Source organism: Bos javanicus, chromosome 5 (assembly GCF_032452875.1).
Source record: "Bos javanicus breed banteng chromosome 5, ARS-OSU_banteng_1.0, whole genome shotgun sequence".
Taxonomy (NCBI): domain Eukaryota; kingdom Metazoa; phylum Chordata; class Mammalia; order Artiodactyla; family Bovidae; genus Bos; species Bos javanicus.
The window spans coordinates 111002167-111280512 of NC_083872.1; the positions used below are offsets into that span (position 1 = coordinate 111002167).

The 278346-nt window shown below is 51.2% G+C and overlaps 6 protein-coding genes, 3 long non-coding RNA genes and 6 other non-coding genes across 26 annotated transcripts; 5 read left to right on the plus strand and 10 right to left on the minus strand.

Moving 5' to 3' along the window:
* Window positions 1-7290: 7290 nt before the first annotated feature.
* LOC133248397 (DNA dC->dU-editing enzyme APOBEC-3-like) lies at window positions 7291-22432 on the plus strand. Its single transcript, XM_061418562.1, has 8 exons — window positions 7291-7440; window positions 8971-9136; window positions 12581-12860; window positions 13045-13159; window positions 19532-19688; window positions 20603-20870; window positions 21119-21234; window positions 21971-22432. Exons 1-8 carry the CDS (start codon window positions 7397-7399, stop codon window positions 21980-21982), a joined length of 1158 nt encoding a protein of 385 aa, XP_061274546.1. The 5' UTR covers window positions 7291-7396; the 3' UTR covers window positions 21983-22432.
* Window positions 22433-34188: 11756 nt separating this feature from the next.
* CBX7 (chromobox 7) lies at window positions 34189-56973 on the minus strand. 4 transcript variants are annotated; one of them, XM_061418564.1, is made up of 6 exons: window positions 56685-56973; window positions 54486-54529; window positions 47798-47863; window positions 43728-43794; window positions 40683-41034; window positions 34189-40291 (listed from the first exon to the last, which is right to left on the minus strand). In XM_061418564.1, the coding sequence occupies exons 1-6, from the start codon at window positions 56751-56753 to the stop codon at window positions 40134-40136; spliced, it is 756 nt and encodes a 251-aa protein (XP_061274548.1). In that variant the 5' UTR covers window positions 56754-56973; the 3' UTR covers window positions 34189-40133. The 4 variants fall into 4 exon arrangements, with proteins under 4 accessions (XP_061274548.1, XP_061274550.1, XP_061274551.1 ...); XM_061418566.1 differs by having other exon boundaries at window positions 40683-40857; window positions 56685-56971; XM_061418567.1 differs by having other exon boundaries at window positions 40683-40755; window positions 56685-56968.
* Window positions 56974-76913: 19940 nt separating this feature from the next.
* LOC133248401 (uncharacterized) lies at window positions 76914-81307 on the plus strand. The gene is made up of 3 exons (XR_009736698.1): window positions 76914-80480; window positions 80606-80676; window positions 80955-81307. It is a non-coding gene; the product is annotated as an uncharacterized LOC133248401 (long non-coding RNA).
* Window positions 81308-101145: 19838 nt separating this feature from the next.
* On the minus strand, window positions 101146-101589 carry LOC133248958 (uncharacterized). Its single transcript, XR_009736787.1, has 2 exons — window positions 101450-101589; window positions 101146-101329 (listed from the first exon to the last, which is right to left on the minus strand). It is a non-coding gene; the product is annotated as an uncharacterized LOC133248958 (long non-coding RNA).
* A 97-nt stretch (window positions 101590-101686) lies between these two features.
* LOC133248409 (uncharacterized) lies at window positions 101687-110616 on the plus strand. Its single transcript, XR_009736700.1, has 2 exons — window positions 101687-101726; window positions 108676-110616. It is a non-coding gene; the product is annotated as an uncharacterized LOC133248409 (long non-coding RNA).
* A 2883-nt stretch (window positions 110617-113499) lies between these two features.
* PDGFB (platelet derived growth factor subunit B) lies at window positions 113500-143645 on the minus strand. Of its 5 annotated transcripts, none has more exons than XM_061418577.1 (9): window positions 143586-143645; window positions 139152-139230; window positions 133451-136657; window positions 125089-125185; window positions 122698-122787; window positions 121354-121562; window positions 119933-120074; window positions 115444-115597; window positions 113500-115091 (listed from the first exon to the last, which is right to left on the minus strand). In XM_061418577.1, exons 3-8 carry the CDS (start codon window positions 133511-133513, stop codon window positions 115470-115472), a joined length of 729 nt encoding a protein of 242 aa, XP_061274561.1. In that variant the 5' UTR covers window positions 133514-136657; window positions 139152-139230; window positions 143586-143645; the 3' UTR covers window positions 113500-115091; window positions 115444-115469. The 5 variants fall into 5 exon arrangements, with proteins under 5 accessions (XP_061274561.1, XP_061274560.1, XP_061274563.1 ...); XM_061418576.1 differs by lacking the exon at window positions 143586-143645 and adding an exon at window positions 139391-139544; XM_061418579.1 differs by lacking the exons at window positions 139152-139230; window positions 143586-143645 and having other exon boundaries at window positions 113500-114942; window positions 133451-137584.
* Window positions 131080-190113, plus strand: LOC133248405 (uncharacterized). Of its 3 annotated transcripts, none has more exons than XM_061418574.1 (3): window positions 131080-131944; window positions 149078-149150; window positions 149777-150304. In XM_061418574.1, the coding sequence occupies exons 1-3, from the start codon at window positions 131202-131204 to the stop codon at window positions 149837-149839; spliced, it is 879 nt and encodes a 292-aa protein (XP_061274558.1). In that variant the 5' UTR covers window positions 131080-131201; the 3' UTR covers window positions 149840-150304. The 3 variants fall into 3 exon arrangements, with proteins under 3 accessions (XP_061274558.1, XP_061274557.1, XP_061274559.1); XM_061418573.1 differs by having other exon boundaries at window positions 149926-150304; XM_061418575.1 differs by lacking the exons at window positions 149078-149150; window positions 149777-150304 and adding an exon at window positions 189282-190113.
* A 938-nt stretch (window positions 190114-191051) lies between these two features.
* Window positions 191052-191186, minus strand: LOC133249000 (small nucleolar RNA SNORA2/SNORA34 family). The gene has a single exon (XR_009736818.1). It is a non-coding gene; the product is annotated as a small nucleolar RNA SNORA2/SNORA34 family (small nucleolar RNA).
* Window positions 191187-193774: 2588 nt separating this feature from the next.
* Window positions 193775-200182, minus strand: RPL3 (ribosomal protein L3). Its single transcript, XM_061418570.1, has 10 exons — window positions 200015-200182; window positions 198854-199046; window positions 197947-198115; window positions 197250-197385; window positions 196161-196347; window positions 195510-195670; window positions 194907-195008; window positions 194441-194536; window positions 194076-194195; window positions 193775-193870 (listed from the first exon to the last, which is right to left on the minus strand). Exons 1-10 carry the CDS (start codon window positions 200165-200167, stop codon window positions 193826-193828), a joined length of 1362 nt encoding a protein of 453 aa, XP_061274554.1. The 5' UTR covers window positions 200168-200182; the 3' UTR covers window positions 193775-193825.
* LOC133249010 (small nucleolar RNA U83B) lies at window positions 194649-194742 on the minus strand. Its single transcript, XR_009736828.1, has one exon. It is a non-coding gene; the product is annotated as a small nucleolar RNA U83B (small nucleolar RNA).
* LOC133249009 (small nucleolar RNA U83B) lies at window positions 196008-196101 on the minus strand. Its single transcript, XR_009736827.1, has one exon. It is a non-coding gene; the product is annotated as a small nucleolar RNA U83B (small nucleolar RNA).
* LOC133249013 (small nucleolar RNA U82P) lies at window positions 197386-197441 on the minus strand. Its single transcript, XR_009736829.1, has one exon. It is a non-coding gene; the product is annotated as a small nucleolar RNA U82P (small nucleolar RNA).
* On the minus strand, window positions 199488-199551 carry LOC133248990 (small nucleolar RNA SNORD43). Its single transcript, XR_009736808.1, has one exon. It is a non-coding gene; the product is annotated as a small nucleolar RNA SNORD43 (small nucleolar RNA).
* An 18221-nt stretch (window positions 200183-218403) lies between the features above and the next one.
* Window positions 218404-218476, minus strand: TRNAW-CCA (transfer RNA tryptophan (anticodon CCA)). The gene has a single exon. It is a non-coding gene; the product is annotated as a tRNA-Trp (tRNA).
* Window positions 218477-226152: 7676 nt separating this feature from the next.
* Window positions 226153-257900, plus strand: SYNGR1 (synaptogyrin 1). Of its 3 annotated transcripts, none has more exons than XM_061418583.1 (4): window positions 226153-226314; window positions 248319-248556; window positions 249955-250100; window positions 254172-257900. In XM_061418583.1, exons 1-4 carry the CDS (start codon window positions 226216-226218, stop codon window positions 254325-254327), a joined length of 639 nt encoding a protein of 212 aa, XP_061274567.1. In that variant the 5' UTR covers window positions 226153-226215; the 3' UTR covers window positions 254328-257900. The 3 variants fall into 3 exon arrangements, with proteins under 3 accessions (XP_061274567.1, XP_061274566.1, XP_061274568.1); XM_061418582.1 differs by having other exon boundaries at window positions 226154-226314; window positions 254106-257900; XM_061418584.1 differs by lacking the exon at window positions 254172-257900 and adding an exon at window positions 251334-251636 and having other exon boundaries at window positions 226156-226314.
* The last annotated feature ends 20446 nt before the right edge of the window (window positions 257901-278346 follow it).

The following is a 278346-nucleotide window of genomic DNA, read 5'->3' on the forward strand; positions in this document are numbered from 1 at the left end:
AATGTGAAAAAGAAAAGCTATAACCATATTTATTTATAAACATAGATATGAAAAGTCATAATTAAATTGTTAGCAAATATTCACGCCAAGGAAGACTTAAAGAATATAGGACTTATGGACCTCCCTGGTGGCTCAGTGGTTAAGAATCTGCCTGACAATGGAGGGGACACAGGTTCGATCCCTGATCCGGGAAGATCCCACATGCCTCAGAGCAACTAAGCCCACATGCCACAGCTCTTGATTGAGCCTGTGCTCTCGAGTCTGGGAGTTGCGATTACTCAGCCCACATGCTGCAGCTGCTGAAGCCTGCGCGCCTTAGAGCCTGTGCTCTGCAACCAGAGACACCACCCCAATGAGAAGCCCTTGCAATGCAGCTAGAGAGTAGCCCCTACCCCCTACTACTAGAAAAAAGCCCGTGCATCAACGAAGAACCAGCACAGCCCAAAATAAAGAATACAGGATGTGTAATATTTATTTCCCTATCTTAGAAGAATTTTCTTGGGACTTCTCTGGCAGTCCAGTGGTTAAGACTCTGAGCTTCCACTGCGTGGGGCACAGGCTTGAGCCCTGGTCAGGGAATTAAGATCCTGCATGCCTTGCAGCATGGCCAAGAAATGAAATTTTTTAAAAAATTAGATATCTGTCTCATATCATATACACGCATGGAAAAACTGATACATTTGAAAACATTAAAAATTAAAACATCTACCTATGGAAAGACTTCATGAACTAACAGTCTAGTCACAGATTGGAAAAGAGTATCTGCAATGTGTATAACTGACAAAGGGTTACTATGCAGAATATTTAAAAATTCTTATAACGCAATAAGGAAAGACAAACTTCCTACTAGAAAACAGACAAAGGATGCAGCCAACAATTCTAGAAAGGGGCAGAAAATTATGAAAAGATGCTTGGTCTCCCTAGAAATCTGGAAAATATAAAATAAAACCTCAATGAGATAGCTTTTCATATTTCATCAAGTTGGGGAAATGAGAGGTCTCATAACACCAGTATTGGTGAGAATATGGGGAATTGAAAGGTTATTGCTGACCCATGAAAAGACACCGGATTCTTGGCCTCCAGAAGAAAAGAATTCAATCCGCGGCCAGAGACAAGGCTTGATCACTCAGAGCTTTTGTGCAATAGAGTTTTATTAAAGTATAAAAGGAATAGAGAAAGCTTCTGACACAGACATCAGAAGGGGGCAGAAAGAGTACCCCCTTGCTAGTGTTAGCAATGGAGTTCAATTCAGTTCAGTTCAGTCGCTCAGTCATGTCCAACTCTTTGTGATCCCATGAATTGCAGCACGCGAGGCCTCCCTGTCCATCATCAACTCCCGGAGTTCACCGAAACTCACGTCCATCGAGTCGGTGATGCCATCCAGCCATCTTATCCTCTGTCGTCCCCTTTTCCTCCTGCCCCCAATCCCTCCCAGCATCAGGGTCTTTTCCAATGAGTCAACTCTTCATATGAGGTGGCCAAAGTATTGGAGTTTCAGCTTTAGCATCAGCCCTTCCGATGAACACCCAGGACTGATCTCCTTTAGGATGGACTGGTTGGATCTCCTTGCCGTCCAAGGGATTCACAAGAGTCTTCTCCAGTACCACAGTTCAAAAGCATCAATTCTTCAGTGCTCAACTTTCTTCACAGTCCAACTATCACATCCATACTTGACTACTGGAAAAACCATAGCCTTGACTAGATGGACCTTTGTTGGCAAAGTAATATCTCTGCTTTTTAATATGCTATCTAGGTTGGTCATAGAGTTATATACCTTTTAATTAGTTATTACAATGAATCAAAAGAATGTCTCAAGTTTGTGAAAATTTTACCAGACCTACTCCCACAATTTACATTTTGGATAACAAGATTAGAATTTAACAATAGAAAGATCCTCCAGACCCACTCCCATAATATACATTCTAAAATATCAGGATTAGTCAGGTTTTCAGGAAGGAGAAGCTCCTCCAGCCGGATACATTGCTGTTGTATAATCCCTAGTACAAAGTTTAAACTGAGTTGTGTAATTGACTAAGACTTATTTAACTTCTATGCAGAGTATATCATGCGAAACGCTGGGCTGGAAGAAGCACAAGCTGGAATCAAGATTGCGGGGAGAAATATCAATAACCTCAGATATGCAGATGACACCACCCTTAAGGCAGAAAGTGAAGAGGAACTAAAAAACCTCTTGATAAAAGTGAAAGAGGAGAGTGAAAAGGTTGGCTTAAAGCTCAACATTCAGAAAACGAAGATCGGTTACCCCCAGAGAGGTGGTAGTTCATCTCTTTTCTGCATTTCAATCAGTATTTGGCCCCTCTTGAAAAATTGTGACGAACTGAAGATGAGACAAACTATAACCCATTTTTTATATATATAAACACATGACCATAGAACAACTATACTGATTGAAATGCAGAAAAGAGATGAACTACCACCTCTCTGGGGGTAACCGGTCAACCTAAGAAAAGCCTGAACATATTATTCTTTATCACCATGTTTACACGAGGGTAGAAAACCACTACTCTTTGGGGGCCACAAATATTTCCTCTCTTTTCAATTCAGCAACTGAGCAGACTTTTCCACCACCATAGACTACAGTGTTGGAAGACAGAGTGAATTCCTCTGAAACATGAGATGTTTGGTCTAAGAAGATAACTAACGACCTGACTCTTAACTGAACTACGACCAAGAAATGAAGACAAGTTTTAAACTCTTCCAATCTTCCTGTTTCAAAAACAGAGCATCAGTGGTGGTGTCATTCCCTCCTACTTAAAAAAAAAAAAGAAAACGAAGATCATGGCATCTGGTCCCATCACTTCATAGGAAATAGATGGGGAAACAGTGGAAACAGTGTCAGACTTTATTTTTGGGCTCCAAAATCACTGCAGATGGTGACTGCAGCCATGAAATTAAAAGACACTTATTCCTTGGAAGGAAAGTTATGACCAACCTAGATAGCATATTGAAAAGCAGAGACATTACTTTGCCAACAAAGGTTCGTCTAGTCAAGGCTATGGTTTTTCCAGTGGTCAAGTATGGATGTGAGAGTTGGACTGTGAAGAAAGCTGAGCACTGAAGAATTGATGCTTTTGAACTGTGGTGTTGGAGAAGACTCTTGAGAGTCCCTTGGACGGCAAGGAGATCCAACCAGTCCATTCTAAAGGAGATCAGCCCTGGGTGTTCTTTGGAAGGAACAATGCTGAAGCTGAAACTCCAGTATTTTGGCCTCCTCATTTGAAGAGTTGACTCATTGGAAAAGACTCTGATGCTGGGAGGGATTGGGGGCAGGAGGAAAAGGGGACGACAGAGGATGAGATGGCTGGATAGCATCACTGACTTGATGGACGTGAGTTTGAGTGAATTCTGGGAGTTGGTGATGGACAGGGAGGCCTGGCTTGCTGTGATTCATGGGGTCGCAAAGAGTCGGACACAACTGAGCAACTGAACTGAACTGAACTGAACTGAACGAATGTAAAGGGGAAAAAAAGTTTGTCCTTTTCTCCTCCTCGAGAATTCCAGACCCCTAATCTCCAGTACTCTTGCCTGGAAAATCCCATGGATGGAGGAGCCTGGTGGGCTGCAGTCCATGGGGTTGCTGAGGGTTGGACACGACTGAGTGACTTCACTTTCACTTTTCACTTTCATACATTGGAGAAGGAAATGGCAACCCACTCCAGTGTTCTTGCCTGGAGAATCCCAGGGACAGGGGAGCCTGTGGGCTGCCGTCTATGGGGTCGCACAGAGTCGGACACGACTGAAGCAACTTAGCAGCAGCAGCAGCAATCTCCACTTTAAAGTGTCTGCTTGGAATGCGGGAGACCCGAATTCGATCCCTGGATCGGGAAGATCCCCTGGAGAAGGAAATGGCAACCCACTCCAATATTCTTGCCTGGAGAATCCCATGGAAGGAGGAGCCTGGTAGGCTACAGTCCATGGGGTCACAAAGATTTGGACACGACTGAGTGACTTCATTTTCACTTTCACTTTCAATCTCCACTTTGAGAGCCCCAGACCCCTTTCTCCTTGGGGACCCTGGACTTCTTATCAATCTGCCTAGGAATTGACTCTGTCAGAATGGTAACATTTTTTGTTTCTCCTGGAAGGGTCTGCTGGTACTAGAGCTTTAGAAAACAGCTTGGGAACTTCCCTGGTGGTCCAGTGGTTAAGACTGAGCTTCCAAGGCAGGGGGCCCAGGTTCGATCCCTGGGGATCTAGTTCCATGGGGAACTAGATCCCACATGCTGCAACTAAGACCTAGCCCAGCCAAGTAAATAGGTAAACCTTTTTTTTTTTAAGCAATTTGGCAGTGAGTGCCAAGTAAGGCATTTTATTCCCACAAGGAGATGTCGATCCTTTAAGGGCAGCAAAAGCTCAGCTAAAAGGAGCCATGTTCCAGGCCTCCGGGTGAGGTATTGTAGCAATGAACACGACCTCTGGGAAGGCAGGTGCACTGCAGTTTCAGCTCTGGGTGTAAAGCGGCAATTAGTGTATTGAGAGCAATATTACACCATCATTGTCCAGGCGGCAACCAAAGCAATCTTGTGGGTCACGGGCTGGTCTGGGCTAAAAGTCTGTGTCACTTGTGAACAGTGAACATCTGTGTGCAAATTTGTATGTTCAAGCCCTGTTTTGGAGTCCAAACTCATCCTGCTCTCCACGGTACATGCTGACAAATTGAGAGAAGAGGTGTCAGGGCAAGGAATAGCGACTGTATTAGGAAAGCCAGCAGACCAAGAACATGGTGGACTCGTGTCCCAAAGATCCACCTTATCTGAGTTAGAATTCAGGCTTCTTTAATCCTAAAAGGAGAGGGGGTGTTGCTGGTTGTTGTGAGAATCCTTTGTTCTTGCAGCTATCCAGGTAAATCTGGTCACCATGTTCCAGTAAACCTCCAACAAGACAACTGTTACTTTCTGTTCTGCAACTTTTAATCTCTATGTGAATGGGAAAGTGCCTTTAAAGGTCAGAGGCTGGCTGGAGACTGGTCTATCACATATATTCCTGGCTCTAGGCAGCGTTCTTATATGTGTGTGTGTGTGTGTGTGTGTGTGTTTAAAGTAATCTTTATCGATTGATTTTCCCTTTTTTTAGTTTTGAGTGTGCTGCAAGGCATGTGAAGATCTCAGATTCCCCATCAAGGATTGAAGCCTACCATGGTGGCGAAAGTACCAAATCCTAACCTCCAGACCACCAGGGAACTCCTTGATTTTCCCCTTTTTAAAAGTGTCAATAAACTGTTATTTACAACAAATCATGTGGTTAGTCTGGGGCTAGCGTCTACCACCCCTGCGTTAGAGTGGGACCCGTAACCTGAATCCATGGGAAGTTCCAAGCAACATTGGTTTATAAGGCTACAGAGCCAGCGTGACTGAACACAGGCCACAGAGCACAAGGGTTCGAGCTTAAGGAACAGATTCAACCTGGAGTCAGGTTTGTTCTTCTCTGTACAGCCTGAACCCCAAGCAGGCTGGAACTTGGAGGTGGGAATGATTTCGGATGCAGTCAGGAGCAAACGGCAGCAACCGGCAACTGGAAGCAAGAACTGCGTTTCCCAGACCAGGAGTCCTAAGCCCTGGACCACAGGAGTCAGCAGGTAAGGCTGAGGTTCCTAGTCTTGCCTGCCTAATCAAGAATGAATTCAGGCAAGGAGGCAGAAGGTAAAGAGTAAAGTAAAAAGTTTATTGAAAAGGAAAAGTACATTCAGAAAGGCACAGGAGAGAGCTCCGAGAGAGATATTAGCAACTTTGGGGAGTTTAAATCCTTTATAATAAATCCTTCATAAAAGGGCAGTTTTCTGAGTCTATGTCTTCCCTCAAGCCAATCACCTTACTTTGTCCTCCCTGGTTAATTTGTCTCAGGACCCTCCCCTGGGGTGCGCACGCCCACCCTAGCCCAGTTGGATCTTGAAGTGAAGGCTTCTGGGAGGAGCAAGACTCATCATGGCCTGGAATTATCCTCTGACTTTTGATTCCAAGGCTTCCCCAGTGGCCCTGGGTTGGGAAGATCTCCTGGTGAAGGAAATGGCAACCCACTCCAGTATTCTCGCCTAGAGAATTCCATGGACAGAGGAGCCTGGCGGGCTACAGTCCATGGGGTCGCTAAGAGTCAGGCTGTTGTAGCCACACATTCCGGGAAGCAAACTCACTCAGAAGGACAATGCAGATAGTGGAGTGCAGTTTATTACACCGGCGGGCCCAAGGCAGAGTCTCCTCTTAGCCAAGGACCCCAACCAGCATCTGTGAAAATCTTTTATACCCTGTGTGTATGTGTCTGAACCCACCACTCCAAATTCCTTGAGACTTACATAAACCAAGGAAAATACAATCCCAGTAACCCCATCATTCACGTGCTATGTGCTCATGTGCTCAAACAGTCAAACAGTTAGCCAATAATCAATAAACCCGAGGTTATACTCCGATAGATACAGAAAAACTTATGGCCTGTCTCGAGGAAGGGGTGATTAGTGTATGTTTTCTCTTAGGCGATGAGTAACCTAGATACGATCTTCAAGGTTCCCCTGTCTGGAGGGGTCTTATCCTTCTGTTGTTTTCATAGGCACTAAACACAGAGTTCAGAGTCCATTGGAAAGGTAGGCGAGCATGATCAGCATGAACAGGCCTAAGATGGAGTCCAGGCCCTATGAATTCCTTCTTCAAGGCAACTAATAATTTTCTACTTTATTTCTTGACTCCAAGGAGAGTTTCTGCGCGTTTGTAGGGTCTCCTCTGTCAGACAGGGTTTTTTCCTTTCATTGTCTTTGCCGTGATTATTCCCTAGAGATAAGAGACAAAGACTGGCTACTAACCCTGTAAATTCCTTAACTGGAGCCCACCTATCTCTTATCTCAAGAAATGCAAGCAGAAGGGTGGCTTATTGTAGATTTCCAACCTGGAGCCCACCTGTCTCCTACCTCATAAGGGCCACACTCCCTCATGGCGTCCATTCATTCAACAGGCAGGTGTAGAGCTAGGCGCAGATTTGGGCTGGGTGAGTGGATAGGGTGGAGAGGGATCCAGTCTGCCCTCCCCCAGTGGGATCGGCTGCGGTCTGCTCTCTTTAGCCAGGGTCTGGCCCATCCCCCTCTTGGGCATCTTTACTTTCTCTTTCCCTTTGCAGTAACGTCAGGTCCTACCCCATGGAGGGGCCTGGCCCCATCAGAGGCTGAGCTCAGCCAAGAGGGAGGGCCCAGGGGAAGGTGGGTCTGAGCCTGAGGAAGCAAAGCACCCCGGGGGCCCTCCCACCCGGGGCCCTCCTCCCACCCCCGTGCCAAACCAGGAAGGAGGGCAGGCTTCCGCAGAGCCGGCCTGGGAGGTCACTCATAGATAAGGGGTTTTTCTACCCGAGAGTCCTGAGAGAGCAAGTGGAGCCCCTGCACTCAAGACAAAGGCCAGGGATGCAACCAGCCTACCGACGCTACAGCCAGATGCCCTGGACCAGGTACTGCTGCCCGCCCGCTCTGTCTACTGGGCCCCCTCTCCCGAGGTCTCTAGGGCTGTGTCTCATCCCTCAGCCTCCTTCTCCCTGAAGTCTCTGCAGCTCCAGCCCCGTTCTTTTTCCCCCTCTGGCACCTTTTCTGAAAGGACCCTCTCCCACTTGGAGTCTTTGCCCTGTTCTGGGGAGGGGGCGCCCACTCTTGCTTCTGAACTGGCCCCTCCCACACCTCCACGTCTCTCTGAGGGTCCTCTGGCCCAGCTCTCAGTCTGAAATGCTGTGGGCCAGTTCTTTTCCCACCTGTGCTGGGCTGCACCCTCTATGAACACTTAGAATTTGGCCAAAGGATGGCTGAAGCAGCTGGTGGACTGTTTACAGCACTCCGATCCATTTTCTCTACTGTTTAGACCACTGTAAGCACAGTGTGAGAATACTTCTCTAAGGCAAGTAGAGACATCCCCTCTTCCGAGGGTACCTCAGCTCTGAGCAGAAAAATAAATGGTTTTATTTACAACCATTGGTTTAAGTAAAACCATTAAATGGTTTACAACCTGGCCACACCTTAGGTGACCACGCTTAACATTTATAACTGTACCACGGGTCTAGAATCGAGGAAAGATCAGGGGAAGTGCTCCTGTTTTAAAAGTGAGTAGGAAAGAAAGCCACATCCAAGGCTTCACACGGCTGCAAGGTCACAGATGGCACAGCTGGAGATGGCCTCGTCTGGTTGGGGCCCGGCTCCATCACTTACTGCTGTGTGACTTGGGTGGGCTACTTGCCCCCGCTGTGTCCCTGCTCCCTCCTCTATAAAATGGGCTTGGTTCCCCTGGGATTTGGGGGAGGAGTCAATGAGTTCAGATACAGAAAACACTTGAAACAGTAGCCTGAACCGGTGAATTTAGGTGTTAATCTCGTTGAAAAACTGAAACAACTATTGATATCATGTATAAAATAGATAACTAATGAGAACGGACTGTATAGCTCAGGGAACGCCACTCGGTGCTCTGTGATGACCTAAATGGGAAGGAAATCCAAAAAAGAAGGGATGCGTGTTTGTGTATAGCTGATTTACTTTGCCCGACCGTAGAAACTAACACGACATTATAAAATAACTTTACTCCAATAAAAATTAACACAAGCAAACAAATGCACAAGTGAAAAGTCAGGAATGAATGGAACTGAAATGTCAAAGGATATTATTTTGTAGTGGAGAGGTTTTTATTATTTTTTATGTTTTACTAATGTTAGGCAGAAAAACTGGAGTGGGGATTAGGGTGCTACAGGAAAGAGCAGAGCCTGGGCCCTAGGGGGAGACGTCACCCACCCTGCTGACCCAGCACCGTCTTCTCTTCCCCAGTCTTCCTGTCTGCCAAAGGCAGCAGGAAATTCCCAAGGCCCAGGAGGGTTGCTGGGAAGCAGAGCACCGAGAGCAGCCAGGGCGTTGTGCTCAGGATACACACACAGCTGGGAGAAATGCCCGGGTCGGGGTGGAGGGGGGCGTTCTCTGCATTTTCTCTTTTCTCTCTTTCGCTCCAGAGACTCCAGCGAACACATGGCACGGTTAGATCCTGAAACCTTCTACTTCCAGTTTCGCAACCTACTCTATGCCAACAGGAGGAACTGCTGCTATATCTGCTACAAGGTGGAAAGAAGGAAATACCACTCACGTGCCTCCTTCGACTGGGGGGTCTTTCATAACCAGGTACAGGCCCCAGGAAACTCTCATCGCATTTATTTGGTGCCTTAGAATTGCAGTGCGGGCAGCTCAGATTTCACGTGCTGCCGGCATTGTGTCCTGCCAGGGGAGGAAAAGCCCGGGAGCAGGGAGTGGATGGCAAACTGCCCTTTTAGGATCCTTGCACAAGTTGTTTTCCCAAAGTTATGACTGGGGGATATAATTACAACTGCCATTCACTGGTTTTCCGACTGTGTTATGTCAGATACTAGGAAAATTCCTTTTGCAGTGCGTCCAGTTTTTATAAAAAATGCAGTTATAGGGACTTCCCTGGCAGTCCAGTGGTGAAGACTCGGTGCTCCCAGTGGGGGCATGGAAAACTAAGATCCCGCAAGCAGTTTGGTGGGGCCTAGATAAATAAAAGAATGCAGATATAGCAGTGATGGGGCTTCCTGGATGGCTCAAGCAGTAAAGAATTTGCCTGCAGTGCAGAAGATGCGGGACAAACGGGTTCTTTCCCGGGGTCGGGAAGATCACCTGGAGAAGGAAATGGCAGCCCACTCCAGTATTCTTGCCTGGAAAAGTGCATGGACAGAGGAGCCTGGTAGGCTACAGTCCTCGGGATTGCAAAGAGCTGGACACGACTGAGCGCACACGCACAGCAGTGATAGTGTCCAATGTCTTTGCAGGGTAATCGTTCAAATCTAGTTCCTGTTTCAAAAACGGGATGAAATTTTAGCCCCCAGATGCTGTCCCTCCATCACAGGTATTACAAAGGTTCATAAGCAAGTTGATATAGTGGAAAAAATTGTAATCAGTCCTATGCCATTTGGGGGCTGTCAGGGAATTCCGTGTCTTCCCATACATTTTCCTAAGTCCTTGGCCTGTGAAGTTTCTACTTGACGCTCCTGGAACCTCATACAAGATGGCAGTTGACATCCCACCAGGCTTTGTTTAGAGTCTGCTGGTGGTGGGTCTCTGAGTTGTCATCAAGCTTGGCCTTTAGCTTCGGAGGAAAGCATGTGGGCTTCCCTGGTGGCTTGGTGGTAAAGAATCCACCTGCCAGTGGAGGAGATGCAAGAGATATGGGTTCCATCCCTGAGTCAGGAAGATCCCCTGGAGAAGGGAATGGCAACCCACTCCAGTGTTCTTGCCTGGGAAATCCCATGGACAGAGGAGCCTGGTGGGCTACAGTCCATGGAGTCACAAAAGAGTCGGAGACGACTCAGTGACTTAACAACAAGGATGTGTTTAGGAAGTCTGGTCTATTGTGTTCCAGTGCCGATCAGACCCTAGTAGCTGCTCTGCTAGTTGGGTCCTCACCTGCCACACCCATTCCACTTCTGTGCCTAGGGCTTGGGATCTCACAGGGGAGACCCACAACCTTCATTCTGCCTGTCCCCCAGCTGGTGAGCACGTGGCCAGGTCTCCTGGATGACCACTGCAGCATCAGCAGTGCCTAATAAGTCCACTGCCCTGCGGCTCCTGGGGCAGCATCTCACCACTCCTGCAAAATGTCCCCCACCTGCCTGCAGCCTTTTCAGAACCTACCTGGGGAAGGCAGCTCTCATGGGCTGGGTTGGGTAGGAGTGTGCGCTGTAGCAATATTACCCCATCAAAATATAATCCGAGTCATACGTGTCATCTGACTTTTTCTACTACCCAGTATTCAAAAGATTAAGAGAAACCGATGAAATTAATATTGATAAGGTATTGGGCAATGCAGTCATCCCTCTGTATGGAGCGGGAGGTTGGTTCCAAGAACCCTGCTAACACCAAAATCTGTGGATACTGAATTCCATATGTAAGATGGCATAGCATTTGCATATAACCTACCCACATTCTCCCATATACTTTAGATCATCTCTAGCTTACTTGTGATATCTGATACAATGTAAATGCTACATAAACATTTGTAAATGCAGTGTCTATGTAAGTGAAAGAGGAGAGTGAAAAAGCTGGCTTAAAACTCAACTTTCAAAAAACTAAGATCATGGCATCCAGTCCCATCAGTTGATGGCAAATAGATGGGGAAAAAGTGGAAACAGTGACAGGTTTTATTTTCCTGGGCTCCCAAACCAATGTGGATGGCGACTGCAGCCAGGAAATTAAAAGATGCTTGCTGCTTGGAAGAAAGCATATGACAAGCCTAGATAGTGTATTAAAAAGCAGACATCTCTTTGCTAACAAAGGTCCATATAGTCAAAGCTATGGTTTTTTTCAGTAGTCATGTACGGATGTGAGAGCTGGATTATAAAAAAGGCTGAGCACCAAAGAACTGATGATTTCGAATTGTGCTGGAGAAGACTCTTGCGAGTCCCTTGGACTGCAAGGAGATCCAACCAGTTATTCCTAAAGGAAATCAAGCCTGAATATTCATTGGAAGGACTGAGGCTGATGCTGAAGCTCCAATACTTTGGCTACCTGATGCAAAGAGCCAACTCACTGGAAAAGACCCTGATGCTGAGAAAGATTGAGGGCAGGAGGAGAAGGGGACAATAGAGGATGAGATGGTTGGATGGCATCATCAACACAATAGACATGAGTCTGAGCAAACTCCAGGAGATGGTGAAGGACAGGGAAGCCTGGAGTACTGTAGTCCATGGGGTCATAAAGAGTCAGACACAACTTAGCGAATGAACAAGATGTTATGTAAATTGTTGCCAGCCGGGCAAATTCAAGTTTTGTCTTTTGAAACTTTCTGGAATTTCCTTTTCTGAATAATTTCAATAGGTGGTTGGTTGAATCCACAGATGAGCAGCCCTCAGATAAGAGAATTGTCTGTGTATCTAAGCTATATACTTATATGAATTTTATAATGCATAACTAATATAAAACTTCATGAGATAGTTTGCATTCTTTTTTGTTCATACTAAGTCACTGAAACGAACTGTGTTTTTTATTTTTAACATTTATTTATTTGGCTGCTCCAGGCAGCATACAGGATCTGTTTTAGTTGCTGCCTGTGGGGTCTAGTTCCCTGACCAGGGATCGAACCCCGGTCCCCTGCATTCAGAGCGTGGAGTCTTAGCCACTGGACCACCAGGGAAATCCCTTAACTGTGTATTTTCACACCTGCCACACAACTCCCTTCACTCGAGCCACACGTCAGATGCTCTGTAGAGGTGTGTGGCTGGTGGGTTCCCTGAGGTGCTGGGCAGCTCTGTGAGCCTCCTAGCAGACAGCACCCAGGGAACCAACCTGGACCCCAGAGGGCATGGCACGAAGCCGGACTCAGGATACTTGTAGAATGAATGCTTGAGAGGATGGATATTGGAATGAATGGATGAGTGGGTGACTGTGGGAAGGGACAAAAGGAAGAAAAGAAGGGAGGGGACAGATGGAAAGAAGGGATAACTAGTAAGCCACCTGCCTCTGGGACACCAGCCCCTGACTCCTCCTCCTGCTGCCACCCGCACGGCCTGCTCTGCCGCCAAGAACAACCGTGCTTTCCTCCTCCGTCTCTCCCAGGTCTATGGTGGGACTCTCTGCCACACCGAACTCCGCTTCCTGTCTTGGTTCCACGCCGAGAAGCTGCGCCCTAACGAGCGTTACCACATCACCTGGTTCATGTCATGGAGCCCCTGCATGAAGTGTGCGAAGGAGGTGGCTGACTTCCTGGGGAGGCACCAGAATGTGACGCTGAGCATCTTCACCGCCCGTCTCTACAAATTCCAGGAGGAGGGGTCCAGGCAGGGGCTGCTCAGGCTGAGCGACCAGGGAGCCCATGTGGACATTATGTCCTACCAAGGTGAGAGCAGAGGGGGCTGGGGGGCTGGGCGAGGGGAGGTATGGGGGGGCACCTAGAATACCTCCCGAGAAAGAGGGGAGTGGGAGGGGAGCCTGGGGAGCGGGGAGGAGGGCCCAGGGCACAGGGAGAGGGTCAGCAGAGGACAGGCCCAGTTCTGACAGCTCTGCTTTCCTCTTTATCTCAGAATTCAAATACTGTTGGAAAAAGTTTGTATACAGTCAGAGAAGGCCCTTCAGGCCTTGGAAGAAACTATACAGAAATTATCAGCGGCTGGTTGAAGAGCTTGAGGACATTCTCGGGTGAGGGCTTCTTTAGCCTCCCCTTTACCCCGACCCACGGCCTCCCCCTCACCTCCGCCCACTGTTACCTCCCTTCTCAGCCTCCTCTTCCCCCCGCCCCGGTCCTGCCGGGCCCCTGCCCTTGAACCTTTCCTCAGTCCTCTCTCCTTTCTTCCCCCAGCGTCTCCCTCTCCCCCAGCAAGGGGGCCCCCGCCTCCTCCCATCTCACGCGCTGACCCAACCTTGTTACTGAACTGAACATAAGTGGGTATGAACATGCATACGTGTGAAAATGAGATTTGAAAAACAACCTTGAAGACTGACTTGACTAATCAGAGAACGAGGATTCCTGATGGGAGTGACTGTATTCGTTCGCTAGGGCGTCAGCAACAAAACTCCGCAGACTTGTTAAGTCACTCTGGTGACTTAACAAGACGCATTAATTTTTCTCACTGTCATGGAGGCTAGAAGTCCAAGACCAAGGTGATGGCAGGCTGGGTTTTCCTGCGGCCTCTCTCCTTGGCCACAGGTGGCTGCCTTCTTGCTGTGTCCTCAGATGGCCTTTCTTCTGTGCGTGACCTCTGGGGAGCCCCTGGTGTCCCTCTGTGTGTCCCAATCTCCTCTGCTTATAAGGACATTGGGGCTTCCCAGCTGGCGCTAGTGGTAAAGAACCTGCCTGCCAATGCAGGAGACGTTGGAGATGCAGGTTCAATCCCTGGGTCAGGAAGATCCCCTGGAGAAGGGCATGGCAACCCATTCCAGTATTCTTGCCTAAAGAATCCTCTGGCCAGAGGAGCCCGGCAGGCTACAGACCACTGGGTTGTAAAGAGTCGGACACGACTGAAGCAACTTAGCACACACAAGGACATCAGTCAGATTGGAGTAAGAGTCACCCTAAGACAGTGGTCCCCAACCTTTTTGGCACCAGGAACCAGTTTCATGGAAGACAATGTTTTTCCACGGACCGGAGGGTTGAGAAGAGGATGCTTTGGGGATGATTCTCACAAAGAGCATGCAACCTAGGTCCCTTGATTGCACAGTCCACAGTAGGGTTTACACTCCTGTATGTGCGAGCTAAGTGGCTTCAGTCATTTCCAATTCTTTGCCACCCCATGGACTGTAGCCCGCCGAGCTCCTCTGTCCATAGCATTCTCCAGGCAAGAATACTGGAGTGGATTGCCAAGCCCTCCTGCAGGAGATCTTCCTGACCCAGGGATTGAACCCGAGTCTCTTCTGGCTCCTGCATTGGCAGGCGGGTTCTTTACCACTAATGCCATCTGGGAAGCCCTATTTGTGCTTCCATGAGAATCTAATGCTGCCCCTGACCTGATGGGAGGCAGAGCTCAGGCAGTAACGTGAGCGATGGGAAGCGGTTGTAAATACAGATAAAGCTTTGCTCACTTGCCCACCGCTCACTTCCTGCTGTGCAGACCCTTTCTAACAGACCACAGACAGGTGCCAGTCCATGGCCCGGAGGCTGGGGACCCCAGCCCTAAGAGCTTGCTCTTAATTCAATCACTGCCTTCAAGGTCCTATCTCAGTTACGGAGTGGGGACTTCAGAATATGGATTTGGAGCTCACAGTTCAGCCCCTACAATGACCAAGGGCATCTCTGAGCTGAGCGGGCGCAGTGACAGCAGGATCCTGGTCCTGTGTGTCTCTCTCCAGGTTATGCCCCACCCCTTGACCCTGACTCGTCTGCTTCCATTCTAGACCTTGGTGCCCCCACAACCCCACCCTCACCCCACCATCACTCTGACATCATCACAGTCCGAGCTCACTCTGCTCATTCCTGGTCCCATTCCCACATTGCTGCCAGCGATGAAGCGCTGAGGATGGTGATGGAGAGTGAGTGGGGGCGGGGGGTAGTTAATGGTTAAGTTTACATTTAAATAGGCCTTTAGGGGAAAAGGTAGGATTGGGCACTTGAGGATTGAGATGATCAGAAATTTTCCCAAAAGCAGAACAGAAAGTGGAAGGGCCTCCAGGAGTCAGGTCAGAGACCACAGCTCGGCTGCTCAAGGTAGATCAGAACGTGAGTGTCTGGCCCTGTGATTGCAGAGCCAGCAGCCACATAAACGGACAGAGGAGGAGGAACTCGGTGGAGATTCCAGAAAGGGTGGCGGGAACGATGGCAAGGGGTAAAGAGAGTAAGCTCCTGATGAGCTGGGTTTCTGGGCCACCAGAGGCACAGGAAGGACCGGCAAGTAGGAAGCTGTTGGTTTGGAATCTGTCATAAAGTCCTCGTGGAGAAGGTCGGGGGTCCCACTCCTCTTGGCATCTGGCATGAATTGTCAGTGGCAGCAGATGCTTGTCCGTTTGCTCTCCCCTCTTGTTTGCACTGCTGCCTGGGGGTCCTGAGCAGAGTCCCGGGGGGTCCCTGGCTGCTTCAGCTCATCTGCCTCGATGCCCTCCCTCTTGGTGTTTCCTTCAAGGAGGGAGGCACAGATGGACACAGCTGTGGATGACACACGTCCTGATTGTCTCCAGCATTGAAAGGGTCCCAGTGGCCAGCTCAAAATGCCCCGCTCCTGGCACGCCTGCATCTCGGCCCATCCCCGGCAGCTCACGGGGATTTCTAGGGCCGGGGCTGGAGGATTGCTGTCATTAGGGAAAGGCCAGCAAAGGGTTTCAGACTTCTTGTCCACCCTTCCTGCTTCTCAGGCCAGGGGTGACTTAGCTCTGAGTCTGACCAACACTTCAGTGTGCAGATCTGATCAGTCTTCCCAGAAGGACCCAGATCATTCTAGACTTTTCCATTGGCTGTGACCCTGGACATTAGGACAAAGGGAGGTAAAGGGGACAGCATTCTTATAGATCCTCTAACTTCCTGCCCAAGGTCTTGTTACCCCCGAGGCCACACCAGGGCCTGTGGGGCAGAAGGGGGTGTGTGCAGGGTCCGAGAGCAGTGAGATGACAAGCTGGGAAAAGTTAACTTAGGAGTTGCATCTGTGTGCAATCTGGACCGGACGTGGCCGCGACTGCTCTAAGACCTCCTCCCTAGGTTTCCCCTTTCCCCAGAGCTACTTTTTCATCTGGAGGTCTTGACATGACAAGGTAAGCAGGCAGCTTACCCTTTCTTTTGTACCCACCCTCCACCCACTCTTTTTAATGGAACAATGGGGAAGCGGGAGGAGGGAGCCAGGCCAGGCTGCCTGGACAGCTTTCCAGTTCTTTCATTTATTTGCTGTGTGACCTCGAGAGACTGTCTTAGCCTCTCTGTGCTAGGACCTCATCTAAAATGTCAGGATAACGATCCTCCCTGCTTGAGGCTGTCGGGGCGCTGGGGTGGCTGATGGTGCACAGATCTGCCCAACACAGGGCTGGAGATGAAGATCTGTAGTGCTGACCCCCAGCCCTCCTTTTCCATCCTGCCCAGAGTCTTGCCAGGGTACTAAATGACAACAAAGTACCAAGCCGGGGTGGGTGGAGAGAGCATCAGCTTGCCCCTCCCCCAGTGGGAGCAGTCTCTGTCCTGCTCTCTACAGCCAGGGTCTGGCCCATCCCTCTTGCTGGCATCTTTACTTTCTCTTTCCCCTTTGCAGTAATGTCGGTCCTGCCCATCCATCAGAGGCTGAGCTCTGCCAAGAGGGAGGGCCCCAGAGAAGGCGGGTCTGAACCGGAGGAATCAAAGCACCCCGGGGCCCTCCCACGCCTGGCGCCAAAACAGGAAGTGGGTGGAGCCTCAGCTGAGATGGCTGGGAGGTTGCTTTCAGATCAGGGACTGTCCTAAAAGCAGGGGTCCTGGGAGTGTCTATGACCGAGGGCTGGGCTGGGTCAGGCCATCCTGGGCAAGGAGCTTGCGTTTGGACTCCCGGAACCAGGTAAGTCAAGAGCCCGGGAGGAGGAAGAGGATGGAGAAAAAGAAAACCAGCCTAGGACCTCCCGCCTCAGCTTCCCCAGGCCAGAAGGGCATCTGCCACTCAGAAAGCTGTCGGGGAACATTCTCAGATAAGGGACTCTCCCAAGGCCAAGGGCAGCCTGCTGAGAGGGAGGTGGAGCCAGAGCGCCCAGTGCCAGGGCAAGCCGAGACTGCCAAGGGGGCTGGAGCCAGGCTGTGGGGACCAGGTATCGATGCCAGTTCTCCTCTCAGCCTCAGGCTCTGCCACCATCCACTCCCAGCCCTGGGTTCTCTCTCTGGCTCCTTCCCTGCAGGGCTCCACTTCTGTTCCTCCTCTTGCCTCAGGCCTCCCAGCCTCACCTCTGCCACAGCCTGTCTGTCTGTGTCCCTGGCCATCTCTGTGTCTGGCCCTGGCCATATCCCATAGACATGGCCCCCAGGTCTTCCTGAAGCTTTTTGTGCACCCTCAATCCTAGACTTTAGGTTCAAGGATGATTGAAACAATGTCTGGAGTCAGCTACAAAAGCATTTTTGTAAAACTTTATTTTAAAGGCACAATTTTGCAAAAGAATACTCTCATTTCTGCTCTGTGGAGGGAAAACTCTCCAAGATAAGAAGATAACTCATTTCCCATGAAGACACTACCAAGTGTGAAAAATTCAATTGATCTTTAAATACTTCTTAAAGGTTGTTTCTGTCACACCTACAGTTTTAGCTAGTCAAGGTCAAGGTGCAACATATGTGCTATGAAGATAAGTCCTCTCGTCTGAAATGTGAAGGGTCTAAGCCTTGAGTTGTCTGGGTGTCCCCAGGACTGGGGAGTTTCCCAGAACACGGGGACTTCAGGGCTAAAATCAGGAAGACTCTGGGCAGATGGGGCAGTGGTTGTCTTAGATGTGCTGCAAATGGGATTTCCCTTCTGATCTGGCCTCCAGTTCCCCTCACCGGGAGTATGAACTTCAGGGGAGGTCAGTGGTGGGTAATGAAGGGTCCCAGTCCAGAGGTGGTCTCTTTAGCAGTTGTTCTCCAAATCCACCTAAAGTTTTACTGATTAACACGAGGCATATTAGGTTTCCATTGATGAGATAGGTTTCCACTGGTGAAATCTGTGGCTTTGCTAATTAGAATAACAGATACCAGAAATGGTTTTTCATTGGTGGAACTGGTGATATTTCAGTGAGTCAGCTGGAAATATGGCAGAGCTTTTCCACCCTTGTAGGCAGAGTGTTGCAACCCGGGGTCTGGGCTATGAGGGTATCCTTGGTTTGGTTCCTGTGCCAGTTCCGATGCTCTGAGGTCACCTGTGTCTGACGCGATGATAGGCCAAGTGACATTACCGTGGGTGGAGAGTCCAAAAGGACGGTGGTCTGAGGCCATCAAGCCTCCCAAGCTTGTTCAGGCTGGCATCTGCTTGGCCTTGGGTGTCCACGTGTGGTGGGGCTCTGGCCAGAGCGTACCCTCATGCACCTCCCTGGGTCTGGCAGGAAGGCTCCTGGTTGTATCCACCTGCTTCAATTTGTGCAGAGCCAGCAGCATTTATTGAAAAAAAATGGGATTTCTTGAAATCCCATGAACAGAGGAGCCTGGCAGGCTACAGTCTACGGGGTCACAAAGAGTCAGATACGACTTAGTGACCAAACAACTACGAAGCCCTGGGGGTGTCTGGTCTACAACTCATCTCCTCTGGCCTCAGGCACCCTGATCAGATTCTGATCAAGATACGGATGCTTGAGGAGTGTGGGGTTAATGGATGAGTGAGTGAGTGAAGGAATACCTAATGAAGGAAAGAAGGAGGTTCTTTCCTTGTGCTGTGGGCAAGCTCACATACTAGAACCTCATGGTTCTGCATTTCCACGTGGGCTGGGCCACTTTGCAATGTATTACATGAAGGAAAGCAAGGTACAAAACGAAATACTTTACAGAGTACAAGCATAATGGGCGGGGGAGAAAAAGCTAAGTGAGTGCTTCCACCAAAGGTGTCTGTTGCAACACACCCTTGGTGACAGCAGTTTTTCCTGGTCATGTACCTCTGTGCTCTTTGTACAGACTAAAGTGTGATACACACACCTCAGCCAGGAGCACAAAGAGTTAACGGACAAACACCAGCTTCCATCCCCCCATCCCCCAAAGAGAAAGGGTTCTGACATTAGACATGGGATTGAGGTGCTTGTGGGACCTACACAGAGGGGTCTGGAGCTCAGGACAAAGATGTGAGAGCCGAGGAAGGACATGCCGTGTTCAGTTCTCGGGGTGCCCCCGCCCTACCCTAGCCCAGGCATCCTGCCTGCAGTGTCCTCTAGCGTGGGCTGGAGTGGGGGGGGGTCTCTTTCAGGCCAGAGGTGGGAGGTGGTCTCTGAGGTGGGAGAACTCACCCTCTTCCGTCTCCCTCCCCGGTCCCCCTGGTCAGCCAAGAAGGAAGAGACCCTCCCATACCTCCCCTTAAGGGCCCAGGCGAGCCCAAGGAATTGGGTTCAGAATGTAACCCAGCCTAGGGTGGCAACAGAGAAAGAACGCTCTCTGCATCTTGGATTTTCTCCTTCCTTGTTGCACAGAAACACGATGAATCTGCTAAGAGAAGTTCTGTTCAAGCAGCAGTTTGGCAACCAGCCCCGGGTCCCAGCACCTTACTACCGGAGGAAGACCTACCTGTGCTACCAGCTGAAGCAGCGTAATGACTTGACGCTTGACAGAGGCTGCTTCCGCAACAAGGTGCCAGACGGGTCCTCTGGGTACAGGGCCGGAAGGGGCTAACCTCATCCATGCAGGGGAAATCGCGAGACTCAGCAGAGTCTGAGTTAACCCAGCTTCCCAGGAACTCTCCACCTTCTTCCCCATCCCAGGCCACCACAGAAGGCCTTCCTTCCAGCACAAAGTCTTCCTGCTCCTCTTTGAGAAGTTCATGTTTTCTCATCCTCCAGGTCTCAGCTCAGTCATCACTCCGGGAAGCCAAGCGCTCTTCCAAGGACTGAGCACCTAACCTCACCTGCAAGATCTCCATCACATTTCTGCCTTTCTGCTCATCTTTCTACCTGTCTGTTCTTCCTCTCTTCCTCCCTGACCTGCTCCTTGGTACTACCCTCAGGTTCAAACATCTCCAGACAACCTCCTGATTGTGTCCAAACACCAGCTCACACTCTACCTGGTGGCTCAGTGGTAAAGAATCCACCTGCCAATACAGGAGATGCGGGTTTGATCCCTGGGTTGGGGAGATCCCCTGGAGAAGAGAATGGCAACCCACTCCAGTATCCTTGCCTGGGAAATCCCATGGACAGAGGTGACTGGTAGGCTATAGTCCATGGGGTCACAAAGAGTTAGACACGACTTAGTGACTAAATAACTACGAAGCCCTGGGGGTGTCTGGTCTACAACCCGTCTCCTCTGGCCACAAGGACCCTGATCAGATTCCGGTCAAGATACAGATGTGTGGAATTAATGGATGAGTGAGTGAGTGAAGGAATACACAATGAACAAAAGGAGGTTCTTTCTTTGTGGTATAGGCAAGCTCACATCCTAGAAAGTTCACAGGATAGAGCCCCTCATCCCCAACTTCACCCTCCATGTGTGACCTCTGGCCTCTGCCTTCTAACCAGCCCTTCCTGCTCTCTGTCTTATACCCTCTCCAGAAGCAGCGGCATGCAGAAATTCGCTTTATTGACAAGATCAACTCACTGGATCTGAACCCGAGCCAGAGCTACAAAATCATCTGCTATATCACATGGAGCCCTTGCCCGAACTGTGCCAATGAGCTGGTCAATTTCATCACCAGGAATAACCACCTGAAACTGGAGATCTTTGCCTCCCGCCTGTACTTCCACTGGATCAAGTCATTTAAGATGGGGCTGCAGGATCTGCAGAACGCTGGGATCTCAGTGGCTGTCATGACCCACACAGGTAGGAAGAGAGACAGAGCTGTCAGTGCCCTGGAGGTTCTGCAAGTTCCAGGAGCGAAAGCCACTGCGTGGGAGTGGGAGAAGAGGGGAGGCTGGGCAGGAAGGACGCAGGCCCAGTTGGGACTCAAGGGGTGATACCACCTGGAGGGGAAATTCCAGGGACAGGAATAGAAAGAAGGGGGAAGGAAGGAGGAAACCTGCTCCTCTGCCCTCAGGGCCTGACTCTGCTTCTCTCTCTCATATCTCAAGAGTTTGAAGACTGCTGGGAACAGTTTGTGGACAACCAGTCAAGGCCCTTCCAGCCCTGGGACAAGCTGGAGCAATACAGTGCGAGCATAAGACGAAGGCTCCAGAGGATCCTAACGGTGAGAAGCCAGCCCCAAAGCAGGTCCCCGGCCTCTCCCCGACTCCCTCGCCAGCTTCAGCCTCCCCACTTCTATCATCTGTCCTCTGCTTGCTGTCTCCCACCCCCCACTCCCTTCTCTTTTCTCATGACACCTCCTTTTGGCTCCCTCTCCCAGGCGTTTGCAGTTCCTTCCATGTCTCTCTTGATAGATCCTTTTTGTTTGTTTGCTTCAGGTCTTCTTTGTGGCTTCCCTGATGGCTCAGATAGTAAAGAATCTGCCTGCAATGCAGGAGATCTGGATGTGATCCCTGGGTCAGGAAGATCCCCTGGAGAAGGGAATGGCTAGCCACTCCCATGTTTTTGCCTGGAGAAGTCCATGGACAGAGGAGCCTGGCGGGCTACTGTAGACTATAGTCCACGGGGCCACAAAGAGTCGGACACGACCGAGTGACTGACACTTCTTTGTGGCACACAGCCTCTTAGATGCCCTGCAGCATGTGGGATATTAGTTCCTCTACCAGGGTTCGAACTTGAGTCCCCTACATTGGAATGCAGACTCTTTATCACTGGACCACCAGGGAAGCCCCTTAATAAATTCTCCTTAGCTCTCTGTTTCCCTCCAGGCCTCCAGGGCGCACTTGACTCAGTTCTTTTCCTTTGCATTTCTAGTCCCTGCGTTTTCAGCATCACCTCTCCTCCCCTACCTCCCTCACAGTTTCCTGCCAATCAAAGCTTTCTCATTCCTCTCTCAACAGGCCCCAATTTAGAAAAGATCTTCAGAGGCTTGAGCATCAGACTCTCATCCCTTTGTCATTACGGAGTGACTCAAGATGACAGTTCCTGGGGCATCCCAATGCTTCATGAACTGCTGACTCTCAGGATCGAGGAACAAGCTCCACAGGCAAGCCGGACCCTTGCCCAAGTCCAGAGATCTTTCTTCTGTTTTCTAAGTGGGAAAATTTTTTTTAATTGAAAAAAATAATAATAAAGACAATTTGAAAGTCTGTAAAACTTTACTTTCTAAAAGGGTTACGTAAGGATTAGTCTTTCCTTCATTAAACGATGAGTACAAAGAACTTTAGTGCTACAGCTCTAAGGAAAAATTTGCTTTAGAATTCCTAGTAGAGTCTGGAATAGTGGGATCATTTTGTGATTCAACTATGCTCTATTCCTTCTCTGTATCTAACATTTGCCTAAATAAATAAGATAAGGACTTCCCTGGTGGTCCAGTGGCTAAGACTCCTTGCTCCGAATGCAAGGGGCCAGGGTTTGAGCCCTGGTCAGGGGACAATGAGATCCCACATGCCACAACTAAAGATCCTGCAAGCCGAAACCAAAAGACCCCATATGTTACAACTATGACCTGGCACAGCCAAGTAAAACAATAAACCAAATATTGTTAATAAGCAAAGTAAAACTTTATTGCATGAAGTTGACCACAGCCTTGACTGGGGAAAGAACAGACTTGAAACTGTTTTCCGGTGTTCTTGGTTGAAGCAACAGGCATTCCTGGAATGCTGAAATTCCTGAAACAGAAAAAACATTTAATAGAAAGATGTTGGATGGTTCACGGAATCTCTAGGAAGGACGAGGAACTAGATTTGAAGGCTTCACTGCCAGGAAGCCTCCAAACTATGCTGCTAGCTGGTCTAGTGGCCAGGACTGCTGGTGATGGCATGCTTCACCCACAGCAGCTGGATACTAACAAAGAATCCCTGCTTCGACTCCCCCCCCTGCCAACAGTCCCATCAGGATGGAGGAAAGGGACAGGAAACAGTTAAAATAAATAATGAACACAGCATAAGATGAGAAGAGTAAAATCTAATGTATTACACTGAATGTGAACAGAGGGGCTTCCGTGGTGGCTCAGGTGGTCAAGAATTTGCCCGTAATGCAGGAGACCTGGGTTCGATTCCTGAGTTGGGAAGATCCCCTGAAGAAGGGAATGGCAACCTGCTTCCAGTATTCTTGCCTAGAAAATTCCATGGATAGAGGAGACTGGTGGGCTACAGTCAATGGGGTCCCAAAGAATTGGACACAATTGAGCGACTAACACAACACAAAATGTGAACAGAATAAATATTTCCACACCGCTTACAAAAAAAAAATACTTTTTAAGTGATAGAGCTTGGAAATAAAGGGATGAACAAAGAGACAAAGGGATGAACAAAAAGATATCAGGCAAATTAAATTTTATACAATTAAAAATTTTAAAAAATAACAGCTAAAAAAGAAAGCTGAGTGCCAAAGAACTGATGCTTTTGAACTGTGGTATTGGAGAAGACTCTTGAGAATCCCTTGGACTGCAAGGAAATCCAATCAGTCAATCCTAAAGGAAATCAGTCCTGAATATTCATTGGAAGGACTAATGCTGAAACTCTAATACTTTGGCCATCTGATGCAAAGAACTGACTCACTGGAAAAGACCCTGATGCTGGGAAAGATTGAAGGCAGGAGGAGAAGGGGATGACAGAGGATGAGGTGGCTGGATGGCATCACTGATGCAATGGACATGAGTTTGAGTAAGTTCCAGGAGTTGGTGATGGACAGGGAAGCCTGGCATGCTGCAGTCCCAGTGGAGAAATATCTCCAGAAAGAATGAAGAGACGGAGCCAAAGCAAAAACAACATGGAGATGGCAAGAGTGAACATTGACATTTTAGGAATCAGTGAATTAAAATGGACTGGAATGGGTGAATTTAACTCAGATGACCATTATATCTACTACTGTGGGCAAGAATCCCTTAGAAGAAATGGAGTAGCCATATAGTCAACAAAAGAGTCTGAAATGCAGTACTTGGATGCAATCTCAAAAACGACAGAATGATCTCTGTTCATTTCCAAGGCAAATCATTCAATATCACAGTAATCCAAGTCTATGCCCAGACCAGTAATGCTGAAGAAGCTGAAGTTGAAAGGTTCTATGAAGACCTATAAGACCTTCTAGAATTAACACCCAAAAAAGATGTCCTTTTCCTTATAGGGGACTGGAATGCAAAAGTAGGAAATCAAGAAACACCTGAAGTAACAGGCAAATTTGGCCTTGGAGTACAGAATGAAGCAGGGCAAAGGCTAATAGAGTTTTGCCAAGAGAATGCACTGGTCACAGCAATCACCCTCTTCCAACAACACAAGAGAAGACTCTACACATGGACATCACCAGATGGTCAACACCAAAATCAGATTGATTATATTCTTTGCAGCCAAAGATGGAGAAGCTCTATACAGTCAGCAAAAACAAGACCGGGAGCTGACTGTGGCTCAGATCGTGAACTCCTTATTGCCAAATTTGGACTTAAATTGAAGGGAAAACCACTAGACCATTCAGGTGTGACCTAAATCAAATCCCTAATGATTATACAGTGGAAGTGAGAAATAGATTTAAGGGACTAGATCTGATAGAGTCCCTGATGAACTATGGATGGAGGTTCACGACATTGTACAGGAGACAGGGATCAAGACCATCCCCAAGAAAAAGAAATGCAAAAAAGCAAAATGGCTGTCCGAGGAGGCCTTACAAATAGCTGTGAAAAGAAGAGAAGCAAAAAGTAAAGGAGAAAAGGAAAGATATACCCATTTGAATGCAGAGTTCCAAAGAATGGCAAGGAGAGATATGAAAGCCTTCCTCAGTGATCAATGCAAAGAAATAGAGGAAAACAATAGAATGGGAAAGACTAGAGATCTCTTCAAAAAAATTAGAGATACCAAGGGAACATTTCATACAAAGATGGGCACAATAAAGGACAGAAATTGTAGGGACCTAACAGAAGCAGAAGATATTAAGAAGAGCTGGCAAGAATACACAGAAGAACTGTACAGAAAAGATCTTTATGACCCAGATAATCATGATGGTGGAAACACTCACCTAGAGCCTGACATCCTGGAATGTAAAGTCAAGTAGACCTAAGCTAGTGGAGGTGATGGAATTCCAGTTGAGCTGTTTTTAATCCTAAAAGATAGTGCTGTGAAAGTGCTGCACTCAAGATGCCAGCAAATTTGGAAAACTCAGCAGAGGCCACAGGACTGGAAAAGGTCAGTTTTCATTCCAGTCCCTAAGAAAGGCAATGCCAAAGAATGCTCAAAGTACTGCATAATTGCACTCATGTCAGTTCAGTTCAGTTGCTCATTTGTCTCTGACTCTTTGCGACCCCATGAACCACAGCACGCCAGGCCTCCCTGTCCACCACTGACTCCTGGAGTTTACGCAAACTCATGTCCATTGAGTCAGTGATGCCATCCAGCCATCTCATTCTCTGTCACCTCCTTCTCCTCCTGCCCCCAATCCCTCCCAGCATCAGAGTCTTTTCCAATGAGTCAGTTCTTTGCATCAGGTGGCCAAAGTATTGGAGTTTCAGATTCAACATCAGTCCTTCTAATGAACACCCAGGACTGATCTCCTTTAGGATGGACTGGTTGGATCTCCTTGCAGTCCAAGGGACTCTCAAGAGTCTTCTCCAACACCACAGCTCAAAAGCATCAATTCTTCGGGCTTTCTTTATAGTCCAGCTCTCACATCCATACATGACTACTGGAAAAACCATAGCCTTGACTAGACAGACCTTTGTTGACAAAGTAATGTCTCTGCTTTTTAATATGCTGTCTAGGTTGGTCATAACTTTCCTTCCAAGGAGTAAGCGTCTTTTAATTTCATGGCTGCAGTCACCATCTGCAGTGATTTTGGAGCCCAGAAAAATAAAGTCTGACACTGTTTCCACTGTTTCCCCATCTATCTGCCATGAAGTGATGGGACCAGATGCCACGATCTTAGTTTTCTGAATGTTGAGCTTTACGCCAACTTTTTCACTCTCCTCTTTCACTTTCATCAAGAGGCTTTTGAGTTCCTCTTCACTTTCTGCCATAAGAGTGGTGTCATCTGCATATCTGAGGTTATTGGTATTTCTCCCGGCAATCTTGATTCCAGCTTGTGCTTCCTCCAGCCCAGCATTTCTCATGATGTACTCTGCATATAAGTTAAATAAGCAGGGTGACAATATGCAGCCTTGACGTACTCCTTTTCCTATTTGGAACCAGTCTGTTGTTCCATGTCCAGTTCTAACTGTTGCTTCCTGACCTGCGTATAGGTTTCTCAAGAGACAGGTCAGGTGGTCTGGTATTCCCGTCTCTTTCAGAATTTTCCAGTGCAGGGGCCCAGGTCTTGGTCCCTGGTCAGGGAACCGGTTTCCACAGGCTGCAACTAAAGATCCCACGTGCTGCAGCTAAGACTCAATGCAGCCAAAGAAATATTTTTTTAAAAAAAGAAACAGAAATTAAGGAAGCAATCCCATTTACCATCACATCAAAAAGAATAAAATACTTAGGAATGAATCTACCTAAGGATGCAAAAGACAGATACTTGGAAAACTGTAAGACACTGATTGAAGCTGAAACTCCAATACTTTGGCCACCTGATTTGGAGAGCTGACTCATTGGAAAAGACCCTGATGCTGGGAAAGATTGAGGGCAGGAGGAGGAGGGGATGACAGAGGATGAGATGGTTGGATGGCATCACCGACTCAATGGACATGAGTTTGGGTAAACTCTGGGAGTTGGTGATGGACAGGGAGGCCTGGCGTGCTGCTATCCATGGGGTCACAAAGAGTCAGACACAACGGAGCAACTGAACTGAACTGAAGACACTGGTGAAAGAAACTGAAGATGACACAGATGGAAAGATATACAGTGTTCTTAGTAATATTGTTAAAATGAGCACGCTACTCAAGGCAATCTACAGATTCAAAGCAATCACTATCAAAAACCATACGCATTTTTTTTATAGAAATGCAATGAATAGTTTTAAAATTTGTGTGGAAATACAACAGACTCTGAATAGCCCAAACAAGAGTCTGCCTTCCAATGCAGGGTTCAATCCTTGGTCAGGGAACTAAGATCCTACATGCCTTGGGGCAACTAAGCCAGCACAGCAACTCAAGAAGTCAGTGAGTCTGCATTCACTGCAGCCTGCGCTCCACAACTACAGAAGGCCTTGCACTGCAACAAGAGATGCCTGAGTGCCACCACAAAAACCCAGTACAGTCAAAATTCAGAGAAAAAAGACAGAGAGAAACAAAAGCTTTTAATAATAAATGTGAAATATGTATGCACCAAGTTGAGCAGTATCCGCCCAAATTAATACTCTTCCCAGGACCTCAGAATATTGTCCTTATTTGGAAATAGAGTCATTGCAGAGATAATTATGTATGGTCAGATCACACCAAAGCAGGGTGGACCCTTCATCTAACACGACTGGTAGTCCTTTAGGAAGAGGAAAGACACAGATTCGCATGGAGAATTTCATGTGGGGACAGAAGTGGAGGCTGGAGTAATGATCTACAAGCCCAGGAATGCCAAGGGGTATCAGCACAGCACGAGAAAAAGGTCCCACCTGGAGAAGCCATGGGAAGGAGTCTTCCCTAGCGTCTTCATCGGATTCTTTACCCCTGCGCCGCCTGGGAAGCCCAGTCACTAGCTCATCAGACCACTATTTGTAGACACTTACATCGGACTGGTTTCCAAGGCTGCCACAAAAAAGTACCGCCAATGGGGTGACTTTGAGCAACAGAAATGTATCCTTTTACACTTCTGGAGAGCAGAAGTCTGGAATCAAGGTGTGGGCACAAATTAGTGATAACTAATTTAGAAATATTTGTGTGTGTCTGGTATGGGGATGCTATTCACAACTGTGATAAAATTTATGGAATGCCTAGCGTGAGTCTGAAGATGAGATATGTGGTGGTTTAGCTGCTAAGTCGGCTCTGACTCTTGTGACTCCATGCACTGTAATCTGCCAGGCTCCTCTTCCCAGGCAAGAAGGCTGCAGTGGGTTGCCATTTCCTATTCCAGCAGATCTTCCCGACTCAGGGATGGAACCCTCGTCTTCTGCATTGCAACTGGATTCTCTACTGCTGAGCCACCAGGGAAACCCAAGAAGAAATATGTACACTTTATGAACAGAATTGCAACAATATAATAAAGGACATAAAATAGAGCTACATGAAGTGAAGAAACATTTAATGTTCCCAGGGAAAATATTTTACTTTTCCTTCTCTTCAATAAATTCGAAAGAGTATTAACAAAGATTTCATTTGGAATTCTTACATAATTTGACAAATCCAATTCTAACCTCAATATGGAAAGAGAAAAATCTGCAGGAATAGCCAAAATGATTCTGAAAAAGAACAACAATGTTGTGGAAAGAGGAATTGCCTTGTCAGATATTTAAAAACTTTGAATATATTAAATGTCAAACATACCCTAAAGCTATAGCAGCCAACTAGGCTAAAATTGGCCAAACTGATAAATTTTGAGCTTTCGAGCAAGTTGTGATAATAATGGATGACAGTCATTAAATAAAATAGGGAACCCTGAATCCATACTAATATAAATAAATGTTAATAACTACATTGAATGTGTGATGAGGAATTGGATTTTCCATAGTTTCAAATTACAGGCAGACTTCGTTTAATTGCGTTCCCCTTTTTTGCGTTTCACAGGCACTGCATTTTTTACAAACTGAAGGTCTGTGGTAGCCTGCGTGGAGCAAGTCTACAAGCAGTGTTTTTCTTACAATATTTGCTCACTTCGTGTCTCTGTGTCCCATGTTAGCAATACTTTCAATATTTCAAAGGTTTTCATTATTATTTTGTTATGGTGATCTGTGATCTTTTTTCTTATTATTTTTAAAATCTATTTTTAATTGGAGGATAATTGCTTAACCATGTTGTGTTGGTTTCTGGTCGGTGATCTTTGACATTACCATTTTAATTTGCTTTTATTGTTTTGTATTTGTAAGCTAAAGTGTGTACTTAAATTTTTTTTTGGCAGCACCATGCGGCATGCAGGATCTTAGGTCCGAGCCCCTGCAAGTGGAAGTGTAATCTTAGCCACTTGACCGCCAGGGAATTCCCAAGGTATGTACACTCTTAAAAAACATAATGTTACCGCACACTTAGTAGCCTACAGGGGAGTGTAAACAAAACCCTTATATGGGCTAGGAATCCAAAATATTCTTGCGACTTGCTTTATTTCAGTATTCATTCTATTGTGGTAGTCTGAAACCAAATCTGTAATATCTCCAAGGCATGTGTGAACCTTTCCCAGAAATGGTTATTAATTTCAAAGCAAAAGAAGTAACTTCACAGTGGAGAAGCCTGGCAGGCGCCTCCTTAATCAAATAAACTGGACAACATGAGGAACGGCACACGGATGGGGTACCATGACAACACAGGTCACTTTTGTGATGTTCCTGCTGCAGATGCAAGACCTGAACCTAATCACAAGTGACGAAATAAAATTTATATAATAGGGCGGGACGAGAAAAATTAAAATTTTCTCTGTGTGTGTGTGTTTGTTTGGGCCTCCGCCTTCCCTCCCTAACTTGCAATATGCATCTGCACTACACATTAACCAGAGTTTCTCAAAGAAAGGAGTGCCTGCTCAACCATAAAGATCAACTTTTCCCCTTTCTTCAGACGCTGGCAACGTAACTTCGTAAAGAACAGCACTCTTTCCCAGCTCTGCAGGGGGTCATGGTGACTCACTGCTCACTTTGTCCAGGCTTACCTGGATTTATGTATCCTCGGTGAACTTTATGTGAAATAGCAGTGTGTCCCTTTGACGTAGGGTCCTTTGTCTTAAAAATGTAAACATCTCTGCCCTTGACTTCTAATTAACAGGCAGAATAGGCAGAATAATTCTAAGAGCTTTCTGAGACTCTGTTCCCCAGGTTAAAATCCTCTGTTTGGCTCAATTAAAATTCCCCGCCTTTCTTCTTAACTTGAGGGTTAACTGAATTTTCGTAGACATGTGTGAAAGTCGCTCAGTCATGTCTGACTCTTTGCAACCCCATGGATTATACAGTCCATGGGATTCTCCAGGCCAGAATACTGGAGTGGGTAGCCTTTCCCTTCTCCAGGGGATCTTCCCAACCCAGGGATTGAACCCAGGTCTCCCGCATTGCAGATGGATTCTTTACCAGTTGAGTCACCAGGGAAGCCCCAAGGAAACATCAGAGGAGCCCAAATTCAGGGACACACTTCAGAGCGCTCACTTACCTGTCATGGGTCATACAGCACCCCTTGCTGTGGGCAGCTGGGGAGGGGAACTGAGGAAATGAACCTTTTGTTGGATAGTTGCCATTTCCTCTCATCCAAAATGATGAAGGTTCTATTAGCAGTAAGATGAATTGGGTGTCCATAGGCAACTGTTATGATTTATGTCCCCCCTTAATATTCACTTTGGAACTGCTATATTTAAAATGGATTACCAACAAGGACCTGTTGTATACCACGTGGAACTCTGCTCAATGTTATGTGGCAGCCTGGATCGGAGGGGAGTTTGGGAGAGAATGGATACATGTATATGTATGGACCAGAGATCAAATTGCCAACATCCGTTGGATCATCAAAAAAGCAAGAGAGTTCCAGAAAAACATCTACTTCTGCTTTATTGACTATGCCAAAGCCTTTGACTGTGTGCATCACAACAAACTGTGGGAAATTCTTAAACAGATGGGAATAGTAGACCGCCTGACCCGCCTCTTGAGAAATCTGTATGCAGGTCAAGAAGAAACAGTTAGAACTGAACATGGAACAACAGACTGGTTCCAAATCGGGAAAGGAGTATGTCCAGGTTGTATATTGTCACCCTGCTTATTTAACTTATATGCAGAGTACATCATGAGAAAGGCTGGGCTGGATGAAGCACAAGCTGCAATCAAGATTGCAGAGAGAAATATCAATAACCTCAGATATGCAGATGACACCACTCTTATGGCAGAAAGTGAAGAAGAACTAAAGAGCCTCTTGATGAAAGAGAAAGAGGAGAGTGAAAAAGTTGGCTTAAAATTCAACATTCAAAAAATTAAGATCATGTCATCTGGTCCCATCACTTCATGGCAAATAGATGGGCAAACTGGAAACAATGAGAGACTTTATTCTGGGGGGCTCCAAAACTGCTGCCAATGGTGACTGTAGCCATGAAATTAAAAGATGCTTGCTCCTTGGAAGAAAAGCTATGACCAACCTAGATAGCATGTTAGAAAGCAGAGACACTACTTTGCCAAAAAGGTCCATCTAGTCAAAGCTATGGTTTTTTCAGTAGTCATATATGGGTGTGAGAGACTATAAAGAAAGCTGAGTGCCGAAGAATTGATGCTTTTGAACTGTGGTGTTGGAGAAGATTCTTGGGAGTCCCTTGGACTGCAAGGAGATCCAACCAGTCCATCCTAAGGGAAATCAGTCCTGAATATTCATTGGAAGGACTGATGCTGAAGCTGAAACTCCAATACTTTGGCCACCTGATGCAAAGAACTGACTCATTGGAAAAGATCCTGATGCTGGGAAAGATTGAAGGCAGGAGGAGAAGGGGACGACAGAGGATGAGACAGTTGGATAGCGTCATCGACCTGATGGACGTGAGTTTGAGTGCATTTCGGGAGTTGGTGATGGACAGGGAAGCCTGGCGTGCTGCAGTCCATGGGGTCGCAGAGTCGGACACGACTGAGCGCCTGAGCTGAGCTGATATGTGTGGGTGAGTCCCTTCACTGTTCCCCTGAAACTAGCACAACACTGTCAATCAGTTATGCTCCAATACAAAATAAAAAGTTTTTTTTTTAATAAAATACAAATTAAAAAAATCATGTTGGAGATCTAACCCCCAGGATCTCAGAATGTGACTGCATTTGGAGTAAGAAACTTTAAAGGGGAGATTAAGTTACATGAGGTCATAGGGGTAAACCCTACTTCAGTATGAGTCCTTTTAAGAGGGGACAGACCCACACAGAAGGAAGGCCGCGTGAAGACACGGGGAGAAGATGGCCGTCTACAAGCCAAAGAGAGAAGCCTCAGGAGAAACAGCTCATCCACCTCCGAGACCTCAAGCTCCTAGCCTCTAGAAGTGTGAGGTCCTGCTCCAGTCCCTACCTCACCCCCTCCTGTGGTCCTTTGTTCTGGTGGCCTTGGGACACTGATACAGAGACTAGGAGTGTCAGCTTCAGTGGGGTGCTAGGTTGTAGAGGGCAGGGTCTGGAGAGACTCAGCCCAGCCAGGCCTGTCTTCAGCAAGAGGTGGGTACAGGGCTTCCCTGGTGGCTCAGTGGTAAAGAATTTTCCTGCTAATGCAGGAGACACAGGTTCGAGCCTTGACCTGGGAAGATCCCACATATCGAAGAGTAAACCTGTGGGCCACAACTCTTGAGCCTGTGCTGTAGAGCCCGGGAACTGCAACTACTGAAGGCCTTGCACCCTAGATATGGCCCCCCACTCCGCAGCAAAAGAAGCCACCGCAGTGAGAAACTCAGGCACCGAAACTAGAGAGAAGCCCGCAGGGCAACATAGGACCAGCACAGCTAATAAATAAATCCATTAATTAACTAAAAAAAAAAGAAGTGGGTAGAAGCTCCAGAAGGTGGGGCTGGGGGGTGCTTTAAGGCCATTGTTGGTGTTCAGTAGCTAGGTTGTGTGCAACTCTTTTCGACCCCACGGACTGCAGCATGCCAGGCCTCCCTGTCCCTCACTATCTCCCGGAGTTTGCTCAATTTCATGTCCATTGAATCGGTGATGCTACCCAACCACCTCTTCCTGTGTCACCCTCTTCTCCTTCTGCCTTCAATCTTTCCCAGCATCAGGGTCTTTTCCAGTGAGTCAGCTCTTTGCCTTAGGTGGCCAAAGTATTGGAGAGGGAAGTAAGATTGGAGCTTCAGCTTCAGTATCAGTCCTTCCAATGAATATTCATGCTTGATTTCCTTTAGGATGGACTGGTTTGATCTCCTTGCTGTCCAAGGGACTCTCAAGAGTCTTCTCCAGCACCGCAGTTCCAAAGCATCGATTCTTCAACCAGCAGCCTTCTTTATGGTCCAACTCTCACATCCGTACATGACTGCACTGAAGCCCTAATGCTGGGAGCTGATGTTTCTTCCCCTTTCAAGGACAGCTGGGGACCTTCAGAAAGTCGGGAAGGCTGGTGGTTGCCTGTTCCCAGACCAGGGCCCTCTCCCTCCTCACCTTCTGCGGGTCCTCTTCTCTCCTTTTTGTGGTAGCTGGCCTTGTGGGTCTCCACGAGGCTTCTCAAGGTCAGTGGCCTCCTTTCCTCCGCTGTCTTCTCCCCTCCTGTTCCCGGGCTCCATCGGACCCTTGTCTTTCCTCCCACTTGCTTTAAACCCTTCCTCTCTTTTCCAGGTTTTGTCTTCCTTCTCGACTTGCCTTCTTTCTTGTTCTTCAGCTTTTCCTTTTTAACTCGTTTTTTTCCTTTTGGGCTGAGGTATACAGGATTCTACTCCCCCAACCAGGGATTTAACCCATGCCCCCTACGGTGTGCTAAGTCACTCACTCATGTCTGACTCGTTGTGACCCCATGGACAGTAGTCCCCCAGCCTCCTCTGTCCACGGGATTCTCCAGGCAAGAATACTGGAGTGGGTTTCCATGCCCTCCTCTAGGGGATCTTCCCGGCCCAGGTATAGAACCAGCATCTCTTAAGTCTCCTGCATTGGCAGGCGGGTTCTTAACCACTAGCACCACCTAGGAAGCCCGTTGGCAGTGGACACAGCTCTCTACGACCTGGCTAGGTGCACCTGAAGAGCTAACCACACCCTGTCTGTCCCACCCATGAAAATGAGCACAGTAACGATGCCACCGCAGCAGGTTGTATTCAGGTAACACACCTGAGTGTCAGGCTGCGAATTCATACCAGAGTCCTATGCAACTTTTCTTGGGGACCCACAATCAGAGTCAAGGCTCGGAGCTGAGGGCAGAGCCTGCTGAGTCCCCTACGCTCTAACTGGAGTTTTCAAGGAGCTGCCAGGGCAGAGACCAGACTCCCCCGGGTCAGGAACTAAGAAGCAGCTGGAACTCACCCACATGCTGCCTTCTCGCCTCCTCCAAACCAACTCTGACCTTGGCCCCCTCTCCATCACCCCTGTGGCTTTATCTACTGTTGAGGCGATCCGAGCGTGGGTTGGAAAAGAATTTCCAGACACAGAGTACAGCAGAAAAGAGTTTATTAAGAACAAAGAGCAGAGATAAAGTGGGCACTGTGAGCGTGGGGGACCGACAACTCCTGACAGGCCAGGGAGAGTTGACCGCGTTCGTTGGTCAGTAGCCAATTTTTATAGCCTCAAGACAAAGGAAATTCCCGCTGGAAGGCTGGCGTTAGATGACCGGTTGGGGCGCTATAGGGCATTTACTGGGTTGGCATCTTTGCCTAATTGGGAGTCAGGAAGCTTGTTGGTGATGATGGGGGGTTGGGGGCAACAGTTACAAAGGGGCTCAGTCAGCGCCAGCGGCGTCCTTGGTTCTGGGCCCCGCCTCTGAGGCCTTGGTGCGAGGCCTCGCACCGGTGGGGGCAGGGCCTCAACACCTACCACTTATGTGCCCACAGCCACCTGAAACTCAGAACGAAAAGCTGGCTGGATCATCTTCTTTCTGGGTGCTTGCCTCCTGTCCTCTCGTCCTCATCAATGATTTTAGCCATGGGAGGATGGATGGGCCATCTTCACTTCCTGCCCCATGGACTCTCCTGATACCCTTGGCCTCTAGGTACAAGGGACTCAGCACCCCGGCACCCTTGCCAATGACAGACAGGAGGCTTCAGATAAACATTCCCATCTCCAGTCCTCCGGGTGGTGGGGGACCACTTGGAGGCGGGGGACTGGAATGCTTCTCACAAAGTCCAGGTGGAATCAACCCTCTTGCCCACGGCATCAACCTCAATGACATGCTTTTCCTCCTTCCCCATCCCTCTCTCCCTAGTCCTTACCCTGCTCCCTGGGACCACCTCCAAAATAAAGTCTCAGACCTATACCCAAGCCTAGTCTCAGACTCTGTTCTCATAGATACCGTAGCAGTTTTCAGGAGCTAGCTGCTCTAATGAAGTAAGACTGGATGGCTTAAAAACAGAAATTTATTCCGACACAGTTTGGGGGTTGGAAGTCTGGGATCAAAGTGTTGGCAGGGCTGGTTCTTTCTGAGGCTGAGGGAAGGATGTGTTCCAGGCCTCTCTCCTCGGTTGGTAGACGGCCACCTTCTCCCTGTGTCTGTTCTTATCATTTCCCCTCTCTGTCTCGGGCCCAAATTTCCCACCAGTCAAATTGGATTAGGGTCCAGGCTAATGATATCATTTACACTTGATTATCTCTGTAAAGACTCAATCTCCAAACAAAGTCATACTCTGAAGCCCTGGAGGTCGAGACTTCAACTTGTGCATTCAGGGAGGTGAGGAGGGTGGGGCTGGTTCTGGAAACACAATTCCATCCGTAACAGAAACTGAAGCTAAGACAGAGTTGTGGACATGGGTCTCAAAAGCAGATCCGTAGGGTGGGACATGGAAACAGGTCCCCCACAGTCAGACCTCTGTGATAATTCCTGACTGTGCGGTGCCCTGGGACGGGCGGCAGAGATAAAGCATTGGATACAAGACGGTGGCCCTGAATGTGGACTTGGCTCAGTGTGAAAGCTCGAACAAAGAATTGGCAGACCCAGGTCAGCCCACTCTCAACTTGGGCCTTCTAGGTTTTTTCTATTTTAAATATTTTATTTATTCGGCTGCATCAGGTCTTGGTTGCAGCCCATGGGCTTTGTTGCGGAACCTGGACTTCTCTAGCTGTGGTTCTCGGGCTCAGTACTTGCCCTGCAGCATATGGGATTCTTAGTTCCAAGATCAGGTATTTAACCCTCATCCCCAGCACTGGAAGGTAGATTCTTAATCACTGGACTGCCAGGGAAGTCCCTCTTCTAGATGTTGTTTTGGAGAGTATAGTTATTTTTCATAGATGTATGTGTGTGGTGTGTGTGCCAAGTCCCTTCGGTAGTGTCTGACTTTGCAACCCGTGAACTGTAGCCCACCAGGCTCCTCTGTCCATGGGATTCTCCAGGCAAGAATACTGGAGTGGGTTGCCATTTCTTTCTCCAGGGGATCTTCCCAACCTAGGGACTGAACCCACATCTCTTATGTCACCTGCATTTACCCCTAGCACCACCTGGGAAGCTCCTCGTGTATGTAAATGAATCATATTTTTTGCATTTTATTTATTAGTGTTTAAAAGGCCCCTGACGTATCTGGCAGCCATGGGACATATCCTGCGGGCCGTGGGGCCCAACATTTAGTCGTTAAGAGAGGCAGAGCTGCAAAGGAGACTGAACAAACGGCCTCACGGGCCTCTTATGCTGAGGGCCAACAGGAAGGAATCAGAACCCGAAGCCCTGGGATGAAAACATTAGGGATAAAGGATCTAAGAACCTTGCCCACCAGAATCCCCTGACTCCTCTGGCTGGCATTGTTAGCCTATGGACCACCTGGTGCCCATGTGAGGGCCACACCTGAGGCAGATATCCCTCAAGGTCACTCTTTTCCTTCTCAATTCACCTTCACCTCCCCTCCTCATCCCAGCATTGTCCAGAGACAGCTCACTCCTTCCCAGGAGGAAATGCCTTATCCTCCTGAAGAACTGTAAGGCCCACTGACACACAGGAGTGGGAGTACTGAGACCACGTGTGGGGCTGCATGTGAGGGTCTGAGACTTAGAGGGGAAAATTAACCAGACAGGGAGAATGTACAGGTACGAGAGCACCTCCCGATCTCAAGATTAACAAGCCAATGAGGATGCCTGGCGCTGGCCCAGTGTATTGCCAAGATGGATCTGGGGCGGGGATGGGTCTGAGAGGTCTGGAGGGCTCACCCCAGGGATGCAGCTCTTCCCTCGGCATGGCTGTGACGCCATCGCAAGCAAAGATCAGGTGTCCAAAAGCTTTTTTTCTAAAATCATCTTTAATGTTTTAATATTTTTTGCCTCATTTACCAGATAAATCATCTAAATAAATAGATGCTATACAGTCTCTTACCAACATCAGTAGAAAAATAAAACCACGCTCTGCATCTGCTCCAGCTCTCCCCGCACACGCTCACTCAGAAAAGGCATGTGCTTGGAATTGACTCGTGCCCCCCAACCCCTCCCAAATACATTCATTTAGTCTGAACAAAGCTCGACGCTCATTCTGTGCAAAGGAAGCGTTCTTGTGCTGAGCCCTGGAGGCCCGGCGGGCCAGTTATAAAGCAAAGGCAAAAACCACCGGACCAGCGAAGCGCCCTCTCCCGGGGCAGGAGCCAAGGAGGAAGCTGGCGACAGGACCACCATCCTGAGAGCAGAGGTGGTCCTGGAGTGGCCTGCGGCATCAGCAGGGGGGTGGCTGTGCCAGGGGCAGAGAACATGCCCTTTGCCCCACCCCACAGCAAAACAAAAGTACCAACCGGTCTCTACATTCAAAACAGGTGGGCCTGGGGGAAGGAAAGGCAGGTGGTCCAACTTTTTCAATGCCCCCTCCCCAAGTGAGTACTGGCCTTCTGGGGTGGCTATGGGGTGGGGAGGAAGGTCGTGCCCAGCTTTTCCCCTCACCCCAAGCCCCACTGGGATGCTCAGGGCTGGAGAAGGCCTGAAGGCCACTTCCAACCCCTCGCAAAGGTCTCCGTCCTGTGTCCTGGGTGGGTAGGTCCTAAGAGCTTTGGCTGCCAGGGTTCAGCCCTCCAGACAGCAGGGCACCCTGCAGGCCGTGAAGGGTTGAGAGTCAAGCAGTGTTCCACCACAGCAGCCACCTCGTCCCACAAAAGAGCACCCCCCCAAACCAGCACATGATGCAAACAGCTCTTCAAAGTGAGGGCGGAGGAGGCCACCTGTCCCCAGGGATGGGGTGGGTGTGACTTCTATTGGAAGCTGCCAGTCAAGTTCAAAGCCAGGGCCAGCATCTTTCTATCACAGCGAGGCCCCTGCCACCACCCTCCCCTCTGCCAGGAGCCCCTGACCTGGGACATCGGTCCACTCTGGCTGCCCATCCCCTCCCCAGGGCTCGAGGAAGGAGGGTTCCCCACAGCCCCTCGGTTCCCCGGTCCACCCCCACATACTCCTCTAGACACAAACCCCTAGGCTGGGGGTCAATCAAGTCACGGGGTTGGGGGTGGTGCCATCCCCCAGTGGAAGCACTGAATTGACCCTGGACAACAAAGGACTGAGGAGGAAGAGGGGACCCACACGCAGCGATCTGGAATTTGGCCAGCAAGGCACCCCAAAGAAAAATGGGGTTGCAGGGTGTCTTTGGTTTGGGAACTTGGGAAGAAGGGGTCTGGGGAAGAACTGCCCTATTGGAGGAGCCTCAGCAGGATTCTGCCTACTTCCTGAGGACAAAGCAGAGCATGGAGCTGGCCCTGGGGCAGGGAGCGGGGGTCGGGACCCAGTGCCTGGCCTGAGATGGGGACAGGGGAGGGAGCCAGTCTTGTGCTTGCTCCCCTGGTGCCCACCCCCAACCTGGCTTCTCCCCTACAGGGCCAGGGTAGGGAAGAGGTCACTCCTCACTACGGGGAGAAGCCACTAGTCCACAGGACGCCTCTGTGCAAACTAGAAACAGAGCGCCCCCTCTTCTGGCAGACACAGGCCCTACCAGGGCGGGGGCAGGGGGCGGGGCTTGGACACAGCCTGACCCGCCCTCCGCTACAGCCCGATCACAGGAAGACATGACAGAGGTCCCCCCAGGGGGAAACAAGGTTAGTCCCAGCTGCAGCGTTGAGGGTGGATGCAGAGAAGACCCACAACAGGAGGAGGAAGGGTGTCAGGAGTCAAGGGCTGCCCTGAGAAGGTGGTGGGACGCTCTCTCCCTCCCTGACCACCCACACCCACGTCTGGTTGGCTGAGTTGGGGGGGGGGGTGCAGAAAAAGAGGGGAGGGGAAGAGCTGGAAAGTCACCTGAGTCAGAGAGAACAGGGGCCCCGGCGGGGAGAGGGCGCGCAGGAGAGGAATGGAACCCAAGTGCCTCAGAGCTTGCGCTGATGCAGGGCACACATGCACACACTTGCACGCCTATGACTGCGCTGATGCAGGGCATACACACACACACTTGCACACCCGTGACTGCGCTGGTGCAGGGCACACATGTGACTGGCCAGGTGAAACCTCAAGAGGGCATCCCACACCTGGAGCACTGGAGGCCATCTGGCCGCCCCGCCCCAGCCGACCCCTGCCCTCCAGTGAGGGCGCCAGCACGCTGATTGGACAGGTCCTGTCAGGTGAAGCGCTGGGGGTTGCCTATGGCAAGCTCTTTTATGCTGTGATTCACCCCACCCCCTCCACCCCCCATTCACCTGGTCAGGGCTTCTATACAGGAAGTTTCCAAGACCTGCTGCACACGGCTACGGACATGTGCGTGCAGTCACGAGGGCACGAAGGACAGTGCACACACCTGTGAGGCCAGGTGCGCATGTGACCGGTTTTCACAGGCCAGGTGGGGTGGGGTGGGCTGGGGAGTAGCTCTCAGCGAAGGGGTTCATTAGCTGGCAACCACCCCACCCGGGGAAGGGAAAGACCTTTCTGGGTTGTGCCCAGCCATCTCCAACCCTTCCCGGCTGCCCCTAAGCTCTCAGACCCCGTCGCTTTTGCTCAAAGCCAGTCTCCATCTCCCTCGAAGAGCTGGAGTGCAAAGTTAAAAGGAAAGACCCCTCCCCAAACACACACACAGAAGGGAAAAGGGGTAACCAACCAGAAACGGGGGCAAGGTGCTCGGGGGGAAGGTTCAGGTCTTCCCGTCCTCCTTTAGTCCCGGGGCCGGTTGCTATCTCTCCGGAGAAGAAGCAGGCCAGAGGGGTCCGGGGGAGGCTGGCCCTGTCCCCGTCCTACCCTGGAGACGGCGTCCCAAGTGACAGAGCAGTGCCAGGCCTGCCCAGGCCCCGCCCCGCCCCAGCTCTGTAAACGTCTGTCTGTCCGTCCGCGCAGAGAAAGGGGCGGGTGGGCGGGACAGTGTTGGGAGCATCACCCCTTCTCCTGGTCAATGTTTTCGTTGTTGTTGTTTTTTTTTTAAATAAAATAATTATCCCGCCCTAACCCCCTCATTTCCGGAAGTCCCCACCCCGAGCCCCAGAAAACAGTTTAAGAAGAGTTAAAAATGGCGGATCAGAACTTCCCGCTGCGGTCTCGGAAGAAGCCCTCGGCGGCCTGGGCCTCGCGGAAGGTGACGGTGATGGAGTTGGCGGTGATGTCGGTCACTGTCACTTCACTTGAGGGGAGCGTGGGTGTCCAAGAAGGGGGCCCCTCGCCCAGGTCTGCCTCTGCTGCAGCCGTGGAACAGACGGATAGACAGACAGACAGACAGACGGGGCGTGGGGGGGGGGGGGCAGCGTTGGCAACAAGGTGGGGAAAGTGGGCATGGAGGGCCGCGTGTGAACCCCCCTTCCGGCCCTCTCACCCCCAACACCAGATCTTCCTCTGAGTCTCCAGCCAGGTCAGAGCCTAGTTCGAGGCTGGCCACATGGGGAGAGGTCACGACATTTATCTTCCCTGGCTGGACACGCGCTACTTCCGAGTGGGACCACGGAAAGAACTCTGGGCTAGGTGCCAGGGTTCCCCGCAGGCTGAGGGGACCCTCTCTGGGCCCTGACAACTCGAGGGGCCTTGCCAGCTCTGAGGGTCCCTGGGTCTGCGCCGGGGGCCGGGCTGCCTTACCCTCCTCTTCGGGGGGTTGCTCAGCAGGCTCCCACTCGCTGGCCGCCTGCAGGACGTCCTGGGCCGGTGACTCCTGCAGGAAGAGCTCCCGTCGATGGCTGTGACTCTCCAGGTTGGGCCCGCGGGGCGGGAACTTCTTGCGTGAGAGCCGCAGGTACTTGTGGGCCTTGCGGGGCTTGCGGAGCGGGAAGGGCAGGGTGGGCACCAAGGGGCCCTTGTCCGCCAGCTCGGGCGCCCCCGCCTTGACCACCCCCTCGGGGCTCCCGCTGCCGAGTGGGCGCGTCAGGGAGAAGCAGAGCTTCTCCCTGCCCTTGGCCTTGTGGGAGCTCCGCAGGTCCATGCTGTACAGCCGCTGCGGGGGCAAGCCAGGGCACGGCGGGTCAGCCCCGCCCTCCCGCCTGCTGCCGCGCCTTGGCGCATGCCGTCCCTCCCGCCCGGGGTCCCTTCCCCAACTTTCGGGGCTCAGAACCAGCCTGCACCCCACCCAGCACCCCAGCCCCTGGGCCAGGTCCTGCTCGGCCTTCATCTTGGCCCCCGAGGCACGGCCTCAGGGCCACGGGGCCAGGGCTGCAGGGCACTTTCCTTCGGTCCACGGCAGAGCAGCAGACAAGAGGTACAGATGGAAAACTGGCCGACAGAAAACACACCAGGATTTCTGCGGCCGATAAATTAAGGAGCTATTCATCATAGGAAAGGAAACTTTGCTTCTAACAGGCCCCCAAAGCTGAAACGGTCAGCTGCCAGGGAGATGGTGGGAGGCACAGGGCTCTGAAGTTTCTTGGAGAAAGTGAACACAGCGCTGGGGTGCACTGCGCAGCCCAACTATAGGGACAGTGCACTGCTGGCAGGCCGCAGATGCCCCTTGGTTCCCCCAGGGCCCTCCTCAGCTCTGAGCTGCAGCGAGGGTGGGGTGGGAGGGGTTCCTGAATGGGTCCAGACCCCTGTCGATGTCCTGCCTCATTCATGTTGAAAGGGGCTGGAGGGCACGTGCTTCCATCATTCAAAGGCTGAAGTTTTAAAATTTGTGCACTTGTCTTACTGACTCCTAGGGGAAATTTATACAAATCCAAGAAAGATCTTCGGTGCTAAGATGTTGAGGGCCTGGGCCATTCTGGGACAGGAGCTCCTCTGCTGTCACCAGAGGCCAAGAGTTCCCAGAAGAGAGTGAGGCCCACAGATGGGACCTGCGTGTCAAACATCTCAAGCTGGGGACAGAGGTCATCACAGGTGCAAGTGCCATGCTCCACTCCCACCTGCTAATCCCCATCACTTGGCATGGGCATGGGTTGTCATGACGATGGGAAGAGGGCTTAACTGGGAGGAGACTGTGAAGCTATGGCAATGCCTCAGCACTGCACAGCTTATCCCATAGGCAGCTTTATCAGAAACTACCTTCAACCTGGCTCACAGGCCGAGGAAACTCTCGTATAGTTCTGTTCTTCTCTACCTCACCATGAGAGAATTTTTTTTTTTTTTTCATGAGAGAATTATAGTTACTAATGGGTCTGGGAGCACCAGGAGTCAGATCTGGGTTTTAGTCCAGCTGTGTGACTTGGTACTGGCCTCCCTGAGCCTCAGTTTCTTCCATCAATGAAATGAAGAAATTATAGCAGCCAGCCTCCAAGATGGTCCCAAATATCTGCCTCTGGGAATTCATACCTGTGTGGAGTCCCCTCTGTACTGAATACTGCAGTGTGGGACTTCTGAGGCTAAGTCACTAAGGACACGGTGCTTTGTCCTTGCTCTCTGTTTACCCAACCCTAGGGGAGGCTAGTGGCCCTACTATGAGGCCAGCCAGCAGCCCTATGGAGAGGCCCAGCACTGAGGAACCAGGCCTCCTGTCAACATCCAGCACTGATGCACCAGGCACATGGGTAGCCATGTTAGGAGCAGATCCTCCAGCCCCGATCAAGCCTTCAGATGAGTGGATTTCCAGCTGACATCAGCTTAGTAATCTGAGCCAGAATCACTAAGGAACCAGCTAAGGTACTCCCTGACTCCTGACTCACTGAGATGGTGTGGTGTTAAGCGTTTACTGCCTTCAGTTGCTCAGTTAAGGGTTACTTTGTCACACAGCAACAGATGACTGATGCACCCTCCCTGTGGGCCTGGCATGCAGATAAACTGTGTTCATTTGTGAGGAGCACGGAGCGCAGAGCTCAGCATGGAGATGTCTGACATGCTATCCCTTTCTCAGGACCCAATCAACACCAAAACCCAGGGATCACACCCACTGCAGGAAGGGAGACCTATCTAATCTGGCAAAAGCCTCATGTGATCTACAATTTAGAGTGGACAGGAGGCTGGACATGGCTCACACTGCACATGGACCAAGAAGCCTTATGTTTGGCTTTAAAGTCCCAGGTGGGCCTTATTAAATTAAGGACAGCAGGTATTGTTATCATCCGCATTTTGTAGAAGAGTAAACTCGAGCTCAGAGACGTGCCTTGAATCACGGAACTACATCAGTCTAGCCTACATCCTCTTTTCAGTGCAAACCAGCAAAGGGTAGCAGCGTGCCCTCAAGACCTCAAGCAGAGGGTTTCTTCTCACTCAAAATGACACGTTTCTAAGACATTCCAAGGCTATGATTCCAAAATTCTATGAATCTCCTTAGATTCTAACATTCCAAACTCCCCTTGTTTCCTCAACTCTCAAGTTTATCCTCCTAAGGTTCTCAAATACTACAACTTTGTATTTTGGGGACTCTGAGCATCAATTTATTTACAAGATTCTAAGCTTTCAAAATTCTAGGATCCCATGAGCCATACATCCACCCTCCCTCCCTCCACCGGGTCTCCCACCCATGCTGTCTTCCCCTGGGTACCAGCCCCAATTCTGACTTTTCCCAACTCCTCCCACTGAAACTTACCCACTAAGTGCCCCACCCACCCCACCCTCCACAGTGCCCTGGATGGAGCCAGAGGAGGGTTAGTGGTTTAGCAGAACTAGCCGGGACAAAGGCACAGAGGGTAGGGGCGGGGGTGGGGTGAGCGGGCAGGAGCAAGGGGCCCTAAGGGATGGCACCAGAGCTGGCGGGGTTACCTGCAGCAGAAGCCGCTTGGGTTTCGGACCTCTCTTCCTATACCCCGACGCTCGGTCTCTCTCCTCCCTGGGGTGCAAAGCAGATGGCAGAAGAAAAGGAAACACTGGTGACATTTAAGGGTAAGTAAGGCGTCCGCTCCACCTGGCCCTCTGCTGTCTACGGGGGAGGGGGGCACCCACCACAGGCTACCACCCATCCTGGGGTCGGGCTCCTCCCGTTGCGCTCTTTAGGCCATGACAATGGGGCAGAGTGTTCAACTCCCAGGGCTCCCTCTTCTCAACTGACTAAAGGTGAGGGCACAGCCACTGGTCCCATCTGCTGAGGTGGGACTCAGGGGGCATCTCCAAAAACACGTGGGTCTTCATGGCCCCAAGGTCAGGCCAGACCTCTGCTCTCTATGCACTGGGAACAACCCCCAGAACATTTCCAGTTTCCACTCTTAGGAGACTTGTAGAGACACCTCTCAATCAAATTTGCCTTGAATGGGCCCAGGGGAGCTGAGGAGAATGGCGGACGAGTCCTTCTGCATGTGAGGCTCTGCCCAGAACTCCCCGCCAATTTGGCATCTGCACGAACCTGGTGGGGAAGACAGGCTCCCATTGCCTGTATCGTCTGGCTGGGGAAGGGGAGAAAAACTAGCTTGCATTCAGTCCCCAGCAGATGCCAGACTCTCTGCCGGATGCCCTCCTCACTTCACACACATGCAAGGCACAACCTGAGGACGCATACAAAGACACACACACCGCAACACGCCAGATGCCCCAGCCCTGTGCTGGAGCAGAGGGATGATTCAAAGTCACTGCGCTTGGCTTCACTCCACTCATGCTTTCTGAGGCCTTAGGCCAGTCTCTCAGTCTGAGCCCAGTTAAGCCAGTAGGTCCATGGCCCCTGTTTCCCTCCTCAAAGGAGTGGCTGCCACCCGCTTCCAGGCATCAGACTCCAGGGGCACTGGGGGCGGAGCTGTCCCTCCCACCCTGTGGAGCTTCAGCAGATCTGCCCTGGGGTCCCAGAACCAGGGTTTGAGAGAAGCACCAAGGGCATGCGATACCCAGACCAATCAGGCCTCTCCGATCCTGGAGAGTGAGAATCTAGTCTCAGAGCCCGGTGCTGGAGCCCAGGTCACCCCTACCTGAGCCAGGGGACACCCTGGCTGGCCACCCTCCCTCTCTGGGCCTCAGTTTCCTGGTCTGGAGCACGAGCTTCCCTTCTCAGCTGGGCCCTGGGGCTCCTGTGGGGAGTGAGAGGTCCCTGACGCTTCTCAAAGCAGGGCTGGGGGTGGGGGGCGGAGGTAGAAAGACTAAGATCATAGGAAGAGAGAGGGAAGAAAAAAGAGGAAGAGGAGAAGGAAATGGCGGCGGGGAGGAAAGGGCCTTGAGAGAAAAGAAGCTGATGATGTCTATTATATTTGTGTAAGTGTTGTTCATTATTACATTTATTACCGTGTCCTGGGCACTCTGTACAAGGCACTGTTCTCAATGCTGCGACCCTCACCCTATGAGGGAGGCAGTTTCTATCCTCATCTTATAGCTGAGGCACAGAGAGATTAAGTCACTTAACCGACGCCACAATTCTGACAACCTTTGCTACTGGTGAAGATGCTGAGCTCTGGGCACCAGGCCTGGCGAGGTCAAGCCTGGGAGCCCCGTCAGGCCAGCGGGGGCAGGCCTGCAGCCTAGGCCACATGACCTGGCTTCCCACCTGTGGTGCCCAAGTTTCCGCCCTGTAACTGTGGGTGTGGGGGCAGCAGGAGGGCGAGGTGGGGGCTTCCACTCTGTCAGTCCTGACCTACCCAGGGACCAGTTTCTGTCAACCCCGGAACCCTCGGCCCTTCGGTGTCCAGGGCTGTGGGGATCGTGGCCCCAGCCAGGCCTCAGTGTCCCCTCGGCCCTCCCAGGACACAGGGACTCCCTGACCAGACTCCTTCTGAGTCCCTTAAAAACACTGCAAAGCAGGTGTTAGAATGCTCATCACCCCCCTTCCACTTCCTTCTCACCAAGACCCAGAGAGGAGGAGGAAGTCAAACCACACAGTGGGTCTGCAGGTCTCAGACAGTGGGTCTCATTTGTCCCTTAACTACTGACTTTTCTGACTCAAAGGAACATCCAAACCCTCTCTACCAGGACTCACAGGCAGAGTCTGAGCTGCGCCCCACCCCTTCAGCTGCCCATGCCCACTCCACAATGCTCCACCCCTGCCCAGCTCACACCAGTCCAGCCAGCCACGCTCAGAGCCCCACTCGCCTCCGTGCCGCTCCTCAGCCCAGGGTCTCTGCATCAGTGTGCTCTCTCCGTGCATCCACGTGCATCTTCCGTAACATGCCTGCTGGGCTCCTTCCCTGCCTCACTCAGCTCAGGTCTCTGGACAAACGCCAGCACCCAACCACCGGCTGAAAGCAGCGGCCCCGCCCCGCCACGCCCCGTCCGAACAGCAGCCACACGCCTGCATCTGCACCGCCACTGGCCTACTCTCACTGCGGGCCTCCACGCTGGAACGTGAGCCCCGCGAGGGCAGGGACGCTTGCTGGTTTTGTGCCTCGCTGTGCCCCAGTCCCTGAACAGTGCCCAGCACACAGGACAATCTCAATCAAGACTGGCTGGACAACGACAGTGCAAGCTAGGTGACCCCAGTTACCATGAGGAAAACACTCGCACGCCAGTGTCCACACTTCATGGCTCATGACGTGCTCTCACACACCTTTGCTCCCCACGAGAGCCCACGAGGTCAGCACTGTTCTCCCCATTTCACAGACAGGGAAGCTGAGGCTCAGAGAGGAAAAAGGCCCTGCCCAGCACCTCACGGCTGGGGAGTAGCCGAGCCAGGATGCTGATCCAGGCCCTTGACGCCTGCCCAATGGTCTTACCACAGTCCAGGACATTCCACAGGGTTCTCCCAGTGTCACAACCCTTTTGGATCAAGGTCCCACCAGCACTCGGGAAACAGAAAGAAGCTGTGGGACAGGAACACTGTGATTTTTAAAGGAAAGACCAGTGGGAACATTTCCTTTGAACCAGCAGCAGGAGACCTCCTGGGGGAGAAGCGATCAGAAGGGGGTGGGGAGGGCAGAGAAACAGCATCACTGGGAGTCAGGAGGCCCACCCCGATAAGCCCTAGTTGGACTGTCTCCCAGCCATGAGGCTCCTGGAAAAGTCCCTTAGGTCTTCAGAGCCTCGGTCTCCTCATCTGTCAAACGAGACCCTCATCCCTGTCTCAAGAGGTTACTAAAAGGAACCAAACAAAAATGACTTTATAAAATGGTCCTGCACTCTACAGGGGCGATGGGTCAGGGAGAGGCAGAAAGATTGGGCAGTCTGCTGGCAGGGAGGCCGGTAACACCAAGGCTCATCAGAAGGGAATGGCTAGATTATGCTCAAAAAGCCCTCCAACCAGGAGAAACGAGATTTTCAGCAAAAGCTCTCCATTAAAGGCGTGCCCGCACGGCATCGGAGGAGCTGCCAATCGCTAACCCACCCTCAGAACTGCAGCAGAGCCCTGGCAGACACGGGAGCCTGAGACTTGGGGGCAGCTTTGTCCACGGCCACCCAGCTAGGAGGGGCCAAGCAGGAGGGACTGCAACCCAGCTGTCCTGGCTCTAAAGTCACACTCCCCACACCCAAACCTTTCTTGAGCTTCATCAGACTTGGTGAGAGGGTCTCTAGGGGAAATCTCTCTCTGGTCCATCGCTGGGCTTGACAGAGCAATACTGATACTGCCACCCCTCACATGCAAGGCATCTCTGTGCCCATTTTCACCTTCTTCATGGCAACTGAAACCCCTACCTTCTGGGAAAATCGGGGCACGTGTAGTTAGGGGTGGCCAACAATGGCCAAGAGACTGAGGCTTGGGGTGGTTAGCAGAGTGGCTGACATCACCCAGCAGCAGGAAATGGACAGGAACCTCGGCTGCCCTGGGACCTGGTACCCAGTACCTTTCCCCAGCTGCAGCTATCCCTGCCAGAACCCTGTCCCCGGGGCCCATGACCCTTGTTCAGAGTCAAGCCACCAACAGGGCCCCATGAAACCTCAGAGCCTGCCGTCCCCGCCCCAGCCCTGGGGCCAGCTGAGCCCCTTACTTCTCCTCGTAGGCCATGACCAGGCGGGGGTCCAGGATGTGTTCCTCCGGCTCCCACGTGCTGTACCTGGGGAGACAAACAAGCGGTCAGAGCTGTCCTGCCTCCAACCCTGCCTCGCATTCAAAGGCCACAGCCGCTGTGGGCAGGACTTGCCCCTTCCTGATCCAGCCTGTAATTGTCTCCTAATCCCATAAATTGTCCCTAGCCCACCAGACTAGGTTGGGGGCCTTCTGGGGGCTTCAACACCAGAACTCCCCTCATCCTGATCACGTCACCATAAAAATGACTTCGTCCAGCTCCCGACTAGATCCCCATGTTCACCTCAGGGTCGCAGAGTCGGACACGACTGAGCGACTAAACTGAAAGAGGGCAGGCCCATACATCCCTGGAGTCCCTTCCCATGAGAGGCAAGAGCACGTGGTGAAGAACAGGGGCTCCGGAGCCAGACTGCCGAAGTTTAAACCCCAGCTCTGCCCTGGCTGCGGCACAACTGTGAACAAGTGGCTCAATATCGCTGTGCTGATGTCCCCATCCATAGATGCTTTTGAACTGTGATGCTGGAGAAGACTCTTGAGAGTCCCTTGGACTGCAAGGAGATCCAACCAGTCCATCCTAAAGGAAACTGGTCCCGAATATTCATTAGAAGGACTGATGCTGAAGCTGAAACTCCAATACTTTGGCCACCTGATGTGATGAACTGACTCATTTGAAAAGACCCTGATACCGGGAAAGATTGAAGGCGGGAGGAGAAGAGGACGACAGAGGATGAGATGGTTGGATGGCATTATCGACTCCATGGACATGAGTTTGAGTAAACTCCAGGAGTTGGTAATGGACAGGGAGGCCAGGAGTGCTGCAGTCCATGAGGTCACAAAGAGTCGGACACGACTGAGCAACTGAACTGAACTGAAAGGTCTCTTGCGCTGACTAAATTCGTTCACGTGTTTAAGGTGGCCAGTGCACAGGAAGTGCTTTGTGCTTGTTACTGTTCCTAGCCCCCGACGCCCCAGCCCGTGTGGGCTCTGCCTGGCCCAGCTGCTCCCTCCCTCCTCAGCACACACCTGCATCATCAAGGCCAGCTCTGAAGGTCCCGTCACATAGCAGGAAGTCTGGTAAATGCCCAGAGACTGTCTGGTGCAGTGATCCTACAGCAGACTCCTAGGTCTTTCCACAAGGGACCTTCCACCACTCCCAGGCCAGACAGCATTCTAGACAGCCAGGACAGACCTGAGTAATTCCAGAGCTCAGCCATCCTTCTTCCCGCTGCATGATTATTTACCTAGTATCTGCTTTTAACTTAGCTTGCTATTTTATTTTAATAATTTTAAAAGCAAATTTTAAATAACTTCCAAAAGTGGGGGGGGGGATGATTCATCATAAATAGATGCTAGTACATAAAAAATATAACTTGAAAACATTTATATATGTATATAATTATGCATACAAATGTGTATGGGCATGTTAAAAAAAAAAAAACCACCCAAAGCAATAGGCTGTGATTCTGGCCAAGACTGCCCCCAGGAGTGCTGGACAAGAAGGGAGGTGAGTAGGTATTAGGGAGTATTAGAAGGCAGAGAGAGGCCGGGCCCTGCCCCTGCCATCTTCTAACCAGCCAAGCTAAAACCTTCATCTTCAACTGTCCTGATTACTGTGAAACCTAATAATAGTCCCACCTATATCTGAATGACAAGCTGCCCGACAACAGACCTTTCCTCCTTTCTTTCACTGACACTTCTGCACACTCACTCTGTGTAAGGCCCCGTGAACTCAGCTGTGAAGGTCTGCGCCCTGAGTGTGACACGCCCACCACCATCCCAGCTCCTGTCCTTTGCACTTGCTGTGCTCTCCTCCCGGGGGCCCTCTTCCTCCAGGGACCTCCTCACCCTTTAAGAGTCAGGGTCCTGGAGGTCCCTGACATCCTCTCCAAGCACAATGAACCCTCCCCTCAGCTGCTCTCCAGGGCCTTATTGCTGCCCTTGGCACCTGCCATACATATTGATGAATCAAGCTGGTGCCCTGGCTGGCAGGCTGTGACCTCTCCCCAGCTTGCCCAGCCCCCATGTGTTCCGGGAATGGCTGTAGAAGTCACTGCAGAGTGCTGCTCATTCTGAAGAACTGCAAAAGTGAAACTGATATTTTTTACATAGTTTGGTAAAGCCCAAACTGAAAGCAGTCAGCAGCTGGCAGAGACGTCAACCCTTCCTCCCCACAAAGGCTGAATTTCCTCAATTGTACCTAGTAAGAAAAGAGGGAGAATTTTGTGTTCCTCTGTCTGCCCTCCACCCCCCATATCCTCTAGCTGTGGAAGTCTCTTCAGTGCTCTAGTCTCCTCTGCCCTGCCCACTTTTTGGTGATGTAGCTGCTGTGTGGTTTCTGGCAAGTCCCTAACCTTCTCTGTACTTCAATTTCCTCATCTTAAGAATCACCATCACCACCGCCACCACCGTAATGGTTAGGTGCCAAAGCAGACAACCGCAGGGATTCATCCATCCCTTGTAACACTTTTATGAGGTAGGTTACAGACACTACAGAGAAACTGGGGCAGAGAGGTGAAGCATCTTGCCAAGGTCACTGAACCAGTAAGTAGCCAGTCTGTGGTTGGAACTCAGCTGAATCTTGGCCACCCTCTCTCCCTTTGGGTCCTCACATGGCGACGTATCTGGCTACGCACTGAGCTGTGACATGTTTGGGAGAGGGGCACGGTCTGATTGACCACGTCTTCAGTGCCTGACCCGGGGCCTGGCACACAGCGGGGTGCAGAGAAAGGGTGAGACTTGACAGCAGGAGGCCTGGCCCTGCTGAGGAAAGGCGGGATGGGGTCGCTGGACGGGCGCCTCACCCTCTCGGATACCCTCGCCCCTCCGAAAGAGGCGGTCATCAGCAGCCCTCCGCAGTGTGGGGAGCCAGAGGTCGTGGCGAGCGTAGATCACGCTGTGTGAACCGCCCGGGTTCAAACAGGACAGGAGTGCGCGGCCGTTGAGACTTGGTCTCCGCGCCGCCGGTTGGGCCGGAACGCAAGGAGACCGACAGGGGGCTCCACTCCGCCGCGCCGTGGGCCCCGCCCCCAGCGGCCGGGCAGCCGCGCGGGCACACGCACGCACGCGGGGGCGCGCGCGCCAGATTACCCGGCCGACCAATGAGGGGCAGGGCGGGGGCGGGGACTGCGCGCGCCGGCTCCGAGGTAAACACGGCCACGTGACCGCCACCCCGCCCCCGAGCCGGGGTAAACAGGCTCGCGGCCGCGCAGGTTGGGCCCTGCCGCGCAGACTCCCGCAGTGCCGGGGGCTGGATGCCCCATAGAGCCAGGCCACCCAGCACCCCTCCACTCCGATTTAGAGCCACCCAAATGAGAAGCAGTGTGCCGGGCTCCCGGAGAGACTGGCGGGGGCGGCGGTGAGCAAGTGACTCACTTGCTGGGGCCTCCAGTTCTTCATCTGTGAAGCAGAGCCACCAATAGTCCATGTCTTTTAGGGGGGATGTGACAATCAGATGTGTTAAGCCACATACAGCACTTGTGGTACACAATAAAATGTGGTACATAATAAAAGCAAACAAGCAGTAATTAAGTCAATATCGAAAGCCTCCAGAGCGCACACACACTTGCCAAGACCAATCTCAGGACTCTGCTGCCGCTACTCAGCAGGGTCTTGGAGGAGAAAGAAGGGCCTCCTCTGTGTCTAGCACTGCTATGAACCCTTCCTTGTCTCAGGCTACCTTCCATGGGGCTCCGTGAGGCTAGAGCCCCATTTTACAGCTGAGGAAATGGAAGTGCCCATAGTTCAAATCGTGCCACCTTTATGATCTGGGGGAGGGCCTCCTCTGCTGAGGGTTTCTGTCTCTTCATCTGTCCACTGGGTTGCCATTAGGCAAATTACTTAAGTGGGCCAATGCCTGATTTTACTAGGGGCTTATTGATATCAGCCTGGTTATTGGTGTATCCTGATAAACTGATACTATCATTCCTAAAGCTCCATGGAGGCCATCCTCCCCACAAACGGGGTAGCATTTACAAATGGGTAAGAACAGAGGGAAAGAAAATGTTCCCAAAGAGGGGCAGCAGGGTCCCTGGCAGGCTGAGATAAGAGTAGGGTATCTGAGGGCCTCTGTGGGGCTGAGAGCATGTAGCTGATTATTAAGCCCCTCCACCCTGTGCCCCCAGGCCCTCCCTGTGCCATTTGCTGTTCTTTCCAGAACAAGCAGGATAGCTCCTCTACCCCATCTGCTGGGGAGGAAGGGCAGTTATTCCTCTCCTGTTGCACTGAGAAAACAGGCAAAGCACCCAAAAGCTCAACAGGGGCCTGGCAGAGTGAGTGCTGGTTTACATCGTGGTTTCTGTATTAATAGAACCTGCCCAGAATGGGGAGGGTGCTGGGAGCAGGAGAGTCTGACTCGCCCTCCCACCCAGAGTGGCACTGCACTAGCCAAGGCTCCCAGGCCTGCAGGGAGCAGCAGTCCAACTACTCCACTCCCCACCCTCTTTCTCAGCCTCTTCTTCAAACAAGGCACCCTGAGGAGGGGAGACTAAAGTGGGTGATAAAGAAGCCCTGGTTCTCTTCCTCCTTTCTGTGACTGAATCTGTTGTCCCCCAAGTGAAGTGGGGTGGCAGTGGTTGGCATAAAGTGGGTACCATGTTGGCATTTATATTACTGTAGTGACCTCTCCTCTCTGGGCTCTGGTTTCCTCATTTGAAACATGAGAGGACTGATCTAAATGAGGGCTAAAGCTACTTTAGATGGCAGTAGAATCCCCCCAGACCCCTCTCCTGGCTGGTGAGACCTAGGAGCCCAGCTGCGTAACTTACTATTAATAGCAAACATTTACTAAGTGCCTTGTCTGGGTTAAGCATGCACTAGGTACTCTGTATGTGTCATCTAATCCTCACATCACTGCTGTGTTGGAGGATTCATTCCAATTTGGAGATGAGGAAGGAGAGATTCTGCTCTGCTGGGGACCTGTCCAAGGGATCCCAGCTGTTTAGCTGTGAACAAGGACCAAAGTGTGAGGAAGTCAGATGCCTCAGGTCTTCTGGCCACACAGGACTCCCTGAATTCCTGTGGGGGGTCACAAAAGGTAGTCATGAGGGCCCGTCTGGTGGTCTCATTATGTTAGGGAACAAGTGGGCCCCAGGGGCATGGGCATAGGCCAGCAGAACTATGCAGGGACCGCTCTTGAAATGCCAGGTCCTTCCCGTGACTGAAGCTCTGATGGGCAGACATACTAATTCAGGATAAATAAAAGTGGGGGAAAGAACTTGAAACAGACAAATACATCTGTTTAGAGAAGGGAATGTACACAGCAGGAAAAATAGCCAACAATGCCTCGAAGGCCAACAGGCTAGTGTTCACACTCCCATGCAATGTCTTCTGGTGCAGAAGCTAAGAGAGGAGTGAGTATCCAGGGAGTATGCCCACTTCCTTTTCTAGTTTTCCACCTCCTCTTACTGCCCCTTCACCCAGACTGGAAGCCCACCTCTCCTCTGCCTAGTGGAGGAGGGGATTATCCTTCCGTCTCAGGGTGTTTGGGAATGGGCAGCAGGAATGGATGAGTGCATTACCTGGCTGGCCAGCCACCAGCCCTAATCAACAGGATGCCGGCAGGCCATCTGGGACACACCCTAGAACTTTCACCCCACAAAGTGAAGAAGCCTGTGAGAGGAGAGCTGGGCCTGGACTACTGAATCCATTTTGCAGAGAGGGAAGCTGAGGCAGCATGGCTGTTTTCCCCTCCGCTGTGTCTCTCACCACTGTGTGTCCAAGACACTCCCAGGACCCAAACATCAGGTCACCCCCAACAGCAACACAGCAGAAAGCCCCTGGCACAGATAGCAGGGGCTCTGGAACCAGGGGGGATTCCAGGAGTCTATCTCTAGGAAGCCAGGAAGGGAGGTGGGGTGCCCACAGGCCAATGGGGAGGCCCCACGACCTGCCCATTCACTCCCCTCCCCCCAACAACTCCTGCTAGGAGGTGACTGGTTGGTGAGAAGGTTCCTGATTCGGCCTCAGCAGGAGAGGCGGGGCAACTGGGAGAGGTCCTAGACCCAAGTTGGCCCGCCTCCCAAATGGGAGATGGAGGAGGCAAGGAAGAGGGGCTCACTTCAAGCCCCAACTCTGCCTCCCGTTGCTGTGTGACCTAAGGCAAGCTGCTTACCTTCTCTGAACCTCATCTTTAGAGATGAGAACCACAGCTGTCTCACAAGTCTGTAGGGGAACCTGCTCTGTAGACTGGAGAATGCTATCCAAAGGTGGCTCTGTCCCCAGCTCTATGGCACTGAAGACTCATGCCCCACTGGCTAAACTTGTCTTGCTCAATGCCACAAACTCCCACCTGGCACTGGTACATGCTGCAGCTTGAGGGCCCCTCCACCTTGCAGGTGGACATTTCTGAAGCCAAGATGCTGGGTCTTCACCGCTGAATGCCAGGAGAGGCCAGAAGCAGGGGAGCAGAGGCTCCAACCAGAAGATGGAGCACAACTCTGAAGAGAAGCTGGCACCCACCTTGACCCTCATATGCTCCAAATCCCTCAGCTGGCAGAGGGGAAACTGAGGCCTAGAGAAGAGGACGATTTAATCAAGGTCAGCTGGCCAATTACTAGAGCAGCTGGAGTGAAAAGTGAGGCAGGAGAGCGGGGAAAAGGCAGATGAAAGGATGTTCAGGTAGGCAGACAGACACACACACAAAGAAGCCTTACTTTGGGGGCCATCCTTTCCACTTGACCAAGTATTCAACTTTACCCTGGGGAGAAAGAGAGAAGGAGACAGTGAGATACACAGATGCCCCTAGGACCACTTGCAGGGCTGAAGGCCCAATCCCCTCTGCACACAGAAGTCCCCCAACACATATACACAAGACCCCCATCAACCAGAGATCCTCAATCTTTGGCTGCTCCATGTCCATCCAAGACCATCCTCCCTGCGAGAGCACAGGAGTGCACTGGGCCCTCCCTACACACCTCAGGGGTACCTGCGGTACAAGCTTGGAGCCCATGTCACGTGTGGGAACGTGCATGGCCAAAGATCCAGTGTCCAGTGTGCCAGAGCAAAGACCAGAATGCTCTTTTTTTAAATTAGAAGACTCTCCAAGTCCTAGAAAACTCCTCTTTGGGGAGTCCCCCAGGCCTCTAGCCCCATCAGCCCCATCCCTGTGAGACAGTGCCTCTGGCCCAGAGTGGACAGGCTAGTGACTCCAAGACTCTCAACTTACTCTCAAGTCAAAAGACCCTGGCAGGGCCCCAGAGAAGGCAGACAGTCCTCACCGTGAGAAAGGGTGCTTATCCCTCCCTCCAGGAGTGAGAAAATAAGAGCCAAGTTCCTCCCTTCCGCACAGGTGACAGGGGCCTTCCCAATCTGACAGGTGATACCCCTCCACACTAGAACTTTAAGACCAAGATAATGTCATCTCCTCAAAGAGGCCTGCCCTGGCCACCCTCCCTCCCACCTCATAGTTCTCTTTCTGTGTGGCACACAACCCCAGTGGAAAGCATCTGTTTACTTCCTCTTTTGCTGCCTGTCTCCTCTACCAGAATGCCAGCTCTGCAAAGGCTGGAGCTCCCTCCCCTGGCACTTAGACTGGTGCCTAGTATATAAGAGGTCCTCAGAATTTTGAATGAATGTGAAAGGAACAATGCTCCTCACTCTCTGGCACTACGGGCCCCATGTAGAAAGGGATAATTAATGTACGTGCTTAGGCTACACTGCATAGAAAGCACTGGGTTTTGAGGAACAAATTCAAATTGAGGAAACCCTAAGGGAAGGGAGGAGAAGGGGCAGCCCCGACATGAAGACAAAACTCAACCCCATTGGAGTTGGGGGAAGAAAAGAAAAGGTCATGGCCTACCTTAACCCCGTTACCTTTAGCCCAAGATACCAGTGCTGAGTTTTCTCCCTTTAAAGATGAGTCGGCAATGAGCCAACTTGAGGTCCTGCTCTGCACTCATCTCTTACTGTTTGACCTTGATCAGGTCGCTTCCCTAGCCCGGGCCTCAGTTTGTGCCTCCGTCAAATGGGAGGAGGTCAACTCCCGCCCTGCCGCTACAGCCTCCCTAGGGGCGACAGGGAGGAGATAAAAGGACAGTGGTTTTAAGTGTTGGGACAGGGAATTTCCCCAAAGCCTTCCAGTCCCAACTTCCAGCCTGGGGCCAGACTACTTCGCAAACGTGTGCACCGGAAATGGGCACGGCCAAAGTCCAGGCCCGAGGCGCGGGGACCGAACCCAGCAGAACAGATGCCTCCTTAAATCGCTGGGTGTACGTTTGGGAGGCGAAGGCAAAGGGGGAGGAGCTTTGAGGATGCCGAAGCGCCGTAGGCGGCTTCACTGAGCCGTCGGGCGGGGCTGGGAGTCGGGGAGGGGAAGACTGAGGGGGTGTGCACTCAAGTGGGGGAGAGACGCGGAGGTTGGGGTGTGGAGGCGATCGGAAAAGGTTGAAGTCCAGCAGTTAAACTTAAGAGGCGGGAGGAGGCTTTTCCAAAGCTCCGCCTCCAACTTCAAAGGACTTGGCACCAAGAGTACAGAGTCCTGAGTTCGAGACCCAGATCCGATGCGAACACACGAGGCAAGCCGTTTCTTCAACTTGGGCCTCAGTCTCCCCATATTTAATGAGAGGAGGGTGAGAACGGATAGCGTTTGGGGTCCCTCCAGTCCGATCCTAATCTCCAGCTCTGGCTGGCTCAGCTGCCCCCAGCATCCTGGGGCGACAACTTTTAATTCTACTCTCCCTACAAGGTGGCGGGGGAAACTGAGGCACGGGCTGGGGATACGGGCCCGGCAGCGCGGGGCTGCCTGGGTGCCCCCGCCCCCACTTTCTCCCTGGCCTCCAGGGTAGAGGGGACAGTACTGGGGACAGAAGGGGACCCCATAGGGGTCCTGGGAGCCGCCCCCCGGGCAGCCTCACCTTCCGCACGCGCTTCTTCCGGATGCTCTCTACGGCGAACACCTGCTCGCCGATGGCTGACAGCTCCATGCGGGGCGGCGGGCGAGCGGGCCCGGGGCCGGGCCGGGCCGGGGGCGGAGCTGCGGGGCCGCGGCTGCGGCGCGCGATGCTCGGGCCGGCGGGGTCCCCGTCACCCTCGCCCGGGCGCGCACGCGCACGCGCACGCGCGCACACCCCCTCGCGCTCCCTCACGCCGCCGACGTTCCATTTTTGAACCTGCGCAACGTTTTCCTCGGCGCGAGCGAGCCCGCGGGCGAGCGCGCCGGGCGGGGGCGAGGGCGGGGCGGGGCGGGGCGGGGCGGGGCGGGGCGGGGCGGGGGCTCGGCTCTCGCCTAGCCGGCCACGCCCCCTCCATGGCTCCGCCCCCGCTCGGGCCCGCCCCCTCTGGAGGTCCGCCCCCGGGCCTCGCGCGCGGCGTGTCTCTTTCCAAAGCTGGCGGCCCGCGGGACTTATTTGGCGCGGGCTCCGCTAGGCGAGGGTTGTTGGACGTGATGTTAATACCCAGGAGTGTTTTCTAAAGTCCTCCCGGTGACTCTGAGGGTCTGGAAACGGCCTGGCCCCGGTTGGGCATATGAGGGCCCGGGGGAGAGCGGGGAGGCCATTTGCCTCGCCTCTCACAAAGAATAGACGAGATCGCGGCGCAGACCCTCGGGCGTCAGGAGGGCGGGGACGGCCAAGGTTTCCCAACCTGTCAGGGCGTCTCAGTACCGCGGTCTCTCTGGATCCGGGCTCGGGAGCTGTGTGGTTTGCCAGTCTTGAGCAGGCGCCTCCGCGTCCATCCTTAACGTCTGTCTGTCCGTCCGGGCGGTTGTGCTGAGACGCCCGGTCCCCACGCGGCCGCTGCCTCAAGGACCCCCGCTAGGCAATACTTGGCGGCAGGTATGGCCGCGGCGAATCTAAGGTGCGCAGCGGAACGGATTTTGACGCCACGCAGCCCCAAGTCCCCAGTCACACGCACTTGACACTCTGCACGTAGTAGGTGTTCGACTCTGTGGAATGAATGGATCTTGAGATCTCAAACAAATCCATTCATTATCCCCATCCACTGTAACACGGTTCTGTCTGTACTACGGCGCCAGCTTTCCGTCCTCACCAGGAACCCGAGTCATCCGTGCCCCTTGGGTTCCCAACCGCCTGCCTGCATTTACACCCCAAATCCTGCCTTTCTGACCTCCTCCCATCCACACCCCTTGTCCTTTCTCTGGACTACAGCAACCGCCTTCTCACTTCTCAATGCCCTCCGAGCCGAGTCCACAGTGTCAGAATGAGCTTTCTAAAATGCAGATCTGACTGGATCACTCTAGTGCTTTAAAACCTTCCATAGCTCCCTGTGCCCCTCAGAATAAAGTCCAGACGCCTCTGCCTGGCGTCCTGGGTAGAAAAAGAGAAAAGAAAAAGAAATTATTTTGCACGGACTTTTTATAAGGAGCAACGGAAGCCCGAGGCAGTAGAATGATACATCCAAAGCACTGAAAGAAAATAACCATCATTTTAGAAACTGAGTGAAATTTTATTTCAAGATTTATGTACCCACTGAAAATGTCTTTCCAGAACAAGGGGAAATCATAACATTTACAAAAACTAAGACTTTGCCAGTAGCAGACCCTCCCTAAAGGAAATTCCAACGGAAGAACTTCAGGCTGGAGGAAGATGATCACAGACAGAGGTCTGATGCAACAGAGAATAAAGAACAATGAAGAACGTTGATAATACAATAACAATGTCTTCTGGATAAAAATAGAGTTAAAATACACAACAATGGCATAGAACTTGGGTGAATGGATTAAAGTGTTCTGAGATCTTTCTATTCCTCAGTTGGAAAACGAAAATAGATAGCAAATATACTTAAACTCTGATGAGTTAAGACTGTAAGTTGTCATTAACAGGGTAAACAGAAAGAATGGAAATGCAGTATATAGTATTTAGCCAAATTATTAGAGGGGAAACAGAATGAGAAAATCAATCAATCCTAAACCAGCAAGAATGGAGAGAAAAATACAAGATAGGTGGGACAAATAAATAACAGTTATAAATTCAAATGTACTATAAAACAATGCAAGTGGACTAAATGTTGTAGTTAAAATACAAGATTACCAGGCAGGATAAAAATCCAACTACCTGTAATTTACAAGAGACATCCACAAGAAACATTTCCAAAACAAGGACACTGAAAGGGTGAAAGGAAATGCATGGTAAAAAAAAAAAAAAAAAAAAATTCTTATAATACAAAGGCTAATAAAAGAAGACTGGTGCAGTTACTTTAGTATCAGAAAAAAATCACTAGAGATAAAGAAGGTCACTTCATAATGAAAATGGTCCAACTGACCAGAAAGAAAGAACAATTTCAAATTCATACGTAAATACCATAGTCTTAAAATATAAAAAAACAAAGAAGAGAACTATACAGAGAAATAGACAAACCCACAATTACAATGGGAGATTTAAAAACACATCCTTCTGTAATCAACAGAACAAGCAGAAATATATTTAATGAAGATAATATTAAGAAACTTGACTAGGGGACTTTTACAGAACAGTGTAGCTACAAGTGCAGAATATTCTCCTTTCAAGACATAGGAGATATTCACAAAAGCGGCAAAGTTAAGGACAGAAAGTTATCAGCAAAAGCAAAAGTTATTTCTATGAAAATATTAGTTGTACTGAATTTTCCCATGGACAGAGGAGCCTGGTGGGCTACAGGCCATAGGGTCACAAAGAGTAGGACACAACTGAAACAGCAGGCAGGCATACCTCAATTTGAAAATCCTGGGGAAAATGCTACCACTCATTAGCAATAAACACTGCAAAGCAAAAGAAAAAACAAATCAGTTAACGTAATTCACCATTAGTTAAGGAAGAAAGACATATTGTTATCACAAAAGATACAAGGAACGTTCAAGATCTGTTTATGTTTTAAAACCTGTAGCAAATTAGGAATACAAGGGAATGACTTTATCCTGGTAAAAGTATCTACAAAAATCCTACAGCAAATATTCTAATTAATAGTGAAATGTTGAGATTAGTAAAAAGGCAAGAATGATTGCAATCCCCATTTGCATTAAACATGGCATGGAATATTCTAGATCTGTGTTATCCAATATGGTAGCTGCTAGCCCCCATGACTACTGAGATCTTGAAATGTGATCTAGTCTTAATTGATGTGTAAGAGTAAATTTAAATACATGTTGAATTTTAGATAGTACCCAAAAAAACCCATACCATAAAATGGTCTCATTAATAATTGTATATTGATTACATATTGAATATTTTAATACATTGGATTACATGAACTATTTTACAAAAATCCATTTCATCTGCTTTTTAACATTTTTAGCATGGCTATTAATTTTAATTTTAAAATATACCTGTGGTCTGCATTTATGACTTACATTAGATTTCTTCTGAACAGTGTTGACTAGACAGTAAGATAATAAATGAAACTAAGGGAAAAGGATTAGAAATAAACAAAACTGTCACTATTTTCTGGTTTTGTGTGGAAAATCCAAAATTTCCTCAAAATATTATTAGAATTGAAAAGACATGTTAGCAAAATTGTTGGATTAAAAAAGTCAGTATACAAAAATCTGTTGTGTTTTGTATTCCTCTATGCAGCGGTAAATAATTAGAAAATATCACTTTTAGTATAATAAAAATATGTAAAGAACCTAGAAATAAATCTACTGATTTATACATCTAGATCCTTATGGAATAAAATCATAAAATTTCATTGTGAGACATTAAAGACTATCTAATGGGGAGTTAAACCATGCTCATGGATTGAAAAGACCTAGTCCTGGAACCATGACCATTCTCTCCAAATGGGTCTAAGTCAAGAGTCAAGGCAAGCCTAATCAAACTCACTGCAGGAATCTTTTGGGAACTGGATAAACTGAATGTAAAATTTGTATGGAAGTGCAAAGGGCTAGGACAAGTCAAGGTGCCCTTGAAGGAGCTGAAGAGAGGGAGGCTGGTGGTGATATCACCCCTAGCAGATACCAAGACATTATAAAGCTAAAGCAAATAAGACAGTGAACTATTGACACAAGAACAGATAAATAGGACAGTGAAACCAAAATGAAAGCCCAGAGGACTATAACCACAGACAGATCAATCTATCTAGAGAGAAGGAGCAAGAGGCTGAAACTGCTGGTCAGTGAGTATGAACTTTTCAGTAAAGGGTAACTGGGATTATCAATTCTCCATATTGGGGTGGGGGTGAAATTAGACCTCCCCCTGCCCCCAAATTAACTCCAAGCCTCAATGTGAAAGGCAAAACTCTGAAATTTTTAGAAAATAATATTTTAAAATATATTTATTAACATGAGGTAGAGGCTAATTTCTTACACGAGAAACAGAGTGTAAGTCACATCGGAAACAGTTGATAACTTCAGCTACATTCAAATTATGAACGTTCTTTTTCAAAAGACTATGTAGAGAGTGAAAAGAGAAGTCAGTATTCAAAACACTGTAAATGGACAAAGGAGAATATATAAGGAATTCCTGTGAACCTGTAGGAGGATAGACAACAAATTAGAACAGAAATCCAGCAGCGGGGAAGGTGGGCAAAGGCTGGAACAGGCACTTGTAAAGAGGAAACACAAGTGATCAGTCAAACGAAAAGGCATTCACCCTCACAAGTGATGCAAATACAAAGCCACAATGAGATATAGCTTCACTCTGACTTGCTAAGCAAGGATCGTAAAGGCTGATAATGGCAAGTCCCGACAAGAACTCTCAGATACTTTCTGGTGAGAATAAAAGTGGACTCAGCCACTTTGGAAATCAGTTTAGTGCGACTGAGTAAATGGAAGCTTGCACATCGCCTAGGAGCCAGCAGTTTCTCTCCCAGGGACACGTGTGAGGACGATTTTTGCACATGCGCAACAGAAAACTCATTTTAAAATGTTCACAGGAAGGACATTTGCAAAAACTTGAACCTGGAAACAGCCCCAGCATCTACTAGGCTGGGCAAGTCTGGAATATTCACACACTGGATTATTACCCAGCACTGAAATTGAGTGAACTACATACGGTGATACACATCAGGGTGAATGAGTCTTTCAAAATAACGTTAAACAAAAGAAGTAAGACTATAAACCATACGGTATCACTTACATAAGTTCAAAACCAGGCAAAGCTAAATACTACTTTGTACAGGGATGCAGGTGTGGATGGTAAAAACTAAAGAGGGGACAAGGAAACTATGATTGCAGAGAGTGGAATAGTGGTTTTCTTTTGGGGAGAGATATGAAAGTGGATGCAAGGGAACCCACGGTCCTGGTGATGTTCTTTTCTTATTTGAAAGCTGTTTATGTGGATGTCAGCTTTATTATTAGTCTTTGAATGTCCGTAAGTTTTATACACTCTTGTTGTAAGCATGGTGTGTCACAATCCAAAAATGAAATTTAAAAGAAATCTTTGTGAAACTATAGTTAGGGACTAGACTCTACAGGGCATTTTAGACTGTGTTAAGGATTTTTGTCTTTATCTTAAAAAGTACTAGATTGTTGAGGAAAAATTGCAGCTGGAAGAGCAATACAAAGAATAATAGAAAAACTGACTCAAAATAATTCAGGGTATAAGATAACTTTGGGATGAAACCTCTTCAGAGATATTTTAGGAGATCCCACATGTGAAAAGCAGAAACAAGCTGCTTTGAGAAGGTAGCAATCAGAAAATAAGAAAGAATTCTTGAACATAAAAAATTGCTGAAATTTAAAAAATGAACAGAGGAGTTAGTGGATTCTAGAATATAGAACCAAAAAAAAAAAAAAAGAGGAGAATATGAAAGAAAAGACAAAAGCTAAAAGGAATCTATGGGGTCTGACATCTATATCAGGAATTCCAGAAAGAGAAGGCAGGGAAAGCAAAGGGGAGGAAATGACCAAATAGAAAAGAATTTCCCAGATGTGAGTAGAGACACGGCCATCACGTTGAAAGGATTTATCAAGTGATGAGCAGGGTAGACACACACTAACAAATGTCTGAACATTAGGATAAAAAGAACATTAATTTAAAAGCTTTCTGTTTAAAAAAGATTGCAAAGAAAAGAATACGAACCAGTCTGGCATTACCAGTAACAGAGCCCAGAAAATAGCAGAGAAAGGTCTTTGAATTCTAAACAAAAATTACTTTGAATCTAAGAGTATATGCCTTCTGGGCCAGTTTAAAGTGTTCTATTCAACAGAAATTATGACTTACAGTGCTGTAAACAAGTAAGAGGCTACTCTTCTCATCTAACCAGATGAGGAAACATTGCTTGCTTGTTCAGTAGATCAGAGACATCAGGGACAGCATCTCTGTGATTCCGCAGGCTTTAGCTTATATTTGTTGCCATCTGGTGATAAGATGACTGCTTCAGCTCCAGACCACATACCCATGTTCCTTTCAAGAAGGAGGGTAGAGGGTGGTGCCATGTACCCATGTTCCCTTTTATCCTGATTTTAGCAGGAAAACAAAGCTTACCCAGAGAAAGTGCTTATGGTTCAGTTGCCAGAAATGTGTTGCAGAGCTTCTCCCGGTTGCCAGAGATTCTGAGAAAACGGGTATTCAGCCAAATTACATTGCTGCCTCATACACAGAAAAGGGGCAAGAAATAAGTAAGGGAATGGATACCAGGTAGGGAACTAACAGGTTAGCCTCACTAGCCAAACTCAAATGTGATGGCTAAATAAGACAATTTTCAGACATGCAAGAACTCTGAAAATTTAATTCCTGAGCATCCGTCATTAGGAAGTCATTTGAGCATCTACTTCATCAAGAATGGCAAGGTATTACTCAGGGTAAGTAAGGCTAGCTATTAGACCAACACACATGCACACACACACACACACAGAGTCTCAGTAGTTAAATACACCAAGGATTCATTTCTTGACCACCTTGGAGCCAGTGATGGGTACTGAGGCCGGGAGGGGCTGGGGCAGTCTGTTCTCCATATTCATTTAGGACCCAGACTTCTTCCATCTGTGTTCTCCACAGGGACATCAAGCCAGATGACAAGGGAAGAGAGTAAATAAGACACATTATCTTCACAGAAGTCTAATAAACCTCCCAAGCACATTCCATCGGCAAGAACTAACTATGCATGTGACCCAGTGCAGGTGGGAGGAAGTGGGTCATCACAGGTGCCAAGGAAGCAGAGGAGCTGGTGGGCTTTGGTGAGTAGCTGCAGTCTCTGTACAGGGTGGATACTGAGAAAGCTGTAGGAGATGAAGCAGAGAGATTATCTAGGAGTCCAGTGGAGCTTCCTCAGACAGCAAAGAGATCAAACCAGTCAATCCTAAAGGATTTCAACCCTGAATATTCATTGGAGGGACTGGCGCTGAAGCTCCAATACTTTGGCCACCTGATGTGAAGTGCCAACTCTTTGGAAAATCCCCTGATGCTGGGCAAGATTGAGGGCAGGAGAAGGGGGCGACAGAGGATGAGGCGGTTGGATGGCATCACCGACTCTATGAACATGAGTTTGAGCGAACTCCAGGAGATAGTAAAGGACAGGAAGCCTGGCATGCTGCAGTTCATAGAGTCGCAAAGAGTGGGACACGACTGAGCAACTGAATGACAACCAGTGGAAAGAACTTTCAGGAAAATACCTGTTGCAGCAAGCCTAGAAAGCAATTTTCATGTCTCATGGGTAGAAACCCAGGAGTGGAATCATTGGAGTGTAAACGGCAACTTTCTAAGAACCTGTCAAATTGTTTTCTACAATGGCTGGACTATTTTACATTCCCATCAGCACCCAGAGATCCATTGCTCCATGTCCTTGCCAACACTTGATATCATCAATCTTTTCCATTTTAGCTATTTATTGCCGGTATACTGATAGAGAATTTGCATTTCTCTAATGACTATTGATATTGAGCATCTTTTCATTTGTTTATTTGCATAGCTCAGTTGGCAAAGAATCTTCCTGTAATGCAGGAGACTCTGGTTCAATTCCTGGGTTGGGAAGAACCTCTGGAGAAGGGAAAGGCTACCCACTCCAGTATTCTGACATGGAGAATTTCATGGCCTGTATATAGTCCATGGGTTTGCAAAGAGTCGGACACGACTGAGCAACTTTCACTTTCACATCCTCTTTGGTAAAATGTGTCTTCAAATATTTTGCCCATTTTGCAAATCATCTTCTTTGTCTTATTTTCAGTTTATAAGAATTCTTTTAATATCCCAAGTCCTTCATGAGATATATGTTTTGCAAATATTTCCTCCCAGACAGGCTTGTCTTTTCATTTTCTTAATGGCGTCTTTCAAAGAACAAAACCTTTTACCTTTAGGTATGTGATTCATTATGCGTTACTTTTTGTATGTGATATGACATGAGGATCAGGTTCATTTTTTTCCACATGGTTATCCATCTTGTCAATTTCTACCAAAAAAGACTGATAGAATTCTTATTAAGATTATTTTGAATCTGAAGTTTGATTTGGAAATGACTGACATTTATATATATGTGATTTTATTTATTTATTTTTGGCTGTACTTGGTCTTCGTTGCTGCACGGGCTTTTCTCTAGTTGTGATGAGTGGGGGCTACACTCTACTTGTGGCTGGGGGGCTTCTCATTGAGGTAGCTTTTCTTGTTGCAGGGCTCAGGCTTTGGGGCAAATGGGCTTCGGTAGCTGTGGCACATGGGTTCCGTAGTTGCAGCTCCCGGGCTCCAGAGCACAGGCTCAGTAGTTGTGATGTACAAGCTTGGTTGCTCCACAGATATGGAATCTTCCTGGATCAGGGATCGAGCCCGTGTCTCCTGCATTGGCAGGCAGATTCTTTACCACTGAGCCACCAGGAGAGGCCCTGACTGACATCTTAGCATTGAATTTTCCAATCCATGAAAATGTTATGACTCTCCATTCAGTAGCATTGAACATTTAGTTTTCATTTGATTTTTCTCAAAAATGTCAAAATTGTCAGCAATGTTCTGTAGTTTCAAGGGTGCAGTAGCTACACATCTTTGTCAGAGTTATCCTTAAGTGTTTCATGCTGTTGTAAAGTGATGTGTTAAAATTTTAGTTTCCAATTGTTCATGACTAGTATATACAACTAAATTTGATATTTTGTATTGATCTGTACGACATTGCTAAGCTCATTTATTAGTTCTATTAGCTTGTTTTGTAAATCCCATCCAGTTTTCTATGTAGGTAATCTTGTCTGTGAATAAAGAATTTCCCTTCACATCCAGTCTGTATACTTTGCTTTTTCCTGCCTCGAGGCACTGGCTAAGACATCCAATGCAGTGCTGACTAGAAGCATAGAGGGCAGACATCTTTGCATTTTCCTGATCTTTGGGAGAAAGCACTCAGGCTTTTATAATATTAGTTACAGACTTTTTGGAAGACACCCTTTATTAGATTGGGAGAGCTTTCTTCAGCTCCCAGTTTGCTGAGAGTTTTTATTATAACAGCGTTGAATATTGTCAAATACCTTTTTCTACATCTATTGGGATGAGCCTATGGCTTTCCTTGTTCATTAACAGGGTGAATTAACATTTGACTTCTAAATCAATAATAAAGTTAAATATATTTTTAAGGTAAATACTCTCAGGCCCTGAGGGGTGTCGCAGACTCTCCTGCTGACTCACTTCCGACTCATCTCTCAATGCCATCCTTTTCTCCCGACCCTTGTGGTCACCGCCACTACCACCACCCTCAGACCAAGCCACCAGAACCTCGCACTTCAGTCCTTGCCACCTCTTTCATCCGGCACTGTAGCCAGAGTGACCATATCCTTCCCTACTAACCACTTGCGATATTGTGATTCTAATAAGATATATCAGTTTGGTTTCCCCATTTCTGACACAGAGCTCCTAAAACCCTTGGAATTTCCTAAGTGATAAGAGTGATAAAGGTATCCTGATATTTATAACAAACGTCTTTCAACCACATCTGAGTTTATGTTCATAAGGTGACTTCTGGAAAGGTAGGGACTGGTTGCCAAGGAAACTAACCAGAGGCTTAGAAGGTTGGAGCTTTCAGCTCCAAGGAAAGAAGAGCTGAAGGTTGAATCAATAGCCAGTGGCCACTGATTTAACCAATCATGCCTATGTAATGAAGCCTTCATAAATCCCCAAAAGCATGGGGTTCAGAGATCTCTGGATTGGTGAATACCTGGAGTCTTGGGTGAATAGTGCACCCAGAGAGCATGGAAGCGCCACACCTCTTTCCCATACTCTGCCCTGTGCATGTCTTCCACCTAGCTGTTCTGAGTTGTATGCTTTTATAATAAACTGGTTATCCAGTGGGTAAGCTGTTTTCCTTAATTCTGTGAACTGCTCTAGCAAAGTAATCAGTCCAGAAATAAGGGGCTATGGGAATCTCCGATTTATGGCTGGTGGTACAGAAGCATAAATGACAGCCTGGACTTACTATTGGCTTCTGAAATGGGGGATGGCGGGGGGGACGGCTGGCCTTGCGGGACTGAGAACCTTGACCTGTGGGATTGGACACTGTCTCAGGGTAGAATTGTTCGCTGTTTGGTGGTGCTGGAAAAACACACAGGATCACCTTTCAGTGGCTCTCAGCTCAGGGCCTCTATACATAAAGCTGTTCCCTTCGTGACTTTTTCCCCCGTCCCTCTTCCGATTGCTAAGGGCCTAAGCCAGTCACTATTGTTTACATCCTTCAAAATGAATCTCAAACATTTCCTCCTTTGTGAAGCCTCCTGGGCTACTCTTTCCTGCCCCAGCAAAGCCTCCTGGGCTTCGCTCAGTGACAGCTGTGACCCTGCTGCCCATCTGTGTGCCCTCCTCCATCGGACTGGGAGCTCCTCCTGGAGGACAGGGACCATGTTTGATTCAGTTCACCATCCTGGTGCTCTGCCCAGGGCCAGGGTCACAAGAGGGGCTTTGCATTTGTTGAGTGAATAAATAACGCTCAGTGAGAGGCTGGCCTTCCACAAAACCAGGGGAAGAGGGCACTAAATGGGGGCTTTGCAGCAGGAGGCGGGAAGGCTGCTGAAGGGTCAGCCTCGGGACTTTCCTGGTGATCTTGTGGCTAAGCCTCTGTGCTCCCAATGCTGAGGGCCCTGGTTTGATCCCTGGTCAGGAAACTAGATCCCCAAGCCATAACTGAAAGTCTCAGAGGCCTCAATGAAGATCGAAAATCCTGCGTGCTGCAACTAAGACCCCATGCAGCCAAATAAATGAATACATTAAAAAAAAAAAAAAAGACTGGCACAATCATTAAAAAAAAAAAAAAAAAAAAGTGGGAGGGATGGGGGGAAGATGTCCTGTAGATTGCAGAGGGAAGGCTACAGGATGTCAGGTGTCTGCTTAAGCCTGGGAACATAGCAAGATGCGTTCTGACCACCAGGTGGCGCCAGGCGCCCAGGTGTCTGACTGCCCAACACATGTTCCTCAACTTCCTTCATAGGATAAGACGCCCAAGAAGGCCAGAGCCAGAACCTGCAGGACCCACAGCAGCAACACAAGAGGCCGGCCTCTAGGCTGGCCCTTGGTGTCACCTCAGGTCCTCAAGGGGTCCTGCCCCATCTGCTTTTCTGTGCCTGAGATCCCACCTACTGGAGTTGGGATGACTCCGCTACACTGCAATTCCCCTGCTCCTCCCCTACATCCCAGGGAGGAGCGCCTTGGATGATGCGTGTGTCACCACAACAGCAGAAGAGAATGGGACATGGATCCAGGGTCCTTGGGTTCAAATCTCCACTCTGACACTTACTGGTCGTGTGACAGGTACCCAGCACTGAGGCTGGGTCTTGCTATGAGCAGGCACATTCTGAGCACTTTACTTGTGTTACTCCATTAATCCCTCCATCATGCTATGGTGTAGGAACCACCGTTAGCCCCATTTTACAGATGAGGAAACTGAGGCACAGAGAAGCTAAGTAGCTAAAGATTACACAGCCAGGAGGTGGGTCCTGCCAGGGAGGGATTAGGCATGGATGCAATGCCCAGGGCTGGGAGGAGAGGAGGGTGGGCGTGGAGGCACAGGAAGGAGGCCAGAGGGTCCAGCTATCAGGGGAGGCCAATCAGACTGAGGAAGAGCTGCCCAGGGGTCAGAGGAGAACGGCCGGGGGGGTGGGGCCACCTTGGAACCAAGCAGGAGAGACACGTGGAAGATGCTGAAGGCTGATGAGAGATGTATCAGGCTAAAGAGTGACCGTGAAGGTGGAGAGGTGGTGTGGACAAAAGGAACAGGGGAGAGGCATAGGTGGGAGTTGGGGGTCCAGGGGCTTGTCTGTTTTCAGGGCAGACACTTGAGGGTGTGTCTAGGCTGTAGGGGAAGGAGGCAGAGCAGGGAAGAACCAGTAGAAAGGGGGCAGTTGGTGGGAGGCGCGGAGCTGATGGTTCTGGAAGTCGGGGGAGAGGAACAGCACCGGGAGCACCTCCTGGGTGCAGGGTGAGCGGCCCACATCGATGAAGTCCCTGATCCTCACGCTTCCAGCTCTCTACTAGGAGCACACGGAGGCCTTCAGCGACTCACTGAGAACCCCAGGCCGTGTACTCTCCTCCCAGGCCCCAGTGCCTCCCAGGGACTCAAGCCCCCACCCAGTCCGGGGAGAGAGGCCATGGAGCAGGACCCACAGGCTCGACCCCACCCACGATGCCTATGATCAGGGCCAGGAGGCTGAGGCTGAAGGGGACGGTTCTGACCTCTGGGTCAGAGGTTTCCCAGTTTATCTCCCTGTTTCTCCTCGGCCTGTTGCCCTCTGTCCTCAGGGCCAGGCTGGGCACAAAGCCCAGAAATGGAGTTGTCTTGGGGATCCCCACTTAGAAAGCATCTTAGGATGGTTTCTAGGCACTTACAACCGTATCTGTCTTCATAGGCGCGTTACTTCTCTGGTCCTCCAGCACCCCAGGACGTCCACCCTGTTACAACCCTCTTCTTGAAGGTGGGAAACAGCACAGAGATGTTGAGCATCTTGTCCAAGCCACACAGCGAACGAACGACGGAGCCAGAACGTTCCACACTGCAGACCACATCAGATTCTGTTATTAAAGCTTCTCACCCTCGGGTCTATCTGGTGTGGCTGCGGAGGCAGGACTGAGCCCCGCTGGTCCAGAGGCTGACACACTCTTAAGTGCTAGGCCAGCCTCCTGTCTCTCCAGAGAAAAAGAGCCCCCATTTCACAGATGGGGAAACTGAGGCCTAGAGGGGAACAACTTGACAGAGACCCCACCCCTGGGGTAGAACAGGACTCTTAGCCACCTGTGATGACCCTCTGCCACTTTCTGTCCTGGGAGACCCATCCCATTCCCCCCGGGGCCTCTCCCTGCACCGCCCAGCCCTTCTCCCTCCCTCTTGCAGGCAAAAACCGCCCACAGCCAGCCCGTATCCCTTTTCCTGTGGCTCATTCAGCAGCCCCCAGGAGGATTTCCCGGGGCAGGTGCGTGTGGGGTGCTGGATGAGGAGGCAGGAGGACAGGAGTGGGCAGGCCAGTCCGAGTCCCACCTGAGGACCTCAGGTGCAGCCCCAAAGCCCAGACGCTGCTGTGTCTGGGGCCCAGCTTCCGGCTGAGCGAGCCCAGGACCAGAAGGCCAGGCTCTGGGACTCAGATTCATTTCCTCCCGGGCCCTGAGCGCACCTGCTCCCGCCCCTCACCACATCTGCTTCTCCTTCCTCACCCCTAGCCCTGGTCTCGGTTCCTTTTCCTGCGGGGACACCCTGTGGTTCTCTGATCTCTTCTCGGAACCCTCGTCCCCTCCTCCATTTCAGTCTTCCCTCCCCCAACCTGGGCCTGGGGCAGCCTCCCTGCCCTCCCTGGTGACCATCTGGCTTCTGCTTCCTCGAGGGTGGTGGTGGGAGAACTTGGAGGGGCCTTGGCCTTCCTCCGCCACCCCTTAGTCTATGGCTGGGAAAGCTGAGTCCACCAACCCAGGGGCTCCTCAGAGGCATGGCAGGGGCTTGACATTTGAGTGTCCCTGTAGGCTGGCATGGGGCCAGCATAGGGGCAAGTAGTGCTGTGTGGCATGTCTGAGATGGCAGGTGGGTCAGCTGAGTTGGAATCCAGTTCCACCAAGCCGTGCTGTCAGCCTGGGGCAAAATTCTCAACCTCTCTGAGCCTCCTTTTTTTTTTCATTTGTAAACTAGGAAGAATAAGACTTACTTCACAGGGCTGTAGTGAGAATGAACAAAATGTGTGCAAGATAAATATCTCAGTGTAAGGTGGCTATAACTCGTTCATTCAATAAATATTGACTAAACACTTAGGTGTCATTACTACTACTACTACTACTACTACTACTAAGTCACTTCAGTCGTGTCCAACTGTGTGTGACCCCATAGACGGCAGCCCACCAGGCTCCCCGTCCCTGGGATTCTCCAGGCAAGAACACTGGAGTGGGTTGCCATTTCCTTCTCCAATGCATGAAAATGAAAAGTGAAAGGGAAGTCGCTCAGTCGTGTCCAACTCTTCGCAACCCCATGGACTGCAGCCTACCAGGCTCCTCCATCCATGGGATTTTCCAGGCAAGAGTACTGGAGTGGGGTGCCATTGCCTTCTCCATATGTGTCATTCTGTTAGTTCAAAAGAAAAGAAACCAAGTCCACGGTGCCCAGGTTCCCTGATCTCCCATCCTCTTCTTTCCTGATATGTCTCTCCCCCACATTCCTAATCTGTCTAGAGCAAGCAAGCAAGCTTAGTTGCTCAGCCATGTTCGACTTTCACAACCCTTTGAACTGTAGCCAGCCAGGCTCCTCTGTGCATGGGATTTTTCAGGCAAGAATACTGGAGTGGGTTGCCATTTCCTTCCCCAAGGGATCTTCCCAAACCAGGGATCGAACCCACATCTCTTGTGTCTCCTGCATTGCAGACAGATTCTTTACCCACTGAGCCATTGGAGAAGCCCGTGTCCAAAGATGTCTCCCTAAATTATCCAATTGCAGATATTCCTGCCACACTGGGAAGCCACCAGTGGCCCTCTGGTGCCTAGAGTATCAGACTCTCTGATAGCCCTCTGATAGCCCTCAAGGTCATTCCTGATCCGGCTCTCACCTCTCTTTCCCACGAGGTCTCCCCTTATTTTGTGACACCTCTGAGTGTCTGGGGGCCCTGGGTAGAACAGCGATCCTCTTCATCATTGCCAACAAACTCCTATCAAGTTTTTTTGGCCTGTTTCCTCCAGCGGCCCCCACTGCCTGCATGGGGGTGGGTGTGAAGCTCGGTCAGCCTCTTCATCTGAGCATCCACCTCACCCCAACCACCGCCCCCCCCCCCACACACACTGCTTCCTTCCATCACCAGCTTTGGCAGGAACTGCTAGGCTCGTCACACATACTGGGGCGATCATTGCAGAGGGTGACCTGCACTCTGTCACCATACAGCCAGTGTCATGCACCTTCATCACGTTCCCAAGGCCTTGGATGCTGGCCCCTCTGCCCCTGAGCCTTAGCTTCATCCGAGGTCCTGGTCCCCTTCTAGATAATGGGCACAGTGCCTCCAGCTGCCTTCCAGAACTGTCAGGGCCTAGGGGCCAGACTGTATCATCCAGGCAGAGCCCTCAGCACGTGGGAGAGAGAGAGCCCAGAGGAACCTTCACCCCCTAACCCAGGGCTCAGTCTTCTCTCTAGGATCCTACCAAGTCTTCCCCACCTCTGCTTGCCCACCTCCATTGACAGCGCTGCCCCTCACAGAGGGCTGCCTGTCCGTTTCTGACTCTCAGTTCATTCTGAGCTGAAAATTGCCTCGATGAACCTCTGCTGATTCATTCATTCCTTCACAAGTTCATGCAACACGTGTCGCGCATCTATGCGCATGCGCCAATCAGTGAGGCGGGAGGAAGATGGCGATGACCACGAGGATGGAAATGAAGGAGGAAACTGAGGCTGGAAAGAGACAGGTCACCACACAGAATTTCCCAGCCGGGGGTGGGAGGTGGGGGGCGGCCAGGACTTGTTTTCATCTCAGTGCCCCAGGCGTCTGCCCTTTCTCTCCCCTGAATTAGATGTACCCCTCGCAGGACTTGGGGAGTAATAATACCTGGCGTGGGGGTGGGGAACTAGCCCATCTGCTCCGCAGAATTTGGGGGGGTTGCTCAACAGAAGGGCCACTGGGAAGGATCCCTCTCCCCCCGACCCCCTGGCCAGGAGCCTCCTTCTGAGAAGGAAGTATTATTTAACCGACATTGTGTCAGGAGGGGAAACACGGGGTCCCTGGAGCTCAGCCAGCCTCCTGCCTTCAGGCTGTTTGGCTTTGTTTGTTTTTTCGGCTCTTTTTTTTTTTCCTTTTTCTTTGGGCTAATTGTTCTCATTAAATCTTTTTGTCCTGTTTTGCTTTTTACCGCGACTGACAATGCTGCTCGGTGCTCAGCGCGGCTTCCTGTGTTTCTGCCCCAGCTCAGGCCTCCACTGGGGCCTTGCTTCCTGTTGTGAGCGGTTGCCATGGCGACTCGAGCCCCCCCTCCCCCCCGCAGTGGGCTCCAGAGGGTGAGGGGGGTGGGCAGAGGGGGAGACAAGGTTGACATCATCGGGTGAGGAGGCAAGGGTCCGGGGTCTGGGGGGGGTGGGCGGTGAATGGAGGCCGGGCAGGCAGTGGCGGGAGCCTGGCGCGTTGTTGAGTTGTGACTCATAGCCTGGGAAGGGGAAGAACGCCCTCACATTCTTTTGGGAGGTAAACAAGGTCAGGGAGTGCGGCAGGGGATCCTGTTTACCTGCCCCTGCCCCCCACCTCCCCCCCCGGGGACCAGGAGCCTGTGCAGGACAACACACTGGAACAGAACCAGACAGACCTCAGGGGCCAGGGGAAGGCGGGGGGCCTGGTGACTCCAGCCCAGACCCCCTTGGTGAGGGCTGGTGGGCCCCAGCTGCAAGGTGACAGCTCTGTGAACTTCAAGCAGGCCACTTGCCCCCCTGAGACTTGGTGCCTCTGTTTCTAATGGGTCGGTCCTCCTGTGTCGATGACCCCTTGTTCTCCCATCACCTGGGTCTGGGTCCTGGTGGGCCTGGCTCTAGGCAACCTCTGCAGCACAGCTCTTTGAGGTGCTGTAGTCTGTCCCCACCCACCGACAGCGCCTGATCCAGGTCAGGGATGGGAAGGCTGCACCTGAGCTGACCAGGGTGATGTCCGAGAGGGGCAGCCCAGACCCAGGGCCGGAGCAAGCAGGTAGAGATAGGTCCGCAGCCTGGAGTGTGGGGACACCTCTAGGATCTCACAGCTGGAGCCTAGTGCCCCTCACTTCTCCCCCCTCCACCCCTGAATCTCCCTTCAGCCTTCCCAGAGGGCTACCTCCTATCCCTGCCCCTTGGACAAGTGACAACCCCCCTGCCCATCACCGAGGGTCCAGAAAGAGCCCCTCCTGGTTCCTGAACCCTGGTCAAACTCCTGGATTCCCTGATGCTGGGCTTCTGCAAGAACAGGGGTGGGGGTGGGGGTCAGAGCTGAGCATCAGCCCCTGTATCTCAGAGACAACCTCCCACCTTAATCCTTTGCATATTGCCAAACAGACCAGCTGCCCATGGAGGGAAGGGTCTGCCTCTCTGAAGCATGCCCCCATATTCTGCAGTGTCATGGGGGGGCCCCAGGAGACAGCCTTTAGGGGCCACAGTGGAGATGAGGCCAGCTGGCCTGGTGGCTAAGAGCAAGGGCCTCAACTGAGAGCAAGTTGGCTCAACTGTCAGACTGGCTTGGACCAAGTCTGCCTCTGGCACTTGCCAGCTGGTACCCTCAGGCATGTTCCCTGGCCCCTCCTAGTCTCAGTTTCCTCACCTGGGAGAGAGAACCTGATAGGGTTGGTGAGATTGAGTATCAACCTGTGAATGAAGCACAAGGTACGTAGTAGGTCCTCAACAAACATCCATCCTGCACAGGCCCGCCGTGTGCTCCCCCTTGGTGCCAGCCCCCCCAGGCGCTCCTGTACCGAGTGCCCATCCCAGGGCAGGAGCGGTGCCCACCACATGCCCTGTGCCCTGTGGTTTTCCCATAAAGGGGATGGCCGCGGGCTTCCCTGGACAGGGAATATCCTGTTCTCGGTGTGGGGGGAGGAAGAGGAGCGGGAAGGACACAGCCGCTCCACATTCCTGGCATTCTTGGCCGGAGCCTGTCCAGCTGCCTGGAGCAGGCGCTGCCGGGGGTGCTGGCCCAGTGCCACGCTGGCCTGGCCTGGCAGAACAGCATCCCACTTGGGGTGCCCCTTGGACTTGAGGGGACAGGGGACCCCTCTCTCGTACCATCCCACTCACCCCAGGCTATCACAGAAGCAGACAAACCCCAACCCAGGAAAGAGAGACCTGGGGGGCCAATAGGGGAGAGGGTTCTTTTTTTTTTGTATTTTGACTTGCTTCTTTATTTTTTTTTTTAATTTATTTTAAATTGAAGGATAATTGCTTTACAGTATTGTGTTGGTTTTTACCAAACATCAACACTAACCAGTCCCAGGCTTACTCATGTCCCTGCCCACTTAAACATCCCTTTCTCCTCTCTCCGCATCCCAACCCTCCAGGTTTTTACCAAGACCCTGTAGGAGTTCCTTGAGTCATACGGCAAATTCCCATTGGCTATCTGTTTTACATATGGTAATGTACGTTTCATTGTCGCTAGGGAAGAGGATTCTGCTTTTAGTTCTGCCTGTGGGGCTCCCCAGATTGTCCCCCATCCCCAGGGAATGGGATTTTTGTCTGTCTATGGGACTTTTCAGGCAAGAATACTGGAGTGGGTTGCCATTTCCTTCTCCAGGGGATCTTCCCAACACAGGGATCGAACCTTTGGCTCTTGTGTCTCCTGCTTTGGCAGGCAGATTCTTTACCACTACCACTCAGGAGAAGCCCTGGAGAATGACTGGGGGGAGCAGGGGTGGCTGGGTCAGGGAAGGAGAGGGAGAGGCAGAGGGCTCTGAAATTCTAGTCTTTGGTACCTGGGACACTTACTTTTCCTTTATGAGACTCAGTTTCTCCATCTGCAAAATGGGAGGGTTGTCTCCCTCCTTTGGGCAGTCTCTGCCTTGCTACCCTGTGGTGTCACGATCTGATAACTGCCTCTTTGCAAAGCCTCTTCCCCTGATCAAGAGCAGAAACCCAGCTCTTCTGTGCACTGAAAAGCTGGGGCAGGTTAGGGTGATTTCCACTATTTATCTAGGCCAACTCCATTTGCAGCAATGATCTGCAGACTTCTGAGACTCAGAGAAAAGCCAGAAACAGTGCAGTCCCAGGGTGGTCAGTCTCCAGAATCTCCTGCATGGGTGTGTCTTGGGGGGTCCTGGGAGGGAAATGACTTGTCCAAGACCCCACAGTCAGCCACATTGAGGTGACTCTGGACCCCATGCATTCACTGTTCCTTCCCCAGACTTCTGAGGGCTGCGTTCATTCTTTTCCTTGTTTTTCTGCAAACAGAGCAGAGCAGTCTGGGAAGGAGCAGGGTCAGGACAGCTCCCAGGGGTGGGCCTCAGAAACTCCTATCCTCGGGAGACCACACCCATGCACGGGCCCCTGTCCGCTCTGAGCTGTCCTCTGCACTGGGGGACCCGGGAGATCTCCCAGGGTGGGTGGGGAAGGGTGGGAGGGATGTGCTGGAATGGACACATTGGGGGTCAAATCTGGGGCACCAGTGTCTGGACTCCCTCCTTCTCTCCTCTCGTGCAGTTCAAGAGCCACCCCAAGCCCTTCTGCCCAGTCCTAGAGACCCTGTGAGCCGTCTGCCCTCCTTTCCCCTTAATGCAATTCAAAAGCTCTTTGCTGCTCTTGGGACAGAGACCAGGGGACTCTGGTCCAGGCCACACAGGGAGCCAGAAAAGGCTCTTTGCTGGAATCAGGAGCCCTGAGAGGTCCCAGCGCTGGACCTCCACGCCTGCATTGACCATTGGAGGGCAGAGCCTCCATGGTCCCAGGATTCTGAGGGTTCTGCTCTGCAGTCTCCCTCTGTACACACTCGAGGGCATTAAGCAGAAGAAGCCCCATTCCGTCACTTGCTCTGGCCCGCGGCTTTCCCGTCAGAGCACAGCCCTGCTGCCCACCGCCCCACCTTCCCCATCCCTGACCTCCTTAAAAGCCCAGACACCCCAAAGCCATTGCATCTACTTCCCCTGACCCCTGTCTGTCTCCTGTCTGCTCTCTCTGTCTGCTGTCTGGTGTCTGTCCCGACATCTGTCTGTCTGAGGGACAGTAAGAGGAAAAGGCTGGAACCCCACCCTGCTGGGTCCACATGATCAGTGCACTGTTCACCCCGGGCTGGGAAATCACCTCCATTGTGAAGATGGGGAGCTGCCGGAGTGTGTGTCAGGGTGTTTATCACACAGCGTGCTGTCAGAGTGTGGGGGTGGATGGGTGGGGGTTGTGTATGTGTGCAGAGGTCAGGGGGGCAGTGTGTGTGTCATGAGCCCTTGGTGAAATAAACTATGATAAACTGACACAGTGAAATATTATGCAGCCATTCAAGATGATGTCTTTGAAGAATAGTGGTGACATAAGATATGGTCACAATATAAGATTTAATAAATAAAATGGGTGCCCAGAAGAAAAAGTTGAATGCTGATAATGCTAATATCTGGATACTTAGCTAGTAAATGCTAATAATGGTTATCTTTGGATTGTTAAATTAGGAGTAATTTTATCTTTTATCAGTTCAATTCAGTTGCTCAGTCGAGTCCGACTCTTTGCAACCCCATGAACCGCAGCACGCCAGGCCTCCCTGTCCATCACCAACTCCTGGAGTCCACCCAAACCCATGTCCATTGAGTCGGTGATGCCATCCAACCATCTCATCCTTTGTCGTCCCCTTCTCCTCCTGCCCTCAATCTTTCCCAGCATCAGGGTCTTTTCAAATGAGTCAGCTCTTCACATCAGGTGGCCAAAGTATTGGAATTTTAGCTTCAGCATCAGTCCTTCCAATGAACATCCAGGACTGATCTCCTTTAGGATGGACTGGTTGGATCTCCTTGCAGTCCAAGGGACTCACAAGAGTCTTCTCCAACACCACAGTTCAAAAGCATCAATTCTTCAGTGCTCAGCCTTCTTCATAATCCAACTCTCACATCCATACATGACCACTGGAAAAACCATAGCCTTGACTAGACAGACCTTTGTTGACAAAGTAATGTCTCTGCTTTTTAATATGCTGTCTAGGTTGGTCATAACTTTCCTTCCAAAGAGTAAGTGTCTTTTAATTTCATGGCTGCAGTGATTTTGGAGCCCCCAAAAATAAAATCTGACACTGTTTCCACTGTTTCCCCATCTGTTTGCCATGAAGTGATGGGACCGGATGCCATGACCTTAGTTATACCCTTGCATATTTTGCATGTTTTCTGCAATGAGCATGTGTCGGTTTTAAAAGTTTTAAAAAGGAGAATAAAGGTACTAAAAAACACATTAAAGATAAACTAGAAAATAAAGAAACAAGACTTAAACTAAGGCCTAGCGGAAAACACTGAACTTAAAACTAAGCCATATGTGCAGCTTAAAGTCAGCCAACACTGAATGAACACCTATTGGGTGCTGGGGATCAGTGGAGCGATTATAGAAATGCTCAAGATATAGCCCTCCCTGGCGAGTGCACTGTCCACTGGGAGGGTGGGACAGTCACCAGGCACAGACAATGCTGACACGGATGGAATGTGTTCCCCAGAGGAAGGCACCAGAGAAAGAGAGAGATGGGTGAATCAGGAGGGCTTCAGGGAGGAGGTGACTGCTCACAGGACGGCTTCAGGGAGGAGGTGACTGCTCACAAGAGGGCTTCAGGGAGGGCAAGGGGTAACAGGGAAGTGCAACAGGGTGGTGTTAAGAGACCTGCCCTATGTCTGGAGCATCATTTAACTACAGAGCAGGAGGGACACGCAGGCTGCAATTCACTAGAAGCCCGCTGTGCTAGAGCTAAGTGGGCATTCAAAGGATTGGTCAGCAATTCACTCATCATTTATTCACTCAAGAAACATTCCTATTGTTCAGTATATACTATGCGTCATGCACTGTTCAGGCTTCCCAGGTGGTGCTAGTGGTGAAGAACCCACCTGCCGGTGCAGGCGACACAGGAGACTAGGGTTCGATCCCTGGGTCAGGAAGATCCCCTGGAGAAGGAAATGGCAACCCACTCCAGTATCCTTGCCTGGAGAATCCCATGGACAGAGGAGCCTGGTGGGCTACAGTCCATGGAGTCGCAGAGTTGGACATGAATGAAGCAACTTAGCAAGCACGCACATGTACTGTTTGGGGACCCCCAAGCACAGCTTCTATTCAAGTGGAGGAAAACAGGCAATAGAACCATTAACGAGTAAAATGTATGAGAGGCCAGATGGTAAGAAGTGCTCTGAGAAAAGATGAGGCTGCATGGGGAGGCGGCAGTTCATTTGCTGTGAAGTGGTCAGGGAAGGTCTCACCTGAGCGTGATATTTTGATCCCAGACTAAAGGAAGTGAGGTGTGGGATCTGGAGGAGGAGGACTTGGGGAAGAGGCAGAGGGAGGGCAAACGCAGAGCCTGAGGGGAGGGCAGGGGAGGCGAGGTCCACTTGGGGCCCATGGTGAGGAACTGCTCAGCCTGGGGTTGGGTGGGTCAGTAAGAGACGGGAGAGGCAGGGGCTGGACTGGGCTGGCAGCCTGGAGGTGAGGAAGATGAGGAATCTGACATGTGTTTGAAGGCAGAGCTGACACTGTTTGCCGCATCGGCCGGGGACAGGTAAAGGAAAGGGAAGGCTAATTCCAAGGTTTATACCCCAGCTGTGGGAGGCTGGCTGGCTGGGTGGGGCAGCGTCGGGATAAGTGGCAGCAGGGAGGCAGGCGCTGAGGTTGGACAGGCTGAGGCTGAGATGTCCAGCGATAAATGCAAGCCATCCTCGGGGAGTGATGGAGCTGGCATGACATTTAGGTGTCATGGGCTTGTGGGTGGTAATTAACCTATGAGAGAAGATGGGATCGCCTAGAGAATGGGTGTGGGCAAGAGGTCCACTGATTGAGCTCTGGGCTTCCCCCAACATTTAGAAGTCAGAGAAGGAAGGACGGACCAGCAGAGCAGCCTGAGAGGAATAGCCAGGGAGCTGGGGGCCCAGGAGAGCAGTGCAGAGATGGGGGGCTGGTCCTCAGCTAAGGTGCTCAGCCTTTAGCAGCATGCAAGTGGGTGGGACATGAGAGATACGGTTCCTGCAAGCAATGGGGGCAAGCCTTTTAGGAAAGAGAGGGTTTGAAAAAGAATAGAGGAAAGGCAGTCAAAAGGGCAAGTGAAGCCAATGCTTCTTAGGGGTGTTGCTGAAGAGGGGAACCACTGTGCCACCTGAAATCTAGACAAGAGGCTCAGAGAGCCCTATGCGGGCCTCTTCTCAAGGGGTGTCCAGGGGACAACTGTTTGTTGCAGGGGTGGGGGCGGAGGCAGGAGGCATTGGACAGAGCTTGGTCTGAGCTAGGTGTCCACACACAGGTGCTCAGGGCCATTCAAGGTGTGGGTGGAGCCAGGGGTGAGAATGAAGGGAGCTGGGCTGGGAACCAGGGCAAGTGCCAAGGCCGAGGCTGGTTGTCCCCTGCGACCATTCAAGGAGTGGGAGAGTTCTGAACCCAGACACTTCATTAAGATCGGCTTCTCAAGTAGAAAGAAAAGACGGGTGTGAGTTAACAGCTAGCCCACGTGTTTACATCATTTTGATATTTCAGGTATGTGGGCCTCTCTCCTGTGCTCTTCTCCCGGGCATTGCAAATGTGAGGGCAGGCCTGGGAGCAGCGAACCTGAGTGTTGGGGTGAAGACAGGGTTGTTTTAGGGTTTGACTCATTTTCTTTTTTGTTTTTAAGACAGAAGAAGAATTAGCATTCTCTTCTGAAGAGTTTTCCTGGAAGAGAGGAAATTGGTGGTGCAAGAAGGGATGCAAATTGCAAGAAGGGGATAAAATCCAGGGCTCAGGTGGGCCTTAGGGAGACTCTCAGATACTCCAACCACAAGACCAGGGGGATGTCAGTGTGAGCGGGTGTGGGGCCAGGTTGTAGGAGCATGTGGGCATTTTCCCATGATTCCTTCTGTTATTTCAGTGAAAAAGCAGCAAGATCATGGATCATAAATAAGGGAAGAGGGCCCTGGATATTTGCAGAAGGAGGAGAAGGTGAGAAAGAACCCTCTTCCATGAAGGGGAAAACAAGCAGACCAGAAAAATGTGTCAGCGTCACCCATCCACACTGGCCGATCGCATTTTTCCCAAGATGGGAACATCTCCCACCCCACAAGCTCTTCTAGAACGTTCCATGCCTCCACTAAGAAATGGAGTCGAATTTTCCTCCACTTGAACCTGGGCAGGCTTTTGACTTACTCATTACTGATGGAATGGGTGGAACAACAGTACAACCCTTCTGAAGCTACATGAGAAGAGCTTCTGTCTTGTAGGATACCCATGCCGGAACCCTGAGCTGCCATACTGTATGGAAGCCCAAGCTAGCCCATGAAGAGACAACCTGGAAAGTCTCTTAAGTCCATGGAGGGAGAGAGATGCCCAGTCAGGGCTCAGATGTTCCAGCCTCAGCCACTCAGTGAGACCCTGAGCAACACAGATGAGATCCTCCCAAACCCATGACCCACAGAATCCTTGTGAGATAATAAATGTTGTTGTCTTAAGCTTTTATTTAATGATGCAGAAAATAGTTGGAACAAATACCAAAAGCCTAGAGATTCACGGTCATGACTTTAAAGTGATGCAACCCGTTGGCTCAGTGATATCCAACAGATTTTTGCAGGGACAAGGCCTGCACATTGGCGACAAGTTTCCCCTCCTTGGCTCAAGGGAGGAATAGAGAGGATGAAGAAGAAAAGAGAGAAGGGATTGAGTCTCAGATGTCAGGGTAAAGTCTTGGCCTTGACCCTATAGACTACTGAGAGTACCCCAGTGAGAGCTGTTTACATTCTGTGTGCATGCCAGGCCCACTGTGGTGGTAGCAATATAGAATACAGCCCACCTCCCCAGAGGACCTGGAGTTGGGGGTGGAGAGGCCTGGGGACTCAGCATGGCTACATCCTCAGCTCCTCCCATCTTTCTGAGGCCTCCAGCAAGAACTCAGTAGAAAGGAAAAGGGTGAGGAGTGATGAGCCTCAGTGCTCCCATCTGAAAAATGGGGGGCCCTGGACTTAAGGCCTGTAAATGTTCTTCTGGCTCTGAGACTAAGGATGGGACAGGGACATTTTTGGTGCTGGGCTGGATCCTGGGCTCTGTCCTGTGAGTGGGATATGCAGGAAAAGGACTCGAGGCCTGGCCCTCATCATTCTACAGGCCTTATTCAGGATTTCTGGATTCCAAGGAAGAACCAAGGAAAACCCAACATATAGGAACAATTTAAGCTGAAGCTTCAATACTTTGGCCACCTGATACAAAGAACTGACTCATTGGAAAAGACCCTGATGTTGAGAAAGATAGAAGGCAGAAGGAGAAGAGGGGAACAGAAGATGAAATGGTTGGATGGCATCACCAATTCAATGGACATGAACTTGGGCAAACTCCAGGAGGTGGTGAGGGACAGGGAAGCTTGGCATGCTGCAGTCCATGGGGTCTCAAAGAGGCAGACACGACTTGGCAACTGGATAACAATGGGGGCTTTTAAAGACTAAAATCTATGGGCTATATAGTAACCCAAAAGCACAGGGGTTTTTGAGGTTTCAAGCAAAGCTTGATCCAGTCAGGCAGGCAGAGTGACAGGACCTGGTTTCTCTGCCTCCATCTCTCAGCTCTGCGTGGTCACATTTGCTCCTTTCCCAGGCTGGCTCTCCCCTGGGGATCTCAGTATGTCCTCCACTCAGGTCTGGGTCTACTTGCTTCTCTTCAGGTCCAATGGAGAGAAAGTCTACCTCCTGGAGACCTCAAGGAGAGACGGTTGCTGTGATTGGCCTGACCTAAGTCAGGTGACTATCCCTGAACCAATCACAACAACCACAGGATGAGATGTAGTAACTGGCTTAAACCAATCAGGGCCTATTTGGAGCTGGGATGGGGTCTACCCATCTGGTAACAGGGGGTGCTGTCAGGACGTAGGCAAGGGACTGGGTGCTAAGGAAAAAAAAGTGAAAAGTGAAAGTATTAATCATTCAGTCGTGTCTGACTCTTTGCGACTCCATGGACTGCAGTCTGCCAGGCTCCTCTTTCCATGGAATTCAGCAGGCAAGAATAATGGAATGGGTAGCCAATTCCCTTCTTTAGGGAATCTTCTTGACCCAGGGATGGAACCTGGGTCTTCTGCATTGCAGGCAGATTCTTTATCATCTCAGCCACCAGGGAAGCCCCAAGGGTGCCAAGGAGGACCCCCCTTCCCCCCTCCCCCCGGCAGTGTCAGCTACTACAGGACACTGGAGAACAACAGACAAGGGCCCAGCCCATGTCCCTCAGTCCCCGCAGCAGAACCTTCTAGAGACTGTGTGCTCTGTCAGAGAGGAAGTGGTTGAGCACCGGAAAGGGGGGGAATCTCCTATCAAGGCCATTTCCGGTACCAGCTGCCCATCCGGCCGGCCTGGAGCCCTGGGATGGGGGCGGCCACCGTTGGCCGGAACCCAGGGTCTGCCTGGGACACTTGGGCAGCTGGAGACTGATTAAGCTGAGAAAAAGGCAGGCTGGAGAATGCGGGGTTGGGGAAGCCATCTGACTCTTCCCTAACACCAAAAAAGGGAACAGAAAAGGTCAGCTTAGGCACTGGGAAAAAGCCAAACAAGGAGCATATGACGGAAGCAGACAGCCCCTTCCACCTGAGCTCAGCTCTGCAGCGTGCTGCCTTACAAGAACCCGGGAGCAAGGCTGCATAGGGATGACCTCGTTGCTCAGATGGGGAGGTGGAGGCCCCAAGAAAAGTGACTCACCTTGCAAGGTAGGGCAAAGCCCGAGTATGAACCTGAGCCCTCTCAAGACTCCCCTCCTCCCGTAGCACAGATTAGTCATGCCCATTCCCACGCACAGAGTCACGTGATGGTGAGGCCACGGGGTGGGAGGACATCCAAAACCCCCTACACCCCCACTATTCCAGAGGCCCAGCAGAGAGAGGAAGGGGGCTGCAGGGTCCAAGTGGCCCAAGTTCAAATCCGGCCTCTGCCACTCTGGCTGTGTGAACTTGGGCAAGTCAGGGTCCGCATTTACAAAATGTACCAAATACTTCCCTGAGAGGTCGTTGGGAGGAGTGATTGACATCACATATGCAAAGCCACTGACACAGTGCAGCACATGGTGAACGTTCCACGCCTCATGTAACAGAAGGGGAGTTTGTCAGGTTTAATTACCGTATCACCGCAGAAATGCTGTGATCTGCTGAACCCAGTGCAGCAAGCTGCAGAGGGCGGGGGAGGAGCTATCCTAAGTGAACCCTGAGAAACAGAGTGGGGGTGGGGCGTTGTCAAGAAATTCAGCAGGACAAGAGATGCGGGGGTCCTGGCTTTCTGGGAGGGATTCAGAGCGCTGTCCCCGCTGCTCATCGGAAGCCAGACACTGCAGGATCTGTTTTTCCTCTTTCCCCAGGGATTGTACTAGGACCCTCATCCCCTGAGCCTGGGCTCACCAGGGGTGAGAAGGTTGCAGACAGGGGGTCATTGTCCACTCTGACTGGGCCCAGATCTCGCAGCTGCCAACCCCTCTGGGACACAGGGTCTTCTTGGACCAGCCCAGCCATGTGTGTGTGGGTTGAGGGGTGTTTATCCCCCAGTTGCCATGGGAGACCCAGATTCTACACTGGGCACTCTCTCCAATGTCCTGACGGTGACCCCAGAGCATCTCTGACCAGCAGGCCTGGGTGGGGCCTGGGAGGACAAAGCCGCCTTTGGCTGCCGGCAGGCCGGGTGGGCAGAATGCGTCAGCTTGTCGTCCAGCCAGAGAAACCTGGAAGCCAGCCTTGACATCCCCTCTCTTTGTCACCATGCATATCTTGTTTTTGTCATGACATGACATGACAGATGTTGCTTGCCACTGCTGCCACTGAAGTCGCTCTAGACTCCGGCCCCGCCGTCTAAGCCACAAGCCGCTGCCCTTGGTCACCTCCACCGCTGCACCCCTTCCTCCCCGTCTCACAGGCAGCCTGCCCTGCATCCACAGCCAGGAGGAGCTTTGAGAAACACAGTTCAACCACATCAGTCCCTGGTGTTGAGTACTTCAGTGAGTACTTACAAAACACGTACCCTACAAAGGACGCATAACCAGAATATACAAAGAATTTCTACAAATCGATCAGAAAAAGAGAGGCAACCGGTGGAAAATGGGCAAGAGACTTTGAACAGGTCTATCACAAAAGAGGTTCTCCCAGGGGCTTGTAAACACATGAAGACATTATTAGTCATCAGGGGAATGCAAAATAAAAGCTCAACGAGATGCCAATACACACCAGCCAAAATGGCTAAAATAAAAATCATAGAAAATATCGAGTGTTGGTGAGGACGTGGAGCCACCGGAACTCTCAGGACACTGCTGCTGCAGGGACCATATTTGGTACAACGAGTGTTTGGCCTTGTCTCACGGAAAGTGGACAGATGCTCACCCTGAATCCAGCAATTTCACTCCTGGGCATAGATTCAACAGAAATGCATGCATATGTTTGTGGAAAGACAGGTACAAGATGTTTTTCTTCATGGTTTTCTTCTGCTTTATTCAGTGCAGCCACAATCCAGAAATAATGTGAATGTCCATCATCAGTAGAATGAAATGAGATTAAACGTATGTCACAGTGTTGAGAGGAAGAAGCCGGTCACAAAGAAGTATATGTATGATTCCGTTTGTGTGAGCTTCAAAAACACCAAAGTCAGGACAGTGATATCTTTGGGGAAAAAGGAATGAGGGGAGACGCGAAGAGGACTTCTGGGGTGCTGGCAATGTCTTGTCTCTTGATCTGGGCACTGGTTATACAGGTGTGTTTAGCTTGTGAAAATTCATCCCGAAGAATGCTTACGATGTAAGCACTTTTCTTTACATATATTGCTCTACAATAAAAAGTTTAAAGAAAAATCCTCCACCTACATTGCCCAAAGTCCTCTGTGGTGGTCCCCACCAGCTTATCCATGGTTTCCTGGACATGCCATGTAGTTCTCTCCACCTGTAATTCCTGACTCCAGTTGGTAAACATTCTGTCTGGGGTCACCACCACCACCAGGAAGCCCTCCTTTCTGGCTCCAGACAGAGAGGGCTTCTGCCTTCTCTAAAAAACCATAGGTAACTTCATTTCAGCCCTTACTCATCTGACAGTCACTTCAAAGGATTTATTAACCACTCGTAATGTGCCAGGCATCTACATGTGTGCATGAGTGCTAAGTCGCTTCAGTTGTGTCCAACTCTATGTGATCCTATGGACTGTAGCCCTCCAGGCTCCTCTGTCCATGGGGATTCTCCAGGTAAGAACGCCAGAGTAGGGTGTAATGCCCTCCTCCAGGGGATCTTCCCAACCCAGGGATTGAACCCGTGTCCCTTATGTCTCCTGCATCGGCAGGCAGGGTCTTTACAACTGGCATCACCTGGAAAGCCTGTCAGGCACCTACACTTGTGAATTAAAGAGTCCTAATTTAGCAGGTTAGATTTTTTTCAAATTTAAAACTTGCAGAAATAAATAGACATGGACAAATTGCAATAAATGCCCCCAAAGGGAAGTTCAGACAAGCAGTGGAGAAAAATGCAAAGGATGGGGGAGTGGGATGGGGTTGGTTTACCCTGGATGATCAGGGGAGGGTCTCCAGTGCAGAGGCTGAGACATCAAAGGGAAGCCAGGCCAAGGTCACTTGAGAGGAGTTTCGGCTGAGGGCAGTACACTGGTGAACGTTAAGCTTTGAGTGTGCTGGGGTTGGCACTGTTGGCCTGTTCAGTGTCTGCCAGTATTCATGAATGAATGATGGGAGGCTGGGAGAGATGGGCAGGGAGATCATAGATAAGGGTTTGGTGGCCTCAAGGACACATGTTGTCTCTTTCCAAGTGTGCACCTCCAGCTGGCATGGCCAAAGTAGGAAATAAAATTTGAGGTTCCCAGAAGCATAGACCCCCCTCTCCCAGCAAATGTGCAGAGATGCAGGCCAATCGCTCCTTCATTTACTCACTTATTGTGCCAGGCCCGATACTAGGGACTGTCCCCTTTGCCTACCATTCATGCCAGATCCCCAGAGGTTATTTTAACTTCTGGGATCTCTGAGGATTCAAGTCTCGCCCTGTTTCAAAATGTATCCCCACCTCAAACCTCAGTGCCCTTCCATTGCCCAGGCAGGACTCTCCCCTGATCACCAGGGGAAATCCAGGGGAAACTTGCGTTATGCCACCTAGTTATTTACAAGCCCAAACATGATTTGGGGGCAGCGCTCACCTTGCCAAAATAATGTCTGCTTCACCAAAGAATTCTCAAAGCTATTTTAATTAGTTTTACCAACAGGACTTCTCAGACACTGTTGACCAGAGCATAAATAGGTACCGCCTTCCCAGCGTATGCCAGGACTTGGAGCAATTATGACAGCATGCGCCTGTAACCTAGCCACCCACCTGTGTAAACCTTGGAGCACCTTCCACCCAGGTCTACAGGGGGCACGCCCCGTGTATCCCTGGCAACACTTGCAGCAGCTGTGAAGCAGAGGCAACCCAGATTTCCCCAACTAAGGAATAGGTAAGTAGATGTTATGGGCTTCCTAGGTGGCTCTAGTGGTAAAGAACCCACCTGCCAATGCAAGAGATGTAAGAGACGATCCCTGGGTCGGGAAGATCCCCTGGAGGAGGGCATGGCAACCCACTCCAGTATTCTTGCCTTGGAGAATCCCCATGGCCAGAGGAGCCTGGAGGGCCACAATCCATAGGGTGGCACAGAGTTGGACACGACTGAAACGACTTAGCACGCAAGTGAAAGGTGGTGGATGCACGTGGTGGTTAGAAGTAGCTCACCTGTAGAACATGGGTCAAACCCAAAAGACCTATTTGGGAAAAAGGGAAATAAATAAAATGGGATGTCTGACATGTCGTTGTTCAGTCACTACATCGTGTCCAGCTCTTTGTGACCCCATGGACTGCAGCACATCAGGCTCCTCTGTCCACCATATCCTGGAGTTTGTTCAAATTCTTGTCTACTGAGTCAGTGATACTAACCAACCATCTCATCCTCTGTCCCCCCACCTTCTCCTTTTGCCTTCAGTCTTTCCCAGCATCAGGGTCTTTTCCAATGAGTTGGCTCTCTGCATCAGGCGGCTAAATTATTGGAGTTTCAGCCTCATCCTCAGTCTTTCCAATGAATAGTCAGGGTTGATTTCTTTTAGGATTGACTGGTTTGATCCCCTTGAAGTCCAAGGGACTCTCAAAAGTCTTCTCCGGTACCACAATTTGACAGCATCATCTGACATGTTTGCATTTGTGTAAACACATACACACACACATACAAAGACACACAAAACTATATCCTCTGGGGCTGCATACGTACTTAAGGACATACATTGAGTACTCTAGGTATGGAGCCTTTGGAGGGAGGGGAATAGGAGTTGGTTCATGGATGAGCGGAGATTTTTTTTATAGACACACACACAAATACAAGTGCATACTTTATATAAAACAGGAGAGAGCCTTGCATGGACACTGAAAGTGTACTAAGAACAAAGGATTTTAATTAATTCAATAATCTGCCCTTGAGGTAAACAGAAAATTTAAATTTTAAATGTTTACATCTTCTGGGAAGACTTAGGGGCGGACTTCTTTCCCTGTTCCTTCTCCTAAGTACAGCTAGAAACCTAGACATAATATACAAAACAAGCACAGAGAGACTCTAAAAGGAGGGGAGAAGAAGGCAGATTAGCTGGGGATCAAAGAACCCAAGGAACAAACACACTGATGAGTTTTCTGATTGTTGTTGTTTTCCTTCTTTCTTTTAATTTGCCTCATGCATCCCAGACTTGGAGCTGAAGAAGCTAGCAACCTGGAATTGCCAAGAAGCCTAGACAATAAAAGCAACCCCTCCTCAAAAAAAAAAAAAAAGCCTATTCTCTCTACTCAAAAAAGGAAAACCAGAAAAGAGGCAGCCTAGCAAAATGGAAACATTTTAGACATGAATTAATTGCTCTGTTCCAGCCAATCACCTCAGAAAAATCTGTAGCCCCACTATGCCAGCAAAGAGCAAGTTTGGAAAGTATATTTCCACCCTCAAAGGGTTACAGTGAGTGCTCCAATTTTCCCACCAGGTGAAGGCCAAGGACTGGGACTTCACTCCCACCCAAGGCTGTAACAAGGAGCCTCATCGCCTCAAGTATCAGCAGAGGTCCAGTGGGGAACTTGGACTTGTAACCCTATCCAGCAGCAGTGAGGCAGCAGCCTCCTCACTTGCCCTGATGGAGCAGCATTAGAGGAAACCAGCTAAAGCAGAAGATTTAAGAAGATAGGATCTACATAAAACATAAAATGTCCAGGTTTTAGTAGAATATTTCTCATTGTGCCAAGAACCAGGAAGATCTCAAACTTCCTAAAAAAAAGACAATCAACAAGTGCCAAGACTGAGGTAATAGAAATGTTATGAACATACTTGAAACAAATGAAAAAGGTCAAACGCCTCAGGAAAGAAATACAAGGTATAGAGAAAAATGTTAGGACTTTCCTGGTGGTCCAGGGGTTAAGAATCCATCTTCCAATGCAGGGGACGTGGGTTTGATCCCTGGTCGGGGAACTAAGATCCCACAGGCCACCAGGCAACTAAGCCCACGTACCACAGTGAAGAGCCCACACGTGCAGTGAAAGATCCCACATGCCACAACCAAGACCCCACACAGTCAAATAATTTTTTTTTTTTAAGAAGAATGTCAACCACAGAATGGAGGAGATAAAGAATTAGTGAAAACCAGATCTTCCTTGACTTATGATGGGGTTATGTCCCAACAAACCTATTGCAAGTTGAAAATATCAAAAGTCAAAATGTATCTAATACATCTAACCTACCAAAGAGAAGGCAATGGCAACCCCGCTCCAGTACTCTTGCCTGGAAAATCCCATGGACGAAGGAGCCTGGTGGGCTGCAGTCCATGGGGTCACTAAGAGTCGGACACGACTGAGTGACTTCACTTCCACGTTTCACTTTCATGCATTGGAGAAGGAAATGGCAACCCACTCCAGTGTTCTTGCCTGGAGAATCCCAGGGACGGGGGAGCCTGGTGGGCTGCCATCTATAGGGTCACACAGAGTTGGACACGACTGAAGCGACTTAGCAGCAGCAACCTACCAAATATCATAACTTAGCCTAGCCTACCTTAAATGTACTCAGAACGCTTACATTAGCCTACAGTTGGGCAAAACCATCTAACACAAAGCCTATTTTATAATAAAGCATTGAATATCTCGTGTAATGTATTGAGTACTGAACTGAAAGTGAAAAATTGAATGGTCTGTGTCCAGAGAAGGGTTGTAAGCATATCAGTTGTTTACCCTTGTGATCTCATGACTGACTGGAACTTGTGGTTTGCTACCACTGCCCAGCATCACGAGAGAACATTGTACTGCATCTCGTAAGCCCTGGGAAGGAACAAAATTCAAAATATGGTTTCTACCAATATTATTTTAGCACCATCATAAAGTCAAAAAGTCATAAATTGAACCATTGTAAGTTACAGACTATATGTAGAGAATAATAGAAATTACCTAGCTTGAACAACAGAGAGACAGTAGAGCAAAAGGAACAAAGTCTCGGGGAGCTGTGGGACTAAAGATCTAACATTCATGTCCCTGGAGTCCCAGAAGGAGAAGAGAAAGAGGGCAGGCCTAAAAAGGCACGCAAAGAAATAAGGGCTGACAATTTGGCCCCAGATGTAGGCCTATAGATTCAAGAGGCTGAGTAAATCCCAAACAGGAAAAACCCAGAGAAATCCACACAAAGATATCACAGTCAAACTTGTTCTGAAAACTAGAAACAAAGAAAAAGTCTTTAAGGCAGCAGGAGAGAAATGACATGTTACTTATAGGAGAAAAAAATAACTTGAAAGACAGTGGATTTTCTTTCAGAAACTACAGAGTTCAGGAGTTGGTGGCACAAAATTTTTCAAGTGCTGAAAGAAAAGAATTTTCAACCCAGAATCCTATATCCAGAGAAAATATACTTTAGAAATCAAGGAGAAATCAAGCCACTCTTGGGTGAAGGAAAACCAAGAGAATTGTCACCATCAATTCCAATCTAAAGGAATAGCTTAAAAAAAAAGTTCTTGAAACAGAGGAAATGATTCTTTAAAAAGTAATCTTGGAACATAAGGAAGGAAAAAGAACATAGCAAACAAAAAATATGGGTAAGCACATTAGAATTTCCTTCTTGGATTCGAGAGTTGAAGCAAAAAAAAAAATTTAACACTATTTGACATGCCTCTAAATGTATCTAGAGAAAATATTTAGGACAATTATATTATAAATCGGAGAAAGCAAAAGGACTTAAAGGGAGGGATGATTTCTATACTTCACTGAAAGTTGTAAAATAATGACACCAGTATACTGTGATATATTATGTACATATAATACTCAGAGAAGCTACTAAAAAGCGATACAAAGATATACACTTAAAATACCATAGATAAATCAAAATGGAATTCTTAAGAATATTCAAGTAAGCCACAGGAATACAGGAAAAGAAAACAGAAGAATTTAAAACAGAACACAGAGAAGACAAAACAAAACAAAATAACAAAATTAAGCCCTAACACATTAATAACTACATTCAACACTAATGGTCTAAGAACACTTATTAAAGACAGAGATTGGCAGAGTGGATTAAAAAAACATGATCCAGCTGTATGATATCTACAAGAAATTCACTTCAAATACAATGATATAGGCAGGTTGAAAGTAAAAGGATTCTAAAAGATGTATCATGCAAACATTAATCAAAAGAAAGCAGATGTGACTATATTAACATCAGATTAAGTAGACTTCAAAGCAGAAAAAATTGCCAGAGGCAGAGAGAAACATTTTGTGATGATAGAAGTGTCAACCTACGAAGAAGTCCTAGCAATCCTAAGCGTGTATGTACCAAACAATAAACTGCAAGGTATGTGGAGAAAACCCTTATAGAACCGAAAGGAGAAAATAGACAAATCCCCAGTTACAGTTGGAGATTTCAACATCATTTCTCATAAGTGATAGAACAAAGAGAAAATCAGCAAAGATATAGAAGAACTCAACAACACCATTAGCCAACAGATCAACATTTGTAGAACATACCACCCAACAATGGCAGAAAACACATTCAGGTACTTTCAGAACACGTATGAATGTGAGAGTTAGACCATAAAGAAGGTTGAGTGGAGAAGATTTGATGCTTTCAATCTGTGGTGCTGGAAAAGACTCTTGGGAGTCTCTTGGACAGCAAGGAGATCAAGCCAGTCAATCTTAAAGAAAATCAACCCTGAATTTTCATTGGAAGGACTCATGCTGAAGTTCCAATACTTTGGCCACCTGATGCAGAGAGCCGACTCATTGGAAAAGACCCTGATGCTGGGAAAGATTGAAGGCAAAAGGAGAAGAGGGTGACAGAGGATGAGATGCTTGGTTAGCATCAATGACTCAATGGACAAGAATGTGAGCAAACTCCAGGATATAGTGGAGGACGGAGGAGCCTGATGTGCTGCAGTCCATGGGGTCGCAAAGAGTTGGACACGACGTAGCGACTGAACAACAACAATAAGAACTTTAGAACATGTACCAAGATATATCATTTTTTCTAAACTCAGTAAATTTAAAATAAATGAAATAATGCAAAGTTGTTCTCTGACTACAATGGAATCAAACTAGAAATCAGTAACAGAAGTATAATAGGAAAATCTCCAAACACTTAGAAATTAGATAAAACACTTCTAAATAATCCACAGATCAAAGAGGAAGTCTCAAAGGAATTCCAAAAATATATTGAACTGAGTGAAAATGAAAATACAACATACCAAAATATGGGACACAGCTACAGTATTACTGAAAGGGAAAATTATAGCACTAAGCACACATATTAGAAAAGAGGGAAAGTATCCCATCTTGAGAATCTAGGAAAAGAAGAATATAATAAGCCCAAAACAAGAAAAGGAAAGAAATAATAGAGATAAAAGTAGAAATCAGTGAAATTGAAAACAAAAATAATAGAGAAAATCAATGAAACAGAAAGCTGGTTCTTTGAAAAGATCAATAAAACTGAGACGTCTCCAGCAAGACTGACAAAGAAAGAGGAAAAAAGAAAGAATACAAATTATCAGTATCAGGAACAAAGCAGGAGATTTCACTACAGACACCATAGACACCAAAATGATTATAAGGAAATGCTATGAACAACTTTACACACATAAATTTGACAACTTAGATGAAATATACCCATTTCTAAAAAAATACAAACTACCTCAACTCACTCAATATAAAACCGATAATTTGAAATATTCTGTAACTATCAAAGAAATTGAATTTGTAGTTTTTAAAACTCACCCCCCCTACCAAAAGTCTCCAGGCCCAGATAGTTTCACAGAGAACTCTACCACATGTTTTAACACCAACTTTACATGATCTCTTCCAGGGAATGGAAGAGGAGAAAACACTACCCAATTCATTTTATAAAGCTAGTATTATCCCAATATCAAAACCAGACAAAGACAGTACAGAACAAGGAACCAATTTCCTTCATGAGTGTAGATGCAAAGAACCTTAGCAAAATATCAGCAAATATAATTAAACAGCATATAAAAATATTTATACATCATGATCAAGTGGGATTTATTCCAGGGATGCAAAAGTAGTTTGATATTTGAAAAGCTATCAATGCAATCCACTCTACTAACAGGCTAAAGAAAAAAAGAAATCACATGATCATAACAGTTGATGTAGAAAAAACATTTGACATGATAATTCATGATAAAAACACTCAGAAAAAATAGTCATAGAGGGGGAACTTCCTTAACTTGATAAAGTATCTACAAAACTCCTACAGATAACATACTTAAAAATGAAAGACTAAATGCCTTTCCCCCAAGATCAGAAACAAAACAAGTATATCTGCTCTCACACTTTTATTCAACAAAGTGCTGGAAGTTCTAGCCTATGCAAGAAGGCAAGAAAAGTAAATAATATACAGATCAGAAAAGAAGAAATAAAACTGTCCCTCTTCACAGATGACATCATTGTTAATATAGAAAATCCCAAAGAATCTACCAAAAAACTCGTAGAATTAATAAGTGAATTCAGCAAGGTAGCAGGATACAATATATATGTTCAAAATTAATAGTATTTCTATATCATAGAAACAAGCATATGGGCACCAAATTTTAAATACCATTTATAATTTCTCAAAATAAATAAAATGCTTAGATGTAAATCTAACAAAATACATATACAGGATTCACATGCTGAAAACTATATGCTGATCACATAAAGCAAAGATAAATAAATGGAGCGATATATCATGTTCATTAATTGAAAGACTCAACACAGAAAAGATGTCAGTTCTCCCCAGCTGACATACAGATTTAACAGAATTCCTTTAAACACTCCAGCAAGATTTTTTGTAGCTATAGACAAGATTGTTCTAAAATTTATATGAAGAAGTAAAGGCACTTGAATCATTTAAACAGCTTTGCTTTTTTCTTAATATATATATTTTATTGAAGTATGGTTGACTTACAGTGTTTCAGGTGCACAGCAAAGTGATTCAGTCATTTAACAACTTTGGAAGAAAAAAGAACAAAATGAGAGGAACTGGTCTATTTGGTTTGGTATAAACTTTTATAAGGCATAAAGGATTTATTATACACCTACTGCAATCAAGACTGTTGTATTGGCTGCGCGAGTAGCACATAGATCAGTGGAACAAACCACACAAATATTCCTGATGGATTTTTTTTTATAAGAACACAAGAGCAAATCAATGGAGGAAAGACAGACTCTTAATAAGTGGTGTCAGAGCAACTGAATATCCATAGAGAAAAAAAAAGCCCCCAAAATAAAACCAAAAACCCCTCAACCTAAAAAGTCTCATACCTTTTACAAAAAATTAATTCAAAAGGGACCATAGGCTTAAATGCAAAACATAAAACTATAAAACTTTCTAAAAATGCAGGAGAAAAACTTTGGGATCTAAGGCTAGGTGAATAGTTTTTACACTTGACACCAAAACATAATCCATAAAAGGAAAGACTGATAAATTGAATACCATCGGAATTTAGAACTTTTCCTTTGTGAAAGAACCTGTTACGAAGATACAGAATTGAAAAAAAAAAATTGTAAACCACTTATCGTACAAAGAAGGGATTCCCAGGTGGCTCCGACTGTGAAGCATGATCCTGCAATGTAGGAGACCTGGGTTTGATTCCCTGGAGAAGGAAATGGCTACCCACTCCAGTATTCTTGCCTGGAGAATTCCATGGAAAGAGAAGCCTTGTGGGCTACAGTCCACAAAGAAATGGACACAACCGAGCAACTAACACTATCTGACGAAGGACCAGTATCCAGGACACGTAAAGAACTCTCAAAAGTCAACAGCAAAAGAAGAAAATATCTAAGTAGAAAACACATAAAGAGACACTTCACCAAAGAGGATATCCAGATGGCAGGTAAGTATGTGAAAATATGTTCAACATCATTAACTGTAAGTGAAATGCAAATTAAACCACACTGAGCTATCATTACGTACCTCTCAGAATGGCTAAAGTAAAAACTAGTGGCACCATCAAGTGTTGGAGAGGATGCAGAGACACTCAGCTCAGTTCAGTCGCTCAGTCGTGTCCGACTCTTTGAGACCCCATGGACTGCACCACGCCAGGCCTCCCTGTCCATCACCAACTCCTGGAGTTTACTCAAACTCATGTCCATCAAGTCAGTGATGCCATCCAACCATCTCATCCTCTGTTGTCCCCTTCTCCTCCTGCCTTCAGTCTTTCCCAACATCAGGGTCTTTTCAAATGAGTCAGTTCTTTGCATCAGGTGGTCAAAGTTTTGGAGTTTCAGCTTTAGCATCATTCCTTCCAGTGAACACCCAGGACTGATTTCCTTTAGGATGGACTGGTTGGATCTCCTTGCAGTCCAAGGGATTCTCAACAGTCTTCTCCAACACCACACTTCAGAACCATCAATTCTTTGGCACTCAGCTTTCTTCATAGCCCAAATTTTATGTCCATACATGACCACTGGAAAAACCATAGCTTTGATTAGATGGACCTTTGTTGACAAAGTAATGTTTCTGCTTTTTTAATATTCTATCTAGGTTGGTCATAGCTTTTCTTCCAAGGAGCAAGTGTCTTTTAATTTCATGGCTGCAATCACCATCTGCAGTGACTTTGGAGTCCAAGAAATTGAAGTCTGTCAGTTTCCACTGTTTCCCCACCTACTTGCCATGAAGTGACGGGACCGGATGCTGTGATCTTAGTTTTCTGAATATTGAGTTTTAAGCCAACTTTTCACTCTTCTTTTTTACTTTCATCAAGAGGCTCTTTAGCTCTTCACTTTCTGCCATAAGGGTGGTGTCATCTGCATATCTGAGGTTATTGATATTTCTCCTGGAAATCTTGATTCCAGCTTGTGCTTCATCCAGCCTGGCATTTCTCATGATGTACTCTGCATATAAGTTAAATAAGCGGGGTGAGAATATACAGCCTTGATATACTCCTTTCCCAATTTGGAACCAGTCTGTTGTTCCATGTCCAGTTCTAACTGTTGCTTCCTGACCTGCATACAGGTTTCTCAAGAGGCAGGTCAGGTGGTCTGGTAATCCCATCTCTTTATATTGCTGGTGGGAACGTAAAATTGTATAGCCCCTCTAGAAAACAGTGTGGCAATTTCTTTAAAAATTAAACATGCAACTCTATATGATCCAGTAATTGCACTCCTGGGCATTTATGCTAGAGAAACGAAAACTTATGTTCACAAACAAACCTGTACTGGGATGTCTATGGCAACTTTATTCATAATAGCCCAAACTGGGAACAACCCAGATGTCCTCCAGTGAATGAATGGTTAAACAGACTGGGGGACACCCACACTGTGGAAAAGTACTTGATGACCATAAGAAGGGAACCACTCATGTCCACAACAACCTGGATGCCTCTCCGGAGAATCACGCCGAGTTAGAAAAGCCGACCCCAGAAGGTTACATACTGCATGATTCCATTTATATAGCATTTTTGAAATAACAAAATCGCATGCTTGCCAGGGTTTAAGGAAGGATAGGGATTAGCGGGGAAGTGGGTGTGGCCGTAAAAGGGCAACAGGGGGGATCTTTGTGGGGATGGAAATGCTCATTATCTTGACTGTATCCATGCTAACATCCTGATTGTCATGTTGTCCTACAGTTCTGCAAGATGTTCTCAGTGGGGGATACTAGGTAAAGGGTACATGGGATCTCTGCACTATTTCTTAAAACTGCGTGTGAATCTACAATTACCTGAAAATGAAAAGTTTAATTTAAAAAAAGACTTTAGCTGGTATCACCTCCCTCTTTCCCTCCCACCTCCCCTAGTCCAGGAGGGCTGATGCTATTTCTACGGACCAGCACCAGCCGTGGCTGGCGAGCCAGGGTGTCAGAACCACTGCCATCCCCTTTGAGGAAACTTAAGAGAATGGGACTGAAGCCAGATGCTAAAGGCAGACAAATGTGGTTTCACATGAAACAAGGGGAAATGATACCAGAAGGCCTAAACTGGAAGGCTTGACATAAGCCCTGGCAGACTTCCAGGGTGGACGAGGACTGAGTGGAATACCTAAATCGTGGGAACCAAAGTGGGTTCTTCCAACAAAATGGAAGCTTTTAGGCCTCTCAGGACCTGCGTGAGGTCCAGGTCACCAACTCCCTCCTAGTCTGGCCCCAGCCTGCTCATCCATGGCCCCTTGCCCCTCCTGTGTGCTCTCTTCTGGGGATGGAAAGAATTTTACCCTGAGAGCAAGAGGGCTAGTGTTCAAGTCCTGGCTCCATCAGTTACTTGTGAGACTTTGAGTCCATTCCTGCCCCCTATGGCCTCAGTTTCCCCATCTGTCATATGGGAGCAGAGGGGTAGCCTCAACGGTTCCCTCCAGCACCAACTCCATGAGATCCCCAACCAGACTTCAACCCCCAAGATCTGACTCCCCCCAGCTCATGCCCCTCAGCAGCACACAGTAGGTCTTCAGAAAATGGGTGCAGGCCCAGAGTTCCCAAGTCACATAACCTATGGCTGTCAGGGCTCAGTCATGGAACAAGTTGCAGTTCTCTGGGAACTCTGGGTGATCCCATCTCACAGCCGAGGTGCAGGGTCTGTCGCAAGATTCACAGGGCAAGCACCTTCCTGAACTGACTCGGAGTTTCCCTGCCAAACATTCTTCCATTCTTGTCTCTCAAAATGCAGTCCCTTGATCAGTAGCATGGGCCTCCCTTGGGAGCTTGTTAGACTGCAGAGTCTCAGACCCTACCTAGCCCTGCTGATGCAGAATCTGCCTTCTGACAAGATCCCCAGGGGATTATTTTGCCCAGTAATGTTTCAGAAGCGCTGTCTTATAGCATAGACCCCTAAATCCCTCTGTGTGGCCCATTCATATCTGCTCAATCAAGCAGCAAAATGTTGTGGGGTTTTGGGGGGGCTGATTTTTGTTTGTTTTTTATCTTGGCTGCGCTGATATCTTTTTATCTTTGTTGCAGCACACGGGCCTCTCTAGCTTTGGCACGTGGGCTTCTCTTGTTGCGGCCTGCAGGCTTAGGTGCCCCTTGGCATGAGGGATCTTAATTCCCTGACCAGGGATTGAACCTGCATCTCCTGCATTGGAAGGCGGATTCTTAATCCCTGGACTACCAGGGAAGTCCCTGTGTTTTATTTTGTTTCTAGCAAAATATTTTAAGTGAATTCTAGCACCTTTTATTGCTGGGGACTCCCTTTGGGGACAAATTCAATGTTTCCCAGGCAACCATCCAAGAAGGCACTGGGCTCCCACATACACAGGGTCAGCCCCTGTCTGGTCGAAACAGATCAGTACCCAGGCCTTACCCATCTGCTGAGGTGACCATCCTGTCCTGTGATCAGGTGACCCTCCGAGTGGAGGTCTGGCTGCAATGATGTTAACAATTATAAAGGCCAGAAGCCAAGGCGTGTCCCCTTCCCACCCCCAGCTGAGGTTCCTCCCCTTAATACGTAAACACACACACTTACACACACATGCAAGCACACTTGCCCTGTACGCACACACATTTGCCCGACTGCATGCACATACACACACCCCTCCCAGGCCCTGGTGTGCCTGTGTGAGTCATGGGGTGACTCACAGGCACATCCCCCTCCCTGACTGGGAACAGGAGAGGGAAAAGAGGTATATCAGAGCCAAACGTGAGAAAGTGACTTTGGACACGCCTGGCAAGGGACTGCCGGGTCAGGGCTGGGGCTTGGTCTCAAGGGGTCCCTCCTGGGAAACCAAGCAAGTCACCGAGTCAGCAAGTCCTCCCCTCCCGCACAAGCCCACAGGACTGTGTAGGGAGAGTTACACACACACACACACACAGCATCAAGACCAGGCCCCATCCTCGGGCCTCCCAGTGGCTCCTGGAGGGGAGAGCCATTCCCACTGGTGGCCAACCATTGCCAATAGCCCCCTAGACCCCAGCCCACCCCACCCTCAGTTACAATCCTCACACTTCCAGGGCCCGCATCCCTCTCCAGGGAGGTGTGCAGACAGAGCAGCGAGTCACCCGCGTCATGCATGAGTGGCGGAGGCCTGGACCACACTGGTCTGGAGGATCGTGTTATCTGCCGCCCCCTCCTCAAGGTGGAAAGCTTCATGAGTAACAGGATCAGGGATGCAGTGGGCTGGGAGGACGTGGGGCCTGGGGGCAACACTGAGGTTGGGACGACCAGCCACCCCCTTGAGACCTGGAGCCACCTCAGTTTCCCGATTTGGGTGATTTCCTGCCGTCACTGACTCTTCTGAGGCTCTATCTTCCCTCAACTCAGAAAACACATGGGGGAGGAGGGCAGGTTATGTGGTGGGAGGGAGCTCATGTGGGGGGTGGGGCCCCCGCTGCTGGGGCCCCAAGTCCCACTCCGCGACTCAACACCCCCTCTGTGTGTGGGATCTTCCTCTGGGCTGAACCCTTGACCCCCGTCTCCCACCTACCCTGGGGGGAGTGGAGGCAGGCGAGAGGTGTCTGAGCCACGGGGAGGCAGGGGTGGGTGGCAGAGTCACCCCGGGTCCGGGAGCTTCTCACTCGCATCGCCCAACTGCTTCCCAGGCCCCAAACAGGTGGCCACGGAGCAGGGCTGGGGGGTGGGTGGTGCTCCGACGGCCCCCACGCCCCTGCTTTCCGCCTTGATTAGCAGAAACATTCCTACATCTGTCATGGGAAGACAGCCTGCTCCCCGGCGTCGTCAATCACCCAGGAAATGCAAACACATTCTGGCTGCTCCCAGACCTTCTTCCCACAAAGTCGTGGGCAGCCTGGGGCCCCCCACCCCCACCCCGGAGCAGGAGTGTGAGAGAAACTCACTTCCCACCCTCCACCTCAGATCTCAGCTTCTGCCACAGCGGGGAAGGTCTGAGTCACACACCTCTCTCCTTACACACTCTCTCTCTCTCTCTCTCTCTCAGGAATACATAGAACTGCCAGCAAAACATGGATGCACTCAAAGCCATGCCCACGGACAGCTGTGCACATGCACGCAGACACACAGACTGGGGGGTGCAAGTGCACTCACAGTTTTGTGCCCCTGCAGAGATCTCTCTCTCCCATAGCTAGCACACAGTGGTGCACAGTAGGTCCACACCGAGTGGCCCTTCAGCACTCCCCACCTTGGGACCTCCAGTGTAATGTCCCTATTTCTTCCTCCTGCTTCCACTGCTGTCCATTCTCCCACCCGACTGGGATATGAGCTCTGTATGGGCAGGATCTTTCTCCCATTCACAGTACCCCAGCACCTGGCACAGAGCTTGGCATACAGTAGGAGCTCATTAGGTTTGCTCAGTCAAGGAACAAATACCTGTAATTTGGAACCAAGTCCTGTCGACTCTCAGACTGGTAAGGGAGATGTGCACTCTCAGTGCTCTGTACCACTGAGTTTGGTGTTTGTTATACAGTGTTAACATGTCAGTTGCTGACTGAAACAGCTGAACTCACATGCACTTTTTCACTTGATTCACTAAGCTTATCTGGCTCACCATTATCGTTACCCCTGTTTTTCAGATGAGAGAACTGAGACAGAGAGGCTATCACAACCCTAAGGGAGGGGCAGAGGCAGCGAGAGTCCAGAACTTGAGTACTTAACCACCCCATCACTCTCAGTAATCAAATCTCCTACCCCAGAAACAGGGGTGAGGCCACCCACCGGCTGGGACCAGACTCTGCTTGTTCTCTTGTTCCTTTTTTAGCTTGCTCCTCATGCAGGGAGCCTTGGTCTCCAGGAGAGAGGCTTGCAGCAGCCCTCCTTCCCAGCTGAAGCCTTCACAGTCTACAGAGTAATTTCACAGCCTGTGTCTCATCTAATACTTACAAGAGCCTGGGGAGACAGGTGTCTCTACCTTCGGCTTATACACGATGAGAGGCTCAGAGAACTGTACATCTTGCCCAAGGATGGAAAAGAATATGAGGGCAGATAAAAGCTAACATATGTGACAGTGTATTCTATAAAAATAAATTCAGTTGTAAGCAAACAAAAGAAATATCCAATTCATATCAGCTGAGGGAAGAGAAACAGGGATTTAATTTTTTTCCATCATACGAAATCAAGAAACAACAGTAATCCTGGCATTGTCCCATAACTCGACAGGGTCAGAGCTGGAGTTCTTACTGTTTCCTTGACTTTGTTATCATGCACATCACCTCATTACTGCAAAATGGCTGCTGATCCTCCAAGCACTGCATCTGCATTCAAAGCGAGAAGGGAGACTAGAGAAGGACAACCTCCTCGGAAGTCTCTTTCTTTTTATCGCAGAAAAGCCTCCACTGTCACCCTTCCTCTATGCCCAACAGACGTCCTCTTACATCTCAGTAGTCAAAATAGGGTCACATGGCCACACTCAGACCAACCACTGGTCCAGGGGAATCAGAGGTCCATGACTGGGTTTGACCAATCACAGTTCATCTTCTGGCACTGAGATCACAGCATTTCTGCTGACTTCATAAGCAGATCAGTGTTCTTTTTTTTTTTTTTTTTTATTCTTCCAATTTTATTTTATTTTTAAACTTTACATAATTGTATTAGTTTTGCCAAATATCAGTGTTCTGTTTATCGGGAAAAGGGAGGATGGCCACCGGTCAGGTGAGGCGACAGGCACACCACCAGTCAGTTTCCATACAGCATCTCACTTGGTCCTCATACAGCCTTATGAAGCCAGGACTGTTTTATGTCAACTTAGCAAACGAAGTAACAAAACTGGAGAGCTGCTCCGCGTTCTTAACTATTCTTCCAGACTGCAGGGCATGGAGGGACTCACATGCCAGCAAAGCAGGAGACTGTGCGATGCGACTATGTCAGGCCCACTTACCACACACACCTCATCACACACCTGCCCTCTCTTGGCTCCAACTGTGCAGGGTCAGACTACCTCGGTACCCAGGTATGACAGGTGAATGCACCCATGCCTGGGGGTGGAGGGGGGCTGCCCACAAAGCTCACTGCAGCCACTGTGCTTTAGCCAGAGGTATGGGCTGAGCCTCTCTCCCCCCACCCCCTGCCCTTGTGGAGAGACCTTGCTGCCAGGCTCTCCTACTTCAAAGGAATCTTGGGTAGAATGACTAAGGGATTCAGAGGAAAAAGTGCTCACTCTGACCACAAGGACAGTCTTTTTTCTCCCAGTTTTTCTTTTTTAAAAAAATTGTGGTAAAATGGGCTTCACTGGTGGTTCAGATGGTAAAAGAATCTGCCTGCAGTGCAGGAGATCTGGGTTCGATCCCTGGATCAGGAAGATCTCCTGGAGGAGGAAATGGCTACCCACTCCAGTATTTTTGCCTGGAGAATTCCATGGACAGAGGGAGGAGCCTGGCAGGCTACAGTCCATGGGGTCGCAAAGAGCTGGACACGACTCTAGTTAGTTAGTGAATGATTAACACTCACAAGATGCACATAACATTAAAGTTAGCATTTTAATCATTTTTACGTGTACAATTTAGTGATTTCAGATACATTCAGATTGCTATGCAACCAGCGCCACCATCCATCTCCAGGACATTTTCATCTGGCAAAACTGAAGCGATCATGCCATCAAACACTAACTCCCTACTCCTCCTTCCCCATCCCCTGGCAACCATTATTCTAGTTTCTGTCTCTATGAATTTGACTCCCCTAGGGACCTCACTGAAGTGGAATCATACAGTTTTTGTATTTTTGTAACTGGCTTATTTGACTTGGCAGAATATCGTCAAGATTCACCCATGTTGTAGTTTGTATTAGAATTTCCTTCTTTTTCAGGGCTGACTATGGGGCTTCCGTATTTGTCGAGTGGTTAGGACCCTACACAGAAGAACTGTACAAAAAGATCTTCACAACCCAGATAATCACGATGGTGTGATCACTCACCTAGAGCCAGACATCCTGGAATGTGAAGTCAAGTGGGCCTTAGAAAGCATCACTTCGAACAAAGCTAGTGGAGGTGATGGAATTCCAGTTGAGCTATTCCAAATCCTGAAAGATGATGCTGTAAAAGTGCTGCACTCAATATGCCAGCAAATTTGGAAAACTCAGCAGTGGCCACAGGACTGGAAAAGGTCAGTTTTCATTCCAATCCCAAAGAAAGGCAATGCCAAAGAATGCTCAAACTACAATTGCACTCATCTCACACGCTAGTAAAGTAATGCTCAAAATGCTCCAAGCCAGGATTCAGCAATATGTGAACCGTGAACTTCCTGATGTTCAAGCTGGTTTTAGAAAAGGCAGAGGAACCAGAAATCAAATTGCCAACATCCACTGGATCATAGAAAAAGCAAGAGAGTTCCAGAAAAACATCTATTTCTGCTTTATTGACTATGCCAAAGCCTTTGACTGTGTGGATCACAATAAACTGTGGAAAATTCTGAAAGAGATGGAAATACCAGACCACCTGATTTGCCTCTTGAGAAATTTGTATGCAGGTCAGAAAGCAACAGTTAGAACTGGACATGGAACAACAGACTGGTTCCAAATAGGAAAAGGAGTTCGTCAAGGCTGTATATTGTCACCCTGTTTATTTAACTTATATGCAGAGTACATCATGAGAAATGCTGGGCTGGAAGAAACACAAACTGGAATCAAGATTGCCGGGAGAAATATCAATAACCTCAGATATGCAGATGACACCACCCTTGTGGCAGAAAGTGAAGAGGAACTCAAAAGCCTCTTGATGAAAGTGAAAGTGGAGAGTGAAAAAGTTGGCTTAAAGCTCAACATTCAGAAAATGAAGATCATGGCATCCGGTCCCACCACTTCATGGGAAATAGATGGGGAAACAGTGGAAACAGTGTCAGACTTTATTTTTCTGGGCTCCAAAATCACTGCAGATGGTGACTGCAGCCATGAAATTAAAAGACGCTTACTCCTTGGAAGGAAAGTTATGACCAACCTAGATAGCATATTGAAAAGCAGAGACATTACTTTGCCAACAAAGGTTCGTCTAGTCAAGGCTATGGTTTTTCCTGTGGTCATGTATGGATGTGAGAGTTGGACTGTGAAGAAGGCTGAGTGCCAAAGAATTGATGCTTTTGAGCTGTGGTGTTGTAGAAGACTCTTGAGAGCCCCTTGGACTGCAAGGAGATCCAACCAGTCCATTCTGAAGGAGATCAGCCCTGGGATTTCTTTGGAAGGAATGATGCTAAAGCTGAAACTCCAGTACTTTGGCCACCTCATGCGAAGAGTTGACTCATTGGAAAAGACTCTATGCTGGGAGGGATTGGGGGCAGGAGGAGAAGGGGACGACAGAGGATGAGATGGCTGGATGGCTCACTGACTCGATGGACGTGAGTCTGGGTGAACTCCGGGAGTTGGTGATGGACAGGGAGGCCTGGCGTGCTGCGATTCATGGGGTCGCAAAGAGTCGGACATGACTGAGCGACTGATCTGATCTGATCTGATCTAGGACCCTGCGCTTCCACTGCAGGGGACATGAATTCGATCCCTGGTCGGGGAGTTGAGATCCCACGTATCATGCGGCAAAAAAAAGGGGGGCTGAATAATAATCCATTTGTATGTATAGACCACATTTTACTTATCCATTCATGTCAATGGACACTGGCTTGCTTACAGCTTTTGGCTATTGTGCTGCTGGGAAGGTGGGGTACAAATATGTCTTTGAAACTGTGCTTTCAATTATTTTGTGTGTATAGCCAGAAGTGGAACTGGTGGGTCGTACAGTAATTCCATTAAGTCTTTTAAGCAACCACTGTACTCTTTTCCACAGCAGTGACACTATTTTACATTCCTGTGGGGGCAGTTTTAACAGCAAATTGGAGGTTGACCTTGAAGATGATCAGTGAGGCTTAGATGTGGGGAAACCCGCAGCACAGTGGGGAAGGAAGGAGGAGGTGCAGCCCAAATTGCGGACAGGAGGGCAGGCTGTTCACGGGGGCGGCTGGGGAGGGAGAGATCAGGGTGTAGATCAGGGCAGGGGCCTCTGCACGTCTGTGGGCGAGTGTGACTCTCGTTTGAGGATGGGACCCACAGATGACTTTGAACAAAGGAGTGACCTGACCACTCTACCCCCAGCAAGCTTCACAGGGCGGCTAAGAGTGAGGGGGACTGTGGCAGAATATTCTGGGGGTGGGAGACCCAGGAGGAGGTTTTTGATAGCTGGGGCAATAGAGTGAGAATAGAAACCAAGTCCACAAAAAGAAGCAAAAAAAGCAGTGAATATGGAACCAGGATAGCAGGGTTAGGACTAGGGTGAAGCTGCTGAAGCACTCACCTTGGGCACAACATTTTAAATAAATAATATTATTTAGGGCTTCCCTGGAGGCTCAGTGTAAAGAATCTGCCTGCAATGCAGGAGTTGCAGGAGACACAGTTTCAATCCCTGGGTTGGGAAGATCCCCTGGAGGAGGAAATGGCAACCTATTTCAGTATTCTTGCCTGGAGAATCCCATGGACAGAGGAGCCTGGAGGGTCCTTAGTGTAGTAAAGAGTTGGACATGACTGAAATGACTTAGCACACATGCATATTATTTGTTTAAATAATTTACTATAAGACTTCCCTGGTGGCCCAGTGGTAAACAATTTGCCTGCCAATGCAAGAGAGAAGGGTTTAATCCCTGATCCAGGGAGATCCCACATGCCTCAGAGCAACTAAGCCTGAGCACCAGAACTCCTGAGCCTGGGCTCTAGGGCCCAGGAGCTGCAACTACCGAGCCCCTATGCTGTAACTACTGAAGGCTGTGTGCCGAAAGCCTGTGCACTGCAACAGAAGCCATCGTATCGCAGTGAAAAGCCTGAGCACCTCTAGAGGGTAGCCCCCTCTTGCCGCAAGTAGAGAAAAGCCCGAGCAGCATCAAAGAGCCAGCACAGGCAAAAACAAAAATAAATAAAATTATATAAAACAATTTATGACAATATTTATCATAATGTTCTAATGTTTGTATTATAAATATAGATAAAATTTATATTTTATTTAAATAAAGGATCTGACCTGGCCAAGGTTAGAGTGAAGCAAGTGAGACATCCTGAAAGTGTAAGGTTGGATTGTGTCTTTAATTGAAATTTGATATTTGGTTCACTGTGGACTTTTTTTTGCATTCATTTTGATTAAAAAAATTTTTTTTTCTGTTAATGAGCATCTCTACAAAACAGAAACAGACTCGAAGATATAGAGGACAGACTTGTGCTTGCCAAGGGGGAGACAAGGACTGGGAGTTTGAGATTAACAGATGCGAAGTAGTATATTTAGGATGGAAAAACAACAATATCCTCCTGTATAGAACAGGGAACTATATTCCATATCCTGTGTTAAACCATAATGGGAAAGAACACGAAAAAATATATATGTGTATCCTTTGCTGTTCATCTGAATCTACCACAACATTGGTATCCCCAGTACAAAATGCTTTTGGTGTTAGAAATCTTTAAATTTTTTTTAAAAAAAGAATTATATGTATATACACGTATAACTGAATCACTTTGCAGTACAGTAAAGTGGTTTACAATGCACAACATTGTAAATCAACTCTACTTCAATAAAATTTTTAAAAATCGTGTTGAAAATATTACTTATCTTGATACTGAGTGTTGGGTGTCGCCTGAAACTTTGCACCTGAGGTGAGCACCTCACTTAACTCCACCCTGGACTGTGGCATAGATTCATGCAATTATTCAGCAGGACTTACTGTGAGCCTGTGACGTAACTGTGCTAGGATCTGGGGATCCAAAAGTCGGTGAAATCAGTGTAGTTCTCTGTCCTCAAGTTTAAGGCCAAGTAGATAATGAATCAGAGAAAGACCTGTTTTAAAAGAGTTTATTTGTTTTTTTATTTATGGCTGCGTCAGGTTTTAATTTTAGCATGCGAAATCTTCGTTGCGCACAGATAGATAAAATTTATATTTTATTTAAATACATTTTATCTTCCCTCTAGTTGAGGCACATGGGCTCAGGAGTTGCAGCTCACGGGCTTAGTTGCCTCAGCATGTGGGATCTTAGGTCCCCAATCCGGGATCGAACTTGTGTCCCCTGCATTGGAAGGTGAACTCTTAACCACTGGACCACCAGGGAGGTCCCCTGGGGAGATAATGTTTGGCAGGTAGACTTCTGGCTTAGCCTAGAAGAAATGAGTGAAGTGTGGTACAGAATGAGACAGACATTTAGCTTTTGTTTTGCTTCAGGGTTTTGGCCACCCACTCTGAACCCCACTTCATGGGTCTTAGCCCATGGACCACCCCCTTCAATAGAAACTAAAAATGCCAATCCCACATTCTCAGACTCCCTTGCAGCTGGGGCCTTCAAGGCTCACCCATCAGATGCACCAACTCAAGATTTAAAAACAAAACTTGGGCTGCCAAGGAGCAGAGCACCTCCCTGCTGAGCCCCGAGGACAGCGGTGCCCAGGCCTGGGTGTTGGCGTGTGGGACGTGCTGGTCACAGGGGCTGTGACATCCTTCAGGTGTTTGGAGCACCGGCCTCAGAGGTCACCTGGGAGCATTGATCTTGTTTGCATACCACAAGCCTGGATCTCCAGCTCACTGATGATTCATGAGTCACTCAACATTCTTTGAATACCCTTTTGAGTATCTATTCTTTGAACATCCTTTTCTGCTTAAGTTAACCTGAGTTGGTTTCTACTGCCTGCAACCAAGAATGCTGCCTTATATAGAAATTGGTGCCAGAAGGGGTTACAGACCATGGATGCTGAGGGATATTCAGAGAAGCTGAGATTGGTTATCTGGACTGCTTGGGACTGGAGACAGTAAAAATTAAGAGCATAACAAGGGATCAGACCAGGAATCCTATGGCATGCGGAGGAAAATGGGAATTGCAGTCCGCCACCTGGAATCACCTGGAATCAAGAGCCCGTTGAGGGCAGGGGTTTTGAGACTGAAATTCCACTGCCTTACAAGAGCATGTAAGGAATGAGGAAATAGACTGTGGGAATGTGCTGCTGGCTCGGACAGATGAAGAAACAGAAGACAGTGTCCTGAATTCTTGACTCCAGAGCCAGATCAAAACCAGAGGACTCGTGTGCTGAAGGTACCTGATTTCTTGCAGCCATAAGGCTAAGACAGCCAAAAATGAAACCGAATCTGAGCCTGCAGCGTGGCAAGTTATATCATTAGCAGATGCCATGGCTTTCATCAGCTCTGCTCCGTGGACATCAGATCTTTGGGAAACTGTGAGCTCCGCCTTTGTATGGAGCCACATGGGAGGGTATGGGGTAATGCTGAATCCCTCCCTGATCCCCCATGCTCACTGAACTCCCTTGAGAGCTGAAGCAACTTCTCACTGATGATGCTGGCCCTGTCCAGGGCCCATTTAACGAGCCTCCTGTGTTCCCCCATCCTTCAGGGTCTTCGGATCACAAAGCCGTCCCCAGATGGCCAGTGGGATGGGGCAGCACTGAATGTCAACCCCAAATCAAATTTTGGGCAAAACTTTGCCCAGATGTTATTTCATATCACCAAAAATCTAGAGACAATCTGTGAATGGACTGACCGAGACGAATCTCAAACAGCTGTACCTAGCGGCAGTGCTGGATTCGGGGTGTCAGACTGATCAGCTGGGGTGGCTCTAATTGTTTTCAGGACTGGTTTGTTTTTCACAGGCATGCTGAAGCCTGACTCAGCGATGGCCCACGCTCACTAAGGCAGGGATGGCAGAGATGCCAAGGTGGAACGAAGAGACAGCTGTATGAGTTAACCGTGGGTGACCCATCCCACCTGAGGACACCTCAAAATACTTTCATGCTTTCCTTCGCCAAGAGGGTGAGGACCAGGATGCTGAGGCAACCCAACAACTTTCAAAGGACTTGGTGTCCAGGTGCGGAGTGCTGCCGGTGATCTGACTCCTGATTTCTGGGGGAAGGCGGAGTAAGGGGGCGCCTAGCCCTTGGGAGGGCAGAGGCCATGGCAGCCATGACTGGCCATCACAGCAGCAGGACCAGGTGGCCATCCCAGTGGTCTGACCATGAGGACGGGTGGGGTTAATGGATCACAAAATCCCCAGGGCGAACATGGATCAACGACCCACAAGGACCTAAGGCTTTTCTTTTAAAAAATAATTTATTTTTGATTTTTCGGTTGTGCTGGGTCTTCATTCCTTTTGCACAGGCTACTCTTTGCTGTGGTCCGAGGACTTCACATTTCAGTGGTTTCTCTTGTTGCCGAGCATGGACTCGAGGTGTGTGGGCTCAGTAGTTGTGGTCCACGGGCTTAGTTGCTCCACGGCGTGTGGAATCTCCCCGAGACAGGGAAGGAACACGTGCCCCCTGCACTGGCAGGTGGATTCTTATCCGCTGCACCACTAGGGACGTCTGGACCTAAGACTTTTATAACCCGAAAGATCTGGGTCTGCTAAACAGAGGTCTGACTTGACAGAAATCAATGGGTGGTCCCATCCCCATCTCAAAGCCAAGTCCGTTCTCAGACCCAGAGCTCCCTGAGCAAGGAAAGGACCTGACATTGCACTCCGAGTCGGTCCCATGCATCTCCCCAAAACATTCCCCCAAGGGGACCATGGCCATTTATGGAAGAACTATGCCCTGGGGAGTAGGAGGGAGGTAGGTCTGAACCTCGCTGAGTCCTTGTTTCCTCATCTGTAACGGAGGACAATAATATCTGCCTGAAAGGATTGTGGGGTTAATTGAGTAGAATAATGGGGCAGTGCCTGGAATATAAATGCACGCTCTGGCTGCAGCTGAACTTTTCATCCCTCTGTGATTTTGTGCTCATTCCTTCTGTTTCCATCTTTACTGCACGGTAGTCGAGTGTGATTGGCCCGTTGCTGGATGCTGAGAGTTAAAAAATAACACCCCACCGCTGACCAAGGTGAGGGACCTGCCAGGATCAGTGTGTGGCCCTCATGTCTCTAACCTGTGCAGCTGCTCTGTAAGGCCATACAGGGGCTTAGTGCTGCTGGGACAGGGCCAGCTGTGTTCCGTGCTAAACCTTTGTTCTCTTCATTGGTGCGATACTCCTCGGAAGTTAATAAAATGAGGTGGCAAGTACAGATCTTGGGACATGGTAAAAGTAAGAAATAGAGAGGGGAGGGAGGAGGGAGATGGTGGATGATTAGATAGAAGGACAGATAGATAGATGGGTGGATGAATGAATGGACAGATGGGTGAACGGGTGGGTGGATGGATGATGGATGGATGGGTGAGTGGATGGATGTTGTGGGAGATAGGTAGATGGGTGAAAGGGTGGGTGGGTGGGTGGCGGGGTGGATAGATGGATGATGGATGGAGAGATGCAGATATGGAGAGAGATGATGGCTGAATAGTTTAGAAGATGGATTCGACATGACCCCCAGCTAGCAAGAATCTTCCTATCAAGGAAGATGGCTGAGAAGTTGAAGTATCTTATCTGTAGTTGGTGACTGCAATGTCCCAGCCTCACCACAGTGTGTGATGAAGATTAGCCAAGCTGCCACATGGGGCAGACACACTTGATTGCTCCGGTAACAGAACTTTATGTTCATTCATTCAACAGGCATCTATTGAGTGCCATTATGTACCAGGTACTAGGCTCTGGGGACAGAAAGATGACCAGAAGAACTCAGTGGGGGCTTGGAGGAGATGAGAAAAGATGTACAGTGGACCCCTGAACAATGCAGGTTTGAATGGCATGGGTCCACTTACACACATATATTTTTCAGTAGTAAATACAACAGTACTATGTGGTCCTTGGTTGGTTGAATCTGCGGATGAGGAAGAACCAAGGATGCAAGGTAGATAGGGAGGGCTGCCTATAAAAATGATATACGGATCAATCCCTATGTTGTTCAGGGGTCAACTATACATGTCGAGTGAGCCAAAAGAGGTAAGTTTTATGGCGATAAACAAAGCACGTAAAAAGGCAGCGGGGAGTGAGGGAGTTAGTTCTGGAGCAAGACTCACTGGTGGGTTGACAATTGCATGGAAGCCCAAAGGAAGGGCTGAGATCTGAAAGGAGCAGTGACTTTCCCAGGATCACTACATGACTGAACCAGGACTATACCCCAGGTTGTGTAAAAGCATTGGGATTCTGGGGTTCCTGGTCTGATGTTATGAAATAGTGGAAACACACCAGATGTGGCGTTAGCAGAGGAGGGTGTGGTTGGGATCCAGCCACTCAGGAGCTGTGTGATCTTCTGCAAGTCACTTACTCTCTCTAAGCCTGTTTGCCATTACTTCACCCTTCATTTCCTCCTCCATTCCTTAAAACAATCCCACTGGTATTAAAAGGTCATAGATATTTTTCTTTACAAGTGTAAAAGGTCCATTATTTTGTTATGTTACAGAGGCAGCCAACTCTAAGCCTCCAAGGAGGGTTACAGTTCTACTCTAGTTGAGGAAGAAGTATTGCTAACTGGGACAGAGAAGATTCCTGGGGTGTGGGGGTAGGGGTGGAGAACAAGATCTGAGTGGGCCCTGAATAAAGGAGGAGAGTTCACAAGGTGATGCTAAGTGCCCAAGGATTGTGGAAGATTAATGGTCCAACCTGGGAGCCATATCATCTCTTTCCCAGAATGAACAGGGCTATATATTATGATTGAGTTTGGTTATGAACAGAAAACCTCAAATAAGAGTAGCTCAAATAGAGATATTTCCTCCTTTCTTATGTAAAAAACTCTTGAGCTCAGCGGTCAGGTGTCAGGGACCCCCGGCCCCTCTGTTGTGCTCCACCAGTCTCAGCACTTTTTCACCTCAGTGTTCAGGATGGCTGCTGAAGTGCCAGACATCACGCCTGTATTACAGCCCACAGGGCAGAGAAAGGAACCAAGAAGGGAATGCCCTGTCCCAAGCAGAGTGGATTCTGGAAGAATGTCATTTTAGGTTGGTGGTTCTAAAACTCAGAGAGGGCCCACCAGGACCCTGGAGGCCTATAGGCTGGACACTGCAGCTGCCTGGGATGGCACAGCCGGCAAGAGCACCCGGGAAGGGGCAAGATATAGGCAGCTCTGCCTGTTTCACCCAGGACGTTCCTGCAGCTGTCCATGGAACATCACAGCTGCTTTTCAGATGCCGAGATGTCACATACACTGGGCCCTCCGGCTGCCTGCTAAGTTCCATCCCCTCCTCCCGAGCCTTCTCTAGTGCCTTGGGACCCAGAACCCTGGGGTCTGGGGAATGGGGAGGGTTCTAAGATAGGCTGGGCAGGCAGGGGTAGAAGTCTTCAGATAGGGCCCTCTGATCTGCACTGTCCACCGCCACCACTGCAAGCACAGGGCTATGAATCCCCAGATGAATCTACACTAAATAGCTATCCAAGACCCTGGCACAGACAGACACAAAATACGGGATCAAGCTGAATGAATGAATGAATGAGCCAGTCAGTCTATCAATCAGCCAAATAACCAACCAATCAAGGGGTGCCCCAATGTTATTCAGTCCAACCTCAGCCAACTTGTCACCAAGCTGCCAACTTGTCACTTACACACTTCCAGTGACAGGGAACTTGCTACTTACAGGGGCAAAACGGTTTTAGTTTTAGATTGTCCTTATGATGAGTCAGATTCTCCACCTCCTAGGTTTCCCTGTCAGCCCCAGTCTGCCAAAGGGCTTCTCAGGTGGTGCAGTGGTCAAGAATCCACCTGCCAATTGAGGAGGCTCAAGAGATGTAGATTGGGTCCCTGGGTCGGGAAGATCCTCTGGGAAGGAAATGGCAACCCACTTCGGTATTCTTGCCTGGAAAAATCCATGGGCAGAGGAGCCTAGCCCATGGGGACCCAAAAGTCCCCTAGTCCATGGGGACCCAAAAAGTAGGACATGACTGAGCACACACACAGTCTGCCAGCAGGTAAGACCCAGATACATGAAATCAGACCCAAGTCTTCAAGGATGAGGGGAAGCACAGAATCCCACAGGTGAACCCAGGAGACCACAAGCCTCCTGCTCATCTTCTTGTGCTTCAGATGGGGCTCTGACCAGAGAGGGACTATGACTTGCCCAAGGCCACACAGCTGGCTAAGGGCTGAACCAAGATCAGACCCCAGTCCCAACCTTGAGCTGTGCTCCTTCTAAACCCCACACTCCTCAGGGACCTCCTCCAGCCTTCCCCACAGTGGGTCTCCCATCCCACAGCCAGTCCCACCCCATGATGCTGAGAATCCGTAGAGATCTCTTTGTAGAGACCCTCAGACTAGAGAAATTCACCTCTTTTCACTGCCAGTGACGGGCACAGGCCTGGCAGGTGGGGCCCAGGTATCACAAGCTGTAGTGGGACCTAGCTGTACAGAGTGGGTTGCCTGGCTCTCACCCACTCCCGGAGGCCTCCCTCAGAGCAGTAGGCTGGCATGTGTGCATAAGCATGTGTGAACGTGAGTATGTGTGCGTGTGCGTGAATTTGCGCCTGAGCCTCCGGGAGCGAGAGGAACACGCCGCAAGCTGTCGGCAAATCCTGCCAATGCAGAAAGGGTAATTGTCACACGCAGTGCCAACAGACAGATCTCGGGCGGATTCATTTGGTTTTGTTTTGTGGTTATTTTTTTTTTTTTACAACTTTAAATACGGAATATAAATAAATTTTAAAAAATAAAAGGAAAGCCCCCAAAAATATAATCACCGACTTTACAAACTGAAGAAAGCAGATTTGGGAGACAGCAGGGAAGAGGGGAAAGTGCAGAAGAAGGTGGATAGGGAGGTGGGAGGTCAGACCCCACCCCTAGGGGGCCCTGGGGATCTTTTCCCTTTTCTTCCCCACTCCCAGCCCAAGAGCTGGTTTCCTGGGAGGAGCCACCAGATCCGGAACTCAAAAGGATCTAAGAGGAGGGGCGTGAGCAGGGGCATGGAGCAGGGTTGCCCCGTCCCTTGGAGACATTCTCTTGGGCTTTTCACACCTGCCTGAAGGGAAGACTGCTTGAGCTGAGGACTTGGGGTAATGGAGGCCACATGGACAAATGCTGCCTCCCTGCCCCTCACCAAGGGCTTACTCCTGTCTGACCACTCCAAATCGTGGGCTGGGTCATAGACACAGCCAGTCCACACAGAACCTTCGTGTCAATTAGGAAAAGAATCCCTCCATTTGCCAAAAAATTGTCATAATAAATACACAAATTGACCACGTCTATGGTGTGTGTGAACTGTGATCCCCACATGCAGTGCCCTTGTGCAGTGCACACCCTGTACAACCTTACATGGCAGTCTTGGCTGGCCTGGGATACGATGGGCAGGCACCCTGCTGCCCTCTGGCCCCTGGTTTTCTGTCCTACAGAACAGTGACTGGGGTTATCTGGGGCTTCAATATGGGGTCCAAGAGCCCCTTGGTGGCACAGATAAGGGAGGAGACACAGGATGGAGGTAGAGAGATGAAATGGGAAACAGTGAACTGGGGTGGGAAGTGGGAGGAGGCGGTGGATGCCCGGGTCACCACCTACATCCACCTTCAAAGCAAACTTCATCCCTAACCCGTCTGAGAGAGCACTTGACTGCCTGGTGCTCTGGCCACACCTGCCCAGAGGAGTCCACGTCTTCCAATAATTCAAACATATTAAATGAAAAGAAGCCACTGTGAGCAGAGGTGACCAAGGGGAGACGACCGGGCCTGGGCACCGCAGGAGGAGTTCTCTCCAGTCTATGCTCCCCACGTGGTCTCAGCCACAGGAGTATAAGCACCCTGGCCGGCCTGGGGGTGCTCGCATCAGAGCTGGCTGGGGGTCCGGGAACCAGGTGGGCCATGCTGAGAGGTCCTCAGGCCCACGCGCAGGGTTTCAGGCCAGTCCACAGCACTGGGGAAGGAAGCCCCTTTCTCCCAACAGCGACCCCATCAGTCTCTCTTGCACTTCTATCCCATTTTTGCCAGGTCAGGAGAGGAAGACAGCGATGGAGTCCAAGTCCTTCGTTTCCTTCTCGAGCTTCTTGGCAAGACGCTGGAGGCCACTGAGGGAAGACCCACTGGTGGAAGGGTGGACAGACGCGTGGAGGGGTGGGGGAAGCACCATTGGCCGTCCGAATCAGGCATCGAGACAGACGGACGAGGGGAACAATATAATCACTCCAAGGACCCCATGGGGGCAATACAGCAAATACCATATTAAATAACCCTGTAGGCCAAGCAGAGGGACATGGGGGTCAGAGACAGCCTGGGGCTCCATCCCACGCTCACAGGCAACCAGGGGCAGAGTTGACCAGCTGTCCCTGATTTCCAGCAGCACCCAGGACTGGGAAGTATGAGGTTTAGACCTCCCAATTCCTTTAAGATGTACTGGGACACAGCTGGGTCAGGGCCTCCCCCAGCCCCTTACCCAACCTGCCCCATGAAAAAACTCGACTGATAACTGGCAAGAGGGGATCACGGCTTAGAGCCTGGATTTTGTAGGGGAACTGTTTCTCCCCCTCACCCCTGCCTCAGCCCAAGCCCAGGCCGGGGAGAAGGAGCAGAGTGCTGGCCCTCACCTGCCCACACTCTCCTGCAGATGCCCCTAGGCTCCGAGGGTCTCCTTCAGTGCCGTCTTGTCATGCGTGTGCTTGAACTTCCGGTGCTTCCCCTTGGGGGGCCGGCGGACTCGCACCGTCCGAATGGTTACCCGAGTTTGGGGTGTCCTGGCTGCTTGAGAGAAAGAAAGGTCTGGTTAGCAGGTGGATGAGACCGGCAGAGGTCGGGGCATGTCAATGCCCTCTTGACCAAGGCCTGCCACAGACCTCTTCAGATCCTGCAGGCTAAGGGGAGGGGAGTCTGGGACCAGACCTTCCAGGTTTGGATCCCAACTCCACTGCTCACCAGCTGCACCTGAGGAACAATGACTGAGCCATTTTACGCCTCTGCTTCCCCATCTGTGAAATGGGGATAATACACTGTCCACTTCATAGGACTAGTGGAAGGAATAGTATGCTGGCCAACACAGAGAGGAACAGATGAGTTCTGGCCTCAATTTATTTGTCATTATCCCACCGACACTGGCCCTTGTTTCCATGCCCTTGAACCTGGCCTGGACTTGACCTCGTTAACCAATATAAGGAGGCAGACTGGTACTGGCCAGGTTCAGACATGAGCCTCAAGAAGGCCTGGCAGCTCCCACCTTTGCACTTTGGGGAACCCTGTGCCTCCACATAAGAAGTCTGGTTCCCCTGCTAGGGATCCCATCGTGGAGGCCATGGGGTGAGGAGAAGCCACGGACTTCAGGGAGAGGGACAGAGGGACAGAGGCCCAGCCGTCCCAGTGCAGCCTCCAGATAACTGACTGCAACCGTAAGAGATGCCAGCAGGCCCACCCAGCTGAGCCCAGGCAACCCACAGACCAGAGAACAGAAAATGGCCATTGTCTTAAGCCACTAAGTTTAGAGAAGAAGTGATCAGCAAAAACAGCAGCTGCTCTCATTCACTTGTTTCTTTCTTCCCCAGTTTGACCTCCTACTGAGGTTTCCTCCTACCCACTTCAGCCCCTTCTGGTCGGTCATGGGATGCGGAAGCCACTAGGCTTTGAGCATAAGCACACCTCCCACCAGGGACCTGGTCCTCTCCCCCACTGCAACTGTGGTCTACCTGGCCCTCACCACCAGCACAGCAAGGTGGGCCAGACCACCGGCATCCGAACTGGGCTCTGCCAGGAGTTAGCTGGAAGCTTTGAGGAAAGCCATGCACACTCTCTGCCTAAGTTCCCATACCTTTAAAACAGAACAGCTGCCCTGGCCTCCTAGGGTTAGGAAATAATGCGTGGAAATCACCAGAAACCCTTAGCTAACACTTACCATGCACCTGGCAAAGTTCTAAGCCTTTTCCTCCTCACAGCAGACAGAGATGTGAATAGTTAACAGATGAAGAAACCGAGACAGAAAGTCTGGAATTTTAACCCAGGGATCTGCCTCTGGAATCCATGCTTTCAATCACTGGACTGTAAATCACTGTGCCTAAAAGTCTTGACCAAGGTCAGCACTTCACTTCTATCTCTCTTCCTCCTGGGTTGCTAGGAAGACAGCCTGGAAGTGAAAGTTTTCTCTGCCAAGCTCAAGGCCCACCTCTTCCTGGGAGCCTTCGGAGTTTCCCCCTTGGCTCATCCAGCTCTCTGGGGGCCAACACTTGACCTTCCACCTCACAGACACAAGTCCCCATGAGGCAATTATCCCACTGCAGCAAATGCGAAATTTAGGGACTCAGGTGGGTCTCAGATCCTTCTTGAGGGAGGCTGCCCAGGGGGGCCACTGAAGGGCCAGAGACCGAGCCATCAGCAGGACACTAGGTTGGGCAAAGCCTGAGCAAGTTCAAGGTCATCACTCAGCTCGTAAGTGACAGAGCAGAGATTTGAGCCCAGGAGGCCTGACACTGACCATCACATGAGCCATACTGCCAGCCGAACTGTCCCCCAGGGCCAAAGTGCTGAAGCTAAAATGGCAAGACCTACATAGCAAGTGGCTGAACATGCCTCCTAAGAAACTGGTTTAGAAAATCCTATGAGACAAAGGCAGGGAAGAGAACCCCATTCTAAACATAAAGAAGAATATAATTTTTCCTGAATAGAAAGCACTCTCCATAGTTACTCTACAAGTAATGTACAGCACGTCAGTTTGAAGCTGTCAAATTATCGCCCTTTCCCAGGGCATCCCTGCCTCAGCTCGGCTCTGAGAGCAGGAGGAAGAGGCTGACATGGCTCTGCCTTCAGGGAGCTTGTTAGTAAGAAATGACAGTGAGATTGTCCTGCCCCCTAACCAAAGAAAGTTACTGAAAATCAAAACAGTCACTTGCATGGATTTTTTTTTTAATGCTTATCTAATACTATTGCCAGGAGAAACATCAACAACCTCAGATATGTGGATGACACCACTCTAACGGCAGAAATTGAAGAGGAACTAAAAAGACTCTTGATGACTGTGAAAGAGAGTGAAAAAACTGGCTTGAAACTCAACATTCAAAAAACTAAGATCATGGCATTCGGTCTCATCACTTCATGGCAAATAGAACAGGAAAAAGTGGAAGCAATGACAAATTTTATTTTCCTGGGCTCCAAAATTTCTGTGGATGGTGACTGCAGCCATGAAATTAAAAGACGCTTGCTTGCTCCTTGGAAGGAAAGCTATGACAAACCTAGACATCATATTAAAAATCAGAGACATCACTTTGCTGACAAGAGTCCGTATAGTCAAAGCTATGGTTTTTTCCAGTAGTCATGTACGGATGTGAGAGCTGGACCATAAAGGAGGCTGAGTGCCAAAGAATTGATGCTTTCAAATTGTGGTGCTGAAGAAGACTTGAGAGTTCCTTGGACTGCAAGGACATCAAACCAGTCAATCCTAAAGGAAATCAACCCTGAATGTTCATTGGAACGTGTGATGCTGTTCACATGTTCACTTCAGCTTCAGTGATGCTGAAGCTCCAATACTTAATGTGAAGAGCCGACCCGCTGGAAAAGGCCCTGATGCTGGGAAAGATTGAAGGCAAAAGGAGAAGGGGACGGCAGAGGATAAGATGGTTAGATAGTATTACCAACTCAAAGAACATGAATTTGAGCAAACTCCGGGAGATAATGAAGGACAGGGAAGCCCAGTGTGCTTCCTTGGGGTTGCAAAGAGGCAGACACAACTCAGTGACTGAACAACAATCCTATTAACTTAATGAGTCTCATATAATCCTTACTTTTCTCTGAGGAAGAAAAGATAGCACAATACAGTCAAAAGAACCCCAAACTAGACGTTCCAAGACCTGGGTTCCAGGCTCAATTTTGCTGCTGTGCAACCCTCATTAAGTCCCTTAACCTCTCTGTGCTCCAGCAGCCCTATTAGTAACACAGAAGGAGGGACTTGTAAGGTCATCTCTAGCTCTAAAATTTTTAAATACTTAAAAAGAAGAAATGAGCCAGTGACAGCTGTCAGAGTGAGAGAAGAGCCAAGAACAAAACAGAATACCTGAATTCTAGTTATGCCCCTGTCTGAAACTGGCTGTGTGGCCTTGGGCAAGACCTCGGCCTATCTAGGCCTCAGGCATCTCTTCCATATAATGTAGAGGAGGCAACTGGACCAGATCATTTTTTAGTCCATTTCAATTCAAGTCAAACTGCATGCATGCATGCTTAGTCATTTTGGTCTGTCCAACTCTTTTGACCCCATGGACTGTCGCCCACCAGGCTCCTCTGTCCATGGGATTCTTCAGGCAAGAATACTGGAGTGGGTTGCCATTTCTTTCTCCAGGGGATCTTCCTGATTCAGGGATTGAACCTGCATCTCTTATGTCTCCTGCATGCAGGAGGGTCTTTACCAATAGTGCCATCAGGGAAGTACATGTAGTTAAAATCTCTCTGGTGATTTTCCCCCACTGCCCCTAATTCCTTCATCAAGGCTACAAGGGAAAAAAAGGGGAGGGGGGAAGGCTACAAGGAATTAATTTGATTTTTCATTTCCAGGACAAGTTGTCAAATATCTGGATATGATATATGCATGGGGTGTTCTCTTATCCAGGTCATGGTTCCTCCCACCGTTTCATGCACTCATAAACAAAGCAGGGGGCTGTGGTAGCAAGACAGGGAGGGGGGCTGCCCTGGACGGGGAGGCCAGCAGACCTCTAGAAGGAGGTGACTTCTGACCTTAGACCCAAGTGAGGAATAGGAGCTAGGCTTGGGAAGAGCTAGGAGATGTGAATTTCACCCAGACGGACATGTGCAAAGGCCCTGAGGCAGAAACTTAGCTGGCCACTCAATAAGACCACCCTGGCTGGGCTGGCATAAGTGAGGGGCATTGGTTGGAAACAAGGACAGAGCGCCAGCTGGGGGCTACATACTCGCATAAGCCCTCCCAGGCAGGGGAGGAATCTGACTGTTGTCAGCGCTATGAAAAGCTTCAGGTGAATTTAACCAGGGGCATGCCTGATCCAATTCTCCCTGAGTGTCCCCAGCAGCTGCCAAAGGAGAAGGGGGCTGCGGGGCTGAGCAATGAGAGGCAGACCTTGGATGAGCAGTTACCTCGCTGCTCCTGGGAACTCCCCGGGGTTCGGGTCACGGCTCGAGCCACCACCGTCTCACACCTGCACGCCAGGTGGTCCACCAAGGTGACGGTGGCCTTCTTAAAGATCTTCTTCTTCCGCACGATCTCAATCTTTTTCACCTGGAGGACAGAACCCCCAAAGTGCCTCTGAAGGGGACCACATGGGCAGGGGCCCGAGGGAGCCGCCTGCCTGCTCAGTATCCCCTGAGGTCATCTTTCCTCGAAAGCCCAGAGGGCGGCAGGGCAGGCGCTTCAGCCCGAACAATGGCAGGACTTTGCCCTCTGCCCTCATAGCTTTTCCATCAAAACAAGCCCTCCCCACCTGGCCTCCGGCAGTCCCCTTAGGATCCCCCAGAGAGGGAGAAAGGCATTTCCGGGTTGAATGTGGGGCCTGTGGTATCCTCATTCCCTGAGCGCCAGCCAAGGTCAGGGGCTGCGGCAGAGGCGGGGAGATGGTTGTCTGGCAGAGGCGGGGAGATGGTTGTCTGGAAGGAAGCAGGGGGAGGCTTTATCCAGGAGGGAGGCGGGAAGGGGGAGGTCAGCTGTCAGGTGTCCATCCATAGAGTTGGCAGGGCTGGGGACAGGAGATATCATGGCGGTGGACGCCGGGGTGGAGAGTGACATTGGCCATCTCGGGCCCAGGGCCCAGACTTGAAATAGAAGGGGGGACACAAGAAAAGGCCGTGGCTGACCACAGGGGTGGGGAGCATGGTGAGGAGGCAGAACGCTTGGCAAGAGGAGATAGGGGTCACCTGTCGGTCCTGGGCCCTGGGGAGGTGTGCCGTCCACCCAGCAGCTGCTCTGTGGCAAGGCTGGCCAGAGGGGTGCGGAAACCTTTCCACGTGAATCAGAGACTTCTCTGGCCCTGCCCTGCCCTGTGGAGCTCCAAGGACGGCTTCTGCTCTAAAATTTCCCTTGAATCACAGTGTATACCCAATCTTTCCAGCAAAGGGGCAGGCTTCAGCCTTCTGACTCTCTGCTAGGGGCTGCCCCAGCTCTTGCAGGGCCTGCTGCCTGGAGAGGGGGGTCTTCTGTGCCCCCCTTGGTGAAGACATGACTTGTTGAAGGGAGATAAGTGGGTGCTAAAAATGCTGGGGCACCTATGAGCCCTTCTCTGTGTGGAAGAAAGAAAATGGAGATCCCTGTATAGGGGAGAGCTTTGGGGAAAGCTGAACAGCTGCTCAGAAGATCCTGAGTGTCCGGTATGTTAGGCACCTGTCTGTTGCAGGAACATTTGGCGATTTTATCCACCTGGGGGCTTGTCTGTGGCCATGATCACCCCAGCCTGGGGGGCCTCCCCACGCCTGTCGGCCTTCTCTGGACAGGACCCCAGGAGCCCTCCGGGAAGGCCTCTGCACCCGCCCCCAACCCCATTCCGGGCTGGGCGAGGGCTGCGCACCTGCACCTTCCGATCCTGCACCTGCGTGGGGCGGCACTGCACGTTGCGGTTGTTGCAGCAGCCGGAGCAGCGCTGCACCTCCACGCAGGGTGGCCACACCAGGAAGTTAGCATTGGTGCGGTCTATGAGGCGCCTCGAGATCTCAAACACCTCCGTGCGCGTCTTGCACTCCGCAATCACGGCTGGCTCTGCGGCGACCGTCGGGGAACCTGGAGGGAGCAGGGACCTCCTTCAGCGGGGGTGGACCTGTCCAGAGGCCCCCTGGCCGGTAGAAAAGCCCAGGGCCGAGCCCTTGTAGGACTGCTCGCCTTCAGAAGCAGGCAAGGCCCGTCCCACCTCCTGCAACCCCGGGTTGGAAGGTTACCAGCCATGGGCCTCAGGCAGGCTGCTGATGGGCTCGAGAGCTCAGTTTCCCCATCTCCAAAATGGGGTTGAGGAGATCTACACCCTAGAACCACTATAAGGGTCAAGTTAGATCGTTCTGAGAGTGCTGATCTGTGCTACATGTCAGTTCCTCCACCATTTTATTCTACGATTTCACACATTTATAAGTTTGCCCAGTATGTGGCCCTTACTTGTGTATTACCTTACATTGCTGTTTACACTGTAATATAGTCTTATCTTGTTGCTTTTTTCAAGCCTCAGTTTCCCCATCTGTGAAATGGGACAATAACTCTGCCTACCCTGCACTTGCCAGTTGAACAAGTAATGGGAGTGAAACTTGGCCTGCAGCAGACTGACAGTCAGTGCTGGGGCAACCGCCATCTGTCATTCACATACAGAGGGACTGAGGCTCTGAGAGCTAAGTTAGCTGCCCAAATTCACAGAGTAAGGAAGGAAACCCAGGCCACTTGATTCTTATATGGCAGGGCCCCAGCCTCAGTCTACAGCGTTTGGGGACCGTAGGCAGACAGTGAGGAGGAGGGGCTTGGAATGGGCAGCTGCCTCCCTAAAAATGCTGCTGTGGGACCCAGTGACCTATATCCTCCTTTGCCTGATACGCATCACCCCTTGCTGGCTGTGTGACCTCAGGCTGCTTCTTCACCCTCTCTGGGCTCCAGTTTTCAACTCTGTAAAATGAGGTCAATAATATCTGCCTCCCTGGTGGAACTAATGAACAAATGAGGTTTGAAAGAACTATACCGAGAAAAGAGTGTGTGTTGGGGGAGGGGAGAATGATGACTCATCTCCTGGATAGAGTATTTAAGGATGGCTACACACTTTTAGCTCCACGCCTTCTCAAGCGTCAGGACGAAGGAGCCGGCCCTCCAGCCTTGGCTGGCCATGTCCCCAGTTCTCTGTCCCCAGCTCCCACCTTTGAGGGGCCATCACCCTCAGTCTTACCTAGGCTCCTTCTCCCACGGGATAAGCTCTCGAGCTCGCCTCCAGAATGGGACCGGGTCAAATTCAGGTCCAATTCAGCCCCGTCTTCATCTGTAGGAGGAGGTCAGACACACTGAGAACTGCCGGACCAAGGCCGGAATCTGATGGGGATTCCAGGACAGGTGGGAGGATTGCTCCCCTCCCCCACCCCCACTGGACCACCACCGCTCCGGGGAATAGTGTCCCCTTCTGGCTCCCTGTACACCCGAGGGTCCTAGCTCTGAGGAGGGGCCCCGCCAGGCAAACAAACGCCAGGGTAGCCGCAGGGCTCAGAGGGTGGCGGGGCCCTTGACTGCATCGCCAAGGGATCGTCAGCCCCACTCCCGGCCCTTCCACCACATATTTGGACAGAACCCATGTCAATGGAGTTAAAAATAACCCATCCCCTTTGCTACTGTAAGAGAACCCTCCTTGGCCTCCAGGGCAGGGTGAGGACCCAGAGCTCTGAAGGCCAGTTTCCAGTGCCCCTCCGCCCAGCGTTCCCACAGGAAGTGCTGAATGGAGAAATTCCCAGCATCCCCAGGGGGGACCAGCATGCCCTGGACACAGCCCCTCCAGAGCCCCGGACAATGGCGCAGTTGGGCGGGAGAGAGAGAGGGAAGGCGAGGGGTGGGGGTGGGGGCCAAAGACCGAGAGAGGGTGGAGAGCCAGGTCTGCTGGGGTAGGGGCGCCCGTGCCCTGCCCCCTTTCAGGCACGAGTCTCTCTCTAGGCCCCAGTCTTTCACTGTGTTTATATCTCTCCCTCTAACCTTGTGCCCCTTGTCTGCCCTCAGCTGTCCATTTACTCCTAAAGTCACAAACCACAGCTCCCTTCTCGAGCCTGTGCGGCCCTCACCTCGGTGTCATCAGCATGCCTTGAAGGCATCTCTCTCTCTAGCAATGGCAGCCGGAAGCCGCTGCAGGAAGTGAGGGCTGCAGAGGACTCGGAGCTCCATGCTGAATTGTGGGCAGCCCCTTCTACCTCTCCGATGGTTCAAGGGTCAGCAAATAAACCACGAGGACATGGAGGACAAGCTCCTGCCCGCTTCACACAGCACCTCATCTCTTTTCCTCTGTCTCCCCAGCCCGCTGGCCCTGCCCAAGACAAAGCTCCCCGCTCATCCGTGCAGGCTCCCGGGGGGTCCTGTTCAGAGGAGACCGTGCCCTAACTGGTGCCATTGCGTCTAATCTGCTGCTTGTGCGTCAGCGTGTCTGTCTGTCCTTCTCACTCCCTTCCTTTCTCTCTACCATCTCTGGAATGTCCCTGGTGGGGATGAGATGGGGAAAAGATGTGCTTTGTGGAAAGGTTAAGTTGATTAGGAAAAAAATAGCCACATGGTTGCCTTGAAACAGGCCCACTATTGAAAGGTTCATCTCGGAGATCCCGACCCCCACCAGGGGTACGTAGGGGCTGCCCGAGGGTGGGGGCCAAGGGCCTTGGAAAGAAACAGCAGAAAGGCTAAATTTGGCAGTTGCCCCATTGTGTTGACCAGGGCTGGCCAGTCGGGCATGGGGTGAGGGGTGTGGGAGACGTGGGGTGGGGGGCCTGGTGAACAATAGGTGGGCCCAGCTGGGTCCCCCTCCCGCGTGCCTCGCCAGCCCCCGGCATAGGCGGGTTTGAAAGGGCCCGAGAATGCTTTTGAGAGGGAGCCAGGGGCCCAACGGGGAGAGGAAACAAAGGCAGGAAATGCTGTCCCCCGTAGATAGCAGTCTGGGCAAGGATTACAAAGTGACAAAGAGACAAAACCCCAGAGGGAAGGGGAGCTGGGGGTGCAGGGGGGGTGCCGACCAGGGCTCCAGGGAACAGGCCAGAGGTTAGAATAGAAAGGAATTTGCTCTGAAGACAGCGTTTATAAATACATTCCCGACCCAGCCCGTCAGCCCCGCCACGTGTGTGCCACCAAGCACGTGCCCATGCGCTGGGAGCGCTCTTGGGCATGGGCAGGGCTGCCCACTGGTCCAAGCCAGGTGTCCCCAGGAGACCTTGGGAGACAGGGCCCTCGGCCAGAGGGGCAGGGAGATGGCTCCTCCCGCCCCATCCTCCCTGGTTGAGTCTACACCTGGATAGACATTCAGCAGATGCCCTGGGCACCTTCTCCCCGCCCCCTCCTCTTGGGAACCCGTCCTCTGCACCCCCGCCAGAGCCACATGTACCAGCCACATGTACCAGCTTCGTTTGCCATGCCCCACGTCCCAGGTAGCAACCTCCCGCCTACTCAGGCCTGCCCTGGACAGGTGTGGCCAAGCCCTCCCAGGCAGCCACGGGCCTCTGGTCCTCTGGATGTCAAGGAAGAAGGCATGTCCTTGCCCGGCCCCTTGCAGCTCCCCAGGACTCAGCGAAGGGCCAGAGCACTGGGTGAGGATTCAATTTACCTACGGAGTCTCCATGCAGCAGGCGCTGGAGGTCATCGAAGGAACGGATGGAGTGGTCACTCAGCATCTTGTAGAGCTCCTCGGGAATGGGGTCTCCCTGCCAGGCAAAGACGAGGGGCCAAGTGAGCTGAGAGCCAGGGCTTTCCAGCCATGGCCCTCTTCCTCCCAGCACACACACACTCCCTCCCATGGGAAGTTCCCGCAGGGCCCCTTGGCCAAGGGCAAGTGGACAGCCAGGATGAAGGCCTGTGGGGTGGGGTGAGGGCAGATTCCAGGCTGGACAATCAGGAGCACAGAACCCTGGGACCAAGTCTCTAAGACCCAGCTCAGATCTGTGTCCCTCACCCCAAACAGACCCCAGCTTGCTTTAAAGTTAGATTTGACCGTATGTATCTGTTTCCCCTTGAAATCCATATTCTTGCCTGGAGAATTCCATAGACAGAGGAGCCAGGTGGACTAGAGTCCATGGGGTCGCAAAGAGCCAGACATGATTGAGCGACTAACATACACACACACACACACACCTGTCTCCCCATCACACTACAGGTTCCGGAGGCTCCAACCATCTGATTTCTCTCTGCTTCCCCTCCACACCTGACAGCTAAAGGCAGACAGCATTTGTCATGGGAGATCAAATTATCCCCACTGGACAGATGGAAAAGCAGTGGCTCCCATGGCTGATTCATGTCAATGGATGGCAAAACCCATCACAATATGTAAAGTAATTATCCTCCAATTAAAATAAATTAGTTAAAAAGAAAAAAAACTCAAAAAAAAAAAAAAGAGGCTCAAAAAGGTGACATCCTTTGTCAGAGTCCTATAGCTGATTATCAGCAGAAGCTGCATTCAAATCTAAGTCTTTATGATGGCAGAGCCTGTACTCCCAGCCTCCTGGGTATACAAGGTGTTTAATAAGTGCTTGAAGAGCTGGATGGTCTCAGGAGGCCACATGTACTTGTCTTATCTGTTTAGCCTCTCACTCAGAAGAGGAGAGAAGGGAATCCTCAGCTACGGCCAGGAAACCTGAAAGTTCACCCGTGCCCCATGCCCAACCAAACCCTATTTTTAGAGCCCTCTGGCCTGCCACCAAAAACACTTGAAACTTAATAAGCACTTTAACAGGCCCTGTTTGAAGCTGGGCTTCCTCCAGGGAAATCACAGGTCCCACAATAATATGACAGCAGCCCTCATAGGAAGGTCACGGCCACGTCCCCCACGGTCCAAGAAGACCTGAGGGGCTGACGGCAAAGGTCTTAAGAAAGAGGTGATGGCAGAACAGAGGCTGAAAAGCAGACTCTGACCATCAGCATCTCTGGGCAAAGATGATGCTCTGCGCAAGATAGGCTGCAGGTCCGAACTCACATCCCTGCAGACAACACACGCACGTGCACGTGCAAGCACACAGAAGGGCCCTGTCTTGTGCGAGGAGCCCCAGGGAGGGCATCAGCAGACCAGGCTTACTACTGCCTGACCTTAGGTTATACAATTCCCACCTCAGTTTCCCCAGATTAAGACGAGAGGTGCTCCTGCTCCAGCTAGTTCCCTACGTTCCAAGGACTGGAGTGCTAAGGGGTTCTGCACAGGCTGTCTTGAGAAAGAGCTGCCTTCTCCCTGCCTGACAGGTGAAGGAGGTCATCCTGCCTTGTGGCCAGTCCCAGGGATGCTCCCAGAAAGGTTTGTTAGGAGCCTGGTGATTGATGAGGTTTTAGCCTCCCCCAAAGCTCCATTTCCTCATCACTTGCAGCCCTGGCCACTGGAGTCAGCCCTGGAACCAGAAGACCCAGGATGGAGCACGGCCATGCTTTTAAAGCAAATTCCTTAAGAGCCTTGAGCTCAGTTGCTTCATTTGAACGTGGAGTGTATAATCCTGCCCGGTGCCTAGGGCTGTCGGGAGAGAAGGGTGAAGGTCTAGCAGTTAAGCCTGGCTGGAAGCTCGGGTCCACGACTGCACAGCCGGGAAACCAGATGATACGCGTGTGCGATGGAAAGGATATCAACTCGGTTGGCCCGCACTTGCTTTTCCCATCTCCAGCCTGCCCTGCCTCCTCCCACCCAGAGAGACCACGCCTTTGTTGGTCTCCAGATGTGAACACAGGACCCAGTTCGTGCAAGGGAAAGCACGGGCTGATCTCCAGTGAAGCCCAAAGCAGGCCATGCCGCCTGAGGGTTCTGTCTGTCTCAGAGTGAGTAGTCCAAAGAGCTGGATTCCCCCTCCACAGCTACTGACCGTCCCGTGAACTCAGGTTGGCCACCGCCCCTCTCTGGTCCTGGCTCTCATCTATGAATAGAAGGGGTTGAAGACACTTGATTCAGTTCTCATCCTGCCTGGGGGTGGCTAGAGAAGCAGGAGAGGGAAGCCAAGGGTGGGGTACCCAGCCAGGTCTCCTCGGCTTCTTGTGGAGTAATGATTCATAATTCCCCAGGAGAGGGGCCCAACGCCCAGGCCCGAATGGCACATAGCACTCATACCAAGATCTCCTTGCCCCCTAGAGCACCGGCTGCAGCTGCCAGCGATGGCAGAGCAGGCAGGTCCCCAAACCAGCCTAGCAGATGCTCCTGACTCGGCTAATGATGCCAAGAAGATGCCATCTCATGGAAGCAAACCTCCCAGCCTGAGAGAGAGACTGGGGAAGTGGGAGAAGCACACAGTAGGTGCTCAATAAATGCTGGTAAAATGCATGAAGGACTCTCCCCCTCTCTCTGGGGTTCCCTTCTGCATGATTCTCCCACCCCATCCACCAGGAGGACCACTCCCCAAGCACCCTGCCTCCTAAAGAGTCTACTTTTTTCCTAAGCAGAGAGGTGATTCCTGCATGTGCTTTCTGTAATTTGGCCACCAGATGCCCAGAATGCCCCGAGAGCTCCTGGATTTGATATTAACACCACAGCTAATGTCTATGAAGTGCTAACCACAAGGCAGGCACTGAACTAAATGCTGTATCAATGACCAAACCCAAGAGGCTGGTGCTGCTTTTATTCCCATCTTCCAGATGAGGAAGCTGAGGCTCAGAAAAATGAAGTAAACAGCTACAAGTCTACACGACTCCTAAGAGGCAGAGCAGAGCCCCCTCTCCCAACACCACGGAGGTGCTCCTCGGTTGCTGTCGGCTCCCTACCCTGTGTGTGTCATGAGCGGTGGTTCTCAATCAGGGGCAAGTGGGCCTCCAGGGGACACTGGCCATGTCTGGAGGCATTTTTGGTGGTTACAAATAGAGGAATGCTGCTGGTATCAAGTAGGTGGAGGCCAGTGCAGCTGCTAAACATCCTTCTATGCACAGGACAGCCTCCACAATACAGGATTCTGTGGCCCCAAACATGCACAGTGCAGAGACGGAGAAGCTCTGTAGTAGACAAAAAGGCAAAGGCTTCAGCTGTCACGGAAACCTGGGTTCTTGGAGTAAGTATTTTATTTATTTATTTGTTGGCCTTGTGGCATACTGGATCTTAGTTTCCCCACCAGGGTTCAAACCCATGCCCCCTGCAGTGAAAGAACAGTCTTAACCACTGGATCACCAGGGAAGTCCCGGAGTTAAGTCTTTTAACAACCTAAAACCTCAGCTTCTTTATCTTTTAAATGGGGCTCACAATACCTCGCCGGGGTTATTGGGAGGTAGAATCAGACCTAGCAGAGCAGCCAACAGATTGATGGGTAGTTAATGAGCCCCGCTGTGGTCCGCGTCCATTCCTTCTGTGCGGCTCCTTGAGGGCAGCAGTGAGTAGCACGCATGCGTGGGGCCACAGTGCAGGACATTTTTGAGGATAACAGTGGGTGGGTGGAAAGCTGCCCACCCAGGGGAGATATGTGACTGTGCGAACCACAGGAAATGACACCTGAGCCCCACACTGGCACTTGCCGGGGGGCCCTGTAGGCTGGTGGGTGAGTCCCTTCCGGGGCTGGGGGTGGTTGAGAGGTGGGGACATTTCGCCTTGTGGTCAGCTCCAGGATGCGATGCCCTGGGGGGGACTCGGGGCACCTGCCGGGGGTCAGAGTCTCCTCGTGGTGTGGGAGGGTGAGTAGCCCAGAGTCTGGGTTTCCTGAGCACAGGTTCTAGAAACCTCCTTAAGGTGGGAAGCTCCCCTTCGGAAATGGGAAAGGAGGCCTGGCACCCTGATAAAGCTGCCCCAGATCTCAGGCCTGGGGTTCCTGGCAGGGCGAGGGCGTGGCGAGAGAAGGCAGCTGGGGCACAGCCAGCCTCCTAGGGAGCCAAAGCAAATAGCCTCCTCCCCACCCCACCCCACCCCACCCCCAACGCCAGCTGCAGAGGTAGGAAGGGCACAAGCTGGCTGAGGCCAGGTGAATTACCTGCTCCCAGCCAGGCTGGCAGATTAAAGGGGCTTGGACCCCACCCTCTGCCTGGGCCTCAGCGCACACACAGATACACACTCCCCAGGCTGCCTGAAGTTCCGCTGTGGGAGACGACAAGGGCTTGGCCCAAGCAACCAGGGGCGTTGTCAGTGGCTGGCAGAGGAAGAAGGCCTCAGAGCACCCGCCTGCCTGAGAGTCTCAGGCCTGATTTAGATTCGATGCCAAAGCCAAGCCCTTTGAAGAAGCCTTCTCTGGGCAGACCATAGAAGCCTTTTAGAACCAGCCTTTCCCACCAGCATTTCCCTGCCCTATTGCTCCTGGGACCCTCCCTCTCCCCCATCCTTATTACGGTTAGCCCAGCACCACCCCCCACCCCCCCAGTGGGCTCCCTCCTCTCCTTCCAGCAGAAAAACTGTTAGACTGGGAAGAGAGAGGCCAGAGCAGCAGTTACAATCCTGGCAGTCCACTGCAATCACTGCCCCCAGCCACGACCACCACCCTGATCCCAACTCCCAGCATCCAGTGGGGCCCAGGAATCTGCATTTTCAAGAGACCAGGTAATTCTGCTGCTCTTGAGAAACTCTGAGCTAATCTAGTCTTCCCTCTCTCACGCGTGCTTTTAGATGGTGGAAACTGAGGCCCAGCTCAAAACACCCAGAACTATTTGTGATCTCACTTTCCTTCTGTTTCTTCCCCTCTGTCCAATCTTGGCAGTCTAAGTCCCAAGACACGGAAAAGAAAGACATGCTTGTCTCTCAAGACTGGGGAATGGTGCAGGGGGACTCGAAGATGTCTGCTGGAGAGCAGGAGAGCTGTACTGGGCTGCCCTGGGTGAGGACGGAATGAGGCCGTGTTTATAAAGCACTTAGCAAGCCTGAGATACATGTCCGGTCCTTCCCTCCCCCTTCAAGGATTCACTGTCCTCTCCACAAATATTTACAGATTATCCATCATGGCCAGGCACCATTCTAAGCAGGGGAGACAGTGGTGACCAAGACAAAAGCTCTCTAGTGGAGTTTACACTCCAGTGAGGAAAAATGGGTAAGAAACAACTAAATAAATCAGAAAATGAAGGTAACTGCACTAGAAGGGGTACTTCAATGGAGAAGGGGGGGATGAGGGAAGATTCTGAGAGGGTCTTAGGAGGCCCATGGCAAGTATTTCTTTACTACTTCTGCTGAATCAATCTCTCTCTCTCTCTTACACACACACACACAGTTCGGGTCTTGGACCAGAGCCTTCAAATTCTGTTTGATCCTAAGCTTGCAGACACTTCTAGGGTTGGGAGATTCCAGCAAGTCAGTCTCCCACTAAGTAAGGCCATTAGCAAATAAGAAAGAAGCTGGGTGATGAAGGTCTGTGGGCCCTTTACTTCTTCTCGGCAGAAGGGTGCTGAGGCCAGAGGCATCACATGACAATGAGTGTCACCCTCCCGGAAGCCAGCTCAGCTAATGGAGATGAGACCTTATGGACTTCAGCCGACCCTCAACCAGGCCCCACCTCAGAGCTCCCTACCCTTCCTTCCCAACTGCTGGCATACAGCGGACAGGACCAACCGCAAGGCCACCTCCACCAGGAAGCCCTCCTGGATTGGCTCCCATGTCACTAGGTTTTCCCTTTTCCCTTTAGGTCTCCTCCCTCAGAGCCTCCTGAGGCTTACGCAGGCTCTGCAGGAAAGTGCTTCATAAACTGCAAAGCACGACACAACCGTGAGTTCCTGAAGACCACGTTCAAGGATGCTGTGATTCAAGTGAGGAGAGAGGCACCAGCTTCCTGGCCAGAGCCTCCGCACCAAGCACACACCCCCATGGAGTTGTGGAACAGGAGGAGGAGGTGCTGGATGAAGCTGGAAATGGAAAGGGCAGGCCTGGAGAGGCCTTTTCCAGCTGTCACCCAGCCTCCCCAGAGCCGGCTGGGGAGGGAAAGACGACAGAGCCGGCTGGGGAGGGAAAGACGACTGAGCCGGCAGAGGTGGGAAACCCCCTCAGGGGTTCAGGGCCCTCAGTCTTGGATGGAGGGTCAAAGCCGGGCCTATGTGAAGGGAGAAGTGCTCTGGACATCACAGCGCTCCCAGTCACACCAACATCTTTTTCGGCCACCTGAGGATGGTTTGAAAAAGCAACTACAGAGGGGTCATGCTCGAGGGGCGTCGGGCAAAAACCAGCGCGTGCTGTGGAGCCAGGACCTGACGGGAGGGTTCCTGTTTCCATCCCCTCATCGGACCCAGGAAGGAAATGGGGTGGCTGCAGAGGTGACCAGGTTCCAGGGCCACCTGTTGCGCGGGGGTGGGAACCTGGTACAGGGTGGGTGTACGAGCCCTGCGTGCCTGTGTGCGTGCGTGGGTGTGCGCGCACGTGTGCTGAAGCTGCGTGTTCGGGGGCCGTGCGTACGTGTGTATGCGGTGCGCGCGCGTGTGCCCCGCGTGTGCACGGGCGTGGCGGCGGCGGCGGGCGCGCGACCCGGCCGCGGTAGTGCGTGCCCGTCGCTCTGCGCACCCGCCCGCCCGCCGGAGCGCAGCATCGCCTCCGGCCAAGAGTGTGCATGCGTGGGGTGAGTGAGCGCGAGTCGGGGGGCCGGGCGGGGTGGGCTGCGGAGAGCAGAGGCGGGGGCGCTGCCGCCGTTCCCAGGACGCCCTGGCACCGGGCCCAGCCCCCCAGGCCCCGCGGCGAGGCAAGGCGGCAGCTGGGGCCGGCCGGCGCCCCCCTCCCCAACAGCTGGCCGCGGCCCGGGGGGCTGCGGGAGCGGAGAGGAGGGGACGTCGGGAGGGGCCTGCAGGCGGTCGGGCCGAGCCCCGTGTCCTCCCTCCCGGGTGCTGGCCGCCGGGGATGGGGGGGGCGGGTGGCCGCGGAAGGGCGGGGCCCCAGGGCGGGCGGCCGGCGGCCCTCGAGGAGCCCCGAGAACAAAAGGAGACGGCGACGGCTCCTCCGTGGTCAAAACAACCTGCGCTGGCGGCGGCCCAAGGCCCGGCCGCGGCCTCGGAGCTCTTCACCTTAACCCCTTCGCCGCCGCCGCCTCCTTCCTGCGCCTCGTCGGAGGCCGAGAGCGGCCGGTCCTCCCCCCGGGAGCGGGCGAGGTGCGGGTTCCCGGCCGCGGCCGAGCGTTGGCGGGACGGGACCCAGGCGCGGCGCGCGGCCCGTCGCCCTCTCCTCCCCGGCACCTCGCGCCTCCTCCCTGCCCCGCCCCCTTTCCCACCTGGATTCCGGGTAGACTTGCCAACTCACTGCTACGTGAGGCTGGGAGGGGTGCGGGGGACCCGTACGATCTGATAGCTCCCGCAGACGTTTCCCTATCCCAGCTTCCTTGCTGCGGGGCTTTTCGAGGCGGCGTGTTCCGCACCCTGCGATCGGGGGAAGAGAGGTGCGTCCTCTCGCAGGGTGCGGGCGCAGGTATGGCGCGGCCTCAGGCACACACCGCCGCCGGGGCTGGATTCCCTACGAGCCCCTATTCCGCCCCTCAGGCCAGGTGCCCCAAACCTCTCTCTGCACCCACCGCGCCCAAGACTGCAAGCGGCTCCGGCACTGCACTCTGGGGCCGGGCAAGACCTGCACGGCCCGGTGGGCACCCGCCCCGACCGAGAGGAGGAGCCGGGGTAGTTCGCAGACCCCCGCCGAAGCTTGGCGTGGCTGCCGCCGGTGCGCGAGCTCTCACCTCCCGGGCAAGCCGGGTCCTGGGCAGGACCTAAGCTTAACCGAAGTGGGCTCGCGAGGACGCGCTGCCTGCTGCCTAGGCAGCACCCCACCCCTCTTGCTTGGGCTAGGAAGGGGCTTATTCTCGGGTTCCTGGAGGGGTGGGGGACAGGACCACACACACCTCCTCCCATGACGCTTAAAAGATCGGAGATCTGAGATCCCCCCAGGGAAAAGAAAGCCACGGCTGCCCCCTCCCCTTAGAGCCTAGCACCCCCCGGACCTCGCGTCGCAGCCCTCGGAGGTCACCTCACGCCCGCCGCCAAGCCCACGGGTCCAAAGTTCACTGCAGCGAAAGGAGGGGGCGATCGGGAGGCAGGGATGGGGTAATGAATGAAGCGAAGCAGCCCCAGCCGCCGTCGCAACTCACCTCGGCGCTGACCAGACGCAGGTAGCAGCAGAGAGACAGGAAGAGCGCCCAGCAGCGATTCATGCCGACTCCGGGCCCGGCCCCGCGGGGCCCCGGACGCGTGGACCGAGCGCGCCGCCCCCGCGGCCAGGGTGGGGGGCGGGGGCTGGGGAGGGAGGTGGGCTCTGCTCGGGTCTGCGGCAATCAGGCGCTCAGGCCGCTGCAGCCGCCGCCACGGCTCACCCGCATGGCCCCCGGGCGCCGCCGCCCCCAGCCCGGGCTCCGTCGTTGGGGGGTTGGGGAGGGCCTGGGCGCGGGACCAGGGTCCGAGGCCGCTACCTGGGCGGATCCCGAGCCCGAGCGAGCATCCACGGCCGGGGGGCTGCGTCGCGAACCAGCCGAGGCGTCTAGCCGTGTGGGGGCGCCCAGGGGACTCCAACCTCCAAGAGGAAAAAGAACACGGCAGTCGATGGTTGTCTTCACTCCGCCGGCTAAAGGCGTTTTCCGCTGCCCGCCGGCTTAGCTTTTTTGCAACATTTTCTGGAAAGGTCCCTGAAGTCGGAAAGTGCAAAGCTGGGCACCTCAAAGCCAAAGTCTCCCCAAAAAAACTTTTTCCAAAGTTGGTTCTGCAGCGGCGGCTCGAGTACCCGGGCAGGGAGAGGTGCAAACTCCCGCCCGGGCCGGGTGGGGGGGGCCGGAGCGTGTGCGCCCTGGCGCGGGGCCCGGGCGGCGGGCACGGCTGCTCCGCGCGCGCGGCGTGTCCGCTGCGCCCTGGGCCGCGCCCGGCAGACAGGTGGACGCGGCGCGAGTCTGTCGGTCCGTCTGCACGCCCTCTCGCCGCTCTGGACGTCCTCTGCGGGCTGCGAGCTGCGGCTGCTCCGGCTTTCTCTTTGCAACGAGGCTGGAGGGTGGGTTGTCTTTTTTTTTTTTTCCCCTTTTTGCGCGTGTGTGTCTGTGTGTGCGCGCAAAATATCTCTATCTGGGGAATGAAAGATGGGCGCTGGCGGCCAGAGGGGAGCCCTCGGGGAGGCAGCGGGGGAGGCTGCGGGCGCACGGGGAGGCAGGAGGAGAAGTTGCCACCCTTTCAGCTGTTCCGGCCTTTATAAAGGAGACGGGAGAGTGCGAGAGGTGGGTGGAGACAGCTTTTCCTCTTCTGGCCGAGAGTCAGTAACGGGAGGGTGGGGAAGGCTCCAGGAGGGCCTGAGGCGAGGAGGGGGAACTTAGGGGTCTCCGAAAGCCCCGCCGCCCCTCTGCCCAGGAATCCGGTCCCTGGCAAGGGAGAACTAGGGACCATCAAACGCTGGGCCCCTCAGCAGTGTCTGTGGCCTGGTTTCTAGCCCACGTGGTTGGGGGCCAGGGTGTCTCCCAAGCCGCTGGCTTGCAGGATTCCAAGGCGGCACCTCCAAGACTGGAGGTTTGCGGCCCTAGCCCAGGCGTGGTGCTGAAGCACTCAGGCTCTGCAATCCTGCCTGGCGCTGAGTAGCTGGGTCACCTTGGGCAAGTCACTTCCTCTCTGTGCTCCTCCATCTCGCCTCAAAGTGGGGTGGGTGGACTGTGAGGACTTAATGCCTGGAGAGGGCAAAAAGCACCCAGCCCCAAACCAGCCACAAGGTGATCACACAAACCCTGCAGCCCGAACCATGCAGCCAAAAGCCTGATACGCTCATCTCCTCCTAGCCGGTTGCCTGGCACACAACAGGCGCTGCCGGCATTGGCTGAATTTGAAAATGTTGAACTGCAAAGTCACACAAACCCCACAACCCTGCAGCATCCTTGTAGGGCCGCCATCATGCTCCTCCAATCACCCTGATGTTTACTACCTCCCTCAGCCCCCAGGTTGGAGGCCGGGTCCCCCCACCCCCACCCCACGCCAGCATTCATACGGTTAACGCCTTCCGCCCCCCCAGCTCCTGGAGCTGCTATGTCCCTGCCTTCAGCAGTCACACGGTCACAGTCACAGAGTCACACGCTCACACGCGGAGCCCAGCACCCACCATGAGGCCCGCAGGCCCACCGCATCACCCGGCTCCTGGCTTGAGGACACCTTTATCTGGTCTCCTTGTGCTGTCTTTGTCGTCTGCCCTTTGTACCCAAACATCCCTATGGGGGTGGCAGCCTGCTCCTCTCATGTGCACACACCCTTCTGAGAGACACACCGACCATCTCTTCCTAGATTGTCTTCTTGGGCCTGAGCAGGGGCGGTGAGGAGGGAGGACCTCCCGGGGGGGGGTGTCTCTACAGACCGCCACACACTCCCACCCTCTTCCCATTACCGCCAAGGCAGCTTGGCCGCGGACGGGTCATCTTGGTTCAAATACTGGCGTGGCCACTTGCTGACCAAGTGTCTCTGGAAAGTCTAACTTCTCAGTCCCTCGATTTCCTTCCCTATCTCGAAACTGGAGAGAAATCTACAATTGGAGGGAGGGAAGGATTTCCAAGAAGCATGGGACATTTTTGGAGGGGGAGAGTGAAAACATTTGTCGTCTTGGCTGGGTGTGATGAATTCACAAGTATTCACATATATCCAGACCAATAAGTGCTTTATTGGAGCTGAAGACAGTTGTAGAAGAATTGTTATCTACTTCATAGAGTGGTCTGGAGGCACAGATAATCCATGTGGAAGCACAGAACAGGATGCCTGGTACATGGAATGCGTCATTCCTTCAACACAGTCCCCTGTGGCCAGGCACCGTCCAGGCACTGGGGAGACGGCTTGGTGCTGATACTGCTCTGGAAGAGCCCCATGTGGAAGGACAGACAGAGGCACGAACAGATAAATTAGGAGACAGGGTGACAAGGGGGATGGGGCGGGGAAGATGGGAAGATAATCCCCAAACCCAAGATTTGAAGTCTGCAGACTTAGAGATAAAACCCTGCTCCACTGGACAGCTAGGTGACCTTGACCTTGACCTTCTGTATCCTTCTTTATAATTGACAATAGCTACCGTTATGACTGAGGTGTCCTTATGGCTGGTAGTGTTCTTATTACTCTGCATATGATCTTCAGTGCTCCAGTGAGATATGTTTGCTTCTGTCTTGTAAATGGAGTCAGTGAAGCAAGGTCACATAACCACAGAGTTCAAGGTCACATAGCTGTGGAGTCAGGACTTGAATTCAGGTCATCCGGCTGCTGCGCTCACACGTTTGCTTAAACCACCACGCTGTGCCGTGTCCCGGCAGGTGATGGCGATGACCGCAACGGCACTTCTTACACAGGGCTTTGATGAGCTTTAAACACACAAACACCAAACAAAACACACCAAATCAAACACACAAACCCCTGAAAAAGCACCTTGCCAACTGAGAGTGCTGTACCAATATGAGTTTTGACTTAAATACAGAGTGCTGTAGGAGCACAAAGGGAGCGCACACAGCTCAGCCTCAGAAGGGGGATGTGATGGGAGAAGGCTACTGGGAGCAGCATCGTTGGGCACCCACTGCATGCAGGCCCTGTGTGAAACACTCGGGAATGGAATCGGGAAGGAGAGCCAGCCCTGGCACTCTGGGACCGCCAGCCTCTTGAGTTAGGGAGGCATAAATCATTCCAACCTAAGATGCCTTTGCACACTGGTTAGAAGTGGCAAGACGGGGACCACAGCAGAGGCAGCAGGGACCACATGGCACATGGACCTGAATGCCATGCTGAGCAGAGCCCTTTCCTGCAGCAAGCACCATATCAATATGGGCGTGGCAGGGAGGGGGACGAACACCTCCTACTTTTTCTCTTGATAGGCTGGGCTTAACCAACACCTCCTCCAGGAAGCCCTCAGGCTTGGTGCTTACTCTGGGTTCCCACAGCATGTCCCCCATAGTATTGAAAGTGGATGTGTTAGTCACTTAGTTATGTCTGACTCTTTGCGACCCCATGGACTGTAGCCCACCAGTCTCCTCTGTCCATGGGATTCTCCGGGCAAGAGTACTGGAGCGGGTAGCCATTTCCTTCTCCAGGGATCTTCCCGTCCCAGGGATTGAACCCAGGTTTCCTGTGTTGCAGGCAGACTCTTGACCATCTGAGCCACCAGGGAACCCCCCCTGCCCCATGGCATTGTCGTTGCCCTTTTATGGGTCTGGCACTAGACTACACCCATTTCAGCTCCTGCTGTACAGTAGTTGCTCAATAAATATCTGTTGAAGAAACAAATAAATGAGTCAACATCTTACCTGTTTCTTCCTGGCCTGTTGCTTCCATCTGAAGGGTGGAAAAAGTTGGGGAGGGAGCTTGGAACATGAGCCTCTAAACTGAGGTGCACAAGATATCTGAGGGGCACCCCCTTGAAGAACCCAGCCCATCTTTGGCACTGGGACCGCTGAGGAACCAGGCTTTCCAGGAGGGCTGGGAGTGAATTATGATAGGTGGAGGCCACACTCCCGTAATTCTCATTCCCCCTCACCCCAAATAGGTCTGACCCAAGTGGAAAACTGAGCAGCCGAAGCCCTCAAATAGGTGCTGGAGGGGGCCTGCCCAAAGCTAGGGGCTTTGGGGACTGTGTTTAGAGCAAGCTAAACCCTCGTCCATTGAAAGCATCTCATACCATGGGAGTGGGGACCAGGGGCTGGGGGAGGAGTTGGATTCAAGCCCACCCTCAGGTGCCCTCAAGTCCAGAAGGATGGGAACGGTGTGTCCTGGGTATTCCTGCTCTGCAGAGGGAGCCCTGGAAGTACCTCTGCCAGGCAAGTTAGCTTTTCCCAGCTTGATGGAAGAGGAACTGGAGCGTCAAGCTGGGGACGGTCCAAGACCAGCCCACAAATGGCCTGAGACCCCAGCCCGAGCTGAGTGATGGCCAAGTGTGTCCTCTGCCCCTGCACCCTGTAGCTGCCATCGGCTCCCCCAGACCCCCTCACTGGCCAGTCCCCTGCCTCCCTGATGGCAAGGCCTTTGCCGTTGCCTTGCCCCCACGATCACCTGGAGAGGGAAGTGTTACATTGTGCGTGCTCATTTCACAGACGAGGAAACTGAGGCTTAGCAAGGGCAGCGGACAAGGCTCCCAGCAAAAACTGCCTGGGTTCAAAGCCCCACTTTACCACGTATTAGCTCGTCACCTTCAACGAGTCATCCCACTTCTCCGAGCCTTGGTTTCCTCATCTGTAAAACGTGAATGATGATCGTAATTGCCTCACAGAGTCAAATGAGTTAAGACATCTTGAGTGTTGAGAGCAGGAGCAGGCGGTCCAGCAGTGTCATCAGTTGTCCCTGTGTGCGTTATTAGCACTCTAAGCTGCACATGTGTGTGCACACACACACCCACCGGTGAACTCCAGAGGCAGGGCTAGCAGCCCACAGCTGGGGAGGCCACAGCATGTGTCCTGTTAGACACCTCCCACCCTGGTTGAGGCTCAGGCCATTGAGGCGGTGAGGGAGGCAGGAGAGACCCCAAGAAGGCAGACAGACAGATACCCGACCCCCTGCCCCTGCCCCCGCAGGCCTAGGGAAGCCTGGAGCAGCCACCACACTGCCTTCGCAGCCTTGGACCTCGTGTCCTGTAGACAAAGGCAAGGGAAGCGTCGTGTTTGTTTTCCCAGGGCCAAGGCAATGCATTTTTAGCTCCTCCAGTCTCCAGACAAGGAAGAGGATGTTTGGACGGGCAGCTCTGATGTACCTGTCCTGGAAGCTGGCTGGAAATGGAGTAAAGCCCCCCAGGGTGAGGGAACCCGGGCCAGACAGACTGGGAGACAAGTCCCGTCTGGCACCTGGTCTGCTCTCACTGCACCTTTTGCTGCTCACCTGCTGGTCCTGGAGCACCCTGCTCACTGAGACAGCCTCACTTCCGGAGCATTCGCCCTGAGCCAGAGCTTTACCTAAACTGACAGCATTGAGAGAAGTACAGCAAAGGTCACCCTTTCAGCAGCAAACGAACACGACGGGCAGAGTCCTTACCCACTTCCCAGAGGGCTGGTGCTCGTATCATAGTTTTCATACCTGGAGAAGGGGGCACCGAAGGTCAGAGAGAGATACTAGCTTACCTGGTGTCACCCAGCAAGGAAGTCACCGTGCCAGAATTTGAATGCCCACACTTTTGCTGTCACCCTGATACATGATGCCTCCCTGTGTGGCCTGGATCACAGCTGCCCAGATTTTCATGTCATTTTACACATAGAAAAGCAAACAAATTACACAAGCCAGATGAAGGAGGCTGGGCAGGGCGGGGGGCAGTGGGCCCCCAGGCCCCGCCCACCACCCCAGGGTGGGAAGCCGCCTTCTCGATCTGGGTTAGCCAGCCCTTTCCAAACCAGGGTGTCCTGGCCGCTGCGTGCCGAAGATTTGACTAGGAATTCTGGAAAGGATGGGATAGGCAGGTAGCAGACAGCCCCCTGGGTGGGGTACACCTACAACAGCAGACAAACCCTCACCAGCTTTCCAGGGGAGTATATTTGTCACTGCAGGAAACATAATGGACCTGTCAATGGGAAGCCAGCTGCAGTGTAAAAGCCAGAGATTTTTCATCAACATTCATGAGAACAAATGTCTACGTGGCACTCACTTCCTTGGCAGCTTGCTCCAATCCCTTCAGGTGTACTGACTTAGTTAAGCCCCAAGAGAGGAGCCATGATCACCTCATTTTACAGATGGGAACACCAAGATTTGGTGCAGTTCCACAAGGGCAGGGATGAGGAAGGGCAGGACTGGGATTTGAACCTGGGCAGCCGGGGCCAGAATCACTCTCTGGATGTCTACACCCATCTGCCAGGCCAGGCAAAGAGGAAGACATGTAAGTGCCCAGCCCACCTGGGCCCCACCCTCAGTCACCCTCAGATTTTGGCCCAGCTCCACAGCTCTCTAGGGAGGGCCCTCTGGTGGGCATTGGTCTGGACCCCTGGCTAAAGAAACGTCACGCTGTCATGAATGATGCTGCCACGTACTGGGCAGTGGACCCTAGAGGCTTCGAGAAAGGAAATGTGCATGGGAGGTATACGTGGTCCAGTCCTGGTCGTCCTGTCTCTCTGCCTCAGCTCACCCACCCACACCCCATCTCCCCCTACTGCCATTAGGAAGTGCCCCTTTGGGAGAAGGTCTGATGTGGCTTCAATACTCAAGATTGATGGACAAGGACCCTGCTAGGTAAGCCCTGCAGGTCTGCCTTTGAGACCCTGCAGTGGGTGCCAGTTACTAGCTGTGTGTCCTTGGGCAGGGCATTGGCCTCTCTGAGCCTCACTTTCCTCATCTGGACACTGAGATAGCCACACTTGCCTTGCAGGGCTGCTCTGAGGATTGGACAGCAGAAACGATACGAAAGAGCCTGGCACCACATACTTGCTCAGTTTGCATCGAGGTCTAGCTCTGCACCATTACCTCCCGCAGTGTGGCCCACCTCACAAACCAGCGGCCATATCCTCGGGAGCTTGTCAGGAATGCACAGTGCCAGGCCAACCCTAGACTTGCTGAGTGAGAATCTGCATTTTGGAAAGACCCTGGTGAGCTGTGTGCACAGTCTGAGGATCCCTGCTCTAAAGCATGGGTCCAGAAGGCTCCAACATTGTGATTTCATGGCTCAATCCCTGAACCACCTGACAATCCAGGGAGAGCAAAGTGTATTATCCCCATTCTACAGACAGGAAAACTGAGTCCTGGAGAGATCACGTGACTTCCCTAATTCACATGATCAGGAGGCAGCCAAGTCAGATGTCATCCAGTGCATTGGGCTTCAGGGCTGGACCTGCTGGGGTGGCCGTCCTGGGCCAATCTGGTGCTGGGCATGGAGGAGAGCAGTGCAAGATCTCAGCGTGTTCACCTGTGGAGTGGGATCCCGACACAACCTGACGGTGGGGAGTGTGTGCCGACGTGGCCTGTGTGGTGCCTGGGAGTTGTCCTCATAGAGAATCGGGAGTTGCACTGTCAGCTCACCTCTCTGGAGCCCCCTGCCCTTGAGGGGCTTACAGGCTGAGGCAGGCAGGCGAAAGACAGAAAGACCGAGACAACTGTGCAAACACCCTCGGGTGGTGCTTATATAAGTCAACAAGCAAACAGAGGGCAGCCCGGCGGGAGTGACTAATCGTCTTAATAGTAACCACCACGCAGCGGGCATAAGGCTGCCTGTCACCGGGCACATCCCTGCTGTAGCCACGGGGTTGTCATTGATGGACCCAGTGGGAACGTGAGACCCAGGGAAGCTGGGCCACCTTGCTCCTCTTACCCTCCCCCTCCCCCTCCCCCCTTCCTCCCCACCCCCTCCTCCTTCTCCCCCTGTCCCCACTCCTCCCCCCTCCCCCTCCCCTCCTCCCCCTCCTCTTTGGGGCGCTCCTTCATTTTCCTTGGATATGAACCATGCTGAGGAACCCAGAGTTCACAACCAACCTCCACCACATCCCAGCCGTGTGGCCCTCAGGTGGTCCCTGCCCTCTGGGCCATAGATGAGGGTGATTCTGGAACATACCTTATTTGGTCAGGGGGGTTAATCTAGTGACTGGATGTAGGTGCTTAGCACCGAGAGCATGCCGAGTAAACGGGGGCTGTGGTTATCAGTCCCCTGACTTGGAAAACTTGGTCCCAGAAATTTGCCCCAGAGGGAGGCACCACGGAGAAGACCATACCCTCCTTACAGATGAGAAAACTGAGGCTCAGAGAGGGAAATTGACTTCCCTTAGCTCGCCCTGCCCCTTGGAGTTGGAGCGAAGCCAGATCTGAACTGAACTCACAGGACTTCCAGGGCAGTCCGCAAGGGGAGGGAAAAGCAAAGGTCAGAAAGGCAGACCCTTCCCCAAGTCCCATTCACCCAGAGGAAGACCTTTTCTCCCGTGGGATTTGGAGGGGGTTGCGGGGATGGGCATCTGACTCGGGTGTGAGAGGGGACCAGAGGGACACGGGTCTTGTGCATATCAGCATCTGTGTGCTATGTCCATGAAGGCACATGGGCCCGGGGGTCAGAGAGGACAAAAATGCCTGGGGCAGCAGGGATGGCCCACACAGGGGAGACGCGGCGCCATTCCTAGCGCCCCTGGGGCCCTGTGTGCAGGTGCCCGGCCGGGATCTCCCCTCCCAGAAGACCACCACAGGGTGGAGGGTGCATCTCGGCCTCCACCCTTCATCTCTCCGTCCATCCCCCACCTCTCCCAGCTCCTTCCTGTTTTGATGGAAGGAAAAAATTTCAGCTTTTTCCTTCTTTATTTTTCCAGACGGGTGACTCGCTCGGGAAAGGAATTCCCCCCTCCCCAAACCATCATAATACCTATAAATCGATGCCATAGATCCAGGCCCATCCTGTTGTGCTGGGACAGGCACCGCTATTTTTGGGCGCTCTATGGGGGTGGTACCCTAAGGGAGGGGATATGGTTGGGGGAGGGGGACCTCAGCTGCCTTTTCCCAGTCCACGTCCCCCTCCCAGATTCCTCCCCACCCCCACTCGTCCTCCCAGCCTGGGTTCTGGGAGGAGGGAAGGAAGCCTGCTTAGCCAGGGTATAAATAACTCAGGTGGTTACTCAGCTCCTGAGAACATGATAACATGAGTCATGATGTGAAATCAAGAGAAGCAGTGAACAGCCTTGGGCCGCCACTCCGGGCAGGGCATTGGGCTGCCGGCAGTAGAGCTGGTGCCTGGAGACCCGCAGTGGGCAGAGCTCAGGAGGATGGGGGAAGCTGCTCTCCCCTGCATGGTCTCAGACAAGCCTCCTCCTAGCTCAGACCCTCAGCTCACCCATTTGGAACGTGGGGCAGGGTGGGCTGGGTGGACTTCATTCCCGGGGTCCTCCCTGAGCTGGGAAGAGGACGGAGGCCAGGGGCCATTCTGAGCATTGAAACCTGGGGTCCTCTCCCTTCTCCTGTCCCAGTCAGCTGGAAGAGCAGGTCTGCTGGAACTTCTGGTCCCCCTTCCCCCATCTCCAAGGCAGGTGGCCCAAGGAGTTTCCTGGGCCTCCAGGGGATGTGCAGGGTGGGCGATGGGGGCTTAGACAGGAGCCCAAGGCTCCTGGGCACTTGGCCTACTGAACCTTCCCCCACCAGGGTGGCTCTGAACCAAGGACAGTCCCCGTCCTCCTCCTCTGGCTGCCTGACCTCGGGGTGGACATGAGGCGTGGGTGCAGAAACAGGACACCCTCAAGGATCCCGGCTTAGCCAGTGTGACCAGTCCGGGGCAGCCTGGCCAGGCTGCTGGCTCAGTCCCGGGTTCTGGCAGATGAGGGTCAGAAGGCAGCCCTAGCCGTGGCCACCCCCCGCCCCAACACACACCTGCTCACCCAAGGAAGTCCTCAGCTTCAGGCTCCTCTCCAGAGCAGGGCAGGCCTGGACCCCATGTTGCCATGGCAACAGGTTCTGGAGCCTGCGCGCAGGCGGAGCCCTGTGGCTGCCTGGCCCGCTGGGGAGAGGGCCACGCTGGAGCGAAGGCACACAGTACTTGTCCTGGTGGGAGGGTGCGGGCTGGGGCACAGCTGATTGCTGTGGATCCAGGATGGGAGTCAGGACCTGAGCCGTCTGCGTGGTGGTCAGCAACTCATGCCTTAGATCTGAGCCCCACCCCTGACTAGAAAATGGCAGAGCTGTGGGGAGGACCGATGGTGTCTTGGCTGTGAAGAGCATCACACAGCTGAACGGCTATGATCAGGGCCACCCAGAGCCTCCTCTTCTCATCTGTGAGGCCCCCTCCTTCTTACCTTTGGCCTTAATCCCAAGGGTAGCACCCCCAGCACCCCCACCACCGCCACCCCTCACCCCAGCTCTGCCCTGCTGACTCTTGGCCTGGCTTCTCCTCCAGCAGGCCGGGGGCCACCCCACCACCGCCCCCCACCCCTGCAGGCCCAGACAGCTTGGCATGGCTCAGACCCAGCCATTCAGTGGACCGCCTGCCCTCTGGCCCGTCACAAACAATGGGGACTCCAGGAATATTGTCCTGCCTGGGCTGAATCAAACGCTCTAAATTTAGCCCATCTGATGCGTCCTCTGCTTCCTGCCCCTGCTGCCCTCCTTTCAAGGCGATGAGGTCACCCCGGAACCGCTTGCCCCAGCAGCTAGACCGAGGGGGTTTCCAGGTCCAGCGCTGTGCTCTTGCTGTTCGGGAATGAGATGCCTTGAGACCAGGGATCATAAGTCCTTCCTTCCTCCTTCTCTTCCTCCACCCTCCTTCTCTTCCTCCCTCCCTCCTTCCCCCTCAGGCTGCTTTGCCTAGGGCTGAGTCCCCAGGAATTTACCACCAGCCTGAGCCGGGGAAGTCCACCACGGAGGGAGAGAGCAGTGAGCACCCAGGGAAGAAGCTCCCATTGACAACCCAGAGGCCTGGACATATTGGAAGAAACACAGAGTTTCATCATCATCCATTCAAAAAAGATGTATTGATGGGGCTTCCCTGGTGGTCCAGTGGTTAAGACTCTGAGATTGCAATGCAGGGGGCACGTGTTCAATCCCTGGTCTGGGAACTAAGATCCACCATGCTGTGGGGCATGGCCAAAAAAAAAAAGGTATGTTGAATGTGTGCTCTGTGCTGGGCCCAGTGTGGAAGAGGAGGTAACCCTGCCCTCCTGGAGTAAACAGATCAGAGGAAGAACAAGAATCAACGGAGTAAACAATAAATGACGAAGATCCTTTCTGTCATGACACATGTTATGACGGAAAAGAAATCAAAGAGATGGGCTCATGAAACGTGACCGGAGGGCCCTGGTTCAGAGAAATGGGCCAGGGAAGGCCTCTCGAGAGGTGACATTTGAACTGAGTCTTGGATGATCAGAATGAACTATTTGAAGATCTGGGTGGGGCCAAGCCCCCCAGGCCAGAGGAGAGGCAAGGGTGGCAGATGGCCTGGAGGGAAGAAACTGGTCAGGTTGTCAGGCTGGGGCTGTCAGGAGGCCAGGAGACCATCCCAGGAGGGGTGGGGTGGGGAGGGGTGGGATCAGGAGGTGGCAGGGGCTATGTGAGGAAGAAGCGGGGTGACATTCCCGTGCGAGAGGCGGTCCCCTCCCCCCGGGTGATGAGCGAGGGAGTCACGTGCCTGACTCGAAGATTTAAGAGAATTATGGTTGCTGTGTAGAGGGGGAGGGCAGAGAGACCAGAGAGGATGTTGGAGCTGTAGCATCTCGGCATAATAAAAACCATTTGCTAGAGGACATCTTCGAGATTCACCTGCTTCAGTCTTCGTGGGTCTCTGAGGCCCAGAGAGGGTATCTGCCTTGCCCAAGGTCACACAGCACGTTGGCGCTCTGCCTGGAAAACCTTTTATAGGAGTTAGTAAGAGGGACTTTGACACCTAAAGAGAGCATCTTGTCTGAGATGCTGCCCTCAGCCCGGCTCTCCCAGTCTGTAGGCTGAACCGTGGGCCGTACCCAGGATCCAGTTGGGGTAGAGGTGAGCCAACTGGAGATGTACGGTCCCTGGGGGATGGCCAGGCCCCTCCCACCACAACCCTCTCCCCTCCCAGAAGCCCCCGCTCTCCTGCTCTGCCAAGAATCTGGGGTTGGCAGGGAGTTGTGGGGGGGCCTCTGGAATGTCACTTTCCGGTGCCAGCAACAGCGTGCCAACCTCGGTGGGGGCCACGGGGGCGGATGGGGGATCACCGGATCTTGTCTGGAATGGGGAGCTGTCTGCCGGGAGCCAGGGGAGGGCTGGGCCCTGCCTGCCGCTTCCCAGGTAGGGGACATCCCACATTGGAGCTGCCCTCCAACCCCTAGCTTCTGTGAACTGCTGACCCTCTGACTCTCTACTCACCATCCCTCCAGGAGCAAGGAAGCTGGTTTCCTAGGAACGGCGCCCGCATCCCACTCTTCCCTCCAAGCCCACATCCCCTAGCTTTACCCTGAATCCCAGCTGGGGGTGAGGGGAGACCATGCTCTGTGAGATTCCTATTAGACCAGGATCGAGGAACAGCACTTTGGACAGAAACTGATCTGGGTTCAAATCTTATCTTGACAGCGGTAGACTTTCTGGGCCTTGGTTTCCTCATCTGCAAAATAGACATGATTCCCCCTGCACAAGGACTTCGTGTGAGAATGTAATAAGGAACCCACCACCCAACTCCTGGACTTCCCTTGTGGCTCAGCTGGTAAAGAATCTGCCTGCAAAGCGGGAGACCTGGGTTCCATCCCTGGGTGGGGAAGATTCCCTGGAGAAGAGAAAGGCTACGCACTTCAGTATTCTGGCCTGGAGAATTCCATGGACTGTACAGTCCATGGGGTTGCAAAGAGTCAGACGCGACTGAGTGACTTTTATTTCACCCCACTTCCAGTGCCTGGCACCCTCCAGCGCTCCTTGTCTGTTGGATCCCCCCCCAGCTCCCCGCTCCTGATCAGCTGCCCTATCCCCGCATTCCCTGGCCACTGTGGGGAACTAGGAAGCTTCTCTGCTGTGACGGGACCAGAGACCAGGAGAGGTGGAGCTCGGGAGCGGCAAGGGGCAGTGCGGTCCCTGGTTAGGGTCCTGGCTCAGGAGTCAGACAGAACTCAGTTGAGCCCTGGCTCCTCCACTGACCAGCTGTGTGGCCTTTTCCAAGTTACTAAACTCTCTGAGCCTCGATTGCCTTACTTATCCAATGGTAATAAACCATAGCGGTGCCTTCCCCCACCAGGTTACCGAGCTATGGCTGTCACTGTTACCAGCGGGTAGGGGAAAGAGAGTCTTGGGGAATCTGGTATACCCCAGTGGGCTCAGGTTGTTGGAAGCCTCTGGTGAAGGTCAGAGACAGACTTGAGTGACTGGAGTGGGGAGAAGGCAGCCAGCACCCAGACACCCGCACACGCTCCTGTGCCTCTTGTGGCAAGAGAAGCCAAGGGGCTGGAGATTCTCTGGGGACCCCCCACATGCCCGGAGATTCTCTGGGGACCCCCCACATGCCCAGCTTTGCTGGTGGTGGAGCTGGGTGAGGCTCCTTTTCCAGCCAGATGCCCTTCAGGCCTGGGCCAGGGCTGCCCCCTCCTTCCCTCTGCCAGCAGGGCCCAGGCCAAGAGGCCTTTATTTTTATACCCGCAAACAATGCCTGGCCGGGCACGGCCTCCTGCAGAGGACAGAGAGCAAGGATGGGCTGGAAGCCACACTTCCTGGGCCAGCACTCCTCACCCCCAGACAGGTGCCAAGAGGACACGGCCCTCGCACAGACAGGGGCACAGGGACTGCTCGGGTTCCTCTCGCCCCTGGCCTTGACCCTGCTCTCCCTCGGGGGTCCGGATTCCAGAGTCCTTCACAGTCCCTGTTCCCCACCCAGGCTGGGATGAGCCACCCCCACCAGACAGGCCTAGATGAGGCACAGCTGCTATTCTTGGGTTCCCTGTGGAACCCAGGACATCTGGCTCCTCACAGGGGACTGGCTCCGATCCCTGTCCCACCCCAGAGCCCTCTCTGCGTCCTCGGAAAGGCTCCCCTGCCCGCCCCATGCCTTTGATCCATCACTGACCCCTCACCCCTCGCTCTGCTCCTAGCTCTCCAGAAAATTCCCGAGTTTGTTCAGCAGGAGGACATGAACTGGGAGTGACTGGCAGCAACACTCCTGGAGGGCAGGGCAAGGCCAACAGATCAGAAGTCAGGGACTCGAGGTCTGGTCACACCATCAACCCCCAGGTGACCTTGAGAGAGACCCAGAACCACGTTTCTCCCTTGGTTTCCTCTTCTGCAAAACGGGGGTAATTAACCGACCCTCCTCCCATCTCAGGCGGGGAGACGATTGTGAGCTCTGAGGTGCTGCAGATGCATGGGTCGCAGGGCCTCTGGATGGGCAGGAGAGACTGAAAACAGTTGTTCCCAGGGCCCACTGGTCTGGGTGAAAAGCCACAGACGCCAAGCCAGACAGCCTGGCTGCAGATCCCCGCTCTCCGTGATCAGGCTCAGACTTTAGGTGGGGCAACTACCTGCTTAGTCCCCATCTAAAATGGAATCAAGACAGTACATGTCTCAAAGAGTTCTTGGGAAGATTGAGATAAAAATTGAGAGAGGACGTGCTTGATTCACATCAGCTCTAACCACATGCGTGGCAGAGCTGAGAGGGACACGTGTGTATCTTCCTGCTGGCATCTCCTCCTACTGGGACCCCACTCCCACAGTCTAGCCCCGCCCCTGGCCACTGGGGAGCAGCCTCAAAGGGCGACGTCTGGGAGAGGGTGCTGGAGAGGGACACAGGTCACTGCCGTCCTCAACGCGGGCTGTCTGTCCTACCCCTGAGGCTGCTTTGACAGTCGCCATAGCAGTTCTGCCTGGTGTAGCCCCCGTAGTTGCTGTGTCTGCCTTCTGCCTGCCCTCGTGAGTGTGCGCGCGCTCAGCCGTGTCCGACTCTTTGCTACATTTTGGACTGTAGCCCCCCAGGCTCCTCTGTCCATGGGACTTTTCAGGCAAGAATACTGGAGTGGGTTGCCATCTCCTCCTCCAGGGGGTCTTCCCCACCCAAGGACTGAACTCACACCTCCTGCATTGCAAGCGGATTCCTGACTCGTTGAGCCACCAGGGAAGACCAAGATTTGGTCTGTTTTGTCTGCTGCCTCAGTGCCTAGAGCAGTGCCAGACACACAGTAGGTGCTCAACAAGCACGTGGATGGATGGTTTTGTTGTCAGCTCTACTGAGATGTCATGCACACACAATGGAAGTCGCCAGTTGTCAAACTCAAATGTATACAGTGGTGTAAGCACCACCTCCATCAGGACCGAGATTAATTCCTCATCCTAAAGGTTCCTTCAGCCCCTCCTTAGTGACGTTCACCCCTGGCCCCAGGCAAGCACTGGCTTGCCTTCTAGTATGATAATGTTGAACTTTCCAGGATGCCGCATAAGGTGTGTGATGTGATCACGCCTGCCTTGGAGGAGGTGACACCGGCTGTTGCGTGGGTCCTGGTAAGGAGGGCTGAGGAGGGTGGAGGGGCCCGGCAGGATGGAGGTGAAGGGTGGAAGAAAGGTGGAGGGCTTGAGAGGAACCCTCAGGGCCAGGTGAGCATTTGGCTATAGCAGCAGAGTCAAGGCTTCCTGCTGGAGCAGCTGACCAGAGGGCGAGGGGACCGTCATGAAGCAGGAGTTCAGGGGGTGTTGCTGGCTTGCCTGGAGAGAGAAAGACGCTCAGAGGCACCTGAGTCCGTGGGTGTGCACGTAAGCACACCTGTGCACACACAAGGAGGAGGGCAGCCCAAGCAGAAGGCACTGAGTTAACAGCCGCAGAGAGGCACAGTCACTCCAAGCCTTGCTGTTTGCATCTTTTCCGCGGAGAGGTTCTTCTCTCCAGGCTGCACAGAGTGGAGCCAACATGTTTGGTGAGAAGGAGGGAGGGTAGGTCTTGGTTCCTGGGCCCAGCCCTGTGAGAGGCGTGGTGCGTGTGGAAGGAATCCCAACCTTAGGATGTAGCTGGTATCCAATGCTCCCTCTAACATATGAGGATGCGGAGGCGTGAAGAGGCTGAGCGATTTGGTCTTGTACAGTGACAGCATGCAAATACAGTTTCTTCAATTTGTGACATGCTCTCCTTACAGCCAACCTCGACCTTCCCCCCATGGAGAGACACATCCTTCTGTGTTCCCCCTCCTCCAATCTAGAGAGCCTTGGAATTTGCAGACGCAAAGCTCTGTGGTTTCTGAGCGAGGTCAGAAAATGCGATGTAGCTTCCACTTGGTTCTCCTAGAACACTCACCTCTGGAGCACTGAGCCACCACCATGCTGGGAGGAAGCCCAACCAGCCCACATAGACCAAGTAGAAGAGCCCAGAGAGAACAGGAGGAGGAGAGAGATGCCCAGCCAGCCGACTGCAGCCACTGGCTGCAGCTGCATGAGGGACCCCAAGCCAGACCATCTAGCCAAGCCCATTCCAAATTCATGACCCATAGAAACTATGAAAAACAGTAAGATGATTCTTGTTGTTTTAAGCCGCGTAAAGTGTGGGGTTGGTTGGTTATGTGGCTAATTAAAACACAGCCCTCATGTTGATGGATGGCAGAAATGGAACCAATTTTGTAAAGCAATTATCCTTCAATTAAAAAAAAATAAACACAACCCATTGTAAATCTTGTGGGACTCATGATTCAAAATACTCTAAAATCCAGCTGCTTCTCACCGCTCCACCCACACCACCCTAATCTGGGCCCCCCATCACCTCTTGCATGGACCACTCAGCAGCCTCCTGACTGGTCTCCCTGCTTCTGCCATGGACCCTGCAGTCTGTGGTCTGCACAGCAGCCAGAGTGAACCCATGGAGCCAAGACACCTGCTCAGAGCCCTCCTGTGGCTCCCATCTCCCTCAAGTCTTGACAGCAACCCACAGGCTCTACATGACCTGCCTCCACGACCTCTCTGACCTCAACCCTCCCAACTTTCCCCTCCTTTACTCCACTTCAGCTGTTTCTCCAAACTCATCAAGTTCAGCCCTTCCCCAGAGCCACTGCCCGTGTGATTCCTTCTGCCTAGGATTGCTTTTCCTCCTGAGGTCTGCCTAGCTCACTCCCTTACCCCTTCGGCTCTTACCCCCAATGCCACCTACTCAATGAGGCCCCCCTGACCACCATGTGCCCCCAAAACTCCCCATCCTCTCCCTGCTTCACTTTTCTCCATTGAATTTCTACCTCCTAATGATGTGAAGTGAAGTCGCTCAGTCGTGTCCAACTCCTTGCAACCCCATGGACTGTAGCCTACCAGGCTCCTCCGTCCCTGGGATTCTCCAGGCAGGAATACTGGAGTGGGTTGCCATTTCCTTCTCCAAGAGATCTTCCCAACCCAGGGATCAAACCTGGGTCTCCCATATTGCAGGCAGACGCTTTACCATCTGAGCCACCAGGGAAGTGATAACTTACGTCTCCGTTTTTCGCGTGTGCCGTCATTGTCACAGGAGCTCCCCGCCAAGAGCAACTTTGTTTTGCTGTTGTTGTTTTCTTCTATTTGTTTTGTTTTTTTTTTAAATTTTTGGCTGCACTGGGTCTTCATTGCTGGGCTCCGGCTTTCTCTAGTTGCGGCGAGTGGAGACTACCCTTCCTTGCAGTGTGCAAGCTTCTCATTACGGTGGCTTCTCTCTTGTGATGCATGGGTTCTAGGGCATTCCAGCTCAGTAGTTGTGGCGCATGGGCTTAGTTGATCCATAGCTTGTGAAATCTTCCCAGACCAGGGACTGAGCCTATATCCGCTGCACTGGTAGTCAGATTCTTAGCCACTGGACCACCAGGGAAGCCTAAGATCAACTTTTTTTTCACTGCTTTGTCCTCACTGCCTAGTTCAGGGCCTGGCATGGAGAGTTTTGATGTCTATTGAATGAACGAAAGAATGGATGAGTGAATGAATGACTCCAGAATCCTTCCACTCAACCAAAACCCCTGATAGTTCAGAAGATAAAAGAAGAGGCATTGAGCTGCCCTTCTGCCCATCCGGGGTACATCCTCATGGTCCAAATGAGGAGGCTGAGGCCTGAGAAGGTAAATCATTTGTTGAAGGCTAGCCAGTCATTTATGTGGTCAACAAATGTAAAAGCTTTAAAGCATCAAAACCTTCTGGAGTCTTCAAATCCAAACTTCCTGAGTTCAAATCCCAGGGCTTCCCCTTGCAAGCCTAGGGGCGAGTTACTTCATCTCCATGCCTCAGTGTCCTTGTGTGTAACATAGGAATAATCTTCCACCCCAGAGGCAGCACATTTGCCCTGTGACAAATGAGCTTTAAGCCCCAGCACCCCTCAGCTGCATGGCCCCATCCAAGGCAACATTCCTATTTCCTGTTCTTTTTTAAAAAACTTTTAAAATTTTATATTGGAGTAGAGTTGATTATGGAGAAGGCGATAGCACCCCACTCCAGTACTCTTGCCTGGAAAATCCCATGGACGGAGGAGCCTGGTGGGCTGCAGTCCATAAGGTCACAGAGTCGGACACAACTGAGCGACTTCACTTTCACTTCTCACTTTCATGCATTGGAGAAGGAAATGGCAACCCACTCCAGTGTTCTTGCCTGGAGAATCCCAGGGACAGGGGAGCCTGGTGGGCTGCCGTCTATGGGGTCGCACAGAGTTGGACACGACTGAAGCGACTTAGCAGCAGCAGCAGCAAAGTTGATTAACTATGTTGTGTTAGTTTCAGCTGAACAGCAAAGTAATTCAGTTGTACCTGTATATGTATCTATTCTTCTTCAAAGTCTTTTCCCATTTAGCTTGTTAAATAATATTGAGCAGAGCTCCCTGTACTAAGCAGTAGGTCCTTGTTGGTTATCCACTTTAGTTTTTTTAATAAATTAACTTATTTTTACTAGCATATAATTGCTTTACAATGTTCTGTTAGTTTCTGCTGTACGGTGGAGTGAATCAGCTCTATGTATACATACAACCCCTCCCTCTTGGACCTCCCTCCCACCCCTACATCCATTTTAAATACAGCAGTGCGAACATGGCAATCCCAAACTCCCTAACTCTCCCTCCCCCGACCCACCCTTCCCTGGCTGGTAACCACAAATTCGTTCCCTAAGTCTGTGAGTCTGTTTTGCAAAGAAGTTCATTTGTACCTTTTTTTTTTTTTTTTTAAGATTCTGCATGTAAGGGATATCACCTATTTCATGTTCTTAATCACATTTTCCTTACAGATCTCAAGAATGATTCAGCTTCAGGCCCCACCAATCCAGGATTGGCCCACTGCCCATGGCATGTTCAGAATTAAATGAGTAACTGCCCACGGGATGGTGCCTGGCATGTAGTGAATGCCCAGTGCTATGTTGTCGAGGGCCCACTGTGTGCCAGGCACTGTGCTTGGAGCTGGGAATTCAGGGATGAACATAACAGACCAAGATCCTGTCCTTACAGAGCTTACGTCCTGAGAGGAAGAACAATAAATTAGTAAGCACAAGCTGATTAAATGGCAGGGAGGCCTGGCGTGCTGTGATTCATAGGGTCGCAAAGAGTCGGACACGGCTGAGCGACTGAACTGACTGAGCTGAACTGAAAGTGGTGCTGCAATGGGGAAGGAGGTTGGGAGGGGGCAGGGCAGCGCAGAGGGGTCAAGCAGGTGATATTTAAGAGGCGAATGAATGAGAGAACAGAGTCATTTCAGGCAGAAAGGACAGCGGGTGCAAAGGCCCTGAGGTAGGAAGGAGTGGGATGCGTTGGAGAAACAGCAACAAGGCCAGTGGGAAGTGAGGAAGCAGCAGCAGGAGATGCCGTCAGAGGAGCCCCGGTGCTGGGTCCACTTCCCTCTCCCCTTCCTGCCTCTGACGGAGGAGCGCTTGCAGAACTGCCCACCAGCCCCCCAGGCCCGAGCTAGGGTGCTGCTCCGCCACCACCCCTCCTGCCTTGTGACCTCAGCTGCAGCCCAGCCCCCGCCCAGCCGCCACTTCCCCTTCTAGTTATGACCCGGGAAGGCAGGAACCGCATCCTTTACAAAACTGCATCTTCCCTCCTCACTCCCTCTTGGACTTCCAGAGAGGATGGCGGAGGTCGGAGCGGCTGACCGACTGACTGCCTTCTCACCCCTCCCCCACCCACTGACCGCCCCCCCTAGTAGGGTCGGACCCTGGTAGCCTGCTCTCCTTCCCTTTCAGCAACCCTCCCAGACAACTTGGGGGTTCCCCAAAAGCATCAGCCATTCCTTGGGCCCAGAACACCCTTTCTTCCCTCCTCACATCTCAGCTGTTACCGCCTCCTGGAGGTCCCTGGGTTATGAGCAGAAGAGAGGTCTTGCTCATCTCTATACCTTAGGGCCAGGCATAGGCCTGGCATCAAGAAGGATCTCAGTGGACAGATGGATAAATGAATGAACAAACAGGGAAGTTATCCGGGTCCACTTGGCACATTAGCCACTGGCCTGTTTGCTGAGCATCGTGCTGGCCACGGAAGTCAAAGATGACTATGACAGACAGATCCCCTCGAGTTCAAGTGTAAAGACCCCATCCCCCAAAGCCAGAGGTCTGGAGCCGGTCTGGGCTTTGCACACATGTACTGTGTGACCTTGGGAAGCCACTGACCTGTGCTGAGCTTCGCATTTGCCAAAGCCGCAGCTGGAAGAGGCTAAGTGGTCTCGAAACATTATGATCACGAGTGTGAACTCAAGCCAGGTGGCCTGGGGTCAAATCCTGGCCCTGTGCCCATGCCAGCTGTGATCACGGGGGAGTTTCTTAACCCCTCTGATTCTCCAGTCCCCCATCTATAGGTGCTGAAGAGCTTCAGGGCCTATCTCACGGAACGGGTCTGAAGATTCACAGTGGTGGCTCCTATGGGAAGCACTGGACACGCATTAACCATCAGGTTAATTAGACAGTAATCAGGGCCGATGTCCTTGATCTGCGCCTGAGGGCTGACAGGTCTGTTGCACATCTCTTGTGTGTCAGAGCAGGAGGCTTGGGAGTATCCAGGACTAAGGCTCTGGGGTTCCTTGTGGTATCAAGGACAGGGTGACTGTCACCGCTGGCTGAGAACTGGTGCACACCACTTGTATATTTCGGCTGTGCGTACACAGGTGTTCTTTCTTGTACACCCACCGCCAGCCCTAAAGCAGCCTCTGCCCTTCCTCCCCTTGCTGGACCCTCTGAGGGGTCAAATGTGACAGTGGGCACTGAGGGAAACTGAGGGTAATCCCACCCATGGACTGAGCTTCAAGACACTCTCTGGGATATGTCCCCCCAAACCACCCACCCACCTACCCCCACACTCTCCCGGGGAATGGTGGGCCAGAAATGAGGTCACAGGCCACACACGGGAGGTTCTGGGGATGCCAGCCACTAAGGGGCTGCCTCTCAGAGTCCTGCGTCCCTGCCCCTAAGGGCTGGGGTGAGAGGGCCTCGGGTGAACAGAGTTTAGGGGTCTTAGTGACTGCTGTGTCCAGAGCCTGTGGCAGGGGGAAGCTGAGGCCAGGAAGGCTGAGTGACTCGCCCAAGGTCGCACAGCAGTGGAGGAAGAACTGGGACAAGAACCCAGGACTCTAAGTCCCTGGCCCTGTTCCTCCTCCACACAGTGATGCATTTCTGGATATTACCCCCGGTCGACTTTCCAAAATGAGTCAGGAACATCTGTACCTTGGGGGGCCAAAAATACTCCCAAGGACTCCAAACAAAGATGCTGACATCTTCCCACGGTGACTGGAAGCAGAACTGGCCTTCCCAGGAACTGCTAATAAGGGTGCCTTTGGGTTCGTTCAGTTGGAGTTTCAGAAGGCATGAGAAAGCCATGTTCTTGTCCTGTTCTTGCTACTGTAAAGTGAGGGACCGGGCCCCATTTGACAGGGGACATCGCTGAAGCCCAAAGGGATGGAACGATTTGCCCAGCATCACACACACACACACACACACACACCCCTGGTTCTGAACTTGGATTGCCAACCCCAAGCCCAGAACCTTCTCTGATTCCCCGGAGGAGACTGTGACCTTCCCTCTCAGAGACCTGGGTAGACTTTAGACTGCATCAACTCCCAATTCCCAGTTCACATTCTTTTTCATTTTTAATGAAGCAACAATACATGTTCATTTATGAAAACCTGAAAAATGCAGAAAAGTCAAAATAAGGAAGAAAAATCACCACCCACGGCCCCACCACCCAGGACAATCATTGTTAAGGTTTGATGGATTTCCTTCTATAGTTTTTTGTTTGGAACCTTTTTTTAAACCTGGCTGAGGTCATACTGTATATTAAAAGAAAAAAAACAAAACGGTGGTATCCTGCCTTTTTGACTTGCCATTATATCACGGGCACTTTTCTGGTTATTTCACTCCCTGTAACCCCGTTTCTTTTTCCTCTTCTCTGAACCTCATTTTTATTGGCTGCCTAATAGTTTGTCAAGTGGAAGTTCCATAGTTTATTTAGCCATTCCCTTATTGTCAGATATCTCCGTTATTTCCAGTTTTTCGACGTTATAAATAATGTATTTTGGTAGATCTTTGTACATAAAGCTTTCCTTTTTCCATATTTAGGGATATCTCCTTGGCTGGAATGGAATTACTGGGTCAGTGAGTCATATAGATTTCTGGCACACTGGGTCGAATTGCTTTCCAAAGGCCTTAAGCACCATCCATCCTACAGAAGAGCAAAGGGAGGCCCCAAGAGGTGATGTGAAGTGTCCACAGTCACTCAGCCAATCAATCAGCTTTGCCCACCATCCTTCCTTGGTACCTCACCTCCCTGTACCATCAGGCATTCCTCTAATCATTCAGCAGAAGAGGTGCACCTCCTATATGCCAGGAACAGGCCTGAAAGTGAAAGTGAAGTCGTGTCCAACTCTTTGCGACTCCGTGGACTGTAGCCTACCAGGCTCCTCCGTCCATGGGATTCTCCAGGCAAGAATACTGGAGTGGGTTGCCACTTCCTTCTCCAGGGGGTCTTGCCGACCCAGGGATCGAACCCCGGTCTTCCGCATTTCAGGCAGACACTTTAACCTCTGAGCCACCAGGAACCGGCCTAGGTCCTCGCAATACTGCAGTGAGCAAAACAGACAAAACCCCTGCCCTCAAGACATTTCCATCCCGAAGGCATGGAGGGAGAGAGCTAACAGGAAGACTGCCCTGGCATTCGGCTCTGTGCCAACGAGAAAAGGTGCTCATTGGCCTGTCAGAATCGGAGCAGCGCTGAGGAGGCAGAGGGTGACATCTGGCAGCCCCGAGGGCAGGATCCAGCCCAGTTTTTCTCGACCCCGAACTGTTTTCTAAACTTTGGCCTTCCCTTAAAAATTGGGAGAGTTCTTGGATTGCTGGCATCTCCTGAATACTCTGCAGACCTGGCCAGGCAGGGCCAGATTCCCAGATGGTCCCTGGGGACTGCTGCGGCCCAGACCCCGCCCCCGGCCACCTGGCCCCACGCTGTGCTCGGCTCTTCAGTTGTGCTTCCTGCACAAGTGCAGTCCATGGGCCTTTCGTGATATGAGCTGGGCTGGAGGGACTAAGAACAGTAACAATCGTGAATAACACTGAGACAGTAACAAGGAGGACAAGTCTTAAGGCAGGTGATGGAGCTACAGGCGAGAGGCAGGGTCTAAATGGGGTGGTCGGGCTCCTAAGTCCAGGCTCTCGACCACACCTGGCTAACAGTTTAGTGCAGAAGCTCTCAGGTACCAGAAGGACCCGCAGGTGGACAAACAGCCATGCCTCGGCCAGGGGAAGCTCAGAGGGGTCCCCAGGCCAAGAAGCAGTGCTGAGAAAATAGGCCAGGGGGAGGGGGAGGGGAGCTGACAAGGCAGGTTGGAGATTTCCTGTTTCTCTGAACCTGGGCTTCCCGCTGCCCAGAAGGTCCTCTCCCTCTTCCTTTGCCTGCTTAATGCATACTCTTGCTCAGCTGAGATGCCATCTTCTCCAGGAAGCCCTCCTTGACCCCAGGGGCAGTTTGCAACTGGCTCCTGAGCCCTGGTCCATCCCAGAGAAAGCACAGGGCTTGGCAGGGTAGGAGTTACTGGAGCACCAGCATCATCTGGGTTCTTAAATTTTCACAAGCCAGAAAAAAAAAAAAAAAAATTTTCACAAGCCAGACCCTCTGATGATCACTCTTCAACCCCCAATCCCTAATACAGCTCCCACCCCTCAGTGCAGGTTAGAGAGAAAGCAAGAGTGAATGGTGACTACAGACCAGAGGGGATGGCTAGTGGCCTCCGACAGCCCAAGGAGTCTGAGTCCTGGGTGCATATCCCAGCTTTAAGCTCCCCAGATGGATGACCTTGGGCACTCCTTAACCTCTCTGCACTTCAGTTTCTTCACTTTTTTTTTTTTTTTTGCCACACCGCATAGCATATGGGGCTTCCCTGGTATCTCAGATGGTAAAGAGTCTGCCTGCAATGCGGGAGACCTGGGTTCAATCCCTGGGTCAGGAAGATCCCCTGGAGAAGGAAATGGCAACCCACTCCAGGTTCTTGCCTGGAAAACCCATGAATGGAGGAGCCTGGCTGGCTTGGCGGGCTACAGTCCGTGGGGTCGCAAAGAATCGGACCCAACTAAGCAACTAACACTTTCACTTTCACAGCATATGGGATCCTAGTTGCCAACCAGGGATGGAAGCCCCCACGGCCCAAGGCAGTGGAAGCACTGAGTCCTAGACCCTGGACCGCCAGGGAATCCCCTCCTCACTTCTCAAACAAACTGTAAGGCTTCCCTGGTGGCTCAGGGTAAAGAATCCTCCTGCCAACACAGGCGACATGGGTTCGATCCCTGATCCGGGAAGATCCCACATGCCACTGAGCGTCTAAGCCCGTGCACCACAACTATTGAGCCTGTGCTCTAGAGCCCTGGAACCACAATGACTGAAGCCCGCACGCCCTGGGGCCTGTGTTCCTCAACAAGAGAAGCCACCACAATGAGAAGCCCGCACACCTCAATGAGAGAGTAGCCAACACTCGTTACAACTTGAGCAAAAGCCCGTGCAGCAGTGAAGACCCAGCGCAGTCAAAAAATAAAGATAAATATTAATAAACAAAAATTATTTAAAAAATGAAAAAATAAAAAACTGTAATGGTATGCTTCACTCCCAGTCGCTGTGAGATTTAACTGGAAAAGTCATGGTGCGAGCGCCCCAATAGGTGCTCACTCTGTTTTATGAATGAACAGGAAGCAGGCACCCTTGGGGTCACGGGCTCAGAGGATGCCAGGGGCTTACAGAGTCCCAGCCCCTCTCTCCCATTTTACAGCTGAGAAAACTGAGTTCAGAGAAGGAGGAGGCCATGCCTTAAACAATAGCCTCTTCTCCCCTCCCCCAGCTGCTGTCAGCAGCTGCCCTTGGTCTTAGGTCCACCCAGCTAGAAAAGGTTAAGAGACTCAGTGACCCCTGGCCTGGCCCTTAAAGGACCAGTGTATGCCTTCTGTCCTGGACCCAGCCAGGGCCTGCTCCCGGAGCATTCACCTCTCTGGGAAGGAACTCTTCCCCCCAGAGACTGCCTCTCCTGGCCATCAAGGAGGGGGTGGCTTCCTGGCCTGAACAATGGGGCCGGGATGTCCCTCTCTGGCATGCAGGGGTGTGGGGACATTTAACGAGGATGCCATTCCCTTTCAGGGAGCACAGGGAATGTGGAGAAGGGGGCAGGAAGGGGCTCCAAGGCCCCAGTTGGAAGCAGCAGCATCTTTAGGAAACGCTGCCCAGCCTTGTCCTTGTGACTTGGGCAAGGGGCTCCATCTCAGTGGGCCTCAGTTGCCTCACCTGTAAAACAGAATGACAAAAACATCTACTCCATAGGATGGTTGTGAGATTAATCAAATTCTTTCAAAGGTCTCAACACGGGCCAAACGGGGTCAGAATTCACACCCAGGGTGAAGCCAGGCAGTGAGGGCAGCAGCTACACGCATACACTCAGCTGCCATCGTAGAAGCCCACTCTGCTGTCCCAGCTGTGTGAGTTTCGACAAGTTACTTAACCTCTCTGTGCCTTAGGCACCTCATCTGTATAGTGGGAATACCATAATGGTCCGTCTACTGAGGAGTGCTTGACAACCAACTGTTTACACATGGGAAGTGCTTCAAGAACCATGCTGGGCCCTTCCTAAGTGTTCATTATTGTGGTTGTCGTTATTATCTGTCCTCACCCTCGGTATCAGCTTCCTGTGGCTGCTGTAACAAATGACCACTAATGTGATGACTTAAAGCAACATAAATTTTTAATCTTACAGGTTGGGAAGAAAAGCTATTATAAACCTAGACAGTGCATTAAAAAGCAGAGAGATCACTTTGCTGACAAAGATCCGTATAGTCAAAGCTTTGGTTTTTCAGTAGTCATGTATGGATATGAGAGTTGGACCATAAAGAATTGGTGCTTTTGAATTGTGGTGCTGGAGAAGACTCTTCAGAGTCCCTTGGACCGCAAGGAAATCAAAACCAGTCAATCCCAAAGAAACTCAACCCTGAATACTCATTGGAAAGACTGATGCTGAAGCTGAAGCTGTAATACTTTGGCCACCTGGTGTAAAGAACTGACTCACTGGAAAAGACCCTGATGCTGGGAAAGCTTGAGGGCAGGAGGAGAAGGGACGACAGAGGATGAGATGGTTAACGTATATACGGCCCTGTAAACTGCAGACTTTGTTCAGATGTCACCAGCTTCACCACCAATGTACTTTCCCTGTTCCAGAATCTGTCTAGGATCCTACGTGACATTCTGTTACCCGCATCCCTCCTGTCTGTGACGTTCCTCAGTCTTTCCTGATCTCGACATGTTTGAGGAGTGCTACTTGGGTATTTTGTCCCTCCATTTGGTTTTTTAAAAACAGCTTTATTGGGATGTAACTCATATACCATACAATTCACCCATTTAAAGTACACGGTTCCAAGGGAATTCCCTGGCGGTCCAGTGGTTAGGACTCTGCACTTCGCCGGCAGGGGCCACAGGTTCACTCTCTGGTTAGGGAAGTAAGATGCCGCGAGCCCCACCCCCACCCATGTGGTCAAAATAAGTAAATGAATAAATAAAGTATACAATTCGATGACGTGGGGTCTACTACATTATTACTTTTCTAGAATTGCAGTAAAATAGATCTAACGTAACAGTTGTCCTTTCAACTGCTTTTAAGTGTGCAGTTCAGCTTGTTCCTTCTGACAAAGACCCTGGTGATTCCATTGGGCCCTGATGGATGATCCAGCTAATCTCCTCCCATCTCGTGATCACATCTGGAGAATTCCTTTTGCCCCAAAGGCAAAATTCCAGGGATTAGGACTTGGCTATCCTGGGCAGTGGGGTGGGGGTGGGGGGCGCGGGCGCAGTTACTCTGTCTGCCACGCCTTCCTTGGAGCCATCAGCCACCTTTTACCTGCAATTACCTGTCTGCCCACTGGCCCTAGGCTCTTGAATACAGGGTCTGGCCGTCCTCGCTCATCTCTGTGCCTCCAGTACCTGGAACAAGGCCTGAGAAACCTGAATTCCTACATTCACCAGTACTCACGACTGCCTGAGCACAGGAAATGGCCGTTTTTGTCAAAAATGGTCAAACAGAAATTTCCAGTCGGCCGCCCTAGTCTGCGCCGGCACCACTTGCGGCCACCGGCTCGGGGACCTTGCTTCCGCCTCGGTTGTGCAGGATGAGCCATGCTCAGGTCACTTCACAGACGAGCAGACGTTATCTCCCGCTGTCTCTGCCCTGAGCCCCTCACCTCGACACCGTATAGGCTGGGGAGTCACCGGGACCTTCCAGGTTGCTAAATCCTAAAGTACACCCAAATCCACCAGTAACCAGCCTCGGCTCCAGGTCTCCAAATGCCCTCCTGCACTGCCCAGACCCCCGCCTCCAGCCCTCAGGCTTCCTCATGAGCTAGTAACTAGCGGGTCTCACCTGTCCTAGAAGGGGTCCTCGGACCTGCTTGCCCTGGTCAGCTGACTGGCCGCTGCCTGGGCCCCCCTGGTGTGAGCGCGTATCAATCTCTCCCCTGCTCCGGCACATAGTAGATGCTCGGTGAGCATGAAACCCCTCGCAGCCCCTTGCTGCCCGCCCGGTGCTCAGTCTACTTGGCCTCACTTCTGGCCCCCCCACCACAGCCTCGGTGCTGCCAGGGAGCCCCCCACCCCCCTCACTTCCCATGAGACCGCTGGGTGTGAAGGGGGCAGAACAAGAGGGCTTTGAGGCAGCCCTATCTCCAGAGGGAAGTGGAGGAGATAAACACAGCTTCTCACTTTCCCAGCCTGTCCCAGGCCAGAGATAACCCGGGGGAGTCGGGATGCCCGGAGCCCTATTCGCAGCGGGGCCACCCACCTGCCCTCTGGGTCTCCCACATCCCCACTATCACAGACTTGGGGCTGAAACCCAAGGAGCCGCTCGGAAGAGCCGCCTGAGACAGGCAGGCGATAAGCCAGCCAGAGCTCCTGGGCAGGAGGGGGCCCAGTCTCCAGTGTCCCCTGGAAAATGACCTGAGGGCTGCAGCCACTCTTCCCAAAGCCTGGCTCCACCCATACCTCCCCCGGGGAGCCCACTCTGACCCGCCCCACACACTCAAATGAATGAATAAAGGAATGAATGACGGGACTTCCTTGGTAGACCAGTGGTTAAGACACTGCCTTTGAAGGCCAGGGGCATGGGTTCGATCCTGGGTTAGAGAGCTAAGATCCCATATGCTTTGAGATGCAGCCAAAATAAAATTAAATTTAAAAAAATTATAATAAAATTAAATAAATGAATAAATGGACAAGTGAACGAGTCACTCTTCGGTTTCTTACCAGAGGAGGGCCTCTCAGCCTTGTGTGCTCACCAGCCTGACCCCAGCCCTGCCCCCTTTCGAGCTTCCTGCCTCACCCCCTCACCCAGGTGCAAACAGCAGGTGGACAGAGGGGAGGAGGCCGCGCTCACCCAGGGACAAGCGTGCTGCTTCCCACAGCCCAGCAGCCCAGGCACTGCCTGCCTGCCCTCCGCCCACCCCCAGCCTGAGCAAGGCTTTCCCTGCAGCCCAGAACCTCCCAGCATTTGGGCCCCAGGTGTGCAGGCTGGCCCAAGACCCAGAATAGAGACCCCAGCCCTCAGCTGGCCCCGGCAGGCCAGTGAATGGAGGGTGAGCCACCTGGGGGTCTGGAAACTCCCCACCATCTTGCTTTCAAGGAGTTCACTTGTAGCAGCAAATCTTATGCTCATGGCAGAATAAATGGTAGATGGGGAAACTGAGGCTGAGGCAGATGTCCAAGGCCCCAGAATGAGACAGAGCAAGACATTAGGAGGACTACAGGCTCATTTGTGTTTTTTGACCGCACCCACAGCACGCAGCATCTTAGTTCCCAGAGCAGATAAACGTGTGCCCCGGCAGTGCAAACACAGAGTCCTAACCACTGGACCGCCAGGGAAGTCCCAGGGCTCATTTCTTTGAGCCTGAAGCCCCAGGGGGGCTCCTCAGGCCTCCTTATTGCCCTCATTGCCTGTGCCCTCCATTTCCATGACTCTGAGCTGCACAAGACTCTCCTCCCCAGACGTGGTATCCCAGTGTAAGGGCCCAGGGCTCATAGCCTTGGCTCTACCATCTCTCATGAGTTCCTCTGAACCTCAGTTTTCCTCTGACATCAAGGAGCTGACAATAATAGTACAGATCTCATGACATTTTAGTGAGGATTAAATGAGATGCTGTCATTTGAATAGACATTTCTCCCCAAAACATATCTTAATAAGCACGTGAAAAGATGACCATGATTAATGGTTAAAGAAATAAAAATTAAAACGTCACTCCCATAAGGATGGCTATAATCGAAGGCAGATGGGGAAAAAGCGTTGGTGAAGATATAGAGAAATGAAGCTCTCATACATCGCTGGTGGGAGTGTAAAATGATTCAGCCACTTTAGAAACAGTTGAACAGCCCCTTGAAATGTTGAACTAAGAGTTACCATTTGAGACCGAAACTCCCCACCTCAGTATATAGCCAAGAGAAATGAAAACATGTCCATAATAAAGACTTGTCCAGGAATGGTGGTAGCAGTGGTCTTCCTCATAGCCAAAAAGCGGAAGCAAGCTAAATGTCCATCCATGAATGGATGAGCCAAAAGGAACACATCCATATAATGGAATAGTCTTCAACCATGAAAAAGAATGAAGTACTGATACATGCTACAACATGATGCTAAGTGAGAGCATCACAAAAGACCGCATGTTGTATGATTCCATTTGTATGAAGTGTGCAGAGTAGGCAAATCCATGGAGACTAGAGTGGTGGTTCTGGGGCTGGAGCAAAGGGTACGGGGAGTGACTGCTGATGGGTATCAGTTTGCTCTGCGGGGCAATCCTAAAATTAGATTATGGTGATGTTTGCACAACTCTGTAAATATACTAAAAACCACTGAACCACACACTTTAAATGGGTGAACTTTATGGTATGTAAATTATATCTCAATAAAGCTATTTAACAAATGAGATACTCAAGCTTGCCTGTCCAGCATCTGGTTAGACTCACAGGTGGTAGCAGCTAGGATTGGCAGCTTTGTTCCCTGCGCGATCATCTCTTTTGCTCTTTACAACACCACGAAGCAGGCACTTGGTGGGCATTTGTGTGTATGTATGTGTGTGTATGCTGGGAAGACATTGTCAGGGCAGCCTTTCCAGGGAAGGTGGGTTAGGGCACCATTAGCTACATTTTCATGTGCCTGGGTCTGTAGTAGACTTTGGAGAAAAGGGGGACAGCAAGGGCTTCCCCGGCTCTGGCCCTTCCATCGTTTTCCTCTCCAGGCCTGTTTTTCCATCTGTCTATAGGGCTCCACCAGTGGTTCTCAAACTGTGTTCCAAGGTACCCTGCGACCAAGAAGAGATCTCAACTGCCCCTGAGAAAGGATCCCCCCAAGGTCCCACCAGGACTCCACCCTCGTCCTTGCCTCCCCTTCAGGCCTGGCCCACCCCTACAGGATGTGACTGCCTGTAGGTGGGGAAGAGGAAGTTGTGGGAGGTTGTGCGCAGGAACCCACATCCTGGGGACCAGGAGATGGGAACTCCAGGTGCCCGTAGCCTAGCTTCCGGCTCCAGCCTAGGGAAGAAGCCTCAGCTGCCGCCTCCCAGGACACAGCCGCCTGGCTTGGAGCCTGGAGCCCATCCCAGACAGACGTGGTGCCGGCGCTTCCGCTTCCCTTCTGGTAGGGGAGACGCTCTGGAGCCTCCCACCCAAGGCCTGGGGCCTCAGGCCTGGATTGCTCACGGCTCTGGCTACAAAGTCCCAGACAGCCTGAGAAGCTGGCAAGAGGTAAAGCTGGAGCCCGTGCTGGGCACTGAGGACCGTGCCCTCGGGGAGCTCACAAAGCCACCACCATGTTTGCAGGACTCTAACCCCAACATCACAAACCTGCTTGTGGAGCAGGCAGAAAGGTCAGTGAGCCATGTGGGCTAAGGGAGCTCCCCGCCCGTCCAAAGGAGGCTGCTGCTACTTGACTATAGGCAGCCTTTGCCAGACGTTTTGTTTTTCAAGAGAAGCCAGATATCTGTGTTTTAATGCGAAATCTCTAGATCTGGGCAAAATTGAGGGGAGCAAAACAGTCCACAAACAGATGCAGCCTGTGGGCCACCAGTTCGCGATGCTGTCTCACTGATAGAAGCAACCACCCCTTGACAGAGGAGGAAGTTGAGGCTGAAGGAGGGGAAGCGAGATGGATAAGACCCCCTGAGGGATGGGAATCAGAGGCCACACTCAAGCCCACGTCTCCCGTCCCCGATTCCCAAAGGAAAACACTTCCATTCTACTGTCCCCTTGCTGAGAGAGAGAGAAGGGAGGGAGGGAAAAGAAACAGGAAGAAAGAGAGAAAGAAAGGAGGAAAAAAGAGAGGAAGAAAGAGAGAAAGGGAAAGCAGACCAGCTTCCATCTGTGGTCTGGTTGAACAAGTGCTGGAACACCCGCAGGCAGGGCCGCAAGAAAAGAACGAGGAAGCTCTGCAAGGGGCCTATGGGGCCACTCGCCAAGGTGCAGGAGAGGAAGAGCTAGGCCACCGACGGGCGTGTGTTTAAGGCAGAGGAAAGCATGTGAACATTTCTTGACATGTGTCTGCCTAGGTCATCCCTGGAAGACTCTAGAAACTGGACTAGGGAATGGAGTGGGAGCTGTTCACTCCACTCCTGTGATGTATTTTAATTGTTGGACACGTGAGCAGCAGCCTTCAGCAAGTGAATCCTTTTTTCATTTGTTTCCATTGTCCCCTCTTCTTTCCCTGCTGTCACTCTCTGAACCTGGAGCATGGAGGGGGATTTGCAGGTGTCCTGGGGTCGGGGGCAAGCTCCCTGGGAGCTAGAGAGGATGGGAAAGGAGAGCTACCCGCTGAGGCCTGCTATATGTGTCCAGGCCCTGAGCATGCGAGCCTTTCAGTCCTCACAAAAACTCTGGGAGGTGAGGCTATTATGACCCCATTTTACAGATGAGGAAACTGAGCTGCAGGACCAGAAGTTGTGGAAGGTGGCTCAGAGCTCAGGGCCCAGGTTCCCACGGCGTCCCTGCTCCTCCCTTTCCCTTTGTCCACTGAAGATCCACCGTCTGAGGTCTTCTTGGCCCAACCCAGGCCCCAGACCCCTGGCGCCTTCTTCAGACTCCTTCCTGAAAGTTACGAGGGCAGTTCCGGGCCCCCAGACACACCCTCATGCTCTTGCCCATCAAGCCGGGCTCAGAGCGGCTGGTTTCCTTCCGGGAATGGCTCAACCCCAGGTCTGGAAACCATCTGGATTCCAACCAGAAGCATTTCTACCCCTGAACCGCCGATCTAGCTGGGGGCTACACAGACCCCAGTGGAGCCTGTGTCTGGGACCCCCCAATGCAGCCTGTCCAGGGTGGGATTTGTAGGCAGGATACCTCAAGAATTCATAGTGTCCCCTTAGACAACACAGCATCATCAAGAGGCTAGTGTCCCACTGATTCCTCCGATAAGGAGACCAGAAAGGTTGTGCCATCAGCCTAAAGTCACACAGCAAATGGGGACTTTGGGCCAGTCACTTCCTTGCCAGGTCTCAGCTTCCTCCCCTGTGGAGGAGGATAGAATGATGTCCTAGGCTATGAAGGGAAGAAGTGGGGGTCCACATATGAACACAGATGGAAAAGAGGCTTCCCGGGCCTTAGAAGCTCAGGCTCCAGAGACAAATAAACAGGCTTGACTCTGAGAGGGAGCTGGGAGCCCAGGGGATGCCCGAGGCCAGCCTGGGGGTCAGTAAGGACTTCCAGAGAAAGGGGCATATGGAAGGCTGTGGGGCAGAGCAGCCCTCAGGAGACCCAGGGTATGACCAGACGAGAACAGGAAGGCCCTGAGTGGGGCTTTCTGGGCGGAAGTGGAGGTCGGGTTCCTCAAGGTGGAGAATGAGGTCAGGGCTTGGCCAACACCAGCAGGTGATTCCTTCTAGCCAGTTCCTGTCCTGTCCAGGGAGGCGAGCCCACCCCAGGGGGCCTTCCCCGTCACCAGCCAGTGGTCAGGCCTGGGCTGCCCAGTGCCCCCTGTGCTGACTCATATCCGCCCGGCTGGCCTTGGCTGAGGGAGGGGCGGACCCCACGCCTCGCTTGACCTTATCAGGCCTTGTTGCGTCCAGCGCCTGGACGTGGGCAGGGCCTCTGCACCTCCCCACCCCCTCACTGCCCTGGCCGCACAGGTCATGCCTGAGCTCATGGGAGCCCGAGGCAGGGACTGGCAGGCGGGGCAGTCGCCCAAGAAGGGGGGAGGGCAGTAGCCTGGCTAGGGTGCCCGGTGGGGCTGCCCATCGCCCCCGGCCCGCTGGGACAGGGCTGGGCCCGGGCTATTTTTAGTTCCCAAATGAGGAATGGTGAGACCCGGATGTAGCAGCTGCTCCAGGGAGCATTTTCACTGCCGCAGCCTGCCCCCGGGAGCACGCGCCCGCACACATGGACACACCCGTGTACTTGGCACTCATGCCCCTCCACGGGCACATGTACACAAACATGCTTGTGCACAGAGGCGTGCACTCAGGGCACAAGCACTGAGACATACCCACGCCACGTATACCTACAGACATGTGTACACGGATCCTCGTGAGCACGACCCGGCCAAAATACTCAGAGGCCTCGCACGCAAGATTCACGCAAGGGCACACTCAGGGTGCACGGGCTGGCTGAGGGCCACGCAGCCACAGCAAGCAGCTCCAGGGCACCCACCTGTGTGCACACATACCGTCCTCCCATGGGGCTCTTCAACCCCTTGCCAGCCCTTCTGTTGATGCCCTTGAGGAGCTCCCAGCCTGGCAGCTATAAACAGGCCATGACCACACAGTGGGACCCACGTCATGGTGGGGAGAAAACAGGAGGTTGTAGGTGCACAAAGATGATAGCAGCTCAGCCTGGGATGGTCAGGGAAGGCTTCCTGGAGGAGGAGGCCCCCAAAGGAATGATCAGTGAAGGATCTGACTATTTTAATGAAGCCTAGAGTGGGTCATTTTCTAGTGCCTATGAAAATAACAGTAATGGGCAACAGCCATAGAAGCTGCCACGCATCGTGGCTCGCACTCTGCCAGCCCCTCCACCCCTCATCTCATTCCACCCTCTTAGTGCCTCTCAAGGCAAGTGCTATTACAACCACTGTTTGCAGAGGAAGAAACAGAGGCTGAGAGAGATCTTGGGATAAGACTGGTGGGACTGACCCCAAAGCCTGTGTTCAGGCACTGGTGCTGATTTTCTTGGCTGTGGGGGTGTCTCAGTTAGCTGTCACTGTGTAGCAAATGACCCCCAAATTTGATGGCTTGAAACAAGAGCAAGCAGATCTGCAAGTTCAGCAGAGCTCATCGGGGAAGGCACAGTTTTGCTCCGGGAGGCATGGGGCAACTCAATAGGGGACTGGAGGATCCATTAGCTCTGTGGGGGTGGGGGCCTCTGTTCTCCTCCACATGGCCCTTCCATGGAGCTGGTGGGCTTTGTCACAGCATGGTGGTTGAGTTCCAAGCGTGAGCAACCCGGGTTATGGGTAGTGGAAGCTGCCATTTCTTACAGCCTGGGTCTGACACAGCATCACTTCCATCATTTTGCCCAAGCATCCCCAGAACCCAGATTTAAGGGAAAGGAACACAGACACCTCCCCCCACCTCTCTGTAAGAAGACTGTCAGATACCAAGGGGCAGGGCATCTTCTAAAACCACCAAATTGAAGACAGAGGTGGCCCCAAGGCGGGCAACTACTGTCTATCCCAGACCCCCTGAGCCCTGCCCGAGCCCAGACCTCCAGCCACAGCTAGCAGATCAGTCCTAGAGCAGGTGGCCCCATTTCCCCCGTCCCCACCCTGCCCTCCATTCACGGCTCCTTCAGTGCCACGCACAGAGGGACCAGTGTGCGTGGCCACAGGGACCCAGCTGGCCCTGCACCTGGCTGGAAAGGGGCAGCCTCAGAGGAGCCGGGTGCCCAGGCTGGGGAGGTGCCTCGCTCCTGCCAGGGCTCTCCCAGGGCCCACCCCACCCCCGGTCCTATCTTCTCTGCTTTCTTCTTGCTCACCCCAGAGGGACTCAGAGTGGTCACTCCTGTGTCACCCCAAGTGAGACACCAGCATAGATGTCCTTTCCAAGGACCTTTCCTCTCTCCCTCACGATTCTGGGGTTGGAAGTATCCAACACGATAAACCCGAAAAGTCTATGTCCATTGCTTCTCTCCTCAGGTATCTAAGTTTCTAACACATTTTAACTCAATTTGACAAAACCAATAGAATTGTACACGGGCTTACCCTTTGATTCAGGAATTTTTCTTCTGAGGGATCTTCTGTGCCCCAGAAATCATCAGGCACGTGCAAAAGAGACAGTGCAAAGATGCTCATGGTGGCACTGTGCACACGGAGAAAAGATGGAAGCTACCTGCACATCCATCCGCAAGGGCTCGTTAAATGAGCCGTGTAGAATCATGGGGCGGACTAACTGCAGATACTAGAAATGATGAAGTCAGCTGTAGGAGTAAGAACCTGGAGCCCTCCCCAGACACAGTGGACAGGGGTGACAGCCACTTACAGGACATGATGTGGGCTGTGTGTCTATTTGAAAAGCACAGTCTCTTGTGTACAAGTTAGTTCTGCATGGGGAGCAGAGAGAACAGACAGGAGGGACAGACAGGGCACTAGGAAGGGCTCTGGGATGAGTCTGCAATGGTTTCCTGGGGCTGCTGTAACAACCAACCACAGACTGAGCGGCTAAAAGCAAGAGACATTTATTCTCTTAGTTCCAGAGGCCGGAAGTCCGAAAGCAAGGTGTCATGAGAGCCCGGCTCCCTCCAAAGTCTTAGGGCAGAATCCTTCCTGCCCTCCCGCAGCTGCTGGTGGCTCCCGCCACCCTGGACTTGCAGCCACGTCTCTCCCATCTCTGTTCTGTCCCTGTTTCCTCTCTCCATGTTTCTGTTTTCAAATCCCTCTCCTTTCTCTTATAAGGACATTGTCCTTGGATTTAGGACCTGCCCAATTCCAGGATGATCTTATTTTGAGATCCTTATTCTAATTGCATCTGAAAAAAAAAAAAAAACCTTATTCCAAATAAGGTCACAATTTGAGGTTCTGGGTAGACAAAAATCTAGGGGACACTCTTCAACCCCTGCAGGGGGGCAGGTGAATGTGCCTTCCTACACGGAAGGTGTCTTTACGGACTTTGGTTTTACTTGTATTATTGCATTTTAGTTGTTTTTCTTTTTTGGCCCTGCCATTCAGCTTGTGGAGTCTTAGTGTCCAATTAATCGAACCCGTGCCACCTGCAGTGAAAGTGTGGCGTTGTAACCACCGGACTGCCAGGGAAGTCCCATATTTCATTTTAATTTAAAACAATTCTAAAATCCCAGAAGACCGGATGTATTCCAAGATCCCTTGCCTCCCAGGGTCAGCGTCTCAGGTTTCCCGGGAGGCCCAGTCTCCTCAGCGATGAGGTAAATTGTCACCGTGGGCAGGACTGAGCTCTTCCACACGGGCCCTGGCTGACCAAGCTGACAGTCGCCAGGGGTCCTCAGATGACCAGATCAGGAGCCTCCCGTGTTACTGGAGAGATGGCTGCTGGTGTTCACAGCCCAGCGCCTCCCTGGGAGGATGAGCTGAGCACCCAGTACATGGTGGGGGCAGGGAGGGGAGCAGTGGGCTTGGGGCTCCGCATAGCACCAACAACCCATTCATTCACCCATTAAAAGTCCCCCCAGGGTCCTGGGCATTCACTGATGCGACCCCTCATTTTATACATGGGGAAACCGAGGCTGGAAAAGGAGAAAGGATTAGGCCAAGGTCAGCCCTTGAGTTAGGAGTCATGTGTTCCATCCTGTCTCAGCAAGGACCTGCCCCCCACTCTCCACATCCACCAACTGCGGCCCCCAGCGTTTCCACTGGAGGGTCATTCTTCCCAGGTGACCCTGTGAGGCAAGCTGGGCAGCGAGGTAGGCAAGGGAAACTGAGGTTCAGCCCAGCGAAGGGTCAGAGGGGGTCAGAACCCAGCTGGGCACGGTCCGTCCAGTTGGCAGACCCTGATTGGGCTCAGAGGGCCCTCAGAGCTGGTGCGGAGGTGGGCAGGGCATGCCGGGGGTCAAACAGACCCATGAAACAGAAGCCAGGACGGGGCGCAGCGGCCCTCCTTGCCCTGCCTGGCCTTTCGGGTCTGTCCTCCTTCCGACAGCCCCTGCCCTGCCCTGCTCTGCTGCTGATGGCTGGCTGTGCGGTACCCTCGGCCAGGGGCCGAGCAGGGTTCCCGACAGCAGTGAGAGTGACCTCTGACTGTCTCTGGGACTTGGGCGGGCCCTGCCTGTGTGTCCCCCTGCTCACCTGGGGGCTGGGAGAGGGCTCCCGGGTCACAGGCACCCAGTGCACTAGACCGAGCCCCTCTGAGTCGCGGTAATTAATTAACCATCAGGCTGTTTAAAGGATAACGACAGCAGAACAGAGGAGGAGGAGGAGCTCAGCCCTTCCCGGGCGACCCCTGGACCGAGAGACACGGGTGGGGGTGCGAAAAGGAGGCTGGCTCTGAACCCCCGCCCTTCTCTGCCTCTGCCCCTCCCGGCCTTACTTGGGGCAAGAGGGTTCCTCCGAGGACAAGACCCCTGGGCTAGCGACTTCTTGGTTGGGGAACTAAGAGCCTACCCACACCTCATGCATACCCCCCAGTACAACACCCCTCAAAAAAAACCCCTGGAATCTTGGACTTAGATCAGACCTCCTCCACCCACAGGCACTTACCTGGGCAGTGTGACCTTAGGTGGGTCACTCCCCCCAACCCCAGAGCCTCACTTTCTTCACCTGCCAAAATGAGGACATGGCCAGCAGGCTGGTTTGAGGACTGTCTGAAATAATGCCTGCTGAACGGATGTCACAAGCCAGGTGCTTAGTAGGTGCCCGTGACATTCTCCTAGTGGTCTGACACCCTAAGTCCTGGCCCTGAGTCCTCCCCCCATCCCCCATGGCAGAGTCACTGTCTTTATAAAACAGTCAAGTTGAAGTTCAATTCCAACCCCCAGGGAAGAGAAAGTGGCCCTTTCTCCAGGGCCAGATGGGGAAGGTGAATCAGCTTCCTCACCTGGGCTGATTCACACCTGTGCAGCGTACAAGACAGGAGGCAGGCAGGCAGACAGACAGACAGGGACATATTCTTTGCACTGAGGCAACCGCACCCACAGTCCTTAAGTGGCCGGTTCGGGCCAGCCTGCTCTGGAAGGTGGGATTCTAGATGAACCCCCCGAGGGGACGTTGTGATGCACCAGAGGCAACACAGAGGCAGCGCCCCGTGTCCAGGGGCGGACCCCCTCCTCCTTTCCCCCATCTCGCCCCGCACCGTTAGGTAATAGAGCCCCACCCTGTCCGCCAGCCCAGCCAGCCGCCTCCTTTCCTCCAAAGGTGCCCAGGGGCGGGTGAGTTAGGTGTGGGTGACTCAGGGGTGGGAAAGGCCCATGAAGTCATCCAACAGCCTCAGCCACCTCCGGAGTGCAGGAGCCTGTCTGGTCCTTGGACTCACCGGCCGGGGAGTTCCCTTGGGAGAGGGCTGTCTGCACACCTTTCCTGTCCACCCTGGCTACAGGTTGGAGATAGCCCTGCTGGAGGAAGCGCCCAGCCCTGGACTCCGCTGGCCCTGACTGCAAACCTCCTCGCCCACCCAGCTCCTTTCCTCACCCCAGCCAGGGAGAAGAGAGAAGTGGACCCCTTGAATGGGCAGTGGGCCAGGGACTCCAGGCTGTGCTCGCGTAAGAGTCAGGGCACATGACTGTTTCTTTTATTACTTGCTGGCCATTCCAGCTGAGCATTCTGAGCTTTAACTACCATCTAAAAAGCTGATCATCTAAAAAGCTGACAATAATGTGTTGCCTAGGACCAAAGTCCTCGACGCTGGAGTAACAGAGACAGGGGTTCAAATCTTGGCATTCTCTGGCCACAAGCCTCGGAGTCATTCATAAACCCTCTCCAGGCCTCAGTTTTCTCATCTTAAAATAGGGATCATGAAGCTACCTGGCCTGGTGGCTGGGAGGATAAAGCAAGTGAACGTGTCAAGGTCCTGGCAGGAAACAGAGATAGGGGCTTTAGGAGAGGAAATCTTGGGGAAGGGACCCCTCTGAGCTACGGGCAGATGAGATGTGAAGCCCCTGGAAAAGTGTCCGAGGAGTTGTGAGCGTCCCCAGAGCCGAGGAAGGACAAGGAGGCCTGAGGGTCTGCAAGCTGGTGAGAGGGGAGGCAGGGCGCAGGCCACACACAGAGGGGCTACAGCTGTGGCAGGCCCAGCTGTGACCAAGGAGGGGAACGGGGGACAAATACCCCTCCTCCATCCTCCCACCTGCCCACCCACCAGCGCCTCCCACTGGCTGAAACCCAGTGGAATCTGCTGAGCCAGAAACCCACTGCCCCAAGAACCCACAGGATGGGACAGCTGAAAGGCAGGATGAGATGAGCAGAGAAAGGGCCTGGGGGCAACAAGCAGAGAATAATCCAAATAATATGAATGCGGCTTCATTCAGCAAACGTTTCCTGAGCACAGCCACAGCCAGGCTTTGTTCTGGGCCTGGGGACAGAGTGGTGACCCAGACAGACCAAGTCCCCACTCCACGGAGCAGAATGAGGCAGAGGGATTCTCATGATTGGGCCACGAGAAATGTTTTAACCAAGGAAATCCCTACAGGGCCATCAGAGACCATCTGCCAAACGGGGAAATGAGGCTAGAGCGAGGCAAGGGCTTGTCCAAGGTCACCCAGCAAGTCAATGGCATGGAGAAGCTCCCCACCTTCCCCTCGCCCTCACTCTTCCAAAGCCCAGGAGGTTGTCTTGCAGGAGATGCGGACCCAGGAATTCCTAGCCTGCCTCCCTTGGCCTTCTGCTCCCTTGGCCATTCCGGGCTACACACCGAGTGTTGCAGGGTGGGAGCCCCCATCAGGGAGCAGGCCATGCGGGGAGCAACATGCTTGCATTCCCAGACAGGCTGGCACATTCCTGCTGGGGAGCCACTGTGCCACCCGCCTGGCCCCGCCCGCTCCCCTGCACACAGAGCCATTGTCTGCCCCAGACACTTTGAGCAGCCGCTGCCCCCGGCCGCCAACACCGCCCCACGTCCTTTCATTGCCAGGTGGGGTTCTAGGAGCGGAACACCCCTGTCCCAGTCCCCAGCCCCAAAGGGCAGCCACATTACCTATCTTGGAGCCAAGCAGGGATCAGAGAGGGTAGATGACTTGCCCCAAGTCACAGAGGCCAAAATCCAAATCGCTGGACTCCCTAGTTAATTACTGTTTCTTAAGAACGCCTCCTCTCCTTTATACCTGCACTCCTGGGCAGCTGGACACCCCTCCAGTGGGCCAGCCTTGGACTGGCCCTTGACGACCCCTGCCCGGGTGTGAATATCCCCATTTTATAGGCCGGGAAGCCGACTGGGGAGGAAGGAGTTTGCCAAGGCCACCCAGGCACAGTGATGAGATATAGCCCGGGTCGTGAGTCCCAGCCCACACCCTCTTCTTCCTGCGAGAACAGCTCTGAGCTGCACCCAGTGGGGGAAATGTCCAAACAAATCCTCACGGCGAGGATGTGTGCCTGATACACAAAGGCCGGGCAGCCTGTCAGAGACTGTTCACTCACCTGGCACACGTGTCCCCAGCCCACGCCCAGGGGAGGCACAGCTGGAAGCTTTAATGCAGGGTGAGGACTCAGGGCAACCCTGGCCCAGGGGAGATGGGAACCCCCTCAAGAGAAAACAACAGGTGCAGATGGGGTCAGATAAGAGGTGCTCTTCAGGACTTGCCCGGTGGCTTGGTGGCTAAGACTCCGCGTTCCCAATGCAGGGGGCCAGGGTTCCACCCCTGGTGGAACCAGGTCCCACGTGCCGCAACTAAGAGTTCACGTGTGACATCTGAAGATGCTGCGTGCAAAAGGAAGATTGAAGATCCTAAGTGCTGGAACTAAGACGCAGCATAGTCAAACAAATTAAAAAAAATTTTTTTTAAATCAAGTAGGGACTTCCCTGGGGGTCCACTGGTTAAGACTCCATGCTTACATTGCAGGGAGCTCGGGTTCCATCCCTGATCAGGGCACTAAGATTCCCATATGCTGGGTGGCACGATCAAAATACACAGAGAGAAATCTCCCCAGTGGCCCAGGGCTTACTAGTCCACCTTGCAATGAAGGGGATGTGGGTCCAACCTCTGGTTGAGGAACTAAAATCCCAGTGGAGCAACCAAGCCCATGCCCTGCAACTAGAGAGCTCGTGCCCCACAAAGAAAGATGCAACTGGGACCTGAGGCAGCCAAATAAATAAATAAATATTCAATTTAAATATACATATATGTTGTGGACTGTGCCTGCCAGGCTTCTGTCCACAAAATTTTTCAGGCAAGAATACTAGGGTGGGTTGTTGTTTCCTACTGCAGGGGATCTTCCTGACCCAGGGATCAAACCCGCGCATCTCTTGCACTGGCAGAAAGATCCTTTACCACTGCACCACCTGATATATATATGTATATATATATATATCAGTCCCTAAAATGACAACCTCCAATGCCCCTCCCCTCACAATGACCTCTTCTAACCCCGCAGGGTGGATCAGGACCCTGTCCTTATCTCTCTTCTGAGGGCCATTGCTCGCACTGTCCTCCCAGGCCCCTTTCCTCACTTCCTTCCGGTCTCATCTCCCTGAACCTTCATCTGCGCCATCCTAAGGGCTATAGTCCATGGGGTCGCAAAGAGTCAGACACAACTGAAGCAACTTAGCATGCATGTTTGCATGAAGTAAAATCAAAACTGATAGTTTTTTTTTTAATTCAACCTACCCACAAAACTGGCTCCAAGATCAAGACGAGATCTCTTCTGGCCTCCAGAAGCATCCTCGTTCTCCCTCTGGTCGGTACCCCGTTCCTGCCCAAGGGGAAACATCTGCCTGCTCTCGACTTTCACACACGTGCAGCCACAGCCCATGCTCCTTCCACGCCCTGGCTTCTTGCCCGCTGAGTGAGATTCGCCTGTGTAACTGTCTGTGGGCAGCAAGGGGGACTGGTGGGTTTTAGCCTAAGCAACTGGGTGGGCATGGTGCCTTTACTGAGCTGAAGACCACCGGCGAGGAGCAGGTTTGGGGGTCTAGAGCTCTGTTTTGGGCCTTGGGAGGGGAGCAGGCAGCCCAGCACGGGACTGGATTAGACATCAGCTCAGCTCGGCGATGCCATTACAGCCTGAGGGTAGGGAATATTCCAGATGCCCCTGCTACCAAGGGAACCATCCCTTTCTGCTACTCATTCAGGGCCACCTGCCGTGGGTCAGGCTTCCCACCTGCTCTTCACTGGAAGGGCCTTGAAGGACCCAGTTTGGAAACTTACTCCTGCTTCAGGAGAGGAGTGGAGACTCAGCAAGGAAGAGTGACTGGCCCAAGAGCACACAGCAGCTTAGAGTTTCACAGAAACTCCTCGCTGTGCTCGGGAGACCACTGCCCAGCCCTCTAGGCATGCCAGAAGGACTTGGAGTGGCTCCACTGGCACCCAAATGAGGGTCTAGCCCATAGTAGGGTCTGGATTAGCTGAGAGGTGTTCAGAGTAGCAGAGTAACCCATGAAGGCTCTCTGTAGGAAGCAGGCCAGAGGAGCCTGAGGCAGGGTAACCCCCACCTGAGGTCACTGTCTCCCCAGCAGTGACATCACTGCTGTGGGCTACACAGCTGGAGGACCAGGCAAGCTGAAGCGGGGCCAAGCAGGCAGCTGGAAATACGTCACCAGCCCGAGGCCAACCTCCCCAGCAACTGAAGGCCACTGGAAGATGACTGGCTCCCGTGTGCCTTGGACACCTGAGTGCGAAGCCATCGGGGTGGAGGAGGTGGGCCCATCGCGGATGGTCCCAATGTCTCACTTTACAGATAGGTAAACTGAGGCCTGGAGAGGACCACCCCTCTCCCAAGGTTACATAGGAGTGGGGTGCAGATGTTCTCTGGGACAACATGCTCAGCCAAGGACCACAGTCCCCAGCACCCTGTTGGGTTAGGGTTGTAGGGGAGGCATGAGTGCTGGAAGAGGGCTGAGTTCAGGATGATTCAGAGGCTTCAAGGTCGGATGGTCCTGACCCCCAGGAACTGACAGTCTGGGGAGCAGGTGTTGAGGGAGTACAACTCAGATGTGTCTGCCATCATCGTCTGTCTGCACCCAGAATATAAGTGCCCTATGGGCAGGTTTTTACTCACAGGTGTAGCCCAGAACCTAGTGCAATGCCTGGCACACAGTAGGTGCTCGTTAAATACTTGAATCAGTGAATCCATAGAAGTGTATGTTGTTGTTGTTACTGCTCAGTCGCTCAGTCGTGTCCGACTCTTTGCGACCCCATGGACTGCAGCACGCCAGGCCTCCCCATCCTTCACTATCTCCTGGAGTCTCCTCAAACTCACGTCCATTGAGTCGGTGATGCCATCCAACTATCTCATCCTCTGTCGCCCCCTTCTCCTCCGGCCCCCAATCTTTCCCAGCATCAGAGAAGGGCATAGCAGGACCCAAAGGCCATCCTCAACCATACACGATGGCACTGGAGACAAGGGCTGTGGGACGTGGTCAGAACCCACTTCCCCTTCTTCTTCTTCCTCTCATAGGCCTGTCCTGCCTTGGGTGTCTCCAGACCATGGCTCCCTCCCAACAAACCCCCACTGAGTCCTGATTTCCAGCCTGTTCCCTGCCCCTTCCCACCACTCCTCCTTCCCCGGGGGCTTGTTGGGAGCAAGCTGGAGGAATTTCTGGCCCGAGTCAAGGGAGGTGCCCCAGCAGGCGGGAGGCAGCGTGCACACGCCAGGGACCGCTCCAAATTCCAGCTCCCACGAGCCTGCTGGGAGCGAGCCAAGTGGGGCCGTGGGGCAGGGTGGGGAGGCCCTCCCCACGGAAGCCAGGAGAGCTCAGGGGAGTCTGGGGAAGGGCCAGGGGCCAAAGAAGCAGACAGTCAGAGCAGATGTGGTCAGGGCCCCAGGGGCACACGGCGCACCTCCTCCAGGACCCAGGTGGGAAGATTGAGGCCCCCCGGGTATCCAACTCTAAGCTCCTGACCCGGGATGCTGTGGGGGTGAGAGTCTATGACCAGACGCCAAACGTCTCGGGAAGAGGGGTGTTTGAGGGGATGCATAATGTAAGACCACATGGGAAGAGCCCTGGACTGGCAGCAGGAAGCTGGGGACAGTTCTTGGACTGCCCCTGTCCTCAGTGGGACCAGGCTGCACCCAGACTCTCCTACTTGTTCATGGGGGGCAGGGGGGTTTCCCTCAATGGGCCAGCACTCTCGGCCACTGTGAGTTCAGTGGGCAACGGGAGGAGGGTCCCAGGGAAAGGAAGGAGGTGCCGGAGTGTTTGGAAGGTTCTCAGCCTGGCCTCTCTTGGTCCCCTCCCAGTCCTGGGTCAGGGCCAGGTGCCATGAGCTCAGACAATGGCCCCTGCCCAGCTGTCGGCAAGAGCTGCCGCCAACACCCACACCAGTGCACCTGGCCTGCCACTGTGCCACCCCCCCCCACTGCCCCCTCCCCAGTGGCTCCTCCTGCCCTACCATCAGCTCCTGGGGCATCCTCAAAACAAGGTGTGGCAACAGAACTACAGGCAACTGGATCCAGACGTCCAGGACCACACTGGGAATTAGAACATTCTAGAACTGTGGGTTCTCACAGTGAGAAAATTCCAGGACCATCAGATATTGGAATATTTTTATTCCAGGCCCCCAAGACTCTCTGAACCAAATAATTTCAGAAATGCAATCTCTTGCAACCAAAGATCAGGACCACAGAAACGTGGATTTCCACGGTGGAGTTCTGGGATCAAGAGCTCTCTGTTGTCGTTTAGTCATCTTTTTTGTGACCCCATGGACTGTTGCTCGCCAGGCTCCTCTGTCCGTGGGATTTCCCAGGCAAGAATACTGGAGTGGGTTGCCACTCTCTTCTCCAGGAGATCTTCCCAACCCAGGGATCAAGCTGGAGTCCCTGCATTGACAGGAGGATTAAGCAGAAAATTCCCAAACAACAAGCACATTATCCCAGAGGACACAAGCCCGGGGAATCTTCCCACCACCCAGACTAACAACCAGGAGCAGACCAAGCCAGGCCTTGGTGGGGTCATTCCACTGGCCCCTGCTTTGGGCAGGTTTCCCTGCTCCTGAAACAGCAAAGGCAGGAAGGGAGAGGGGGCGCTTCTGAGCAAATTGAAGGAGCTGAGGGCCTCTCCTCCACGCCCTGGGCGGCTTCCTTTTGCCAACAGAGAGGAGAAGAGAAAGAAGGCCCTTGATGCCACAGGTTCGGGCGGCGGGTGTGTGGTCACAGGGTGGCAGGGTCTACCCCCTCCCTGGCTGGAGGAGCTTGGAATTTTCTCCTGGCAGGAAGGGCCCACCCTCCTAGGAATGGAAAACAATCCCTGGCATCTGGCCCCCGAGGCGTACAAGGTTTTGACAATCAAGCATTATTATTCTCCCTGCCTCGCCCCAGCCCTATGCAGAGGGGAAACCGAGGCAGGCGGGCTCTCGGTCAAAACCAAGAATCTGCCCCTGGCAGATTCCAGTCGTCCCCTTCCCTGACCGCGGAATGTCAGAGCTGAGACAGCCACAGAGGAGGGGCCTCAGTTGAGCCTGGCAGGGCACCTGGAATCTGAGACCAGAGAGGGCAGCCGTTCACCCAAAGTCACCCAGCTCACTGCAGCAGTCTCTTATGGCTTCCACTAAGGCTCACTTCCAGGGCGTCTTCCTCCAGGAAGCCTTCCCAGATCATGTTCCCCTGGGCTTCTCTGCCTGCTTAAGACTTCACTCCTCCACTAAGCTGCATGCTGTAATTACTCAGGCCTTGCTGTCTCAGTATTGTGTACAAAAATGTCTCATCTTCTCAGCCTATGCTGGGAGAGTGCCTCCTCATTAACCTGGAAGAAGAAGCCTTGGGCTTCCCTGGTGGCTCAGATGGTTAAGAATCTGCCTGCAATGCAGGAGACCCAGGGTTCGATCTCTGGGTTGGGAAGATCCCCTGGAGGAGGGCCTGGCAAACCACTCCAGTATTCTTGCCTAGGAAATCCCATGGACAAAGGAGCCTGGTGGGCTAAAGTCCATGGGGTTGCAAAGAGTCAGACAAAACTGAGCGATTAACACTTGCACTTTCTTCAGAAGCCTTGGGCAGAGGCCTCTAAGCTCCTGCTCAAACACTTCCATGGCTCCCTACTGCCCAGGGACAAAGTCTAAGGCAGCTTGGCTCTCGTTAGGGCTTTGTGGCTGCACTCAGTCTCATCCCTGATCCCACAAGCATGGGTCTCACTGAGTTCCTGGTGGCCTCTGCCAGGCCGTTTCTTTCCCTGCAGCCTCCTTGACTCCCCCATCCTTCCGCAGCCAGAGCATCCTCATCTCTGAGGCCTCAGTGAGACCACCTGCCTGGGGCCAGTGTCTCCTCTGGACCACCTTGGGTTTCCCCTCTGCAGCCCCACTGCCCTGCCAGTGGCGGCCTCTGCCGGGACACCCACTCCCCGAGGCTGGGTGGGGTCTCACCCCACCTGGGTCTTAGACTAATGGGGACTGTGGGTCTTTACTGAGGCCCCACGGCTGGTTCCAGCCTCTCACAGGCCTTCGCTCATCAGATCCCAGCAACAAACCTAGGAACGGATTCTGGGCAGATCACGCCCATTTTACAGATGATGAGACCAAGCCCAGTGTGGCTGAATGGCTTCCTCAAAGTCACAGTGTCAGCAGCAGAGCTGAGATGGGGGCCCTGAGAATCTGGCTCCAGAGCCCACATGCCGTCCTGTTAGATCATGTCGCCCTGGGCAGGCGAGGGGCAGAAGCGCTGAGCCCGCAGCACTGGGGAGTCTCGAGACCACTTAGCTCGACCCCTACAGCCCACAGAGGGCAGAGCTCTTATTTCAGGACCCCCTCTGCCCACCACCCACATACCTGTGTGCAGAGAAACACACACACAGAAAAACAGTCACACACATGCACACTCAGACTTGGACACAAGCCCCCAGCCCCTGGGACCGCCTGCAGGAAACCCTCAGCTGCCCAAGCCTTTTTCACTTCAGCTTTTTCCTAAATTTGCTTTGAGGAAGTTGCTGGCCTCTTGGAGTTCTCTCTCTCACGCGCTCCAGACCACATCCCTTTCCACGCACTCCCAACTTCTCTGGAAACCTGGAGAACAGGAGAGGGGACTACAAACAGTAAAAATGATGAGTAAGCCCATTCTGCAGATGGTAGTGGAACCATGGAGCTTAGTTTGGGACCTGAACCTGCAGTCTTTGCACTGAGACCACATTCTTGGAGTCAGGACTTCATGAAGCTCAGGTTCTCGATGTCTCGTCACAGAAAGAGTTCAATAAGATACAAACTGATAGGTAAGAAGCAGATTTATCTGAGCACCACCAGGGCATGGGGGTTGTCAGTTTTTATAGGGGAGGGTAAACTCATGGGCTGATGAGTGGGAGGAGTATTCCAGCTGTTTGGGGGAAAGGGGTGGGGAGTTTCCAGGAATCGGGTCGCGCTCACTTTTTGACCTTTATGGTCGGCCTTGGGACTGTCATGGTGCCTGTGGGCGTGTATTTGGCTTGCTGATGTGTTATAATGAGCGTGTTCTGAGGCTCAAGGTCTAGCGGAAGTTGGCTCATCTGCCATCTCGAACATATTTGGTTCTACTCCGTTTATGTTGTGTCCTCGGGCTATGTCATTCTGTTAAAGGTTGTGCCCTGCCCCTTTCTCTCTGGTTTCAGTATCAGGGGACAGGCTGCAGAAGAGAGAAAGGTGTGGAGGGGGGACCAGGTCAAGAGTACTGGGGAAGCAGGTTCCAGCAGCAGTAAATAGGGTGATGTCTGCGGTGAGAAAGTAGCATCTCTCCCTGGGTCAAGAAGATCCCCTCTGGCCACGCACTCCAATAGTCTTGCCTGGAGAATTCCAAAGACAGACCACGGGGTTGCAAAGAGTCGGACACGACTGAGCAACGAACACACTGCAGACTTCTAGGGAGAGGCCTTCTAGGAAGAGGAAAGAGCCAGTGCAGAGGTCCTGGGGCAGGAGTGAGCCTGCCATGTTAGAGGAACGGAGAGGTCAGTGTGGCCGTGGATGAGCATGAGTGTGGGCAGAGTGAGAGAGGTGAGGTCGGGGTGGTAGGGTGTCTAGGGTGGCCCAGGCTTCTCCTCTAGTGACTGGGCACTGATGGGAACTATGCAGGGTTCTGAGCAGAGGAACGATGCCATGTGTGTGCATGCGTGTGTGTTAAAATACAAGTAAGATGAAATATACCACCTTAACCCTTTTTAAGTGCACAGTTCAGTGATATGAAATATATTCATGGGACTCCCCTGGTGGTCCAGCGGCTAAGACTCCACGCTTCCAATGCAGGAGGCCAGGGTTCGATCCCTGGTCAGGGAACTAGATCCCACGTGCCTCAGCTAAAACCCAGTGTGGCTGAAGACATAAATCAATAAATACTGATATACATTCACCCGGTTGGTAGCCACCACCCATCCCTGTCACTCTTTTCATCTTGTAAAACTGAAGCGCCATATGGAGGGAGGCGACCTGACTTGAGTTCTAACAAGGTCACTCCAGCTGCTGGGTGGACCCTCCACAAGGACATCCAGACAGAAGCAGGAAAATCAGACAGAAGGCAAGAGGCAGGAGCCCTGGGTTCCCCCGGGGCCCCGCTTCCCTGACTACCTGGATGACCTTGGACAAACCATTTTGTTCATTCTTAAGCTTGTTTATTCATGCCTTCGGTCAGTTGGTCTTTCAAGAAGTATCTGTTGAACACCTGCTATGTATCCTGTGCTGTGTACAGAGGGCACAGAACGAGCAGGACAGACTGGCCTCTGACCCGGGGAGGTGCCATGTGGCCGGGAAGACAGACATGGAGCAAAGAGCAGCAAAAGTAATGGAGTGAGAATGCTGGTGCGGATGGTGCAGGGGAAGCAGAGAGAGCATCAGGGGAAAACGTTCTGCCAGTGGAAACAGCCTGGCAGAAGCTCTGAGGGGTGGGCCTTCTGCTTCTGTGAAAAACTTCCTCTCCCTTCCCTCCTCTAGATAAAAGGGAACAGAGGAACCCCAGTGGTCAAGCCCGGATTCCTAGTCTGTGAACTGGCTGTCCTCTCTGTGCCAGCTGCCCCTCTAGATGTGACGAGTAACTGAGCCAATGCAGGGAATTCCCTGGGGCTCCAGTGGTTAAGAATCCACCTTCCAAGGCAGGGGACTTGGGTTCAGTCCTGGTGGTGGAGCTAAAAATCCCACATGCCACAGGGCAGCTAAGCCCGTGCCCTGCAATTACTGAGCCCACATGCCACAACTAGAAAGAAGCCCGCACACCACAGTGCAGATCCCGGACCCCGACTAAAACAAAAACATAAATAAGTATTTTTTAAAAAAGAGAGAGGGGACTTCCCTGGTGGCCCCATGGTTAGGAATCTGCCTTCCAGTGCAGGGGGCAGAGGTTTGATCCCTGGTTGGGGAACTAAGATCCCACACGCTGCAGGGCAACTAAAGCCCTAGAGAAGCCTGTGCCTCACCAAAAATAAAAAATAAAATATGAGACAGCCAATGTGTGGCAAGCTCCAGATACACAGATACACAAGGCCACGAGGCCCCACTCCCACCCACTCCAACCTGGTCTGCAGAAGTGGGCTCCCTGCGATGAGGTGCAACGACAGTCTCAGGGGAGACCTCCCACCAGCCACCCCCAAATCTCTCTCGACTTGCTTCCTGCTGTGCCTGAAATCCCTGTTACAAACTCATTCCTTTGCACTGTGCTTTCCTACCCTTCCAGAACCACACATTCCTATTCAGGTTAGCCCTGGGCCGGGTGTTGCTCAGCTTTCAGAGTTCAACTCAAGCCTCCTTCTTTCAGGAAGCCTTCCCTGACTATTGCTGCCCGTGGAATCTCTCTTTCCCTCCCTTTTTCTCACTCTCTGTTTCCTTGCTCTGTGATGGCCTTTGGCTTTCACTGTCTCAGCCTTGGAGCTAAAAGGGTCCTGAGAAATCCAACCCAGGCTGCCTTGAGCCCCTATTCTTTCAGATGAGGAAACTGAGGCCCAGATACTGAGTTCTTGTGGCAAATGGTTTGGTCATCTGTGGAACAGAAGTAAAATACTGCCTCCTTGGGGCTCTGTCCACACATTCAGTATTTACTGATAGGGAGTGTGGATTGGACATTGAGTGAAGACTCAGGTCAGCGGCGTGTCCCACACAGGACCCGCTGAATCCTCACTGCGGTCTTCGGGGTCTGTCACAGTGCTGGAAGGGGCTGAGCTGGGATCCAGCCTGACTCACCTTGTGAGGTCATCACAGCACAGCCAGAAGGCCTGGGCAGGATGACTCTGGTGGTCCCACAAGACCTGGGCACACCAGCCTGCGATGAGCTGGAAGGTTGACTGGGGCTAAATGGTGACGCATTTTGAATGCCACACCAAGGTGCCTGATGCACTGCTGTTGTTCAGTCGCTGTCGTGTCCAGCTCTTTGCAACCCCATGGACTGCAAAACTCCAGGCTTCCATGTCCTTCACCATCTCCTGGAGTTTGTTCAAACTCATGTCTATCAAGCCAGTGATGCCATCCAACCATCTCATCCTCTGTCACCGCCGTCTCCTCCTGCCCTCAATCTTCCTCAGCATCAGGGTCTCTTACAGTGAGTCAGCTCTTCGCCTCAGGTGGCCAAAGTATTGGAGCTTCAGTTTCCGCATCTGTCCTTCCAATGAATATTCCGGGCTGATTTCCTTTAGGTTGACAGGTTTGATCTCCTTGCAGTCCAAGGGGCTCTCAAGAGTCTTCTCCAGCACCATAGTTCAAAAGCATCAATTCTTCGGTGCTCAGCCGGATGCACAGGATGTGCTTAATACATGTTTTTGCTGTATGCACAAAGAAATGTGTTGCAGAGTCATGGAAAGCTCTGGAGCAGGGTAGGGCCCTGCCTTTGATGGCACACATCTTGGAGCGCTCAGGTGAGCAGCTGACCCGAGGAAACAAGAAGGCATGCTGTCTCCATGGGCCTTCGTGTCGCCGTGCTGGTGTGTTCAGTCAGATGGAACCAGGTGACTGTGTCAGGGTGGAGGTGTGCTTGTGTGCACTGGGGCGTGAATGGGCTGCTGTGTTCCAGGGAGCTGCTGCCCCCTTCTGCTCAGGCTCCCCACATAGAAAATGGGCTCCCCACATAGAAAATGCTCCCCTCCTGTCAGCCTGGGGGGCAGGGGGGCAGGGACTTCGAGAATGGACAAGTCACATCCCTGCCCGGCCTAGTGCCTGGATGGTGGGGAACCTTCACATTAGGACCACGGCCTGGGTCCCTGTGTGATGCCCCAGGCTGGGTGACGAGGCTCTGGGGAGCAGCTGCTGTGGGGTGGGGGCCTGCTTGGAGGAGCCCCTGGCGGGGGACGAGGTAGTGGCCAGGGAGATGGGGAAGTTGGCCGGTCAGCTATCTTTAGCGCCTTCTCTCACAGCCCTTTTCCTCTGCCTGGCTGCGAGGGGCTGGGGCGGGGAACGGCGGGAAGAGGTCACTTCTCCATAGTCACATGAAGCCTGGTGACCCGGAGGCCAGCTGTGGGGCTCAGGCAAGAGGAGGGGGCCGACTGTGGTACCTGGCACCCCCGCCAGTGTGCTGGCCGCCCTGAGGGCAGCACCTCCTGGTGCCCCCCAACCCTGCCACCTCTCAAGCAAGCAGAGGCAGGAGCGTGTGTCTACGAGGGGGGGTTGGTGCCGCGGGAGCTGCTGGGATGTGGCATCCTCTCTCGCTCCTCACCGGGAGCCTCCAGGCCCCCAGTCGATGAAGGCAATGCAGCGCAATGGTTAGCACCAACCTCCTGGCGCCTGGACTTGGCTCTCTGCTTCAGCACTGCTGAGAGTCCGATCTGAGTGAGGGGCTCTGACTTAGTCTCCCAGGTCTCAACATCTTCACTGTGATAACAGGAGTGATGCCAGGAACCTTGTCACACCGCTCAGAGGACTGTCATGATCACCCAGGGAGATAGCATCTAAGATGTCAGGCAGAGAACATTCTAACTCTCTGACCTGGGAAGAGTCTCTGAATCTCTCTGGGCCTCCATTTTCCCCATCTGTGAAATGGGACTAGTGGTTGCAAGGATTAAATAAAGTAGCTTTGAAAGGGTCTAACATAAGGTTTGGCACATAGTAGGTACTCAACAAATAAGCCTCCTTGGGCACTTTCCTGGCAATCCAGTGGTTAGGACTGCATGCCCCCCACTGCAGGGGGCAGGGGTTCTATCCCTGGTCAGGGAACTAAGATCTTGCATGCTACATAGCAATGCCCAAACAAACAAAAACCAAATAAGCACCAACTCCTTCTCCTTTGAGCCAAAATATGCTTTGCAGGTCCTAATACCATAGGATTAGGGTGAAGAGATGCTTGGGTTCAAATCCTACCCCATCAGTTATACACTGTGTGCCCTCGGGCAAGTTGCACACTCTCTCTGAGCCTCAGTTTATTTATAAAATGGGGTAATAATAGGAGCTGCCTCAAGGGGTGATCCTGAGTATTGTTCAGTTCAGTTAAGTCATTCAGCCGTGTATGACTTTTTGCGACCCCATGGACTGCAGCACACCAGGCTTCCCTGTCCACCACCAACTCCCAGAGCTTGCTCAAACTTATGTCCATCGAGTCAGTGATGCCATCCAACCATCTCATCTTCTGTCACCTCCTGCTCCCACCTTCAATCTTTCCCAGCATCAGGGTCTTTTCCAAGGAGTCAATTCTTTGCATCAGGTGGCCAAAGTATTGGAGTTTCAGCTTCAGCATCAGTCCTTCCAATGAACATTCAGGACTGATTTCCTTTAGGATTGACTGGTATGACCTCCTTGCTGTCCAAGCGGCTTGCAAAAATCTTCTCCAACCCCACACTTCATAAGCATCAGTTCTTCGGCGCTCAGCCCTTCTTTATAGTCCAACTCTCACAGCCATACGTGACTACTGGAAAAACCATAGCTTTGACTAGACAGACCTTTGTCCATAAAGTAATGTCTCTGCTTTTTAATATGCTGTCTAGGTTGGTCATAGCTTTTCTTCCAAGGAGCAAGCGTCTTTTAATTTCATGGCTGCAGTCAACATCTGCAGTGATTTTGGAGCCCAAAAAATAAAGTTTGTCACTATTTCCATTGTTTCCCCATCTATTTGCCATGAAGTGATGGGATCGGATGCCACAATCTTCATTTTTTGAATTTTGAGTTTTAAGCCAGCTTTTTCACTCTTCTCTTTCACTTCCATCAAGAGGCTCTTTAGTACCTCTTCACTTTCTGCCATAAGGGTGATGTCATCTGTGTATCTGAGGTTACTGATATTTCTCCCAGCAATCTTGATTCCAGCTTGTGCTTCATCCAGTCTGGCATTTCGCATGATGTATTCTTCATATAAGTTAAATAAGCAAGGTGACAATATACAGCCTTGACATAATCCTTTCCCAGTTTGGAACCAGTCTATTGTTCCATGTTCGGTTCTAACTTTTACTCCTTGATCTGCATACAGATTTCTCAGGAGACAGGTAAGGTGGTCTGATATTCCCATCTCTTTAAGAATTTTCCACAGTTTACTGTGATCCACACCATCAAAGGCTTTAGTGTAGTCAGTGAAGCAGAAGTAGATGTTTTCTTGGAACCCTCTTGCTTTTTCTTTGATCCAGTGGATGTTGGCAATTTTATCTTTGGTTCCTCTGCCTTTTCTAAATCCAGCTTGAACATCTGGAAGTCCTCGGTTCACGTACTTTTGAAGCCTAACTTGGAGAATTTTGAGCATTACTTTGCTAGCATGTGAGATGAGTGCAATTGTGAGGTAATTTGAACATTCTTTGGCATTGCCTTTCTTCGGGATTGGAATGAAAACTGACTTTTCCAGGCCTGCAGCCACTGCTGAGTTTCCCAAATTTGCTGGTATATTGAGTGCAGCACTTCCACAGCATCATCTTTCAGGATTTGAAATAGCCCAGCTGGAATTCCACCTCCTTTAGCTCTGTTCATAGTGATGCTTCCTAAGGCACACTTGACTTCACACTCCAGGATGTCTGGCTTTAGGTGAGTGATCACACCATTGTGGTTATTTGGGTCATGAAGATTTTTTCTGTACAGTTCTTCTGTATATTCTTGCCACCTCTTCTTAATATCTTCTGCTTCTGTTAGGTCCATACCATTTCTGTCCTTTATTGAACCCATCTTTGCACGAAATGTTCCCTTGGTATCTCTAATTTTCTTGAAGAGATCTCTAGTCTCTCCCATTTCTATTGTTTTCCTCTGTTTCTTTGCATTGATCACCTAGGAAGGCTTTCTTAGCTCTCCTTTGGAACTCTGCATTCAGATGAATGTATCTTTCCTTTTCTCCTTTGCCTGAGTATTGAGTTTATATATATGAAGTATATAGGACAGTGCCCGATAGGTATAAATTATTCATAGTTACTACCACCTCTAACCCAGGCACCACCCTCTGGAGGCCTTCAAAGTCAACGTGAGTGCTGGTTATCAAGGGCAAGGAGCTGGTGAAGTTGGGCCCTGGGCAGCATTGTGGATCCCGAGGGCTGATGGGTGCCACGGGCAGTCATTCAACATTTAACAGTTCTGATGTTAATAGGGGCTTCTCTGGTAGCTCAGTGGTAAAGAATCCACATGCCAATGCAGGAGATGTGAGTTCAACCCCTGGGTCAGGAAGATCCCTGGAGAAGGAAATGGCAACCTACTCAAGTATTCTTGCCTGGGAAATCCCATGGATAGAGAAGCCTGCCGGCAACAGTTCATGGGGTCACAGAAGAGTCAGACACAACTTAGCGGCTGAACAACAATGTGTTAATAGGGCCTGGAAGTGTCCTGGATGCCACCTCCCTCATTCCTGGGCTCATAGATGTTAACCCTCTCTCCTCGCAGGGGTCCAGCTCAGGCTTTGGAGCCTCTGCTGGAAGGACAGGAAGAGCTCTTGGGGGTTCCTGGGAGCAGCCAGGAGACCGGATTCCGGAAGGCATAGGAAGCTGGAGGGGACAGCAGGCTCTGAGTGCCAGCCTAGCAGCAGGATGTCGTAAGGAGGGCGGGGGACCCACAGAAGCTTCAGACAAGCCACTGCGTGCAGAGAGCTGATGGGAGAAGGGTGAGGTCGCTGGAAGCCAAGGCCAGGCACCCACGGGGCAGGGGCAGGGCTGGGGGTGATGGGGGATGAGGACTGAGGGACAGGACTGGGGAAGAGCACCTCCACCCCAAGCCCGTCTCCAGGTGAGCTCCACGAAGTCGCTGGCTCTGCCTTTTAAGGCGATGGTGGCTTCTGCCATCTCCATGTTCTCACTTGCTCAGAAATTTCCAGCAAGTATTTTCTTTATTCTTTTTTTCAGGAGGAATGGAATGAGGCTCCTTGTTTTGTCACCGCAGGATTCCAGAGAGGCCTGTATGGGGTTCTGGTGACAGGAAGCACAGACCTCCGGGGGCACTTGGAGACCGCTCTCTGTGACACGCACAGACACGGATCTCAGGAGGCCCGGACTGCTGTTCCGCCCACTGCGGGTCACGGAAAGGCCTGGGGACCCCCATTTGGGACACCCAGATGAACCCAAGCATTGATGAGTCCCAGAGATGCAGGGAACGTTTATTGAGCATCTACTATATGCTCACTCACTCTCCAGACTTCCCCTGGAGAGTTGCTTCCTTTGAGAGCTCAGATCTGAGCCCCAAAGCCTCATTCCCACCTCAGGGCCTATGTGCCCACTGGTCTCTTTGAGTGGGGCATGTTCAGCCCTTAGAGCTCCACGAGTTTGGATCCGATATACCCTCAGGTTTCAGAAAGGCCTCCCCTGCCCCATCTCTCTCGATCCCTGTTTTATTTCTTTACAGCATTTAGCACTTCTTTTTTAAAAATTAATTTATTTAATTGAAGGCTAATTACTTTATAATATTGTTGTGGTTTTTGCCATACATTGACATGAATCAGCCATGTGTACATGTGTCTCCCATCCTGAACCCCCCTCCCTCTTCTTCTTTTAAAAGTGCATTTAGGGGAGTTCCCTGGCAGTCCAATGGTTAAGATGCCATGCTTTCACTGCCGAGGCCTGTGTTCAATCCCTGGTCAGAGAACTAAGATCCCACAAGCTGCACGGCACAGCCAAAAAAGCATATACTATGAAAGTAACGTTCTCAATCAATGTCTATAATATAGAGCCCTTTCACTAACCAATGTGTGTGTGTGCGCGCCTGTGTGTAAGTCGCTTCAGTCATGTCCGACTCTTTGCGACCCTATGGACGGTAGCTCATCAGACTCCTCCGTCCATGGGATTCTCCAGGCAAGAATACTGGAGTGGGTTGCCATGCCTTCCTCCAGGGGATCTTCCCAACCCAGGGATTGAACCCATGTCTCCTTAAGTCTCCGGCATTGGCAGGCAGGTTCTTTACCACTAGTGCCACTTGGGAAGCCCCTCATAATCCAAGACTCAGCTCAAAAAGTTTTACAACCCAATAGTAAATATAAGTTTCCAATTTGAATGAAGAGTAAAATATACCAGTCAGGACCCTGACCTTACAAAACGATAATATTCAAAAGAAGCTCACAGTTTAGAGGGGCTTCCCAGGTGGCCCCAGTCATGAAGAACCTGCCTGCCAAGAGACACAGATTCAATCCCTGGGTTGGAAAGAACTCCTGGGGGAGGAAATAGCAGTCCACCCCAGTATTCTCACCTGGAGAATCCCATGGATTGGAGCTACACAGCACGCACAATTCAGAATCATCCTACTGTTTTTAGATCCACAGCAATTCTTTTTGTAGTAATTGGATTTACTAACAGTATCGTAATTCTAAAGAACACGTTAAATCCTGTGTGTATGCTCAGTTCTGTCTGCCTCTTTGCAACCCCATGGACTGTAGCCCGCCAGGCTCCTCTGTCCTGGGATTTTCCAGGCAAGAATACTGGAGTGGGCTGCCATTTCTTCCTCCAGGGGATCCTCCCAACCCAAGGATTGGACCCATGTCTCCTGCATTGGGAGGCAGATTCTTTACCACTGAGCTACCTGGGAAGCCCCAAGTTATATCAGGGATCTCTAAATTCTGGAATCAACTAACAAATGCATTAACCAACTACAAGCAAGTATTAGCCCACATCTATCACCAATGACTCAGACGTTTCTTTCGAATCATTTGACTATTTCATTTTCAAAGTTCTGAAAAGGCCAACAGACCATACAAAGATTTCTTTAGGCTCCTGCTTAACACTGACAGCTTCCGCAAACTGCTGGCCTTGATTCAGGGCCAAAGCATCCATCACTTCTATTATCTAAATAATAAACCTTAGCAGACCAGCGTTTTATTTTTTTTACTCTTTTAGGCTGTGAGACACAGCCTAGGATCTTATTTCCCCGACCAGGGATAGAATCTGTACCCCCTGCAGTGGAAGCGCGGTCTTAACTACTGGGCCACCAGGGAAGTCCCTCGTCACTCCTAAAACTGTCCTGTTTGCTCGTGTTTGCTGTCTGCCCTCCCCAGCTAGAGGATAAGCTCAAGAGCTGGGCCTCTAAGTTCAGCACGGCTTCCCCAGCACCTGTGTGCCTGGCGGGCACTCAGGGTTTCTTGAGTGAAGCTGATCCCACACACATGCGTGGGCTTACTGCTGCGCCTGGGAAGCCCAAATTCTCATTCTGACCACAGCTCCAGCCGTTCTGTGCACCCACTGGACCCACCTTCTGCACTAGGTCCCACAACCACCACTGCCAAGGTGTCCGTCTCCAACCAGCTGAGGCCGAGGTTCAGATCTGTGATCTGGGAGGTGCCCAAGATCAGTCCCTGGCCAGAGGCAGGGCAGAAACAAGGAGATGGGGACATGGGGATATGGGGATGGTCGGCAGACAGGGGCTCAGTCAGGCAAGCCTGCTCTTGAAGTCTCTGTGCATGGGTGTGGGGCCAGGAGGGTGCGGTCTGTCTCTGCTGTTGGGTGCATGTGTGGACGCCATCAGCCTGTTCTCTGGACCCCACATCCCCAGTCATCCTCTACACCTGGGCAGATTCCTAAAAGGGAGTGAGGCCCAGCCAAGACATCTCAAACCAACAAAGCCTTTCCAACCTGGGCTGGATGGGCAGCTAGGCTCCAGGGCTGACATAAGGTCCGCGGAGGCCCACAGGCTCAGAGGCAAAGGGCAACTGGGGTGGGTGAGGGGACGAGGTGGGGCCTCAACCATCTCAGCACCTTCCCCTGAACGTGACTGGAGAGGAGCTTCTGCAGCGACAAGACCAGGAACCCAGCTCCCATGCTCTGGTTCTGCCAGAGCTGCCTGGGGACCTTGGGGCAGGTCCTGACCCTCTGGCTGTAGGCTTGACGCCGGGGACTATGGGGCATCTTGAAGAGCCCTGGTTGGGGAGGGAACTGAACCCCCTGCAAAGTCCAGAGTCCTGCAAGGCTGTCCCAACTGGGTGCTGCCCACTCTCACCCCCTGGTGGCTCCAGCCTTGAGTGCAGCTCCCGCCAGTAAGGGCCCAGGTCCTGGGAAAACAGGTGCTGCAAGGGTAGCAAACTAGCAGAGGCTGGCTTTGAGGCCCACTGCCCTACTCAGCTCCGAAGGGACTCCAGGGAAAGCTGGGCAAACAGATGGTGGGGAGGGGCCCCAGACTTAAGGGTTCTTGCTCAGCCTCCTCTACCACAGAACCCACCCAAGCGTGGAGGGGGCAGGGGTGGGGGTGTGGGGGGGCATGTTTATTCAGAACCAGAGGCTCAACTCAGGCCGCCTCCAGTAATCCTGACACAGAACCCGCAGCGCCTTGGGTTAGATTCCTGGGTCAGGGAGATCCCATGAAGGAAATAGCAACCCACTCCTGGACTCTTGTCTGCAAAATGGCACAGGGGAGCCTGGCATGCTGCACACAGTCCATTGGGTCAGTCGACAGTGGAGCACACATGCTCGCTGGGCCAATCTTCCCATTACGACTCCTCCGACTCCTCCAAAGAATAGAAAACCAAGGCTCAGAGAATATCGGAACGCTGGCTGCCAAGATGCGGGGCAGGGATGTCAGAAGTGCGGGGGCTGTGGTCTCTGCCCTGCTTAGGTGGGGCCAAAGCAAAACATGCCACATAGGCAGATGATGTGGGCAGCTGGGATTGGAAAGGAGATGCTGGGATTCACTGCACCAAAGGGTGGGCGAGACCCCAGAGGCCAGTGCAGAGATCCAGGAACCAAGCTGCTCAACAGCCTGTTGTTCAGTTACTGTATGTCTGACTCTTTGCAACCCCATGTACTGCAGCACGCCAGGCTTCCCTCTCCATCTCCCAGGAGTTTGCTGACTGACCTGCAAGATGCCAGATGCTCAACAATGGTCAGCACAACAGAGGGACCGGAGAGAGATCAGAATGCACATAGGGTTTCAGTAGCATGACCAGCCAGGTGAGCCAGGTCAAGGCACTCAGCCCCCACCAACCCGTATTCTCATTCTAATGAAGTCGATTTTAATCACCAGGGCCTGCCACAAAGCAAATTCGTGTTCTGAGCCCCAAGGGGCCCTTCTGCTTGACATCCATTCTCTCCCACAGCCAGAACCTCAGCAAGCCCCAACTGGAATCCCTCCAGTGATCAGTGACTAAACCATGTAGCTGGACACTCAGCAGAGCCAGGGTCTGCCCTGCCAGTGGGTGACAATGACTCCAGATCGTGCACTGCCACACAAGCGACCCAGACGCCTTACCCAATGACAAACATTTCACACAAAGCTCACTCCCCAAGCTGCTGGCTCTCAACTTTTGCTTTATCTTCACCAGGCATGGGGCCACCGTGGTAGGGCAAACAGCTGGGGGGACCCAGGGAGCATGAGGGCCCAAGGGAAGCAGCCAAAACTGAGAAAGCAAAGTCAGAGGCAGATGTCACTGGAAAACAATTTTATTGAGGTTCTACCAGCTGTACAATCTGTTCTATTAGGCCCCTTCTTCCTTTGCAATTCGGTCCTTCTTAAGTGGTCCCTGTGGAGAGAAAAGCAGCCAGGTTAGAGACAGAAGGCAGCAGTCACAACTTTCCCAACCCCAGTGGCCAGACTCTGGACTGGTCTCCCCTGCCCTGGCACAAAAGAAGCACCTTTTGTATCAGCACCACATGGGCAGGCTGACAGGTGACAGAAGCTGAAAGCCACCCCCACCCCAGCCTGAGGGCAGCAAGCTAAGTACTCACCATGAAGGCTTTCTTCTCCTCCACAGTCTGGAAGCGACCATGACCAAATTTGGAGGTGGTATCAATAAATTTGAGGTCGATCTTCTCCAGGGCCCGCCGTTTGGTCTGTACCAGCAAGGACTGTGGGCCAAGAGGGGAAGGTTAGAGAGCCAAGCCTTTGCCTGTACCACCTTAGTTCACAGCCCTTCATCTTAGAGGGATGAGGCAAGGATACAGATGAGGAATATATATATAAGCAAGCAACAAACACCTGGGCCAGGCCAGACAGGGAATCTTCTCCTCCTAAGACGTCAGGCATAGCGGTTCCTGCTTTTCCTCCCAACCAACTCCCCTAACAGAGCTCGGCACTCCCCGCCCAGCCTCACCTTGCGCAGAGTGAGCACTCGCTTCTTGGTTCCCACCACGCAGCCTTTGAGCATGACAAAGTCATTGGTCACCTCACCGTAGTGGACAAAGCCACCCTGGAAAGGAGCAAGGTCATCGGGTCAGCACAGATCAAGCATGAGGCTGTAGCCAGGTCTGACAACACCCACGCCCTGGGCCTGCTGGGCCCAGGACAGCCACCTGACCAGAGCTGTTCTCAGAAGGAAGGCAGCAAGGAATACTTCCGCAGTCTGACTCGGGCACTGTGCCCAGCGCTCATTCCAGGGTCTCATCACTGCACAGCTGGCCCCACCCCGCACCAAACAGTCCCCACCACAGCTGGATGCTGCCCAGGGGACCAGTGAACTGTGGGTAAAAACTGATCCTGGCCCTTGTGGGAGGCCTGGGACTCAGGGAAATCCCCGGCCAGACCAGACAGGATTTGCAAGGACAGCTCCCATTACTCACCAGAGGGTTGATGCTCTTGTCAGACAGATCGTAATCAGTAGAGGCATTGTTCTTGATCAGTTTGCCGTCCTTGATGAGGTAGCCCTGACCAATCTTGTAGATCTGAAGGAAGAAATGAGCATAAATATTTGATTAACAAGAAAATAAGGCAGGGACTCAGGTTGACTGGAGGCAAGGACTGCCATTAGGGACAAATGATTCCCCAACTTGGGGGCAGGGTAGCCTGCAAAGGACTCTGGGAAAGCAGTTATGACCTTGACCCTCGTGATGGGGTGTTCCAGGCTTGCAGCAAAGAAAAGCTGCCTGGGCCTGAACAATGCCATCCAGGGAGATAAGGGATGGGGTCTCTCCAACACCACGGGACAGAAGAGGATAAACGAGGCTCCCATCCTCAACCCGACCAGAATCACCTTCAAGGATGGCACTTTACAAACCAGGACAGACGAGTCACAACTGTGCCACCAGGCACGAGCAACTAAGTCCACGTGATGCTCCACCCAGTGGACTCATGACAAGGACCAGAACCCCACACAATCCCCAATAGCAGAGCCACTCTGCTCCCCTAAGGCTGAAGTCTCCACAGGGCCCCCACGTGCACCTCACCTTCTTGTTGATCTCAGTGCGGTGATGGTAGCCTTTCTGCCCAGCCCGAGCCACAGAGAAGGCCACCCGGGCAGGATGCCACGCCCCAATACAGGCAACCTTGCGCAGCCCTCGGTGGGTCTTACGGGGCAGCTTCTTGGTGTGCCAACGGCTGGTGACACCTGGAAGAGACACAGGCTGTTAACATGATGCCTAGCACCATGCCACTGGCCCTTTCGTGCTATGAATGCCCAACTTCAGTTCGTGGTACTTTGTCCAAAGAAATACAACACCTGACTGCAACAATCCTCTCCCTTACTATACCTCCATCCATCCAAGGTGATTATCAGCTTAGACATAACCCTTTTCAGCAACGAGATCAGGTCTTAGAGAATCATCCCTGTACCAGAATATCACGTGGACCCAAGAGGATTCACGAAGCCCCGAGCCCAGTGTTTTGCAGTGTGTTTGAAAACCATTCACCCCAATCCCACACACTGACCCAACCACCTGACCAGAGCTGTTCTCAGAAGGAAGGCAGCAAGGAACATTTCCGCAGTCTGACTCGGGCGCTGTGCCCAGCGCTCATTCCAGGGCCTCATCACTGAACAGCGCGGCCAGACATCACTCTCCCAGGGTAACCACAGCAACGCAGGCCACTGCAAAGCTCACCTTTGTAGCCTTTGCCCTTGGTCACCCCAATGACATCAATCATCTCATCCTGGCCAAACACTTGGCTCACAGGGACCTGCTGCTCGAGTCTCTCGCGGGCCCAGTCCAGTTTCTCGGCCACAGTGCCTCCGTTCACCTGGACCTCCATGAGGTGGGCCTTCTTCTGGCGCAGAGGAAGCAGGCGCATCTAGAAAGGCACAGGGGATTCAGCGTGAGAGGACCGCAAGCCGGGCCAAACACCAAGAACCTTCCACCAACCAGCTCCCTGTTCCCGACTGGTCGTTTTGGCCAGTGCCTTTGGGGTATCTGCTCTGGTTTACCCTAGCCATCTAGCACGCTGTTAACTGCCAATAAGCCACTTTTAAAAAGAGCAGTGTAACACTGCAAATACAAGCTATGAGGACCAAAATCCAAACAAAGCTTTTTAAAAGCTGTCCAGTGCTGTACTACTGAGCTACCTTTAGTGGACACAGCACGGATCTGTGGTAATGTGGTCACCACTAACCACGCAAGACTACTCTTCACTTAGAAATGACAGGTACACACACAGGTTTAACAACCCAGATTACACCCAGTCTAACCCAGAAAACTAAAAGCTAAAGCTAATTCAACTCAAGTCAGCCTCTCAACACTATTTTCAGTTAGGTGCTAGACTACCTACAAGTTATGACTCACCAATTCCTTCAACCAGTTTTCCTAAAAAACAGGTCATGGTTTTATCTAATTAATATTCACTGGGGACACAGTGCCCTCTGCTGGTAACAAAAAACCCTGCATGGAGCCACTGGATGCCTTCTCAAGCTACCCTGCGTCCTTATATTCTGGCCCCAGGAACCCAGGTCTCAAGGCAGGGCCTTGGCTGGACTGTTGCTTTTAACAATCTCTCGTCCCCCAGGAAAATACATTTAAGGACCTGAAAATCTTACTGTCCCTAAAATCACGAGGTCTGGCACAAAACCAGTCTGAGCACAGAATCAATTCAGAAGATAACACAGTGCCCCCCAGAGCCACCGGTGACCATGTAGGCCATCGCCCTCAGCCGGGCAGCAGCGGGTAGTGACCCTCCTCGTGGCCCTGGCCAGCACTCACCTGGGTGTGGGCAATGACACGGATGACCTGACAGTACTTCTTCATGCTGCTGAAGTCCCTCTCAAGCTGCTTCTTGCCGTCTGCGTCCTGCCACTTCTTGCAGTATTTGGTGAAGGCCTTCTTCTTGGACTTATGCCTTCAGGAGCAGAGCAGAGTTGGGGAGGGGGCCCAGGTGCCAGCCTTCATCAGCCCTCCAACGGGTGAGGGGGAGGCACACAGGCACCGTGTGGGGACGGGGCTCATTGCCGGCTTCTAAGGAGCCTTTTCCACCGGCAAGCGGAGCCTGGATGGAGCTCATCGGGCAGGGCCGAGCGGAGCTGAGCAGAGGTCCACAAGGTTAATAATGAAACACGACATTTGGATACACAAATAAATTCTTGCTCCAAGTTAGCCATTAACCAGACCACACACCTGGGGTGGGCTGGGGATATCAGTTACCACTCTAAATAGACCCCCATACTTGTCAGCAACCTAAAGGATTGCCGAACTGAGGCAGCACCCGAGGTCAACACCAAAGGAAATGTCCCGGGACGCTGCTCCCATTGTTCCTGAGAACTGTTCTGCCCAAGAGGCGACTAAACCTGACACCGAAGCAGCTGCCCTGCCGCCGCCGCCGACTACGGAGCTGAGGCCCCACAAAGCACACAGCCCTTTCCCCTGGCCCAGCCCAGGGTGAGCCGAGCCGCGGCTCCCTTACCAGTTCTTGTAGAAGCGCCTTTTGCACTCGTCGCTGATATGCTCAGCAAAGATGGTCTTAAAGGTCCGGAGGCCTCGGGGTGTTTCCACGTAGCCCACGATGCCCACAATCACCATGGGCGGAGTCTCCACGATGGTCACAGCCTCCACCACTTCCTTCTTGTTCACCTCTGCAAATAAAGTAGGTGGTCAAAGCTGAGTGGACTAGCGAGTCCCCACACGCGCCCTTCCAGGCCAGCAATCTGCTTCACAGGACGGGTCTGCAGAAGTCTGCACCTCTCAGGCCTATCCTCACTGCAGACTGTTCAGCTGGCGCGCAGATATTTTCAACTCAATGAAAACCATCTGGACCCTACTCAACCACGTAAGTCTGGCTCCAGCTCTGGTCTGTTGCAGCCATCTCTTGAGACAAATTCCTTATTGCTTTCAGAATACAAGAATAATAAGTATAGTAAGGCAGTAACACCAGAGCCCAGAAACCGTTTTAACTGTCTAACACTATCTGTTTCAGTCATCAGTGCTACGTGTTCTAGTCACTTTTCTACTTCAATTTCCCAGGAAAAAAATACTGCAATGTGCTGCCATTTCCTTTTCCAGGCATCTTACCGACCCAGGGGTCTCCTGCTTGGCAGGCAGGTTCTTTTACCACTGAGCCAGCGGGGGAACCTTTCTGTTCTTTGGCTCTTAACAAATTTACTCACCACGCTCCTTGACTTCATTACACCCCTCTGCCCAGAACAATGCCAGTCACCTGAACTCTGGAATACTAATCAATCCTAAAATATATTTCCATTCTGAAGTCCAGAAGTTCTGTTGATCTCGCCAAAGCCTGCTCCATTCTGACTGCTTGGCCCCATCTAGTCAACTCCAGCTCTCCCATCAGCTAGAAAGATGCAGCATGTACTTACTGGACCCTGGCCTATCGACCTCCCTCACAATGTGGGTCATGCCAGCCTTGTAGCCAAGAAAGGCAGTGAGGTGCACAGGCTTGGAAGAGTCATCCTTGGGGAAGCTCTTCACCTTCCCGCGGTGCCGGCTGCTGCGCTTCCGAGGCAGGAAGCCCAGGGACCCATGCCTGGGAGCAGAGAACTTCCTGTGAGACTAAGAGAAATAGAAGAACATTAGCACCTTCTGAGGAGCTTTGTTCCCAGAGGCCTAGGTTTTAGGAGGATTTCAAGCAATGACGACTCCATGCCAGCAACCCAGGTAAGATATCTACATTCAGAATTGTTTAATTATTCGTAATCACACATCCAGAAGGTATTATTCAGTCAAACTTGAACATTTACTTCAACCCCTCACCTTGTAACTTAAAAACAAACCATCCCCCTTTTCCTCTTTAAGAAGACAAACACACAGCAGAGAGTCGCATTAAGGATCGCTTAACAAGCCTTACACTCAAGATTCTGATCATCATTATTGCCATTTTGCCCAGGGACTCCTTGTCAAAGGGCTGGGTGGTGGACAATGGTACTGAAGGATTCCCCATGCTCCCAACGGGAGCCAAACCGGAAAATGGTGGCCACTAGAATTCGACAGAGCCAAATCAGAACATGACAATCAGCACAGTGTCTCTGTCCGCCCGTCAGTAAGTTCATCATTTCTGGTTTCTGACAACTCTAGAGGCCAAAGGAGTTGTACCAACGTTCCCAGACGTTTCAGAATGAGGCCTCAACAACCCCTGTCCCGAATACCCTCTCCAGCCTGCCGGCCTGGATTTCTGAACCTCTTTAACACTAGAGCCAAACAATCGCACACAAGGTCCTCCTGCCAAAGGGCTCACGACTTGGATCCCAAATGCTGAGATAAAAATCTAGAAATAGTCCATGGTTTGAAAACCGTCGGGCCCAGGGCCCACAAGCCAAGGCCTCTAGCCAGCCGACAGGCAGGCCCCAAACCGTCCTCAAGTCCCGGACGTTTTCAGGAAATAGACCTGGCCGCGGGTTCCGCTGAGTGCCCCGTGATATTACAGCAGAACCCCGGCGCCGGGTGAACCGAGATGGCGGGGATGTGCCGCGGATTCAGCCCTGCCATCACGACAAAGAGGAAGCCGCCATGACACTACATACCATCCTGCCGTCGGAAGCTGCCGGTAGAGGTCGGCCCGCTAGCCGCGCGAGATATATAAATCCTAGTCTGGCTCCGCCCCTTCCGGCGTGCGAGCGCGCACCCGCGGCAGACGTCGGGTCGCGGGGCCGACGCTGGACTCCATTTCCGCGCATGCTCGTTCTCGCCTTGCTTGCGTTCCGACCAGGGCGTCAGTTTGGTAGGTGGGATTTAGAAGTCCTACGGCGAGCGGCTGGGATCACACTTCCTGAAAATTCTAGGACGCGCCGGCGGAAAATCAAAATACTATCGCCCTACAAGCGTTGGACAGTAGCCAACTTTTGAGGAAACGTTGAAACGCGCTATTACGGTGAAGGAAAATGGTCAGTCACTTCTGGAATTGAATAACCCTATTGGGGCTTCAGTTCCAAAGCGTTTTCTCACGTGGTATATCATTTCCGTCCGGCACTCTAGATCATCGATGTTGCCATTTTGCAGGCATGTCGAAGTGGAATCAGTTGCACAGCCCCCACCAACTCAAAGTTGGAGAGAAAAGACTGAGCCCCTGGTTTTCCTGGTTCCCAACTCAGAGGCGCTTCCCGACACCAGCTTGCCTTTAATGCGTGCTAATTTGGGGTTTCCCCTCCCTCTAGCTCCATCTAGGCCATTTCTCCCAGTATCGGGCTGCGGGGACTGGCGCTTGATTCTAAAGGTCTGAGGCGGAGAAACCCTCACCAGCTGCCGAGTGTCACGAAGCCTGGCTCTCCTTGCCTCCCAGATCCTCTGCATGAAGGACCCTCGCTGATCTCTGCCTGGGCTCGTGGTCACCTAGGAGTCTCCTAGTTGCTCTCCCTGCTGCCAGGCTTGTCCATCCAGATCTAAAAACCATATTATCTTTTGGTTACTTCCCGTGCCCTTCCCCACCCCCACTCCTAGTTATTTCCTCTGGTTTAAGGCTTAACTCCTGAGCCTGCAAGCCAAGAATCTGCCCTAACTAGCTGCTCCAGCCTCTTTTCTGTGGGTGAACACACACACACACACTTTTCCACTTTCCACCTCCATCCCACCCTGTTCTGTTCTTTGATTCTGGGCCTGGCCATTGCTCACACCGTTATTAAGAAAGCGTTCTCATTTAACCTTCACTCCATCCCTCAGTGGCAGTGTTGAGAGTCCTCAGCCCCTTATTGGAAATCTTTGGGGCCAGATCTGTTTCCAAATTCAGCATTTTTCATGTTTTAGATAATATCATGCAATATGGTGCACATACTGTATATTATGTAATCCTCCCTAAGCTCTTTAATGAAACACATTAATTCTGTAAAGAGACATGAATATTCACATGGAGTGGAATAAATAGCCCCACAGTTCAAGGCTAACTTTGCTGCCTAAAAAATTCAGATTACTTTCGTTTTTGCCACCAACTGACTTAAGTTTTTTCATAATTCAATTTACAGCAATATGGATGGACCTAGAGAGTATCATACTGAGTGAAGACAGAAAAAGACAAATACTGTGATATCACTCATGGAATCTAAAATATGATATGAATGAACTTATTTACCAAACAGAAGCAGACTCACATAGAAGACAAAGGTATGCTTACCAAAGAGAAAAAGGGTTAGGGAAGGAATGAATTGGGAGATTGGGATTAGATACAAATTTCTGTATATAAAATAGAGAAACAAGGTCCTACTATATGCCACAGGGAACTATATTCAATATCCTATGATAAACCATAGTGGAAAAGAATATGAAAAAGAATATATGACCAAATCACTCTCCTTTATACCAGAAACTTAACATTATAAATAACAACTTTTTATTTCAGAATGGCAGACAAGGAATTATGGCCCACACTGTCCCTTTTTATAGAGAAAACTAAGTTCAGGCCAAAAAGGAATAATTTGGCAAAAGTCATACAATTAAGAAAAGACAGAGCTCAAGCCTGATTCTAGGTTAGGTTTTCATGACATCAGACTCAGGGTTCAGTCGCCTCTTCACTGGAAAAGGAGCTCCGGGGTCCTGAGTCACTCATTCGCTCAATAAGAAATTCTTCCTGAAGTCTTGCTGCATGTCAGATGCTGCACCAGGCTGTGGGAATGACACAAAAGGGAAGGGGGCAGGGCACAACCTTTGAAAGAATGACAAATCCCAAGGACACCACGTACTGATTAAAACCAAGTAGGTCCAAAACAACAGACTAGTCCGCTTCCACTAGACCTTGAGCCTCAGTGTACGCTCACTGGAACACATCAGCAAGCTACCGGCACACTGGCCAGTTCCGAGCCAGCCATCAAAGATGAGAAAGTGGGGCACTGGCCCAGTTGCAGCCTGGCCTTTCGCATGCTGTACTTACTCTGCATATAAGTTAAATTTACAGTGTGGCAATATACAGTCTTGCCATACTCCTTTCCCATTTTGAACCAGTCTGTTGTTTCATGTCCGGTTCTAACTGTTGCTTCTTTTCTTTTTTTTCTAACTGTTGCTTCTTGACCTGCATACAGGTTTCTCAGGAGAGAGAAGTAAGGTGGTCTGGTATTCCCATCTTTTAAGAATTTTTCACAGTTTGTTGTGATCCACACAGTCAAAGTCTTCAGCATAGTCATTGAAGCAGAAGCAGATTTTTTCTGGAATTCCCTTGTTTTTTCTGTGATCCAACAGATGTTGGCAATTTGATCTCCGGTTTCTCTGTCTTTTCTAAATCCAGCTTGTACATCTGAAAGTTTTTGGTTCATGTACTGTGGAAGCTTAGCTTGAAGGATTTTGAGCATGACCTTGTTAGCATGTGAAATGAGCGCAGTTGTACAGTAATTTGAACATTCTTTGGTGTTGCCTTTCTTTGGGATTGGAATGAAAATTGAACTTTTCCAGTTTTGTGGTCTCTGCTGAGTTTTCCAAATTTGCTGATATATTGAGTGCAGCACTTTAACAGCATCATCTTTTCCAGTTCTGTGGCCTCTGCTGAGTTTTCTAAACTTGCTGGCATATTAAGTATAGCACTTTAACAGCATCATCTTTTAGAATTTTAAATAGCTCTGCTTGAATTCCATCACCTCCACTAGCTTTGTTCGTAGTAATGCTTCCTAAGGCCCACTTGACTTCACACCCCAGGATGTCTGGCTCTAGGTGAGTGACCACACCATCATGGTTATCGGAGTCATTAAGAACTGTTTTGTATAGTCCGTCTGTGTATTCCTGCCACTTCTTAATCTCTTCTGCTTCTGTTAGGTCCTTGCCATTTCTGTCCTTTATTGTGCTCATCTTTGCATGAAATATTCCTTCATTAATGCCAGTTTTCTTGAAGAGATCTCTAGTCTTTCCCATTCTATTGTTTTCCTCTAGAGATATTGCCTCAGGCCTCAGCTTTCCCATCTGTCAGGTGAAGGATTCATTCATTCATTCAGCAAATGTGTACCGAGCCCACTGTGCCTAAGAACGACAAAAGGTCAACTAAAGATGGGGATCAAATTGCCAACATCCACTGGATCATCGAAAAAGAGAGTTCCAGAAAAACATCTGCCTTATTGACTATGCCAAAACCTTTGACTGTGTAGATCACAACAAACTGTGGAAAATTCTAAAAGAGATGGGAGTACCAGACCACCTGACCTGCCTCATGAGAAATCTGTATGCAGGTCAGGAAGCAACAGTTAGAACTGTACATGGAACAACAGACTGGTTCCAAATCAGGAAAGGAGTATGTCAAGGCTCTATATTGTCACCCTGCTTATTTAACTTATATGCAGAGTACATCATGAGAAATGCTGGGCTGGATGAACCACAAGCTGGAATCAAGATTGCCGGGAGAAATATCAATAACCTCAGATATGCAGATGACACCATCTGCATCTTATGGCAGAAAGCGAAGAAAAACTAAAAAGCCCCTTGATGAAAGTGAAAGAGGAAAGTGAAAAAGTTGGCCTAAAACTCGACATTCAGAAAACTAAGATCATGGCATCCAGTCCCATCACTTCATGGCAAGTAGATGGGGAAACAGTGGAAACAGTGTCAGACTTTATTTTGGGGGGCTCTAAAATCACTGCAGATTGTGACTGCAGCCATGAAATTAAAAGACACTTGCCCCTTGGAAGAAAAACTATGACCAACCTAGATAGCACATTAAAAAGCAGAGACATTACTTTGCCAAGAAAGGTCCGTCTAGTCAAGGTTATGGTTTTTCCAGTAGTCATGTATAGATGTGATAGTTGGACTATAAAGAAAGCTGACCACTGAAGAATTGATGCTTTTGAACTGTGGTGTTGGAGAAGACTCTTGAGAGTCCCTTGGACTGCAAGGAGATCTGACCAGTCAATCCTAAAGGAAATCAGTCCTGAATGTTCATTGGAAGGACTGATGCTGAAGCTGAAACTCCAATACTTTGGCCACCTGATGTGAAGACCTAACTCATTTGAAAAGACCCTGATGCTGGGAAAGATTAAGGGCAGGAGGAGAAGGAGACGACAGAGGGTGAGATGGTTGGATGGCATCACTGACTTGATGAATATGAATTTGAGTAAGCTCCAGGAGTTGGTGATGGACAGGGAAACCTGGCATGCTGCAGTCCATGGGGTCGCAAAGAGTCAGACACAACTGAGCAACTGAACTGAACTGAAAGATGGGGATAAAGTATGGCTTTCACTATTCCTTGCAAGCCATCAGGTGGATGACCAGGAAAAGGACCCTGAGAGTCGACACGAACGATCAGAATCAGGAGATCTTTAGGATCTATAGGATCTGGGGACTATTTGTATGAGTCACTGTTAGGGGCCTGGGAGAGCAAGCAGAGATAGCAGGAGTTAAGATAACCATTTTGGAATATTGGGTAGATAGTGTTACTTTTGGGGCTTCCCTGGTAGCTTAGCTGGTAAAGAATCCACCTGCAATGCCGGAGACCCTGGTTCGATTCCTGAATCGGGAAGATCCCCTGGAGAAGGGGTAGGCTACCCACTCCAGTATTCTTGGGCTTCCCTGGTGGCTCAGATGGTAAAGAATCTGCCTGCATTGCGTGAGACCTGGGTTGGATTCCTGAGTTGGGAAGGTCCCCTGGAGGAGGGCTTGGCAGCCCGCTCCAGTATTCTTACCTGGAGAATCCCCAAGGACAGAGGAGTCTGGCAAGCTACAGGCCATGGGGTTGTAAAGAGTCTGAGCGACTAAGCACAGCACAGTGTTACTTTTATAAAGGATAGATTAACTTCTGTGTATAAGTTTAGAATCATTTATGGAGTTAACTGTATCATCTCTTCTTCTAAGAACAAGTCTAAGGCTATACAGCAAGATGTATGCAAATCAACAAGAAGAAACTAAGAATGTGAGAGAAGGGAAATAATATGAAGCCAGAGAGGGATTGATGGCAAAAGCTCAGCTTCTCTGTATATACCAGTGCAGAATTGAATCACGCAGAGGGTTTTGGCTGAAGCAGGAAATAAAAGCTTTATTGCTTTGCCAGGCAAAGGGCTTGGGAGTTTGGTGAGAAGTTTTATGGCAATAGATCTCGGTGAGGTTGCTGATAAGATTAAGGGTATGTGTAGGGTCTCTGATGAGCTTCTCTGATGCCTTAAATCTTTTTTTTTTCTTTGACATATTTATTTATTTGGCTACCTTGGGTCTTAGTTATGGCACATGAGATCTTTCATTGCAACAGGAACTTTCTAGTTGTGGCGTGTGGCTCCAGAGCATGTGGGCTCAGTAGTTATGGTGTGGAGGCTTAGTTACTTTGTGCCAGGTGAGATCCTAGGTCCTGGACCAGACTTGAACCTGCGTCTCCTGCATTTTGAGGCAGATTCTTAACCACTGGACAGTCTCTTTAATCTTTCCTCAGCCAAAGTTTCTTGGCTGTACCTCCCTTGATTAGCAACTGTTGGAACTGGCCTTTTGGAACTCGGGGAAGGTCATGGAGGCTGGAGTCTTGCCTACAAGAAACGGGGGCCAAAAAGGCCTCCATGACCGGGAACCCGACAGGGCACCACTCAGTTTCAGGATCACACCCAAAACACACATTATAGACCACTGTTCATGCCATAGTAGTCCTTCCATTTGGCTTCAAGCCTCTTCCAGCCAAATACAAAAGATAAATATGATTAGTAACATGATTCACAACATCCACATGATAAACAATGGCCAAAGGAATCCACTGTGCCTGGAATAAGGCTTTAAAGAAATTTCTCAGGGAGATAGGGTTCTCCGAAAGGGATCAAAATGGGATGCAGCTAATGACACCCCACAGTGAATACACAGTTAAGCACATTTGTGCAGACCAGTGAAATCCGGGTGACACACCGAGCCCATCTGGGCGAGCTGTTTACAGCAGGTCAAAACAAAGGAAGTAGGTTACTTGATCCCTGATTACTGATTTAATCCAAAGAAAAAATCAAGAGTCTGGAAAGAAATGAACTGACTGTTCATAAATGGTCCTCTGTCAATAGTTTTTCAAAATGGAGCTAGTAAGGAATGGAAAAGGGCCCATGTTTTGCTCAAATCATTGAAGGGCAGTTATTCTCTGCTGCTAGGTAAAACCCAAGGTGTGGACCAGCCTTGGCGGCAGGAGGTTAGGAGGACCAGAAAAGCAGAATGGAGAAGCACAGGGGGATTCCCTGGTGGTCTGGTGGTTAGGACACAGCTCTCTCACTTCCAGGGCCCCAGGTTCAATCCCTCTGCTTTCTTTCATAGCAGAAAGAGAAAAAAAAAAAAAAAAAATGGAGAAGGGTGAGGGCAAGAGGGAAGAGAGGACTTGAGTGAGGCAGTTTTGTCATGAGTGTATTTCAGTGTCTATCTCTCTTGTTGTTGTCCAGTCATTAAGTTGTGTCTGACTGTGACCCCATGGACTGCAGAACACCAGGCTTCCCTGTCCTTCACTATCTCCCTGACTCAAACTCATGTCCACTGAGTCAGTGATGTCATCCAACTGTCTCATCCTCCCTTTCCCCCTTCTCCTCTTGCACTCAATCTTTTCCAGCATCAGGGTATTTTCTGATGAGTCGGCTCTTCACATCAGGTGGCCAAAGTATTGGAGCTTCAGCTTCAGCATCAGTCCTTCCAATGAATATTCAGGGTTGATTTCCTTTAGGATTGACTGGTTTGATCTCCTTGCAGTCCAAGAGAATCTCAAGAGTCTTCTCCAACACCACAGTTTAAAAGCATCAATTCTTCGGCGCTCAGCCTTCTTTAAGGTCCAACTCTCACATCCGTACATGACCACTGGAAAAAACAATTTCGACTATATGGACCTCTGTCAGCAAAGTGATGACTCTGCTTTTTAATACACTGTCTGGGTTTGTCATCTCTCTTGCCAGACCATAAGCTTCATGGTGGCCGAGATTGCAGGGCCTAGCTCCGAGAAGGCTCAGGCTGTCATTTGTCAGATGTGGGCATGAACACAGCAGGCCCCACCTAAACTTCATAGCTTCAGAGGCTGCCTCCCTTACCCATTGAGGCAACAATGCTCCCTCTTTGACAAGAGCTCACACCCTGACCTTTTGTGCTGTCACTGATTGTTGCACAACCTCCTGGCTCAGCTGACAGGGCGTTTGGGCCAGAACGCCAGTTAATACGAGCTTGTGGCATGAGTGCAGCTCCATGCCCCCAGAATGGGAGGCTGGGCACAGAGCCTCTGGGTCATGAAGGCCCCTCTCCCGGCTCCTCCACCACCATCTGCCAAGGTGATGCGCCGCAGAATGGGAGCGGGCTGGCCCGAGGCACCTGGCAGCTCCTGCTCCTGTGTGGGCCCAGCCTGCTGAGATTCTACCGGCCGCTTCTGGGGCTGCAGGCAGCCGTGGCAAACATGGCTTCCCACTGCCTGCCTCTCTACGTGCTGGGCTTCTGCGTCTTCTGGGGCAGCAATCTACAGGTGACGGGGGCGCTCTTCCTGGCCCAGAGGCTGTGCATGGAGGTGCTGCTGCCCGTCCAGCAGACCTTGTGGCGGCTGCTGACCATCGCGCGGGGCTGGGGCCTTCAGCTGCTGGCCACCCTGATGCACAGAGCCTGCCGCTGTGTCCCATGGCTCCAGCGGCACTTGCGATGGGAGGCCCACCTCGCTCTGCTGTCTGTGGCCCAGTGTGCCCACTACAGCCTGGTCGACTTCCACCATGAGCACAGCAAGGCCCTGGAGCTGCTGCCACAGGCTGTGCTGCAGCAGACGGCTGTGTCCCTGCTGCTCCGCTGCCTGGACAGGCTGGGGGTGGCCATGGGACAGGTGGCCAGGGCCCTGTGGGGCGATAGCCTGCAGTCCCTGGGATGGGCTAGGCTGCGCAAGGCACCCTCCAAAAATCTGGATGCGGTCACCACCGTCCTTCCAGTGACCACCATTCCTTTTAGCCAGCGCTTCCCTGGGCCTGACCCGGCCACCCTGAGCGGGCTCAGGCCAGCCTCCGTCAGCCTGTGCCTAGTGGTTGAGGACAAGGATGCCAGCGAGGGAGAAGGAGGCTGCAGTCTGGGGGCCAGCAAGATGCCCATTAGCACCAGGTTCCACAGCAGTAGCACAAGCAAGACAGACTTCAGATCTTCATCCAGGCAAGCCCTCGCACAACAAGTCAAGGCAACCTGTATTCTTATTGTTCTTCTGTATATCTACGCTGCGTGTCTCTTTGTGCAGGTCTTAAAATAAATGACTAAGTGTGAGCCACGAAATGTCCGTGGTTTACCTTTGTCAATCAGAGATTGACTGGCATCAGATCTGTTCACCCAAGCCTTTGCTGAGCCGGGGGCAAGGGTGGGTGGTACTCAGTGTGCAAGACACGTTGAGTGCCAGGGCCTAGGCTAGGGGGCCTGGTTTCAGCTCTGTCGCTTCTGTGTGTTCTTGGCAAAGTTCCTGGACCCTTCTGGGCCTCAGTTTCCTTTTCTGTAAAATGTGGATAAAAAAGCTCCAGAGAGAGGGGATATATAAAAATAAGTCATTTGTAAGTTGTAGAATGTTCTTCCCTCTCAATTATCCTAACAGAGCATACAAGGCCTTCTTGGAGAACACTTAGATTCTACTAAAGGACATAAAAAGAAGACCAGAATAAAGACGGACATAGTTCATGGGTGAACTAACCTAATGTCTTAAAGGAGTCAATTTTCTCCAAATTATAAAGTCATTAGGATTACAACCCAAATCCCAAGGCATTTGGGGCAGGGAGGGAAGCACTCATAAACTGATCCTAAGATGTACATGGAAAATCAAGGTCCTTAAAATCTTAAGGCATTTTAAAAAAAGCAGAGCTAAGGTGGGAGCCTTGCTCTACCAAATATTAAGACATATTACAAAATCACAGTAATTAAAACAATGTGGCAGAAAAAGCAGGCAGACAAATAGAATAGAATGCAGAGTCCAGACATAAGCTGGCTACAAATGGGAACTTGGTACAAATAGGTACTTAGTACATTGAAAAGGTGATATCACAAATGAATGGGGAGGGACTTCCCTGGTGGTCCAGTGCCCAAGGACCTCACTGCCAAGGTGGTTGTTGGTTTTCAGTGGCTAAGTTGTGTCCAACTCTTTGCGACCCTATGGACTACAGCACACCAGGCTCCTCTGTCCTTCACTGTCTCCCAGAGTTTGCTCAAACTCATGTCCACTGAGTCATTGATGCTATCTAACCATCTCATCCTCTGCCACCCCTTCTCCTTTGGCCTTCAGTCTTTCCCAGCACTGGGGTCTTTAATCAGCTCTTCACCACTGCCAAGGGCCTTGGTTCCATCTCTGGTTGGGGAACAAAGATCCCACAAGTCCTGCAGCATGGACAAAACGAAAAAACAAAACAGTAGGGAGAGCAGGGATTATTTAGCAGATAGAGTTGGAGAAGCTGGTTCACCACATGAAAAAATAAATTAACGTGGGTTTTTCTAGTTGGTTCAATAGTGCTCTCCCAAAGACAACAGTTCAACAATTCAGTCGCTCAGTCGTGTCCAACTCTGCGACCCCACGGACTGCAGCACGCCAGGCCTCCCTGTCCATCACCAACTCCCGGAGTTTACTCAAACTCATGTCCATTGAGTCAGTGATGCCATCCAACCATCTCATCCCTAAGACATGCCCATCTAAAACCTGTGAATGTGGCCCTATTTGGGGAAAGGGTCTTTGCCAAGGATACTTTGAGGATCTAGAGATTAGGTCATCCTGAATTAGGATGGGGCCTAACCCTAATGACAGGCATCTTAATAAGAGAAGCTAAGGGAGGAGAAAAAGAAGGGAAAGCCGCGAGAAGAGGGAAACAGATAAGCCAAGGGGTGCTGATGCCACCTGTAGCCGCCAGAAGCCAGGAGGGAGGCGTGGAGCAGTCGGCTTCTTCCCTCAGCCTCTGGAAGAAACCAGCCCTGGGACATCTGCTTTCAGACTTCCTGTCTCCAGAACTGCAGTAGAGTTTCTGTTCTTTAAGCCACCAGTTTTTGATAATTTGTTTCAGCGGCCACAGGAAACAACAGATCTTATCTTGTATCTCAGCTCTATAGAAGGTTGAAAAACATTTTTAGCACTATACCAATGCAAAGGTTAGTTATGTGCTGGAGGCATTCATTCTTTGAAATGAAATTGGCTGCCACTTACTGAGGGTGGAATAGTTTTTTATTTCATTGGATTGTTCAATCAACCCACTCTTGTATCATCTCCATTTTAAAGGAGCTTTCTCAAAAGAAGTAACTTCCTGGAACTTCCCTGGTGGTTCAGGGGCTAACACTCCATGTTCCCAATGCAAGGGGCCTAGGTTCAATCCCTGGTCAGGGAACTAGATCCCATATGCTGCAACCAAGAGTTCAAATGCCACAACTAAAGCTCCTGCATGCCACAACAAAGGTCAAAGATCATGAGTGCGGCAATTAAGACCTGGGGCAGATGATAAATTATATAAATATACATGTTCTATATAGAGAGAATATAATATACAGATTATAATTATTATTATATTAATATAATATATAGATATATATTTATATAACTTATCATCTGCCCCAGGTCCATATATATATATATATTTAGGCTTCCTTGGTGGCCCAGCGAAAAAGAAACTGCTTGCCAGGGCAGGAGATGTGGGCTTGATCCCTGGGTTGGGAAGATCCCCTGGAGGAGGAAATGGCAATGTACTCCAGTATTCTTGCCTGGGAAATCTCATGGACAGAAGAACCTGGTGGGCTACGTCCATGGAAGCACATAAGAGTCGGACACGACTTGGCGACTAAACAACAGGAATACATATATTTATTTTTTAAAAAAGAATTAGGTAACTCCCTGAGATCATCTAGTGGAGCTCTCTCCTTCACCCACAAGCCTTCCCCTCCCGCTCAGGGTTTCTGTGGCCACTTTGACGCCCCGCACTAGCACACTGGTGTCGTGAAGGCGAGCTCAGCTGAGTTCCCTCTGTTTCCAGGCCTAGGGCATTTACCCTGTGAATGAAATCAGATGTGGTGTCCCCTTGTAGACTTTCGCCTGTGCCATCCCCATTTATTTGTGGTTCAAGCTGATACTGCTGCCTCCTCAACGCTCAACCCACTAAGGTCAGACCACGGTTACCTCCCACCTGGATTGCTGAACCCGTCCCCACACGCATCCTCGTGGTCCCCCTCCTGCCCGTTCAATACATTCTTTCTCCACCCAGCTGCTAGATGCCCTTTACACCAAGAATCAGACCATTATACCACAGATTAACACCCTCCAGGGACTTCCCTGGTGGTCCAGTGGCTAAGATTCTGTGCTCTCAGTGCAGGGGGCTCAGGTTCGATCTCTGGTCCAGGAACTAGATCCCACATGCCATAATAAAGACTTCACAGGCGGCAACTAAAGACCCTGCATGATGCACCTAAGACCTGACACAGCTAAATAAATAAATTAAAAAAAACAAAACAAAAAAACCCTCCATGGACTTCCCTGGTGGCAGAGTGGACAAGAATCCGCCTACCAATTCAGAGGACACGGGTTCAATCCTGGTCTGGGAAGATTCCACATGCCACAGAGCAGCCCAAGAGCCACAACTCCTGAGCCTGTGTGCTGCAGCTACTGAAGCTCATGTGCCTAGAGCATGTGTTCTGCAAGAAGAGAAGCCACCGCAACGAGAAGCCTGTCCACCGCAACAAAGAATAGCCCCTGCTCGCCGCAATTACAGAAAGCCCGTGCCACAACAAAGAACCAAAGCAATCAAACTGAAATAAATAAATAAAAATAAAAAAAGATCTTCCAGTGTCTTCCCATGAGACCCGCAGGACTGCCACCTGGGACCCATCACATTCCGTGTTCCTCAGGTTGCCCCTCTCACTGACCTCTCCGCTTCCACCTGAGACCCCACCCAAAGCAGAACCTTGAGATCTGCTTCTCTTCCTGCCTGGAACACAAGCTGACTTCTATTCTTGTTAAAGCATAAACTGTAAAAGATGATAAAATCACGACACTTGTACAGATATAAAATGAACATATGTCAAAGATTTTTATTTAGCTCATTAATTGACGAGGGAACCAGGCATATGCCACAAACGGATCAAAGTAGAACCCAGAATCACATAGTTATATGGAGTCAAGAAATGTTTAAATAAATTTACAAATAGACATAAAACTGGCTTTTTCTGCTGGGCTGGGAGGTGTCATTCCTCTGGACAGGGTTTATTTGCATGTGTACAGATAAGGCTTATTTGTATGGCTGTCCTTTATCTACAATGTACAGAGCTGCACAATAGTTTAAGGGCAAAGAAGAACCTTTAAACTACAAAGAACTAATCTCAAAACTCTAGCTTGTCATTAAAAGGATAACTAGGGATCTCTGTTTTAAAAAAAAATAATTATTTATTTGGCTGCATCGGGTCTTGCTTGTGTCATGAGGGATCTTTCGTTGTGGTGCAGGGACTGTCTAATTGGGGAGCACGGCCCCGGAGTCCTCAGGCTCCATAGTGGTGGTTCACAGGCTTAGTTGCCCTGAGGCACATGAGATCTTATTTCCCTTACCAGGGATTGAACCTGCCTCCTCTGAGTTGCAAGGTAAATTTGTAACCACTGAACCACCAGGGAAGTCCCAGTGATCTCTCTTGCTTATTCTTAATCTTTAAATATCCCTGTACTCTTCAGATTGTACCTTCTATATAATCTCTTCGGGAGCCTTCCCCAGTCACTTGATCTTGTAAACCAGTCTCTCTCCCCTCCTCAGACGTTATCCACACTGTGGATTTTAACTTAGCTTCTTCAGTGCTAGTGCTAATGTTCAGTCACTGATGTCCGACTCTTTGCAACCCCATGGACTGTAGCCTGCTAGGCTCCTTTGTCCATCGGGATTCTCCAGGCAAGAATACTGGAGTGGGTTGCCATACCCTCCTCCAGGAAATCTTTCCAACCCAGGGATTGAACTCAGGTCTCCTGCATTGCAGGCAGACTCTTTACCATCTGAGCCATTAGGGAAGCCCGAGAATACTGGAGTGGGTAGCCTATCCCTTCTCCAGGGGATCTTTCCTACCCAGGAATCAAACCAGGGTCTCTTGTATTGTAGGTGGATTCTTTACCAGCTGAAGCTCAGGCTTTTCAGAGATGAAACTATTTTTTTGTTTTGTCCAGCACCAAGCACATAGGCAAGCTGCGTAAATATTTTGGACAAATGGAAGGGTGAGCCTTCCATTTTAGGGTCTGTTTGTTTTAATGTATACATAGTTGGACCTCTTGGGTCTCTCTAACAAAAATACATTTCTCTTCCCTGGGGGATATGAGGATAAGGAGCCCTTTCTCCCAGAATATACAAAAGTGCAGTGTGTGTCCTGGCCTTCAAGTCTCTGGAACCTTCCTTGTTTGCCATCCCCCAGATGGTTGGATGACATCACCGGCTCGATGGACATGAGTCTGAGTAAGCTCTGGGAGTTGGTGATGGACAGGGAAGCCTGGCGTGCTGCAGTCCATGGGGTTGCAAAGAGTCGGACACGACTGAGCGACTGAACTGAACTGAAACACCAAGCCCATCGCCCCCAGCATTTTACAAGTTTAACCGGATCTCCTAGTAGCCAACACAGGCTTTGTTTCCTCAGGTTTAAAATGGGAAAAATCACGTCTAAATCAAGGAGTCACTCATTTATTCATTCAGTGAATACATGATGAGTGCCTGTTACTAGATGCTATTAGACTCACTCTATGTAATTCATTATACAATTATAATATTTACTATCTCAGTCAATCTTCAAAATCTCCTGAAACTTTAGTAAGCAAACAATTCACCAGGCAGCTTGTTAGAATGTGGATTCCAGTTCATGAGGATAGGGGTGCCAAGGCTACTGGTTCGTGGAACACAGTTGTTTTTTTCTTTTTGGTTGTGCTGAGTTTTTGTTTCGGTGTGCGAGCTTCTCTTGTTGCGGAGCACAGGCTCTAGCGCATGTGGGCTTCAGTAGTTGCGGCGTAGCGGCTTAGTTGATCTTCTGTTAGGATCAAACAAACCTGTGTTCCCTGCATTAGAAGGCAGATCTTAACTGCTGGACCACCAGGGAAGTCCCAGAACACATTTTAAATAGCAAGGCCCTAAGTACATCTTACTACTTATACCCATTTTTTTTTTTTACTTATACCCATTTTATAGCCCAGGTCACTGAGGCTCAGAGTGGTTGAGGGGCCCACAGCTGGCAAAGGTGGAGAGGAGTTTCAGGGACAGAGTCCTTCAGACTTGGCTGTACATTAGAATCATCCATGGAGATTTTTTTCACCACACATCGAGGCATGTAGGATCTTAGTTCCCTGCTACTGCTAAGTCACTTCAGTCATGCTCGACTCTGTGCGACCCCATAGACGGCAGCCCACCAGGCTCCCCCGTCCCTGGGATTCTCCAGGCAAGAACACTGGAGTGGGTTGCCATTTCCTTCTCCAATGCATGAAAGTGAAAAGTGAAAGTGAAGTCGCTCAGTCATGTCCGACTCTTAGCGACCCCATGGACTGCAGCCTACCAGGCTCCTCCACCCATGGGATTTTCCAGGCAAGAGTACTGGAGTGGGCTGCCACTGCCCAGGGATCAAACCCATGCACCCTGCAGTGAAAGTGTAAAGTCTTAGTCTTAACCATTGAAGAACCACCAGGGAAGTCCCTGGACCACATCGACAGGATTGCAGCTTGTGATTCATCCAGCCCGGCATTTCACATAATGCACTCTGCATATAAGTTAAATTAGCAGGGTGACAAGATATAGCCTTGTACTTTCCCAATAAGCCAGTCAGTTGTTCCATGTCTGAATCTGTTAATTCTTGACATGTGTATTAACATTTATACCACATATACGCATGGGAGAAACCCATGAGTAACTCAAAAGGGTGGCTCAACCTCAGGCCTATTTTGCATCTGCAACAAAGGACAACCGAGTTGTAGAGAAATGACAAGATGAAAGAAAGGGCTTTAAGCTTCCAAGGTGGCAAATAGTGGGGAAGTAAATATTGGGTTAGTAAAAAAATTCATTTGGGTTTGTCTGTAAGATGCTATGGAAAAAGCTGAATGAACTTTTTGACCCACCCAATATATGGGGGGAAATGAATGGAATACAGTTTGCTTTCAGATTCCTCCGGTGCTGTCTCTGGGCTAGGAGTCTAGAGTTGTCTCCAGGAAAAGAAAATTTATACCCTAGAAGAAGGAAGGGGAAAGAGAGATTTTTCTGTATTTGCTACTTCTTAATTGTCTTAAGTCTTCCCCAGTGGCTCAGACAGTAAAGAATCTACCTGTAGTGCAGGAGACCTGGGTTCAATCCTTGAGTTGGGAAAAACCCCTGGAGAGGGAAAATGCAACCCACTCCAGTATTCTTGCCTGGAGAATCCCATGGACAGAGGGGCCCGGTGGGCTACAGTCCATGGGGTCGCAAAGAGTTGGACATGACTGAGCAACTAACACACACACAGAGTTGTCTTAAAAGTTCAAAAGGATTCTTATGTCAATGAGACATGTTTTGGGGTGACATACTCTGGTTTCCTTCAATGATATTTCTGTATAGTGAAATAGTTTTCAGCCTGTTGACTAGGATTAGGTAGATCTATAAATAGTGACTTGAGAAATACATCGTTAAGTAAAACAAGCAATTCATGGAACAGTGCAAATGCCATAGTCCTACTTATTTAAAAACTAGATGCATGTCCATGCACATATAGTGAGTAAATTAATAGAAAAATGACCAGAAGGTAACTTATCAAACTGGATACATTTGAGCAGTGTCATGGGCATAAGGGATGGGGTGCAGGTGACTTTCCCAGATAGTTTTGTGTACCGGGCTCTATTCTTCACGAAAAATGTACCTGGTAATTATTTATACAATTTAAAAAATAAAAACCAATGTAAACTTCTGAGAAGAAACAAAACAAGAGTCATCTGGGCTTCTTCAAAATATAGATACCACCCCCGGGGCCTGCTGAGTCAGGAGCTGGGGGAAGGGGAAACACAGCTATGTGGTAAAGGAACCCCAGGTGATTTTGATGGGCACACCCCATTAAGCACCACTCAGCTAGGGAAAGTATGAGCAAATCGTTTAAGCTTAAAATCCAAGTAACTGTATATGTCTTCGCTGTATACCAGGAAGCTCCTGTAGGACATTGCAAAGCTCATGTTGGAAGCCTTTGTTGTTTAGTCCCTAAAGGGAAACAAGGGAAGTTGCTCAGTCATGTCCCCATGGTCTGTAGCCTACCAGACTCCTCCATCCATGGGATTTCCCAGGCAAAGACACTGGAGTGGGTTGCCTTTCCCTTCTCCAAGGGATCTTCCCAACAGGGAACTAACCCCTGTCTCTTGCACTGTGGGCAGATTCTTTACCACTGAGCTACCAGGCAAGCCCCAGGAAGGAGCCTTAGAGCAAATTCCTTTCATCTCTGGAAAATGATGCAGTTGAACCAGAATCTCTTTCCTGGATGATCCCAGGCCCCTTCCGCTTATTTTTAGGATTCTAGATGGGCTGTGTTTCTAATCCAACCAATCAAAACCTACCACTGTGCTGTTAAGAACAAAACACCAGATAACAGCTCTCTTAATAAATACAGAATAAAAATAGAAAAATCACCCCTTGGTAATCCCTAATTGAATTAGGCAAGTATTGTCAAGAGACCTTAAAACCATTGGATGAAACACAGCTGAAAAACACTCTAGTCATGCAAAGTATCAGCTACAGATTGCTTATTAATCAGCAAGGAAAAGTGCACTTCAACATTAAGGAGAGACTGATGGTCACACTGTAAGCCAACAGCAGATAGTGGGATAGTCTGGCATTGTGTCTCTCCCAACGGGATGGACGCTGAAGTGCACGACATCATGTGTGAACTACTGAAGTCCAAATGTTTCAAATACATGTTATGAGGAAACCGTGGAGAAGAAAATGGCAAAACACTCCAATGTTCTTGCCTGGAGGATCCCCATGGACAGAGGAGCCTGGCAGGATACAGTCCATGGGGGCGCAAAGAGTTGTGCACGACTGAAGCGACTGAGCATGCACTCATGCACGCGTCAAGAAACGACAAATCATGCCTCTCTGGCTTCCGCTTTCACTAGGCCCGTTCTCAGGCTCTCCCTTCAGCCCTTTAAATTTATTGCAACTCCCACAGATGAGGTTTGCAGTGTATGCACAGGCGACAGATATGACAACTACAACATAAAGTAGGAAGAAAGTGAAAGTCGCTCAGTTTTCTATTTTTGCTCTTTGCGACCCCATGGACTATACAGTCCATGGAATTCTCCGGGCCAGGATACTGGAGTGGGTAGCCTTTCCCTTCTCCAAGGGATCTTCTCAACCCAGGAATCGAACCCAGGTCTCCCGCATTGCGGGCGGATTCTTTACCAGTTGAACCACAAGAGATTTTTTTTTTCTTTTGGCTACACTGTGTCTTCGTTGCTGCAAGATGACTTTCTCTAGTTGCAGTGAACGGGGAATGTGACATCCTGGAATGCGAAGTCAAGTTGGCCTTAGGAAGCATCACTATGAACAAAGCTAGTGGAGTTGATGGAATTCCAGTTGAGCTATTTCAAATCCGAAAAGATGATGCTGTGAAAATGCTGCACTCAATATGTCAGCAAATTTGGAAAACTCAGTAGTGGCCACAGGACTGGAAAGGTCAGTTTTCATTCCAATCCCAAAGAAAGGCAATGCCAAAGAATGCTCAAACTACCACACAATTGCACTCATCTCACATGCTAGCAAAGTAATGCTCAAAATTCTCCAAGCCAGGCTTCAGCGATACATGAACCGTGAACTTCCAGATGTTCAAGCTGGTTTTAGAAAAGGCAGAGGAACCAGAGATCAAATTGCCAACATCCACTGGATCATCAAAAAAGCAAGAGAGTTCCAGAAAAACATCTATTTCTTTTTTATTGACTATGCCAAAACCTTTGACTGTGTAAAAGTGAAAGAAAGTGAAGTTGCTCGGTTGTGTCCAACTCTTTGCGACCCCGTGGACTGTAGCCTACCAGGCTTCTCTGTCCATGGGATTCTCCAGGCAAGAATACTGGAGTGGGTTGCCATTTCCTTCTCCAGGGGATTTTCCTGACCCAGGGATCGAACCCAGGTCTCCTGCATTGGAGGCAGACGCTTTTACCTCTGAGCCACCAGGGAAGCCCGGTTTTGACTGTGTAGATCACAACAAACTGTCGAAAATTCTAAAAGAGATGGGAATACCAGATCACCTTAAGTGCCTCTTGAGAAACCTGTATGCAAGTCAGGAAGCAACAGTTAGAACTGGACACGGAACAACAGACTGGTTCCAAACAGGAAAGGAGTATGTCAAGGCTGTATATTGTCACCCTGCTTATTTAACTTATACGCAGAGTACATCACGAGAATTGCTGGGCTGGATGAAGCACAAGCTGGAATCAAGATTGCCAGGAGAAATATCAATAACCTCAAATATGCAGATGACACCACCCTATGGCAGAAAGTGAAGAAGAACTAAAGGGCCTCTTGATGAAAGTGAAAGAGAAGAGTGAAAAAGTTGGCTTAAAGCTCAACATTCAGAAAACTAAGATCATGGTATCCGGTCCCATCACTTCATGGCAAATAGATAGGGAAACAGTGGCTAACTTTACTTTGGGGGGCTCCAAAATCACTGCAGATGGTGACTGCAGCCATGAAATTAAAAGATGCTTGCTCCTTGGAAGGAAAGTTATGACCAACCTAGATAGCATATTAAAAAGCAGAGACTTGACTTTGCCAACAAAGGTCCATCTAGTCAAGGCTATGGTTTTTCCAGTAGTCATGTATGGATGTGAGAGTTGGACTATAAAGAAAGCTGAGCGCTGAAGAATTGATGCTTTTGAACTGTGGTGTTGGAGAAAACTCTTGAGAGTCCCTTGGACTGCAAGGAGATCCAACCAGTCCATCCTAAAGTAGATCAGTCCTGGGTATTCACTGGAAGAACTGATGTTGAAGCTGACGCTCCAATACTTTGGCCACCTGACGCGAAGAGCTGACTCATTTGAAAAAACCTTGATGCTGGGAAAGATTGAAGGCAGGAGGAGAAGGGATGACAGAGGATGAGATGGTTGGATGGCATCACCGACTCAATGGACATGAGTTTGGGTGAACTCCGGGAGTTGGTGATGGACAGGGAGGCCTGGCGTGCTGCAGTCCATGGGGTTGCAAAGAGTTGGACACGACTGAGCGACTGAACTGAACTGAGTGAACCGGGGCTGCTCTCTAGTTGCGGCGCACAGGCTTCTCATTGCAGTGGCTTCTCTTGTTGTGGGGCGTAGGCTCTAGGACATGTGGGCTTCAGCAGCTGCAGCACATGGGCTCAGTAGTTGTGGCACACAGGCTTAGTTGCTTCGAGGCATGTGGAATCTTCCCAGACCAGGCATGGAACCCTCGTCCCCTGCATTGGCAGGCACATTCTTAACCGCCAGGGAAGGCCTAGGGTGGTGAGGTTTTTACGTTGCGCTTGTATCACTCAAGGTCCTCCAGAGAAACAGAACCAACAGAGCCAAGAAAAATATATGTACGGTTTATTTATTTTAAGGAATTATTTCATGTGGTTGTAAGGGCTGGCAAGTCTAGAATCTGTAGGGCCAGCCAACAGACTGGAAATTCAGAAAGGGGCTGATGTAATCTGAATTCCTTCCACTCCGAGAAGCCTTAAGGCTTTTACCTGGTGAGATGAGAGGCCCACCCACATTATTGAGGGTAATCTCCTTTACTTAGTCAAATGAGTGTATGTTGATCACATCTACAAAATACTTTCACAGCAACCTCTAGACCAGTGTTTGACCAAATAACTGGGCACCCTAGCCATTAGTAAAACTGCACCAGGGCCTTTAAACACTCTGACCAGCTTCATCACTAATTCATTCCTCAGATGCATTCATGCTATTTTCTCCACCTATTGTGTTTTTTATGTCAATGTTTATATTTTTCATTCAATACTTCAAAGGAGTTCACTGGCAGCCTAGTGGTTAGGATTCTGGGCTTTCACTGCTGTGCCCTGAGTTCAATCCCTGGTTGGGGAACCGAGATCCCACAGGCCGAGTGGCCAAAAAACACAAAGATTCTGTTTGATTCACTTTATTTCTTTTTTTCTTTTTGGCTGTGCCGGATCTTAGGGCATGCGAGATATAGTTCTCTGACCAGGGATGTAACCCAGGCCCCCTGCACTGGGAGTGTGGAGTCTAGCCACAGGACCACCAGGGAAGTCCCACTGCCCTACCCACCCCCCGCCCCTCCAATCGCAGCCTGTGTTTCTACTCTGTGGTATTCAGCTGGTACACGAGTCAGTCTGGAGGGTTCAGGACAGTGGTGGTGGTGGCTGGGAAAGTGCTGAGTCCTAACCACTGGACTGGACCACCAGGGAATTCCTTCAGCTGGGATGCTTGACCCAAGTGTGAACATGATGTCTCAGTGGTGTCAACACCGACTCCTTACGTGACAGCTCAGGGCTGAGTGTTCCCAGAAGGGGAATGTGAATGCTGTATTTTTTCTTAAGTCCTGAGCCAGGAAATGGCACGATGTCATCCTATTGATGAACGAATCTCAAACCTGCCTATGTTCAAGGGGAGGAGAACTGGACCCCACTTCTCTGTAGGAGGAGTATCAAAGAGACCATTCTTCAGTGACCAGTGCACGGTGGCATTACATGTATATGGAACAGATGACTCTGAATGTGCCACCAAGGCCTGGAGCTAACTAGATCTGTGTGCACTTCCTACCTCCCCTCTTTGGGAAAAGAAAGGGATTGCTGTATCGAAAGCCATCAGTTGTTTTGTTTTTTTTTAATAAACTTTTTAGTTTGTACTGGAGTATACCCACTCCAGTGTTCTTGCCTGGTGAATCCCAGGGACGGCGGAGCCTGGTGGGCTGCCATCTATGGGGTCGCACAGAGTCAGACACAACTGAAGTGACTTAGCAGCAGCAGCAGCAGCATAGCCAATTAACAATGTTGTGATAGTTTCAGGTAAACAGTGAAGGGACTCAGCCATACATACACATGTATCCATTCTCCCCCAAACGCCCCTCCCATCCAGGCTGCCACATAACATCAAGCAGAGTTCCCTGTGATATACAGTAGGTCCTTTTGGTCATCCATTTGAAATATAGCAGTGTGTACATGTCCATCCCAAACTCCCTATCTCTTCCCTCCATTCTCCACACCCCTCTCACCCTGCAACCTCAACCATAGGTTCCTTTTCTAAGTCTGTGAGTCTGTTTGGTAAATAAAAGGCACATTTTTTTTTTTAAATTCAGTTGAAAGACACTGCCAAACAACTCTCCAGAAAGGTACCTTTGGCAAATTTTTAACATTATCATTAGGCTTTGGTTCATCCACTCAAACACAATGAATGCATTTTTTGCCCAGGCAACTCCACATTCAGAGAAAACAGACCTAACACCTGCAATACTAAAGTAGCCTCCAGGGGGCAGGAGAGAAGGAGCAAAGGCAGGTTACAGCTCGGTCTGGGCTGGGAACTCGAATGTCCGGACACAACAAGGCAGCTCTAGGCTTGCAAAAGCTTGACCTACAAAGGACAACCGGACTTCCTCCTTCGGCTTTGCTGCTAATGCAGAACACATAAATACAGACAGTAGAAGAGGAAGCTGTTTCTATGACCTGCGACGATAGGTAAAACGTAGAGGTTCCTAGGTAAGTCAGGAAGCTACCCCCATTTAGGGCTTAAGAAAATACCTACCTACCCTGTCGTACATGCCTATCTTGAAGACCAACGGGGCTGGGGAGGCTAAAAGCCTTTGTGTCAGGCACTATTCCAAGCACATTTTGTAAGTTCTCTCATTTAATCCTGGCGGTAATCCTCAGGGATAGGCACTAAGCTTATTTCCAGTTTTCAGATGAGCAAACAGGCACAGAGAGTTGAAGCCATTTGTCCAAAGTCACACAGTGAGTGGAGGGTCGGGGGAGCCAGGATGCCCACCCAAGAATGTCTCAGTCTGAAGCTCCGGTTCCTAAATACTACCCTTGCTGAGATTTTTTTTCATTAGTGTGATCAAACCTTACTGCTGGAAGGGCTAGGGACAGTCTCTAAACTCTTCACACTTATGGCCCTATGCCTAGCAACAAGCCTAATGCAAGGTAGGCTTCAAATAAATATTTATTGAATAAATAAATGAGCATGGCTCACTGATCTGAATATTATTCACGGATTCAGACCATCAACCTTCGTCACTTTTCTCTCCATAAAAAAAATACAGGAATAACTTAAACACATTGAAAATCACCCTGTTTATGGACATTTTTGCAAAATTTGACAAACATATATGGTCAATTGTGTAACCATCACCCCAGACAAGATATAGAATGATTCCATCATCCTCCCAAATTTCCCTGTGCTTCTTAGTAGTAAACCCTACACACACACACACACACACACACACCCCACCTCACTCCCAGCCCCTGTCAACCACTGGTCTGTTTTTTGTTCCTATAGTTTTGCTTTCCCAAGAATGTCACATGAAGGAACTCACACAGCCTGTAGTCTCTTGTGGTTGAGTGTGTTAATTGTTCATTCCTTTTGATTCCTGAGTAATATTCCATTTTATGAATGTTCCACAATTTGTTTATACAATCTACAGTTAAGGAGCATTTGGGTCATTTTCGGGTTTCAGCTATTCCCAGTGGAACTTCCATAAACATTCCTGTACAGGGTTTTGTGTGAACATAGCTTCTCATTCCTCCAGGATCAATATCTAGGAGAGGAGTTGCAAGGTCATATGGCAGATGTGTAGTTAATTATATAAGAAGCTGCTAGATTGTCTCCCTAAATGGCTGCACCATTTTGTATTTTCACCAGCAATGTACAGACATTCCAGTTGTTCTAAATCCTCATTAGCACTCAAAATTGTCAAATTTTAAAAATGTTAGCTATTTTAATAGGTGTGTGAAAGTACAGTATCTCATTCTGGTTTTAATTTGCATTTCCCTAGTGACTAATGATGTTGAGCATCTTTTCATGTGCTTATTTGCCATCTGTATATCTTCTTTGGTGAAGTGTGTCTGTTAAAATCTTTTGCCCATTTTTTTTTAAAAGATTGTTTTCTTACAATTGACTTTTTAGAGTCCTTTATATATTTAGGACACAAATGCTTTGTCATAAATATGCTTTGCAAATATTTTCTCCCAGACTGTGGTTTGCCTTTTCAGTCATTCTTTGAACACGGTCTTTTGATGAGTGTTCTGAATTTTGATGAAATCTAACCCATTGATTGTTTTCTTTTATGGATCATGCATTAGGTAATACATCTAAGAACTCTTTGACTAACCCAAAGTCACAAAAAATTTTGTTTTCTCTTAGAAGTTTCATACAACCACAGAATACGATCGCTGTATTAAATGAGATAACGTATGCAAAGCCCTAGCTCAGGGCCTGCTGCAGAGTTAACATAAGAATCAATACACAGAGTCTAAGATGGATATTTGTGTATGAAATGTTTATAAGAGGTGCCCTCACACCCACCACGTTTCCTCTGCACAGATCTGGTGTCCTGTCATCACAGAATTCAAGGTATTCTGTCATCACCGGGACAACAAAGGCCCCCTGCAGAGAGATACCCTTATCCAACCACCTCCTGGAACCAGTGGGGACATGGAGGCCCTGGGGACTATGAGTCATCCTAACAGCCAGACTTTGAAGGCCACCATCCTCACTGCAGTGAACAGTTTTCCATCCAGCCTCTGTTTCCATGATACCCGGAGCTCTAGGTCAAGCAGTGACGGGGTGATGGGGACTAGGGTCTGTTTACTGAGCACCTACTGTCACAAAAAACTGTGGAAAATTCTTAAAGAGATGGGAATACCAGACCACCTTACCTGACTCCTGAGAAATCTGTATGCAGGTCAAGAAGTAATAGAACTGGACATGGAACAACAGACTGGTTCCAAATCAGGAAAGAAGTACGTCAATGCTGTATATTGTCACCCTGCTTATTTAACTTATACGCAGAGTACATCATGAGAAATGCCAGGCTGGATGAAGCACAAGCTGAAATCAAGATTGCCGGGAGAAATATCAATAACCTCAGATATGCAGATGATACCACCCTTATGGCAGAAAGTGAAGAACAACTAAAGAGTCTCTTGATGAAAGTGAAAGAGGAGAGTGAAAAAGTTGGCTTAAAGCTCAACATTCAGAAAACAAAGATCATGGCATCCAGTCCCATCACTTCATGGCAAGTAGATGGGGAAACAATGGAAACAGTGACAGACCTTATTTTCTTGGGCTTCAAAATCACTGCAGATGGTAACTGCAGCCATGAGGTTAAAAGATGCTTGCTCCTTGGAAAAAAAGCTATGACCAACCTAGACAGCATATTAAAAAGCAGAGACTTTACTTTGCCAACAAAGGTCCATCTAGTCAAGGCTATGGTTTTTCCAGTAGTCATGTATGGATGTGAGAGTTGGACTATAAAGAAAGCTGAGCGCCAAAGAATTGATGCTTTTGAACAGTGGTGTTGGAGAAGACTCTTGAGAGTCCCTTGGACTGCAAGGAGATCCAACCAGTCCATCCTAAAGGAAATCAGTCCTGAATGTTCATTGGAAGGAATGATGCTGAAGCTGAAACTCCAATACTTTGGCCATCTGATACGAAGAACTGACTCCTTGGTAAAGACCCTGATGCTGGGAAAGATTGAGGGCAGCATGAGAAGGGGACGACAGAGGATGAGATGGCTGGATGGCATCACCTATGCGATGGATAAGAGTTTGAGCAGGCTCTGGGAGGTGGTGGTGGACAGGGAGGCCTGGTGTGCTGCAGTCCATGGGGTCGCAGAGTCAGACAGGACTGAGCAACTGAACTGTGTGCCAGGCCCTTGGTTACAGCAGTGAACAAAGTAGACAAAATCCACACACTAGCAGAGGAAGACAATGAACAAATAATAATAATTACTGGATGCATAGTATGATGGTGGGCTGGCGTTCCTGCACCCCCAGTTCTGTCCCACTCTTTGCAACCCCATGGGCTGTAGACCGCCAGGCTCCTCCGTCCATGGAATTTTCCAGGAAAGAGTACTGGAGCAAGTTGCCTTTCCTCCTCTAGAGGATCTTCCTGGCCCAGGGATTGAACCGTCATCTCCTGAAATGGCAGGCAGATACTTTACCACTGAGCTACCTGGGAAGCCTGCTGGTAGGGTGGGGGTAGGTAGGACCTCTCCAAAAGAATTTATTGCTCTTCTTCGGCCTTTGCTTCTGAGCCAAGTATCGCTGACCCCTCCAGGCTGGGAGTGGAGGACACACAGGACGTGAGCAGCGAGCGTAAAAGCAAGGTGGAAGGCTAGGAGGTGGCGGGGGGTGGGGGGCTGTGCTTCAGAAGGCTCTCGAGAGAAGGGTTATTCATTCGCGGTTCATTCATTCGAAGAGTCTTCCTGCGGCACCTCCTGTGTCCCAAGCACCCCATAAGGAGGACAAAGGCGGTCCCTCCTCGCTCATTATATTGGGGGCAAGGCAGATCGCCAGGAAACCAGCAAACAAGTAACGAAGGTGGTTTCATTCCAGAGCTGCGTAGGCTCGGAGGGGCAGTGATGGACGCAGGGCTGCCCGGTCCTGGGGGGCGGCGACAAGTCCTGCGTTTGCTGCACACACACAGCCCCTCCTCGTCCCCCCGCCCTCTCTACTTAGCAAAGAGGTCACCACGCCGGCGACGAGCGCGCCCTCCGCCGGGACCGCAGAACCCGCGCCCCCGCGATCTAGGGCGCGCGAGGCCCACCCCCGCGCCCGCCCAGCTCCCTCCGCGCACAGCGCCCCCTCGCGGGAACCCTCGGCCAAGCAGGTGGCGCGAGCAGGGGAGGGGGCGGGGGCGCCGCGCACGCGCACGGGCCGGCGGCGCGCGCCGAACGGGGGGCACCGCGCGGGTGCAGCCACGATGGAAGGGGGTGCGTACGGAGCTGGCAAAGCCGGGGGCGCCTTCGACCCCTACACCCTGGTCCGGCAGCCTCACACCATCCTGCGCGTCGTGTCCTGGGTAAGGACGGCCGGGTGACCCGGCTGGACTCGGGGTAGGGGGCCGGGGTGGGGGGCGCGGGCAAGGGCCGAGCTCCCGGACGGACGCCAACTCCCCCCGGGGCCCCGGGGGACCCGGGCGCGGCCGCTGGTGGGGAGCCGTCCGGCCGGATCCTGGCGCCCGTCCCTCCTTCCTTTCCGAGCCCCCGGACGGGGGTGCCCAGCGCTCGCGGAGGCTTTCCTGCGCCCCCACCCCTGGCCTCCCGGTGACCCTACTACTTGCTCTCCCCCACGTCGCGGTGACCTCCAGGCCGCGACCAGGCACCTCACGGCTCGGGCTGCGTGCGGCCGCTTGGGCGGACTGGAGACCGTGGGACCAAACACTGGTTTCAGGTGGCTTTTTTTTTTTTTTTTGAGGGGGGGGTGTGTGTCTGTGAATCACCAGGTGGCCTTGTTTTTGAGAGTGGGGGGTGGTGAATCAGGGCGTGGATCGTCTCGCGGGGTGCAGCGCGCTTGCCACGGACGTTCAAGGAGGAGAGGGCAGGAAACCGGGTTTTTTTGGCTTAACCTGGACAGTGTGGAGCAACGCGGCGGGAGCCGGATTCCGGGCTTCCACCGGGAACTGCCTTTCCGCAGCGTGACCTTGGGGTGGAAGCCACCCGAGAAATGTTCACGGGAAACGAGTAGTTAAATTTCGAGGTGGGCAGCGTCACCTCCTCTGGCTTGCCTCGGTTTCCCTATTTGTGGCGAGATGGGAGGAGCCTCCTTGAGACCTTCTTGGGCTGGGGTATTTCCTGAATACACCTGGATGCCCCAGCAGCGAGGGGTGGGAGCCGGAGAAAGGACCCCTGCCCACAGAGAAGGGCAGAGAGGCCCGATCTGGACCTCCAGCCTGGTGAGGGCAGAATACCCCAGTGCAGAGAACTGAGTGGGGAGTCCCCTGTTCAAAGCTGGGGTCAGGGAGAGGATGGGACAGGACTAGCACAGGGTGAAGGGTTCACATGGCCTGGGAGGCACCCCCACGGAAAGGAGGCCTGCCCCTCTCTGGAGAGAGGTATCTGGGGCTCCCTCGGGTTGCCCAGGCCTACTCACTAGAGGGTCTCGCCTCTGCAGGCCTGGGGCCCCTGCCTGTGGGCCTAGGTTAAAAGTGCCTGGATTGGGGACACTGGGCAGGGGCCCTACCAGCCACCCCAGGGGATACACCTAAAGCCAGCTGTGGCCAAGGCATACTCAAGCTCCCTCACTTCCTGGATTTTCAGGGCCATATTAGCGTGTGATGGGTGGGACCGCTTGGGTGTTTATCTCTGGCCTCCCAGAGGAAAAAGGAGCTATTTACCTTTGCTTTGTCTGAAAACGTTCAAACCTGCCTCTGGTGCCACAGGAAGCGTCATGGCCACATTTACACTCCAGGCTTCTCAAGTGCCCCCTAGATGGGGAGCTCTCCGGGGGCAGGGAAGCCCGGTGATGGCACATGGCCAGGCACCCCAGGGGTACATCTTGGAGGGTTTGTGGTGCCGAGTTCATTCATCCGTGTCATCTCCAGCTCTGCAGAGACCCTGGCAAATCCAGTGCAGCTCTGGGGGACACCTGCCTGACCAGGTGGGCTGGCTCTGTGCTCTGCTTCCCTCACCTGGCCTCTGGGCCGCTGGCCTGGGAGGGTGAAGTCACCGGCTTTGTGAGGGGGTGTGGGCGTTTTGTCTGCCTGGGTCACTTCTGCTGGTGATGGCTTCATTTAGCGAAGCTTTATTGAGTTGGCTAGGCCCGGAGGGAAGGTGGCATGACTCAGACACAGCCCTTTAGTGCCAAGGAGCCTCCGGTCCTGCTGGGGAGTGAGCCAGGCACCCCCAGGCAGAGAGGCTGGGAGCGCTCGGGAAGAAATCAGAGAAGCTTCTTGGAGAAGGTGATGTCAAATTGGGCCTGGAAGGATGAGGAGGGTTGACAGGCGAGCACATCCAAGCACAGGGAGGACCTTCCAAGCAGAAGAGAGAAAAAGTCACTAAGCACCTACTGTGTGCAGGACTGTACTCACGATTGCTCACCTATTTCCCCCAGAAACGCACTTGAGGCATCCGAGGTTCAGAGAGGCCCAGGGTTACTGAGCATCGCAGTGGCAAATGGAGAGGATTTGAACCCAAATCTTCCTGTCTCCAAAGCACAGTGCTTCCCCTGGATCAGGAAGCATTTGGAATCCTGGGATCTCAGATTGGGGAAAGATAAGGGTCATCCTTATCCTTTGGAGTATTGGATGGGGGGATGCTGGGTCCATCCCCCCATCCAGTACTCCAAAGGCCCCCACAGCCTCCCAGCCCTGCTCACTACCTTTGCGTGAGCAGAGGCGTCTGATACAGGCTGACTGACACTTTAAAAAATGTACATAGGTTTTTTCCTGATCATTAGAAGTACCTGCCAAGCCACTTGTGATGATTGTACCGTGACATATATGTACTTAGCACCACTGATCTGCACACTTAAAAATGGTTAAGGTGGTACATTTCATGTTACGTGTGTGTGTGCTCAGTCGTGTCTGACTTCGTGACCGCATGGACTGCAGCCCAGCATGGCTTCTCTGTCCGTAGGGTTTTCCAGGCAAGGTTATTGGACTTGCCATTTTCTATTCCAATACTGTATGTATCTTACCACAAAAAAAGGAAGAAAAGCCCATGTGATCCCACCTCATAAGAAGGGCCTCTGTCTCCTTCCAGTCTTTCTCAAAGACACGTGGTGTCATGTCGTGGACACATGTGCCGACCTGTCCTTTGCCCTCGTGTTCCTTCTGCTCCCCACAGAGTCTGGCAGGTCTTAAGCTTCACCTTTGAGCTAATGGAGTCTGAGCATCCATCACCGATTTGCCCTGGTTTGCCAGAACTTGCCTGCCTTCTACACAGGAAGTCCCATATCCTGGGAGCAGCCCTGTCCCAGACAGACAAGACGGCCGGTCACTCTGTCCAGGATTCCTGTGTTCCCCAGACCCTTCTCACAGCCCTGGAGGGGCCCTAGCATTGAGAGCACATGGGCTCTTGATTTTGTAAAAATCTGTAAAAGAAAGATCTTTGTTATTTCTGTTATTCATTTGAAAGTGGGCCCCCAAAGCACGTAAGCTTCAGGGAGTCGCCAAACCTGGACCTACCCTAGAACCCGAGCCCCCAGGCCCACAGGACCCCCTGATCTCATGACTGAGGCTTTCTCAGCTTCTCTCCACCCCTGTTCACCTTACACTCCCCTAGCTCGCCCCCTCCCCCAACATGTGAGGGTGATTACTCACCACAGGGATTGAGAAATTGACCCTGAGGGTTAAGGTAGGGAAGAGAGCTGATGAGTCCTCTGGCAGATTCCAACTTGGATCCTTCCTGACCTGGGCAAGGTGAAGTTCAGGTAGAGCAGGTAGAGCTCAGAGCTGCCTCCTCTGTGCTGGCTGGGGGAATAGGAGGTCTGGCACCAGCCGTGGCCACCCCCTGTGCCTCTGTCTCCCTGTCAGAGGTGCCCAATCCGGCTCTGATCTTGCAGCCTGTCAGTGACCCCTTTCTTTGTCCAGAGCCAGGTGAGACCAAAGGAGTTTTAGCAGGGAGCTAGCTGATTTCATATGAAGGCCCTCCTTCTATTTGAAATGTACATCTTTACTTTTAGAGCATTGAAATGACCCATGGGGAAAAAAATATTGGCGCCGATGAATGAGAGGTTTTCTTTTTCTTTCCAGATTAATGCTCTGTTTTGGCACAAATGAAACAATAAACTGTTTGAGGTATTGGTATTTTCAGAGTTGATCTCTTAAGGGCTTTGGCTTATAACACTCAGGATGCTGTAAGTAGAGTGGGACATCTTTCCTGCTGTGACAGAAGTAAGGGGCAGGCTGGAGATGACTTGTCTGCTGGCTGGAGACAGAAACTGGGCCTGGGACTGTCAGAGCCGCAGTTTCAACCCAGCCCGCTTGGGTCCACATTCAGTGTACCACCCGTGGCTTCCCTGAATTGCGGTGGCGTCAAGGAGTGGCTTGAGGGAGCAGTTTTACACCCTCATTTTTATCAGATTCCCTCAGTCATGCAAGCAAACACTGAGTCTGAAAGCTGAGTTGGCAGGATATCCCTGGAGGTCCAGTGGTTAAGACTCGGTGCTTCCACTCCAGGGAGTGCAGATTCGATTCCTGGTTGGGGAACAGAGATCCTACATGCCATGGACATGGCCAAAAAAAAGCTGAGTTTGCTTTGCAAAGGCAGCGCCTTCCAAATGAGACCCCCTTGTCTCTCTTCCCAACCATTTGCCCTCCCTGTCCTGCCTAGAAATTCTGGAGCCTGCAGTGTGGCAGTGGGTAGAATGGGTCCGGGGTGGTGACAGAGCCTGTGGCCAGCTCTGGCGCTCATTCGTTCCACAAACACCAAATCCCTGCTGGGTGCCTGCCTGTATGTCCCACCAGCAGTCCTCTTGTCCAGTGAGAACAAAATTGAATCGGCAGGAGCCATCCAGAAGGCTTGGAAAGTGTCAAGGAGATCCAGTGCAGAGTGGCTACCTCTGCCTCGGGGCATGATTCCTGAGCTGAGCCTGATAAAGAAGGCGGGGGAAGTTTATATTCCAGGTGGGAGGAACAGCAGGTCGGAGTGGGCTTCAGAAACAGTGCTGAGCTCCTGGGGACGCTGGGTGTGTGCGTGAGAGTGAGAGGTTGGTCCAGGGGCATGGGGGCAGGCAGGTGGGCAGCCCAGGGCAAGCCTTGGATGCCAGTTTCATGAGCTGAGCCTCAGCTGAGAGCCACGGAGAGCCTCAGAGAGGGAGTTCAGGCCGAGAAAGAGAACAGAGGCGTGTTTTGGAAGCTTCCCTGCAGTGGGAGGTGTGACTTTGGGTCAGGGTGGAGGTGTGACTTAGGGAGGGCTCTGGGGGAAGGCGGCCCAGCAGGAAATGTGTGGAATGGTCCAACCTGTCCTCTTCCAGCACCAGGCAAGGCCCTGCCACTTACTCAGGGAGCTGGGTCCGGGGCTCCTTTGGCATTTATCGCTGAAGGTCTTGAAATCTTCCTCGCCTGTGGCTGACCTGTGACTGGCTGGTCCCATCACTCTCAGGCCTAGGAGGGGGTCAGGAGAGGGCTGGTAGGTTTCTGCGTGTGTCTTGGGCATCTCGCGTCCTGGGACCATGCAGGAGCTTGAGGAGTCTTGGGTTTGGCTTCAACCACAGAGCCGCCAGAAGGGGACCTGGGAAAGTCCCAGCCTCATCAGTAGCATGGGATTGGGGTACTCGGGCTCCAGGGGGTACCTGATTCGGTTTGTGAAAATGGACGTATAAAGGGCCTGCCACCCAATCTGCTCCTCTGGGCACGTGACATCCCTGTCCAGTGGGTTTCATCCCTCCCCCGCCACTTTAAGTGAGATTGCAGCCTGCACCAGACTTTCAGGACGTGGCCCCTGCTTCCTGCTTTGGGGAGTCCCCAGCCACATGGGGAGTCCCACACGGCCACTTGTGCAGAGCTGTTAGGCGGGCCTGAGCCTGGGGAGAAAGAACGAAGCCTGGGGGAGGGAGAGCGGAGAGAAGGAAAAGCCAGGAGGAGGGGGTGGGGAAGGGAGAGGGCAGATGGTAGAACTGGCACGGGAGCCGCGTTGGCACCTCCACCAGAAGAACCAGCTGTCTGGTAGGAGGGGAGGCCAGGCGGGCATCAGGAGTGTCTGGGGCCCAAGGCCTGAGGCCACGTTCTGCGCCCACTCCGACTGTGACGGGCGGTGTGACTTGAGTAACAGGCCAAGATGGGGCCTCAGTTTCCCCATCTGTCAGATGGGAACAGGAGACTCAGGTTGGGCTGGTGAGTTCCCAGCCCTTCCACCCTCAAAGAACCCACCTCTTGCTCCTAGTACATTGCAGGCGGGAACTTTGAGACCAGTAAGTGTTTGAAGAAGTGATGTCAACCTCCCCCTGCCCCCCACAATGCTTTGTGGGGGTCTGCAGAGTGGGCCTGGCCCTAGGGCCAGAACCGTGTGAGCTGGACAGTGTCAGCTGGAGCTGGCAGGGTGGCCCAAGCCCTCCCCATGTTTCTGGGGAAGCCCTCCCACCCAGGAGGAAATCGTGCTCACGCCCCCTCTGCTGGGGAAGATGCATGGGGGAGGGGCACCGCGGGGAAGGGGTGGCTTTTTGGCTAGGACAGTCCCAGGCTGTCAGGCCCAGGCTGTTTAGAAATCAAGCATCCAGGAGCCCCAACCTTCCCGGGCTCCTCAAACAGCTCAGGGTCCAGGGGTCAAGAGGACATGGTCTGATCTCCGGCCCTTTTCTGAATACCCCCTGACCCCTTCCTTAAAATTGCAGGGTAACCGGTCCCGCCCTGGCCCTGCTTCCCCCAGCACGGGCCGCCTTCTCAGTGGGGGCTTCTCTTTGCTTCATGCCCTCCCTCCACCCAGCCTGGAGATGGGGCAGAGTCCTCCTGGCTCCTGAGGCTGCTTGCAGACCTTTCTCCCCCAGCTTGGAATCTCAGGCCAGCTCCAGACCAGTCACTGCCCTCACTGTGGCCCAGCCCGCCCCTCCCGGGTCACTTCCCCTGTCCCTCGAAAATGCAGAGACTCCGTGTCACGCCTGCCCGCCCGCCCCAGCACCGTCCTGCCTGCCTTCCTGGTCTCTGCAGCTCCCCGCTTCTGTGACCCTTCTCTCCGCCTGGCCTCTTCCTCTCCGCCTCAGCCGCTCTCACCGGGCATACCCTGGTTCAGGCTGTCGTTCCTGGCGAGAACTCAGGTGTCCACCCCTCCCTGCCCCTCCCCACCCCTCCTGTCTTTCCAGCTCTCTCCCTTATGTCCTTGACCCGGGACCCTCCCGTGGTGCCCCGGCCCTTGCCGCATCCTCCCTGTGCCCCTCTCCAGCTTGGGCTCCAGGGTGGTCTCACCCACCTGCTCTGGGCTCTAGCCTTCCTGCGTCGCTGCTGTGCTCACCTGGCAAAGTCCTGCTGCCATCCACCCTCGGCCTCCGCACACCTGCCCTCCCCCAGGCTCTCTTCTGTTCCGGCGGCCAAGGCCAGCCTTGCAGGGTTCACCAGATCCACACTGTCACCTGCTCAAGGACTCGAGTTCAAGGACTCGAGTTCCCTCTCTTCCTCCTTCCCTCCACTCTCGCCTCCATCCTCCACTCTGGCTCTCTCCCGTCAGCTTACAAACGTGTGTTCTTTCCACCCCCTCGCCCAGTTCTCTGGTTCGAAGGTTTGGCTGTGGTCACTGTCCCCGGTGTTCCTCTCTGGTTTTCTCTCACATGTGTGCCCCGTTCAGGCCCTTGCCCTCACCCCTCCACCTTGTCAAGATCATCTCTGCCCTTCACGTGGCCAGATCCCACGGCCAGTCGTCATTAATGGCTCTCTTGGCTGCATCTGGCCCATGAGGGGTTTGTACTTCCTCCTGGTGGTTCCAGCAGCCGCAGGACTCTGGCCTCCTCTTTAATGTGCCCTGTCTGTGCGAGGCTCACAGTCTAGCAGAGGGAAATGCAGCTGAGAAACCACTTAAGATCTGGAGGTGAGCGCAAGACCTAGAGTGAGGGGACGAGGGGACACTCACTCAGGCGCGGGACGGGCTGGAGCGATGGGGCCAGCCAGGCGGAGGGGGGATGTTCTAGGCAGAAGGAATGGCAGGGGTGGAGGTCGAGGCCGAGAGGTACCACATGGTGATGTAAGTTCTAGGGGGCAGGGACCGTGTCTATCAGGCCACAGTCACGTCCCCAGTGCTAGACGGCGCCTGGCATCCCGTCGGGGCTCACATGTGGGTGAATGAAGCTGGGAACTTCCCTGCCCCACTCTCCTCCTACCCACGTTCTCCATTCAAGTCTCCAGTCTTCAGGGCGAGTGGGTCTCAGTTTCCCCATGTCTAAGGGGGGTCCCTGCCCTGCTGAGGTTATGCAGCCACAGGAGGGGGAAGACGGGACACCGTCGGATCAGCAGACTGAGTCTCAGTGCCTCGGGGACAGGGCCCCTGCCCAGCAAGCCCACTCCCACCCCCACCGCAGAGAGCACACACAGGAACAGCTTGCAGGAAGATTACGGCCTAATCCGCCGCAGGTTGCTTCCAAGGCTGCAGAGGGGGCAGCCAGGCCAGAGAGGAGAGAAGGGGGCCTGCTCGCCCCGCCTCAGCCCCGAGGCTCTGCACAAGGCTCTTGAGGAAGTCGAGTGCCCGCCCGGTGCCCGTCACGCGCCGCTGTGCTGGCTTAGGCCCTTCCCCTCACATGACTCCAGGGGAGGCAGGGCCCATTTCCAGGAAGGGAGCCCTCGAAGCCTGACTCGTCCCTCAGATGCTTGGCTGTCCCTTTCTTCATCCATCCTTCCCCTGGAGGCCCAGGAGGCAGAGATTTCACAGGGACGCTGGCAGGAATGTGGCTCAGCTGTCACTGAGGGAGAGGACTTGGCAGCCTGTTTTTAGGGAGTGAGCTCCCTGTGGTCAGAAGTGTGTAAGCCAAGGTGCCAAGGAGAGAATACTCGTTCAACTCTCGTGCTGCCTGCAGCTCTGCCCGTTGTTCAGGCTTGCTGTTCATTCCCGACCCTCCCTCTAGGTTTGAGTCAGAGACACACACCCAACAACGGAATCGATACATAAGAAAAAGAAAATACATAGTGATGTTATCAAGAAAATAAATGGGGGTGTTGGCAAATACTGGGAGTCAGGTCTGGAGGGCTTCTCTGAGGAAGTGGCTTGTATTGAGATTTGGATATTGAGAAGGAACCAGCAGGAGCCAGCTTGGAAGACCCGGGGGACTCTAGGCATCCCAGACAAAGGAAGCAGCCATGCAAAGGACCTGAGGCAGGAATGAGCTTAGGAGGGAGCAAGAGGAGAATGGCAGGAAAGGAGGCTGAGCAGAAGGCAGGAACCCTGGGGGTTGTGGTGGGGACGGGGCTCTCACCATGGAGATGTGGGATGCAGCAAGGGGTGACGTAATCTGACTTAGGTCTAAAGAGATCTTTGCAGCTGCGGTGAAGTAGATGGGGCAGGGGGCAGGAGTGGTACACAGGGCCTGGGAAGCTGTTGTCATCGCCTGGCGACAGGGGACGGTGGCCTGGACAAGCGTGTGGGGCGTAGAGGAAAACAGAGTTGTTTGGGGAAGGCTGAAGAACTAGGCCCACGAGCCAGGTTGGATGGGGTTTGAGGACACGCCCACTCTGGGGTCTGAGCAGCTGAGTGGGGGTCAGTGTGCAGATGGATGGAGGTCGCTGGAGACTGGGAGAGACCAGAGATGAGACCAGAGGCCCAAGCAGGGGGACCTTGGGAATCCATCTTAGGGACTTTTTGCTCAGCCCAGGAGGGACTGAAGGCTTCCCTGGTTGTTCTGTTGGTAAAGAATCTGCCTGCAATGCAGGAGACCCCGGTTCGATTGCTGGGTCCTGAAGATCCCCTGGAGGAGGGCATGGCAATCCACTCCAGTGTTCTGGCCTGGAGAATCCCCGTGAACAGAGGAGCCTGGCGGACTACATTCCATAGGGTCACACAGAGTTGGACACGACTTAGCGACTAAGCACAGCACAGGAGGGACTGATGAGAGTTGGGGGGTGGTGAGTGCCCCCTGGCGGCTGTCTGGAGCCAGCTTGGAGGAGGCTGGAGAGGTGGCAGTCCTGGGTCAGGCAGCAACACTGTGGCCTGGGAGTGGAACATTGCGGCCTGGGAGTGGAACATTGTGGCCTGGGAGTGGACAGCAGCCCAGACCGCCAAGTGGAGAGCCAGCGAGCAGATCAGCTGGCTGCCTTGCAGTGTAAGGCTGGGACCAGGGACTCCTCCCAGCTGCCCAGTTTGGGAGCAGACGTCCTTGTACAGGGTGAGGCAGAAGATGCCATCCGGAAATAGCAAAGCTGGTGGGCAGTATAGGCTCCCAACCTCATCTCTCCATAGTTTATGGGGGAAGACTCAGCAGGTGCCTAAAAGTGTTTAAAGCCAGCCCTCTGGGAAGTTCCTGGCAAACAGCAGTGACCTCTGCCCCCACCTCCCCCTGCCACCCCCACCCCACCCCACCCCACCCCACCAGCTGGGCCAACTCTCTCTGAAGCCCAAATTAGCCTGATGCCCGGCAGTGGTCCAGGCCCAGGCTGCCAGCTCCGTGTGCAGACGTGGAGGAAAGTGGGCCAGGACCCTCCTGCACTGTGGGTGGAGACAGGCGCGGGACACAGCTGTCACTCCTGGGGCTCACCTGCTCCTAGAGTTTGGGGTCTGGAATTCACTTCCTCATGGGGAGGCAGCTGAAGGTTAAGGGTTGGCTCACGTCCTGGAATGGGGCTGGCAGGCACACTGACGTGCTCCGGGTGGGCTGGCCATGGGCAGGCCAAAGTCCAGATAAGCTTCAACTTCCCTCTCTGTGAAATGGGCTAAGTAAACCTGCTTTGGGGGGTGCTGTTTTCTTGCTGCTGTTTGTTTGTTGAAGTGTAGTTGATTTATAATGTTGTGTTAGTTTCTGGTGTACGGCGGAGTGATTTGGTTTTACATATATGTTTATGGATTTTTTCAGATTCTTTTCCATTACAGGTTATTATAAGATATTGAATATAGTTCCCTGTGCTATCCTGTAGGATTTGATCTATTTTATATACCGTGGTGTGCGTCTCCTAATGTGTAGGGGGGTGTTTTTAGTTTTTTGTTTTTTCCTTAGAGGTTTTGATGGGGATCAAACAAGATGATTTTTGTCAAGCACTCCCAGTGGATGCAGGGCCCCTGTGGAGGCTATGGGTTGGCTCAGTGTCTCAGCGGGGGACAGACGCATAGATGACTCCCAAGCAGGAGTATGTGCAGGGTCAGGGTCGGGGAGGGTGACTAGGAAAGAGGGTGTCCCAGAGGGCGGCTGCAAGTTGCCACCTCCCAGCAGGCTCTTGAAGGGTGTGAAGGAGTTTGTTCCTCTTTGATGGAAAAGGTGGGGAAGGGCGTTCTGGGAGGTGGGAACTGCTGGGGTAAAATGGTCAAACAGCCTGTGGCTTTGCCCACGCTGGCCCTCTGGGATGGCTGAATTGTGGGGTGGGAGGGAAGAGATGTGAGGCCAGGCAGGGTCTGGCAGTTCTGGAGTCTCTGTCTCTGTGTGTCTGAATCCAGGAGCCTGAGATGCTGAGGTCCCTGCCGATTTATTTTTCTGAGTTTGGCATAGCTCTGCTCTAAATGCCATCTGGAATCTGGGTTTTCTTTTTTTTTAGACACAGGATTGGATTATAAAGATGGTGAAAAAACACAGTGTCTTGGCCCGGTTTACTTTGGTGCTTTTTTTTAAAAAACATTTTCTTTAGTGCAAGGGAAGGATGTTGTTTTTCCTGTGTCTGCCAGTAACCAGGGCCCCCCGAGGCCCCCACCCTCATATTCTCTTGTTTCCCAGCTGCTGGTTCTGCCTCCGCAGACCTGTCTCCAGTCCCTGCAGCAGATCTGCTCTTTGGGGTGAGCGTCTCCCTCCCATGCCTTTGCGGCTGTGGCCGGTATCAAATTTCATTTGGGTTTCATTTCCGGTTCTCTGGTGGCTGCTCTGTGTACACCTCGCCGTCCCCTTAGATCCGGCCTCAGCAGGTTACCCCAGAGGCCGCCCGACACAGGGCACCAGCCTTGGAATCAAGAGAGACCCAGGTTTGAGTCTGCATCCACCCCAACCAGCCGTGTGACCTCGGCAGGCCCCCCGGACGCAGGTAGAATGAGAATAAGGACAGGGACCTCAAGGAGTCAAGAACATGTGCTGCAACCCCATCGTGGTCCTGGAGGAATCCCGGTTCCTCCTCTGTCTGACTGTGGAACAGAAACCTGAGGCTGGGGCCTGCTTTCAGCGGGGGCTGCCTCCCACCCTCCCCAATCCTGACCCTGCACATACTCCTGCTTGGGATTCATCTATGGGCCTGACCCCCACTGAGATCCTGAGCAGCCCACTGAGTCAGGTGGGGAGACTGCGGCTAAAGGAGGAGTTCACCTGGGCTCAGAATGTCTGTGGGGAGCGTGGGCAGACTGCAGGGGCCTGCTTGTGTGTTCTTAGCAGTACTTCTTCCCTTCCTGGAGCCTCAGTTTCTTGACCAGCAGACTCTCAGCCTGGCCCGGGGAGGCTCCCTATCCTGGCCCAGCCCTGCAGCCGGGGCACCTGGCATGACCCCCCAGGCCCCCCTCCCCTCCCAGCAGTGGGCCTCTGTCTGCAGGTTCTGGTGACGTTCCCTCCACAGGACAGTCCCCTCCCGCCCCTTCACCCCATCCCTTGACCCACACCAGCCCTGCCCCCTCATCCCTCACCTGGGTGCTGCATGGTCCCGCTGGTCCCCCTGCTTTTACCTTTGACCCACAGTCTTTTCTCCACCTCACCGGGGTGATACTTTTTAAAACCTAAGTCAGATCAAGTCACTCACCTTCTGCTGAACTCCGCCTTCCCTTTGAAGCCCTGGGTGACCTCACCTTGCTCATTCCCTTCAGCTATACTCTGTGAGCCTCTTCAACCACCAGACTCATTCCCGCCCCAGGGCCTTTGCACTTGGGGCTACTTCTCCATGGAACGTCTCTCCCAGATATCTCCATGGCCCTACATCCCTGCAGACAGGCGTCTGCTCAGAGCTCACTGGGTGACCCCCGTTCACCCAGTCTGTCTCCTCCTGTCCCTCCTGATGCTCCTTTAGGCTCCTTCTTGACTCAGCTCAGAAATCCGTGCTCAGGGCTCCCTCCCTGATCCCTGCCACTTCCCCTCCCATGGGTCATGGCCTGCATTATCTACTCCACTCGTTTAGGGTCAGTCTGGCACCTTTTGGATGCTCCAGGTCAAGGTCACTCCAGGTCACAGGCTGATCCTTGCATGCAGGACCTCACTCATTGCTCACAGAACGTCAGTGGTTTGGGTACTGTTACGCCCCACTGTGCAGACTTGGAAACCGAGATTCGAGAGGTTAAGTGACCGGCCTGGCGTCACCTGCTAGACAAGGGGCCAGGCAGATTCAGCATCCAGGCTAATGTGACCCAGGCTCTTGCCTCCTTGCTCCTGTCCCTCCAGAGCTGGTCAGCTCCTGACAGTTGTGTCTCCACAGAGGTGGTCACCCCTGGACACCCCCTCTCAGCCCAACGTAAGGCACCAAGAAGCCTGTGACCTGTGATGAATGCCTTCCCGAGGCCGTGTCTGTGGAGAGGAGGGCGGGGAGCTCTGAAGGACAGGTGGCTGGGAGCTGGCCCGAGGGCCCCTCCTTCCACTCTGCCTGTGGCTCCTCCAGGCCCCTCGGAGGCTGTTTTGATCTTCCTTCGTCCCCTCTTGGGGACACGTCCTCGCCAGCACTTTCCTCTGGCTTCCCTAAGGATGCCCTGCTCTTCTCCCGCAAGAGGGCTTGTCTTAATGGTTCCTCCTCTGCGGTCGCCAAAGCCCAGACTTCCGCCCACCTGCTCCCCTCGCCCCACAACCTCCTCGAAGCCTGCTTTGGGGGGGGGCCCACCCTTGTTCCAGCCCCCAGGGAGCATGTCTGTCAGGAAGTGTCCAGGGCCTCTGGAGAAGGCAGTTAACCCTTACAAAGTCCCGGCCGCTCTGCTCCAGGTGCTCGCTGATGTCATTCTCCCATCAGCCCTGGACTGATTTTTACAGAGGACCAAGCTGAGGCTCCGGAGAAGGTAATGGCACCCCTCTCCAGTACTCTTGCCTGGAAAATCCCATGGACGGAGGAGCCTAGAAGGCTGAATCCATGGGATCGCTGAGGGTCAGATGCGACTGAGCGACTTCACTTTCACTTTTCACTTTCATGCATTGGAGAAGGAAATGGCAACCCACTCCAGTATTCTTGCCTGGAGAATCCCAGGGACGGGGGAGCCTGGTGGGCTGCCGTCTGTGGGGTTGCACAGAGTCGGACACGACTGAAGCATCTTAGCAGCAGCAAGCTGAGGCTCAGAGAGGTTAAGTCATTTGCTGGAGGCCACACAGCATGTGGAGCAGGCTTGGGATTTAAATCCATCCGGTCTGTGTGACTCCTCGTGTCTGAAGTCTCTTTCTAATCAAGAGGCTTTTAAGACCCCGGTTCGATTCCTGGGTTGGGAAGATCCGCTGGAGAAGGGATAGGCTACCCACACCAGTATTCTCAGGCTTCCCCTGTGGTTCAGCTGGTAAGGAATCCGCCTGCAATGCGGAGACCTGGGTTCGATCCGTGGGTTGGGAAGATCCCCTGGAGAAGAAAGCTGCTACCCACTCCTGGAGAATTCTATGGACTGTATAGTCCATGGGGCTGCAAAGAGTCAGACGCGACTGAGAGACTTTTACTGTCTTTCTGTTTTGCTGGATCGGTGGTGTCTAGTGACCGAATCTGAAGACAGGGCCTCAGATTCCCGACCTGGTGGTTTTCTGGTAGGAGTCTTAGACTGATCTCGGTCACAGTCCAAGGGGCTGTGTGAGTGGTGGACCCTGGAGCTGTGCAGTGCACGGCCCAGGTAGCCGGCTGTCAGAGCCCGCCTTCATCTCGCATTGGCGTCTGCCTTGCTCCTCTGGGCTGTGTCAGTAGCCCAGGGGTCCGTCTGACAAACTGCTTTGAAGTCAGGACTTCCTGCTTCTCCCCTCCTGTGACCCTGAACGCCAGACCTGCCACTCTGGCCCCACAGCCTGCTTTCCTGCTGATCCCCTGGGTCTCTGGAAATAAAGGGTAGCCCCTCCTTTAGGGGTCTACCTCCTGAGGCTGAGCCAGCTTGGTCAGGTGGAGGAGAGCCTAAGGCTGAGATTGAGGGGAACTGGGCTCCGATTCAGCCTGTTCTCCCGACAGCAGTGCCACCTTCTCTTTCGGAGCCTCGGTTTTCCTGCTCTGGCAGTTGGGGGCAGTAGGGATCGCCCTCACTGTTCCATGGGGTGATTGTGAAGACCGGAGCTTGTGACTGGGCAGAGCTGTGAGCCTGGGGGCCTCCACAGGCCTGGGGTTGTGGTGACGTGTACGTTCCTAAGTCAGGATGGGCAGACGTGTGGCTCACGGGCCGCCACCGCCCACTTCGGTGCCCGTGGCTGAACCAGGACACAGCCTATCAATCCTTTCTTTTTTTCTTGAATTGCAGAAAAAAATTCACATTACCCACAATAAGCCATTTCAGAGTATACAGTTCAGTGACATTTAGTGCATTCACAGTGTTGTACAACTGCCGCCTGTCTGGTTTAGAGACTTCTTCATTACCCCCATGAATACCCCCCATACCCATTAAGGAGTCACTCCCCATTCCCCACTTCCCCAGCTGCTGTGATCGCTGGTCTGTTTGCTATGTTCTGCCTATTATGGGTATAATACATAAAAGAAATCATAATGCTGACCTTTCATGTCTGGCTTCTTTCACTTCTTTCTTCATCAGTTTCAAGGCTCCTCTAGTTGTATCAGAACTCTGCCCCTTTCAGTGGCCGAATAATATCCCATTGTATGGATGTGCCACAGCTTACTTCTCCACTCATCTGGTAGTGGGTATTTGGGTCAGAGTCCTTAACACACAGTGTCATGAACCAGTGATCTCCAAACTTTAGATCATGCACTCCTTTAGGAAAAAAAATTTTGAGTCAGTCCTCCCATGAAGTGTGAATCTGAAACCCATGCACTTACGGTCAATTAGTCTATGACAAAGGAGGCAGAATATACAGTGGAGAAAAAGCAGTCTCTTCAATAAGTGATGCTGGGGAAACTGGACGGCTACATATAAATGAATGAAATCAGAGCATTCTTTCACACCATATACAAAAACAGACTCACAATAGATAAAGAAAACATAAAACCCATAGAGGAAAATATAAGCAGAACACTCTTTGACATAAATCCTAGCAATATTTTGGGGGGATTTATCTCCTAAAGCAAAGGAAATAAAAGCAAAAATAAACAAATGAGACCTAATTAAACTTGAAAGCTTTTGCACACCAAAGTGAAAGTCGCTCAGTCGTGTCTGACTCTTTGTGACCTCATGGACTAAACAGTCCACGGAATTATAAACAAAACAAAAAGACAGCCCCACTGAATGGGAGAAAATATTTGCAATTGATAAGGCTGATAAGGGGTTAATACCTAGAATAGGTAAACAGGTCTTACAGCTCAACACACACGCACGCACACACACACACACACACACACACACACACACAATCCTGTAAAAAAAAAACGCTGATTAAAAAATGGGCAGAAGATCTGAATAGACATTTCCCCAAACAGGACATGCAGATGGCCAACAGGCACATAAAAAGATACTTAGCATCACTAATCACCAGGGAAATGCAAATCAAAACCACAGTGAGGTATCACCTCACATCAGTCAGAACAGTTAGCATCAAAAAGAACACGAATAGCAAATGTTGATGAGGATGTGAAGAAAAGGGAATCCTCATACACCTTTGATGGGAATGTAAATTGGTGCAGCTACTGTGGAAAACAGTATGGAGGTGTCTCAAAAAACTAAAAATAGAACTACCGTATGACCCAGCAGTTCCACTCCTGGGCATATATCTGAGGAAACCAAAAACACTGACTTGAAAAGATACATGCACCCCAGTGTTCATAGCAGCATCATTTACAGTTGTCAAGAAATGGAGGCAACCTCGGTGTCCATCAACAGATGAATGGATAGGAACTTCCCTGGTGGGCCAGTGGCTGATTCTATGCCTCCAATGCAGGGTACCAGGGTTCAATCCCTGGTCATGGAACTGGACCCCACATGCTGCACTAAGAGTTTGCATGCTACAATGAAGATCCCACGTGCCACAACTAAGACCCCCACGCAGCCAAATAAATAAATATACTTTTTTTTTTTAAAAAAAGGTGAATGGATAAAGAAGATGTGGTATATATATGCAATGGAATACTCAGTTCGGTTCAGTTGCTCAGCTGTGTCCAACTCTTTGCAACCCCATGGACTACAGCACACCAGGCTTCCCTGTCCATCACCAACTCCTGGAGCCTGCTCAAACTCATGTCCATCAAGTTGGTGATGCCATCTAACCATCTCATCCCCTGTTGTCCCCTTCTCAGGCTGCCTTCAATCTTTACCAGTATCAGAGTCTTTTCCAAGGAGTCAGTTCTTTGCATCAGGTGGCCAAAGTATTAGAGTTCAGTATCAGTCCTTCCAATGAATACTCAGGACTGATTTCCTCTCTGATGGGCTGGTTGGATCTCCTTGGTGTCCAAGGGACTCTCAAAAGTCTTCTCCAGCACCACAGTTCAAAAGCATCAATTCTTCGGCAGTCAGCTTTCTTTATAGTCCAACTCTCAAATCTGTACATGACTACTGGAAAAACCATAGTTTTGACTAGACATTTGTTGGCAAAGGTCTCTGCTTTTTAATATGCTGTCTAGGTTGGTCATAGCTTTTCTTCCAAGGAGCAAGCGTCTTTTAATTTCATGGCTGTGGTCACCATCTGCAGTGACTTTGGAGCCCCCAAAAATAAAGTCTCTCACTTTTTCCGTTGTTTCCCCATCTATTTGCCATGAAGTGATGGGACCAGATGCCATGATCTTAGTTTTCTGAATGTTGAGTTTTAACCCAACTTTTTCACTCTCCTCTTTCACTTTCATAAAGAGACACTTTAGTTCCTCTTCCTTTTCTGCCGTAAGGGTGGTGTCATCTGTGTATCTGAGGTTATTGGTATTTTTCCTGGCAATCTGGATTCCAATGTGTGCTTCATCCAGCCTGGCATTTCACATGATGTACTCTGCATATAAGTTAAATAAGCAGGGTGACAATATACAGCCTTGACGTACTCCTTCCCCAATTTGGAACCAGTCTGTTGTTCCATGTCCAGTTCTTACTGTTGCTTCTTGACCTGCATACAGATTTCTTAGGAGGCAGGTCAGGTGGTCTGGTATTCCCATCTCTTTAAGAATTTTCTTTTTTTTTTTTTATATATTTTTTAAATTTTATTTTATATTTAAACTTTACATAATTGTATTAGTTTTGCCAAATATCAAAATGAATCTGCCACAGATATACATGTGTTCCCCATCCTGAACCCTCCTCCCTCCTCCCTCCCCATACCATCCCTCTGGGTCGTCCCAGTGCACTAGCCCCAAGCATCCAGTATCCTGCATCGAACCTGGACTGGCAACTCGTTTCTTACATGATATTTTACATGTTTCAATGTCATTCTCCCAAATCTTCCCACCCTCTCCTTCTCCCACAGAGTCCATAAGACTATTCTATACATCAGTGTCTCTTTTGCTGTCTCGTACACCGGGTTATTGTTACCATCTTTCTAAATTCCATATATATGCGTTAGTATATTGTATTTATGTTTTTCCTTCTGGCTTACTTCACTCTGTATAATAGGCTCCAGTTTCATCCACCTCATTAGAACTGATTCAAATGTATTCTTTTTAATGGCTGAGTAATACTCCATTGTGTATATGTACCACAGCTTTCTTATCCATTCATCTGCTGATGGGCATCTAGGTTGCTTCCATGTCCTGGCTATTATAAACAGTGCTGCGATGAACATTGGGGTACATGTGTCTCTTTCCCTTCTGGTTTCCTCAGTGTGTATGCCCAGCAGTGGGATTGCTGGATCATAAAGCAGTTCTATTTCCAGTTTTTTAAGGAATCTCCACACTGTTCTCCATAGTGGCTGTACTAGTTTGCATTCCCACCAACAGTGTAAGAGGGTTCCCTTTTCTCCACACCCTCTCCAGCATTTATTATTTGTAGACTTTTGGATCACAGCCATTCTGACTCGTGTGAAATGGTACCTCATGGTGGTCTTGATTTGCATTTCTCTGATAATGAGTGATGTTGAGCATCTTTTCATGTGTTTGTTAGCCATCTGTATGTCTTCTTTGGAGAAATGTGTATTTAGTTCTTTGGCCCATTTTTTGATTGGGTCGTTTATTTTTCTGGACTTGAGCTGTAGGAGTTGCTTGTATATTTTTGAGATTAGTTGTTTGTCAGTTGCTTCATTTGCTATTATTTTCTCCCATTCTGAAGGCTGTCTTTTCACCTTGCTAATAGTTTCCTTTGATGTGCAGAAGCTTTTAAGGTTAATTAGGTCCCATTTGTTTATTTTTGATTTTATTTCCAATATTCTGGGAGGTGGGTCATAGAGGATCCTGCTGTGATGTATGTCAGAGAGTGTTTTGCCTATGTTCTCCTCTAGGAGTTTTATAGTTTCTGGTCTTACATTTAGATCTTTAATCCATTTTGAGTTTATTTTTGTGTATGGTGTTAGAATTTTCCACAGTTTATTGTGACCCACACAGTCAAAGGCTTTGGTGTAGTCAATAAAGCAGAAGTAGGTATTTTTCTGGAATTCTCTTGCTTTTTTGATGATCCAGCGGATGTTGGCAATTTGATCTCTGGTTCCTCTGCCTTTTCTAAATCTGTCTTGGAATAGAATACTACTCAGTCATAAAAAGGAAGGAAAATTTGCCATTTGCAGCAACATGAATGGCCTTGGAGGGTATTATGCTAAGTGAAATAAGTCAGACAGAGACAAATACTGTATATCAGTTAAATATGGAGTCTAAAAAGTGCAACAAACTAGTAAATACAACAGAAAAGAAGCAGATTTACAGATACAGAGAATAATTGTGGTTACCATCAGAGAGGGGCAATACAGGGGTTAGGGATTAAGAGATACTGTTATGTATAAAATAAGCTACAAGGATTTATCGTACATCATGGAGACTAGCCAATATTTTATAATAACTGTAAATGGAGTATAGCCTTTAAAAACTGAATCACAAGTATATATTATATACTTATAACATATAATATACAATTATACTTCAATAAAAAATGTAGATTTGTTTTATATATATATTACTACTGCACTGATGTATCTAGTCCGTTATAAAATCCATGTGTAGACATCTTAAAGATACAATTGAAAAAATGATGCTTCTCATATTTTTTCTCACACCTGCCATGGAGTCTCTACCCATCTAAGGTGTTAGCTAAGGACAAAAATGTATCTGGTTCACACTGAAATTATAGTTCCTCATTGTGGAAAAATTGGAAAGCAAAGTGAAGTGGGAAATGGGCAATTAAAATCCTCTGCATTAAAATGGATAACCAAGAAAGACGTACTTTATGGCACAGGGAAGTCTGTTACGCGGCAGCCTGGATGGGAGGGGAGTTTGGGGGAGAATGGATGCATGTGTGTGTGGCTGAGTCCCTGTGCTGTCCACCCGAAACCTCACAGCTTTGTTAATCAGCTATGTGCTTAGTTGCTCAGTCGTGCCTGACTTTGCGACCCCATGGACTGTAGCCCGCCGGACTCCTCTGTCCATGGAATTCTCCAGGCCAGAATACCGGAATGGGTTGCCATTTCCTTCTTTAGAGGATCTTCTCAACCCAGGGATCTAACCTATATTTCCTGTGTCTCCTGCATTGCAGGCAGATTCTTTTACCCAGTGAGCCTTCGGGGAAGCTTAATCAGCTATACTTCAGTATGAAATAAAAAGTTAAAAAAAAAAGTTCTATGCAGCTGCACCTCACGTTCACTGCAGGCCACATCTGAGGCTCTGTCTTCCTGTCTGTATGTCCATTGACTGTGGGTGGGCCTCTTCATCGTCAGAGTTTCAGGGGAGGTGAGAGGCAGGAGGAAGAAGCATGGACTTCAGGATCAGGTCGCTGGGTTTGAAGCCAGCTCCGCCACGTCCCAGCTGTGTGACTCTGGGCACACAAACTAACACCTTCACCTTCCTTGTCTCATCTGCAGAATGCCAACGATACTGATTGTATTCGTTAGCTGCTGCTGCGTCACACCACACCCCCAAATGCAATGACTTAAAACAGGCAGTGTTCGGGGACTTCCCTACTGGTCCAGGGGTTAAGACTGCCTTCCAATGCAGAGGACACTGGTTCAATCCCTGGTTAGGAAACTGAGATCCCACATGCGGTGCAGCAGTGAAGCCCACACACCAACACTAGAGAGAAGCCTGCACACGGTAACCAAGATCCTGCATGCTGCAGCTAAGACTTGATGCAGCCAAGTAGATAAAGCACACGTGAAAAACAACAACAAAAGCGCTGGATTCTCACAGTTTCCGTGGCCGGGAACCTGCTTAGTGAGGTGCCACTGCCTCGCCATCGCGGTGTTGGCCAGGGCTGCGGTCTCATCTGAAGGCTGAGGGTAGGTCTGCCCTCAGGCTCACTTACATGGCGCTGGCAGGCCTCATTCCTTGTGGCCCGCGTTCCCTGTTGGCTGTTGCCTGGAGACTTCCCTCAGTTCCACGTCCGTGTGTTTCTTCATAAGGCAGCTCAAATCCTGGCAGCCGCTTCCCTCAGAGCGAGCAAGGAGGGGCCGGAGAGCAGGAGCTTGACCGAGGCCGGGGCTTTGTAATCTCCTCACACAAGTGACATCCCGTCACTTCTTGCCATACTCTGTTTTGTTTAGAAGCAACTTGCTAGGCTCAGCCCTCAGTCAAGGGGAAGGGGATAGCACAAGGATGTAGATACCAGGAGGTAGGGTCAGGAGGGGCCACCCCTGCTGGCAGCCAACTCAGCTGAAATAGTCTTGGAGGTTGTTGGGGGCGTTAAAGGAGGTAACACCTGTTACACTTGGGGTCCTGCAAGTTGCCCTGTAATTGACAGGGTTGTAACTGGTGTATTCGTAACTGGTGTATTTGTTCATTTGTCATTCTTTCTGCTTGTCAGCGCCTGGGCATCAGGGAAGGGTGGGACCAAGGACAGGGCCTGAGACCCCAGGACAGCCTGTCATTCCACAGAACCCATGATGGGGCTGGCTCATGCCAGAATCAGCCAGGGGCTTGCGGGCTTGGCGGTTCACCACCTGGAAGGCTGAGACCGCTTCTTCTGGGAGGCTGGGTCCAGTCCTAGAGGAACCTTGGTGTCAGGGCCCAGGAAGGCCTCTTAGCACCTGGCTGGAAGGGGAGTGGGGCCACATCTGTGGTTGGTGCGGGGGGTCCTCAGTGCCTCCAGCTGGAGAAGGAAGTGATTGACCCACCTGTGCTGTGTGACCCCAGGCAAGTTTCCCTCCCTCTCTGGGCCTCCCCCTCTGACCTGCCTGCCTCACCTCGGCCCTGTGACTGTTTGGGGTGAAGAGGGCTCACAGAGGGGCAGGCAGCCGGCGAGGTGGTTGGTAGCCCTCCCCTCCTGCCCCCCCACCCCCCACCCTGGGCTGGTCCTAGGAGGGGCCTGCCCAGGTCTCATGGCCACCCCCACCCCTCCCCTGTCACCACAGGTGTTCTCCATCGTGGTGTTCGGCTCCATCGTGAACGAGGGCTACCTCAACAGCCCCTCAGAAAGCGAGGAGTTCTGCATCTACAACCGCAACCCCAACGCCTGCGGCTACGGAGTGACCGTGGGCGTGCTTGCCTTCCTCACCTGCCTGCTCTACCTGGCCCTGGACGTGTACTTCCCCCAGATAAGCAGCGTCAAGGACCGGAAGAAGGCTGTCCTGTCCGACATCGGCGTCTCGGGTGAGCCCCACCCCAGTGGGTACTGTGCCTGCCTCCCCCCGCCAGCAGCACAGAGTCTGCAGGGGGCTCTCCTGACCATGATCCTGCTCAGCCTCACACACACCTGGGAGGTGGCTGCCACCCTTCTGCCTGTTTTCCAGATGGGGAAACCGAGTTGCAGGCTGTTGCAAAGGGACAGACTTGGGGTCACAAGGCTGGCAGCAGGGTCATGTAGGACCAGGGCGGGGCCCGAGACCCCAAGACAGCCCACAGCTCACAGCAGAGTAGGAACACAATGTCTGGAGGGGGTTCCTCTGCTTTCACTGGCCTCCTCTGGCCCCCCTCCCTGGTGGAGCCCCGTGAGAACTAAGCTGGGCGATGGCCAAAGGCCCTGCACACAGTAGGTGCCTTGGGAGGGTCAAGACTTGGGGCTGGGGAGCTGCCCTTGCCCTTCATAAGTGACTTTGGCAGAGGTGCCCTGGCCTCTGTCCCAGTGAGTTTGAGAGACTGATTTGAGGAGGCTTGGGCTTGGTGTCCCTGGCCTGGGGCACTCAGGTCTCCGTCTGGGGCCCCTCCAGCCGCTTCCAGGACTCTCAGGATGTGCCTGGTCTGCAGGTAGTGAGGCTTGGGGCCCCTTCGACTTGAAGGTACAGATATGCCGCGAGTAGTTCTCAAACTGTGCTCCACGGAGCCCCAGGGCTCCCCAGCAGTGCCTCTGGGAGGGGCTGGGCTCTAGGTGCCAGCCCTTGGGCATGCACGCTCTTCATCCGGAGCAGCTCTGGGGCTCTCTAGGTAGACTGTAGGCATACAGAGAAGAACTTGTCCCCATAAGGCTCCCACCCTAAAAACTCCCAGACCTGGGCTCTCAAAGGAACCCTCAGGCATCTCAAGGCTCTGTGGGACTGCAAACAGACGTGTCCCCTCGTCCTCCCCGGTCCAGTTCTCTGGGAGGCTGCAGCCAGGTGGTGGGGGGGGTCAGGTGGCCGCCCCTCACAGAAGAGGTGCGGGCCTCAGGCTGGACCAGGGGTCAGTCAGGGATGGAGCCGGGAAGCCTGTGCTGGCTGAGCTTAGAGCAGCACGGCCGAGGCTCACTGACTTTTCTTGTCTCTCCCCATCCCTCCCTCTCTCACTGCCCGCCCCTCCCTGACTCTGCTCCCGGCCTGGCTGCCTTCTTCCCGCCTGGCTGCCTCCTTCCCCCGTCTCTCTCCTGCTCTGGGTCTGGCCGGCCTCTCTGTTCTCCCCTGTGCTTTCCCGTGCTCCCCGCACTCTGACCCCCCCCACCTCCTCTCCCTCTGTGGGTGGGGAGCGTGGGAGACTCGCCCTTGAACCTCCCCGGTTCCTTGGTTTTTTTCTCTTGTCTCCTCCTCCCCACCCGCCCTCTCCGCCCACGTGGGCTGCCTGGCCCCACACCCACCCCAGCCTTCTGGGCCTTCCTCTGGTTCGTGGGCTTCTGCTTCCTGGCCAACCAGTGGCAGGTCTCTGAGCCCAAGGACAACCCGCTGAACGAGGGGACGGACGCGGCCCGGGCCGCCATCGCCTTCTCTTTCTTCTCCATCTTCACGTGGGTGAGTACACCGTCCAGCCAGGCCACACCCGCCCGCCCCAGCCGAGCTCCCGGGCGGGTGGCCTTTGAGCACAGCCAGGGTCTCTGTTCTGCTTCCGGCCTCAATGCACACAGTGGGGCTGCTCCCTGAGGAGGTAGACCGCTGCCCTTTGCCAGCCAGGACGGTCGGGGCTGATAGCAGACCCTGGCTCCGGTGCAGGGTACCCTTCCTGTGGGAACAGCTTCCCCTCCTAACCACTCTGGTCATTGAGTGGTAGTTATTTACTGTTCCCTTTTACAGACGAGAAGGCTGAGGCCTAGATGGAAAGATAAGGCTTTGAGGTTCAAGGCTGAGAAGGAGCAGAGGCTGAGAGTCAGGAGACCTGGGTTGAATCTTGGGGCTTCTTCTGATTTTCTGGGCCTCTGCCTTCCTGTCTGTAAAACGGGGAGATTGGGTTTGCAGTGGGCTGTATCACAAATATAGGTGCCCATCTGGCAGGCAGAATGAGAGAAGGCCTGAGTGGAGCCGGCGGCAGGTGTACAGCATCCTGAAAGGGCACCCTCTACCCGGCCCCTGTTCTGAGCAGGACTGGGGACCCACAGAGGCCAGGGCTTCTGATTTTCCCAGGGAGGCCAGGAATCTGAACTTCTATGTGGATTCTGATCTTTTTGTGTTAAAAATACATATATATTTGACCTCCACATATGTATGTAGGTCAAAAAAAGCATGTCTCTGGGCGCCCCTGGCCAGAGGTCACCCCGTTTGTGGATTTTGGATCTGGTGGTCTCGCGCGCCAGTCGGCATGGCAGCGTGACTGACCCCTCCTTCCCACTGGTTCCCTGTCCTCCCAACATATTTTTTCTTCTCCCGTCTCCCTCCTGCAGATGTCTAGGGTCATATGGGCTTCCTTCCCCCTTCGCAAGGGTTCTCCCTTCCCCTCCCACAACCCCCTCCCTTGCAGGCCTTCGAGCTGTCCTCGGCCTTCTGCAAGAAGCCCCCCGGGGCTGTATATAGGCACCAGCACCGGCCAATCCTGTGAGACTGCTGCAGCCAGCCTTCCCTGTTTCCCCTTTTCCCCTGGGGCGGGGCTTGCAGAGGAGGAGTGCGTGATTGGTCACCGGGACTTCCAGGGGCGGAGTCTGAATGGCTGATGGACAGGTGCCGACTGGGCCCCCTGAAGCCAACCTCCCTGATGGCGCCTCTGCCTGCCCCCTCTTCTTCCCCGCCGGCCTCACCCCTGCTCTCTCCTGGCAGAGCCTGACTGCAGCCTTGGCCGTGCGGAGATTCAAGGACCTTACCTTCCAGGAGGAATACAACACGCTGTTTCCCGCCTCGGCACAGCCGTAGGCCTGCACAGCTTCCAGAAGCAGGAAGCCCTAAGTATATGCCCAGTGGCAAGGTTGAAGGGCAGCCCACTGCCTGGACCAGCCAAGATGCCAGGGCGTGCAGGGTAGCGGAAGGCTGGCTAGAGGGGCCAGTTAAGGCTCACCACTTCCTCATCACCTCCTTTGTTGATTCTTCACGTGTCTGTTCATTCAGTAAACATTTATTGAGCAACTGTTCTGTGCCTAGTGATGAATCAGAGGTGGTTCCTGGCCCCAGGAGCCCACAGGCTGGGGATGGGAAGACAGACAAACCTAAATCTCTCTCAAACTCACTGCCACAGGTTGGAGGTGGCTCCATAAGGGCTGAGAGCCCCTCTCACAGCTGCAATATGAAGGCCAATTTTACAGCCCCCATGGAGGCTGGCTGCCAAGAGGGGCCTGGCCCAGCACAGCAGAGGACTCCTGGTCTGACTCTGCTCTCGTGTGCTGCGGGACCCTGGGCAGAACCATGCACCACTCCGTGCCTCAGTCTACCTCCCTGGACTGAGGAGTGATAATGAGCCAACCTCTCAGGGCTGTTGTGCAGATGAAACGAAGGTTGGCACAGGGCTTGGCACAGAGATGCTCAATAAATGTCACTTCTTTTGTTCATTCATTCATTCTCTCCAAGGAGTCAGGGACACCTTCATAACTTCTCCTTTGGAAGTGATTCCTGTGTGGTGAATCCCTGATCTTCCAAAGGACCTTGGCCTCCAGTCCGGCACAGGTTCCCTCCTTGGGGCCCTCAGCTGCCCTGGAACACAGACTGGCCCCCGGGACAAAGCCCTGCGCAGTGGAGATGCCGCAGAGAGTGCGCCTGCTCTGAAGAAGCAGAGCCAGGTGGACCACTAGGTCCCTGGGCTCTGAACGGAACTCCCAGCCTCACCTCTGCACCCAGGCCCAGCAGGGGCCCACACCCCCTCCATGGTTCCTGTCTGTGGCTCTTTGAACTGGATGGCTCAGAGAGTCCTTAACTCAGCTGAGGTGAAGGAGTGACTGCAGAGATAGCACTAGCTGCCTGTAGCCAGAGTCCTGCCCTGGAAGGGTCTGTGAAGGTCATCAGCTCCAGGCCTCTGCCTTCATGCAGGACAGCAGTAGAGTCAGGGAGCTCGGGAGGACCATGTCTGCAGAAGTTCCTCTCAGGGACTCATTCATCGTTCCCTTTGTGCTCTTGTGGACTCGCTGATGGCTCAAGGGTGCTGAAGACGTGGGCTCTACCCTGGGTGGGGGAGGGGCTTTCCACCTCCCTTCCCCAGGCTCCTGCATCTGAGCACCCTGTAGCCAGGACCTCATACCAGCATCATAGAAAATACAAAAGGGCCACTCCTGATTCCTCAGCCCACCTCCTTGAGGCCTGGTCTGCCTTTTCCAGGCCCCTGGCACTTTGCCCCTGCCTCTCATCTGTTGGCCCTCTCAGGTTCCTGGTTGACTTAGGGCCTTGTCAACTGGCTGATCAAAAGGAAGGAGATGGGGAGGGCCCTGGCCTAGGGAGGGGCAGGACCCCTATGTTCAGATCTGGGTTCTGGCACTGACTCTGCCATGAGGCCCCCTTTTCTAGGCCTCAGTCTTCCTGGCCCCCAAAGAGAATTATGTAGAACATAAGCATTTTCCCATCACAGGCAGATGACCTGGGTTGGGAAGACCTCTGGAGAAGGCTTTCAGTGTAAACCTGTAAACACTATCTTTTCATGACAGGTTTAATTTATTCCCTAGCTTGGTATGATCAGTTTCATTGTCCTTAATAATAATGTAATTGCTTTTACTTAAAAAGCGTTTCCCACCTATGTGTATATGCTGTAGATAAGTCTTTCCCAACTGAGTTCTATGTAAAAAGGGCTTCAGTGGTCAGATAAGTGGTTGCTTGCTTGGGGATCCCAGCATACATGAAATAATCAAAGCTCTGATGACTCCTATGGTCCTCTGTTTAACTCAGTTTCCCAAACTTATTTGATTAAGCATTTCAGTTAGAATTAGGTTCAGCAGCAAATGACAGAAATCACAAATGACAGTGGTCTGAAAAAGTCAGTCTGGGAAGACAGTCCAGGGCTGGCATAAGTGACTCCAGAAGTCTTTAGTGACTGAGGCCTCTTCCATCCCTACAGTTTGCCTCATGGACCTCATGGTCCATTATGGCAGCTACAGTGCCAGCTCTCATGTCTGCATTCCAGGCATCAAGTCAAAGGGTGAGACAGGGAACTTGGGGCCGACACATTGGCTAGAGCTTAGTGATAAGGCTATGCCTAGCTGCAAGAGGGACAGGATAACTTAGGAGAGGCCAACATTTCTCTGTCCCACCAAGAAATTTTTTTCTCCATCCCATCTAACATCCTAAGAACACAGTTGGAGAAGGATATTATGGGGCTTAGGCCATTTTAACACTCCAGAGTGGAGACTCTAGAATTTTTTTTACCCTCACTAACCTTTGGCATTAGGGGTCATCAGGCAAGTGATCTCCGAAGTTCTTATTGGCTGGACAGTGTGGTTCTGGGCTGGCTTCTGAGGACAGCTTTCCTCCATTCCCCCTCAAGCGTGTTTTGAGGATATTTAACCCTCTACTGTCCATGTCCTGTGGACTAACCTCTACTAACCCAGTGCTCTTGTCTGTCTCTCCCCTAACCACCCCCTCCCGCCTGTCCTTGTCCCTGCCAACCCCCGTCCCCAGGCGGGCCAGGCTGTGCTGGCCTTCCAGAGGTACCAGATTGGCGCCGACTCGGCCCTCTTCTCCCAGGACTACATGGACCCCAGCCAGGACTCCAGCATGCCTTACGCCCCCTACGTGGAGCCCAGCACCGGGCCAGAGCCCACCAGCATGGGCGGCACCTACCAGCAGCCGGCCAGCGCCTTCGAGCCCGAGCCCCAGGGCTACCAGTCGCAGGGCTACTGAGCCACAGGGACCACCTGCCCCCCGCCTGCCCCTGAGCCACCCCAGCTGCCCCCTGCCCCCTCCCTCCACACCCAGCCCCCCTGCTCCCTCCCTGGCTGCCCTGCCCGGCACCTCCAGGTGGTCCCACTGAGGTCCAGGGCCGCTCGGGTGGGCGGGGGCAGTGAGGGGTTGGGGGTGTCCACGTGTGTGCAGGTGTGCAGCGCCCTGGGGGGTTGCGTTCGTTCCTTATGTCTGCAGGCCTTCATTGAGCACCTGCTGTATGTCAGGCCTGTGCTTGGCACGAGTGCTAGGGCAGATGGTCCCCAGAGACGAGGAAGAGGGGATGTGGAGGAGGCCCTGCTCTTAACCAGAGGAAGGAATGGAGAGAAGGTTCCACCGGGAGGATGCTGGGAAGGTTTGACTGCGGGGTGTGAGTACCCGCAGGACGCTGGGGGCTGTCACCTGCTAGGAGTGACACCCCCGCCCTGTTCGGAGTGTTGGGCCGCCTCCATTTTATGGTTGAGGAAACTGAGGCCTGGCGAGGTCAGGGCACTCAGGCAGCCAGTGATAGAAGTGGGGCCACCACAGGCTACCCGACTGCAGAGCACCTTCTGTCCCCCAGGGTCCCCACCATCTCCCATCCCCGAGCCCGGGGCTCCGCTGCTCAGTGCTACAGTCCCTCTGGGAGGCCTTGGGGACCTCAGCCCGTGAGACACCCTGATTCTGCTGCAAGCCAGGGGCCTGCTCTGCCCCGACTGTTCCGCCCAGCGGGACAGCCCTGCCTCCAGGCCCCTCTCCCCACATCCCGCCGGCCTCTGCCCTGGCCGCCTTCCCGGGCGAGAGAGCCGAGTGGGCCGGCCTGGCTCCCATGTACCACTCCGAGCTGTGTGCATCCTCCCAGGAGCTCCAGCAGGCCTTCACGGCCTCCCGACGGAATGACTACTGTCCCTGCCTCTAGGAGTGGCGTGCTAAGTCCCTGCCTGGGGCTAGGTGGACAAGGAGGCCTGGAGAGGGAGTGCCCGGCCCAGGATCACAGTGAGTGAGTGGCAGAGCTGGGCTTGCTACCTGGGCTACTTGGTCCCAGCCACCCAGCAGGTGCCCCCTTCCCTGCCCCTGCGACCTCCCAGGAAACAGAACTGATCTGGGGCACTGTGTCATCTTTCCTTCATCCGGGGTCAGCTGGGGGCCGAGGGGCGGGGATGGCCAAGCCAAGGTCTTCCAGAAGGCCTGCCAAGTGACTGGGCTCCCTGTGGGAAGACAGGGCTCTAGACCCAGCTTGGCCTCCACCTGGAAGCTGCTGCCGTGGGACAGACTGTCCCCAAGATGAGTGGCAAGAGCCCCTCAGGCATGGAAGTCTGGGGGAGGCCACAGGTCAGGGGAGAGGGTGGCAGGTGTCCCCCGAGGCACGGGGGGTGTGAGGAGGGACTCTTGGACAATGCAGGCTCTCCACTGAGCCTTATAGGATGGGCAGACCTTGAAGCGGGGAGACTGTGGGGACGGTGTCCACCTGCCATTGCCTCGGGGAGTGGGGCAGCGGGATTGTGGGTTGGCACAGTGCTGGGTGTTCCCACCACCAGCCCCCACGAGAACCCTAAGAGGCAGGTCATAGCCACCCACTTGCCTGTTGACTCAGCAGTGATGGGGCATTTGTGGCGGGAACACAGAGGGTGGGGTGTCTGCCCTTGAGGAGCTGACTATCCTCAGAGATGAGCGTTAAACCGACCGCTGGACCCAGGGTCCCTTACAGGGGCCAGGCGCTGTGTGAGTACAGCTGTATGGATGCAGGTTCCCACGGAGGGGCCCGGAGGATGGGTAGGTATTAGTGTGGCAGTGAGGGAAGGAGCGGGAATTTCCTTGGCAGAGAAGCAGCATCATTGCCCCCACTTAACAGAAGGAGAAACTGAGGCTCAGCGCGCGAGTGAGTTAGCAGTGGAGCATGGATCAGGTCTGATCAAGTCCTCCCAAGGGGCAGCGGTGACAGGAGAGGACCCCAGACAGCTGGATGACAGCTGCTTGTTGGGGACTTCAACTTTCCACGTCTGGGGAAGGGGCTCCCCCAGGTGGCCCAGGTTGGAACAGGCTGGGACTCTGGTATCCTCCAAGTTGAGCAGTGGAGCTGCACTAGACCAGAGGTTTGCAAAGCAGGTCAGGGTGCAGGTGGATGTGGTCTGTTTCTGGCAAAGAAGTTTGGTGTCCACACAGGATGCTATGAGAAGTCCTCCCCCTCGTCTCCTCCCTATCAAAAGCCTCCCTTGCTGGGGAGACCCCAGGGTGCTGCCTGTCTGTTCCCCTGGCACTGACCAGCTGCTGGTGATGCTGGGTGAGAGAGCAAGGTACTGCATATTTATTACAGCATCTCCCTGCCACCCCAGAATGGGAAGGTTTGCCAGACCCCCTGCCAGGAATGGGGGTGCTGAGTCATTTCACTCAGCATTCCCCACTAGTCCTGGGGTGCCGCCCAGGCAGGACCCCATCCAGGGTCAGGCTGTGCCCTGGTGGGTGAGAAAGAGAGGACCAGAGATGTGGAGCGCAGGATTTAATTGAGACCCAGGGCTCCTGACTCCCCTTCTGAGTGGTCGGTGGGCAAGTCTTGCTGCTTCTGTTGGCTGGGGACAATCCCCTGGAGGCCTCAAGCCTGGAGCCAGTGCTCACAGGTCAGTGGCACCCCCTTTCCCTCCCTGCTGCCCCTCCTCTGCCTCCCCCCTGCTTCCAAGCCTTTCCTTGGAGAAGGGCACCCCTGCAGTCTGACCTCGCTGAGTTTGGACCCCCTCCTCCCATCGAGTACTAGAGAGGGCCAAGGAAAACTGAGTTCCACACGAGTTTAGAGCTTCGAGGACCCTTACAGGGGTGAAGTCTGGGCCAGGAAGACAGTGACTTGTCCATGGTTAAGCACAGAGCTAGAGGTTCCAGATCCAGGTCTCCAGCCTCTGATTGTGCAGTCACAGGTCATCTGCCTGGGTGTGGCTCCTGCCACACCTGGGGGTGTAACTGTTGGGGCCAGCTCAGAGGGTCCCAGCATCTGCTCCCCACTCCAGCCTTCCCAGGTGATTCTTGATCTTCAAAGTCTGTTGGGGATCTCAGGCTTCCCCCATGTAACCAAGACCACCCCCCCGTACTACCCCTCGGGAGCCCGCAGTCTTGGCCCAAGACCCCTTTGATTCTCTATGGAGCACAAAGGGGGAGCACCGCTCCCAACAAGAGTTTGTGGGAGGATGGACGTGTCCACCCATCTCCTGGCGCTGCCCCTCAATGTGACACTCCCCGTCCCCAGGTGCCCACAGCCCTTGTCTGGGTGCCCCCGCCCTGCCCGCAGCGTTACTGCCTGTGTATAGTATAAATATATATATTTTCTATATATAAGATGTATAATATAAGGCTCCACAAATATATCTGTGTGTGTGTGCGTGTGCGCAGTGAATGGCAGTCCCCATCCTGGGCCCCCACTCTGGACTCCCCCACCACCTGGTTAAGTCTCTCACGAGTGAATCCAGTGGCCCCATGGCACCCTCCTCTATGACATCCGTCCATTTGTGGTGAACCAGTGAAGGTGGTGACTTCTGGTGACATAGTAATAAAGTGAAGACTCAAAACCCACCAGCGGACTGCAGAGCGTCACGGTGTTTCTTTGTTCTTCATGAGTGTGGTTTGGCATTTCCCTATCGCCTCTGTCTCCCCTGACCTGGAACATGCTTTATTGTTCATTATTGTTTAGTTAAAAAGTAAAATCATTACAGTTGAAGCCAGTACCCCCCAACTTGACTTGTGTACACGCACGCACACCCTATCGCCGCTCTGTAGCCTGGTCCCTTCCAGAGGCAGCAAAGATTAGGAGCGTGACCTCATTTCTTCCAGACTGTTCCCATGTGCTTATGTACACACATGTTTGCAGGACACTGTTTTTAAAGTTAGCTTCCCTGAGCTGTTTTAATATTTAAACAGATCTGTAAAGTGCCAGACTCTGTACTGGCCTTAGGAGTTCAACAGTGAACCAGGTAGACTGTCCCTGACCTCACAGAGGTGGCCTTCCAGCAGGGGAGATAGATGTTAAACCAACACGCAAGCAAAAATCTCAACTGCGTGAGTGCTGAGTGTCAGAGATGCAGTTTAGACCTGAGCCCCTCTGAGCAGATGACCCTTAACCTGAAGCAGACCCCTGGGACATGATGGGACTGGGCTCCAACCCTTTGGGTTTGGCTAGACCCTGAGCCTCACTGTAACAGCCTTTCCCTCAGTCTTCAAGAAGATTTATAAAAGAAGAGATGGTTGGATAGCATCACCGACTCAATGAACGTGAGTTTGAGCAAACTCTAGGAGATAGTGAAGGACAGGGAAGCCTGGTGGGCTACAGTCCATAGGGTCACAGAGAGTTGGACACGACTGAGCAGCTGAGCAACAGCAGTGCCCACACTGTTCGCCATTTGCACTTTCTGTCCTTGAATCTTTATTCAGGTGTTCCCTCCACTCTCCAGTGACCACGCACCACATATGTTACCTGTCCAAAGACTTCAAAAGTTGACAACGAAGGACTCAGATCTGCCATCTGGGGTGGGGGTGGGGGAGTGATTCAAAAGACTAAGTCTTGGGTCAAGAAGATGGGTCCCCAAAAGGGCTGAACGGGACATCCCAGTGGAGACTGCCAGCCTTCCAAGATGACCAGCCCTCCACACCGATGTGGGTTTTCAAAAAGTCATCGTATCATGGCCATTCACTGGACTGGAGGGAAGTCTGTAAAAGCCTGAAAGGCTTGTCACAGAGTCAGGACAATTGGGGGAAATGCGAAAATGCTTTAAAAAAATATTACTAGTTTTGAGAATCAGGGCCACTATATAATTTTCAAAGCCCAGTTCAAAATTAAATGCACAGCCTCTTTGAAAAGTAATAAAAGGGACTTCCCTGGTGGTCCAGTGGCTAAGACTGTGCACTCCCAATGCAGGGGGTCTGCGTTCAACCCCCAGTCAGGGAACTAGATCCCACATGCTGCAACTAAGACCTGGCACAGCCAAAAAAAAGCAACAAGAAACCAGTACAGTTAAAGGTGCTAAAATATAAAGATTTTTCCTTTCAAAATATTTTATTACTTATATGTAAGGGGTAATAGTGATACATGAGTAACACTATAAACCTAAAATTGCAAAGCAAATTTTCATTGTCATAAATTTATATAATACAATAACACCTTGTTAATATGATATCTGATTATTAAACTTTTTTGACTCACTTTTTTGCAAATTCATTTACCAAAACACATACTTTTGCCAGTATCATTTCAATTGAAATAATGGAAAGCTATGACAACCATTCCTGCCTAATTCAAGATCACAATTTTTTTATAACTTTTAATTTTGAGAAGGATCTTTCTGCTGCTGCAACTGTTGCTGAAGTTGTTAAGAATATTTCATAGGCTGTCACATTAGGAGAAATTTCTAATAAACTTTCAAAATATAAGTTGAAGTACATCTACACATGATTCTTGTGGAACCATTTTCTAAAAAGATTTAACTCTTCATGCAAATCAATTTCATGTAAGTCTGACTTGTAGTTTTAAATGTAAATTTATACAGTGACATTTTAATGTTTTCCCCAACATTTTCTGTAACTTACGGAAGTTGTATAAGAAACAGAGTGACTTCATGATTTGTATATAATAACCTGTTATACATTTGCTTGCTCTATCCTCAGTTACAAGGAAAAGTTAATTTTTAAAATGCCTTCCTCACTAATAATGCAACTTCACATGAAAATGAAATTCCTTCCTATAGAAGATGGTCTGTAAATTTAATTTCTATTTCTGAGCCTGTGAATACTTGCTTTGCAATGCTGCAGCAGTCTTCAAAATGAGAGGTTCAAGCTCTGAAGGATTCTAATGACTCCTGACATGCTTTATAGCAACATCCACGCGTATGCTTTGGTTTTGTAGTAATTCACTGACAGCTTACTGCAAGAGTCCTGGCAGTTCTTTCACAGCCTTGGGCTGCAGCGTTTATATTTCTGTAGATGCTACAGGATCCACTTCCATGTGGGGTCCCTTCTCATCACAGCCTTGATGGACCGCAGCCATCTTCCACTGCTGCCAGTCTGGGCACAGATCCTGGCCCCTTGCAGCCCCACAGTGTCTCATATTGCCCAGCCATGTGGGTGCACGCCCGGTGGCCAGGCCAACTGCTCCTCACCCAGACTGCCCACTGCCCACCGTTCTTGTTGGCCAGAACCTGCTTGCTGCCACCTGCTGTATCTTCTCTGCTCACACACATGCTTCGTCGTCCCGTTGGATTTCTCTTAGGAAACAAGCTCAAGGAGAAAATTGTTAAGAATTTCAAGATGCCACATGCGGACAGTAAACCGAAAACTGGATCCCTTCTGAGAGCAGGACCTTGTGTGACTGCACTGGTCACATGCCCGGGAGTTCAGCGCCCTATTTCCCCTTTATTCGATTCTGAATCTTTTAAGGTATGATTTTTTTAAAAATCATTTTATATATTTATTTATTTTTGGCTGTGCTGGGCTTTTGTTTTGGCTGCGCACAGGCTTTCTCTGATTGGGCAAGCAAGGGTTAGCCTTTGTTCCCGTTGTGGTGGCTTCTCTCGTTGCAGAGCACAGGCTCTAGGGCCCTTGGGCTTCAGCAGTTGCAGCTCCTGGGCTCTAGAGCACAGGCTCAGTAGTTGTGGGGCACAGGCATAGTTGCTCCATGGCATATGGAATCTTCCCAGATCAGGGATCGAACCCCTGTCCCTTGAGTTGGCAGGCGGATTCTTATCCACTGCATCACCAGAGAAGTCCAATTCTGAATCTTTTTTTTTTTTTTTCTCCTCCTTTTAGTCTCCTTGTCAGGTAGACAGCTACACTTGACTGGGCCTGTAATATTGTGCTATAATAAGAAACACATACTTAGTCTTCATCCAATCTGAGTTCCTGGCACAGAGCTCCTAAAATCCTTGGAATTTCTGAATGAACTGGGTAAGAGAATTGTCTTCTTTGTTCATAATAAGCCCCTTTTAACCACACCTGAGCAGATGTTCATGAAGTGACTTGGAAAGCCCCTAAGGATGGGGGATTGTTTCCAGGGGTATCAACCCTGTGATTAAAGGGTTGGAACTTTTAGCCCTACCCGCTGACTTCTGGAGAGAGGGGAGGGGCTACAGATTGAGTTCAATCACCAACGGCTGATTATTTAATCAATCATGCCTATGTATTGACACTCCATAAAAATCTTAACCTAAAGGGCTTCCGAGAGCTTCTAGGTCAGTGCTGGGTAGATGGCAGACCCAGAGAGAGTGTGGAAGTCCTGCAACCCCTTCCACATGCCTTGCCTTCTGTGTCTCTTCCATCTGGCTGTTCCTGAAAGACATCCTTTTATGATAAATAGGCAGTAATAAGTAAAGCACTATCTGGAGTTCTGTGAGCCATTCTAGCAAAGTATTGAACCTGAGGAGGAGACCATGGGAACCACTGATTTATATCCAGTAGCTCAGGAATAGTTTCTGAAGTAAGGGCAGTCCCTGAAACTGATCTCCTAACTTGAGGGATGGGACCCTAACTCCAGGACCATAGTGTTATAACTGAATATGGGACTTCCCTGTTGGCTCAGTGGCAAAGAATCCACCTGCCATTGCAGGAGACACGAGTTCGATCCCCGGTCCAGGAAGATCCCACATACCTTGGAGTAACTAAGCCTGTGCTCTAGAGCCTGGGAAGCACAACTGTTGAGCCCATGTGCCACAACTACTGAAGCCCAAGCACCCTAGAGCCCGTACTCAGCAACAAGAGGAGCCACCACAATGAGAAGTCTGTGCCCTGAAGTGAAGACTAGCTCCCACTCACTGCAACTGGAGAAAACGCCTGCGCAGCAACAACAACCCAGCAGAGCCAAAAATAAATAAAATTATTAAAAAACAAAAAACCAAATAAGCTTTGGTTAGGACACTCAGCTGGTGTCAGAGAATTGGTCAGTGTGGGAAACCCACATACCTTTGGTGTCAGAAGTGGGAGTAGAAGTATAGAAGAAAACTGTTTTTCCCTTTAGGGCCAGCTCTATGGTAGGCACTTCGTAGTATCTATTTCACTTTTACACCTGTGGATAGAGGCACTATGCTTATCCCATTGTACCAAGGAGGAGCTGGGCACCGCCAGGGTCACACTGGGGCAGAGCCTGAAGCACCATAGGGCCCCACCTGCAAAACCCATGCTCTTAGGCATTTTGCTGCCTTTTGTTTAAATATTTGTATATATTTCCAGTAATTCACAGATCCTTAAAGGCTTTTATGCAGCAATTCCCCCGGCTCTGAATGTTTCTGGATCAGCAAAGGCTTCGGCTTTTTAAGCCATCCACCCTCCTCTGGGTTCACCCATCTCTGCTGTCTTCCCAAGCCTGTCCCAGTTACGTGTCCTAGAAAATGTTACTTCAAATACTGGAAAAACTTCAACAAAACCAAAAGCCTTTTCCTCAAACTTTTTCCAAATCTGCAGGCTTTTTAAAAGTCACATCAGTTGGGCCACTGTCATCGGCTGAGCCCTAGCTGTCAACATGGCAGACGCCCAGGCCCATCCTTGGCCTTCTTCTCCATCCACACTCGCTTCCTGGGTGAACCCACCTGGTCTTGTGGCTTTAAACATCCACTGTAGGAATTCCCTGGTGGTCCAGTGCCTAAGACTCCGTGCTCCCAATGCAGGGGGCCTGGGTTCAGTCCTTGGTCAGGGAACTAGATCCCACACACTAAAAGGAAGATCAAAGATCCTGCGTGCCACAACCAAGAGTACGCATGCCGCAAGCGAAGATCCCACGCACTGCAGCGAAGATCCCACCCTGCGGCGAAGATCCCACCCTGCGGCGAAGATCCCACGCGCTGCGGCAAGGATCCCACACTGCGGCGAAGATCGAGCTTGCATACTGCAGTCAAGACCCGTCTCCAGCCTCCTCCCATGACTTCAACCATTGCCCAGCACCCCCCTAACCCACCCCTTGTTCGTGCTGTCCCCTTGGTCCAGAACGCCCTTTCTCCCTTCTCTGTCTGCTTAGTTCCTCTGTGCTCCTAGACTCAGCTCCAAGGTCACCTCCCCCTTGACATCTTCCCTGATCACCCGCTCCCACCTCCCCTGCTGCTGCTGCTGCTAAGTCGCTTTAGTCGTGTCCGACTCTGTGCGACCCCATGGACGGCAGCCCACCAGGCTTCCCTGTCCCTGGGATTCTCCAGGCAAGAACACTGGAGTGGGTTGCCGTTTCCTTCTCCAATGTGTGAAAGTGAAAAGTGAAAGTGAAGTCGCTCAGTCGTGTCCGACTCTTAGTGACCCCATGGACTGCAGCCTACCAGGCTCCTCCATCCATGGGATTTTCTAGGCAAGAGTACTGGAGTGGCTTGCCATTGCCTTCTCCGCCCACCTCCCCAGCACTCTGTAATTACCATCTTCTTCCTGGGGCTCACCCATCCAGTCCTCACAGCAAGGTCACCTTGGCTGAGATGACTAACAGGCCAGAAAAGCAGTTTGGTGGCCCAAATGGCAGAGGCCTTAGCACCTTCTGTGAATCTGGAACTGTTCCCAGAATCCCAAGGTCAAGTGGTAGATGCGTACGGCATGAGGAGGTGGCAAGTGGGACTGGAAAAGGGGAGGAGAAGGGACAAGAACCAACACGTTTGGAGCAGATTCTATGTTCTCATGCTAAAGGCCCTGAAGATGCTCCTGGATTGTTAAATCCCTGGGAGGTAAGGATTTTAAAAACAAAAGAACTGGTGTATAAGAGTTACAAAATAAAGGTAGCTTTCAAAGCAGTTCAAGAGACTATTCAATAAAAGACTTTAGTATGAAATTGGCTATGTATATGGAAACAATCAAGTTGGATCCCTTACACGGCATTAAAACTCCAAATGGAATATGTTAGTTGCTCAGTTGTGCCTGACTCTTTTCGACCCCATGGACTGTAGCCCACCAGGCTCCTCCATCCATGGAATGCTCCAGGCAAGAATACTGGAGTGGGTAGCCGTTCCCTTCTCCAGGGGATTTTCCTGACCCAGGGATCCAACCGGGGTCTCCCACACTGCAGGCAGGTGCTTTGCCACACAATCATTTAAGTGACTATTTATGTGAATTTGGGGTAGGGGAGGTCTTTGTCAACCTAACACAGAAGGCAGTGACCAGAAAGGAAAGTACTGAGAGACCGGACTATATAAAAATGTAAATGCTTCATATGTCAACAAAGTGAAAATGAAAAACCGGGAAAAATATTTCCTACGTGCTACCAGATAGAAAGGGCTTCCCTGGTGGCTCAGCGGTAAAGAATCCTCCTGCAATTCAGGAGACGCAGGTTTGATCCCTGGGTCAGGAAGATCCCCTGGAGGAGGGCATGGCAACCCATTCCACTCTTCTTGCCTGGAGAATTCCATGGACAGAGGAGCCTGGTGGGCTACAGTCCATGGGGTCGCAAAGAGTCAGACACGACTGAAGCGACTGAGCACAGCACAGCACCAGACAGAAATACAGGTTCATAATCTAAACAGACAATTCACATATAAGAAATATAAATGGGCCAAAGTTCAATTTTTCTAGTAATCACAGAAATATGAGTTAAGTCAAATTGAGGCACTGTTTAACATTTACCAAATTACCTGGGACTTTGCTGGTGGTCCAGTGGCTAAGATTTCATGCTCCCAATGCAAGGGGCCCAGGTTTGATCCCTGGTCAGGGAAATAGATCCCACATGCAACTAAGACCTGGCATAGCCAATAATAATAATAATGAAAGTGTCATGAGGTACCATGGAGAATGCACCGTATAAAACTGCTGATGATGAAACGGTCACTGTATAGGTTATACACAGCTTTTGCATTCTAGGGCAGGAGAGGGGATCTGTTTACAGAGAAGATCCTCCCTTTGTTCTGAATTGTTTTGGAAATACCCTTTCCTCCAGCCCTCTTAGTCAGCTGCAAAGTAACAGCCCCCTGATGCTCTTGGGGATATTCCAAACTAGCTGCTTTAGACTAAGGTGTTAAATATTCTAATCCATTATATAAACTGGGTTAGCTAGTTAAAGGACGCCTCCAGCCCTCACCCCAAACTCGATTTTGGACTGCTCTCTGCAGGAAGGTGCAAGAGCAGGAGCTGAAGCACGCTTTAGATGGGAGGCCAGGATTCTTCTCCCCTGCGGTGGCGGCTGGGGTGGTCTGCATGCTGGGCAGTAGGCTGCATGCTGGGCAATAGGGGTCCAGTCGAGGGCATTGAGCCCCTAACCAGAGACCAAGGTGGGCTAAAAAGAAAACAGTCATGTGGCCCCCGTGGAGAATCCCAGACTGTGGACTTTGGCAGCAGCGACCTCCGGTTTAAATCTGCCTTTTGTTCTCCACAAACCTGCAGTCAGATTTTTATTAGGTTGGTGGTAGCTGTGTTTTAGGGAATTCAGGGAGAGTGTTGAGCCTAGAGAAGCCGTCCTGGGAGCTGAAGCCTGGAGATATCAGTAGATGGCAGGAGGTGACCCATTTCTGGGAAGAAGGGCAGTGGTCCAGAGGAAGGGAGGTGGCTCAGGCGATGAGTGGCAGCCAGGTCAGAGCAGGAAACAGGAAGCATGGCTTGCAAGTCACTTGGCAAAGTGAACATTTGAAAACTTGGTCTCATGGGCTGTATTAAAGAGCAGTGTTGCCCAGGGGCCCAAACCCCAGAATTCCAGGACCCTTGGCTGCATGTCGGAGGCAGGAGAACAGGCCCTTTTCTATGCCGGGTGACTGGAAATGGCAACTGCAAACTGGGAGGCAATTTTCCAGTTGCAGCAAAATCCTTAAAAATGTGCATACTCTGATCTTAGTTCCCCAGTCAGGGGTTGAACCTGGGGCCATGGCTGTGGAAACACTGAGTCCTAACCACCGGACTGCCAGGGAACTCCCAATAGCTCATTTCTTTTTATCTTTGATAATATTTCATTGGTTGGATGTCCCACAGTTGTTTATTCGTCTACTGAAGGACGTCTTGGTTGCTTCAGTTTTGGCAATCATGAATAAAGTTTCTGTAAACACCCATGTGCAGGTTTTTGTGTGAATGTAATTTTCAACTCATTTAGATAAATACTAAGGTGCATAATTGCTGGATCATACAGTAAAACTATGTTTAACTCTGCAAGAAACCACCAAACTGTCTTCCAAAGTGTGTGTGCCTTTTCTGCACTCCCACCAGCAATAAAGGAAAATTCCTATGGCTCTACATCCTTGTGAACATTTGGAGGTGTCCATGTTTTGAATTTCAGACATAATAATAGATGTGTAGTGGTATTTCATTGTTTAATTTGCAGTTCCCCAAAGACATGTGGGGGATTCCCCATTGGCTCAGTGATAAAGAATCCACCTACCAACCAAGGAGATGTGGGTTTAATCCCCAATCTGGGAAAATCCCCTGGAGAAGAAAATGGCAACCCATTCCAGTATTCTTGCCTGGGAATTTGCATGGACAGAATGGACAGAGGAGCCTGGCAAGCTACAGTCCATGTGGTCTCAAAAGAGTTGGATATGACTTAACAACAACAGTGAAGACATGTGGAGCATCTTTTCATACGCTTATCTGCCATTTCTGTTCCAGGTTTGGGGGATTCCCAGGTGGTGCTGGTGGTAAAGAACCTGCCTGCCAATGCAGGAGATGTAAAAGACACAGGTTCGATCCTTGGATCGGGAAGATCCCCTGGAGGAGGAAGTGGCAACCCACTCCAGTATTCTTGCCTGGAGAATCCCATGGACAGAGAAGCTTGGCATGCTACAGTCCATGGGGTAGCAAGGAGTGGGACATGCGCTGAGGTGATGGGTTCTGTTGGAGGGCTACTCTCCCCCCACTGTATCAGTTAGCTTTTGCTGTGTTAACACACTATTCTAAAACAAAAGCACACATCTGTAGGTGTTGTGAGTTTCAGCTGATTGTGGCTGGGTGAGGCTGGATGCTTCAAGCCGCACAGCTGGGTCTGTCCTGTCTCTCACTGTGGGTTTCCGGGTCTGCTGGGGCGGCTTTGCTCCACGGTCTCATACCTTCTTTAGACCACTGTACCCAATTTAAATATATATTTTGATAAATGCATTTCAATATAATTGATCTCCTTTATAAACTTTGGTATATTATTTTGTGCATTTAAAAATACTATTGGGGGGGGGTGCGCTGGTGGTGGAGGCTCCTCCTAGTGGTCAGAAGCTCAGAGAAAGTTAAGAAATCTTGGTCTACAGGGATTTGCAATGCAACCTTCAGTTGAATCCTGAACAGGAAACAACCAAGACATCACACAAAGGAAACTGGTTAAGTAATCTTGGTTTTACTTTTACAGTGGAATACCATAAGGGAAGTAAGAACTTTCTTGTAGAAGAATAACGAAATAAAACATTAAAATTACATTCAGTGGAAAAAAGTTTATAAAATAATACATACAATGCTATCCAATTGCTTTCCCATACCCCTGATAACCACTGATCCACTTCTGATGACTATAACTTTGCCTAAGAATTACTCATTAAAGAAAATAAACAATTGATAAGATGCTCAGAGGGCTTCCCTAGTGGTTCAGATGCTAAAGAGTCTGCCTGCAATGCAGGAGACACAGGAGACACAGGTTTGATCTGTTGGTCAAGAAGATACCCTGAAGAAGGGAATGGCAACCTACTCCAGTATTCTTGCTTGGAGAATTCCATGGACAGAGGAGCCTGGCGGGCCACAGTCCGTGGGGTCGCAAAGAGACACGGACTGAGTGACTAACACTTTTACTTTCAAGATGTTTAGAGAAGTTAGCTGAGTTGCCTAAGGCTGGAAACCTTTTGGATTTCCACCTCTCCATCCTGTTTATTTTATTTATTTATTTTGGAGAGTTCCAGAAAAGCATCTATTTCTGCTTTATTGACTATGCCAAAGCCTTTGACTGTGTGGATCACAATAAACTGTGGAAAATTCTGAAGGAGATGGGAATACCAGACCACCTGACCTGCCTCTTGAGAAATTTGTATGCAGGTCAGGAAGCAACAGTTAGAACTGGACATGGAACAACAGACTGGTTCCAAATAGGGAAAGGAGTACATCAAGGCTGTATATTGTCACCCTGCTTGTTTAACTTATATGCAGAGTACATCATGAGAAACGCTGGGCTGGAAGAAACACAAGCTGGAATCAAGATTGCGGGGAGAAATATCAATAACCTCAGATATGCAGATGACACCACCCTTATGGCAGAAAGTGAAGAGGAACTCAAAAGCCTCTTGATGAAAGTGAAAGTGGAGAGTGAAAAAGTTGGCTTAAAGCTCAACATTCAGAAAACTAAGATCATGGCATCCTGTCCAATCGCTTCATGGGAAATAGATGGGGAAACAGTGGAAACAGTGTCAGACTTTATTTTACTGGGCTCCAAAATCACTACAGACGGTGACTGCAGCCATGAAATTAAAAGACGCTTACTCCTTGGAAGGAAAGTTATGACCAACCTAGATAGCATATTGAAAAGCAGAGACATTACTTTGCCAACAAAGGTTCGTCTAGTCAAGGCTATGGTTTTTCCTGTGGTCATGTACAGATGTGAGAGTTGGACTATGAAGAAGGCTGAATGCCGAAGAATTGATGCTTTTGAACTGTGGTGTTGTAGAAGACTCTTGAGAGTCCCTTGGACTGCAAGGAGATCCAACCAGTCCATTCTGAAGGAGATCAGCCCTGGGATTTCTTTGGAAGGAATGATGCTAAAGCTGAAACTCCAGTACTTTGGCCACCTCATGCGAAGAGTTGACTCATTAGAAAAGACTCTGATGCTGGAAGGGATTGGGGGCAGGAGGAGAAGGGGACGACAGAGGATGAGATGGCTGGATGGCATCACTGACTCGATGGACATGAGTCTGAGTGAACTCCGGGAGTTGGTGATGGACAGGGAGGCCTGGCGTGCTGCGATTCATGGGGTCGCAAAGAGTCGGACACGACTGAGCGACTGATCTGATCTGATCCTCTTTATTCCTCCCCACTCCCACCCCATCCAGCATATTACATCTGTGACAAGGTTCTGGGGCTTAGGACTTCAAATATGAATTTGGGAGGACATGATTCAACCCTTAACAACACTGTCACAGAGTAGGAGGTCACAAAGACAGCTCCTGAAGCAAAGGAGTTCCATGGCTTCCTAGCTGTGTGACCTTGGGCAAGTGACCTAACTTTTCTGGGCCTCAGTTTTCATGACTGTAAACTGGGGATTGTGTGTATTGCTGACAGCTGTCTCCAGCTGCTGCCTTTGCAGATCCACCCTCATGTTGCTGCTGAGGTTGTAGGAACATGCTGCTTCCAGCCAGTGACTGAGCAGAGGGGAGCTAACACGTGCTGAGCTAACGTGACTTCCAAGGTGGCCTGGCTGACACTGTCCTCCCACTGCACTACCAGCCATCTGAGATCCTTCCTACCCCACCCACCGCACTGGCCATCCCCCAGGAGTCAGACTTTCAGACCTGCATCATAGTCTGATGGCATATCCTACCCAAGGGTAATAGTAACACGTTCCACAGGGTAGTTATGACAACCCTGCACACGAAGTCATACGTGTAAAGCACTGAGAAAAGCACTTGGCACTTGTTCGGTGCTCAATAAAAGTTTCTTCATTCACAAAGCATTTATTTGGTATCTGCTGTGTGCAAAACACTGAGGTTGCAGAGATGAGTAAAACCTAATCCTTTCTTTCTCTTATTTTTTAAAAAATTATTTATTTAGTTATTTGGCTATACCAGGTCTTAGTTGCAGCACGTGGGATCTTTAGTTGCAGGATATGGGATCTAGTTCCCTGACCAGGGATCAAACCCAGGTCCCCTCCATTGGGAGCTCAGAGTCTTAGCCCCCGAAGCACCAGGGAAGTCCCTCGTCCCTGGTATTGGTCTCAGCATCTCTGAAGAGGTAAACCGAAGGGAGGATAGAAGTAGTGCACGGAGAAATTGAGAGCAGGGTATGGGGGAGGGGTGAGCATTCTGGAAATGATCTTAAAGGGGTAATTCAGGAGAAATAAAAAGCTACAAAGGTGAGGATGCCCAGGGCACTCTCCACCACCTACAATCCACCCTGCACCCAGGAGTCCCAGTGATCAGAAAGATCCTCCTCAAATCCAGATCTAATCACATCTTTCCCCAGCTGCCAGGCACCTGGGGCCCCCAGACTCCCACGGTCACGAAGCATCTCTGGTCCAGCCCTGCCTCTGCGGCAGCTTTGGTTCAATCTCACCACCACCGAGGGCTTCCCAGGTGGCGCTAGTGGTAAAGAACCTGCCTGCCAATGCAGGAGACATAAGAGACAAGGGTTCGATCCCTGAGTTGGGAAGGTCCCCTGAAGGAAGGCATGGCAATCCCTCCAGTATTCTTGCCTGGAGAATCCCATGTACAGAGGAGCCTGGCAGGCTCCACGGGGTCACAAAGAGTCAGACATGACTGAAGCAACGTAGCACACCAACACTGAAGCCAGACAGACCATCGCTTTAGGCTTCAGCCACCGCCCTTCTTTCTCTACCAGGTCTACACTCTTGCAGGTACCTCTGCCTGGAACATCTTTCCCTTCCCTGTCATTTGACCACCTCCTATGTATCCTTCATGGGCTTCCGTGATAGCTCAGTTGGTAAAGAATCCACCTGCAATGCAGGAGACCCTGGTTCAATTCCTGGGTCAGGAAGATCCCCTGGAGAAGGGATAGGCTACCCACTGCAGTATTCTTGGGCTTCCCTTGTGGCTCAGGTGGTAAAGAATCCACCTGCAATGCAGGAGACCTGGGTTCGATCCCTGGGTTGGGAAGATTCCCTGGAGAAGGGAAATGCTCTCCACTCCAGGATTCTGGCCTGGAGAATTCCATGGACTCTATAGTCCATGGGGTCGCAAAGAGTAGGATACAACTGAGCGACTTTCACTTCACTATGTATCCTTCAGGCCTCAGCTAAGATGTCCCTTCCTCTGGGCAGCCCTCCCTGATTTCCTAAGTCAGAGAGGTGGCTCTCTTCTGGGTCCCCTAGCCCCATGTCTGCCCTGTACACTGCTCTGCCTGGCTCTGCCAGGGCCTGATTGTTTGTTTCCCTCACAGGACTGTGAACTCCCAGAGGGCAGGGACTGTGTTTACATTTCTATTTTTAGTTTTTCATTATGAAAAATTTCAGACATATACCAAAAAAAAGAGAACAGCCCATGAAACCCCATACACCCATCACCCCAGAGTACACTGATTTTGTCCCATTGGTTCAGTCTCTCTCCTTTTTTACTTTTTTCCTCCTTTACTTAAGTATTGTAAAGCAAATCATCCCCACCCCCCATGTATTTCACTATGCTTCTCTAAGAAATTGAATGAATAGTTTTTAATCACATGAATGACTGCTGCAGAGCTGTTTATAACAGCTCCCAACTGGAAACATGCTTATTAGTTAACATTTGAAAATGAAGGGGTGACCAGTCAAAGGACTCTGATGCATCCCTTCAGAGGATCAGTATGAAGACCACAACAGCCTCCTGGCAAGATGCTCGTGACCAAGAAAAGCCCAGAAAGACAAAGAGCTCAGTCCAAGCTGGTCTCCGCACTCTCTTTTGGCAAGCATGCCAACATAGCTGCCTGGGTTCCCAGTCAGAACAGAGAGAGCAAAAAGGAAGGTGAGGATGGGGGTGGCGAGATGTGGGCGAAAATGCTCTTCACCCCTCCAAATGTTCTTCTTCGTTCTTAACGTCATCTTTCCAAGCTGTTACCTGCAAACCAGACTTGCTGCGGGGCTGTGTGTGAGGCTGAACAAAGGACTGGTGGCATCTGCTGGCTCCGCGGGGAGCTGGCTGGAGCCACTGAAAGCCTTGCTGCAGACCTCATGACAAAGGGTGGATCCAAACTCCGGGCACAGCCCGGAGACAGCCCGTCTCAGTTTCCAGAAGGTGGTCGACAAGCCACACGGCTGTTCGTTCTTCTGCTGCCAGGGTTTTAGAAAGGCTGCAGGGTGGTGGCAGGGAGTCACCCGATGTTCCAGGCCATGTGTGTGCTTCAACTGCATCGGGGTCCTCATCCCAGCCAGGTGGCCTGCCCACCTGGGCGCCTGGAGCTTGCTCTGCCTGTTTAAATGGTTATCAGGGTGAGTGGTTTTGAGATCTCTGTTCCTCTGGCAGCCTTGCCTTGATGACAAACCCTGACCCAGAGGGTTGTCCTGAGGAAACAGGATCCACTTTTCAGCTTGGTTCCCAGGCACACTGACCCCAGAGGAGAAGGGGACCTGTCCCCAGCAGACTTCCTTGGATCCACCCCTACTGCTTGGGAGCTCAGTTCAATTCAGTTCAGTCGCTCAGTCGTGTTCAACTCTTTGAGACCCCATGGACTGCATCACACCAGGCTTCCCTGTCCACACCAACTCCCGAAGCTTACTCAAGCTCATGTCCATTGAGTCGGTGATGCCATCCAAACATCTAATCCTCTGTCATCCCCTTCTCCTCCCTGCTTCAATCTTTCCCAGTATCAGGGTCTTTTCCAAGGAGGTAGTTCTTCGCATCAGGTGGCCAAAGTACTGGAGTTTCAGCTTTAGCATCAGTTCTTTCAAAGAAATCCCAGGGCTGATCTCCTTCAGAATGGACTGGTTGGATCTCCTTGCAGTCCAAGGGACTCTCAAGAGTCCTCTCCAACACCACAATTCAAAAGCATCAATTCTCTGGCACTCAGCTTTCTTTATAGTGCAACTCTCACATCCATACATGACCACTGGAAAAACCAAAGCTCAGTGTCCTGTAAACAGGAGGCATGATGACTTCATACTTGTTCTCCCAAGTGCCATTCTGAGCCCAGTGTCTTCCTGCTCCCTAGAAAATCCGACTTGAGGAATTCTGGAAAGAGGACCCATCAGAGTGCATTGGTTAGGGGGCAGGGATGGAAAGAGGCTTAGAGGTATATGTCTGGAAGTCCTAAGTTGCAGTTCCAGCTCCCCATAAGTCACTTGGGAACCTTAGGACTATCTCTCCCACTTGCCTCATTTACCAATGTGTCCATTCATCTCCATCTCACTCTAACCAATGTGATGCCACACATGGTCATTAAGCAGCTTCCTGGGGGCCTGTGAGGAGACCCAGAGCCAAACTGCCATAGTTTCTGTCCTTGGAAAGGTCCCTCCAAACAATAACTATGGTTTTAAATGATCAAAAAATGACTGACGGCGTGATTTGTAGTGAGGGAATGGATGGGGTTCAGAGTAGGCTACCCGCAAATACGCCACTTTGGGAAATTGATTATTTTGAATTAAAGTTTCTTGGGGAACAGCCAGTGGGAGAACACTTGTCCCCTTGAAAGCAGGAAATAAATCTCCCATGTGAAGCTATTCTCTGTGTACCGGGACGAGAGGAGAAATCCTTATCTCCAAAAATGTGAAATGCAAGGTCTCAAGGCCAAGAAGGCTGCCTAAACAAACTCTGTTACTCTTTCATTAACTTGCTACCCCAAGCAAAAAGCCTTTTGTTTTGTCCAAACTTCACAAATAATTGTTTCTTTGTCTGCAAGATATAAAAGCTGCCTGCTTCGGTCAGTTCTTTGAGCTTCCTATGTTTGGGGCTCCTGTATGGATGAAATTAAGTTTGATTGATTTTCTCCTGTTGATCTGTCTTTTGCCAATTTAATTCTATTAGACCAGCCAAAAAGAACCTAGAAGGGCAAAGGGAAATTCTTCCTCTCCTAGAGGATCAAGAAAAATGCCAAGGGCTTTCATTTGCTAAGGGGCTTTGAAGATGGAGCGGAAGTTCACTGGGCAGGCATGCGTGGGAACAACAGGGACAAAGATGGCGGCAGGAAACACATGTGTTTGAGAAACTTGAAGCAGTTAAGCTGAGGCTGAGCTGGGAAGGGCCTTGGAGGGTCTGCCTACCTCACGGAGTTTCCAGAAAAGGTCTTGGTATCTTGTACTGACCTGTTTTTACCCACAACAGCAGGACACTTCTGAGGGCAAGCTTGTGGATTCCCCCAGCAAACAATTCTCCAGTCCTCTGCAGATACCAATGGGGCGCCCTGTAATTTAATTCGTTCTAACACTAACCTGTATTTTAATCCATTCTAACACTAACCACTTGGAGTTAGTGCAGACCCCACAAGTTAAGAGGGTTTCCCAGGTGGTGCTAGTGGTAAAGAACCTGCCTGCCAATGCAGGAGATGTAAGAGACAAGGGTTCAATCCCTGGGTTGGGAAGATCCCCTGGAGAAGGGAATGGCTACCCACTCCAGTATTGTTGCCTGGAGAATCCCATGGACAGAGGAGCCTGGCGGGCTACAGTCTACAGGGTCGCACAGAGTCACACACGGCTGAAGCAACTTAGCACACACACACGTCACAGGTTAAGGGTCAAGTGGCACAAGACTGCCCTCCTTTTCAGTTGCAAACAGAGGGTCCTCAGCTTTCCCACATTTCTGTCCAATCTGGCTACAGATCAGAGTCCCTTGACCCCCTCCTCCCATTCCATAATTTGCTGTAACAGCTCACGTAACTCAGGGCGACACCTTACTATTGCTGGTTTATTACAAAGGACACACACAGCCACACGAAGAGGTACATAGGCAAGCTCTGTTAGGGTGCACAGAGAGCAGAGCTTCTGTCTCCACGGAGTTTGAGGTGTGCCACGCTCCCAGCAAGTGGACGTATTCAAAACCCAGAAGCTCTCCAAACCTCTTCGCTGAGGGTTTTTATGGACGCTCCATTATCCAGGCATGATTGGTCGAATCATTGGCCACTGGTGATTAACTCCCTTTCCAGCCCCTCTCCCCTCCCCTCGGGTGGAGGGTGGGGGCCCTAAAGCTCCAGCCCTCTAACCACACGGTCGGTACCTCTGCAATCAGCCTCCATCCAGAAGTTATCTAAGAGCTTCCAGCCACATCGTTCATTATCTATAAATTCCAGTACAGTGAATAAGTGCTTGCTATAAATAACAAGATGCTCCTATCGTCGCTGTCAGGAAATGTCAAAACTCTTATTATTTTTAATTTTTAAAAATTGCTTATTTTATTTTGTTTTAAAATATTTATTTGGCTGCACAAGGTCTCAGTTTCAGCATGTGGGATCTTCGCTCATCACTGAGGCATGCTGGTTTTTTAGTTGCGTCATGTGGGATCAAAAAATGACTGAGGGCGTGATTTGTAGTGATTCCCTGACTGGTGATCAAACTCGGACCCCTTGCATTGGGAGTGGGAGTCTTAGCTACTGGACCACCAGGAAGTCCCCCAAACCCTTTGAGAAGCTCTGTGCTAGGACCTGGGAAGAAGACAAAGAGTCAGAAGACTGGAGTTCAAATCCTGACATTTCTGTTGGCTGACTTGCTGAATTGGAGTTTTCTGCTTTATAAATTAGGATGATTACAATGCCCATCTCACTAGGTTGGAGTGAGAAGTAAATAAATGTATGATGAAAAAACATCCAACAAGTTCCTGGCATCCAGTAGGTGCTCAATGTGTGTGTATTCTCTTTTTAAAACATTAAATTGTAATCTGAATGTAATTAACATCAGCACCTACCATAGGTCAGGTCTTCCTGTGGCATCTCATTTAATCCTTGCAGTCATTCGGCCAGGTAGATTATCACTCCCATTCTACAGAGGACACTGAGGCTTAGAGAGGGCAGGGGGCTTGTTTAAGGTCACACAGGTGACAGGATATGGGGCAAGAATTAGAAAGAAGTGGGCTGGACTCCAAATCTTAATTCTTTTGACTTTTTCTCAATAGGCAAACCACCAGGCTTCTCCTACCTTCATTGCAGAGACTGCACATAGCTTCTTGGTATTCACTTCTCAATCCTTTTTCTGTAACAGCAACTTGTAGTTGGTCACTTTGTAGCTCCATTCAAAGCCTTCATTTCCTGACCTCCTTTTCACCAAGATGTGGTCATGGGCTAGGATACAGCCAATGAGATGTAAGGAGAAGTATCATGAGGTACCTCTGGGGTATCCTTAAAAGAGAAGGGAGATTGTGTGCCAGGGTCCTCTGTCCATGGAATTTTCCAGGCAAGGACATTGGAGTGGGTTGCCATTTCCTACTCCAGGAGATCTTCCCAGCCCAGGGATTGAACGTCTCATGCATCTCCTGCCTTGGCAGGTGGATTCTTTACCGCTAGTGCCACCTGGGAAGCCAGTGAGATTGCATGCGTGCGTGCATGCTAGGTCGCTTCAGGTGTGTCTGACTCTGTGCGACCCTATGGACTGTAGCCCACCAGGCTCCTCTGTCCATGGGGATTCTCTAGTCAAGAATACTGGAGTCGGTTGCCATGCCCTCCTCTAGGGGATCTTTCCTGACCCAGGGATCAAACCTGTGTCTCTTATGTCTCCTGCACTGGCAGGCAGGTTCTTTACCACTAGTGTCGCCTGGGAAGCCAGTGAGACTGCTTACAAGAAAATGCCATCTTCTTACTTTTCTCTTTCCTTTCTGCTGGCTGAACTCAGATGAAATGGTTGAACTCAAGGAGCCATCTTGGGCCATGCAGAGCTAGCTGTGTTGGTAGGACAGCAAGATGGTGAATCACCATCCCAGTCGTAGACTGCCTCCCTCTTCCCCCTTCTGAATGTTAGCTCTTCTCTATTAAGTCTTCTTTCAGCTTTTAAACAGGCTCAAGTTTCTCCCAAGCTAAAAGAAAAAACCCTCCCTCAAACCCATGGCCCCTTCCCTCCCTCTTCTGAATCCACCAGCTGGGAGGAACCACCTATTCGCAAGGTCTTCGTGCCTCCATTTCCCTGCCACTCCTCAACTCACCATATCTGGGTTTCTGTCCTACCATTCCATCAGAAGTGCCTGGGTCAAGGGCCTGGGACGGCTAAATCTAATGGGCTTTCTTCGGTTATCTTCTACCTGGATCTCTCAGGAGCATGCCATGTTATTGCCCATGCCCCCCTCACCCTGGGTTCTGGGGCACCTCTGCTCCCCTTGCCTCTCCAGCTGCTCAATCTGTTGTCTTTGCTCGCAAACCCTCTGCTTTGAGCTCTAGTCCTCTCTGTCTAAGGAATGATCTGATTCCTTTTCTTGCATGTCTCAAAAGCATCTCAAACTCATCACTGTCCAGGGAATCCCCTGGCAGTCCAGTGGTTAGGACACCAAGCTTTCATTGCGGAGGTCCCAGGTTCAATCCCCAGTCAGGGAACTAAGATCCCACAAGCTGTGCTGCACAGCCAAAAACAAAGCAAAAAACAACAGAAATAGCATCAACATGTCCAAACTGAAAATTCTCCCTCTCCAGAAACCTAGCTATTCTTGTCAGAAATCTGAATCTTTGACACATCTCTTCCCATCATCACCCACAACCAATCCATGGTCAAGCTTTGACAGTTTCATCTCCTAAATAAAGTCCATCAGCTGACTCAGGCCACTCCAGGGACTGTTGCCTCGATCTAGTAAACAGTCTCCTAATCTGTCTTTTCATCTCCACTCCAAGTCTCTTCTAAACACCAGTTCTGCACACAGTAGTCAAAGGAATCTTTGTACCAACAGGGTTATGTCAACGACTTGCTCAGAAGTCAACAGCTTGCCTTTGTCCTCCAGATGAATAGCCCAACTCCTGCCTGGGCTAGCAGGGTCAGAGTCCGCCCTCTTACCGGCTTCACTCCACTCCCCCGCCCTCTCCGTTCCCGCCTCAGTGGCCTTCTGTGACACCCACGCTTCCTGAACCCACCACTCCCTTTCCTCGCGCTGTACCCTCTTGCTCTCTCGTCAGTTAAGCCACACTCTCATGCTTGCCACAGCCATAAACTCTCTTCCCAGCAAGTAGCACCATTCAAATGACTTACATATGTTAATGTTGTCCTCTCCAATTAAAATGTTAGTTGTTTGAGGGCCTGTCTTGCTTGATGCTTCACCCCCAAAGGGTCAGGCACAGTTATCCGAAGAATATTTATTGAGTCAATGAATAATTCCCCCGCCCCCACCCCCACGCGAAGAGCCCACTCATTGGAAAAGACCCTGATGCTGCGAATGATGGAAGGCAAAAGGAGAAGGGGAGGGCAGAGGATGAGCTGGCTGGATGGCATCACCGATTCAATGGACATGAATTTGAGCAAACTCCGGGGAGGCAGGCGGGAAGCCTGGCGTGCTGCAGTTCATGGGGTGGCAGAGTCGGACACAACTAAGCGACT

Bases quoted from the DNA above. Each gene is read 5' to 3' on its own strand.
- LOC133248397 (XM_061418562.1), top strand. From the start codon at position 7,397: ATGCAACCAGCCTACCGACGCTACAGCCAGATGCCCTGGACCAG. The intron at 7,441-8,970 runs GTACTGCTGCCC...CTTTCGCTCCAG, and splicing joins AGCCAGATGCCCTGGACCAG to AGACTCCAGCGAACACATGG. The intron at 12,861-13,044 runs GTGAGAGCAGAG...TCTTTATCTCAG, and splicing joins GGACATTATGTCCTACCAAG to AATTCAAATACTGTTGGAAA.
- CBX7 (XM_061418564.1), bottom strand. From the start codon at position 56,753: ATGGAGCTGTCAGCCATCGGCGAGCAGGTGTTCGCCGTAGAGAGCATC. The intron at 47,864-54,485 runs GTAAGGCTTCTT...TTGTCTCCCCAG, and splicing joins TGGAAAGGATGGCCCCCAAA to GTACAGCACGTGGGAGCCGG. The intron at 40,292-40,682 runs GTAAGGCAGCCC...CCACGGCTGCAG, and splicing joins GCAACCCCCCGAAGAGGAGG to CAGAGGCAGACCTGGGCGAG.
- LOC133248405 (XM_061418573.1), top strand. From the start codon at position 131,202: ATGGAGTTGTGGAACAGGAGGAGGAGGTGCTGGATGAAGCTGGAAATG. The intron at 131,945-149,077 runs GTGAGTGAGCGC...TGAACTTTCCAG, and splicing joins CAAGAGTGTGCATGCGTGGG to GATGCCGCATAAGGTGTGTG. The intron at 149,151-149,925 runs GTAAGGAGGGCT...TGGTTCTCCTAG, and splicing joins CGGCTGTTGCGTGGGTCCTG to AACACTCACCTCTGGAGCAC.
- PDGFB (XM_061418577.1), bottom strand. From the start codon at position 133,513: ATGAATCGCTGCTGGGCGCTCTTCCTGTCTCTCTGCTGCTACCTGCGT. The intron at 121,563-122,697 runs GTAAGACTGAGG...TGCTCCCTCCAG, and splicing joins CCGTGGGAGAAGGAGCCTAG to GTTCCCCGACGGTCGCCGCA. The intron at 115,598-119,932 runs GTAACTGCTCAT...CTTTCTCTCAAG, and splicing joins GAGTTCCCAGGAGCAGCGAG to CAGCCAGGACACCCCAAACT.
- RPL3 (XM_061418570.1), bottom strand. From the start codon at position 200,167: ATGCGCGGAAATGGAGTCCAGCGTCGGCCCCGCGACCCGACGTCTGCC. The intron at 195,671-196,160 runs GTGAGCTTTGCA...TGTCTCTTCCAG, and splicing joins CAAGGGCAAAGGCTACAAAG to GTGTCACCAGCCGTTGGCAC. The intron at 194,196-194,440 runs GTGAGGCTGGGC...CTTGGCCCACAG, and splicing joins GAGTGCTCACTCTGCGCAAG to TCCTTGCTGGTACAGACCAA.
- SYNGR1 (XM_061418582.1), top strand. From the start codon at position 226,216: ATGGAAGGGGGTGCGTACGGAGCTGGCAAAGCCGGGGGCGCCTTCGAC. The intron at 226,315-248,318 runs GTAAGGACGGCC...CTGTCACCACAG, and splicing joins TCCTGCGCGTCGTGTCCTGG to GTGTTCTCCATCGTGGTGTT. The intron at 248,557-249,954 runs GTGAGCCCCACC...CACCCACCCCAG, and splicing joins GTCCGACATCGGCGTCTCGG to CCTTCTGGGCCTTCCTCTGG.